The sequence below is a fragment of the Haliotis rufescens genome, unplaced genomic scaffold (assembly GCF_023055435.1).
Source record: "Haliotis rufescens isolate VD_foot unplaced genomic scaffold, xgHalRufe1.0.p SCAF_6, whole genome shotgun sequence".
NCBI lineage: Eukaryota > Metazoa > Mollusca > Gastropoda > Lepetellida > Haliotidae > Haliotis > Haliotis rufescens.
This window is the reverse complement of record NW_025964334.1, coordinates 17,670,952-17,927,074: the sequence shown is the minus strand read 5'-3', so window position 1 is coordinate 17,927,074 and position 256,123 is coordinate 17,670,952. Positions and strand designations below refer to the sequence as shown.

At 42.5% G+C, this 256,123-nt stretch overlaps 4 protein-coding genes across 6 annotated transcripts; 2 read left to right on the top strand and 2 right to left on the bottom strand.

Moving 5' to 3' along the window:
- The first annotated feature begins 14,654 nt into the window (after nucleotides 1–14,654).
- On the top strand, nucleotides 14,655–159,750 carry LOC124140557 (signal peptide, CUB and EGF-like domain-containing protein 1). 3 transcript variants are annotated; one of them, XM_048386115.1, is made up of 23 exons: nucleotides 14,655–15,239; nucleotides 69,698–70,333; nucleotides 130,567–130,686; nucleotides 131,172–131,294; nucleotides 132,619–132,741; nucleotides 133,386–133,508; nucleotides 135,259–135,375; nucleotides 136,520–136,636; nucleotides 139,120–139,242; nucleotides 140,745–140,861; nucleotides 142,541–142,663; nucleotides 143,042–143,254; nucleotides 143,881–144,000; nucleotides 144,634–144,792; nucleotides 145,463–145,565; nucleotides 146,569–146,672; nucleotides 147,402–147,566; nucleotides 148,505–148,672; nucleotides 150,308–150,469; nucleotides 151,895–152,092; nucleotides 153,060–153,212; nucleotides 153,564–153,643; nucleotides 155,633–159,750. In XM_048386115.1, the coding sequence occupies exons 1-23, from the start codon at nucleotides 15,206–15,208 to the stop codon at nucleotides 155,774–155,776; spliced, it is 3,525 nt and encodes a 1,174-aa protein (XP_048242072.1). In that variant the 5' UTR covers nucleotides 14,655–15,205; the 3' UTR covers nucleotides 155,777–159,750. The 3 variants fall into 3 exon arrangements, with proteins under 3 accessions (XP_048242072.1, XP_046364147.2, XP_046364146.1); XM_046508191.2 differs by lacking the exon at nucleotides 136,520–136,636; XM_046508190.2 differs by lacking the exons at nucleotides 14,655–15,239; nucleotides 69,698–70,333 and adding an exon at nucleotides 88,638–89,324.
- A 5,917-nt stretch (nucleotides 159,751–165,667) lies between these two features.
- LOC124140558 (methylthioribulose-1-phosphate dehydratase-like) lies at nucleotides 165,668–185,112 on the bottom strand. Its single transcript, XM_048386431.1, has 8 exons — nucleotides 184,992–185,112; nucleotides 183,911–184,005; nucleotides 182,708–182,756; nucleotides 180,572–180,689; nucleotides 179,805–179,927; nucleotides 170,992–171,065; nucleotides 168,227–168,333; nucleotides 165,668–166,443 (listed from the first exon to the last, which is right to left on the bottom strand). Exons 1-8 carry the CDS (start codon nucleotides 185,010–185,012, stop codon nucleotides 166,329–166,331), a joined length of 702 nt encoding a protein of 233 aa, XP_048242388.1. The 5' UTR covers nucleotides 185,013–185,112; the 3' UTR covers nucleotides 165,668–166,328.
- Nucleotides 185,113–189,477: 4,365 nt separating this feature from the next.
- Nucleotides 189,478–202,538, top strand: LOC124140559 (pyruvate dehydrogenase protein X component-like). The gene is made up of 11 exons (XM_046508193.2): nucleotides 189,478–189,638; nucleotides 192,001–192,078; nucleotides 193,252–193,352; nucleotides 193,522–193,736; nucleotides 194,286–194,393; nucleotides 195,179–195,377; nucleotides 196,513–196,588; nucleotides 197,923–197,984; nucleotides 199,153–199,311; nucleotides 200,079–200,143; nucleotides 200,995–202,538. The coding sequence occupies exons 1-11, from the start codon at nucleotides 189,515–189,517 to the stop codon at nucleotides 201,266–201,268; spliced, it is 1,461 nt and encodes a 486-aa protein (XP_046364149.2). The 5' UTR covers nucleotides 189,478–189,514; the 3' UTR covers nucleotides 201,269–202,538.
- Nucleotides 202,539–221,392: 18,854 nt separating this feature from the next.
- LOC124140560 (fibrinogen-like protein 1) lies at nucleotides 221,393–255,815 on the bottom strand. Its single transcript, XM_046508194.2, has 2 exons — nucleotides 254,992–255,815; nucleotides 221,393–222,196 (listed from the first exon to the last, which is right to left on the bottom strand). The coding sequence occupies exons 1-2, from the start codon at nucleotides 255,536–255,538 to the stop codon at nucleotides 221,496–221,498; spliced, it is 1,248 nt and encodes a 415-aa protein (XP_046364150.2). The 5' UTR covers nucleotides 255,539–255,815; the 3' UTR covers nucleotides 221,393–221,495.
- Between the last annotated feature and the right edge of the window lie 308 nt (nucleotides 255,816–256,123).

Here is a 256,123-nt window from a genome sequence, read left to right as displayed (position 1 = left end):
GTCCCTAGGCCATGCCAGAATCCGATGATTGTGGGTTTGAATCCTGGTTCGCCCCGATTATGTTTCTAGGTTTGTCAGCACCATACGGTGCTCGTGCATTTCACCGAAGTGGTAAACGCCTGAGACCTGCATCACTTCGGGCTTTCCTCCCACATTAAGCTCACACGCGGTGATATAACTGGAATACTGTTAAAAGCAGCGTTTAACCCAACTCACTCACTCACTTTAATCTCGGACCCCAGCCACGTTGGTAATCAACCACACTGTATTATATACAAAGCTTCATCAGCAGAACTGAAGAGGAGATGGAGGGCCGCATGCTTGTGATACGCTAGCCTATATGCACTATGGACACTGACACTGGAATTAATTAAATCAGTTTCAAATTTTCAAATCAATGCACCGTCGAACATCTGCAGTTGTCGGCCGCGTGACGGTGGTGTTTCAGCCACCTGGCACGGTGCCACAAGCGCTGTAAAATCACGCGTTCATGTAATTTTCGTCCAACTATGCTGCGTCCGCAGATGTGAAACCACGTCTGTGATACGCTTGGCACATCCCATGAACAAGCGGATTCGCTGTTCTCAAATGCCATTTCCAACATGGCTGCCACGATAGATGTGACATGTCAGCAGACGAGCAACAAGACTGGATATGTTATGGGAACTGTTAAATGAAAGGCGTCTCACGCTATAGCCAGCAATATTCCAACAGTATCTGGTGGCAAATAATCGTGTTTTGACCAGGCAAACCAGTGACTGATCGAATTAGAAACAATGTCATGATCAGACGACAGGTACACAATACGATCCGGGTTAGAATAGGTCTTCAGCAACCCATGCTTGAAGTAAAATATGACTATGCATGTCGTAAGAGGCGACTAACGGGATCGGATGGTCAAACAGTCAAAAATGACATTTCTGCCTTTAAGGTACAAACGAAATGTACATATAAGGTCCAGTATGTAACACTGGGCTCCCGGATCCTACAACGATGGTCCACAGTGTGCGATGATGACTCCAAGATGCCCTCGTCATGAACTGTTGGTTATTGTTACTCCATGCCTATGCTAATGGATAGGACCTGTGAAGATCCGGGTTTACCATGGTCTTCAGCAACCCATGCTTGTCCTAAGAGGCGACTATGCTTGTTGTAAGAGGCGACTTACGGGATCCGGTGGTCAGGCTCGCTGACTTGGTTGATGAATGTCATTGTATCCCAATTGCATGGATTGATGCTTATGATGTCAATCACTTGATTGTCTGGTCCAGACTCGATTATTTCCAGACCGCCGTCATATGTCTGGAATATTACTGAGTGCGGCGTTAAACAACAAACAAACAAACATAAACCACTATACACAACCCTTCTGTGAAAGTTTAAACACTTTCCAAGATTCCATGAACATTTTGCTCCACTACTATAGTCATTCATGTTTGTTGGGTCATTTCGGATTTGTGCAGAGTTACGTCCCTTAAATGGTATAGATCCGCAAATTGTGAGTTCTAATCCAACATTCGCCTCGGTTATGACCCTTGGTCTGTCCCTACCATATTATCATACTCGTGGGTTTCACCATAGTGGTTGAACGATTGTGAACAGCGACATTCTGCCCTTACATCAAGCTTACGTACAAAAATACTGTCAAATACACCGTGAATCCACCTCAATCGAGGGTGGTAGGGTAGCCTAGTGGTTAAAGTGTTCGCTCATCGCCGAAGACCCTCTTCGATTTCCCACATGGGTACAATGTGTGAAGCCCATTTCTGGTGTCCCCCGCCGTGATATTGCTGGAATATTGCGGCGTAAAACAATATTCACTCGCTCACCTCACTTGATATTTTATCACTGACCATAACCTGGTATATAGTCTCCATATTGATTTACACCCCCCTAACGACAGCGTTTGCAATGGTCCATAATCAATGTTTAAACTCAGAAAAAAATATGTATTCCATTCAAAAATGCATCATGTTCTCAACATAGCTGTGTTGCTAGGAAATCCCTCCATAATTCTATAAATCTACTTGGATATTATTAACCATCCATTCCATAGTTGGATCAGCCCTTATGACCATCTGATCCTCAAAGTGATTCTTATCAGCCGGGTCGAGCATATAACACCGAATCCGTTCAGCCTGCTTCTAATTTTGACTAGGTTACCCGTGCCGGTCATCTTATCCAGAAGTCACGTTTTCATTAAAATCTAATATTAGTCGTGCCCGCTGTGACTGCAGGCCTCCCCTCAAGTTACCAAAATCGATCAGACTGATTACATTTCCCGCCACTTTATTAACGCTTAGTTATGAGAAATTTCCACGAGGGGAGCTGTCTTGTGGCGCAGAGTGTTGACACAGGTCGACCGCAGTAGTCAGGGGGCTGACTCACCGGACCAAGAAGGACCATCAACGGTCTGGACACGTGATGGAGAACTCGGAGTAATGCTTTTTTTGGAGAGGCGGGGGCGGAACGATCACTATCTCACTTCCGGAATGTTAAAAACGGACTAAAAGATTGATGGTTAATTTTGGTCAAAACTTTCAATGACAGATTATTGACCGTACACAGTGAAACCTGGTTAATCCGAATTGTGCCGTATTAATTTTAAGTGCCCAGATTAATATTTTTGTCGATATAACGAATCAAGGAACCTATTATCGTCACGATATATGTGGATTTTGCAAAAAGGTGGCCGCCCTAGTCTAACATCTTGTCTCTGAAATGAACATATTCTACCGAAAAGAAGTTGTTAAAACTACGAAGTTTCAAAATTATCTGACACTGATGCAGCCACGGTCAAAGGCCGTTCATTTGATCAGATTCCAGACTTCACACGTCACCTTTAGTATTAATTTATAGTAACGTTTATACATGCATGTACGCGTCTAGTCAGGAAGCTCTCTATAAGATAAATGAAAACCGGCAGAAGATTTCAAGAATCTTCTATAGCTCAATCCCACGCCATTAAACCTGTCTGAATGGGGTCCTAGTCGTCTGGTGCGCCCGATTCCGCTGTGCTTCCAGAGTTGCGTCCCTTTGGCATGCCAGAACCCTTTGATCGTGGGTTCGAATCCCGATTCGCCCTGATTTCATGTTTCTAGGTTTGTCAGCACCATGTCCGTATTCTTGGGTTTCATCTAATTTGTAAACAGCTAAGACATGCACGGTACCACTTCGGGCCTTCCTCTCACATCCGAAACGATGTGTTACAACTGAAGTAATGCTCAAGGCGGCGTTTGACCTAACTCACTCATTCTCTGTCTAAATGAGCTACTAAATCAGTTAACAGTCTGTGTAAATCTATGTGTTGGTTACCCAGTGGTTAAAGCATTTGCTATATTTTCGGACAAAACTAGTTCGATACCCCAAATGGGTATGCGTACTTTTTAATGAGCTTACGCTTGGTATACCCCGCGGCGTAAAATGATTATAATTCACTCACCTACCTGTACATGACAAGAGCATAGTATGCCATCCAAATTTCACATCCACTGATGCATATAAGACACGAAGAACGACATTTTTGGACCACCATCATTTACAAAGCAAATCCCACTTCCAATTTCCAAAATGGCTGCCAAATCAGCCATGTGAGATTTGAATCCACCAAGCAGGATCGGAAACTTCATCGAAACCTAATTTAGCTGAGAAGAAATATTAACGTTAATTATTTGACTAAAACGGCGCCATAACGTTTCGAAATCTTCGTCTGTTTGATTAATTTGACTTTCGCGAGGATCGGTATATTATCATAAACGGTGGAAATCCGATCTCTATTTGAGAAACACAGAACGGTGAAACAAGCACCATGTGTAGCTTTAGTAAATAACGTGGCATATAAGAGTTAAGGTTCAAATTACCCAAATTAACACTTAATAGATTCTTTGGGTGATGAAACCGATTTATTCGAAAGCAACGTGTGCTCCCAATGCCCTATTCGTGTCTCCAAGCTTCCGTGTAGGCCCCAACACGGGGATAAGTGTAACTCTGGTGTTGCACGCGAGGTGATGCCAGTCTTATCAGTGGGATATATATGATTGAAGGGGATTAGCTACAGGTAACAGTACCCGCACATTACCACGACGACAGACCTCTAGACGACACAGGTGAGAGAAAACGCTGAAAAGGAAACAAAGACTTGCCTAAAAGACAACTTGCTTTTTAAGGCTGTCGTAGCTTTGTTGCATGTAGAAAAACGTTTTGACTGCCTTGTGTGTTTTTAATCAAGGTGCTCACGTGATTTGATGCACTTCACGTTTTATCACAATAAAGATCTTGATTATCGATAAGATCGTCTTGACTGGGAGCCGCCATTTTGTTAGAAGCAAATGCATGTGATTGGTCAATTGGAGAGACTTATAAGGGACATAACTCGTAATAGCCACTGGTTGCGCTACGATCGAACCCAGAACTTCCAGCCTAGTTCGGCAAGGGTTTAAACTGGACTTTTACAGCCAGTTAACTTCTTTGCATCGGGAAGATCGCTTGCTACTGCATCAGACCAATGTTCAAAGACTTGATGTATCTACAATGATGAGGCTACAATAGCACAGCCATACCCCTTGAACCACACCTGCACCATCCCCACCTTGTTCATCTCAACTTTCTGATTCTGGCACAAGACCACATGCCTTCAAATTATCGTCCCTGCTAATGGACCAGAAGTTGTGTAATTTAAGTGTACAAGACATATTTGCACACTTTTAATACTTTTTTTAAATTTTATAGTTTACATATCAGGGAGATCAGATTATTTTTGTATTCTTACGCAATACCACGAGAATTACAAGCCAGTTATCTACCCCCAGTATTTCCTTCACCAGTTGGTGGTTCTCTAATGATAGAGCAGTCAGTCTTTAGTATTTGGAGAGTAAAGTTTAAAAGCTTATCCGTCATTTGTCAATTTCTCTAAAGTAGGTTTGAAAATATGTGTCACCCAAAATATATACAAATCGACAGCTGCAAATTTGTATTCACGTCCATAAGCCTAGAATGTCAGTTTAAATTCAACTTTTGTAGTGTAAGACTACCTGAAAAAAATGTTGGTTCTAGGATCTGTGCCAGACTAATTTAAAGGCCGTCCACTTTCGAAAATCTGTTGCTAGCTTATGTTACAAGTTTTGTCATGAGAAAGGGGGAGCTTTGTCATGAGGAATGTGGAGTTTTGTCATGAGGAAGGGGGAGTTTTATCATGAGGAAGGATGAGTTTTGTTATGAGGAAGGAGTTTTGTCATGAGGAAGGAGGAGTTTTGTCATGAGGAGGGGGGAGTTTTGTCATGAGGAAGGGGGAGTTTTGTCATGAGGAAGGGGGAGTTTTATCATGAGGAAGGATGAGTTTTGTTATGAGGAAGGAGTTTTGTCATGAGGAAGGAGGAGTTTTGTCATGAGGAAGGTTGACTTTTGTCATGAGGAAGGGGGTGTTTTTTCATGAGGAAGGGGGAGTTTTTGTCATGAGGATGGGGGAGTTTTGTCATGAGGAAGGTGGAGTTTTATCCTGAGGAAGGAGGAGTGTTGTTATGAGGAAGGAGGAGTTTTTGTCATGAGGAAGGAGGAGTTTTTGTCATGAGGATGGGAGGGTGTGTGTGTGTGTGTGTGTGTGTGTGTGTGTGTGTTGTCATGAGGAAGGAGGCCGTTTGTTTATATGTATCAGTTAACCCTGTCAACCAAAGGGCAACTTCAGACTTAACAGTGTCAACTCTGGCCTTTGTGTATATCCCCATCAAGAAGAGAGTTTGATGAATGTACTCTCAAACATAAAATAGGCCTTCTTAAATCATAGTTAATAGTCAATATAAAATATATATCACATTGTAACTTATGAAACCAAATACGCACTTCTATCATGCATGTTGATTTTATCAATAATTTGTGTTCAATGATGCTTATTTAGTAACAAATAGATGCAAGATGTCTTTACTTGTCGATTATTTTAATCTCCATACAACCCCCATTCGACCCCATCTCCGTCTTCTGCAACCCATGCTTGTCGTAACAGGCGACTATGCTTGTCGTAAGTGGTCACTAACGGGATCGTGTGGTCAGGCTACTGACTTGGTTGATGCATGCTATCGTTTCCCAATTGCGTGGATCGATGCTGCTGATGTCAATCACTGGATTGTCTGGTCCAGACTCGATTTTTTACCGACCGCCGTCATATAGCTGGAATATTGCAGAGTGCGGCGTTAAACAACAAACAAACAAACAAACTTCGGGAATCGAACCCGACTCTTTGATGTTACGAGCCAAGGATTTAACCGCTAGGCTGCCAACCGCCCCTCGAGTCAGGGTTTTAACAAAAGAGGCATAGCCTCGCTTTTCAGACCTTACTTTACTATTCAACGCGAATAGCTGCAAAATTGCTGATGCGGCGTTACGCAATATTCACTCACTCCTATTCAGCCCACAAACCCTTTACAGCTGTTGCAAATGGACATGACAGTGTTGTACCTGATCTTTTCGTTAATTTTTATTTTTTTCAAATATTTCTCTATTCAAAAAACCCACGAAACTTAAGTGGACGGCGCAAAACTGTGATCCAATGTACAGACACTAACACACGCATATATATGATTACTAACATAGATTATCAACACCCGGTGCATATAAACACATAATTCCGTGTGTATCTAAACGCTTGATGAACACAACATAGGTAGTTTACTCATGAACTTAATAGATCAACTTCCCTGTTCTGTGCCCACGGGGTGGGGGGGGGCACGGGGGGCACGGGGGGCCCAGTCGTCTAAGGCGCCGCGATTCGCTGCGCAGAGTTGCGTCCCTTGGGCACGCCAGAAACCTATGATTGTGGGTTCGAATCCCGGTTCGCCCCAATTATGCTTCTAGGTTTGTCAGCACCATACCCGTGCTCGTGGGTTTCACCGAAGTGGTAAACGTCTTAGACCTGCATCATTTCGGGCTTTCCTCCCACATTAAGCTGACACGTCGTGATATAACTGGAATAATGTTAAAAGCGGCGTTAAACCCAACTCACTCACTCACTGTGCCCACGGAGTTTTTTTCTGAAAGTGAGTCAGGTGAAATAGGGTTTAACGTGGCGTCCAAGATTATTGCACTTGTATAGCGACGTGCATACACGTGTGTGTGGCTGCTTGTACTAGTTCGGATTGATGCCAAATAATAGTGTTAGCCAACTGAGATACCATGCCGCATTTTAACATGAATACCCCACTAAGACACAGTATACTGACTCCGAGCCGACCAGTCCTTGTTTTAGCACTTTAATGCCGAGCGTCATCTGAAAGTGCGTGAGTGAGTGAGTGAGTGAGTTGGGTTGAACGCCGTTGTGAAGTGTTTCGGTTAGTGTCAAAAGAAGGCTACGGTCACCCAGTGACGTTTACAACTCATGATCACTTGTATTGGTGCGAAAACCATAGATGTTAATTAATAATAATAATAATCATCATCATCATAATCATAATCATAATTTTCAAATCCTCCAGCCGACCAAATTATGGAAGGAAGAAGGAAACAACAGAATAAGGCCTTCTACAACACCCTCAAACTCTGGATACTGGACCATTTATACATAGAACCCCTCTATCAAGACACTCCTTGCTCTTTTGCAAATTGACTGCCCCACGAACCTTGACTTACATCTAGTCTTTGTCATCAACTGTTTTACAAAAAAACAGTTGTTAAGTTATAGTTACAAATATAATAAAACGGAGCATAGAGACTTTCTTCATCTTCATATACTGCAGAAATCTAGACTTGCCAAATATACAACCAAGTAACCACATGCATGAAGTGGGCCAAATTATGTATTTCTTATTCGTATCAAAATCGTTTTCCATTTTACACAAGAATGCTCAATCAGTGAACCATCACTAGTGCATTTTAACTGTAGGGTGTTTCTTGTGTAAAATGATAGTTGGTCGCACACAGACAAAAAAAAGAGATAAAAACTCACCTCCCACCCATGGAGACAGTTTGACATGACACTCCGTAGAAGAGCCATAGTTATACATCCAGGTTCGGGGCCCAGTACACAGATAATAAGAACCACGACATGGATACCTAGTCGCACTGTTCAAACAATCAGCGGGTATAACCCGTAATTTTGATGTCAACCAATCCCATAGTCACCTCATTCTGAAATATACTAGCCCCCTAATTACTACCCCGAGACATCGACGGGAGGGATCGGTCTCATTCAAGACGTTTCAGATGTGTGGCCTCTGCGCACGTGGTTAAAAGATCATATAACGAGGACTTGACGTAAGAGGAAACAAAATAGATGCTCTTCGTGTGTTAAATACATCATTATCAGGTTTCGAAAAATAATATTTTCAGCTTGGAACTTTAAATTTCGTTTGGGGTATCAAATTGAAACAACAGGTTTCAAATATCAAATATCAGATGTTAGTGGTATCCCAACGCCCAAAACTCGCTTATTAGTTGCTTCCCTTATTTGCCAGGATCCGATAGCTGTTGATTCGACAGCACCGGGCCATGGTTGTGGTGAAAGACTGGATCAGGAGAGGACCCTTTACATCACACGTGAAGAACACCTTAAGAATTCTAAGCAAACCTGAACATCCGACATGAGTGAGTTGTATTTAAGCAGTTATTCCAGCAATATCACGGCGGGGGACACCAGACATGGGCTTCACACATTGTACCCATGTCGGGAATCGAACCCGGCCTTCGGCTTGCCGAGCGAACGCTTTAAACCACGGGTCTACCCCACCGCCCATATTCAGTATGACCGTTCCGATACCATATTTGGCTATTCTCTGAACCATTATTGCACTAATATTACATCATCAAAATGTTCGATCCGAAGTGACACTTGACTCCTTAAATGACGCTCAATAATACATGGTCGTTCAAGTTCATACCTCATCCTAAGGGGTGGTGGGGATAGCCAAGTGGTTAAAGCGTTCGCTCGTCACGCCGAAGATCCAGGTTCGATTCCTGACATGGGTGAAGCCCATTGCTGGTGTCCCCCGTCGTGATATTGCTGGAATATTGCTAAAAGCGGCGTAAAACCATACTCACTCACTCATACCTCATCCTAAGGGGCGGTGGGGATAGCAAAGTGGTTAAAGCGTTTACACGTCTCGCCGAATGCCCGGGTTCGATTCTCCATATGTGGATCCCATTTCTGGTGTCTTCCGGCGTGATATTGCTGGAATATTGCTGAAAGTGGGTAAATACATACTCACTCACTCACTCACTCATAACCCATCCTCGATTATCCAGTGTGGTAAGCCCATTCTATTTTGAGATTAATCATATTTTGATATTAATCCTAATAGAATGGCGATAATACACACATGATAATAACTCTTCTTTGGGAATCTCTGCATTCATAGAACTGGAAGATTAAGTGAAATCTGTTCGGCGTCTTGTCTTAACAAGCCCAGAAAAAACACACCTTCAAGTGTAACCACAGAGTTCAGACGAGTTGAATATCGAACTGTGTTTATGGCGCACTTTGCCCTATACGCTTATTTAGACTGACGAGTAGAGGTCTACGGTTGGCGTTTCAAATCACTTCGACCTGATAATTAGAACTGGTTAGCATGAACACGCCCTTAACTTGAAATAATGCCAGTGTTGGTAATGACATCCGGAATTTTCGAAACTGTTTCATTGCCAGTTTAATGTGTTTTTTACGGCTCCAGCAAAATACGACTGAGCCATGTAGTAAAAGTGTCATTGTTGTTACCGCTCTGTTTGCAGTTTACAGCCGTAGACGACGTCCCAGTCTATACAGCTACATGGCTACCGTGCATCGGTAGGTTTACTGCCGGAATGTTATTTGGAGTGAGTGAGTGTATGTGTGGTTAGATTTATCACGTCGGATGATACCCCAAATAGATTTACGTTCCGCTTCGAGGCCGGATATTGATCGTTCCCCGTGTTTAACGGGATCATGTGCGACATTAAATGTTGGCGATTCTGACGCCGATCTTCGGAAGGAAGCGTCGGTCGCTCCATCATTAGGTAGTCAAATGATGACGGTCACTGTGACTCCACGTTAAGGTTGACATTCGATGTAGGTCATGGTGACCTCAGGTAGCGCTTGTCCCAAGAAGTGGCTTTGGTCGCTGTGACTCCAAGATGAATTGCGTCCCTAGGGCACGCCAGAAACCTATGATTGTGGGTTCGAATTCCGGTTCGCCCCGATTATGTTTCTAGGTTTGTCAGCACCATACCCGTGCTCGTGGGTTTCACCGAAGTGCTAAACGTCTGAGACCTGCATCACTTCGGTCTTTCCTCCCACATTAAGCTGACACGCCGTGATATAACTGGAATAATGTTAAAAGCGGCGTTAAACCCCACTCACTCACTCACCCAAGATGAATATGACACAAGAGGTTGGTAGATGTGACCCCATGATTATTTGGTCTTTTTACTCCAAGATGCCATCGTCATGAACTGTTGGTCATTGTTACTCCATGCCTAAGCTAATGGATAGGACCCGTGAAGATCCGGTTTAAAATGGGTCTTCAGCAACCCATGCTTGTCCTAAGAGGCGACTATGCTTGTCGTAAGAAGCGACTAACGGGATCGGGTGGTCAGGCTCGCTGATTTGGATGATGTCATCGTATTCCAATTGCGTATGTCGATGCCTATGATATCGATCACTGGATTGCCTGGTCCAGACTCGGTTATTTACAGACCGACGTCTTATAGCTGGAATATTACTGAGTGCGGCGTTAAACAACAAACAAACAAACAAAAAATATAATGGATAGGAGGCCTTCATCACAATATATTGGTAACATTGTCTCAAACATTTGTTTGTCACGGGGCGTTGGCAACACTGACTCAAACATTTGTTTGTCACGGGGCGTTGGCAACACTGACTCAAACATTGGTTTGTCACGGGGCGTTGGCAACACTGACTCAAACATTTGTTTGTCACGGGGCGTTGGCAACACTGACTCAAACATTTGTTTCTCACGGGGCGTTAGTAACATTGACTCCAACATTAGTTTGTCACGGGGCGTTAGTAACAGTGACTCAAACATTAGTTTGTCACGGGGCGTTAGCAACACTGACTCAAACATTAGTTTGTCACGGGGCGTTGGCAACACTGACTCAAACATTAGTTTGTCACGGGGCGTTGGCAACACTGACTCAAACATTAGTTTGTCAGGGGCGTTGGCAACACTGACTCAAACATTAGTTTGTCACGGGGCGTTGGCAACACTGACTCCAACATTAGTTTGTCACGGGGCGTTGGCAACACTGACTCCAACATTAGTTTGTCACGGGGCGTTGGCAACACTGACTCAAACATAAGTTTGTCACGGGGCGTTGGCAACACTGACTCAAACATTAGTTTGGTATCTGACTTTTGATAGAGATAGGAAATTTGTTTGGGCACTGCTTCAGATATCGGGCTTTCACTTCGGGCTTTCCTCCCACTTTAAGCTGACACTTTGTGAAATCACTGATATACTGTTCAAAGCAGCGTTAAGCCAAACTCGCTGACACCATTTGGGACCTATGTTGTACTTATAGCATTAGGTGATATATGATGGATCAGTATATGAAATAACCATGTGACACCGTGACAGTGTATGAGTGAGTGAATGCTGTATTACACTGCCGCCAGCAAAGCAAATTGGAGGTGAGGTGAAATGGAGTTTAACGTCGCGTTTAAGATTATTGCACTTATATAGCGACGTGCACGCCCGTGTGTGTGGCTGGTTGTACTAGTCCGGACTAATGATTTTATATAGCTAGCCCACAAATATACCATTCCGCAGTTTAACATGAATACCCTACTCAGACACAGTATACACAGACACTCCGAGCCGACCAGTCCTTTTTTTAGCCCCTAATGCCGAGCGCCAGGATGGGTAACAACAAGTACCATCTTTTAACGTCTCTTGGTATGACGCGGCCGGATCGAACGCCCGACCTTCCGCTCTCTGATCGGACGCTCTAATACTAGAGCATGGAGGCGGTCTTTAGCAATGGAACATATTCCAGCTATACCGCGGCCGTACGTCCAGGCAATCCAGTGGTTGAAAACATGAGCAACGATCTCTGGGGCACGATGGGCACGCAATGATTCCAATCACCGAGTCTGACCACCAGATCCAATTTGTATTTTTGTTGTTTAACGCCGCACTTATAATATTCGGAGCCTAATATTCCAGCTATAGGAAGATGGCCTGTAAATAATTTAGTATGGGACAGAAAAAAACCCAAAACAGTGGTAGATATTATGAGAATCGTGTCACATCGTCAGTGTACGATGACACGCAGTCAACCAAATCACCGAACCGGACCACGGGTTCATTAGGCTACCTCCTGCGACATGCGTACGATGTTGGTCATCTTCCCGAGGCAAGCGTGTCCATTAGCCTATACCAAAGCCTAGTGGAAACAAGACTTTGACAAACAAGCTAGAGGACACTCTTGCCTTGGGAAGATGGAGGTAGATTCTTGGGGACCAATCCTTAACCGGAAAATTCCTACAAAGTTGGGATAAAGATAGGAGATAATGAGTGAGTAAGCTCCTCTTCAGAAACCAGGATACCTTGGGGAAACAGCTCAATATGGTGGAGCAAAGCCGAAATATATCTGAGAAAACCGGCTGACGGACCAGAGATCGTCATTTGAGCGAAGCTGAAATTTGAACCAACGATTCTGGAGCGACTAAGGGACGTAACTCTACATAGCGCATGCCGACGTCTTAATCCAGTTTATGTTATATGGGAGAGTGTGATAACACAAAGTGAGATGTGACAGACGGAATTGATTTGCTGTATCAAAAATATTATTCTTACTGGGTTTTATTATGACCATTGTAATATATGATATAAATAGATGCATATTATTATTTCAGCTCTAATAATGTAATGTTCAAAAAGAATATAACAGACCAACAGGAATTAACAACGGAACTGGATTGGATTGGGCTGCACATTCATCGATCAACAGCTGGAAATATTAGCACCATAAGTATCACCTGATAGATTAAGTGCATGGTCGTACCCCGATGGCAGTGGTCGAATCTCTCACTATGGTTTATCTGATCCAGATCCAACAACATGCAACATGCGCCTATAAAATTTCTACTACTACTACTACTACTACTACTACTGCTACTGCTGCTGCTGCTGCTGCTGCTGCTGCTGCTACTACTACTAGGCCAACATATGTCTATGTCTCATTACCGCCCATCTTTACATACTTTAATGCATGCTAAATTCGGTTCCAGTTTCGCATTTTTGGAGTTATTTTTCATTCCGAAGTTGAACTTTTTGATGTAACCCGTGCAGACGACAACGCCGCTCGAGATTGGCAAAAGAAGTACTGGTAGGTTTCTAAGCTTTGGAGGGTCGTATTAGTACAATTATAAATTTAGTTGGGTGTGGGTGTGAAATCGAAAGAAATAATAATTACAATTTGTTCTACATCAACTCATTTATTTTCATAAAGTGACGAGAAACAAAAATCTGTTTAAATATGGCCTTACTATTACTACTACTGCTACCACTACTTCTACTACTACTATCAATCACTGGTTTGTCTGGTCCAGACTCGATTGTGTACAGGCCGCCGTCATAAGCTGATTTCCCATGTCCATCATTGTCTTCTTTAATAGTGCAAGCTACAACGTCCTGAGTCAATACTACAATTAATATACTGCCTGGCAAAAGGAAGTATATCACCCGTGATTGATGGTGGCCCCAAAAAATTATTTGATGGTCATATAATGAAGAGAATGAATCAGGTATTGTCATGATCTGTTTGAATTGGTTCACAGATACCAGACAATCGGTGTAGTAGCGTTTTTATAACTTTTTATAATTTTCTGGTCAAGTCCAATTTTCAAGTGTATACTTTATTTTGCTCTGGCAGTTTATACTCTTTCTCTGGAACTACGTCTACTAATTGCCCCAACAGTTACTTTGCACTCGCCACAAGTAATACAACTAAGACAACAAATACCTCTTCTACGACTGCTATGTTGGTATGGCAAGTTTGGATAGACATGATAAAGTCCCCCTCCTCCCTCCCCCGCGACGCCTCCCCCTGTGCTAGCATGCCCCCTTCCCTGTATCGATTGATAAGGCCGTCGCCGAGGCACGAAAAGTAGCGGATTTTTTAATTGCACTTTCCAAATACAATGTGGAGTAGGACGAGGAGAGCGGACTTATTTAATCTCTGGATATCGTCCAATATTTAATATCCACCAGGCAACACTCGATCCGCTACATAGTAACAATTACGTAGCGTTTCATAAAGAAAGCTGCCATCTCTTTGATCCGATTTTGTAATTTTGTTGGGGGAGTCTTGTTTGATGTTAAAGGGTCATAAGTGTTTGACGTGCTTCACAAATCGGAAATATTATATCCTGTGATGGAATGTTTTTATTAATTTGATACTTTTATAGACAGTTTTCACTGGATGGTTGTCACCACAGACGGGAACGTGCAAAGTCGCAGCGAGAAGCAACTGACAATTTATAGAGGGGGTCCCAGATCGCATGGGACAAGGTTTGTGATGAGGAATTGACAGTACCACTGGTATGCATGTTGTATCTATCGGGCTGCTGTCGACAAATGACATTTAGCCTTTCCGCGGACCAGAGTCCCGACTACCGTCGACACCGACGCGAGATACTTAGATGGGTACATATTGACTCTGCCGTTGCGATCACGTCACTTCTGTGGAGGAAATTTGCCTTGCGGCTTTTCGTCACCTTAATTTGGGCCTGGCCTTGCCACGACTCTAAGAAGTGGATCATTGAGGAAAAACGCCTGATTAACAGATCGGATTAATTTCCCGGGAGAAAAAAAGACTTTTGTTTTTGACAGGTTATTGCAATGGAGCGAGGGCCAGCGCTGGTCTCTGCCGGACCCACGTAAGCGGGACCAAGCCCGTTGCAAGGAGCAGGCGAACGGACAGCCAGCTATTATCCCTCTTCTCCCTCTCTGCCCCGCTGCCGAACGTCCGCCGATCAGTCATCTGCCCAACTCGAGCCAAAGAAGACTCAGGGATTTCCCTCACTGAAAAAAATCACCGTCTCAATTGGGCGTGCCACGTGTGTGACGCTCCGCGCTCCCTCGCCCCCTCACAACGTCACTCGCCCCCTCCCCAGGATTTACCCCACCCGACTACCTGCTGTAGCACGGGGGAGCTGTTATGCGTCGCTAGTAGCTACCTGGAAATCTACTACTCTTACTGGACTTATATCACACATGTCAATATGCCGTTCTGGGGGTACCTCCTCTTCGTAACAGGTAAGCCGCTTTGTTTAATGTTGTCACATTGTTACAACTTTTTCTTTGAAGCCGCCATGGGTTATGATAATGGTATATACTTTGTACAGACATTGCCCTAAAATTGCGCTCGCTAAGAAATGAGTGAAAAGCGTCAACTTTGGCCTTTCACGGCCATTCTCTGACGTGTAAGTAGAACCTTCAGTGGAGTTTATTAACAAGACCCCTCTTCGGTCTGGCAAACATAGCTTTCAAACAAACTAACAAATAGCGTGTTTATCGTAAATGCCCGTTTTGTTTACAAAGCCTTTCCGACTATTAGCGTCCCATTGAGGAGTGGAGTTGAGAGGGATAAATGTTTATCTTCTATGACGGGAGATGGGGAGATGGAGACAGTGCCCCACCTCAAGCCTCGCCAGGCCAACAAAAACGGCCGTGTGTCACGCGGAATGAAATAGTGACAAAGACAATCGCCTCGGTGACAACACTCCCGCCATCCCCCTCCACTCGGCCCTGCCTTGATCGCGGGGTCCGTTCGCCTCCCCCGGGGGGTCCGCTCCCTTCATCTTCTTTAACGCGGACTCGCCGTCTTTTTATAGTCCTTAGGCTCAGATAATGTGACCATAAAAACCCCGAGCCGTATAACAGATAACGCTCCCTCATCTACCGGCCTCCATAGAAGAGCCCATCAGCTGTGTTCGAAAACTAAGCATTCCTCGGAGGTTCAGGGAAGCCTCTCTGATTCCGCCTGCTGGTTGACTGGTCATCATAAACTGCCACCCCAGAGTAAGGGGGGCTATTATCTCCGAAACGTGAGCACTTCACAGGCAGGAGCAGTATCAGCTAACGAAAGTGTGTAAAAGATCTCCCTGTACTATAAAACCAACGCTCTTACACATGTAACGTCACTTAACCACTTAAGCTCATCGTGTTTCAAAGATGATTTTAAGTTGCGAGACAGGAGGTGAAGATCCCAGCATTGCATTGTTTCACACAGTGTCCCGTGAATAGTAACTTGTTAACCCTTTATTGCATTGTTTTGCGTAGTTTTTCGTGAAGAGTAAATTGTTAACCCTTTATTACATTGTTTTACACTATGTTCCGTGAACGTTGACTTGTATAACCTGTATTACATTGTTTCAGACAGTGTCCCGTGAACGCTGACATGTATACCCTGTATTACATTGCTTTAGACAGTGTCCCGTGAACGCTGACATGTATAGCCTGTATGACATTGTTTCATACAGTGTCCCGTGAACGCTGCCATGTATAGCTTCTATTACATTGTTTCATACAGTGTCCCGTGAACGCTGACATGTATAGCTTCTATTACATTGTTTTAGACAGTGTCCCGTGAACGCTGACATGTACAGCCTGTATTGCATTGTTTTAGACAGTCTCACATGAACGGTAACTTGTGTAGCTAATATAACATTGTTTTACACAGTGTCCCGTGAACGTTAACGTGTATAGCCTATTGCATAATTTTACAGTGTCCCATGAACGTTAATATGAATTGCTTTTATTACATTGTTTTACACAGTGTCTTGTTAACGTTCACTTGTATAGCCTTTAATACATTGTTTTGCACAGTGTCTCGTGAACGCTGACTATACCTTGTGTTCCATTGTTTACACAGTGTCCTTCGAACGCAAAGACGTATGCATTTAGATTATAAGTCGTTTTTAAAAGAAACATTCACTGTGGAGAGAGATATATAACAATTCAAATGTACTTTCTGTTTTTATGAGAGCACAGGTGGTTGGTCCTCTTTCCTGTGAAGAGGTTTTTAAACAGTCATAAATGCGTAGTTGTCACGCTGAATGTGGGCGGGCTACAACAACCGCAGCACCCCTCTTCCTGTCCAATCTGGGCCTCGTTCTGCGAAGCCTGTGTTGAAGCATGGGTGTTATGATCACTTAACGCTAAGACCGCTTTGTGGAACGGGGCTCTGAACTGTAGAACAACCGACGTGTACAGACATTGTAATATAACACGCGAGTACACGCATCGTTGTTTGATGAGTCGCAAGCATTTAAATGCAACGCGCGAGTATCAACAGCTAGTGAGTTAGTCATGTTTAACGCCGCTCTGTACGATATTACAGTTCTATCACTGCGTGTCAGCTGGATGTGGGAGGAAAACCCGAAGTGACGGTGGGCGATGTAGCACAGTAGGCGAATACCGGCATTGCGGTACGATAGCCGGGTATCGGCAATGTAGCACAGTAGGCGAATACCGGCATTGCGGTACGATAGCCGGGTATCGGCAATGTAGCACAGTAGGCGAATACCGGCATTGCGGTACGATAGCCGGGTATCGGCAATGTAGCACAGTAGGCGAGTACCGGCATTGCGGTACGATAGCCGGGTATCGGCAATGTAGCACAGTAGGCGAATACCGGCATTGCGGTACGATAGCCGGGTATCGGCAATGTAGCACAGTAGGCGAATACCGGCATTGCGGTACGATAGCCGGGTATCGGCAATGTAGCACAGTAGGCGAATACCGGCATTGCGGTACGATAGCCGGGTATCGGCAATGTAGCACAGTAGTCGAATACCGGCATTGCGGTACGATAGCCGGGTATCGGCAATGTAGCACAGTAGGCGAATACCGGCATTGCGGTACGATAGCCGGGTATCGGCAATGTAGCACAGTAGGCGAATACCGGCATTGCGGTACGATAGCCGGGTATCGGCAATGTAGCACAGTAGGCGAATACCGGCATTGCGGTACGATAGCCGGGTATCGGCAATGTAGCCCAATAGTCGAATACCGGCATTGCGGTACGATAGCCGGGTATCGGCAATGTAGCACAGTAGGCGAATACCGGCATTGCGGTACGATAGCCGGGTATCGGCAATGTAGCACAGTAGGCGAATACCGGCATTGCGGTACGATAGCCGGGTATCGGCAATGTAGCACAGTAGGCGAATACCGGCATTGCGGTACGATAGCCGGGTATCGGCAATGTAGCACAGTAGGCGAATACCGGCATTGCGGTACGATAGCCGGGTATCGGCAATGTAGCACAGTAGGCGAGTATCGACAAAGAAGCATTACACTCGAGTAAGCAGTGCAGTACAATAGGCGAAAACAGTTACTGTACTGCAATAGACAATATTTGATCAACACGTTTAATGTAGTGCAACAGACAAGTATTACTCAAAACAGTTAATGTAGTGCAACAGACAGGTATTCCTCAAAACGGTTAATGTAGTGCAACAGACAGGTATTGCTCAAAACGGTTAATGTAGTGCACCATACAGGTATTCCTCAAAACGGTTAATGTAGTGCAACAGACAGGTATTGCTCAAAACGGTTAATGTAGTGTACCATACAGGTATTGCTCAAAACGGTTAATGTAGTGCAACAGACAGGTATTGGTCAAAACGGTTAATGTAGTGCAACAGACAAAAATTGCTCAAAACAGTTAATGTTGTGCAATAGACAAGTATTATTCAAAACGGTTAATGTAGTGCACCATACAGGTATTGCTAAAAACGGTTAATGTAGTGCGCAATACAGGTATTGCTCAAAACGGTTAATGTAGTGCAACAGACAGGTATTGGTCAAAACGGTTAATGTTGTGCGCCATACAGGTATTGCTCAAAACGGTTAACGCAGTGCAACAGACAAAAATTGCTCAAAACAGTTAATGTTGTGCAATAGACAGGTATTATTCAAAACGGTTAATGTAGTGCGCCATACAGGTATTGCTGAAAACGGTAAATGTAGTGCAATAGACAGGTATTGCTCAAAACGGTTAATGTAGTGCAAAAGACAAGTATTGCTCAAAACGGATAATGTAGTGCGCCATACAAGTATTGGTCAAAACGGTTACTGTAGTGCAATAGACATGTATTGCTCAAAACGGTTAATGTAGTGCAAAAGACAAGTATTGCTCAAAACGGATATTGTAGTGCAACAGACAGGTATTGGTCAAAACGGTTAATGCAGTGCAATAGACAAAAATTGCTCAAAACAGTTAATGTTGTGCAATAGACAGGTATTATTCAAAACGGTTAATGTAGTGCACCATGCATGTTTTGATCAAAACGGATAATGTAGTGCGCCATACAAGTATTGGTCAAAACGGTTAATGCAGTGCAATAGACAGGTATTGCTCAAAACGGATAATGTAGTGCACCATACATGTTTTGATCAAAACGGTTAATGTAGTGCGCCATACAAGTATTGATCAAAACAGTTAATGTAGTGCAAAAGACAAGTATTGGTCAAAACGGTTAATGTAGTGCAAAAGACAAGTATTGCTCAAAACGGATAATGTAGTGCGCCATACAGGTATTGCTCAAAACGGTTAACGCAGTGCAACAGACAAAAATTGCTCAAAATAGTTAATGTTGTGCAATAGACAAGTATTATTCAAAACGGTTAATGTAGTGCGCCATACAGGTATTGCTCAAAACGGTTAATGCAGTGCAACAGACAAAAATTGCTCAAAACAGTTAATGTTGTGCAATAGACAGGTATTATTCAAAACGGTTAATGTAGTGCGCCATACAAGTATTGATCAAAACGGTTAATGTAGTGCGCCATACAAGTATTGGTCAAAACGGTAAATGTAGTGCAATAGACAGGTTTTGATCAAAAGGGTTAATGTAGTGCACATACAGGTATTGCTCAAAACGGTTAATGCAGTGCAACCGACTAGTATTGATCAAAACGGTTAATGCAGTGCAATAGACAGGTATTGGTCAAAACGGTTAATGTAGTGCACCATACATGTTTTGATCAAAACGGTTAATGTAGTGCACCATACAAGTATTGCTCAAAACGGATAATGTAGTGCAACAGACAGGTATTGCTCAAAACGGTTAATGCAGTGCAACAGACAGGTATTGCTCAAAACGGTTAATGTAGTGCGCCATACAAGTATTGCTCAAAACGGTAAATGTAGTGCAACAGACAGGTATTGATCAAAACGGTTAATGTAGTTCCATACAAGTATTGCTCAAAACGGTAAATGTAGTGCACCATACATGTTTTGATCAAAACAGTTAATGCTGTGCAACAGACAAGTATTGATCAAAACGGTAAATGTAGTGCAGCAGACATGTTTTGATCAAAACGGTTAATGCTGTGCAACAGACAAGTATTGATCAAAACGGTAAATGTAGTGCACCATACATGTTTTGATCAAAACAGTTAATGTTGTGCGCCATACAGGTATTGGTCAAAGCGGTTAATGTAGTGCAGCAGACAAGCATTGCTCAAAGCAGTTAATGTAGTGCAACAGACAGGTATTGCTCAAAACGGTTAATGTAGTGCAACAGGCAGGTATTGGTAAAAATGGTTAATTTAGTGCACCATACAGGTATTGCTCAAAACGGTTAATGTAGTGCAGCAGACAGGTATTGCTCAAAGCAGTTAATGTAGTGCAACAGACAGGTATTGATCAAAACGGTTAATGTAGTGCAACAGGCAGGTATTGGTAAAAATGGTTAATTTAGTGCACCATACAGGTATTGCTCAAAACGGTTAATGTAGTGCAACAGACAGGTATTGGTCAAAACGGTTAATCTAGTGCAATAGACAGGTATTGGTAAAAAATGGTTAATGTAGTGCAACAGCAAGCATTGCTCAAAGCAGTTAATGTAGTGCAACAGACAGGTATTGCTCAAAACGATTAATGTAGTGCAACAGACAGGTATTGGTCAAAACGGTTAATGTAGTGCAACAGACAAGCATTGCTCAAAGCAGTTAATGTAGTGCACCATACAGGTATTGCACAAAACGGTTAATGTAGTGCAGCAGACAGGTATTGGTCAAAGCGGTTAATGTAGTGCAACAGACAAGCATTGCTGAAAGCAGTTAATGTAGTGCAACAGACAGGTATTGCTCAAAACGGTTAATGTTAGTGCAACAGACAGGTATTGGTCAAAACGGTTAATGTAGTGCAACAGACAAGCATTGCTCAAAGCAGTTAATGTAGTTCACCATACAGGTATTGCTCAAAACGGTTAATGTAGTGCACCATACAGGTATTGGTCAAAGCGGTTAATGTAGTGCAACAGACAAGCATTGCTGAAAGCAGTTAATGTAGTGCAACAGACAGGTATTGCTCAAAACGGTTAATGTAGTGCAATAGGCAGGTTTTGATCAAAACGGTTAATGTTGTGCGCCATACAGGTATTGGTCAAAGCGGTTAATGTAGTGCAACAGACAAGCATTGCTCAAAGCAGTTAATGTAGTGCAACAGACAGGTATTGCTCAAAACGGTTAATGTAGTGCAACAGGCAGGTATTGGTAAAAATGGTTAATTTAGTGCACCATACAGGTATTGCTCATAACGGTTAATGTAGTGCAGCAGACAGGTATTGGTCAAAACGGTTAATGTAGTGCACCATACAGGAATTGCTCAAAACGGTTAATGTAGTGCGCCATACAGGTATTGGTCAAAACGGTTAATCTAGTGCAATAGACAGGTATTGGTCAAAACGGTTAATGTAGTGCGCCATACAAGTATTGCTCAAAACGGTAAATGTAGTGCACCATACATGTTTTGATCAAAACAGTTAATGCTGTGCAACAGACAAGTATTGATCAAAACGGTAAATGTAGTGCAGCAGACATGTTTTGATCAAAACGGTTAATGCTGTGCAACAGACAAGTATTGATCAAAACGGTAAATGTAGTGCACCATACATGTTTTGATCAAAACAGTTAATGTTGTGCGCCATACAGGTATTGGTCAAAGCGGTTAATGTAGTGCAACAGACAAGCATTGCTCAAAGCAGTTAATGTAGTGCAACAGACAGGTATTGCTCAAAACGGTTAATGTAGTGCAACAGGCAGGTATTGGTAAAAATGGTTAATTTAGTGCACCATACAGGTATTGCTCAAAACGGTTAATGTAGTGCAGCAGACAGGTATTGCTCAAAGCAGTTAATGTAGTGCAACAGACAGGTATTGCTCAAAACGGTTAATGTAGTGCAACAGGCAGGTATTGGTAAAAATGGTTAATTTAGTGCACCATACAGGTATTGCTCAAAACGGTTAATGTAGTGCAACAGACAGGTATTGGTCAAAACGGTTAATCTAGTGCAATAGACAGGTATTGGTCAAAAATGGTTAATGTAGTGCAACAGCAAGCATTGCTCAAAGCAGTTAATGTAGTGCAACAGACAGGTATTGCTCAAAACGATTAATGTAGTGCAACAGACAGGTATTGGTCAAAACGGTTAATGTAGTGCAACAGACAAGCATTGCTCAAAGCAGTTAATGTAGTGCACCATACAGGTATTGCTCAAAACGGTTAATGTAGTGCAGCAGACAGGTATTGGTCAAAGCGGTTAATGTAGTGCAACAGACAAGCATTGCTGAAAGCAGTTAATGTAGTGCAACAGACAGGTATTGCTCAAAACGGTTAATGTAGTGCAACAGACAGGTATTGCTCAAAACGGTTAATGTAGTGAAACAGACAGGTATTGGTCAAAACGGTTAATGTAGTGCAACAGACAAGCATTGCTCAAAGCAGTTAATGTAGTGCACCATACAGGTATTGCTCAAAACGGTTAATGTAGTGCACCATACAGGTATTGGTCAAAGCGGTTAATGTAGTGCAACAGACAAGCATTGCTGAAAGCAGTTAATGTAGTGCAACAGACAGGTATTGCTCAAAACGGTTAATGTAGTGCAATAGGCAGGTTTTGATCAAAACGGTTAATGTTGTGCGCCATACAGGTATTGGTCAAAGCGGTTAATGTAGTGCAACAGACAAGCATTGCTCAAAGCAGTTAATGTAGTGCAACAGACAGGTATTGCTCAAAACGGTTAATGTAGTGCAACAGGCAGGTATTGGTAAAAATGGTTAATTTAGTGCACCATACAGGTATTGCTCAAAACGGTTAATGTAGTGCAGCAGACAGGTATTGGTCAAAACGGTTAATGTAGTGCACCATACAGGAATTGCTCAAAACGGTTAATGTAGTGCGCCATACAGGTATTGGTCAAAACGGTTAATCTAGTGCAATAGACAGGTATTGGTCAAAACGGTTAATGTAGTGCAACAGACAGGTATTGGTCAAAACGGTTAATGTAGTGCAACAGACAGGTATTGGTCAAAACGGTTAATGTAGTGCAACAGACAGGTTTTCCTCAAAACGGTTAATGTAGTGCAACAGACAGGTATTCCTCAAAACGGTTAATGTAGTGAAACAGACAGGTATTGCTCAAAACGGTAAATGTAGTGCAACAGACAGGTATTGGTCAAAAAGGTTAATGTAGTGTAACAGACAGGTATTGCTCAAAACAGTTAATGTAGTTGAACAGACAGGTATTGCTCAAAAGGGTTAATGTAGTGCAACAGACAGGTATTGCTCAAAACGGTACAACACGCGAGTGACATCGGTGTAGAATGAGACGTAACGGCAGTGTAGGGTACCATCATAACGGCAGTGTAGAGTACAGGCATAACGGCAGTGTAGAGTACTAGCATGTAATTCTCGCTAACATACTCTCGTATGGAGCAATACGGAATTGTTGCCTACCTACAGTAAACTATGTTTGTAACGAACACGCTTATAACGAACTGACCGACATAACGAACTTTTTTGAAGTCCCGACCATTTGTTGTATAAATGCTGTATATATGCTTATAACGAACTACGGTTATTACGAACTAAAACTTTCGAGTTCGTTATATCCGTAGTTTACTGTATCATGATAACTGGCTTGCGTCTCTTACACTTTCATGGGCTTCCTTAGACTAACGCTTAGTCTGAAAATATACACATGCACAAAAGTTACGCGCCACCCACCATATTTGTGAGCTGTTACTTTTGGCACTTAATGGTGACTATTATAACGAGATGTACGATTGTTATAAGCCGTATATGTAAACCTCATGTGATGCAAAAGTTGTCCCAAAGCAAGTTTATCTTGTGTTCCAAAAGAATATGAGCAGAAAGGAATTTTATCGAAGACCAGAAATTGAAGGATTAGAAAGCATTGAAAAACTTTTTTTGTCATGTAACTGTCATGATATCAGCAGACCATATCAGGTGTCACATAGACACCCTAGGGAGTGCAGAGTCTATTGCAAGACAGAAACGTCAGTAACGTGTGTATGATCCACGGACATTGACCACAGCTTCAACCCTACGCCTCATACTCATTACAAGTCGTTGAATGCTTCTCTGAGGCAAACGGATCCATTCTTCATGAAGTGCGGCTTCAAGTCCAGCGAGATTTTGAACTGGGGGATCACGATGTCTGATTTTCCGGCCAAGAATGTCCCAGAGATGCTCAATCGGATTAAGAACCGGACTACAGGCCGGCCGAGGAAGAGTGGCAATAGCTTCTTGACGCAAATAAGCCAAAACTGTCCGAGATCTGTGTGGTCTAGCATTGTCGCCCATGTAAACCGGTCTTGTCTGAAGAGGATGGTTGTCAAAATGAGGGACTACCACTGGACGAAGAACGGCATCTTGGTATTGTTGGCCATTCAGGTTTCCACGAATTGTCACCACCGGAAGTTTGCAGCCGAAGGAAACACAACCCCATATTATGACAGACCCCTCGCCACATGCTAAGGTCTTCTGGATGTTCCTTGGTGCAAAACGAGTGTTACGTTTCCTCCAAACAGGTATTCGACCATCAACAGTTCGTAGCGGCATTCGACACTCGTCAGACCAATGGATCCTTCTCCCGTTGGCCAAGTTCCATCGACTACGGGCACGACACCATATCAGACGATTCCGCATGTGCCTCTCAGTCAGTTGAGGACGTTTTACTGGTCGTCTGGCGTTATAACCAGCCGCTCTGAGGCGACGCCTTACGGTCATCGTCGAGAGTCTCTGATGGGTAATCCACTGCAGTCTTAAATCTGTTGAAGTGGCAAATGGATTTCGTCTGACTATCCTGAAAATACGTCTATCCTCTCTGTTAGAGGTCTTTCTTGGCCTACCACACCTATGCCTGCCATTGACATCATTGGTTTGACCATGTTTGACAATCAAACGAGTGATAACATTGTGATGACGACCCATTTGTCTTGCAATGGCCCTGCATGACATGCCAGCATTTTTCATGCCTATCACTTGCCATCTTTCAGCGTTCGTTAACTTCCTCCTCACCATGGCTGATTTTCAACCTCTTTTGGAAGGGGAATCTCACACAGGAGCAAAATGCAACCACGTGTCTGAAACTTGAATTTCACTATTTATAGGGTCGAGAACTGCAGCAACACGTAAAGCACGCTTTCCTTGTGGCATCTGGACAAATTTTGGTTCATGAAACTATGGAAGCCTAATTCAGTCATACATCATCATATTTCGTATTTCTGATTCCCACACGTGAAATCAAGAGACTATGAATATGGTGGCGCTTAACTTTTGTGCATGTGTATATATAATTTTGATAGCAACAAACAACACCATTTAAAATGAAAAGGACCTCCAGGGAGATGAGAGATTCAGAACCTGTGGGAAATTTAGACTTGCTTCATTTAGGGCTGTTTATTACAGTAAAGGCTGGGTGGAAAAGAAATAGTATGGTTTAGGGACCGAAAGACAGACTAGGTCTAACTAATATGCGTTTACGAATATCAGTGTTGAGGCTATGTCAGGTCGAATTATCTCTAGTACTCTATATTCATCGTAAGTTGACCCCTTTTAACTCCGTATCTAACCTCAACTCTGTGACCTGAAGTTTTTGCACAAATATCACATCAAATAACATGTTATGAGAAATATGGGATGCATAGGTAATCTTGTCAAATATCATATTTACGTCATCGAGTGAACACATCAATTACGTTAGGACTCGAGATGATATTTAAATATTACTGGACATGAAAAGATGAATGTTCTACTTAACGTGTATTTTCTGACTCATCTCAGTCTAAAAGTTGTTGCGACAATGTTTTCTTTTTTTTAGATAAATATAGTATGTCAAGTTGACAACACTACATTTATAATAAACTATCATATCCATATGAGATAGCGCCATATATGTGTGCCTCAGTGAAGTATTGGACTACATGTCCCCTAGTGAAGTATTAGACTACGTGTCCCCAAGTGAAGTATTGGACTACGTGCGTCCTACTAAAGTATTGGACTACATGTCCCCTAGTGAAGCATTAGACTACATGCGCCCTAGTGAAGTATTAGGCTACGTTTCCCCTAGTAAAGTATTGGACTACATGTCCTCTAGTTGAGTATTAGACTACGTTTCCCCTTGTGAAGTATTGGACTACATGTCCCCTAGTGACGTATTGGACTACGTGTCCCATAGTGAAGCATTAGACTACATGTGCCCTAGTGGAGTATTAGACTACATGTCCCCTAGTGAAGCATTAGACTACATGTGCCCTAGTGAAGTATTAGACTACGTGCGTCCTACTAAAGTATTGGACTACATGTCCCCTAGTGAAGCATTAGACTACATGTGCCCTAGTGGAGTATTAGACTACGTTTTCCCTAGTGAAGTATTGGACTACGTGTCCCCTAGTGAAGCATTAGACTACATGTCCCCTAGTGACGTTTTGGACTACGTGTCCCATAGTGAAGTATAGACTACACGTTCCCAATTGAAGTATTAGACTACGTTTCCCCTTGTGAAGTATTGGACTACATGTCCCCTAGTGACGTATTGGACTACGTGTCCCATAGTGAAGCATTAGACTACATGTGCCATAGTGAAGTATTAGACTACGTTTCCCCTAGTGAAGTATTGGACTACATGTCCCCAAGTGACATATTGCACTACGTGTCCCCTAGTGAAGTATTGGGCTACATGTCCCCTAGAGAAGTATTGGACTACATGTCCCCTAGTGAAGTATTGGACTACATGTCCCCTAGTAAAGTATTGGGCTACATGTCCCCTAGTGAAGTATTGGACTACATGTCCCCTAGTGAAGCATTAGACTACATGTGCCCTAGTGCAGTATTAGACTACGTTTCCCCTTGTGAGGTATTGGACTACATGTCCCGAATTGAAGTGTTAGACGACATGTCCCGAAGTGAAGTGTTAGACGACATGACCCCTATTGAAGTATTGGACTACATCTCTCCAAGTGAAGAATTAGACTACATGTCCCAAAGTGAAGTATTAGACAACATGTCCCCTTGTGAAGTATTGGACTTCATTTCCCGTAGTGAAGTATTGGATTTCATGTACCCTAGTGAAGTATTGGACTAACGTGCCCCCTCGTTAAGTATTCGACGACATTTGCCCTACTAAAGTATTGGATTACATGTACTAAGTGAAGTATTAGACGACATGTCCCCTAGTGAAGCATTAGACTACATGTGCCCTAGTGCAGTATTAGACTACGTTTCCCCTTGTGAGGTATTGGACTACATGTCCCCTAGTGAAGTATTGGACTACATGTCCCCTAGTGAAGTATTGGACTACATGTCCCCTAGTGAAGTATTGGGCTACATGTCCCCTAGTGCAGTATTGGACTACATGTCCCCTAGTGAAGTATCGGACTACGTGTCCCCTAGTGAAGTATTGGACTACGTGTCCCCTAATGAAATATTGGACTACATGTCACCTAGTGGAGTATTAGACTGCGTTTCCCCTTGTGAGGTATTGGACTACATGTCCCCAAGTGAAGTATTGGACTACGTGCGTCCTACTAAAGGATTGGACTACATGTCCCCTAGTGAAGCATTAGACTACATGTGCCCTAGTGCAGTATTAGACTACGTTTCCCCTTGTGAGGTATTGGACTACATGTCCCCTAGTGAAGTATTGGACTACATGTCCCCTAGTGAAGTATTGGACTACATGTCCCCTAGTGAAATATTGGACTACATGTCCCCTAGTGAAGTTTGGACTACATGTCCCCTAGTGAAGTATTGGACTACGTGTCCCCTGGTGAAGTATTGGACTACGTGTCCCTTAGTGACGTATTGGACTACATGTCCCCTAGTGAAGTATTGGACTACGTGTGTCCTAGTTAAGTATTGGACTACGTGTCCCCTGGTGAAGTATTGGACTACGTGTCCCTTAGTGAAGTATTGGACTACATGTCCCCTAGTGAAGTATTGGACTACGTGTGTCCTACTAAAGTATTGGACGTCGTGTCCCCTAGTGAAGTGTTGGACTACAAGCCTCCTAGTGAAGTATTAGGTGGCATGTCCCGAATTGAAGTATTAGACGACATGACCCCTAGTGAAGTATTGGACTACATCTCTCCAAGTGAAGTATTAGACTACATGTCCCAAAGTGAAGTATTAGACAACATGTCCCCTTGTGAAGTATTAGACTACATGTCTCCTACTGAAGTATTAGACTTCATGTCCCGAAGTGAAGTATTGGACGTCGTGTCCCCTAGTGAAGTATTAGACTACGAGCCTCCTAGTGAAGTATTAGGCGGCATGTCCTCTAGTGAAGTATTAGACGACATGTCCCGAAGTGAAGTGTTAGACGACATGACCCCTATTGAAGTATTGGACTACATCTCTCCAAGTGAAGAATTAGACTACATGTCCCAAAGTGAAGTATTAGACAACATGTCCCCTTGTGAAGTATTGGACTTCATTTCCCGTTGTGAAGTATTGGATTCCATGTACCCTAGTGAAGTATTGGACTAACGTGCCCCCTCGTTAAGTATTCGACGACATTTGCCCTACTAAAGTATTGGATTACATGTACTAAGTGAAGTATTAGACGACATGTCCCCTAGTGAAGTATTGGACTGCATGTCCCTTAGTGAAGTATTGGACTGCATGTCCCGTAGTGAAGTATTAGACGACATGTCTCCTAGTGAAGTATTGGATTACATGTCTCGTAGTGAAGTATTGGATTACATGTCCCCAGTGAAGTATTAGACGACATGATCCCTAGTGAAGTATTGGACTGCATGTCCCCTAGTGAAGTATTGGACTGCATGTCCCGTAGTGAAGTATTAGACGACATGTCCCCTAGTGAAGTATTGGACTACATGTCTCCTTGTGAAGTATAAGCCGACATGTCCCCTAGTGAAATATTGGACTTCATGTTCCCAAGTGAAGTATTGGACTACATGTCCCTTAGTGAAGTATTGGACTACATCTCTCCAAGTGAAGTATTAGACTACATGTCCCAAAGTGAAGTATTAGACAACATGTCCCCTTGTGAAGTATTGGACTTCATTTCCCGTAGTGAAGTATTGGACTACATGTCCCATAGTGAAGTATTGGACTACGTGCCCCCTCGTCAAGTATTCGACGACATTTGCCCTACTAAAGTATTGGATTACGTGTCCCCAAGTGAAATATTGGACTTCGCGTGCCCGAGTTATGGATTAGTGGGTATAGCGTTAACACACGCAAACACCATCTTTTAACATGTAGGCTATGTAATATAGAATATGGACATACTAGTACCCATTCACATATATCAGGCCATTTCTGGTGTCCCCCGCAGTGATATTGCTGGTATATTGCTAAAAGCGGCGTAAAACCATACTCACTCACTCACTCACATATATCATGTCTGTATACATAAACCACCTGTTAAAATTTATACCTGTTCACTTATATCATCAAACTGACGTTGTCAGCGAGTTTCAGCTATATGACGGCGGCCTGTAAATAATCTTGTCTGAGGCACACAAACCAGTGGTTGATGTCATGAGCATCGCCCTTCAACGTCGTGGAAGACAACCAAGCCACCGTGTCTGATCACGTTGTGTGGACAATTACGACAGGCAAAATTGGTACAGGGGATATATTCTTACTTTATACATGTTCACATATATCATTCCTTGTATACAACCGTGATATAGCTGCAATACTGTTGATTGCAGCGTAAAGAAGTATTTATCCCTTCACAATTACCCACCCAGCTGTATGTACATACCCATGCACCCATTGAAGGAAAGACCCGTTCAGATATATTGGGTTACCTGTATCCGACATGACTATATTAATAGTTGTTACTATCATGCTTGACCATTTCTGCCAGACACTCCTACTTCTAATTCCCAAAAGCGGAAAAAAAAGAAACGCAATATTTTCATTATGAGATCAGGAATTAAATATTAAAACATATGCAGAATGAAAAGAACATGTCATTTTAAGGTGAAACAACCCTCTGAATTAACACTGCATGATTTTATTCGCATATATTTCAAAATGTTACGTTGGTTTGTTGCTTTATTTCTATTATTACCGTTGTAATATGTATTGTTACTATTGTTATTATCATAATTATTGTTATTAAACTTATCGCTAATATGTAAGAAAAACACTCCTTGCCAAGTTCACGGTGTTGTGTATGTGGGGTTGGTAATTGAACCGGAGGATGAAAAGAAACTGTCTTATCTCCCAAAGACAGACGAGAGTTACTAGTCACTGCAATTTAATAATGGTTTATTTATTGGGCGTTAAGTGGATGTAGTTGTTGTGCTTCTCAGACGTTTCCCCATTGTGTACTGGCAACTGTAAGGCAACACGGAAGCTGTTATCTCTCCGTAGATTATAACAAACCTGTCTCTCTCTCTCTTTGTGATTGCGTATTTTTTACACAAACAAAAACACAGTCTGCCCGTGCTTATGTTTACGATGGCGGGGCTTGATACAACTTTGCTGTGTTTAGTTGAGATGAATGATTTGGGGGTGACATGCATGTGCAAATGCATTAGGATCGCCAGGGGGTTGTTGAGTACATCCCGCATCCCCCCATCCCCCTCATGCTGTAGTAAGGAGCTTTGGAGTTGAGTGAGGTGGGTGGAGTTTTGACTGCAGTTATGCTGAGGAATAGATATACAGATTAATAATTAGTGTATGTTGTGACGACAGGCTGAGACATCTGTCATTATGTTGATGTCACTGTGTCTTGTCGCTGGTGTCCAGGGGGACACTGAGTATTCGTATGGTTGCACATCGTACAGGTTGAAACATATGTGTGTCAGTTTAACTGGTTAGCTTGGTCTAATTTTATTGCTCGTAGAGATATAATGTGCATCTAGTTTCCTGGCTCGCCAAGGTATATGGCACATATATCTTCAGGGCATGATACATATAGATACATAGCTTGTCTAGGTACTATGTCTATGGTACATCTAGATACATAGCTTGTCTAGGTACTATGTCTATGGTACATCTTGATACATAGCTTGTCTAGGTACTATTTTTATGGTACATCTAGATACATAGCTTGTCTAGGTACTATTTTTATGGTACATCTTGATACATAGCTTGTCTAGGTACTATGTTTATGGTATATCTTGATACATAGCTTGTCTAGGTACTATGTCTATGGTACATCTTGATACATGGCTTGTCTAGGTACTATGTCTGTGGTACATCTAGATACATGGCTTGTCTAGGTACTATGTCTGTGGTACATCTAGATACATGGCTTGTCTAGGTACTATGTTTATGGTACATCTAGATACATAGCTTGTCTAGGTACTATGTCTACGGTACATCTTGATACATGGCCTGTCTGGGTACTATGTCTGTGGTACATCTAGATACATGGCTTGTCTAGGTGTATGGTACATCCAGATACATGGCTTGTCTAGGTGTATGGTACATCCAGATACATGGCTTGTCTAGGTACTATGTCTATGGTACATCTAGATACATGGCTTGTCTAGGTACTATGTCTGTGGTACATCTAGATACATGGCTTGTCTAGGTTCTATGTCTGTGGTACATCTTGATACATAGCTTGTCTAGGTGTATGGTACATCCAGATACATGGCTTGTCTAGGTACTATGTTTATGGTACATCTAGATACATGGCTTGTCTAAGTACTATGTTTATGGTACATCTAGATACATGGCTTGTCTAGGTACTATGTTTATGGTACATCTAGATACATGGCTTGTCTAGGTACAATGTCTATGGTACATCTAGATACATAGCTTGTCAAGGTTTATGGTACATCTAGATACATAGCTTGTCTAGATTTATGGTACATCTAGATACATGGCTTGTCAAGGTTTATGGTACATCTACATACATGGCTTGTCAAGGTTTATGGTACATCTAGATACATGGCTTGTCTAGGTACTATGTCTACGGTACATCTAGATACATGGCTTGTCTAGGTTCTACGTTTATGGTACATCTAGATACATTGCTTGTTTAGGAACTATGTTTATGGTAAATCTAGATACATGGCTGGTCTAGGTACAATGTTTATGGTACATCTAGATACATAGCTTGTCTAGGTACTATGTTTATGGTACATCTAGATACATAGCTTGTCTAGGTACTATGTCTATGGTACATCTTGATACATGGCTTGTCTAGGTACTATGTCTGTGGTACATCTAGATACATGGCTTGTCTAGGTACTATGTCTGTGGTACATCTAGATACATGGCTTGTCTAGGTACTATGTTTATGGTACATCTAGATACATAGCTTGTCTAGGTACTATGTCTATGGTACATCTTGATACATGGCTTGTCTAGGTACTATGTCTGTGGTACATCTAGATACATGGCTTGTCTAGGTACTATGTCTGTGGTACATCTAGATACATGGCTTGTCTAGGTACTACCTTTATGGTACATCTAGATACATGGCTTGTCTAGGTACTATGTCTGTGGTACATCTAGATACATGGCTTGTCTAGGTTCTATGTCTGTGGTACATCTTGATACATAGCTTGTCTAGGTGTATGGTACATCCAGATACATGGCTTGTCTAGGTACTATGTTTATGGTACATCTAGATACATGGCTTGTCTAGGTACTATGTTTATGGTACATCTAGATACATGGCTTGTCTAGGTACTATGTCTATGGTACATCTAGATACATGGCTTGTCAAGGTTTATGGTACATCTAGATACATAGCTTGTCTAGATTTATGGTACATCTAGATACATGGCTTGTCAAGGTTTATGGTACATCTACATACATGGCTTGTCAAGGTTTATGGTACATCTAGATACATGGCTTGTCTAGGTACTATGTCTACGGTACATCTAGATACATGGCTTGTCTAGGTTCTACGTTTATGGTACATCTAGATACATTGCTTGTTTAGGTACTATGTTTATGGTAAATCTAGATACATGGCTGGTCTAGGTACAATGTTTATGGTACATCTAGATACATAGCTTGTCTAGGTACTATGTTTATGGTACATCTAGATACATAGCTTGTCTAGGTACTATGTCTATGGTACATCTTGATACATGGCTTGTCTAGGTACTATGTCTGTGGTACATCTAGATACATGGCTTGTCTAGGTACTATGTCTGTGGTACATCTAGATACATGGCTTTTCTAGGTACTATGTTTATGGTACATCTAGATACATAGCTTGTCTAGGTACTATGTCTATGGTACATCTTGATACATGGCTTGTCTAGGTACTATGTCTGTGGTACATCTAGATACATGGCTTGTCTAGGTACTATGTCTGTGGTACATCTAGATACATTGCTTGTCTAGGTACTATGTCTGTGGTACATCTAGATACATGGCTTGATTAGGTTCTATGTCTGTGGTACATCTTGATACATAGCTTGTCTAGGTACTATGTCTGTGGTACATCTAGATACATGGCTTGTCTAGGTACTATGTCTGTGGTACATCTAGATACATGGCTTGATTAGGTTCTATGTCTGTGGTACATCTTGATACATAGCTTGTCTAGGTGTATGGTACATCCAGATACATGGCTTGTCTAGGTACTATGTTTATGGTACATCTAGATACATGGCTTGTCTAGGTACTACGTTTATGGTACATCTAGATACATGGCTTGTCTAAGTACTATGTTTATGGTACATCTAGATACATGGCTTGTCCAGGTACTATGTTTATGGTACATCTAGATACATGGCTTGTCTAGGTACTATGTCTATGGTACATCTAGATACATAGCTTGTCAAGGTTTATGGTACATCTAGATACATAGCTTGTCTAGATTTATGGTACATCTAGATACATGGCTTGTCAAGGTTTATGGTACATCAAGATACATGGCTTGTCAAGGTTTATGGTACATCTAGATACATGGCTTGTCTAGGTACTATGTCTACGGTACATCTAGATACATGGCTTGTCTAGGTTCTACGTTTATGGTACATCTAGATACATGGCTTGTCTAGGTATTATGTTTATGGTACATCTAGATACATGGCTTGTTTAAGTACTATGTCTATGGTACATGTAGATACATGGCTTGTCTAGGTACTATGTTTATGGTACATCTAGATACATGGCTTGTCTAGGTACTATGTCTGTGGTACATCTAGATACATAGCTTGTCTAGGTACTATGTCTGTGGTACATCTAGATACATGGCTTGTCTAGGTACTATGTTTATGGCACATCTAGATACATGGCTTGTCTAGGTACTATGTCTGTGGTACATCTAGATACATGGCTTGTCTAGGTACTATGTCTGTGGTACATCTAGATACATGGCTTGTCTAGGTACTATGTCTGTGGTACATCTAGATACATGGCTTGTCTAGGTACTATGTCTGTGGTACATCTAGATACATGGCTTGTCTAGGTTCTATGTCTGTGGTACATCTTGATACATAGCTTGTCTAGGTGTATGGTACATCCAGATACATGGCTTGTCTAGGTACTATGTTTATGGTACATCTAGATACATGGCTTGTCTAGGTACTATCTTTATGGTACATCTAGATACATGGCTTGTCTAAGTACTATGTTTATGGTACATCTAGATACATAGCTTGTCTAGGTTCTACGTTTATGGTACATCTAGATACATGGCTTGTCTAGGTATTATGTTTATGGTACATCTAGATACATGGCTTGTTTAAGTACTATGTCTATGGTACATGTAGATACATGGCTTGTCGAGGTACTATTTTTATGATACATCTAGATACATGGCTCGTCAAGGTTTATGGCACATCTAGATACATGGCTTGTCTAGGTTTATGGTACATCTAGATACATGGCTTGTCTAAGTACTATGTTTATGGTAGATCTTGATACATGGCTTGTCTAGGTACTACGTTTATGGTACATCTAGATACATGGCTTCTCTAGGTACTATGTCTATGGTACATCTAGATACATGGCTTGTCTAAGTACTATGTCTATGGTACATCTAGATACATGGCTTGTCTAGGTACTATGTTTATGGTACATCTAGATACATGGCTTGTCAAAGTTTATGGCACATCTAGATACATGGCTTGTCTAGGTTTATGGTACATCTAGATACATGGCTTGTCTAGGTACTATGTTTATGGTACATCTAGATACATAGCTTGTCTAGGCACTATGTCTATGGTACATCTTGATACATGGCTTGTCTAGGTACTATGTTTATGGTACATCTTGATACATGGCTTGTCTAGGTACTATGTCTATGGTACATCTTGATACATGGCTTGTCTAGGTACTAGGATTATGGCACATCTAGATACATAGCTTGTCTAGGTCTTATGTATATGGTACATCTAGTTACATGTCTTGTCAAGCTTTATAGTACATCTTGATACATGGCTTATCTAGGTTTATGGTTCATCTAGATACATGGCTTGTCTAGGTTTATGGTACATCTAGATACATGGCTTGTCTAGGTACTATGTTTATGGTACATCTAGATGCATGGCTTGTCAAGGTACTATGTCTATGGTACATCTAGATACATGGCTTGTCTAGGTACTTTGTTTATGGTACATCTAGATACATGGCTTGTCTAGGTATATGGGACATCTAGATACATGGCTTGTCTAGGTATATGGTACATCTAGAAACATGGCTTGTCTAGGCATATGGTATATGTAGATACATGGCTTGTCTAGGCATATGGTATATCTAGATACATGACTTGTCTACGTATATGGTATATCTAGATACATGGCTTGTCTAGATACATGGTACATATAGTTACTTGGCTTGTCCCTTCCTACCGGTTAATAGCAACCCTCTTCCTCCTGGTTAATACCAACCCCCTTTCTCTCGGTTAATACCAACCCTTTCCTCCCGGTTAATAGCAACCCCCTTCCTCCCGGTTAATACCAACCCCCTTTCTCTCGCTTAATACCAACCCCTTCCTCCCGGTTTATACCAACCCCCTTCCTCCCGGTTAATACCAACCCCTTTCCTCCCGGTTAATACCAACCCTCTTCCTCCCGGTTAATACCAACCCCCTTTCTCTCGGTTATTACCAACCCCCTTTCTCTCGGTTAATACCAACCCCTTCCTCCCAGTTAATACCAACCCCCTTCCTCCCGGTTAATACCAACCCCTTCCTCCCGATTAATACCAACCCCTTCCTCCCAGTTAATACCAACCCCCTTTCTCCCGGTTAATACCAACCCCTTCCTCCCAGTTAATACCAACCCCTTCCTCCCAGTTAATACCAACCCCTTCCTCCCGGTTAATACCAACCCCTTTTCTCCCGGTTAATACCAACCCCTTCCTCCCAGTTAATACCAACCCCTTCCTCCCAGTTAATACCAACCCCTTCCTCCCGGTTAATACCACCCCTTTTCTCTCGGTTAATACCAACCCCTTCCTCCCAGTTAATACCAACCCCTTCCTCCCAGTTAATACCAACCCCTTCCTCCCGGTTAATACCAACCCCTTTCTCTCGGTTAATACCAACCCCTTCCTCACAGTTAATACCAACCCCTTCCTCCCAGTTAATACCAACCCCTTCCTCCCGGTTAATACCAACCCCTTCCTCCCGGTTTATACAAACCCATTCCTCCCGGTTAATACCATCCCATTCCTACCGGTTAATAGCAACCCCCTTCCTCTCGGTTAATACCAACCCCTTTCTACCTGTAAATACCAACTCCTTTCTCCGGTTGATACCAACCCTCTTCCTCACGGTTTATACAAACCCATTCCTACAGGTTAATACCAACCCCATCCTCCCACTTAATACCAACCCAATCATCCTGGTTAATACCAACCCATTCCTCCCGGTTAATACCAACCCCTTCCTACAGGTTAATACCATCCCATTCCTACCGATTAATACCAACCCCCTTCTTCCCAGTTAATACCAACCCCCTTTTTCCCGGTTAATAACAACTACTTCCTATTGGTTAATACCAACCCCTTTCTACCTCTTAATACCAACCCCATCTTTCCGGTTAATACCAACCCCATTCTATCGGTTAATACCAACCCCTTCTTACCGGTTCATACCAACTCCTTCCTATTGGTTAATACCAACCCCTTTCTACCTGTTAATACCAACTCCTTCCTATTGGTTAATACCATCCCTCTTCCTCCCGGTTAATACCAACCCCATTCCTCCGGTTAATACCAACCCTATTCTATCGGTTAATACCAACCCAGTTCTTCCCGTTTAATACCAACCCCTTCTTACCGGTTAATACCAACCCCATTCTATAAGTTAATACCAACCCAGTTCTTCCCGGTTAAAACCAACCCATTCCTACCGGTTAAAACCAACCCCATTCTTCCCGGTTAATACCAACCCCTTCCTACCGGTTAATACCAACCCCATTCTATAAGTTAATACCAACCCAGTTCTTCCCGGTTAAAACCAACCCATTCCTACCGGTTAAAACCAACCCCATTCTTCCCAGTTAATACCAACCCCTTCCTACCGGTTAATACCAACCCCCTTCTTCCCAGTTAATACCAACCCCTTCCTACCTGTTAATACCAACCCCCTTCTTCCTAGTTAATACCAACTCCCTTCCTACCTGTTAATACCAACCCCATCCTATCGGTTAATACCAACCCCATCCTACCGGTTAATACCAACCTCTTCCTACCGGTTAATACCAACCCCATTCTATCGGTTAATATCAACCCCATTCTATCGGTTAATACCAACCCAGTTCTTCCCGGTTAATACCAACCCCTTCCTACCGGTTAATACCAACCCCTTGTTCCCAGTAAATACCAACCCTCTTCCTCCCGGTTAATATCAAACCCCTTCTCGGTTAATACCAACCCCTTCCTACCGGTTAATACCAACCCCATTCTATCGGTTAATACCAACCCCATTCTATCGGTTAATACCAACCCAGTTCTTCCCGGTTAATACCAACCCCTTCCTACCGGTTAATACCAACCCCCTTCTTCCCAGTAAATACCAACCCTCTTCCTACCGGTTAATATCAACCCCATTCTTTCGGTTAACACCAACCCAGTTTTTCCCGGTTAATACCAACCCCTTCCTACCTGTTAATACCAACCCATTCCTCCCAGTTAATACCAACCCCCTTCCTACCGGTTAATACCAACTCCCTTCCGGTTAATACCAACCCCAACATACCGGTTAATACCAACCCCTTCCTATCGGTTAATACCAAGGCTCTTCCCATCTAAAACCTACCCTCACATGTATGTATCAAATCACCACTGGCCATCTCCTTTCTTACATTTGCAAATTTTGGAAAGAACATCGTATCTTGGATGCCTTTGCCCAATCCATTTGACCTTTTAGTGTTAATAGAACATGTTTAAAACAAAACAAGAATTGAACTTTATGAAAGCGTGAAACAGAATATTTATTTCGAAGTTTATGAGAACATCTAAGGATGAGGAAATCCGTGAGCCAAGATGAATGGTTGACCATATGTTAAAATAGCTTGAGTCAAGGCGTTGCTCAGGTTTAAATCTTACAAAACCGCGTCCGGAAAGCCTTTATCGTCAGCCTTTCTGGCATGTTAGCTTTTGCATTTGGTGTTGATAGTGTTAAGTCCCAGCATACAATTGTTAAAATGAACAAAGTCAATTTTCATTCATAAAAACACAAATAGCAACTAGCAGTATGATTGGTGAAGGTAATCACCGTTTCTCAAATTATGCATATACAGTGAGCTATAAATAAGTCAAACCATATCTTGTCCTTTAGTGCTAAAACATCTTGATCGGTACCCTCACAGCCGTGTGTACACACTTCCACATCTTCATCTGTACCCTCACACCTGTGTGTACATACCCTACATCTTTATCTGTACCCTCACACCCGTGTGTACACACTGTGACATCTTGATCTGTACCCTCACACCCGTGTGTACATACTCCCACATCTTCATCTGTACCCTCACACCCGTGTGTACACACTTCCACATCTTCATCTGTACCCTCACACCCGTGTGTACATACCCTACATCTTTATCTGCACCCTCACACCCGTGTGTACACACTGTGACATCTTGATCTGTACCCTCACACCCGTGTGTACATACTCCCACATCTTCATCTGTACCCTCACACCCGTGTGTACATACCCTACATCTTTATCTGTACCCTCACACCCGTGTGTACACACTGTGACATCTTGATCTGTACCCTCACACCCGTGTGTACATACTCCCACATCTTCATCTGCACCCTCACACCCGTGTGTACATACTGTGACATCTTGATCTGTACCCTCACACCCGTGTGTACACACTGTGACATCTTGATCTGTACCCTCACACCCGTGTGTACACACTCCCACATCTTCATCTGTACCCTCACACCCGTGTGTACACACTCCCACATCTTCATCTGTACCCTCACACCCGTGTGTACATACTCCCACATCTTCATCTGTACCCTCACACCCGTGTGTACACACTGTGACATCTTGATCTGTACCCTCACACCCGTGTGTACACACTCCCACATCTTCATCTGTACCCTCACACCCGTGTGTACACACTGTGACATCTTCATCTGCACCCTCACACCCGTGTGTACACACTCCCACATCTTCATCTGTACCCTCACACCCGTGTGTACACACTGTGACATCTTCATCTGTACCCTCACACCCGTGTGTACACACTCCCACATCTTCATCTGTACCCTCACACCCGTGTGTACACACTGTGACATCTTCATCTGCACCCTCACACCCGTGTGTACATACTCCCACATCTTCATCTGTACCCTCACACCCGTGTGTACATACTGTGACATCTTGATCTGTACCCTCACACCCGTGTGTACATACTCCCACATCTTCATCTGTACCCTCACACCCGTGTGTACACACTCCCACATCTTCATCTGTACCCTCACACCCGTGTGTACATACTCCCACATCTTCATCTGTACCCTCACACCCGTGTGTACACACTGTGACATCTTCATCTGTACCCTCACACCCGTGTGTACATACTGTGACATCTTCATCTGTACCCTCACACCCGTGTGTACATACTCCCACATCTTCATCTGTACCCTCACACCCGTGTGTACACACTGTGACATCTTCATCTGTACCCTCACACCCGTGTGTACATACTGTGACATCTTCATCTGTACCCTCACACCCGTGTGTACACACTGTGACATCTTCATCTGTACCCTCACACCCGTGTGTACATACTGTGACATCTTCATCTGTACCCTCACACCCGTGTGTACATACTCCCACATCTTGATCTGTACCCTCACACCCGTGTGTACACACTGTGACATCTTCATCTGTACCCTCACACCCGTGTGTACATACTGTGACATCTTCATCTGTACCCTCACACCCGTGTGTACATACTGTGACATCTTCATCTGTACCCTCACACCCGTGTGTACATACTCCCACATCTTCATCTGTACCCTCACACCCGTGTGTACACACTCCCACATCTTTATCTGTACCCTCACACCCGTGTGTACATACTCCCACATCTTCATCTGTACCCTCACACCCGTGTGTACATACTCCCACATCTTCATCTGTACCCTCACACCCGTGTGTACACACTGTGACATCTTCATCTGCACCCTCACACCCGTGTGTACATACTCCCACATCTTCATCTGTACCCTCACACCCGTGTGTACACACTGTGACATCTTCATCTGCACCCTCACACCCGTGTGTACATACTCCCACATCTTCATCTGTACCCTCACACCCGTGTGTACACACTGTGACATCTTGATCTGTACCCTCACACCCGTGTGTACATACTCCCACATCTTCATCTGTACCCTCACACCCGTGTGTACACACTGTGACATCTTGATCTGTACCCTCACACCCGTGTGTACATACTCCCACATCTTGATCTGTACCCTCACACCTGTGTGTACATACCCTACATCTTGATCTGTACCCTCACACCCGTGTGTACACACTCCCACATCTTCATCTGTACCCTCACACCCGTGTGTACACACTGTGACATCTTGATCTGTACCCTCACACCCGTGTGTACATACTCCCACATCTTCATCTGTACCCTCACACCCGTGTGTACACACTCCCACATCTTCATCTGTACCCTCACACCCGTGTGTACATACCCTACATCTTCATCTGTACCCTCACACCCGTGTGTACACACTGTGACATCTTGATCTGTACCCTCACACCCGTGTGTACACACTCCCACATCTTCATCTGTACCCTCACACCCGTGTGTACATACCCTACATCTTTATCTGTACCCTCACACCCGTGTGTACACACTGTGACATCTTCATCTGTACCCTCACACCCGTGTGTACACACTGTGACATCTTCATCTGTACCCTAACACCCGTGTGTACATACTCCCACATCTTCATCTGTACCCTCACACCCGTGTGTACATACTCCAACATCTTCATCTGCACCCTCACACCCGTGTGTACATACTCCAACATCTTCATCTGTACCCTCACACCCGTGTGTACATACTGTGACATCTTGATCTGTACCCTCACACCCGTGTGTACATACTGTGACATCTTGATCTGTACCCTCACACCCGTGTGTACACACTGTGACATCTTCATCTGTACCCTCACACCCGTGTGTACACACTGTGACATCTTCATCTGTACCCTCACACCCGTGTGTACACACTGTGACATCTTGATCTGTACCCTCACACCCGTGTGTACACACTGTGACATCTTCATCTGTACCCTCACACCCGTGTGTACATACTCCAACATCTTCATCTGCACCCTCACACCCGTGTGTACATACTCCAACATCTTCATCTGTACCCTCACACCCGTGTGTACATACTGTGACATCTTGATCTGTACCCTCACACCCGTGTGTACATACTGTGACATCTTGATCTGTACCCTCACACCCGTGTGTACACACTGTGACATCTTCATCTGTACCCTCACACCCGTGTGTACACACTGTGACATCTTCATCTGTACCCTCACACCCGTGTGTACACACTGTGACATCTTGATCTGTACCCTCACACCCGTGTGTACACACTGTGACATCTTCATCTGTACCCTCACACCCGTGTGTACATACTCCAACATCTTCATCTGCACCCTCACACCCGTGTGTACATACTCCAACATCTTCATCTGTACCCTCACACCCGTGTGTACATACTGTGACATCTTGATCTGTACCCTCACACCCGTGTGTACATACTGTGACATCTTCATCTGCACCCTCACACCCGTGTGTACACACTGTGACATCTTGATCTGTACCCTCACACCCGTGTGTACATACTCCAACATCTTCATCTGTACCCTCACACCCGTGTGTACATACTGTGACATCTTGATCTGTACCCTCACACCCGTGTGTACATACTGTGACATCTTCATCTGCACCCTCACACCCGTGTGTACACACTGTGACATCTTGATCTGTACCCTCACACCCGTGTGTACATACTCCAACATCTTCATCTGTACCCTCACACCCGTGTGTACATACTGTGACATCTTGATCTGTACCCTCACACCCGTGTGTACATACTGTGACATCTTCATCTGCACCCTCACACCCGTGTGTACACACTGTGACATCTTCATCTGTACCCTCACAGCCGTGTGTACATACTCCCACATCTTCATCTGTACCCTCACAGCCGTGTGTACACACTTCCACATCTTCATCTGTACCCTCACACCTGTGTGTACATACCCTACATCTTGATCTGTACCCTCACACCCGTGTGTACACACTCCCACATCTTCATCTGTACCCTCACACCCGTGTGTACATACTCCCACATCTTGATCTGTACCCACACACCCGTGTGTACACACTCCCACATCTTCATCTGTACCCTCACACCCGTGTGTACACACTCCCACATCTTCATCTGTACCCTCACACCCGTGTGTACATACTCCCACATCTTGATCTGTACCCTCACACCCGTGTGTACACACTCCCACATCTTCATCTGTACCCTCACACCCGTGTGTACACACTGTGACATCTTCATCTGTACCCTCACACCCGTGTGTACACACTCCCACATCTTCATCTGTACCCTCACACCCGTGTGTACACACTGTGACATCTTGATCTGCACCCTCACACCCGTGTGTACATAGTGACATCTTGATTTGTTCCCTCACACCCGTGTGTACATGGTCCCAGAGTCTGATGTATTGTTGTTCGTTTCTCGTGATAACCAAGCCTTTGGAATCGACAAAGATATTAAAGGGAAGACAATGCTTTCTTGCATTCATTTTTTTTTACATTCTGGAACTCTGAATTTAAAGAGATCATCCGCGTAAATAATCCGGAGCAGCGCACTACGTGCCTGTCTGTAAACATCAAGTGCTTTCTGACATCGGTGCCAAAATCGGAAATGTAATCCCTTCTTGTTCCCGTTCTCGTCAATTTAACTGAAACGAGGCGGTGTCTGATGGTTTAACCATCTCCAAGACAGCGCGACACAGACGTGCGGGGTTCGGTCGGTGCCACCGAGTTAACAAGGGAAGAGTTAAGGCCTAATGTTGACCTTTAGAGTAAAACCTAAACTGTGTATAAGTTGTAGACAACAGTGTCTAGTCAAACATGGTAAAACGTGAAATGTGCATATTTTACTGACAACAGTTTCTAGTCAAACATGAATTACGGATATGTTTGCGGCAACAGTTTCTAGTCAAACATGAAATGTGCATATGTTACTGACAATAGTTTCTAGTCAAACATGAAATATGCATATGTTTCCGGCAACAGTTTCTAGTCAAACATGAAATGTGCATATGTTACTGACAACAGTTTCTAGTCAAACATGAAATATGCATATGTTTCTGGCAACAGTTTCTAGTCAAACATGAAATATGCATATGTTTCTGGCAACAGTTTCTAGTCAAACATGAAATATTCATATGTTACTGGCAACAGTTTCTAGTTAAACATGCAATATGCGTAAGCTACTGACATGAATGTGTAAAAGTTATGGACTACAGTTTCTCAGAGTTTGTCCTCTTAAACAATGTATGCCACACGTGTTATTCCACGTTAGCGATGCTTCGAATTCATCCTTGAACGGATACACTGTAGACAAGTGATTTCAAAATCACAATAAATGATGATGTCAGTGGTCTTATAAACAAACATTAAGGGTGACAAGTAGGGCATTTTTAAAATGTGTCTTTTTAATTTATTTTGGCGTTGCTCTTTTTGTTGTTGTTGTTTAACGCCGCACTCTGCAATATTCCAGCTATATGACGGCGGTCTGTAAATAATAGAGTCGGGACCAGACAATCCAGTGATTGATATCATGAGCACCGATCCACGCAATTGGGATACGATGACATGCATCAAACAAGTCAGAGCGCCTGCCCACCCGATCCCGTTAGTCGCCTCTTTCGACAAGCATAGTCGCCTTTTACGGCAAGCATGGGTTACTGAAGACCTATTCTAACACGGATCTTCAGGTGTTTTTTAGCTGAATTGTTCGTATCTTCTAAAGGTTTTAATGGACACAGAGGCGCGGTGTCAACACCAACTACTCCCCGGCATGTCTTAAAATTATAACATAGGTCCTAAGGCTAGCCCCAGTCTCTGGTGACTTGGATTAAAAACAACCACGAATATGTTTAAACTATTCATGAAAAATATTTATCATTTGTTTCACCCACCAAATTCCTTTAATGATCATGCTGGATATTCTGATAGACTAGAGCAGCAGCCATACCCCTACCCCCACCAGATATTCAAATGGCCGGTGCCTATAAGACCGGCATCACTTCGTGTCATCCTCGCTGACACGCCGTTGATACAGGGTATACACAAATAATGGCGGCGTTAACCCAACTCACTCAGAGGTCACAGTGTCCAACAGAGGGTTGTTTGTTGTATGCATGTGAATATATCCTAACATTGCAGACTGCTAATCACCCTTTTAAACAGCATTTGGCCTGAAGTTATAACGAAATAAATATCAAATGTGAGGGTTTTCTCTAAACACGGTTAACGTTTTATTGCGAGATCAGTTTTTCATGTAATCTATTTCGCAGGGAACACGGGTTCTTTAGTCATGGTTGCTAACCACAGTCATAGATAGACTTGACGTCCTACGAATGAATCATGTTCAAAGTAGGCATTGTCTTTGACATAATGCCATTGAAACGCCATGTTCGTTTAAACGTTAACAAACTGTTACCCGATATAGACCTGAACTACCCAACAAAAGTCTTCGGTCACAAAATGAAGACAAAATCTTGCTACAATTGTTTGTATTACTGCCACTGCTTTGTACTGCTGAAAGTAGACGCACTCCACCAGGAGCCTCTTTTTGCCAGACAATGTCTCACAACTCCTCACAGCGCCTTTCACCTGTTGCTGAATACAAACCATACACCAGCAGCTCCTGGCATCGACGGGCACCTGCTTCTTGTATATAGACTGGAGTGTTGTTCATCAAAGATTGTATATATCAGTTTTATTGTGTCTGGAGTGGTGTACATCACTCGGGCAGGGCCAATGATTGCCATAAGCTGGCCGGGGGCACAGCCATGTTGCCTGCCAAGTCCCTCGTGCCAGGGGGGTGTTTGTTTGGACCGGGCTAGGTGTAAGACATGGCAGTCCCGGGCCGGTTACACGCTGCAGTGAATGATGAGCGGATTAATGTCAGCTTGGTTTAACCTCTCATATCATTTTACTTCATGACGAATTTATTCAAGGGTTTAGAGCACTCTACCTTTTCCCATGTTTTTTCCCCATCTAATAATTTATTTCACTGAGCACTTTCAAACAATCTATTCATTTTCACTATTTTCCCCCAATTATTGACGTTTGGGTATTTTCCACAAAACAAACCGCCATATAATCATTTTTTTCACCATTGCCAACGAACTATTCGTTTTTGGCATATTTCTGAACAAACTATTCTTTTAAAAAATCTTCCCACCCCATATAAGTTGAAAGGATGTTCCTTAATGAGGTATCGGCGAAAAGATTATAGAGCAGTGGAATCGTCATTAACATACCCCGACCAACTGTTCCAGTGTGAGTGATGCCACAGATGTCGACTGTGAAGGAGTGCATGTAATGCATGTCGCAGTGTACATTTGTCTCGTTGTATGATTGGTTAACAGGTATCGAGATTGATGCAATACAGGTCACTTCATGACGTCATCTTTGGCCTCCCCATTCTTAATAGAGACTAAGCAGAGCTGTAGTGTGAGTGAGTTTGGTTTTAAGCCGCTTTTAGCAATATTCCAGCAAAATCACGGCGGGGGACTCCAGCGGGGGGCTTCACACGTTGTACCCATGTGGGGATCGAACCTGGGCCTTTGATGTGGCAAGCGATCGCTTTAACCACCCCTCCGCCCCAAGCAGAACTGGAGTTGCTGAAAAGTTGAGAGTCGCTTTTACCAATGTCCCCCAAATATCACGGCGGGAGACAACAATGATGGGTATCAATCCTGATCTTCCGAGTAACGAGAACACGTGATACCAACCGTAAAAGGCAACTATGCTTGTCGTAAGAGGCGACTAACGGGATCGGGTGGTCAGGCTCGCTGACTTGGTTGATACAGGTCATCGATCCCAATTGCGTGGATCGATGCTCATGATATCAATCACTGGATTGTCTGGTCCAGACTCGATTATTTACAGACCGCCGTCATATAGGTGGAATATTTTAACAACTATTAGTGTAACTCGACACTATCAATGTCGCCTTTGGAGGAATAGTACAACCCCTCCTTAATGATAGAGATGGTAACATTTCACGGATGTTGGAGTTACGCCGCTTTAAGCAATATGACAGGGATATCTTTAAATCGGGCGTCTCACATTATACCGTAGTAGAAAATAGTACGGAGGGCGTATTGGTAAGATCAGTTTGTTAGACATATCATGTTGTTATCAGTGAAACCTGGTCCGGACATTGTTCAAATTGTTCATTGCATAGTTTTTAGACGTTCCTAACAGTTGCAGTCAGGAAAACGGGGTGTCTGGATTAACGGGGTTCGGATAAATGGGTTTCCGGATTAGTGTGGTTCGGACTAACGGGTGTCTGGCTTATCGGGGTCCGGACTAACGGATTTCCGGATTAGAGAGGTCCGGACTAACGGGTGTCTGGATTAGTGGGGTCCGCACTAATGGGTGTCTGGATAAGAGGTGTCCGGACTAACGGGGTTCCACTGTTAGCATTTTCCCAACTGATGTTTACTGATCACACATAACACCCTACATTTTAAGTGTAGCCTATGGTTGGAGAGAGACGGACTAATTACCCCTTTATCGATTATGTAGCCCGAAAAACAGACATACACTGTACAGATATTCGGGTCAAGCCCTGAACACACCCCATTAGCTTTACAAATTAGGATTCGATCCCGACTGACCTATGACATGACATTTGCCATCCAGTGACCTATCCCGTTCCGGTGATGCCTCGTGAGATCCAAGATGGCAGAATTTCCTCAACAGATCTTGTTTACATTGACACAAGATTGTCGGGAGTACTCATCTATGTCATTGTTGCATGAGAAAAATATATTTCCTGTCTTATCCGTTCAAGATTTCACAGTGATATACGTATGTATTTCTCGAGGTCAATTGGTGCATTCACGTCTTAGCTCGACCAGTCGCCCCTGTCGTAATATCATCCTACGCACACATAAAACTCGATACATGACGGTTAAGGTCGGTTTTTTTTAATTGAAATTAAGATTTTCGAATAGGTCCCCAACATACTTGTTGCAAGAGGTAACTAAATTGGATCGTGTTGTCAGGTGCTGTGATAATATAATCATAATCAAAATCATAATAATGAGAGTTTTCACCGGTTTGTGGGTGGTTGTGCTTGTTTCCAGTCACTGGTTTGGTCCCACTGGATTATAAGGAGGCCAATGGTGGTATATATTCATGAATTTCAAACATTATAGGGTTTATTGTCTACTATTACAACAATCCTAATCCGCTGTCGTATGACGTCACGCCAGTGATGACGTCATCACCTATGTCATTGTCTCGCCATCAACATTATCGTCTCGTTTTATTGATGTGATTATTTCTTGTTTTACTTTCAACCATGTTATTCCACGAACACCCAATACTATATCTGGTTAGTTAGACCATCTCCTGCTTTCATGGGCGCACAGGTGTCCCAGTCGTCTAAGTCACCGCATTTCGCCGTGCAGAGTTGCATCCCATGGACACGCCAGAAACCTATGATTGTGGGCTCGAATCCCGGTTCGCCCCGATTATGTTTGTAGGTTTGTCAGCACTATACCGTGCTCATGGATTTCACCAAAGTGATAAACATCTAAGACCTGCATCACTTTGGGCTTTCCTCCCACATCAAGCTAACACACCGTGATGTAACTGGAATACTGTTCAAGGCGGCGTACCACTCACTCACTCCTGCTTTCATTCATTGAATACACAGAGCGCTACGATTTTCGCAAAGCTATGTTAAAGTATATGCGTAACGATAAGATCACGTTGTGCAACGGGGCCCAGACCTCCGATCACGCATTCATTTGAAGTGACCTTCTATTAAAGTGGTGTATGGTTGTTAGTTGTACAAACACTCGACCACCTGTCTACTGGACACAGTGTCTCTGTTTATGTAGTATATGGAGCAGTGTTAGTCCAGTGGTGAAAGTATTTGCTCATCACACTGAAGGCCCGGTTTGATTCCCCACATAGACACAGTGTTTGCATGTTTTCAGCCGTGGTAGGCCTGTAATAGTGCTAAAGGCTACTTACACACGCAGTTTACATCACATATATTATATATTCAAGTACCTGCGAATATACCCAGATCCACCAGATTGCAATTCGATGTTCAGAATGTGAAGGGCGGTCGGGTAGCCTAGTGGTTAAAGCGTTGGCTCGTCACGCCGAACATGGGTACAATGTGTGAAGCCCATTTCTGGTGTCCCCCGCCGTGATATTGCTGGAATATTGCTAAAAGCGGCGTAAACCCATACTCACTCACTCAGAATGTGAATGCCCTGAAGCTTACCCCTCTCAGTTGACTGAAATCATTTTTTTTGTGAAACCCAATATTGTTGTAATGGGATGTTCAACCTAGGTGTGCCTAGCTTTTATGGTGTTCAAGCTAAAGACTCCTAAATCACTGCCTTCACCGCTATCCTTTATCCACCTGTGTACAGTGAATCACCTTATACCCGGATGTGAGCGTTTCCGCTGAAATCGACCTGATTTATTTTGAAGGACAGACGTGTTTCATTCAAAAAAACTTGGACGAGCTGTGCCTCATCTTAATACAACGTAATATTAGTATACTGACAGAGTATAGCTCGAGGCCGAACAAAAAACATCTTAATATGGTATCTTGACGTACCCTATTTTCGAACAGTTGTCATGGCAATGGTGATACTTTGAGGGATGAGTGAATGAAAACTCCAATCCTGCTTTATACCAGTAGGCGGTGTTTTCAACAATAGAATTCAGCTACTTTCAGGAAAAAGAAAAAGTCCTCGATACAAGGCACGATCTCCATTGCCTTGTCTGTAAACTTCAGCTGCACTCGAGTGACGTCACCTATTTTCGAACACCTGATTGGTTGGATACTTAAGCAGGGTTTCCACGAATGAACAGACATGTTTTGGCGCACAGTTCCCAACATAATTCTTGCAGGTTGGCTATTAAGCTCGAAACCTGTTCACAAAAAAATATGTTTGTCAAATTATAGTGTTTATACTATTTTACTCTTCCTTTTCATCAAAGCACGGGCACTAAAATTCTGAATGACGACGGAATGTTCTGACAGGTGTCACTACTTCACATGAATCCAATGTTGACAGGCCGATCATGTGCACTCTCAAGGCGGCATACTTCCTGTCGTTATAATGCAATAGATCTAAATAAGACTAATACTTTAAAGTGGGCTTGATTTTTCATACTACCACAATTTACAAATTGTTGATGTACCTTACGCTAGTTTTTGACAAATATAAACGTTGCTTGAAAAAATTACATTGAAATACACATTTTTCGGATTAACAAATCCTGGTAAAGACGTAACGTCCCTTAGTATACAGGTTCCCAGGAGAGATCGTCCGGTTGATGGGGCTTCCGGACTAATGCAGGCAAACACGTGAGTGTGTTTTGGGATGGTAAATTTCCCATATTAGGAATATCCATTGTATTTAGCAAGCATTGGTGAGTTAGATACATAGTGTGTATTCCTAATACAGGATATTTCCGTGATTAGCGTGATAACCTCTTTATCATGTAATGTCATTCTTAAATTCTGCCGTCGAAAAAAATTCTCTTATCTCACAAACGGTACCTTAAATAAGTTTTCCTTGAATGCGCACCTTAATATATATATATTACGTCAGAAGGTCAGTGATTAGTCGGTCGGACTGGGGCAAGAGGTGATATAGTTCGAACTAGAACCTGTTTTTAAGGTAGCCACATCCAGCTGTTTTGGAAGAGACCCAAGCCCCAGAGGCCTACGCGCACAGATGTGCAAACTGACTTCGCTATAATTTCACAACCTGTGTCTTAAAAGTTGCCCAAACTTGTATAATGCCTCAGCTACCTCCCTGCCAGACGGCAATATGTTGATAATGACAATTATCTCAGTTATTTGTCCAGACAATGATTATTTCTGATTCGGTGAGATGTTTGTTTGTAAACGCTGAAAGTTCTACCGATCTAGCCAACCTTCTGTATCTGCATTTGTCTCCGTAAAGGACCCCGACGGATACCGTATTTATCCGTTGGCTTTATTTTCCCCAAAGAACTACCCATTCTATGATAAATGAGGTTATCACACACTATGTTAGAAAAGAAAATTTAAAAAAAAAAAATGCAACGAATTTTTCAGAAACGACAGAGGTTGGAGTACGGATACAATACCACTGAATACATTGTCAATTGTAAATGGTGAGACTTAGACGCCCAAATACCCCCCCCCCCCCCCCCCCCCCCTGAACATGAATCATCCATGTATGACGGTCATTTGCACTTGTAAGGGGTGCATTTAGGATATTAATTCGTTTATTGAACGTGATCAATTCAGTGATTGTGAATACAGACTACAGTGACTCACGCTACTGTACGATTTGTTCGTTCGGTGTCCAATAACAGTACGATGATTCTACAAGTCAGCGTTGCCAATGCGCTTAATGTGTAACAGTCTGTGATTAGCAAATTGCTACACATCCGCCACACGATCGACCTCGATCAGGAGGCCCTTGGTCCACAACAACCGCCCGGGGTTGCCTGATCAGGACCCCAGTTCTACAGAATCGAGAACAAACAGACAATCAAATCGGCAACCGCCTTCACAGAGAAACTGATGTCATCGTTTTGGGCAGACCAGTCCAAATTGACTTAATGCAGCTCTGACTTATCTGCGTTCTCAATGGTGACTTGTAATCCTAAAGGGGAGGTCGGGTAGCCTAGTGATTAAAGCGTTAGCTCGTCACGCCGAAGACCCGGGTTCGATTCCCGACATGGGTACAATGTGTGAAGCCCATTTCTGGTGTCCCCCGCCGTGATATTGCTGGAATATCGCTAAAAGCGGCGTAAAACCATACTCACTCACTCACTCACTCACTGTAATCCTAAATTTCACTCATCACCAAATTGCTGACCGATTCCAATTGGCGGAGACAATGTATACACTTGGAATAGGCGATGGTCACGTGTGATGTTCTCAGAAAATCCAGATTTACCCTTGGTTTTCCATATGCGTGGTCGTGTTGCGAGACGTGCCAATGAACGTAATTTCAACGTCAATTTCCGCCAACAAGACGCTCATGGTGGTGGTTCGGAGGTAGTTTGGGGTGCGATCACCATGACGGACAAAACGCCAGTACTCTCCATCAAGACCCGTGAACGTGAAAATCGGGGTAGAATAGTTCTTCAGCAACCCATGCTTGCCGTAAAGGGCTGTTATGCTTGTTGTACGAGCCGACTATAGGGATCAGGTGGTCAGGCTCACTGACTTGGTTGATGCTTGTCATCGTATCCCAAATGCATGGATCGAGGCTCATGATGTCAATCACTGGATTGTCTGGTCCGGACTGGATTATTTACAGACCGCCATCATATAGCTGGAATAATGTTGAGTGTGGCGGTAAACAACAAACAAACAAACAAACAAATTTATCATCAATGGGAGTGTCACAGGACAGTGTTGTCATGACATCCTTGAACTTCTTATGCTCCTTTTTGCCGATGATGTTATTTTATTATCAGACACGGTTATTGGTCTACAGAATCAGTTGAATGTATTAGATAAATATACTAAGGAATGGAATTTATCTGTAAATTTAGATAAGACAGAAATTATAGTATTCAGAAAAGGGGGTCCTTTAAATATTAAGGAAAGATGGTACTTAAATGGACAACAAATGAATGTAGTTAATGGTTATAAGTATCTTGGCATCATGTTTAATGATGCCGACGTAATGTTTAAACTGTCTTTATTTGTAAAACATGGGATGGAACTACGAAATAACATGTTGAGTGGAAATTCAGATTTTAATTACCTTACCCTAGAAAGTCCTCATGATTATCACCGATTGTTAAATGAATGTTATATTTTTATAATTTTTGTTGTATCTCCCAATCTGTAAATTCTCACCCACTATATTTATCTGAACTTGTATATGGGCCGATGGCCTTTGATACAATAAACGTCTTTGACTTTGACTTTGACAATCGTACTATCGTTTGCATGCAACGCTGGTTGACGTTTTGTCTTCCAAGATGACAATACGTGCCCGCCGTGGTCGGATGTCAACTGCGTCCTTTTAGCATAGTAGTATATACCCACATACATTGCCATACACAGTGTTAAGTTGATATCTGTCCCTAGTTGTTCAAGAACAGTGTGACAGGATGCTCAAGTGACCATTGGGCGGTTGATCAGGAGCATGTCACGTCAAACCAACGAATTCTTGTTGAATCGTTGTGAAAATTAGTTTACCTACCTCAAAACGAGCGACCGTTTAATATTTACTTTCACAACAGGTTTTTTCACTACATTCAGCGAAAAAATTAAAAATATATTTGAGGCAAATTTGAAAAGAATCCAAGGCCTCCCTTTGTGTCCATGTCATCAACCTGCATTTCTCCGAATGCACGTCACCCTTCTTCAGGTCAATTAGGCCAATTATTGTAACGATCTTTACCGACATTAAACACATCTTCATACATGTATTTATCAGATGCTTGGATATTCCCTACGTTTAACATACAATATGTAGGTACTGGTCAATCCCGTTAGTCTCGAAATTAGGCCTTTCGAGTGATAACTCTCAGCAACATATTTGAGTGAGTGAGTGAGTGTGGTTTTACGCCGCTTTTAACAATATTCATGCAATATCACGGCGGGGGACACCAGAAATGGCCTTCACACATTGTACCCATGTCGGGAATCAAACTTTAGCTTTAACCACTAGACTACCCGACCGCCCCGCAACATCTTCGAGTAACTGAAGGGATAATACGTAATACCAGTGATTCGTAAGTCTAGACGATTTTATTGGGAACGGGACGGATATGACATTTTTCATTGTTTGTAAGATAAAAGATATTAACGTCAACGCCAGAGAATATCAACTAAAACAGATTTCTTTGGTCGTAAAAGGCAAAACAGCCATAAAAGTAATGTGAATGGATAACGGATATATTAGGGATGACACCAGGTGTTCGCGAACAGACAAGATGAAATATAAAAGTCTTTGTTTGAACGTGGCCTGTATGGAAGTAATGACTAATGGGGCGTAGGAAGTACTTCTGGTGGGAAGATGTCGTCATGTTGCTCGCTTAATCTATGATCCGAACTTCAAGCACCGTAGATGAATCAATTGAAGTATCTCTGTGAAGGATACGCTGTATATTCGGCGAGGAGAAATCGAGATGACCCATCAATGCTATGAAACTGAACTATTTGTAATTCACATTGGCGTTTGTTTAGCGTTACACAAACATATGGTTTACCATGAGGTATCAAGAGTTTGAAATATAGCGGCCATTTAGTTCATGAAAGTGTCGATAAGAGGCACTTTACGCTGTTGGATGTCCCATTGTGGAACTGCGAAGGGTTAGAGGGCCCTAGAGTCTCGTGGAGAGCCCTCACCATCTCTTTGAAGACAGTTAACAACATGATTAAACCTCGCAATGTCTTCTCTGCTCCATTCACGTAGCAGACAGGCTGTTGATTCTTTGGGAAAGTACATGGCGGAAAACGTGTTTAGTGCTAAAACCTCAGTAAGTGGAGTGCCACCCCTCTCGTTATTTTACGTGTATACAGAGGTGTGCAACGTCACTGAAAACAAACATGGCGGCCAAGTGTCGTCTGCTCCTCACAGACGCTGACCTCTAGTTCCGGGTTGTTTGATGCAATGTGTCAGAGTTTAGGTCATGCCTGGGGGTCAACTGTGTGGCCGGTTTTGTTGACACCGTCATTGTCCCATCTTCAGGCGTAGCCGAATAAATGGCAGCTGAGAAATCGGAATTGCAAAAAACGATAGGTGACTGTTTTTCCGTATTTAATTCGACTGACGCATCTGTATACATTACAAAGGAGTGCCTATTTAAAGACCTTTCTCAATGTCTTATATTCATGGAATTTAATACATTTGAAGAAAGGTAGAATATCGTATCTTTTTAGCTGCTGCTGTAGGTGATGGTGATAGTGGTCTATCAGCAATTTTTCCTGCTCCATGGAGGATATAACCATAATATAGTTCTACCTGAGGGATACGAGTGAGTGAATGCGGTTTCACTCCAACTATACATTTCAGCCGTGTAAATAATCTCGATCGGACAACCCGCTGGTCGATTGTATGATCAACACTTCACGTCATTGGGGCTGTGACACACTCAAACAGGTCACACATTAGCCAATGAGACACCCAATCGCCATACATTCGGCGACCAAAGGGTACCCAGTCTCAATATAGTCGGCGACCATTGGTAACCAAATCTTAATATTGTCGGAGAACATTGGATACCCAATCTCATTATAGTCGGAGACCATTGGATACCCAATCTCAATATAGTCGGCGACCATTTGATACCCAATCTCATTATAGTCGAGATGACTAATCCCAATATAGTCGGAGACCATGAAAAAAACAATCCCAGCATAGTCCGCTACCATTGGACACGTAATCTCAATATATTTGGAGACCAATGGATACCAAATCTCTATATAGTCAGAGACTATGGGATACCAAATCCCCATATAGTTGGCGACCATACGATACCTTATTCCAATATAGTCGGCGACCATGGGATACCTAATCCCAAAATAGTCGGCGACCATGGGATACCCAATCCCCAAATGGGCGGCGACCATTGGACACCTAATCCCAATATAGTCGCCGACCATGGGATACCCAATGCAAATAAAGTCAGCGATCATGGAAAACCCAATAGTGGGCGACCAAAGGATACATAATCCCCACACTATCGGCGACCATGGTCAGGACAAGTTCATGAGTGAGTGAATGAGGGTTTGGTCAGTTTCGGCTATTTTACTGCAATAATTTGGTGACGGACATGAAGTATTTGCTTCAAGTGACTTTATATTTATGGTCAGGAATCTATGATAGTAGATTCGAATATCAGAAACGTCCTGATAATGATACTTGATTTGTCCATACCATGTTCGTCCTGAGGTCGTTGACATTTCCTCCCAAATTCCGCAGATACCCGGTGATTAAACCGAAATGATGTTCAATCCACTCACTCACTCATATATGGACTCATCTAGCCCGCTCTAGCCTCTATACAATAACTTGGGACCTATCCTACCGGAAAGCCACACAGTAAAGGCGTGGATAAACAGAGGCGTGATGATGTGATCCTCTGTGTGATCAAACCAACAGTTGCGCTTATTGCAGAGCAAATCTTTAACCTGGAACCAAAACCAACCTAACAAGGGCTAATTATAAAACTGATCTTTTCAACTTCCCCCTTTGTCGTTCTTAAGTACTAATCCCATGTTTTATATAACATTGTATATATACAATATAACATATATCGGTGTATACGTACAATATAACACAAGTAATGGTTCATTTGGCTCGCTGTTTTGTAAAGTCCGTCATCTTACTTACCTGGAGATCTGATCACTTGTTCTACTGACCTTTAACCTTTAAGGTAATCATCGAGATGTACAGACAGGGCGTGTGCTACCCCGAACGTTTCCATGGTTACATGAGATGAAGTATGTAAGGAATTATAATAGACCCTGTCCTAACCATGTCCCTTCATCACTGAGAAACATTCGGAATAGGTCGGCAGATTCCGACAAAAACATGCTAATGAGAGTAATTTTTCGGAATTAGGTGTTGGGTGATATGATGCTTGGAAAGTTGTGTTACCTCTTCTCTCAGTGGTAACTCTCTGACTGGTGTACGGGTAGTCACAGATTGATGTACGGTTGTCATAGATTGATGTCACAGATTGATGTACAGGTAGTCACAGATTGATATGCAGTTGTCACCGATTGATGTCACCGATTGATGTACAGGTAGTCACATATTGATGTACAGTTGTCACCGATTGATGTACGGGTACTCACAGTTGTCACAGATTGATGTACAGGTAGTCACAGATTGATGTACAGGTAGTCACAGATTGATGTACAGGTAGTCACAGATTGATATGCAGTTGTCACCGATTGATGTCACCGATTGATGTACAAGTAGTCACATATTGATGTACAGTTGTCACCGATTGATGTACAGGTACTCACAGTTGTCACAGATTGATGTACAGGTAGTCACAGATTGATGTACAGGTAGTCACAGATTGATATGCAGTTGACACCGATTGATCTTCAGGTAGTCACAGATTGATGTACAGGTAGTCACAGATTGATGTCACCGATTGATGTTCAGGTAGTCACAGATTGATGTACAGGAAGTCACCGATTGATGTACATGTAGTCACCGATTGATGTACATGTAGTCAAAGATTGATGTACAGGTAGTCACAGATTGATGTACAGGTAGTCACAGATTGATGTACAGGTAGTCACAGATTGATGTCACAGATTGATGTACGGGAACTCACAGATTGATGTCATCGATTGATGTACAAGTAATCACAGATTGCTGACAGTTGTCACCGATTGATGTACAGGTACTCACAGTTGTCACAGATTGATGTACAGGTAGTCACAGATTGATGTACAGGTAGTCACTGATTGATGTACAGGTAGTCACAGATTGATGTACAGGTAGTCACAGATTGATGTTACCGATTGATGTACAGGTAGTCACAGATTAATGTTCAGGTAGTCACAGATTGATGTACAAGTGGCCACAGATTGATATGTGGTTGTCACAGATTGATGTACAGGTGGTCACAGATTGATGTCACCGATTGATGTACAGTTGTCACAGATTGATGTACGGGTACTCACAGATTGATGTCACCGATTGATGTTCAGGTAGTCACAGATTGATGTACAGGTAGTCACAGATTGATGTACGGGTACTCACATATTGATGTCATCGATTGATGTACAAGTAGTCACAGATTGCTGACAGTTGTCACCGATTGATGTACGGGTACTCACAGATTGATGTCACCGATTGATGTTCAGGTAGTCACAGATTGATGTACAGGTAGTCACAGATTGATGTACGGGTACTCACATATTGATGTCATCGATTGATGTACAAGTAGTCACAGATTGCTGACAGTTGTCACCGATTGATGTACAGGTAGTCACCGATTGATGTACAGGTAGTCACAGATTGATGTACAGGTAGTCACAGATTGATGTACAGGTAGTTACAGATTGATGTTACCGATTGATGTACAAGTAGTCACAGATTAATGTTCAGGTAGTCACAGATTGATATACAGTTGTCACCGATTGATGTACGGGTACTCACAGTTGTCACAGATTGATGTACAGGTAGTCACAGATTGATGTACTGGTAGTCACAGATGGATATAAAGTTGTCACCGATTGATGTCACCGATTGATGTACAAGTAGTCACGGATTGATGTACATGTAGTCAAAGATTGATGTACAGGTAGTCACAGATTGATGTACAGGTAGTCACAGATTGATGTTCAGGTAGTCACAGATTGATGTTCAAGTGGCCACAGATTGATGTACAGGTACTCACAGATTGATGTACAGGTAGTCACAGATTGATGTCACAGATTGATGTACGAGTACTCATATATTGATGTCATCGATTGATGTACAAGTAATCACAGATTGCTGACAGTTGTCACCGATTGATGTAAGGGTACTCACAGTTGTCACAGATTGATGTACATGTAGTCACAGATTGATGTACAGGTAGTCACAGATTGATGTTCAGGTAGTCACAGATTGATGTACAAGTGGTCACAGATTGATGTACAGGTAGTCACAGATTGATGTACAGGTAGTCACAGATTGATGTACAGGTAGTCACAGATTGATGTTACCGATTGATGTGCAAGCAGTCACCGATTGATGTACAGGTAGTCACAGATTGATGTACAGGTAGTCACAGATTGATGTTACCGATTGATGTACAGGTAGTCACAGATTGATGTACAGTTGTCACCGATTGATGTACGGGTACTCACAGATTGATGTACAGGTAGTCACAGATTGATGTTCAGGTAATCACAGATTGATGTCACCGATTGATGTACAAGTAGTCACAGATTGATGTACAGGTAGTCACAGATTGATGTACAGGTAGTCACAGATTGATGTACAGGTAGTCACAGATTGATGTACAGGTAGTCACAGATTGATGTTCAGGTAATCACAGATTGATGTCACCGATTGATGTACAGGTAGTCACAGATTGATGTACAGGTAGTCACAGGTTGATGTACAGGTAGTCACAGATTGTTGTTCAGGTAATCACAGATTGATGTCACCGATTGATGTACAAGTAGTCACAGATTGATGTACAGTTGTCACCGATTGATGTACGGGTACTCACAGTTGTCACAGATTGATGTACAGGTAGTCACAGATTAATGTTCAGGTAGTCACAGATTGATGTACAAGTGGCCACAGATTGATATGTAGTTGTCACAGATTGATGTACAGGTGGTCACAGATTGATGTCACAGATTGATGTACGGGTACTCACATATTGATGTCATCGATTGATGTACAAGTAATCACAGATTGCTGACAGTTGTCACCGATTGATGTACGGGTACTCACAGTTGTCATAGATTGATGTACAGGTAGTCACAGATTGATGTACGAGTACTCACATATTGATGTCATCGATTGATGTACAAGTAGTCACAGATTGCTGACAGTTGTCACCGATTGATGTACGGGTACTCACAGTTGTCACAGATTGATGTACAGGTAGTCACAGATTGATGTACAGGTAGTCACCGATTGATGTACGGGTACTCACAGTTGTCACCGATTGATGTCATCGATTGATGTACAAGTAGTCACAGATTGCTGACAGTTGTCACCGATTGATGTACGGGTACTCACAGTTGTCACAGATTGATGTACAGGTAGTCACAGATTGATGTACGAGTACTCACATATTGATGTCATCGATTGATGTACAAGTAGTCACAGATTGCTGACAGTTGTCACCGATTGATGTACAGGTACTCACAGTTGTCACAGATTGATGTACAGGTAGTCACAGATTGATGTACAGGTAGTCACAGATTGATGTTCAGGTAGTCACAGATTGATGTACAAGTGGTCACAGATTGATGTACAGGTAGTCACAGATTGATGAACAGGTAGTCACAGATTGATGTACAGGTAGTCACAGATTGATGTCACCGATTGATGTACAAGTAGTCACAGATTGATGTACAGTTGTCACCGATTGATGTACAGGTACTCACAGTTGTCACAGATTGATGTACAGGTAGTCACAGATTAATGTTCAGGTAGTCACAGATTGATGTACAAGTGGCCACAGATTGATATGTAGTTGTCACAGATTGATGTACAGGTGGTCACAGATTGATGTCACCGATTGATGTACAGTTGTCACAGATTAATGTACAGGTAGTCACGGATTGATGTACAAGTGGCCACAGATTGATATGTAGTTGTCACAGATTGATGTCACCGATTGATGTACAAGTAGTCAGGGATTGATATACAGTTGTCACCGATTGATGTACAAGTAGTCAGGGAATGATATACAGTTGTCACCGATTGATGTACGGGTACTCACAGTTGTCACAGATTGATGTACAGGTAGTCACAGATTGATGTACAGGTAGTCACAGATTGATGTACAGGTAGTCACAGATTGATATGCATTTGACACCGATTGATGTTCAGGTAATCACAGATTGATGTCACCGATTGATGTACAAGTAGTCACAGATTGATATACAGTTGTCACCGATTGATGTACGGGTACTCACAGTTGTCACAGATTGATGTACAGGTAGTCACAGATTGATGTACAGGTAGTCACAGATTGATGTACAGGTAGTCACAGATTGATATGCAGTTGACACCGATTGATGTTCAGGTAGTCACAGATTGATGTACCGGTAGTCACAGATTGATGTACAGGTACTCACAGATTGATGTACAGGTGGTCACAGATTGATGTACAGGTAGTCACAGATTGATGTACAGGTAGTCACAGATTGATGTACAGGTAGTCACAGATTGATGTACAAGTAGTCACAGTTGGATATGCAGTTGTCACCGATTGATGTACAGGTAGTCACAGATTGATGTCACCGATTGATGTACAGGTAGTCACAGATTGATATACAGGTAGTCACAGATTGATGTCACCGATTGATGTACAGGAAGTCACAGATTGTTGTACAGGTAGTCACAGATTGATGTACCGGTAGTCACAGATTGATGTACAGGTACTCACAGATTGATGTACAGGTGGTCACAGATTGATGTACAGGTAGTCACAGATTGATGTACAGGTAGTCACAGATTGATGTACAGGTAGTCACAGATTGATGTACAAGTAGTCACAGTTGGATATGCAGTTGTCACCGATTGATGTACAGGTAGTCACAGATTGATGTCACCGATTGATGTACAGGTAGTCACAGATTGATGTACGGGTACTCATAGTTGCCACAGATTGATGTACAGGTAGTCACAGATTGAGGTACGCATACTCAAAGTTGTCACAGATTGATGTACAGGTAGTCACAGATTGATGTGCAGTTGTCACAGATTGATGTACAGGTGGTCAAAGATTGATGTACAGGTGGTCGCAGATTGATGTACGGGTAGTCACAGATTGATGTACAGGTAGTCACAGATTTATGTACAGGTAGTCACAGATTGATGAACAGGTAGTCACAGTTGCCACAAATGGATGTACAGGTAGTCACAGATTCATGTACAAGTAGTAAGAGATTGATGTACAGGTAGTCACAGATTGATGTACAGGTAGTCACAGATTGATGTACAGGTAGTCACAGATTGATGTACAGGTAGTCACAAATTGATGTACGGGTACTAACAGTTGCCACATGCACCTGTCTTGTCACCACAACACGCGCGCCCGTCATGTCACTACAACACGTACACCAGTCACGTCACTACAACACGTTCAGCAGTCATATCAATACATGTACATCAGTCGTGTCACAACAACACGTGCACCTGTCATGTCACTGCAACACGTTCACCTGTCACGTCACTACAACCCGTACACCAGTCACGTCACTACAACACGTGCACCTGTCATGTCACTGCAACATGTTCACCAGTCACGTCACTACAACACGTACACCAGTCATATCAATACATGTACATCAGTCGTGTCACCACAACACGTGCACCTGTCATGTCACCACAACACGTGCACCTGTCATGTCATCACAACACGTGCACCTGTCATGTCACCACAACACGTGCGCCCGACATGTCACTGCAACACGTACACCTCTCATGTCACTGCAACACGTGCGCCCGTCATGTCACTGCAACACGTGCACCTGTCATGTCACTGAAACACGTTCACCTGTCACGTCACTACAACCCGTACACCAGTCACGTCACTACAACACGTGCACCTGTCATGTCACTGCAACATGTTCACCAGTCATGTCACTACAACACGTACACCAGTCATATCAATACATGTACATCAGTCGTGTCAGCACAACACGTGCACCTGTCATGTCACCACAACACGTGCACCTGTCATGTCATCACAACACGTGCACCTGTCATGTCACCACAACACGTGCGCCCGACATGTCACTGCAACACGTACACCTCTCATGTCACTGCAACACGTGCGCCCGTCATGTCACTGCAACACGTGCACCTGTCATGTCACTACAACACGTACACCAGTCACGTCACTACAACACGTACACCAGTCACGTCACTACAACACGTTCACCAATCATATCAATACAACATGTACGTCAGTCATGTCACCACAACACGTGCACCTGTCATGTCATCACAACACGTGCACCAATCATGTCACTACAACACCTACACCTCTCATGTCACTGCAACACGTACACCAGTCACGTCACTACAACACATACACCAGTCACGTCACTGCAACACGTACACCAGTCATGTCACCACAACACGTACACCTGTCATGTCACCACAACCTGTTCACCTGTCATGTCTCTACAACACGTGCACCTATCATGTCACTACAACACCTACACCTCTCATGTCACTGCAACACGTACACCAGTCACGTCACTACAACACATACACCAGTCACGTCACTACAACACGTACACCAGTCATGTCACCACAACACGTACACCAGTCATGTCACCACAACACGTACACCTGTCATGTCACCACAACACGTACACCAGTCACGTCACTACAACATGTACATCAGTCATGTCACCACAACACGTACACCTGTCATGTCACCACAACCTGTTCACCTGTCATGTCTCTACAACACGTACACCAGTCACGTCACTACAACACGTACACCAGTCACGTCACTACAACATGTACATCAGTCATGTCACTGCAACACGTACACCAGTCACGTCACTACAACACATACACCTGTCATGTCACCACAACACGTACACCAGTCACGTCACTACAACACGTACACCAGTCACGTCACTACAACACGTACACCTGTCATGTCACTACAACATGTACATCAGTCATGTCACTGCAACACGTACACCAGTCATGTCACCACAACCTGTTCACCTGTCACGTCACTACAACACGTACACCAGTCACGTCACTACAACACGTACACCAGTCACGTCACTACAACATTTACATCAGTCATGTCACTGCAACACGTACACCTGTCATGTCACCACAACACGTACACCTGTCATGTCATCACAACCTGTTCACCTGTCATGTCACTACAACACGTTCACCAGTCACGTCACTACAACACGTACACCAGTCACGTCACTACAACACGTACACCAGTCACGTCACTACAACATGTACATCAGTCATGTCACTGCAACACATACACCTGTCATGTCACAACAACACGTACACCTGTCATGTCACTGCAACACGTGCACCTCTCATGTCACTGCAACACGTGCCACGTCATGTCACCACAACACGTGCACCTGTCATGTCACTGCAACACGTGCACCTGTCTACTCACTACAACAGGTACACCTGTCATGTCACTGCAACACGCACACCCGTCATGTCACCACAACACGTACACCTGTCATGTCACTGCAACACGTGCACCTATCATGTCACTGCAACACGTACACCTCTCATGTCACTGCAACACGTACACCTGTCATGTCACCACAACACGTACACCTGTCATGTCACTGCAACACGCACACCTGTCATGTCAGCACAACACCTGCACCTGTCATGTCACTACAACACGTGCACCTGTCATGTCACTGCAACACGTACACCTCTCATGTCACTGCAACACGTGCACCTGTCAACTCACTACAACACGCACACCAGTCATGTCACTACAACACGTGCACCCGTCATGCCACTGCAACACGTACACCTGTCATGTCACTACAACACGTGCACCTGTCATGTCACTACAACACGTGCACCCGTCATGCCACTGCAACACGTACACCTGTCATGTCATTACAACACGCACACCAGTCATGTCACTACAACACGTGCACCCGTCATGCCACTGCAACACGTACACCTGTCATGTCACTACAACACGTGCACCTGTCATGTCACAACACCACCTACACCTCTCATGTCACTGCAACACGTGCGCCCGTCATGCCACTGCAACACGTATACCTGTCATGTCACTACAACACGTGCACCCGTCATGCCACTGCAACACGTACACCAGTCATGTCACTGCAACACGTACACCTGACATGGCACTACAACAAATACATGTCACACCTACGAGTCGTTGCAATGTTCTGTCGTCACGTCTACCTGTCGTTGCAATGCCGTGAAATAACTGCAATAATGTTAAAAGCGGCGTTAAACCCAACTCACTCACTCACTCTAACGGTAGTTGAAATGTACGATGTGTAAGAGTGGTTACAGTGATGACAGTTGCAGTGTGTGACACAGTGTGTGAAATTGATAATTTGTGATAAGTGGTGTTTTGGTTTTAACAGTGGTACTGCAGTGTTCAGCAGCTGTTGCAGTGTCTAGCAGGTTCCGGAATGTGTGACGGCATTGTGTAGCAGCCGGTGAAATGTTGCAATATGTGTCAGTAACAGAGATGATACTTGTTCAGTGGCTTCGTGCGTATGATTTCGATAAAGGTCGATGAAGACAGACCTGAAGATGTCAATGATAAAGTGAGTGAGTGAGTGAGTATGGTTTTACGCCGCTTTTAGCAATATTCCAGCAATATCACGGCGGGGGACACCAGAAATGGGCTTCACACATTGTACCCATGTCGGGAATCGAACCCGGGTCCTCGGCGTGACGAGCGAACGTAAAGGACACCACTAGGCTACCCGACCGCCCCGTCAATGATAAAGCTGAAGATCCATGACAGGAAGATAAAAGAGCGAAGATCATTCTTATTCTGATCACCAGCCTGAATGATGCAGGCTGTCTTCCACTGCACACAAAATCGACCCAAAATCACACGTTGATACGAAAGCTAGCATATGGTCGCGTATGCCTGTCTGAGGGAAGTAAATGCCACAGTCTGTGTCACCGAGTACAAACTCTATACATCACACTGCATTTGACACTGTGTTGTGAGCGGCATATCACTCGTGTCTCTGGTAGACGGCGTCTCGGGGGATGACAACAGGGATTAGAGGACACCCCACCCCCATCCCCTTTCATCACCCTGATTCACAATACCCGTATCCCGAATGAAAGCGCGTTGAGGGCCCGTTTGTTCTGAACCTGTCGGGGGGTAATTAAAAACACGCTTTCTTAAGGGCAGACGTCACAAGTATGTGCAAGAATAATCTTTGCTTTTCGGGGTTTTTTTTGGTTTGACTTTCCATTGCGACTGTTACGCAAAACCATAGAATATCCATTTCTGGGTTGGGATTTCTGCATCGTCATATCTGCGTTACTCTTCGCTTCTTGATGACATTCCAACAACGCCTGTCTAAAGCGTCGAAAGTATTACAGTATAAATATCTAGACGGTAGGATCGCAGGTGGTTCTAATAGCATATTTACTTCGGCCATACCGTGATTCTGCTCATGCTACAGACACACCTGCATAGCCAGTGCTGCAGCCGTTTTCACGCAGAATATTTTACGTTCGCACTGAAGCGTTACCAGGACGGGAATTCACCAATTTACACTGGAAGTATATAGTGGTCGCCAACGTAACGTTCTGACAGGGGTACCTCGTTAATCCGGACACCGCTATTCCGGAAAACTGACCTTCCGGACGATCATGTGTATGCAACCTTACAATATTTGTTCATCGATTGATACAACTAATAAACATATTGTTTGAAGAGACCGAGCTGTGGCTATCAATAGGAATTTGGGTATTTTGTATGGAGATACATATTTTTTCAGCTGCAGGTGGAAAACCAGATATTTTTTAATTACAACTATGAGCTTATATATATATATATATATAAAATGAGGAATGAGGACTCAATTTCAGACTCAAGGATCTTGGGATATCATGTAATGGTATAGAGAAATCATGTGATGGTATATTTTTTAATTACAACTATGAGCTTATATATATATATATATATATATATATATATATATATATAAAATGAGGAATGAGGACTCAATTTCAGACTCAAGGATCTGGGGATATCATGTAATGGTATAGAGAAATCATGTGATGGTATAGGGATATCATGTGATGGTAAAGGGATATTATGTGATGGTATAGGGATATCATGTAATGGTATAGAGATATCATGTGATGGTATAGGGATATCATATGATGGTATATGGAAATCATGTGATGGTATAGGGGTATCATGTGATGGTATAGAGCAATCATGTGATGGTATAGGGATATCTTGTAATGGTATAGAGATATCATGTGATGGTATAGGGATATCATGTGATGGTATAGGGATATCATGTAATGGTATAGGGATATCATGTGATGGTATAGGGATACCATGTGATGGTATAGGGATATCATGTGATGGTATAGAGATATCATGTGATGGTATAGGGAAATCATGTGATGGTATAGAGATATCATGTGATTGTATAGAGATATCTTGTGATTGTATAGGGATATCATGTGATGTAAAGGGATATCATGTGATGGTATAGGGATATCATGTGATGGCAAAGGGATACCATGTGATGGTAAAGGGATATCATGTGATGGTATAGGGATACCATGTGAATGTATAGGGATATCATGTGATGGCAAAGGGATACCATGTGATAGTAAAGGGATATCATGTAATGGTATAGGGATATCATGTGATGGTATAGGGATATCATGTAATGGTATAGGGATATCATGTGATTGTATAGAGATATCTTGTGATTGTATAGGGATATCATGTGATGTAAAGGGATATCATGTGATGGTATAGGGATATCATGTAATGGCATAGGAATATCATGTGATTGTATAGAGATATCCGGTGATGGTATAGGGATATCATGTGATGGTATAGGGATATCATGTAATGGTATAGGGATATCATGTGATGGTATAAAGATATCATGTGATGGTATAGGGATATCATGTGATGTTATAGGGATATCATGTGATGGTTTAGGGATATCATGTGATGGTATAGGGATATCATGTGATGGTATAGGGATATCATGTAATGGTATAGGGATATCATGTGATGGTATAGTGATATCCTGTGATGGTATAGGGGTATGATGTGATGGTATAGGGATATCTTGTGATGGTATAGTGGTATCATGTGATGGTATAGGGGTATCTTGTGACGGTATGGGGATATCATCTGATGGTATAGAGATATCATGTGATGGTATAGGGATATCCTGTGATGGTATAGGGATATCATGTAATGGTATAGAGATATCATGTGATGGTATAGGGATATCCTGTGATGGTATAGGGGTATCATGTGATGGTACTGGGATATCTTGTGATGGTATAGTGATATCATGTGATGGTATAGGGGTATCTTGTGATGGTATGGGGATATCATGTGATGGTATAGAGATATCATGTGATGGTATAGGGATATCATGTGATGGTATATCTTGATCTCTAACGGAACTGCTTTAGTCTTGTGTAGGAATTTGACCGCATTCGCTGATTTTAATCATGTACACCACGAAAGGTTGCGGTTGACTTTAGTGATTATTCTTCCATAGTTATTTTCAAAATGGACTTTGGGAATTATTTTGGCACATGTCATGAAAACGTCAAAGGTCAATGGTCAAGGTCGTCTTTGACAGTTACTGTTGCTCGTTTTCAGAAACTTGGTAAAGGTTAGATTTTTAAGTCCAAAGTCTGGAAGTAATGTTTTGGACTGGGAGTACCTTGAGGTATTTTAAGACTTAATGAAGTGGTGAAGGGACCACTTTTGTTTTTAACAGGTACTTACAAACAACTATAGTTATTTACTATATCACAGTAAATGGTATTGTAATATCATGGGTGTCTTAATCCTACTCGTTATGTCGGAGTGAAGCATCCTTGGAAATAACGCCATGGAAATAGTCATTACAAGCTCTGTCAGAGTGATGGATTCTCGCATATCACGTGATTTGATATAAAGGTGTACTTTTAAGTGAATGAAGAATTGTTGGATATCATGTCCGACGTCTGTAACCTTCTCAGCTATGGCGATGAAAAGGTTTGTTTATTTGTTGTATATCGTCACAAACAATATTACAGCTATATGACGTCTGTAAATATTGGAGTCTGGACCAGACAATCCAAAGACTGACATCATGAGCATCGATCTACGCAACTGGGATACTATGACATGCATCAACCAAGTCAGCGAGGCTGGCCACCCTATCCCGTTAGTCATCTCTTAAGACAAAATTGGGTTGCTGAAGAGCAATTCTGACCCTGATCTTTGCGTGTCGCGACTAAACTGATTTTTGGATGTCATGAAGTGTGATATTTCCCTCCCAGATACGTAAGTGTGTAAGGGTCTGTCCCACGGGGCTCGTACATTCCGATTGGGATATTCCTTACAGGACTTAATGTCATTTTAAGAATGAGTGAGTTGGGTTTAATGCCGCTTTTAACAGTAGTCCAGTTATATCACGGCGTGTCAGCTTAATGTGGGAAGAAAGCCTAAAGTGATGCAGGTCTCAGACGTTTACCACTTAAAACGTGAAACCCACGAGCACGGGTATTGTGCTGACAAACCTAAAAATATAATCGGGGCGATCCGGGACTCGAACCCACAATCATAGGTTTCTGACGTGCCCAAGGGACGCAACTCTGCACAGCGAATCGCGGGGCCTTAGACAACTGGGCCACCCGTGCCCCTCATTTTAAGAAAATAACATAAAGAAAATGTAGAAAATTTTCGGAAAGAGCACTCTTTATTTATTGTTCTGATAACACAACATTATTTGTGGCGTAATGAGGTGGTTTGTGAAATGCATATTAACGTCTCATTCATTATTTCATGTATATAGCGACGTGCATGCCCGTATGTGGAGCTGCTTGTGCTTGTCCGGTTAATAGTGTTAGCCCACTGAGATACCGTGCCGCTGTTTAACATGGATACCCCACTCAGACACAGTATACTGACTCCGAGCCGACCAGTCGTTGTTTCATTCCCTTAATGCCTAGCGCCAGGCAGGGTAACAACAATTACCACCCTTTAACGTCATTTGGTATGACGCGACGGGGATCAAACCATCGACCTTCAGCTCCTCGGGCAGATTCTTGATCAACTAGACCACGGATCCGAGACATCATGAACAAAGGATGAACGTCGTAGGGTGACTACATATTTTGTTAAAAGACCAATTATCTTGAGAATCAAAAACAATCAATTGTTCATCTGAACAGTCACCAACAGCTGTACCAATAATCGACACGTCTTCTCTGTTTCAGGTATTTTAAGGACAGGGGTGTCTGGCTTCACCAACAACTTTGTGGAGATCGACCTGAGGTACGGCATCGTGAAAGGCTACAGCCCCTATATCACCTTTGTACAGACACCGACGCCGACCCGAGACCGCACATGCGCAGCGCAAGCCGTCATCCGGATGGACTTCTCCGGGCCCTACAAGGGGGCAAAGTTCTTGCTGGACTACGGCGAGTCCCCCCGCCTCTGGACACTGGACGTGTCGGACTCCCCCACCGGAGACGGGTTCGGGGGGGACAACGGTACCAGCAGTAACAACGCCGAGGCGCAGATACATAACCGTCAGCTGCGCGTGTACGGCAACAGCCTTCCTGGTTACATGGAGGCTTCCATAAATGGAGGAAACCTGTTAAAAGTTGTGGACAATTTTGTGAAAAAAGGTGCCAAAGTATCCGTGGATATTAGCGACGAGAGGATTGAGTGGGTTCAGGGCCGAAAACGGGATTATATGGAGTCCCGACACTTGTTTACCCTTAGCGGCCAGAAGACGGAGTTCGGACCCGTGGAGTCCAACGTTTACGTCGGCTTCAACAGAGTTGTGAGGGGCAAGTACCGCTCCGGAAGTGGATTGTGCCGGGTCACCATTTCGCTGTATCAGCCAGGTAGGTTCCGTGTCGTTGGTAGAGAATGGGTGATTGAATGTTGTAGAGTTCGGCGTCAGGAAATATTACAGACAGACGCAGCAATCCTTGATTGCGTCTCTCACACATGGGACGTACTGTTCCAGATTTGTCATAAGTTCCCAGTACAATGGGAGGTAAAGCCTGGCAGGTGGACGGTCAGTGTTTGCCAAGTGTTCTGACGACCAAAGTCTCCAGTATGTGTGGACATATTCCGACTTACACACTTATTCGGACAAACGAACACGTTCCCTGTTTTCCTGAATTCTACACACATTTTCTGACATTAGTGTGAGTGAGTGAGTGAGTATGGTTTTACGCCGCTTTTAGCAATACTCCAGCAATATCACGGCGGGGGACACAAGAAATGGGCTTCACACATTGTACCCATGTCGGGAATCGAACCCGGGTCTCCGGCGTGACGAGCGAACGCTTTAACCACTAGGCTACCCGACCGCTCCTGACATTAGTGTGAACATATCCCTGACTTGAAAACACATATTCTCTGACACCAGTGCGAATTGATTCCGCCGTTAGAACATACAATTTGTGACACGAACATGTACATATTCACTAACCCCCGTGAAGATCCGAGGTAGAATAGGTCTTCAGCAACCCATGCATGCCGTAAAAGGCGACTAAAGGGATCGGGTGGTCAGGCTTGCTGACTTGGTTGATGCATGTCATCGTATCCCAACTGTGGATCGCTGCTGATGATGTCAATCACTGGATTGTCTGGTCCAGACTCGATTATTTACAGACCGCAGTCATATAGCTGTAATATTGTTGAGTGAGGCTTGAAACAGCAAACAAACAAACTAACTAACATATTCACTGACATTTTTGTGTACATATTTTGTGACATTAGTGTGAAGATATGCCCTCATATCACATATTCCCTGACATTAATGTCAGCATGCTCTCTGACGGCAATGTGTTCATATGCTGACGTATGCGTTGCTAGGCTATGACGACGTTGCTTCGTTACAAATGTCGAAGCGAAGGGCTATTTTGTTCGAGGGCATTAATTCAACTTTCATATTGAATTCCTTTTCATGATCTGAACAGTTCATCTTATTCATACTGTTCAAATGAATTCATGATACAAGCTCGTGAGATGAGCTCGAAAGAAAAAGCTCCATCAATCTAACTTCGTTTTTAAGTTTCCGTGGTTTTACGTAGAATGCTGATTAACTTGTTCCCAGCCAACCCGAAATCTCGTGGAAGTGGCGTTAATTCTGCTAATACTCCTGTCTGCCAACAGGCCATGTTGGCAACAGATCTCACAGGAGTTTTTATGGATCTCAATTCGTTTTTCACCCGTGTTGAGTTCACAGTAACTGTATGGGGGAAACGGGAGCTGGGATCTTACGTCGTCTGCCCCCGTCGGCAGCAGTTGGCCCGACTGACAGAGGTGTGGGTTTAACATTCATTTCCCCGACTGCTAGGAGTAGATTCATTGTTGATGGCATCGAGTCAAGCAGGGGTCACCAGGTACTCCCGACCCGTCAGAAACAGCACTCACAGGCACACCCCCATGACGTGTTCGCGACGTAGAAGTTATAACCAAGCAGAACAGAACGCACATCCATAATATTTAATTTTCATTTGACATACAGATTTGTATAACAGACATATACATTTTTCGCTAAAATTTACGTCGGCCGTAGAGGCAGAATGAGGCTAAACCATTATTCTTGTATTCGTGTCGTAATTCAAGGGAGACAACTCGGTTGGTACTTGGTGGTTTTCCTCCAATCGACTCTTCCTTTACTGAATGGATGGTAATTGGTGTAGGTAGTGAGATTCAGAACTCCAATATATAAATAATAATGTTACAATTTTCGATATCATTTCACATATTCGTTTGTTTAATTAGCGTGGTATAATCCCTTGTCACAAAGGAAACGAATGCTTCACGCGTTATTCGGACCTAAAGTTTGAAGTGAATTAGTGTGAATGACTTGTACTAATATTGTGGCATATTCGTATAGAGTTATCAAAAATGAAATAAAAAATTGATATCATACGATGTATTAATTCCTGAATCAAGAACTATTATGTTGTAGCAGTATATATCTTATCGTACACTCGTCCTCGATTATGAATTGTATTAATTCTCCGTTTAGTTATGATGATTATTAGAGTAGTCATATAATACCCTGGATACAGGAGGATGGGTAAAGTCGGGATATTGAGAATATGCATAGTACCCTTTTTGTGGTACAAAGCGATTCTTTGTTAATTGACGCCGTGGGCTGGGATTTTATCGAAAACAATAAGTTGTCCTCGAAAATTCGTGAAAAAAATAGAGGTATTCACAGCCTTCTTTTTTTTCTATTCTAAGAAAATATGACTTTCAAAGAATAGATTTAGAGCCTCAATTTTTGGGAGAGTTAAAACAAACAAATTTTGAAATTAAGTTTCCAGAGACGACGATGTTGTCCAGTGTTCCAGCACGCAGCTGCCCTCATATAGGAATACGGAACTTTCCCCACCGCACCCCCTTTCATTTTAGATAAAACCACAAATACCTGAATCGACACATTCGTACAGGGTTTTTTCTAACATGTACACAAATTTGGTAGAGCTGTACTCGAGTCGGCCACCCGGCTTGCCTCATTTACACCTAATGACGTGACGTGTTAATATTTACGACCTATCGCCGTGGACAAATACGCAATATTCGGCTGTGTTTGAATGATTATAAATAATAAAATGTCTTTCTTTCACATTACATCTGAAACGACTCTGTTTTACCAATTAGCGAAAGCTGGTAAACGTCCCTTCTCCTCTAACAGACTAGCAGTTGGCCGCACACCGTGTCAGGAACACACGTGCTGCGAGGGGAGATTTGAACTCACATAAACAGGTTTTTGAAGCCAGTGCCAGAGTCGATTTTCTAGACTAAACTCAGCATCAAGCGACATGTTTGATAAAAGAGCGATCGGATGTGAATTGCACGGATGATATGCATCTTCCAACACATGGGGTCTCATCTCCGCTTAAACAGATAACGATAAAGTCTATTTGTGCTTGTAATTTCAACAAACTTAACTCCAAAATTCAAAATTTGTTTGTTTTAATTTTGCATATATCAGCATGTGACTAAGATCTTATGTCAATAATACACGTGCACGCGTTGACACAAAAGTGCAATATTCTCGTGAGATATAAACGTTTAGCTAATCGGCCCAAATAGATTCACTGAGCATTTTCTTCACACCTGGGGTATCACATAAATTTGTTTAAAATATTTCAAAATAATTAGTTTTACAATAAATGATGCATTATACACATATCATCGTTAATATACCCGTGACGATCCGGGTTAGAATAGGTCTTCAGCAACCCATACTTGCCGTAAAATGGTTTTAAATCTAAATATCTGATCATTAAGGTCCCTACGAAAATACAAAAGAAATAGAAATATATTTCCACTCCGTTCATAACAATATGAGAGAGTGAGTTGTGTTTTACGCAGCTATTAGCAATAGTCCAGCAATATCACGGCGGACACCAGAAATGGGCTTCACATATTGTACCCATGTGGGGAATCGAACCCTGGTCTTCGGCGTGACGAGCGAACGCTTTTACCATTAGGCTACCATACTGCCCCCATAACACTGAACATATTACCAGGTGATTCGAGGAGATAAATATGTTATTAAAAATATTTTGTATCAATACCTCACACCGAAGGTCCGGGTTCGATTCCCACATGGATACATTGTGTGAAGCTCATCTGTGATGTCCCCCTTTGTGATATTGGTGGAATATTGCTTTGAGCGACGTAAAACAACGATGTATTATGATTGTCTATATCCCCCCCTCGAGGTATTATGATGGTTTATATCCCCCCCCCCCCCCCTCGAGGTATTATGATGGTTTATATCTCCCTTCGAGGTATTATGATGGTTTATATCTCCCCTCGAGGTATTATGATGGTTTATAACTCCCCCTCGAGGTATTATGATGCTTTATATCTCCTGTCGATGTATTATGTTGGTTTTTATCTCTCCTCGACGTATTATGATGGTTTATATCTCCCCTCGATCTATTATGTTGGTTTATATCTCCCCTCGATGTATTATGATGGTGCATATCTCCCCCGAGGTATTATGATGGTGCATATCTCCCCTCGATGTATTATGATGGTTTGTATCTTCCCTCGAGGTATTATGATGGTTTATATCTCCCCTCGAGGTATTATGATGGTACATATGTCCCCCGAGGTATTATGATGGTGCATATCTCCCCTCGATGTATTATGATGCATTATATCTCCCCTCGAGGTATTATGATGGTTTTTATCTCTCCTCGATGTATTATGATGGTTTACATCTCCCCTGGGGTTATTATGATGGTTTATATCCCCCCCTCGAGGTATAATGATGGTTTATATCTCCCTTCGAGGTATTATGATGTTTTGTAACTCCCCCTCAAGGTATTATGATGCTTTTTATCTCCTGTCGATGTATTATGTTTCCTTTTATCTCCCCTCGACGTAATATGATGGTTTATATCTTCCCTCGATCTATTATGTTGGTTTATATCTCCCCTCGATGTATTATGATGCTTTATATCCCCCCTCGAGGTATAATGATGGTTTATATCTCCCTTCGAGGTAGTATGATGGTTTGTAACTCCCCCTCGAGGTATTATGATGCTTTATATCTCCTGTCGATTTATTATGTTTCCTTTTATCTCCCCTCGACGTAATATGATGGTTTATATCTTCCCTCGATCTATTATGTTTGTTAATATCTCCCCTCGATGTATTATGATGCTTTATATCTCCCCTCGAGATATGATGATGGTGCATATCTCCCCTCGATGTATTATGATGGTTTGTATCTTCCCTCGATGTATTATGATGGTTTACATCTCCCCTTGGGGTATTATGATGCATTATATCTCCCCTCGAGGTATTATGATGGTTTTTATCTCTCCCCGATGTATTATGATGGTTTACATCTCCCCTCGGGGTATTATGATGGTCTGTATCTCCCCTCGATGGATTATGATGGTTTAAATCTCTCCTCGATGTATTATGATGGGTTATATCTCCCCTCGATGTATTTTGATGGTTTATATCTCCCCTCGAGGTAATATGATGGTTTATGTATCCCCTCGATGTATTATGATGGTTTATATCTCCCCGCGATGTATTATGAAAGTTAATATCTCCCCTCGAGGTATTATGATAGTTTATATCTCCCCTCAATGTATTATGATAGTTCATATCTCCCCTCGATGTATTTTGATGGTTTATATCTCCCCGCGATGTATTATGATAGTTTATATCTCCCCTCGATGTATTATGATGGTATATATCTTCCCTCGAGGTATTATGATGGTTTATATCTCCCCTCGAGGTATTAGGATAGTTTATATCTCCCGCCCATGTATTTTGATGGTTTATATCTCCCCTTCGAAGTGAATACAAGAATTCTGACACTCGTTTCGTAAAATCAGCATGACACACATGCTCGTATAATAATCTCTATGTATAACCCATATCTACATATCAAGCTATTTCCCGTCATTCTACCCTGATATATCTCCCATCCATGTACTAGAACGGTTTCATATAACCCGGCCTTATACTTTCATGTCCCCTACAACGACTGTCGTGAAGTGATGTAAAGGTTACATAGCTGAGCTGGAGGGCGACTACACCTGGCGGGTTTAATTACCGCCTCGGCCTGCTCTCACGGCGGTGTGATATTTGTACCTGCAGTGTGACCTGTGGTAACGACTGTCTTATCACTGCCTTCTAGACGCCGTCAATCCACCTACCACAACTCCATGCCACACACACGCTCAGGGACAGATTCCTAAGCCCAGTTTATTCCCTATTACGTATGTGTTAACACCTCTAATGCTGGTGTTGTAATGTTTGCAAGAAACAAGCACGCCCTTCGTTTTGTGTCCTCTCGCCCTGTGTTTAGTCTGGGGCTAAAAGGTTTTTGTGATTACACATTGAAGCTACTGGGAAGAGCCGTGAAGTCCATACACAACCGCAACGTGGTTCTCACATGGCGGCAGGAGATTGCCGTCCATTGTCACAAGCTCTGATAGCTTGGGCGGGGCCAATCATTGTTCGGACGAGACTGCAGTGTGCACATCTTGATAAACGACTTCTCCCTTATAATCGCGAACCACCTGCTATGTGCGTTTATGCCATGGTGCATCGTGCACACAGACAGCTCATTGTCTTGATGACATATCTATAACTAACGAGATGAATTGTTTAGAGGTGGCTAACGTCTTGAGTGCATGGGTGGCTCATACGCCCGCTATTAACACCAAGGAGGGATGAAGATGCGACTCTGGTGCTTGTTTTCCAACGCTTCCAACGTGTTGAATAAACACTGCCTATATCTACCGCATGTGTGTTGAATGTATTTGCGGGACTGTAGTGAACAACATTAGCCAATCTGCCGATAGGAAACGCGCCATACCATTCCATTTTGTTATCGGTCACACACTTTTTGTTATTTCTTAAACAATTTAAGCAGTAAGTGCCCATATTTACTGAACAGTGCAGCCAGCACACTAGTCTGCACTGTGACTGCATGGAGTGTCTGCATTTAATTTCATCAAAAGCAATATAGATAATAAAAATAGGCAAGTCTTGATAGCTGTATTCCACACCAGGGTTAGAAAAACATTCTTTCTGTATTCCTCGTCAAGCTTAGAAAAAAAGCATTATCAGAAAAGAGCAATGTATTGTGCATTCTCAGAAGAGAGTGAGTGAGTGAGTGAGTGAGTGAGTTGGGTTTAACAGATACATAAGTGTGTTAAGGACTGTGCCACGGGGCTCGACATTCCGATTAGAATATTCCTTAAAGGACTTAATGTCATTTTAAGAGTGAGTGAGTTGGATTTAATGCCGCTTTTAACAGTATTCCAGTTATATCACGGCGTGTCAGCTTAATGTGGGAGAAAAGCCCGAAGTGATGCAGGTCTCAGATGTTTACGTTTACCACTTCGGTGAAACCCACGAGCAACTCTGCACAGCGAATCGCGGCGTCTCAGACGACTGGGCCCCCCCTTGCCTCCCCCTTGCCCCCCTTCTCAGAAGAGAGAAATATACCGTGTAATAAAATATTTTATAAACTGTATGCCAGTCTACTATATCTCAACAACCCACAGCCGAACTAGTGTAAAAAAAGTTTCAAACAAGGACAATATTTTGCCTGCGAGGCAATACCTAATGTAATGAAACCTAAAATAAATATAAATTCAAAGTTCACACTGTACATATACATATTGAAGAATCGTATATATTTTGCACAAGATTTCAATATGTTTTTTAATTATTATTATAGTGAGTAAGTGAGTTAAAGTTCAACGTCGCGTCGGCAATATGTACACTATTTTAAGTTGGAAGGATGAATTATACATTTAATGAATTGTTCAAATATGGGTAATATATCTAATATGCGCAAAATGCCAAAAGAAAGAACGCCATGTTTCTTAGTGCGTGTCGTATATCCTTAACTGATGTAAAGACAGCGTCGCTGCACGACGTTAGAGATGGCCCACTGACGTCAATGCTGCCGCTTCCCTGCTATCGTGACTACACAGGTCAGGTTGAGAAAGTTCAACGATCTTGAAACCTCCAATGTGTCTGTTACACACGCGACAGGCTGGTGGTTGGGTACTTGCGCCGGTTCCGCACGTGTAAGCCACGTTTTGACGTCACTAACGCCCCGATGCTGCTTGTATCCGTGTTCTCAATCAGAAAACCTGGCTTTACCTATGCAGATGCTCGCGCTAATAAACTGCATGGGGCGCCCTTGACATTGCCGATTTTGTTGATCTACGCTTGCATCCGGGCTAGACGGAGTCTGTGTTGTCACAGTAACTTGATTGCACGTAGGGCACGTGCAAATGTCACGAGATCAGACATGCGAGAGGTGCACCCGGTCAATCGGTGCTACGATATCGTACTTGCTTACCTCGGAGTATCCCCTTTGCAGACATATTGATATTAATGAGCTGGTTGAATAAAGTATGGAGGAAGGTATCAAGCGATGCGTATTTCTTCTACTCCAATAGAATAAATATTAATGTTCCAACACTACGTTGCGTCTCTGGATGTTATTGTAAGACAAAACGCTATTCCACAGGTGATACTAAAGTCGATGTTGGTGTTATATACACGAGATCATTACAATAGGAATTGATTTGTTTCATGCGTTTGCACACAGCCGGTAGGTACGTGAACCGTACAAAACGCTACCAACACCTGCGCGACGTCTTCACCGACAACGCCAGAGGCAGTGATTTTCCTCTGTAATTTAGGAACTGCACATATTGTGAGAATGACAGCATGGGACATTTTACTACCGCTTCTAAAGAGAATGAAAACGGCCACCTTTTCACAATGAGGCAACAGTTCAACATCGGTTCACAGCAAAGCAAAGTTGGAAGTTCATGATATTGTTTGTTTCTATGCAACAAGAACAACGTTTGACGTCCATGATGTTGTTTGCTATGCAGCACGGAAAATGGCGTCCACGATGTTGTTTGCTGTACAACACGGACACTGTTTGACTATACAACACGGATAATGTTTGAAGTCCACAATGTTGTTTGCTATACAACATGGACAATGTTTGACGTCCATGATGTTGTTTTTCTTTATAACACGGACAGTGACGTCCACAGTGTTGTTTGCTATACAACATGCACAATGGCGTCCATGACGTTGTTTTGCTGTACAACACGGACAATGTTTGACGTCCATGATGTTGTTTGCTATACAACACGGACAATGTTTGACGTCCACGATGTTGTTTGCTATACAACAAGGACAATGGCGTCCACGATGTTGTTTTGCTGTACAACACGGCCCCTGCTTGACGTCCATGATGTTGTTTGCTATACAATGTTTGAAGTCCACGATGTTGTTTTGCTATACAACATGGACAATGTTTGACGTCCATGATGTTGTTTGCTATACAACACGGACAATGTTTGACGTCCACGATGTTCTTTTTCTTTATAACACGGACAATGTTTGACGTCCACAATGTTGTTTGCTATACAACATGGACAATGTTTGACGTCCATGATGTTGTTTTTCTTTATAACACGGACAGTGACGTCCACAGTGTTGTTTGCTATACAACATGCACAATGGCGTCCACGACGTTGTTTTGCTGTACAACACGGACAATGTTTGACGTCCATGATGTTGTTTGCTATACAACACGGACAATGTTTGACGTCCACGATGTTGTTTGCTATACAACAAGGACAATGGCGTCCACGATGTTGTTTTGCTGTACAACACGGCCCCTGCTTGACGTCCATGATGTTGTTTGCTATACAATGTTTGAAGTCCACGATGTTGTTTTGCTATACAACATGGACAATGTTTGACGTCCATGATGTTGTTTGCTATACAACACGGACAATGTTTGACGTCCACGATGTTCTTTTTCTTTATAACACGGACAATGTTAGACGTCCACAATGTTGTTTGCTATACAACACGGACAATGTTTGACGTCCATGATGTTGTTTTGCTATACAACATGGACAATGTTTGACGTCCACGATGTTCTTTTTCTTTACAACACGGACAATGTTTGACGTCCACGATGTTCTTTTTCTTTATAACACGGACACTGTTTGACGTCCATGATGTTGTTTGCTATACAACATGGACAATGACTTCCATAATGTTGTTTGCTATACAACATGGACAATGTTTGACGTCCATGATGTTGTTTGCTATACAACACAGACAATGTTTGACGTCCATGATGTTGTTTGCTATACAACACAGACAATGTTTGACGTCCATGATGTTGTTTGCTATACAACAAGGATAATGTTTGAACCCCAGAATGTTGTTTGCTATACAACATGGACAATGTTTGACGTCCATGATGTTGTTTTTCTTTATAACACGGACAATGACGTCCACACTGTTGTTTGCTTTACAACACGGACAATGGCGTCCACGTTGTTGTTTTGCTATACAACACGGACAATGTTTCACGTCCAGGATATTGTTTTTCTTTATAACACGAACAATGGCGGTACGTTGTTGTTTTGCTATACAACACGGACAATGTTTCACGTCCAGGATATTGTTTTCCTTTATAACACGGACAATAACGTCCACGACATTGTTTGCTATACAACACGGACAAAGTTTGACGTCCACGATGTTGTTTTTCTTTATAACACGGACAATGACGTCCACAGTGTTGTTTGCTTTACAACACGGACAATGACGTCCATGCTGTTGTGTGCTATACAACACGGACAATGTTTGACATCCATGATTTTGTTTGCTATACAACAGGGACAATGTTTGACCTCCATGATTTTGTTTGCTACACAACACGGACAATGGCGTCCACGATGTTGTTTGCTATACAACACGGACAATGGCGTCCACGATGTTGTTTTGCTATACAAGGACAATGTTTGACTTTTGCGATGTTGTTTATCATGCTTAATATACAGCGTTGAAGTTCTATGTTGTTTGTTACGTCCATGCTTTTTGTGGTTCAGTATAAGTCGTTGCTGTTTGTGATGATGCTACAAAAGCTAGGTATACGTGATAGAATCAATTTGATTAAAGGGTACATGAACTAGCAAAACTCTCTTACACAGTAGTACTTTAACTCTAGTTCGCTGAAGCCGTATCTTTTTATGACCGATCACCACCTGTCAGATGTTCGATCATTGGCTACCAAAAATCGTGGCAACCGTACTCTGTTTACTGAAGACTGTTTTAGCTTTTGATTTTTGTACAAATATAACATGAACATGTGTATTTAGAAAATAAAAGATGTCAGCTAATTAAGCTAGCTAAATATATGTAAAAAAACCAAACTTTTTACGCTTCTCCCAAACAGGCCTGACTTGGGCAGCCTTGAAGTATTAATTACAGCTTGCGGAGTTTCCAAATGTAACACATCTCAACAAGAGTTGGAAGCAGCTTACAGAGTAGACGGGTGTGCACTCGCCGTCGCTTGTCTCTGTAGTGAAGAGGAATGCTGAGAGATAGTTTGGCAATTACTTCATTCTTCACCGTTCATTAATTCTCAGAAGCATGACAGTGGTATTTTGACTACAATATGCCGGCAGTTCCAGAAGTGACGATGAAGGCTCACTCTTTCACTGATTGATGCCATGACTGGTCTTCACACAAATGACTTATTTTTGCGATTTTTACATGTTTTATGCTGTCTCATGAAACGCATCAAACGACTCGTTTGTGTTAAACGTTTCGACAGCATTTAGGAGCATGTGGATTTCAGACACGTTTCCAGAATGCTCAACCGGCAGTAAAGATTACCGCGTGATGGGAGAGTATTGTGAAAGAGGCCACGGCGGATATCTTTACCTTACGGAATCCCTGCCCCATGATAGTCAGTCAGAAAATCTGACGGTCACCATATTCAAGGATCCAAGGATCTGGTTGTGCCGATATTCAAGGACCGACGGTTTCCAGTGTCACCATATTCAAGGACCCAGGGATCGGGTCATCCCGACATTCAGGGATTGACGGTTTCAACTGTCCCCATATTCACAGACCCAAGCATCTGGTGTCACCATATTCAAGGACCCAGGGTTCGGGTCATCCCGATATTCAAGGATTGACTGACGGTTTCAACTGTCCCCATATTCACAGAACCAAGCATCTGGCGTCCCGATATTCAAGGACTTAAGATTTTTGTGGACCCATTTTCTGGGACTTCGGATCGTAAGATAACGAGACACAAAAAGGTTCCCCTCACCAAGACTGCACATTCTAAATATTCTTCAACCAGAGACACAACATGTCCCCATACTTCGCGATCGTTATTTTCTACGACCAACAACTCAAGATGTCCCCATATTGTACGGTCTCTATGTTCTACGACCAGATACACAAGATGTTTCCATACTTCACGATCTCTATGTTCTACGACGAGAGACGCCAGAGGTACCCATACTGCACGATCTCCCTGTTCAACGACAAGAGTGAGTGAGTGAGTTGGGTTTAACGCCGCTTTTAACAGTATTACAGTTATATCGCGGCGTGTCACCTTAAAGTGATGCAGGTTCTCAGACGTTTACTACTTCGGTGAAACCCATGAGCACGGGTATCGTGCTGACAAACCTGGAAACATAATCGGGGCGAACCGGGATTCGAACCCACAATTCTGGCGCGCCCAAGGGACGCAACTCTGCACAGCGAATCGCGGCGCCTTAAACGACTGGGCCACCCGTGCCTCCTCAACGACAAGAGACAAAAGATGTCCCCATATTGTACGATCTCTATGTTCTACGACCAGATACACAAGATGTCCCCATACTGCACGATCTCTATGTTCTACGACCAGATACACAAGATGTCCCCATACTGCACGATCTCTATGTTCTACGACCAGATACACAAGATGTCCCCATACTGCACGATCTCTATGTTCTACGACCAGATACACAAGATGTCCCCATACTGCACGATCTCTATGTTCTACGACCAGATACACAAGATGTCCCCATACTGCACGATCTCTATGTTCTACGACCAGATACACAAGATGTCCCCATACTGCACGATCTCTATGTTCTACGACCAGATACACAAGATATCCCCATACTGCACGATGTTTATGTTCTACGACCATACACACAAGATGTCCTGATATTCTTCCACTGTCCCATAATCCTGTGCTCCCTTATCCTCACTACCCCGTGAGAATTCAGAGTACGGACTTTCCCGCCAGCGCCCTATTGCTGTTCGGTAAAGACAACTCAACCGTACCGGGTAATCAGGCTCAGTGACATTGGTTCGACGTCGCTGGTTGCTGATTCTTGCCTGGTTTGCCAGGTCCAGACTCGATTGTCTTCAGGGGTGCCGTGATGTATCTGTAACATTCACTGCACTTCCACTGGTTGCTGGGGTAGGTGCGCCACGATACTCAAGTCAACCTGCCAATAATGACTTTTTGTCCTGACTGATACCCCCTCCTCTTCCCTTACACCCCCTCAGCCTCCCACCCATCCCCCCATCCCGTAGTAGCTCCTTCATCCTCCAAGACCGCCTTGCTCGTAACCCTTCTTCCAACCACTTGAGTTAAAGCATCTCTCAGTGAAGTAGAGGCGATACACTTTAAACACCATAAGCCATTGCAGAAGTAGAAACTACTTCGCAGACGAATATACTGAGTAACCTCTGCGCCATTTTATTTTTCTGAAACAAAAACGTGTGTTAGATAGTCGTGAGCTATGCTTGCCGCCCACAGTCCCGGATGTAGATCGTATCAAGCTTCTCCGATGGCGTGGAAAGTTGGAACGATTCGCCAGACAGATTCAACAAAGAAATTTTATCGTCCTTTTTTATTCGTTCGTTTCAATTGGCACCCCTCCCCCTCGACATTGCATCTTGCTGAGACGTAGACATCGCTTGAGAGCCACACAGGACAACCGAGACAGCGCCGGGAGACGGCAGATGGAATAGAAATACGAATCAGATACACACTGAAATAGTTCTAGGTAGCCGTGACTGTGAACCTTGGATCCATACACAGGGTCCCTGGATCCACTCTTTTGATCCGTGGATCTACGCACATGAGCCTTGGGAGCCACACATTTGCGCCCTGGATCTCTGAATAAGGGCCCCGGATCCACAGACTGACGCCCTTGGATCCACTCACGGGAGTCTCGAATCCAGTCAGGGGAGTCTCGGATCCACTCACGGGAGTCTCGGATCCACTCACGGGAATCTCGGATCCACTCACGGGAGTCTCGGATCTAACCACATGCACCCCGGATCCACACATGGGAGTCCATGAATCAGGATACAGGATCCCCGGGTCCACGGACATGCGCTCTTGGATCCACGGACACTTGTATCTTGGATTCACTGACACGAGTCCCGGATCCACACACACGAGCCCTGGATCCACATTTAATTCTAATTAGCATTTGTACTTCTACAAGGAATACCGCTGATTTTTGTGATACTATTAACATGGTTAGCGATAACAGTGATTTGTTTCCGCGGTATCATTTCGAATAATTCACACTACAAGCGACATCATTGTTTGCATACCACGGTATCAGTAATATCGACAGTATGAGCGATGCTAGTGTTAACACGTATGACAGTACAATCGATACTCGTGTCTTCATATGACACGTCAAAATACGACCATTATGTGCCTATGCTATTGACTTTGGCTTAATCGCCCTTTACACAACCAACACTCCATCTTAACCCGCTGTCTTGATTTAACATCGATATGTCTGACTACGATATACACTCCCCATTGGCCCAGTGTTCCGATGAAGTAATTATTCCATTAATTTACTTAGATATATATGTCCCCTTGTCCCCCAGACTCCCTTCCCGCGTCCCGATACTCACTCCCCCTCTCTCACCAGACTCCCTCCCCCTGGCCCCCACCCCGACTCCCTAATCCCCCGTCCCAAACAACTCCCTCCCCCCGTGCCCCAGACTCACTCCCACGTACCCCAAACTCACTCTCCCTCTCTGCCAGACTCCCTCCCCCTCGCCTTCCACCCCACGACTCCCTAATCCCCCGTCTCCCCAGACTCACTCCGCTCTACCCCAACCACTCCCTCCCCTCGTCACCCAGACTCCCTCCACTCGTCTCCAGACTCCCCCAAACCCCCCCGACTCCCTCCCCTCGTACCCCCCCACCCCCCTCTCTCCCTCGTACCTCCAGACCCCTCATCCTCCACAAGTTGTGATTAAACGTGGGAGCGTCGTGATGAAGACCGGCAGTGATTAGTCAACACTAAGAGCAGTCGACGATGTTGGTGCACGTCGAAAACGGTGTTCTGGTGCGTCCATATCTGTGTTCTAATATGCAATACATTATACCATCGCGCACAGCACTGTGGTGTTCACCGGTTGATGGGGGAGCCAAGATGCTTCACACTGTTCACAAATACATTAAGGTAACCTGTTTGGTGCATAAGGCCACTCAAAAAGCATAGTTTCTGGGCCCCATTCCACAAAGCGATCTCAGCGTTTAGGTGATCGTAGCTCCCAAACGTTTAGACTTACGATGATCGTAGCGCAAAGATCGCGTTTTGGAACGCAACGAACGAAGTTTATTTGCAGGACATTTAATAGTTCGAAATAAAAAGAAACTCACCCATCAGTTGCACATCTACTGACTCATATAAAAGACTTTAGACGATTAAAAACAAGTCATCTTTATTAAAATGATCTTTGAACGGCATTTAGAAGTGAAACACATAAGGAAGAGAATATATGGATGTCAACTCCTTTATTATGAGGAACACAACGTTTCGGAGTATATCCTTACTCCTTCATCAGGTGAAAAGTTGACATCCATTTATTCTCTTCTTTATTAAAATGGCATTTTTGAACTGCACTCGACAAACCTAATAGGCATTATAATCTTTCCACCAAAAGAATCGGCACAGACACAAGAGGCGGCGTGTGTTGTTTGTCCTTTCACTTTTGGGAGAGCTGGTTAGAGTTACCTGCCCTTCGGTAAAAACCCGGAACACAGAAAACCCCGAAGCGTTGAAAATGACGCGAGTGAGGGTCAGGAGCAAAACTTTTTGTTGTGAACCTTTGAAACAGTTTTTGTTTTTCTTTGTTTGTTTGTTTGTTGTTTAACGGTGCACTTAGCAACATTCCAGCTATATGACGTTGGTCTGTAAATAATCTACTCTGGACCAGACAATCTAGTGATTGACATCATGAGCATCGATCCACACAATTATCAAACAGTAGTATATATAGAGTAGTATAGATCGGTGTATAACAAAGTTATACAATGGCACTCGTTCCAACATTGTGTCATTTCGTATGAATGTTAATATATCAATATAATTTCAAAGTATGTCGATCGTATTGCCTAATATGTAAATTGTCCTGTATCCGGTAAATATTTAGATGATCTTCATGTGGCAATGATACATAACATTAAGCTGTAGCCGACAGCGATTCTATGAAGCTCGTGCAAACACTGATGTGTACACGAGATTCATTACTCTATAAAGTTTTATCAAATACGTGTCAAAATGTCGAGTGCATTAAAAGACTGTCACAGTAATTGGAGCAGGTTATTGGGCCTATTTTATCTCAAAGGCCTGCATGACGATGCTTAAATATATGTGATGTCACAGCCTCCCAGTAAAGGAAATTAGTGTCTTATGTCTGATGTCCAGTATGATGCAGTACTATAGTGTTTGATATCTTATGCCTGATGTCTAGTGTGATGCAGAACCATAGTGTCTGATGTCTGATGTCTAGTGTGATGCAGTACCATAGTGTCTGATGTCCGATGTCTGGTGTGATGCAGTACTATAGTGTCTGATGTCTAGTGTGATGCAGTACTATAGTGTCTGATGTCTAGTGTGATGCAGTACCATAGTGTCTGATGTCTGATGTCTAGTGTGATGCAGTACTAAGTGTCTGATGTCTGATGTCTAGTGTGATGCAGTACTATAGTGTCTGATGTCTTATGTCTAATGTCTAATGTGAAGAAGTTCTTTAGTGTCTGATGTCTGATCTCTAGTGTGATGCAGTTCTATAGTGTCTGATGTCTAATAGGAAGAAGTTCTATAGTGTCTGATGTCATGTCTGAAGTCTAGTGTGATGCAGTATTATAGTGTCTGATGTCTGATGTCTAGTGTGATCCAGTTCTATAGTGTCTGATGTCTGATGTCTAGTGTGAAGCAGTACTTTAGTGTCTGATGTCTAGTGTGATGTTTGTTTACCCACAGTGTTCTGGTTATCAAGGCGAGGTGATGTTTATTTACCCACAGTGTTCTGGTAATCTAGGCGAGGTGATGTTTATTTATCCACAGTGTTCTGGTTATCAAGGCGAGGTGATGTTTATTAACCCACAGTGTTCTGGTAATCAAGGCGAGGTGATGTTTATTTACCCACAGTGTTCTGGTAATCAAGGCGAGGTGATGTTTATTTATCCACAGTGTTCTGGTAATCTAGGCGAGGTGATGTTTATTTATCTACAGTGTTCTGGTAATAAAGACGAGGTGATGTTTATTTATTCGCAGTGTTCTGGTAATCAAGGCGAGGTGATGTTTATTTATCCGCAGTGTTCTGGTAATCAAGGCGAGGTGATGTTTATTTACCCACAGCGTTCTGGTAATCAAGGCAATACAGTTTGAGTGTTTACAGTATCGGTAATAGGACTTCTAAATACACCAAAAACTAAAACCGTATTACTTGTAAAGAAAGCAACCGAAAGTGTCGACCCATCACCAATAACCCCATCCACCCCTTCCATCTCACTTTAATCAGGGTCCTATAGCAACGTGACCCAATATAACTGGTCCAAGTATGACTTATATCTGTATTATACGGGATCTAGATTTTCCCACCGATCTAGCGTGCCGTGTTTCACAGTATAGTTACTATTACCATATCCCTGAAGCGTGTCGTTGCTTTTAAAGGCCCTGATGTTTGTAAGTGCAACTGCTAGACAAACTCAGCTTACATCACCATCTCTATCTAGAATGTGCCCCGACTACTACTACTACTACTACTACTACTACTACTGCGATGATGGTGATGATGATGATGATGATGATGATGATGATGACGACGACGATGACGATGGTGACGACGATGACGGTGACGATGATGATGATGGTGATGATGATGATGATGATGATTGCAGTAATACTGATACTAATTATGGCAACAAATAGAGTGGTGTTAATGATGAAAATAGCACTATCACTACTATTGAGGGTGAAGGTAATAATGATGATTATTATGATGATATAGATGACTACATCTACCAGTACCAGTACTTCTACAACAACTACGACTACCACTACTTCTACTAGTTCCGCTGCTAATAATAGGCCATGTGAAAAGTTTCAGAGATCAACCTTGATTGTAACAATCCATGCTGCAATACTCTTCCAATTTATCGATTAGTAACTTTGTGTGTATGTCCTACCAGTGTGTGAGCATAGGCCGACTTAATGAAGCATTAGCTGATGTTCCTCCCTGCTTAACCAACCCCACGCTGTGTCTCGCCTCCTCTTGACTTGGACGACGAAAGAAACATAAATTGTGGTTTTTTTTCATCTCAAACTTCAAAGTGTTTCGCCTCTTTCTATCTAAAACAATTGGTTTCCGTAATAAGCAGGCATCTCGTGGCCAAGTGGATGGGGTGAAGTAGCCAGCAGTTAACTGAAGTCTGTACGGTCTCTCCCCTTGCGATTCCCCGAACGCGGGTCGACTGGAGGGCGTGCTAGCGACAGACAGCCAGGCAGGCAGGCAGGCGAGTAGTGAACCTCCCTCGCCGAGCGTATATCTCCGAGTACGGGTCCCGCTCTGCGATCGGGCGACGTTATGCCATCCCAACACCTCTCTGTATCTGTCACTCAGTATCGGAGGGTACACGGCAGAGAAGACTCAGGGTGGTATCCACCCCTTGGAGATTCCTGATAACCTCGGATACCTACTTCACAAGGAATACGGAGGGAATTATTGTCAGCATGTCTTAAGACAAAGTTTTCTCGTGTCCTGCACCCGTAACATACATATGTAGAGAGTAGCGCCGCTGACGGCTTGTACTTTTACTTTAGAGAAATATTCTCTTTCTGCATCAGCGTGGTGGTGATATCCTCCAATCAAATCACAGCGCGAATTGAAAACTTTCGGTTATGACATGAACCGAAGACACTGGACGAATTGATTCTTGTGATGAAACCAGCACGTGGGGGTAGAGCAATGGCTGCCGACAGTAGCAGTGTGGACGTTGGCCCCGTGTAACTTCGTCAACAGCATCTGAACCACACATCACCACTGACAACCCCTCCCTCGGCCCGTCTGTCCATCTGAGCAAGGATATGAGGTGGGGCGCGCCTACGCTTCTCCTTGTCCACGGATGTCTGTTGTTCGTCCTTCTGTCTCTCCCACTGGAAACGATGGGAAAGAAAAGGAATCGTCAAAAGGCAGGTGAGATTCATGATTAATTTACAAACTAACCTAAGGGAAAAATACACTCCCGAACCAAACTTTTATTTATACTTTAGCCTTTTTAAAAAACTTCCTTCTCAACAAACTTCCTATAACCTGGTGATCTGTGAGGACGGATTATGTAAGACGCGGCGTTCGTTGGGTTGTGTGTGACGTGTTCTGTATATAAGCCCTGTGAGCCGTCGGTGTTGACACGGCAGTAACGACTGCCACTGCACCGTGGTTACATGCTGTACGCCGGCGACCACCCACCTACCCACACACGCGTGAGAGTAGGGGCCGCCCCCCACCAGTTAGCCATGTTTACACCTGAGCCTGATAGTTTACTTATCATTTAGACGACCTATGTCTCTCCGGGTCACCTGTGTGGTACAGTGGAGGGGTGATGGAGGTTGAGACGCTGCTGTCAGTGTAACACTGTGTCACCTGAGTCGTCTACCTGGGCTAAGCCCGGAGACGTCAGGTGTGAACGCGACTCCTGACGGAATGCTCGTGTTTAGCGGAGAATGCAAACGTTGATGTAGAGTCTGACTAAAACCTTCAAATATTTATGACGTTATCAGCTGTTTGTTGCATTGCATGTTCTTGCCCGATTTCAAAGTTTTCTTCCAGAAAGGATGTTAAGTGTTTGATTATTTTTTCATCAGTAGTTATCTGAAGCAATTTTAGACGATATTTGTTTGTGAAGAAACAACATTAGGGAACATACACGAAATATATCGATGGAATCAGCTGGGTTTTTTGGTGTCTGTAGTTTAAACGTGTATTTAAGCTACTCGTAATGTTTTCTATATTCTTATGCGGTCTGGTTCTTAATGCTGTCATTATCATACCATCGCGATATCATGATGTCATGAACGAACTTTATTACAAGTCTGGTCACGTGGCGGGGTCATTAAGGTCACGGAAGTGGCTCTTCAAGGTCACGCTGGCTAGACACGGTATTGCACTGTTAGTGCGTCAATGCACTGGATGAGACAACCCTCAACATTTAACACTTCGCCAAAATCTGTATCGATTAACAGAAACGCTCGGGATGAAATATTTACATTTATATCCAATCGTGATTTTATGGGGATTGTTATAGTCTTAAAAAGTTCAATTCTCTCGTTGCTGGATGGTTTTGATAGAGAGGACGAGAGGTCTCCAAAACAAGCACTGCTCTAACAAAGGGAGACACGGATCTATCGCTGCAGAGACACACAATTAGTGCCTGGCTTATTGACATGTGTATCAGCCATGACCGCAGACAGATTTAACACGCATTACAACCTTCTCCTGGCTTGCAACGCCATAACGCCTTTGTGCTGCACGTGCGTGACGTCAGACTCGCTGTATTGCTGGAGGCTTGGCCATGTTGACATCTTGACCAGCAGTCTAGCCGGGGTCAGTAAAACTGTCTGGACATGATCTAATAACGTGTGGTCAATGAAGAGCATTAGCAGGGTTTGTGCGCTCAACTCATCCAATTTCTCGGTGATTTACTAGCCTGTGCAACTCATAAGCTTTTCTCCCCGAGTTGATACCCAGGCAGGAGAAGGCACTTGTATTTCTAGCCTGAAAGAGTGGAGACAAACATGGCCACGCCATAGATATGTCCCGGTTTGTTAAACTTTGTGGAAAATGCGAAATGTCCCTCAATGGATGTCAGTGTCTATGGGAATGTAAGAATGTAGTTTAATCCACGATTTCAGTAAGATCTATACATCGAATCATCACTCGAGACGGGGCGATGGTTAGCCTTGAGGATGACGCGTTCGTTTGACACACAGAAACCCCAGTTCGATTCGCAGTGTGTGAAGCCATTTTCTGAAATCGGCATAAAACAATATAAACTCAATCTGTTTCTGACATTCTCTCTCGAGATTAAATGTTTTCTGACATTATGTATGTATTCAAATATAACTGAAACACAATAAAGAAAGGATTTAAAGAAAAATAAACATCGACAAAATATATTTTGATAAAACATGGCTGGTTAAAGTTATGAGCAGTGAGATACGTTGGCCATTTCACATGTAAGTACAAGCGCTCATTGCTAATGGGGACGGTGTACGCCGACACCGACTCTTGGTTATGACTACATGCAATGACCTTATATCTCACGAATGTCGTGTCGGGGTTCGCCAACAGGTGTCACTTCTGTCACTTGAACGTCAACATCCTGGAATAGCTGTCAAAACTTAGTCACAACATCCACCCAACGCCGACCCCAGTACACACCCCTCGACTGTAGCTCGGCGCTATACCTGTCGTTACCATGGAAACAAACATACACCCACGACAAACAACTAAAAGTAATCTCATTGGAAGCTACTCTTAAATATCACTTGAAACCGTGTCTAGATGCATGCGGAGAAGGCAAGAACTATTTTTTTGTGGTGTGTTGCAGGCGATTCTAGTGTGGTTATCTCCCCTGGCTGTGTTGGTGTAAATTCTGGACATACTTTCATAGATAGGGTGGTCTGAACTTGGTGTGACCAAATCTCAGATATCCGTGATTATCCAATGTATTTTGTCTCCATTCTATTTTGATAAATACTCTGGGCCCATTTCGGTGCCATTGCTTCATTTCTGAGACCGACTGGAATGGTTCGACGCTAAAAATAGCCGTCCAACCAAAGTATTCACATGAGCGAGAGAAATCCTCTGCCATGTTAGAGATAAGAGCCGTGGAGGCGGTGACGTGACCTCCGGAACGAAGCTATTGTGGCGGGTGTGTCCAGGGTATTTATAATTTGTTTGTTTGTTTGTTGTGTAACGGCGCACTCAGAAATATTCCAGCTATATGACGGCTGTCTATAAATAATCGAGTCTGGACCAGACAATATAGTGATTGAGCATCGATCTAAGCAATTGGGATACGATGACATGCATCAACCAAGTCTGCGAGCCTGACCACCCGATCCCGTTAGCCACCTCATACGGCAAGCATGGGTTGCTGAAGACTGGGTATTTATCATAATGACATGTTTATAAAATACACTGGATACTCGATAATAGACTTTGGTTAGCTTGACTCCACACCTGTGTTGTTGGTACATTTCAGTGGTGGCCCTGTGATCTAAAGCACAAGTTTTCAACCCTTAGTTATACCAGGATCCGGTGATCGTGGGATAAGTCCTAGATTCACTTCCGATTGTAATCCCTGGTTAGTCCATCAGCACCGAAACCCCTCTCGTTGGTTTCACACGAGTGATGAACGTTTACGATCACTCATGAAGGTGACACACCGTGATGTAACTGAATAACTGTTCAAAGCTGCGTTAAACCCAGCTCACGCATTCACTCTTGTGAAAGCTATTTGTTCTCTAGACGTTAGACAACACAGATATGCATATGATAACTTAATCTTTTAATTTGATGAGAAACAAATGATTCATGTTCTGAGGCTTTGTAAACGATACGATATGATGACGTGCAGAATTGATTCGATGATCATGATTTGTAGCCCCGATTCGTGCCGATATTAATCCTTGGGTTGTCAGCACCATGTCCATGCTGTGTGTGTGTGTGTGTGTGTGTGTGTGTGTGTGTGTGTGTGTGTGTGTGTGTGTGTGTGTGTGTGTGTGTGTGTGTGTGTGTGTGTGTGTGTGTGTGTGTGTGTGTGTGTTTTATTATTTATTTATGCAATGCAAAAATCAGTTCCCAGACGTAACATATTCGAAATGTGGGGAATCCATCTCGAAAAGCCACACGCCAATACCACAGTCCGGGTAACCGAGGTTTCTCAGTACACAAGGTCTTAGACTCTCGTTATTGAAGTGCTCTCTGCATCGGAACACTCCGCTACGCTATGCAGCCATCAAGCGGATCTTAGGGTGGTCCTCAATATGGCGGATGCTATCTCTCAGCCTTCACCCTCCTGTTAAGATTTGAGTTAATGTAAATTCTCTGAGTGACTTTTACCACTTGTTTATAAATACGATGTCAGAGGCGGATTGCAACTCCTTTGTTGTATTTTTTTCACCACGTGTACATGTACATGTGTCTGTTCAACCTGGAAGATAGCACGCCTCTCGGAAGACCTAATTCTGTACACAATCACACCTGGCGTATACAGAACCCCCAGTATCCAGACCGCGCAGGTTCTGTCTGTAGCGAGCGGTTTAAATGCTTTCAAACAGAGACCATACATCGACCTTCGGTATATGGTCTCTGTTTCAACCTAAAGAAACATGAATTACCAAAATGTAAATATAGATAGAAGTCAATGATCCAGGCTTCTTGAAGTCTTTTTAAGGAAAAGTATATAATTGGTTTGGAGAGTTATGTAATGAAGGATAGAATGAGCTAATGGTATCACTGCCACTGCCACTGCCACTGCCACTGCCACATCCGTCGCGGACTTCTACGATTTCTAATCTCCTTTGAAACCAGAAACAATGCTTGAATTTTGCACGCAAATTTATCTCTTATAATTCAGAGAATTTTGGGTCTATAAAGGTATTGATATTGAAACCATGTTATCAGGCGATGACGGCCCAGACGAACCAGTGATCGATATTATGAGCAACGTACAACGCCTTCGATAACATGTAGCAACTTCGTGTGGTGTGAGCGATAACATCTGTTACTGTTTTAATTATGAACTTTTATCACACTGTAACGCTAAACCTACACACATCCAATGAATGTATTTTAACTTCATTTTATGCTCGAAACGACCCATTTAATGAAACTGATATTGTGTGCATATATCCCCTGTAATAAGTTTTATTGACCAACATTTAGTCTCAAAAATTGTTTAATAATTCTTTTGATATTCAGTGTATAACGTAATGGAGTCCTAGTAATGTCTTCATTTCCTGAACTAGAAGAAAACTACACACATTTTAGGTATAAGAGACTATTGTTTTAATAGAAACAATTATTTACGCCATACTTGATGTGTCACGTTTGTCCATTACTCGTTTATTCCTGCTGGGATTGTTGTTCGAGACAAAATATGTTTTCCGACAGCGATTCCAAAAATACCACATCCCATGGAATTACAGAATATCCAGCATTCCCACTGAACTTTTTTTCCACATCACTCAGGGGCATGCGCAAAGCCCTATTATTACCCCGGTCACTGGATCATTGTGCACTCGAGAATCATTCTCAGCTCCCTGGGGAGTATACAACACAAACTGCCTGTTAGGCACTAGAAGGTTAACAACCACATTGCCATCTCATCCTACCGGGTACCCATTCATTGCTGGGGTAACAGAGGCACATATCAACTTGCCCAAGGAGACGCTATATGTGTGACAGTGTGCTTCAGTGTGGGGATTCATATCTTGTCAAGTTTATTTTATTCCGATCACTTATTGTTGAATAACTTAATGTTAAGTTTTCGTTGTGTAAAATGTTCACCATTATTTCGCTTTTCGATCGGATTTAATCTCAACATTATCTTTAAGCCGTATTTTAGAAGTTGTAGTATCAATGACGACAACGCTGCCACATGGTCACCTGTTTGATACAGGTGTTAGCCTCTGTACGGAGGCCTTGTACTGAAAGAAATGAAGAAATTGAAAGTTCATATTTTCTAAGCATCTTCCGTTAAAAGTCCAGGGCCCCGTTCCACCGAGCGATCTTAGCCTCACGGCCAGCGCTAGTCAATATTGTGCAAACCAAGTTGGAAATAACATCCGACCAATAGAAACCCCGGCAGTAGAAGCAGCTTCCGGAACGATTCAATCCCGTACTTCTCTAACATGCATCCGACCCTGCGGATCACTGGATTACCGTGCTGTTCCGTGACAGACACGTGGGTGCTGCTACCTTCGTGTCCTTGCCAGGTCTCTTGTCCTGTCTCTGGTCAAACCAGTCCGACAGTTTATAGCCCTAAATCAGTTGATCACGAAGAAGTTTATTTCAGTATCAAGGCCACCGGCCCAAGTACAATATAGATACATGTATTATATACAAAGTGGTGGTACAATATCAAGAGTTACAGAGTGCAATTAAAGTACAAATTATAATTATAATAATGAAGAACGTAAAGATAGGGCATCTTTAATGTATTTAGCACATAATGACATGGTTTCAATGTTAGAAGTTTGTAGTAAAGTTCTGAGTGAGTACTCACTTTTTAAGTTATTGTTGGGAAAATATGGTGCCATAGAATATCATAGATTGGGGATACTAACAATTAATGTAACTCATCTTCTCTAATATTTTTGCAAAAAGGACAAAATCTGAGGTTTCTAGGTACACCCTCCCGCCTACCTATATTTTTCATAATTTGTAATGCTCCAAGTCTTAATAACGTTAACAATCTTCTTTGGTCTCTTTGGTGTACATAAAGCAAATATAGTTCAATTGCGAAAGTTGACTTTATAGTGGAGTACAACTCTAAAGTTGATCATGTGTGTGTAATGACACATCTTATTGTCCCCGCCTCGAAGTGGGACCGGGGGTAGAGTTTGGGGCTCCGTTCGTCCCTTTTTTATTGCGCCGAAGTATAACCGCTCTGGATAGAGTGAGTGAGTGAGTATGGTTTTACGCCGCTTTTAGCAATATTCCAGCAATATCACGGCGGGGGACACCAGAAATGGGCTTCACACATTGTACCCATGTCGGGAATCGAACCCGGGTCTTCGGCGTGACGAGCGAACGCTTTAATCACTAGGCTACCCGACCGCCCCCGCTCTGGATAGAAGGATGACATTGTTGATCGAGTTATAACCCAGCTTTCGGAAGAAAGAAATGCCCTTGTCATATGTTTTGGGACATGATGCATTGCACTCCCATATGGGACACAATGTTTAAGAAGCTGCTAAGGATACGAGGATGACGTTTTACATATATCATTACATATTTTACATATGCATATAGTTCGAAAATCCTCATAGAAAATTGATTTTAAAGCCCTTGTTTGGTCTTCTGAACATGGTGCCCAATACAACAAATGTCTTGGAACCACTACAGATGACGCTTTGAACGCACTGTTAAGTGATACGTCGGCAAGTTTTATCATGTTTTATTTTGTTGACATTTCTTTGTTTTCAAACATATATCTTCGTGAAACTCATATATATACAACAGGCAAGTGCTGAACTGGTACATTTGATGGCCTTTTTAAATGTTTAATAGTTTACTTTTTACAGCAAAACATTCACCTGTGTGTTTTAATTTAAAAAAACAAGTAAACAACATATTATTATTCACTTTGTATATTACAGTGGGGACATATACTGTTTTGGAAAGCCGTAAAATAAGAAGAATATCTTTTCAATTAAAGGAAAATATTTTTCGCATTGTACCCATGTCAGGAAGCGTGGCTAGATAAGGCCACTCCCAGCCATCCCTGATATGAAAGGAAGGTGTGACAGGTCAAACAGTTGAAATCGCCCTATGTACTGCAATACAATAAAATTCGTTCGCCGTTATCACATATTTGAATACTCCTATATTATATGACGTTCGTCTTTCCTCGTCTCCCTCGCGTGGATTGGATAACCTGTGGGGCTAGGGTCTTACATTGACCCCTCGTGATGCCAACATTGTCCAGTGAGAACCCGTTTGACCTTTCCCGGGGAAGTATGACACCTCCTCCCGCCCTGTAACTAATTCTCATGTTTCTTCTCATTTATCGTGAGTTCAAGTCCATTAGCGCTAACATGCTTATCTAACGATGCCTTAATTCAGTAAGCTATCCCACCCCTCAACCCTCCTCCCACCCTCCTCCCACCCGTATCTGTGACGAGTTCGGGTTACCCCTGACCGTACAAGCGATGACCCGTTGTCTAGGTCAGTGGTGTGGCTGTATCCAGGGGAGTTCACCTGTCTCGTGTGATGTCAGTCTCCGCCGGGTCCTCACAAGGCCTCTGTTACATGTGTCTGGTCATGTGGCAAGGTTCCGGGCACCTGTCCCACGACCCACGGCGGAATCCTGTCACGGAGTGGCCACTATGTGTGATGTATGTTTTGCACATGACCAGATACCATCAGACAAGTGATTTATATTTATCTTGATAAACAAACAATTTCTCACTGCTTTGTAAGAGGGGATTTAGTTGAGTAAGTTGCCACACACCCCTGTCGTAGCAACAGTGGCGGGTCCAGGGTGGTAGGGGTACGGTGCCTCCAACCCCTCCATGAAAATAACATATTATAATTATTGGCTTCATTGTCAATTGACACTCCCTCCGAAATACTAATACAAACTGGGATGTTTATCTTAATGTCTGCACAATATATATGTTGCTAATATCCCCTAAGCGTTTGTATGAGAAGGAACGTCTTCATACAACTAATTGTTATTACCTCACAGATTATACGGAGAGTTTGATGCCTGTTTCAGGAAATGGTGTTGAGTACGTATTGTGCTATTGCAAAATAGTGTTTCTCTTTGGAAGGCTCTTTAACAAAATGTCATACCTCCCCTCTTCTTCAGTAGGCAGAAAGGTAACGCGCGAACATGGCGTACAGTTTAGGCAAGCAAAGACACCCTGGTTTTCCTGACAAAAACACCCCCTTCTTCCTGACAAAGACACCCGTGTCTTCCTGACAAAGACATCCCTGTCTTCCCGACAGAGGCACCCCTGTCTTCCTGTCAATGGCACCCCTTGTCTTCCTGACAAAGGCCCCCCTGAGTGTCTTCCTGACAAAGGCACCCCTGTCTTCCTGACAAAGACACACCTGTCTTCCTGACAAAGGCACCCCTGTCTTCCTGACAGAGGCACCCCTGTCTTCCTGACAAAGACACCCCTGTCTTCCTGACAGAGGCACCCCTTGTCTTCCTGACAAAGACCCCCTGTGTGTCTTCCTGACAAAGGCACCCCTGTCTTCCTGACAAAGACACACCTGTCTTCCTGACAAAGGCACCCCTGTCTTCCTGACAAAGACACACCTGTCTTCCTGACAAAGGCACCCCTGTCTTCCTGACAGAGGCATCCCTGTCTTCCTGACAAAGACACCCCTGTCTTCCTGACAGAGGCACCCCTTGTCTTCCTGACAAAGACCCCCTGTGTGTCTTCCTGACAAAGGCACCCCTGTCTTCCTGACAAAGACACACCTGTCTTCCTGACAGAGGCACCCCTGTCTTCCTGACAGAGGCACCCCTGTCTTCCTGACAAAGACACCCCTGTCTTCCTGACAGAGGCACCCCTTGTCTTCCTGACAAAGGCCCCCCTGTGTGTCTTCCTGACAAAGACACACCTGTCTTCCTGACAGAGGCACCCCTGTCTTCCTGACAAAGGCACCCGTGTCTTCCTGACAGACACCCCTGTCTCTCTGACAAAGGACGACATTCATAATATGATTCTAAAAATGGCGGACCCTTGGTGGTCCATTGGTCTGAGGCGCCGCGGTTAGCTCTGCAGTGTTGCGTCCCTTGTGCACACCACAAGCCTACGATTATGTGTTCGAATCCCGGTTCGCTCTGAATATGTTTTTGGAATACTGTTCAAATACTGATGATATGGTATTGTGCCTCTTAACCTTCTAGCGCCTCACAGGCAGCTTGGGTTGTATACTCCCGAGGGATCTGAGAATGAAAATCGAGTACACACTGATCCATTGACCGGGGCAATAATAATGTAGTGCTTTCAGCATGCCCCTGTGTGGTGTTGAATTATTATTATTATTAGTAGTAGTAGTAGTATAAGTATTATTAGTATTGTTGTTATGTACTATACTTTTTGTCCTGTACTCTAGTCGAAGCGGTATTTGGACAAAGAAGGACATTCGTCCGAAAGACACTCGTGTTCTGAAAGTAACGTCGAGTCAAGTCTTTCGCTAGCGTTGACAAGACTGTCAAAAGAGGGCTTGGTATTTGACTTCGTAGGAGGGGAAAGGGGGAGGCAAAAAGTTCCTTTAAACATTTAGAATACCTGGCTGTCAATGATGTATAGTGTACACATGTGTGTAAGCCGTCTGTGTCACGCACGGTTACAATGGCAACACACAGGTGAGCCAACCTACGATGATCAGGTAAAGCTGTCCTCACACCAAGCCGCTCTGGACCAGTCTTGTGAGCGCGTCTCTTCGATGTTATCTTCGGAGTTAGAATTTATGATGTCTCTCCCTCTAAATGAGGGATCAAATTCTTGCATGGTTTTTGAATATGTATGAACAAGCCTGGCTCCTCCCTTCATTGTGTCACCTCGTGTCTGCTTCACTACAAGACCAACGTTATATGACGATAGGTCTGCCTCAAGTTCAGGGGTTTAGTGGAAACCATTGCTGCTGGCTTCTGGAGAGTCGTTTCGCAGCCAGATGACACACACCAACCTTAGGTATTCCGGACATAGCTTTCCGCTCGCGAACAAACTCTAATCCGCCCAACAATGTACATGTAATATTTGGAGGGAGACAAGACCGACGAAGTGCATCTTGATGAAGCCGATAGCTTGTCGAGGACTAGCGATTTCACGGCGATAGGGCCTTACGCCTAGGTGCTATTTCTTGGAGTTAGTTGTTTGGGGAATGCTATCTCAAGTGACAAGCGCAATGCATTGATCATCGCCCGATTTGAAAGAGTATAGGATTTTTCATTATGGATTTTTCATGTAAATGTTTCGTAAAAGTGATTATGTTTCAGATTCGTGAGATTCGTTTGACAGGAACCTGCTATTTTGCCCATTATGTAAGACTCGCGTGAAACACATTGAAGAAGGCATGATTGGCGCGGAAATACACGGCGCCGTGAGCACGCTACCCCACCCTCAGCATTTAATTTACTTAAATCATATTTATCACTAGTTGGAGAAAGCCATGACCCATATTCTGTGGCATTTACGGGAAAACGAGTAGTGGCATAATTAGTTTTCCCCTAAATCCTCCGTGAAATGATTGTATGGTTTATGGCCTGGTCCATTCTGCAGGCATAAAGCGGTGAACGAACTACAGTCGGGGGTGCTTTCTGAAGGAATGCACGTGTGCCATGGCAAGCATGCACGCAACTCCTTCACACAACTTGATTATGCCGCCATGACAACTATATACAATACTGGTTCACAGGTGAAAGTATCCTAGAACTGTCTTTAACCTCACTACTCCGTTTGTAGAAGTGACCGTCTATGGCAACAACTGGTTTGCAGTGTGCATGCGTGTGTTGGTGTTTTTGTGCGTGCTTGCGTATGCGTGTGTGTGCGTGTGTGTGCGTATGCGTAAGCAGAATTGTTGCGTTATAGGTTGTAACATTGTATCAGCAGAATGTTTGACAGGGGTTTACTGAGTTACTAGATGTAACATTGTGTTAGCAGAATTTTTAAGAAGGGGTTTACTGAGTTATTAGATGAAACATTGTGTTAGCAGAATGTTTGAGAGGGGTTTACTGAGTTATTAGATGTAACATTGTGTTAGCCAAATGTGTTAGAGGGGTTTACTGAGTTATTAGATGTAACATTGAGTTAGCGAAATGCTTGAGAGGAGTTTACTGAGTTATTAGATGTAACTTTGTGTTAACAGAATGTTTGAGAGGGGTTTACTGAGTTATTAGATGTAACATTGTGTTAGCAGAATGTTTAAGAGGGGTTTACAGAGTTATTAGATGTAACATTGTGTTAGCAGATTGTTTGAGAGGTGTTTACTGAGTAATGCGATGTAACATTGTGTCAGCAGAATGTTTGATAGGGGTTTACTGAGTTATTAGATGTAACATTGTGTAAGCAGAATGTTTGAAAGGGGTTTACTGAGTTATTAGATGTAACATTGAGTTAGCGAAATGTTTGAGAGGAGTTTACTGAGTTATTAGATGTAACATTGTGTAAGCAGAATGTTTAAGAGGGGTTTACTGAGTTATTAGATGTAACATTGTGTTAGCAGATTGTTTGAGAGGTGTTTACTGAGTTATTAGATGTAACTTTGTGTTGGCAGAATGTTTGAGAGGGGTTTACTGAGTTATTAGATGTAACATTGTGTTGGTAGAATGTTTGAGAGGGTTTTATTGAGTTATTGGATGTAACATTGTGTTAGCAGAATGTTTGAGAGGGGTTTACTGAGTTATTAGATGTAACATTGTGTTAGCAGAATGTTTGAGAGGGGTTTATTGAGTTATTAGATGTAACATTGTGTTAGCAGAATGTTTGAGAGGGGTTTAATGAGTTATAGGTTGTAACATTGTGTAAGCAGAATGTTTGAGAGGGGCTTAATGAGTTATTAGATGTAACATTGTGTTAGCAGACTTTTTGAGAGCGGTTGACTGAGTTATTAGATGTAACATTGTGTTGGTAGAATGTTTGAGAGGGTTTTATTGAGTTATTGGATGTAACATTGTGTCAGCAGAATGTTTGAGAGGGGTTACTGAGTTATTAGATGTAACATTGTGTTAGCAGAATGTTTGAGAGGGGTTTACTGAGTTATTAGATGTAACATTGTGTAAGCAGAATGTTTGATAGGGGTTTACTGAGTTATTAGATGTAACATTGTGTTAGCAGAATGTTTGAGAGGGTTTTATTGAGTTATTGGATGTAACATTGTGTCAGCAGAATGTTTGAGAGGGGCTTAATGAGTTCTTAGATGTAACATTGTGTTAGCAGATTGTTTGAGAGGGTTTTATTGAGTTATTGGATGTAACATTGTGTTAGTAGAATGTTTGAGAGGGATTTACTGAAATATTTAAGATGTACCATAGTGTAAGCAGAATGTTTGAGAGGAGTTTACTGAGTGATTAGATGTAACATTGTGTTAGCAGAATGTTTGAGATGGATTTCCTGAAATATTTTAAATGTACCATTGTGTCAGCAGAATGTTTGAGAGGGGTTTACTGAGTTATTAGATGTAACATTGTGTTAGCAGAATGTCTGAGAGGGTTTTATTGAGTTATTGGATGTAACATTGTGTTAGCAGAATGTTTGAGAGGAGTTTATTGAGTTATTAGACGTAACATTGTGTTAGCAGAATGTTTGAGAGGGTTGTATTGAGTTATTGGATGTACCATTGTGCTAGCAGAATGTTTGAGAGGGGTTTGCGGGGTTATTAGATGTAACATTGTGTTAACAGAATGTTTGAGAGGGATTTACTGAAATATTTAAGATGTACCATTGTGTTAGCAGAATGTTTGAGAGGGGTTTACTGAGTGATTAGATGTAACATTGTGTTAGCAGAATGTTTGAGAGGGTTTTATTGAGTTATTGGATGTAACATTGTGTAAGCAGAATGTTTGAGTGGAGTTTATTGAGTTATTGGATGTAACATTGTGTTAGCAGAATGTTTGAGAGGGGTTTATTGAGTTATTGGATGTACCATTGTGCTAGCAGAATGTTTGAGAGGGGTTTACTAAATTATCAGATGTAACATTGTGTTAACAGAATGTTTGAGAGGGATTTACTGAAATATTTAAGATGTACCATTGTGTTAGCAGAATGTTTGAGAGGGGTTTACTGAGTTATTAGATGTAACATTGTGTAAGCAGAATGTTTGAGAGGGGCTTAATGAGTTATTAGATGTAACATTGTGTTAGCAGACTTTTTGAGAGCGGTTGACTGAGTTATTAGATGTAACATTGTGTTGGTAGAATGTTTGAGAGGGTTTTATTGAGTTATTGGATGTAACATTGTGTCAGCAGAATGTTTGAGAGGGGTTACTGAGTTATTAGATGTAACATTGTGTTAGCAGAATGTTTGAGAGGGGTTTACTGAGTTATTAGATGTAACATTGTGTAAGCAGAATGTTTGATAGGGGTTTACTGAGTTATTAGATGTAACATTGTGTTAGCAGAATGTTTGAGAGGGTTTTATTGAGTTATTGGATGTAACATTGTGTCAGCAGAATGTTTGAGAGGGGCTTAATGAGTTCTTAGATGTAACATTGTGTTAGCAGATTGTTTGAGAGGGTTTTATTGAGTTATTGGATGTAACATTGTGTTAGTAGAATGTTTGAGAGGGATTTACTGAAATATTTAAGATGTACCATAGTGTAAGCAGAATGTTTGAGAGGAGTTTACTGAGTGATTAGATGTAACATTGTGTTAGCAGAATGTTTGAGATGGATTTCCTGAAATATTTTAAATGTACCATTGTGTCAGCAGAATGTTTGAGAGGGGTTTACTGAGTTATTAGATGTAACATTGTGTTAGCAGAATGTCTGAGAGGGTTTTATTGAGTTATTGGATGTAACATTGTGTTAGCAGAATGTTTGAGAGGAGTTTATTGAGTTATTAGACGTAACATTGTGTTAGCAGAATGTTTGAGAGGGTTGTATTGAGTTATTGGATGTACCATTGTGCTAGCAGAATGTTTGAGAGGGGTTTGCGGGGTTATTAGATGTAACATTGTGTTAACAGAATGTTTGAGAGGGATTTACTGAAATATTTAAGATGTACCATTGTGTTAGCAGAATGTTTGAGAGGGGTTTACTGAGTGATTAGATGTAACATTGTGTTAGCAGAATGTTTGAGAGGGTTTTATTGAGTTATTGGATGTAACATTGTGTAAGCAGAATGTTTGAGTGGAGTTTATTGAGTTATTGGATGTAACATTGTGTTAGCAGAATGTTTGAGAGGGGTTTATTGAGTTATTGGATGTACCATTGTGCTAGCAGAATGTTTGAGAGGGGTTTACTAAATTATCAGATGTAACATTGTGTTAACAGAATGTTTGAGAGGGATTTACTGAAATATTTAAGATGTACCATTGTGTTAGCAGAATGTTTGAGAGGGGTTTACTGAGTTATTAGATGTAACATTGTGTTAGCAGAATGTTTGAGAGGGTTTTATTGAGTTATTGGATGTAACATTGTGTAAGCAGAATGTTTGAGTGGAGTTTATTGATTTATTGGATGTAACATTGTGTTAGCAGAATGTTTGAGAGGGGTTTATTGAGTTATTGGATGTGCCATTGTGCTAGCAGAATGTTTGAGAGGGGTTTACTAAATTATCAGATGTAACATTGTGTTAACAGAATGTTTGAGAGGGATTTACTGAAATATTTAAGATGTACCATTGTGTTAGCAGAATGTTTGAGAGGGGTTTACTGAGTTATTAGATTTAACATTGTGTTGGCAGAATGTTTGAGAGGGTTTTATTGAGTTATTGGATGTAACATTGTGTTAGCAGAATGTTTGAGATGGGTTTACTGAGTTATTAGATGTAACTTTGTGTTAGCAGAATGTTTGAGAGGGATTTACTGAGTTATTAGATGTAACTTTGTGTTAGCAGAATGTTTGAGAGGGATTGACGAATTGGAGGGTATGATAGGTATAAACTGTAACATTGTTGTCTTGTGAGTGTAGAGTTGTGGGGTATTACTGGAGGTATAAACTGTAACGTTGTTGTCTTGTGGGTGTAGAATTGCTGGGTATTACAGAAGGTATAAACTGTAACATTGTTGTGTCATGGATGGAGAGTTGTGGGGTATTACAGGAGATATAAACTGTAACATTATTGTCTTGTGAGTGAAGAGTTGTGGGGTATTACAGGAGATATAAACTGTAACATTGTTGTCTTGTGGGCGTAAAGTTGTGGGTATTACTGGAGGTATAAACTGTAACATTGTTGTCTTGTGGGCGTAGAGTTCTGGGGTATTACAGGAGATATAAACTGTAACATTGTTGTCTTGTGAGTGAAGAGTTGTGGGGTATTACTGGAGGTATAAACTGTAACATTGTTGTCTTGTGGGTGTAGAGTTGTGGGGTATTACTGGAGGTATAAACTGTAACATCGTTGTCTTGTGGGTGAAGAGTTGTGGGGTATTACTGGAGGTATAAACTGTAACATTGTTGTCTTGTGGGTGTAGAGTTGTGGGGTATTACTGGAGGTATAAACTGTAACATTGTTGTCTTGTGGGTGAAGAGTTGTGGGAATTACAGGAGATATAAACTGTAACAGTGTTGTCTTGTGGGTTTAGAGTTTTTGGGTATTACTGGAGGTATAAACTGTAACATTGTATTTTGGATGTAGAGTTGTACATGAATTATAAACTGTAATATTCTTTTTTTGCGGCCGTCGTGTTGAGGAGTTGCAAGGTGTAAAAAATCTGTTTAGCTTTCGAGTTGTTTTAATATCAATGGAGTGTTTGCTGCTTTGAGGCACATGTTAGTCACATCGACAAGAGGACATCAATCATGCGTTTCACACATTATTTTCAGACCTGGCTTCCGCCCTTGATCTTCAAGGCGAAGCTGGAGCTACGAGTACCTTCTAGGCTACCCCAACTCCACGCTCACTAAAATAGTTGCATCTACATTGTATACACAGTATCCAAGAGGTTATCAGTGATAAATGTGCACATTTTTAATGAAGAAAGCGTTTTGACATGTAGCATTATTTCTGTACGAGTTAATGTTTCGAAGCGGCTCGTCTTATCTGTCAAGAACACCTTATTTGAAGTAGAAAAACATTAATCTTTCTCTGATACCATTCAGAGTGAAGCAGTTTACCTGCTCGCACAATGACACACGTAAAAGCAATGCAAATGTAACCACAAGTACACCGCCACTGATGACGATGCAACAAGTGAATCTGCCACGGGTATATAATCGATAGTATCTCCATGTACGTCAGTGAACGCCCCGACTACCTACAGCAGGCCGCTGTACCCAGTTGCCCCTCCACCCGTTCACGTGTCGCGGAGACACAGGGGATAGGCGATCGCTATCTATTGATAGTAAAACAAACTGACGTGTTACACAATGCGGCTTGTGCTCTCCACCGCGCGGATACATGTGGGTGGCAGGCGGCATGACGTGTCAGAGGTCATTGTGATGTCACAGATAACATCTCGTGAAATCTCGCCTGTAACAAGTAGCAGTCGAGGTCGTCCGGCTACCGTTCTCGCCTGGCTCGAGACACCGTAGACTGTTCCTAATGAGACTGCTCAATCTGCTCGAAGTAGAGGGCCCGAGTGTTTGTGCAGTCTCGCTTTACAAATTGTGCAGAAAGCAAACAGCTAAAGCAAATCTTCATGAAGTGAATTAGATAAGTAAACACAGGACATGTTGCGCGACGGGCTAGTATACAGTCTGCCTAAAGAAACTCAGTCATTCAACACCAATTCCGGTATTTATTTACGGAAATTCTTGTAAGTTGAGAATATGTAAACTCCTTACCCTGGCACAATCCGAATAATCCTATTCTTCTGTTCGTGCGGATTATGGAGAAGTGTTGGGTATTGTGATGGAATTGATAACATTGATGTAAGTGGATGACGAAAAGCTTAATCTACTCTATCGAGCTTGATCACACCTTATAAATGAACATGAATACCACCACCCCAAACAAATTCCAACCACAACCTCAACAAAAAAAACGTCCCAAAGACATCCATCTTCACCCCTTCTCAACCTGCTTGGGGTACGGGTGGCCCAGTTGTATAAGGCGCCGCAGATCGCTGTGCAGATGTGCGTCCCTTGGACAAGTCAGAAACCAATGATTGTGGGTTCGATTCCAGGTTCGTCCTGATCATGTTTCTAGGTTTGTCAGCACCATACCCGTGCTCGTGGGTTTCACCAAAGTGGTAAACGTCTGAGACCTGCATTACTTCGGGCTTTCCTCCCACACAAAGCTCACACGCCGCGATTATAACTGGAATGATCTGACTATGTTTGTGAGTAGTGGGGTATTACATCATATCACAGAAGTGGACACCAGAAATGAACAGCCCACATTGTACCTATGTGGGAATCGAACCTCGGCCTGCGGCGTGACAAACAAACGATTTAACCACCAGGCTATCCACCGACGCTACTCCCACATTAAGCTCGGAGACCTTTCAATATGGCAGTAAACTCGCGAAATTCTGTTGCATACATATAGCCAGTCATTGTTGAGTGAGTGCGAAATTCTGTTTCATGCTTGTTGCCATTCATCATTGGCTGTGTGTGAGATCTTGTTTCATGTTTGTAGCCTGCATCATTGACTGTGTGTGAGATCTTGTTTCATGTTTGTAGCCTGCATCATTGACTGTGTGTGAGATCTTGTTTCATGCTTGTTGCCATTCATCATTGACTGTGTGTGAGATTTTGTTTCATGTTTGTAGCCTGCATCATTGACTGTGTGTGAGATTTTGTTTCATGTTTGTAGCCTGCATCATTGACTGTGTGTGAGATTTTGTTTCATGTTTGTAGCCTGCATCATTGACTGTGTGTGAGATTTTGTTTCATGCTTGTAGCCATTCATTGTTGAGTGATTGCGCAATTCTGTTTCGTGCTTGTAGCCATTCATCGTTTGACGAGTGCAAGATGTTGTTACATGCTTATAGCTGAGTGTGAAACATTGCGGGTTTTTTGGCATTCATTTGTAAGTTAAGTGCGAGACTTGTGTTGTATTCTGTAGCCATTCATCATTGGGTGAGTGCCACAATGTATGTTCATGGGTGAGTGAGGTACAAGCTTATAACCGTTGTCATTGATAAGAAATAGAAAATTCTTAAACAGATATCTGCCAACGTAAGTGAAACAGTCCTATTGTTGAACGTTGTTCTGAGAACGCTTCTGTCCCATCGTCGGGACGCCGGCTAAGACTTGTTACACTGGTATTAACCTGCATGTCTTGGGTCGGACACGGGAGGAGGACGGGGCAAAACTTGATACTGCTTCCCCGCATACATTTTCCAATTAAACTGCACAGTCGGCGATCAAATTGTAAGATGATCCACAGAGGCGCAGGTAATTACCTGTATGATGACGGAGTTAAGGCTGGTACTAATGATGTAAATATCTCCCTTCGCCCAGTATTCACCCCTTTCCGCGCCAGGGCCTATCGTACCTAGCAGCAGTCGTGCGGGGAACATCACATGAGGTAGATTGCGCTCCCCAGGAGAAGACCCCATATCTTACACGTATGTCGTGTGGAAAATAGTATACATTTATAAACGTAATAAAAGTACTAGAATGGAAGATATGCGTATATTTTGGATATGAAATATATGTGTTCCTGGAGTTAGTTCGAAATCAGCTGTAGAGGATATTCAATTTAGCCACTCGGAGGATAAGTATGGGGAATATTTAGAATACCGATATATATACCCATGCAGAGAGCCAGCTCTGCGTGGACTCTGGGGTTATGTATACACGATACTGCCGCCTGACAAACCTCAACGTTTCATGTTTGAAGTTTTATTTTATGAACTCGACAGATCTTGCTTTTAGCCACAGTAACTTATGTAGAAAGAAGCGATTTGCCTAAAACGTAGATATGGTCCGGTTGGTACTACAGTGTCGATGCGTCGAAACTTGCTGCGGAGATTTACGCCCCTTACCTGTGCCATGATCCGGTGATCGTGGGTTCTATTCCCATGTTCGTCCTGAAAAATAATCTTTGGTCCGTCGGTACTAACCTGTGCTCGTTAGTTAACTAAAGTTGTAAGCGTCCTCACTGTGAAAAGGGCGCTGGAGTATCCTTTTGTTAAAGACCCGTGAAGATTCCGGGGTAGAATAGGTCTTCAGCAACCCATACTTGCCGTAAAAGGCGACTATGCTTGTCGTAAAAGGCGACTAACGGGATCGGGTGGTCAGGCTCGCTGACTTGGTTGATGCATGTCATCGATCCCAATTGCGTGGATCGATGTTCATGATATTCAATCACTGGATTGTCTGGTCCAGACTCAATTATTTACAGACCGCCGTCATATAGCTGGAATATTGCTGAGTGCGGCGTTAAACAACAAACCAACCAACAACCAACCTTTTGTTAAAGGGTTTGCTTGTCACGCCGAAGACCCGGTTCGATCCCCCTAATGGGTAAAGCATGTGAATCCATTTTCGGATGCATGAGACAGGAGATTGGGTGAACATAATGGTCGCAAAGTAAGGCCAGTATGTAACTACATGATCCCACGGAAGATCAGCGCACATGACAGCGTGGTCAGTATCAATATCAGTATCAGTAACAATAGGGGCCGCACGCGATTCGAGTGTAGATTTGCCAGTGCACAGAGTTCGACTCCAGCATATGTCCCTGAAGTTCCTTGGTATGTTGCAACTGATCAGACAACCATCTTCCCTTGATCGCCGTTAGTTGACAATGGTTCTCCAATATATAGAAATCGCATGATGCAGCTAATCTATATGCTCGGCGACCTAGGACACCGTTAACAAATCGATACATTCCATCCTGACGCCATTGGTGTTTAGATGGTTGAGTCACCGATAGTCTCTTGTAATATTTTAGTCCAGATGCATTATGGACGTTTTGGATAGGTGTAGACGTGCCTGAGGCGTCCTAACGAACGTCATGGGCACGCCAACGTGAGGCAACATTGCAGATTTGTGGAAGCGTCTGTAATGATACATGATAAAATAATCGGTTATGCGGAGTTGGCGGTACACGTGCTTTGCAAATCCTACAGTCGACCAAAATCTGCACGTTGCAATTCATGTTTACGAACCGGATGTCTAGTTCGTTTCGCGATTTTGATTGGACTATGATAGACTCGTTAGTCAAGCTTAAATGTAACTCCGGAATTCCAGTCTATTTCGCCAAGGGTGGAAACTGGACTTTTAAAGTCAGTTAACTCCCTTGTCTCGGGAAGATGGGCCAGGCGCAACAGGAGTCCAAGAGGAGCGGACAAGTCACTGGGAGATTGATTCGGGCCATGTCTCCAGGCTTGGGAGACAGACTGCAGTTGATCAAGTCATCTCGAGCGTTGATTTGTCAATTACACACCACCGTGGTCTTACTGGGTTGTTTGCCCCATTGCAGTTTTCCTCCATTGTAATGTTCCGTCTGTTGCCATTTCTCGCCTAGTCCTTCCTTTTTCTTATCCATCCATTACTTACCATCCCTTCATATATAGCTTTGTATTTCTGTAATCATGCTCTTTTCGATATATATATACTTATGCCTTCAAGTTGTATTTCACAAATACCCACGCATGAAAGTGCGCCTTGGGTCAGTTGGCCATTTGTTGACGCACCATTGTGTAATAAGTCAGTGAAAGATATTCTACCTAACCGTATGTGACATTAGTAACGTGATACTGTTGAAATTGGTTACCTTGTGTTAACCCCCAGTCGCGGAAGTCACGGCGTATGCGTTTGCACATAGAGATGAGATCGTGCAGTTTCGAGCCGGACCGACAACCTTCACTGTACATTAGTCAAGTGCCACAATTGCCCCCAGTTGTACTCCCCTCGTGGTCAAGTAGGTCAAAATAGTTTCTCCGCACCAAGCCAAACCGACTCTTTTATTCACTTCATGAAGTCTAGCATTCCCATAATAAGCTCTATATCCTTTTCTTCAGACAAAACATAACATTTACAACCAAGCTGGGATTGTTTGTTCTGTTACACTCTATACATTAAACACAAGACACCTGTTGCAATGCGAAATGCACATGGTCCGTACAGCTCCTGTAATGCAGGCCCTCTCCCGAGCCAGAAAATCAACAAACAGTTGGCTCGAGCAGATTGCTTGAATGGAGGGTTGCGATACGTGATCCTGGAATAATGACAACCGAATGTATCTCTTCCCTGCGTGTTTATTTATCAGAACACGCTACAATGCCTTCTATTTGATCTCCCAGTTGTAAATGCTTTGTGTTGTGATTCCGTGATGGGAATCAAATGACTGGTGGTTATAATGAGGGGAATGAGACTGGTCGGCATGTGTCTCTCGTCAGATCTGTTCCTCCATGTCTCGGACGGGCCATCGTCTAGCGTCTCACTGTAACGTCTCGAGTCAAGGAAACACCTGTCTTTATTGATGTTAATGATGCGAAGAGTATATAACGGCCGTGTATAGACAAAAGCATGGCAACGCCACGCAAACGTGGTGTTATAGTCTTCGCAACTTGAAATAGAATCACGAAATATCGCGATGATTAATAAACGAAGACAGCTGCGTGTCCGTTAATACTTATAGTGTGAAAACAAACCGTTCCCCGATAAGGAATATTAGTTACACTAACGACAAAATGTGCAAAGTGCGTTTTTCAAGAAATATCTATTTTGCTAGCGATAAACATCGTCATTGAGTCTTGATCACGTCGTCACAATTTACGGGCAAGAATCGGCAGTCAGGTGACCGCGAGCGCTTAGAATTAGCAGGGAATTTGTTCCATAACTCTTTAAATACTACACCTGGACGCTTCTTTCTTTCAGTGCTGATAATGTACGTTCTCAGCACGCGCTGCTAAATATAAGCTAAATAGTCACCACAGGGCGGTCGGGTAGCCTAGTGGTTAAAGCGTTAGCTCGTCACGCGGAAGACCCGTGTTCGATTCCCGACATTGGTACAATGTGTGAAGCCCATTTCTGGTGTCCCCCGCCTTAGTATTGCTGGAATATTGCTAAAAGCGGCGTAAAACCATACTCACTCACTCACTAAATAGTCACCTGACTGCCGACGATTACACGGATGGTAACCACGTGATCAAGACTCAATGATGATGTTTATCGCTTTGGATATTTCTTGAAAAGCTCTCTTTACAAATAATGTTTATCGTTAGCAAAATTCCTTATCGGTGGAATGGCTTGTTTTCACTTAATAAGTATCATCACACAGGCAACTATCTTTGTTAATTGATAATGGCGATATTTCGTGATTGTATCAAGTGGCGAAGACTAGAACACCATAATATTCACTATGTGTTACTGATCACAACGACATCACAACTGCTGCGACAACATCATCTACTGCTTCCCGAAACATCCACTACTGCCACTATAATGGCATCAACTACTTCTGGTCATAACGTCATCGACTACTGCTGATCACAACATCGCTACTCAAGCTGACAACGACATCAACTACTACTGCGGAAAACCCAATTCATAAGAGTGACGACGCTGCACCGTCAACAAGCCATTTATGCCGTTGCGAGACGCAATTCTGAAGACGGCCTAGGAAGTTTCTGATACTTGAGCGTCCAGTATGAAGTAATGTTGATATGAATTATATACAAATGTTGTGATAAGTGTTAACGCTGTTTGTACAAAGGCCCGATCAAGCAGCAACCGTAGTCGTTTCCCCGCATCAGCTGAGCTAGAACAGTGTTAGCACATAAAGAGGGTTTCAGTTGAATAGACGGTGGTATTACTCACACTGCCCGTGTCTGGTGAACCGTCTAGACCGACAGAGCCTCCAGCACAGACATCAGGTCCAGAGTTTATAACAGAAGCCGCAGCAACCTCATCACCCCTAGCCAACCATTTGTGTAGCAATCTTCTTAACCGTTTAGCCAGCGCTGATTCTTGATTTTAATCCTGCCGGGCAGACATTTCTCGGCACTACCGTTAGTATCAGACAAGGTGGACTATTGAAACGCGTGCTTTATGTATTGTTAAAGGATGGTTAATACTGTAATGCAAAGCTTTTATCATTTCTTGAAATGGTTACGTTAACGTGTCATAAGTAGACAGAAACACAGTCTGGGTGAGTTGGGTTTAACGCCGCTTTTAACACTATTACAGTTTTTCGTGGCGTGTCAGCTTAATGTGGGAGGAAAGCCCAAAGTGATGCAGGTCTCAGACGTTTACCACTTCGGTGAAACCCACGAGCACGGGTATGGTGCTGACAAACCTAGAAACATAATCGGGGCGAACCGGGATTCGAACCCACAATCAATGGTTTCTGACTTGTCCAAGGGACGCAACTCTCCACCTGTGACCCCGAAACAAAGTGGGTGGGTGGTAGGTGGAAGGGTGGTTGGCAACCAGTGGTAAATGTGGTCGCTCTTAATGTCGAGGAGTTCGAATCTGTAAACAGTAGTCGCTATATAAGTGCAATAATCTTGGACGCGACGTTAAACCCAATTTCACCTCACCTCACCTCACCTGTAAACAGTATAAATACCTCAAATGAGATCGAGTAAATTAGTGAGTCGTGTTTTACGCCTTTTTGATCATTAGTTTAGTCCCGACGTATAGACGTTTAACTCTTTGTCGAAGTTTGCTTATTATGCCACAAATAAATTGTTACACGTTTTCGTCATTTAGCGCTGAATATGTTGTTTTCAAGGCAAGAATGTGACGAAACAGCCATGGCTTTCCTATTTGACTCCATCAAACGTGGATTTTTATCACCTCCACATTTGTCTCTATAAACTGACATAGTGCGACAACAGAAGCCCATGACACAGTGAGGCGGGTCTGATGTTCGCTCACCCTGTGACAAGTACTGCTTCTTGACATAAGCCTGGTAAAGCTATTAAGAACGGTCGTGAAAATATATGCAATGTACCATGTCCGATCACTAGAACTGAACGTCCCGTCAGCATAGACTGATGCAACAATCAACCCTCTACCCAATCCTGTCCCCTGTCTGGAGGTCCTGGCTGCATTGTCGTCTGCTGATGTCTTTACCAGCGCCCCCTGGCGAGAACGAGGGCAAATGAAGCATGATTACAAGTAGAGGCATGAATAAGTTTTGAGGAGAGAACGTGATTAAATAGAAGACTCTAATCGCCATCTTCTCATTGGCAGATGATTTCAATCACAGCCGTCTCGACGGTGGTCGTCGTTGACCTTGAGTTGTTCCAAGGTTAGTGCCCCATGTCGACAGGTCACGGTGATCCTGAGACCCCGGTGCACCATGGTCTCAACCGCAGCCCTTCCCCCCTGCCAGAGCGTCAGAGTGTAACCCATTTACCCCACTGCAAGACTTTCGCTACCCACATTTACTCTTTAATCCATTTTATCTCTGAAAATCGATTTGGTAGGCCTATGTCGGATTGTCAGAGAGTAACATGACATGAGACCAGTACCAGTTGGGAGGATACACTTCAGTATGACCAAGGCGGCGATATGACACGCAAAGCCAACCAGGATTACATCAGACAGACTCGCGGAGATCTCGGGTCGATTACAACAATAAATGCAATTCTAACGCCTGACTTATGGACTTTGTGAGTGTGTTGACGAAGCACTAGATAAATGTTAAGATTTGTAGAACCCCAGGAGCTGAGTGACCTGCTATACCTTCAGCATTACGTAACATTTGCTGCTTCCAGTGTTGAGTGTGGGTGAGTTAGTGATTGTTTCCCTCCTCTCCAAGTGTGGTGAGTGGAGCCGGTATGTCCGTGTTAAAGAATGAATGCGTTCGATCTCTCCATATTAAATAATGAATGTGGTCGATCTCTCCGTGTTAAAGAATGAATGCGGTCGATCTCTCCATGTTAAAGAATGAAAGCGTTCGATCTCTCCATGTTAAAGAATGAAAGCGTTCGATCTCTCCGTGTTAAAGAATGAATGTGATCGATCTCTCCATGTTAACAAATGAATGCGTTCGATCACTCCTTGTTAAAGAATGAATGTGTTCGATCTCTCCATATTAAATAATGAATGTGATCGATCTCTCCGTGTTAAAGAGTGAATGCGTTCGATTTCTCCATGTTAAAGAATAAATGCGTTCGATCTCTCCATGTTAAAGAATGAATGTGATCGATCTCTCCGTATTAAAGAATGAATGTGATCGATCTCCCCATGTTAAAGAATGAATGCGGTCGATCTCTCCGTGTTAAAGAATGAATGATTTCGATCTCTCAGTGTTAAAGTATGAATGTGATAGATCTCTATTTTAAATAATGAATGTGTTCGAAGAATTAATGCGTTCGATTTCTGCGTGTGAAGTGATTGAATGAGCTCAATATGTTTATGTGAAGGAAATGAATGTCTTCGATCCCTCAATGTCAAAGAATGAATGAGTTCGATCTCTCCATGTTGAATGAATGTGTTCGATCTCTCCGTGTTAAAGAATGAAAGCGTTCGATCTCTCCATTTTAAAGAATGAATGTGTTCGATCTCTCCATGTTAAAGAATGAATGCGTTCGATCTCTCCATTTTAAAGAATGAATGAGTTCGATCTCTCCATGTTAAAGAATGAATGTGTTCGATTTCTCCATCTTAAAGAATGAATGTGTTCGATCTCTCCTTGTTAAAGAGTGAATGCGTTCGATCTCTCCATTTTAAAGAATGAATGAGTTCGATCTCTCCATGTTAAAGAATGAATGTGTTCGATTTCTCCATGTTAAAGAATGAACGTGTTCGATCTCTCCATGTTAAAGAGTGAATGCGTTCGATCTCTCCATGTTAAAGAATGAATGTGTTCGATTTCTCCATGTTAAAGAATGAATGTGTTCGATCTCTCCATGTTAAAGAATGAATGTGTTCGATCTCTCCATTTTAAAGAATGAATGAGTTCGATCTCTCCATGTTAAAGAATGAATGTGTTCGATTTCTCCATGTTAAAGAATGAATGAGTTCGATCTCTCCGTGTTAAAGAATGAATATGATCGATCTCTCTATTTTAAAGAATGAATGAGTTCGATCTCTCCATGTTAAAGAATGAACGTGTTCGATTTCTCCATGTTAAAGAATGAATGCGTTTGATCTCTCCATTTTAAAGAATGAATGAGTTCGATCTCTCCATGTTAAAGAATGAATGTGTTCGATTTCTCCATGTTAAAGAATGAATGTGTTCGATCTCTCCATGTTAAAGAGTGAATGCGTTCGATCTCTCCATGTTAAAGAATGAATGTGTTCGATCTCTCCATGTTAAAGAATGAATGTGTTCGATTTCTCCATGTTAAAGAATGAATGTGTTCGATCTCTCCGTGTTAAAGAGTGAATGCGTTCGATCTCTCCTTGTTAAAGAATGAATGCGTTCGATCTCTCTATTTTAAAGAATGAATGAGTTCGATCTCTCCATGTTAAAGAATGAATGTGTTCGATCTCTCCGTGTTAAAGAGTGAATGCGTTCGATCTCTCCATTTTAAAGAATGAATGAGTTCGATCTCTCCATTTTAAAGAATGAATGAGTTCGATCTCTCCATGTTAAAGAATGAATGCGTTCGATCTCTCCATTTTAAAGAATGAATGAGTTCGATCTCTCCATGTTAAAGAATGAATGCGTTCGATCTCTCCATGTTAAAGAATGAATGCGTTCGATCTCTCCATGTTAAAGAATGAATGTGTTCGATCTCTCCGTGTTAAAGAGTGAATGCGTTCGATCTCTCCATGTTAAAGAATGAATGCGTTCGATCTCTCCATGTTAAAGAATGAATGTGTTCGATCTCTCCATGTTAAAGAGTGAATGCGTTCGATCTCTCCATGTTAAAGAATGAATGCGTTCGATCTCTCCATTTTAAAGAATGAATGAGTTCGATCTCTCCATGTTAAAGAATGAATGCGTTCGATCACTCCATGTTAAAGAATGAATGTGTTCGATCTCTCCGTGTTAAAGAGTGAATGCGTTCGATCTCTCCATGTTAAAGAATGAATGCGTTCGATATTTTCATTTTAAGGAATGAATGAGTTCGATCTCTCCATTTTAAAGAATGAATGAGTTCGATCTCTCCATGTTAAAGAATGAATGTGTTCGATCTCTCCATGTTAAAGAATGAATGAGTTCGATCTCTCCATTTTAAAGAATGAAGGATTTCGATCGCTCCATGTTCAACAATGAATGAGTTCGATCTCTCCTTGTGAAAGAATGAATAAGCTCGATCTCGGCATTTGAAGTGAACGATTCAGTTTGTATAGGTACCGAGTGTCTGTGAGTTTGTCTGATCGCAGTTGTAACGATCAATGGTGCTCTGTGAAGGTACTAAGCTTTGTAGCGCTCAATGGTGCTTTGTTAAGGTACCAAGCCTAGTAGCGCTCAATGTCGCTTTGTGAAGGTACCAAGCTTTGTGGCGCTCAATGGTGCTCTGTGAAGGTACCAATCCTTGTAGCGCTCAATGGTGCTTTGTGAAGGTACCAATCCTTTGAGCTCAATGGTGCTTTGTGAAGGTACCAAGCCTAGACGGAGAAGTGCAACAAGAACAAAAACTGCACTACTGATACTAATGAAGAATTCTCAGAAATAGATAAGCATGTTCAACCTGAACATGAGGGGCAGTGATGCTCCTGTTAATGGTAAATGAAATGAACTGATGATGAGAGTGTAGATGTATAGGGTAATGTTAACAAGCCTCTCTCCCGTCATGGATGTTTCCAACCTGCCTCATTACGCAGCGTCACGCGTGGCCTGCGTCCGCTATATCCAGGCAGTAAAAGCTATTACACCTCACACTCGGGATGAGGGGAACTGCGCTGATGTGGGAAAAAGCAGGCCGAGACGGGAAGAAAATCAATTTCGGCGCTGTTTTAGTTTGTGTATTTCTTGTTATCTTTCATACTGAAATTCTGTGCATTTAAGTAAGTTATTTAAGTCACTTGGCTTTGAGGCCTTGCAGTTTTAGACAGCACTGTGAAGTGTGCTTCACTAGGTGTACGACTCGGTGTTACTGTATGTGAATCTACTTGTACCTACTGCCCATCTACCACCATCCAGACGCTTCCCCATCATCCTCGTCCCCACCCTGTACTTCCCCAACTTCTGCACCCTGCCCGCCTCAGCTCCTTGTCCACCTCTCCAACTCCCTCAAACCCGCGACCGCCTCCGTGGTCTGGTGGTAGAGCGCGCCCGGAGAGCGGAAGGTCCGGGGTTCGATCCCCGGCCGCGTCATACCAAAAGACGTTAAAAGGTGGTACTTGTTGTTACCCTGTCTGGCGCACAGCATTAAGGGGCTAAACCAAGGACTGGTCGGCTCGGAGTCAGTATGTCTGAATGGGGTATTCATGTTAAACTGCGGCATGGTATCTCAGTGAGCTAGCACTATAAATCGGCATCAGTCCGGACTAGTACAAGCAGCCACACACACACACACACACACACACACACACACACACACACACACACACACGTGCATGCACGTCGCTATATAAGTGCAATAATCTTGGACGCGACGTTAAACCCCATTACACCTCACCCTCAAACCCGCACTTCACTCATCCAGCTTCCCCACCTCTCCACCTTCCTCGCCTGCACTTCCCTAGTCTTGAATTACCTCATTTACCTACATAATTATTTATCTAAATCCGTTTCGGAAGTGAAACATTGAACGAAGAAACAAGTGTTTTTTTCCACCCGAATTCAAATGATAATTTATGTTTCAGTTTATATTTTATGTAGTTATTTAAATTTGTATATGTCATATACGTAACTAATTTATTTTTTCAACACGTTTGGCTCGTTTGGCTCGTTTGGTAAAGAAGTGATATATCTACACTGATTAGTATGCGTCAGACACTCAACTGCTGTCAGTTAGCAGTGGTATCAATTAAAACGTTCTGCTATCTCGTGTTTTTACGTGAAATGCTCAAAATACTTCCTCAAATACATACATCATTTTATTAACGACCATGTGATATTTTCCTCTGAGAAAATTAAATCTTGAACAGGGTTCAACCAGAAAGTGAGGAATGCAAGAGAATTCTTCAGTTGAATTCAAAAACGATTTCTTACGATTTCGTAATTGAAAGCGTAACAGTGATCCAAATTCAAACTTAAATTGAAGATGAATTGTTTGGCATTACTTAGAAGTTGACGGATACCAAAGCAGACCCAGTCATGCTTGACAACGGAAAAAAGATCTTTACCGAAACGTCGCCTTTACAGTAATTAAAGAAGTTGTTATCCATATATTGTGTCGACTTTGCAACTTAAAGATGATCAAACGTCAGGGAAAATCAATTCCGGATATTACGATCCAAGGGATCTAGAATTTTGGGATTCAAAATAATAGCGTCATTTGTTGCATGTGACATTCAGGTATAAATGCCTGAACGTTAACCCATCTTTTAAGTCCAGTATTTTGATGGTACTTGAGCCCATTGGTCATTTACGTCTGGTGAGTGAGTGAGTGAGTTGGGTTTAACGCCGCTTTTAACATTATTCCAGTTATATCACGGCGTGTCTGCTTGATGTGGCAGGAAAGCCCGAGGTGATGCAGGTCTCAGACGTTTACCACTTTGGTGAAACCCACGGGCACGGGTATGGTGCTGACAAACCCAGAAACACCGGGATTCGAACCCACAATCATAGGTTTCTGGCGTGTCCAGGGGACGCAACTCTGCACAGCGAATCGCGGCGCCGTAGACAACTGGGCCACCCGTACCCCCGTTTACGTTTGATGCCAACTGACAGTTCTTTCCTGAACTTGGTCTAGTGCGGAAGGTCAGTAGTTCGGTTCTCTGGATGCGACATACCAAAAGTAGTAAACAGGTGGTACTTGCTGTTATCCCGCCTGGCGCTCGGCATTAAGGGGCTAAAACAAGGACGGCTCGAAGTCAGTATAAAGTGTCTGAGTCGGGTATCAATGTTTATCATCGGCATGGTGACTATGCTTGTCATGAGTCGATTAACGGGATCGGGTGGTCATATTCGCTAACTCGCTTGATCCATGTCATCGTATCCCAATTGCGTGGATCGATGCTCATGATGTCAAACGCTGGATTGTCTGGTCCAGACTCGATTATTTACAGACCGCCGTCATATAGCTGGAATATTGCTGAGTGCGGCGTTAAACAACAAACACCCGGACTCGAGCAAACATCCACGCACGCACACACGCACACACTGACAAGAAAAAGTTTGTGAATTTTACTTACTTACTTACTTTGTGAATCTCACTGTCCTCTCAGACACTAACATGTTAGAAGACTTTACTAACCAGTAAATGTTTGCTAATTAGATTAGTATATGTGGCCTATCGTAAACTAGTACAGTTTACTAATCAGTTAGTTGAGATTACCATCCATCTTTCAAAGAACATTATCCTCATGATTTACTAACGACAATGTTGTATTTACTAAGCTTGTTTGTTTTACAACACTTTATAAAAGGCTCGTTTCTTGATCATTTGCGATCCCTGTTGACAGCTACTGAATACAATTTGCAAATAAACAAATAATTAACACAAACAATACAGGTGGGTATAACATATAATGATTTTCAGTGGCATTGTAAGTTTATTTACACAATAATACGAAAACGTAATTGACAGGTTAATAAAATATACAAATATTGTTTTACACTTGCACACCTCCCTTCTTTATTGAGTACATTCTATAAAGTTCTAAATTTTGTCAATTATGAAAAAATGACATGAACAACGTTACAAGGCCAATAGCTAACATTCTGCTTCTTGATCATATCCTTGTTGTCTCAAAATGGCGAGCCTCACACGGACCAAGGCGGAAGTGAGGAATGTCACGTGGTCTTGACGCCGAAAGTGAATTGAAACACATCTGTGGCGTCATTCTCTCAATCCCCTCAAAATAATGGAGCCGATGCCCCGGGGTACGAGGATATTCCCCTACTTAAAACACGTCCCTACTCTTCCACTTTGACTTGTGCAAAATATTTGAAAATATACGAGAAATCTTTGAAGCCTGTATGCATTCTGTGTGAGTCGCCCTTGCGTAATGCACGAGGAAGACGTTCCCTGTCGCTGTTGCACGTGCACCAAGCTCCGTCACATGCTGATATTTACAATACATGGTACAAGGCTCATAATACTTTTGTAGGGCCCTAAACTAGTATTTTATCAGTCGCTTGCAGGTTGTAATTACAAGCTGACGAGGATTATAGTAAATATGGAGATCTGAACAAGGAAGATATAATGTTTACCATAGTTCTCTCAGATGTTAATCAAATTACTTTAAATATGGACATTGATATAGTAACCTGCTGTAAAACAAAATTATAGCTTTTAGCTGTTAAGGATTAAACTGGAGGGGGCTCCGCTCCATTATTTTTAAGGAATGGAGAGCTACTGGGACATTCCCCTCTACATAGGACACACCTTCTTTCCACCGCGACCTCGTGCAATTTACCAGGGATGATAGTAAATTCGCTGTTTACGAACCTTCTGGATGCTGTTACTCATTAAGTTAAAGGAATTCACTAGACCTTTTCTCAGTGCACACACACCTGCATATACATCACTGTCTCAGGGGGCGGTCGGGTAGCCTAGTGGTTAAAGCGTTCGCTTGTCACGCCGAAGACCCGGGTTCGATTCCCGACATGGGTACAATGTGTGAAGCCCATTTCTGGTGTCCCCCGCCGTGATATTGCTGGAATATTGCTAAAGACGGCGTAAAACCATACTCACTCACTCGCTCACTGTTTGTAAGTGATGTATGTAAGACGATATTCATCCTCATTTTACCTTACCTCACCTTCCAGTATGACGAGGTTATCTCGGGTGAAAATGTCCATAACCAATCTCACACACTTGTCTTTGTTCACATAGCAAAGTGGAACATATCGCCTCCGCATTTAATTTTGAAATCCGTTTTGAGGTAGCAACCGTAAACTATTTAGTAAATGTTTCGAGTCATATCACGCGGGTGACTCGCCACAAGAAATCAGAACCTTTAATCCGAGGTTCAATACTCTTGCCTCTCTAGGATTAGAAGTCGACTGTTCTTTACATTTTACTATTGCCGCAGTTGATTGTGGTCTCGTTTACTATAAACAATGATCTGTTTTCTTCAAATACACCAAGCTGTTGAGGAGAAATTGAGTTTAACGTGGAGTAAAGAGTACTGCACTTGCGACGTGTTTGTGTATCTGCTTGTACTAGTCCGGACTAATGCCGGTTTCATAACATTAGCCATTGAGATACCATACCGCAGTTTAACATGAATACCCCATTCAGACTGTATACTGATCCGAGCCGACAGTCCTTGTTTCAGCCCCTTAATGCCGAGCCCCAGGCAGGGTAACAACAAGTACCAGCCTTCAACGTCTTTTGGTATGACGCGGCCGCTCTTTGGGCAGACGCTCTGCCATTAGACCACTAAGGCGGTCATTCAGCTGATGAAGATCTGTTCAGCTTTATCTAAACCAACCTCATCGTTACCTACCGTATTATTGTCTGAAAATCCGAATATAAATGAAGTTTGACAATAACTGTAATTCGAAGAGTGACACAAGTCGGAGACGTTTACTTCATCGGTAAAATCCACGAACATGGTTATGTCATATAAAGTGTTATTTTCGGAGAGAACCCGCGACCATCAGGTAAGGGGCGCAACTCTGGACAGTTAAGTGTGGCTATTGTTATTGGTGGATCACCTGTGCCCTCTCTCATACATCTTTCCGAGGCAAGAGAGTTAACTGACTTTAAAAGTCCAGTTTCCACCCTTGCCGAACTAGGCTGGAATAACTGGGCTCGATCGTAGCGCCACCAGTGGCTATTACCAATTATGTTCCTTCTAAGCCTCTCCTAAGGACCAATCAGATTCCACCTCTCGTATCACTTGCGTTTGCTTCACACAAAATGGTGGCGCCCGGTCAGGACGATCTGATCGATAATCAATATCTAAATTGTGATAAAACGGGTCTAACATCGCGAAATGCATGAAATCACGTGAGCACCTGGATTAAACAAATGAGAAGATTTTGAAAATATCTGCTGACAACGAGTTGGTGGTGCACATGCTTTGCAAATCCTGCAATCGACCGAAATCTGCATGACAGTTTACGAACCGACTTTTATACTCAGTTAACTCTCTTGCCTCGGGAAGATGTCTCTCATATGGCAGTTAGCAGTATGGCGTCTGGGAAGCGTGAAACCACGTTGCTTGCCAGCTGTAAATAGTCACCAAATCTAAACTAGTGTCCAAAAGAAACGATACCAACTTATTTTTTACTAGGTGAATTGTCTAGTATGAAAACATGCCAATTCGTATTGCACATCCCAAACACAGCATAGTCGATAAAAAATACCGGGAACAAGTGATCACTTCCGGGAAAAAACGTAAATTTCGTGAAAGTGACATTTCCCTCTCTAGCATGTTCTGCACGTGCATAAAAACTGTATAAAACGGCTGATCAGACACGTTGAGATCACAGCAACAAAAAGAACACAAGATATGCCACGTTTGACAGCCATCGAGAGAGAGAGAGAGAGCCGTTGGAATGGTCCAACAAGGAGCGTCACACGTCGACGTCGCCAGAAGGTTGGGCTGCGCACGCATCACTATCACCAGGTTGATGCAGCGGTTACGTCAGACAGGTCAGACGTCAGACAGGCCCAGGAGTGGAAGACCACGAGTAACCACGCCCCGTGAAGATCGTTACATCCGGGTATTACACCTGAGGAACCGCACCGTAACAGCGACGTCCACGGCGGCTACAGCACTGGGACACAGGATCAGTCGACAGACCGTCTACAGGAGACTACGGCAGTATGGTATCCGGCCACGTCATCCCTACCGCGGACCGCTCCTGACGCCTCGACACCGGAACAACAGACTGATCTGGGCCAGGCGAGTTCGACGTTGGCAACGGCGGGACTGGGCACGTGTTATGTTCTCTGATGAGAGCAGATTCCTCATCTTCAGAAACGATGGACGGCAGCTTGTATACCGACGATTTGGTGAACGTTTGGCGCATAACTGTATCCAACAGGTCAGGCAGTTTGGAGGTGGAGGGTTAATGGTTTGGGGTGGCATATGTGGTGACGTCAAAACGATGCTTGTCGTAATTCGTGGAAACCTGAATGCACAGCGTTATCTTGATGACATCCTACGGCCTGTTGTGGTGCCCTTTATTCAGCAACAGCCTCGTGGACTCCTTTTCCAACATGACAATGCAAGGCCACACACAGCAAGATTGACACAGAACTTCCTTGCCAACGCCAACGTACAGGTTTTGCCATGGCCCGCATGTTCACCGGACATGAATCCCATCGAGCACTTATGGGATCACCTCGATCGGCAAATCCGACGTCGCCGTGTGCCTTCAGTCAACGTCCATGACTTGGAACGATGTCTCCTCGAGGAATGGCAGCGCATCACTCCCAACGTCATCAGACGTTTGACGTCATCAGTCCGTAGGCGTGTTCTGGCATGTATTGATGCTCACGGTGGACATACCCGCTACTGACTTGACTTTGAGACGTGTGGTGTGACATTTCCCGTTGATTCTGTGATCAGTGCTCTAACGAAATTTTCATTTTTCGACCCCACCCATCTTTAAAGGCTTGTCATATTGGTTGTACAGATTTTATTGAAATGAAATTTTTGTACAGATGTTGTGAAAGGATTTCTCAAAAGCATAACACCAATCCTAAACTTCTGCATTGTTTAGTTTTTCTTTTATGTCGTTGCAAACAGGTGGTATCGTTTCTTTTGGACACTAGTTTATTTCACCGCCACATCGACGTTCATTGCAGACAAGGGATGGTGGGGCAGCCTCCTTGTTAAAGCACTCGCTGGTCACGCCGAAGACCCGGGTTGGTTCTATTCCCATACGGGTACAATGTGTGAAAGCCCATATCTGGTGTCCCCTGTCGGGATATTGCTGGAATATTGCAAAAAGCTTCGTAAAACCATGCTTATTCTCTCCCTCGCTCATTGCAGACAATTATATCAAGTACATTTATCGGTATGCCAGTATTCACTATAATTGATAACACATCTTTACTTTAGCTTTAAAATAGACACATCAGATCATCCTCGACAATATAGTGTGTAATATGTCTATTCTACAATCAATCATAGATACCAAGGAATTATTCGTTACCATAGCTAGTCGGAAACTAACAACACAACATTAAAAATAACCGTCCACAAACAATATGCGAGAGAACGTTACTGATAAGTGAGGTGAAATGGGGTTTAACGTCGCGTCGAAGATTATTGCACTTATATGTCGACGTGCATGTGTAAGCAAGGATTATATCCTACCTAAATATTATCCCCCGGGAAGTTTTACTCCGGAATATAGTTTGGGGTAGGAATAAACACACTGGTGTGGGTTCATATTCACTAGGGAGAATCATCCTGACACTAGAGAATTTCATCCCCGGGATAAAAAATAGGGTAGGATAATATTCACTCTTCCCTTACTTACTTTACTTCACCAGTCCTTACTAATGCCTATTTTTATAGTGCTAGCCAAATTAGATGCCATGCCGCAGTTAAACATATAAGCCCCACTCAGACACAGTATTCTCACACCGAGCCAGTCCTTGTTTTAACCCCTGATTAACGAGCGCAAGACAGGGTAACAACAAATACCATCTTTTAACGTATTTTGGTATGACGCGGCCGGGGATCGAAGCCCGGACCTTCAGCTCTCCGGGCGGACGCTCTACCACCAGACCACGGAGGCAGTCACGTTACTGATAAGCTGTGTGAGATGTTATATCACTACCTAAACGAAGGTATATAACTGATGGATCAACGGTGTCGTCATAACAGCCTGGAGATATAAAGCCCCGGATAATCGAGGATGATCAAATAGCCAAACATGTGTATCAAGGATTCGAACCCATACCTAGATACCAAGATAAAGATTTTCAACATTGTTTAGATTTGGTACTTACATCACCAATTGTGTTATCTTTCGGTTAGTTTTTGTATTTACATGTATTCGAATGTGTACGGTAAATTGCAAACTCCTCTTATCACAGGAAAGAGATATTTTGCTTACAACACAGGGAACATAGGACACGTTTACGAGTGTTAAATATACAGGCTTGCAAAGAATCCGCTATGAGATGCGAAATCTGAGGACTCGGGACCTATGCAGTGCTCAGTGATCCCAAGTAAAATATTCTCTTTGTACCTCGGAGAGAGGAAAAACCTCCATATGCAAACTTAGACCATTTTAAACATTAAATTTGACGACCACCCAACGACTGTGTGAATAAAAACAAGAAAAAAAGACTTGTTGATGATCTAATGGCGTTATCAGAGAGACAGGGGATGTTATGTTTATTTTACTCAATAAGTAGGCAGGTAAACATGCCTTTTGGCAATAATCTAACAAATAGGTGTCAGCGGCTATGATTTAGTAGTTTTCATTAAGCGGCCCGCCTATCGCAGGCTCCACACAGCGACGTGATTCTAAGGCGGTGTTAGGAGGTCAGTTACATAACACTGTGATGCGCAGTAGATATGTTACAGCTGACAATGTCATGGCCGTGATAGGTGCCCAGTTTGTATCAGCTTCTTATTTCACTCCCCTTCCTTTGATGTCAACGGCCATACAGTCTCGGCTCTCTTCAAACGATATAGAATGTACATGTAAAATATTTGAAGAAGAACAACGTATCTATGCGTTTGACTTCTTGACTAATGCATGCCAAGGAATGTGATTTTCTTGAGAAGTTTATCAGACAAGTTATCAGGGGATGTGTGCAGTCGAGTAGCTGTATGAAACACTTGTATTCCCATCTGTTACATCTTTCTGTTAAGTCGGGGCAATGTAGACATTTCAAAAAGTCGGAAAATACATGCTCCGTAACAGGCGAATATACTGAACAGCTGTATAAGATGTGGACTAAAATCTAGTCTGTGAGATGAACATATCTTACACAAAAACGCCGGTGTCAAATTATAGTAATAAAATATAATAAAAACGAGCATAGAGACTTTCTTCATTTTCAGATACTGCAGTAATTTAGACTTGCCAGATATTTAGACTTGCATGGGCTGTATTGGATACATTTGTTTCAGGGTCTGTATGACTATAGCAGTTGTTGACTGGGGTGTTGATGTGCAACAAAAGTGAGACCGTAATATCAGACACATTCACCGCACATAAACACAGACAAACACACAGACACATTCACCGCACATACACACACATACAAACACACAGACACAGACGCACATTCACCGCACATACACACACATATGCACACTCACACACACACACACACACACACAAACACACAAACACAGACGCACACAAACACAGACAGACACACAGACACACACAGACTCACACAAACACAGACAGACACACAAACACACACACACTGGGGTTGGGTGGTGGTGGGGTGTGTGGAATCACTCAATATACAGTGTTGCCATAAGGTCCCTTACTATTTTTCAACACAATTGCATAGATGTAAATGTTATCAACGTTAATGTCGAGTACTGTGAATTCCGATTAATCCGGAACATCCCTTACGTTTTTGACGTTAATATATGCGCAAAGTGGCGTTACTGCGTACCCGCGTTTGTCCGGAAAGGTCTGGACGACTTGGACGATTTAGTGACATTACAGTCCAAATTAATGAGGTTTCACTGTATACTTGATTCGCGTTATACCGACAGACAATCTAAAACGTCAACGCCAGAGAATAAACAGTCTTGATTATCTGAAGAAACAAATACTATTGGACGAAAAATTGAAAATTAAATTGAAAATTAAATTGAAAACCAGTATTGACATCAACACGGGCCTCATCCGCCAAGACTCTCAAAAAGTTATAAGCATGGGTTCTGCTTTTAATGTTTGTTTAATTTACTCAAGTTTACTAAATATGTTTATCTCGTTCCTTTGATGATGAAATGCGGCTCTTTAATATGCTAAGTGTCTAGTTTTCGTTCATCCTATCGTATGCCATATTGCCTTCTTGCTGCCCAGATCCGTATCGCATCCACGTCAAAGAATATCTTTACAAACTTAGTTTCCATAAACTGTTTTATTCAGGTTCTCTGTAATAAATATGAAAGTAGTTAAAAGCGAAATGTTATCTATGACATGATCTCTCCCTGTGTGCAAAGATAAAGGTGTTTACTGTGGGAAGCTTGCGTGTAACAAGGGATCCCGCCGTTCTTCCGCCATGTTTGTTTGTAATTAACGCCATTGAGGTTCGCATTCGGACTAGTCACATCTTGAGGCTGACTGTAAACGCTCCCCAGTCTGTGTCGTGAGTGATGGCTCCCTGTTGTACGTCAACCAGGTGATTTCTCCCAGACAGTTAAATGGGCCTTTTATTAGCGCCTCGCTCGTCAAGGAAATTGTGGTTACAGTGGCGATGACAGACGACGGCGAAGAACTGTGTGAATGGAGTGAACTGGCTAGATTTAGAGTTCTCTTTACTTACCTGTTAACCGTGCTAGGTCGGTACATCGTCTGTGGTATGGTTGTTGCCAAGCAGGTGCCCCCTGTCATGTCAGTACATCGTCTTGAGTGTGGCTCTTGTCAAACATGTGCCCTATCTCATGTCATTATATCGTCTTGAGTATGCTTCTTGTCAAACATGTGCCCCCTCTTATGTCATTATATCGTCTTTAGTATGCTTCTTGTCAAACATGTGCCCCCTCTTGTGTCCTTATATCGTCTAGAGTATGGCTCTTGTCAAACATGTGCCCCATCTCATGTCATTATATCGTCTAGAGTATGCTTCTTGTCAAACACGTGCCCCCTCTTATGTCATTATATCGTCTAGAGTATGCTTCTTGTCAATCATGTCCCCCCTCTCATGTCAGTATATCTTCTTGAGTATGCTTCTTGTCAAACATGTGCCCCATCTCATGTCATTATATCGTCTAGAGTATGCTACTTGTCAAACATGTGCCCCCTCTCATGTCAGTATAGCGTCTAGAGTATGCTTCTTGTCAATCATGTGCCCCCTCTTATGTCATTATATCGTCTAGAGTATGCTTCTTGTCAATCATGTGCCCCCTCTCATGTCAGTATATCGTCTTGAGTATGCTTCTTGTCAAACATGTGCCCCATCTCATGTCATTATATCGTCTAGAGTATGCTTCTTGTCAAACATGTGCCCCCTCTCATGTCAGTATAGCGTCTAGAGTATGCTTCTTGTCAAACATGTGCCCCATCTCATGTCATTATATCGTCTAGAGCATGATTCTTGTCAAACACGTGCCCCCTCTCATGTCAGTATATCGTCTTGAGTATGCTTCTTGTCAAACATGTGCCCCATCTCATGTTAGTATACCGTCTTGAGTATGCTTCTTGTCAAACATGTGCCCCTCCCATGTCAGCATATCGTCTAGAGTATGCTTCTTGTCAAACATGTGCCCCTTTCATGTCAGTATAGCGTCTAGAGTATGCTTCTTGTCAAACATGTGCCCCCTCTCATGTCAATATATCGTCTAGAGTATGCTTCTTGTCAAACATGTGCCCCTCTCATGTCAGTATATCGTCTAGAGTATGCTTCTTGTCAAACATGTGCCCCCTCTAATGTCAATATATCGTCTAGAGTATGCTTCTTGTCAAACATGTGCCCCTCTCATGTCATTATACCGTCTTGAGTATGCTTCTTGTCAAACATGTGCCCCCTCTTATGTCAATATATCGTCTAGAGTATGTTTCTTGTCAAACATGTGCCCCTCTCATGTCAGTATATCGTCTAGAGTATGCTTCTTGTCAAACATGTGCCCCCTCTCATGTCAGTATAGCGTCTAGAGTATGCTTCTTGTCGAACATGTGCCCCTCCCATGTCCTTATAGCGTCTAGAGTATGCTTCTTGTCAAACATATGCCCCCTCTCATGTCAGTATATCGTCTAGAGTATGATTCTTGTCAAACATGTGCCCCTCCCATGTCAGCATATCGTCTAGAGTATGCTTCTTGTCAAACATGTGCCCCTTTCATGTCAGTATAGCGTCTAGAGTATGCTTCTTGTCAAACATGTGCCCCCTCTCATGTCAATATATCGTCTAGAGTATGCTTCTTGTCAAACATGTGCCCCTCCCATGTCAGCATATCGTCTAGAGTATGCTTCTTGTCAAACATGTGCCCCCTCTCGTGTCAGCATATCGTCTAGAGTATGCTTCTTGTCAAACATGTGCCCCTCCCATGTCAGCATATCGTCTAGAGTATGCTTCTTGTCAAACATGTGCCCCTTTCATGTCAGTATAGCGTCTAGAGTATGCTTCTTGTCAAACATGTGCCCCCTCTCATGTCAATATATCGTCTAGAGTATGCTTCTTGTCAAACATGTGCCCCTCCCATGTCAGCATATCGTCTAGAGTATGCTTCTTGTCAAACATGTGCCCCCTCTCGTGTCAGCATATCGTCTAGAGTATGCTTCTTGTCAAACAGGTGCCCCCTCTCGTGTCAGCATATCGTCAAGAGTACACATTTTAAACTACGTTATGGTTTCACAGTGGGGTAGCGCTGTAAAACCGGCATGAAGACTAGTACAAGCACACACACACACATATATGCAAGCACGCACATATACACACTCTAGCACGCACGCACATTCACACACGAATGCACGCAGGCACACACATGTATGCACGCGCACACTCAAACACGCACATAAATTCACACACACATGCACGCACGCACACACAGACGCACATACACATTCGCGCGCACACACACACTAATACACACATATACACGCACGCACGCACGCACGCGCGCAACATTAAGCATTGTTTGAATCTCGATGTTTCATATTCCAAAATACTTGCGCAAAGTGAAAATCACAATTAAATGTAACTGACAATACTGCCTTATGAGCTAGTTCAGCTTGCGTGGGTTCGAATCCCGGTTCGCCCCTATTATGTTTCTAGGTTTGTCAGCACCATACCCGTGCTCGTGGGTTTCACCGAAGTGGTAAACGTCTGAGACCTGCAACACTTTGGGCTTTCCTCCAACATTAAGCTGACACGCCGTGATATAACTGGAATACTGTTAAAAGCGGCGTTAAACCCAACTCCCTCACTCACTCACTCACCCACTAGTTCGGCTTGCGTGACGTCCACTGTGTGAAGTCTGGTGTTCTGTGTTGCAGGCCAGGACTGTGAGAGGGGCACCCACACCTGCCACAAGGACGCAGTGTGTCTCAACTCCAGAAGATCGTACCAGTGCCGCTGTAAAACAGGTTTCTATGGAAACGGAAAGATATGTGTTGGTATGTGTTTTTTATCTGTTCAATGTTTGTTCCAATTCAAAGTTCAACTTATTCATAGAACATTATGCTATGCTTGGTGTCCCCCGCTGTGATACAGCTAGAATAATGTTAAAAACCTGTTATCATATAAATTTATATCTATAACATTATTAACATGTCCGGAATTAAGGAAGTAATCGTTAATGGATCTTGAGTATGATGATTAAATGGTTGGTGATTCTAAACAAGGACAAACCCACTGTATTAATGTGACATATTTGCTTTTGTGGATTAAAGACAGCATCATGGCGTGACCTCTGATGGGACCCAAGCAAACGGTACTGGTCGCAGGTGTCGACAAAATGATTTGTGGGTCGTTGTGGGACGTTGCTCATACAATTAATCACTGGTTTGTCTGGTCGATTATTAACAGGCCGCCGTCATATAGCGGCGTTAAACAACAAATAAACAAACAAATACAACGTCATACCATTTTATTTCTTCAGACGACGACGAGTGTGAGTTTGAGAATGGCGGCTGTGTACACTCGTGTCAGAACAGCCCTGGAAACTATTCCTGCAGCTGCCTGTCTGGGTTCGAACTCGCCAAAGATGGCCACGACTGCAAGGGTAGGTAATCTTTAAACGTACCCTGTTCTTAACATTACGTCTTTGGTAGAACTACTTTTTATAAGTCATGGTTTTACGACACAGCTTATCGTGTGGCCCAAAGGTCACGAAGGATGGCCAGGGCTGCAAGGGTATGTAATCCTTAAACGTACCCTGTTCTAAACATGACGTCCTTGGTAGAACTACTTTTTTATAAGTTATGGTTCAACGATACAACTTAGTGTGTGGCCCCAAGGTCACCAAAGATGGCCACGACAGCAAGGGTAGGTAATTTTCAAACGTACCCTGTTCTAAACATGACGTCATTAGTAGAACTACTTTTTTATAAGTTTTCGTTCAACGATACAGCTCATTGTGTGGCCCAAGGTCACCAAAGATGGTCACGACTGCATGAGTGGGCAAGTTAAAAAAATAAACCGCCTATGGTAAATGCGATCATCAACAAAATACTATGTTTGTTTGTCTTCCGTGGCAGGCGAGTGTCCTATGGGTAAATTGGTGATCCTGATTTATCATCCAAAACTGGCTCCCACAGGAGATATCGCTTGGATGAGATCAAGCGATATCTACATTGTAGATATCGCCGCAATGAAATTACATCACAATGCTTTGCAGACCATTGTGACGTCACTGGTTACCATGACGTCACAATCAAATGACATCACTAATGGCTCTGCTACTGAAGCTGTTTGCAGTACTTTTTACACTGAAGACACTGCTAATTACTGTCTACAAATTGAAAAAGTTGAAAGAATGATGTTGGATGATAAATAAAATCTCAAAAGACACTCGGGTGAGATTCTCTATGTCTTCCTAATGGACGGCGGCCCATACGTGACGTCCCAGCTGTGCCATCAGTGAATACTGAGATATGTTCACTACGTAATTAGGATTGTCATCAAATGCTTTACTGAAATACATAATAACATTTGAGTTCGTAGACAACCGAATGGGTTCAGAATGACTTGAATCATTGGTCGGACTGCTAACTGTTCAATGCATCCCCCTGCAACGGATGGTTCTGATCACCCTTTGCTGTGAACATTTAATTAAATTGTATTTGGTTCAAGCTCACAACAGAGGTAGGGCATGGTCGACCCGTGTATCAATGAAACTACTTAGCAGCCAGGATCCGCTGTCATGGGTTCGAATCCCAGATCCGCTCCGATTATGATCCTTCGTTTGACAGCACCATATCCTGTTTGTGGTGATCCTCCTCAGCGATTTGGCTGAAATGATGATTGAAGCGGCACTTGAATCCAAGTCACTTTTATGGTTGAGGACTGACTGAAATTAATACCCAATTGTTTTTCTTTGTCGGCAGACACAAACGAGTGTTTTGAGAACAAGGGTGGATGCCAGCAGCAGTGTCAGAACACGGTAGGGTCCTACCAGTGCAAGTGTCACGCCGGCTACTCGCTGGAGGAGAACGGAAGAAACTGCAAATGTATGTCAGCGTCCATATGATGGAAGTATACTCATGTGCAAAAGTAACTTGATAGTGTTGATATCTATCGTTAGACGTTAACTTTTTTTCTTTAAATGAGTTTTTTGGAATAGTGTTGTCTTGGTTACATATGTGGAAAGAACATGAAACCCAGTTTCATAATTCAGTGGGCACGGTGGCCCAGACGTCTAAGGCGCCGCAATTCGCTGTGCAGAGTTGCGTCCCACGAGAACGCCATCGAACCTATGATCTTGGGTTCGAATCCCGGTTCGTCCCGAATACGTTTCCAGTTTTGTCAGCACCATTCTCGTGCTCGTTGGTATCAACAAAGTGGTAAACGTCTGAAATCTGCATCACTTCGGGCTTTCCTCCCACATTAAGCTATCACGCCGTGATATAACTGAACTTGTTACGGCATATATATTGTCTCCGGCGACCGCGGGTACGGTCCTGAACAACCTAGAAACAAGGCGACCCAGGATTCAAACTCACGATCATATGTTTCCTGCATGTCTAAAGGAGGCAATTGCGTAAGGAATTACAGACCCCTATACTGAGCCACCCGTGCTCCGTTAAACATACTATGTGCTATGAGTATGTTCCGTGTACAGCCATGATATGTGTTATCAGTGTGTTCTGTGCAGTAGGAACATATTGTCGACAGCACCTGGGCTGCGCTCACCACTGCAAAACTACACCCCAGGCAGGCACCATCTGCGCATGTCGAGACGGATACCGGATACACAAGAATGGCAAAGATTGTGTTCGTAAGTCGCAAATATTCTTTAACTTTGAAAACGACATTTGCCTACTTCGTTAGATTAAGTCACTGATGGTAAAGTCACGTATTTGAGTGTTCCATATGTTTTCAATGTCTGACTTAAATTTAAGATATAAGTTCTCTGGACTGAAATTTTCAACGTTTTAAGTAGAAAAGGTGTATAGGCTTGAAGATGATTTTGTTCAAAGTGTTGGATTCGCAAAATGCCACTGGAACTATATTGAAGATGTAATTTTCTCGTGACCAGGGGGTTGTTTTTAAAGGACAGCACAATGTTGAACAGAAATAGAAAAAAACAATAAGAATTGTGTTGTGTAGAATTGTAATGTGATAGTCACGTGAATTAGTGAAACTAGGGAATCAGTACCAGTGGGGCCGCGATAACGTATGTGACTGAGGTGAACACGATGTGTGTGTGCCTCTGTAGTGACCGAAGTCTGTAGGTTCACTTGTCTCGATCAGACCCTTGTTGGGCACCATTTCAGAGGTCTTACAGCGTGCCACCCACCGCCAAACGAGACGTCGAGATTGATAGTCATTCTCGGAATATGTTCAAGTTTGGGGCGTATTTTAACTTCGAACTGAACAAATAATTCTCGGAATGTGTTCAAGTTAGGGGCCTATTTTAACTTCGAACTGAACAAGTAATTCTCGGAATGTGTTCAAGTTAGGGGCGTATTTTAACTTCGCACTGAACAAGTCATTCTCGGAATATGTTCAAGTAAGGGGAGTATTTTAACCTCGAACTGACCAAGTAATTCCCGGAATGTGTTCAAGTTTGGGGCGTATTTTAACTTCGAACTGAACAAGGCATTCTCGGAATGTGTTCAAATTAGGGGCGTATTTTAACTTCGAACTGAACAAGTCATTCTCGGAATGTGTTCAAGTTAGGGGCGTATTTTAACTTCGAACTGAACAAATAATTCTCGGAATGTGTTCAAGTTCGGGGAGTATTTTAACTTCGAACTCAACAAGTCATTCTCGAATGTGTTCAAGTTAGGGGCGTATTTTAACTTCGAACTGAACAAGTCATTCTCGGAATGTGTTCAAGTTTGGGGCGTATTTTAACTTCGAACTGAACAAGTCATTCTCGAATGTGTTCAAATTAGGGGCGTATTTTAACTTCGAACTGAACAAGTCATTCTCGGAATGTGTTCACGTTAGGGGCGTATTTTAACTTCGAACTGAACAAATAATTCTCGGAATGTGTTCAAGTTCGGGGAGTATTTTAACTTCGAACTGAACAAGTCATTCTCGGAATGTGTTCAAGTTAGGGGCGTATTTTAACTTCGAACTGAACAAGTCATTCTCGGAATGTGTTCAAGTTCGGGGCGTATTTTAACTTCGAACTGAACAAGGCATTCTCGGAATGTTTTCAAATTAGGGGCATATTTTAACTTCGAACTGAACAAGTCATTCTCGGAATGTGTTCAAGTTAGGGGCGTATTTTAACTTCGAACTGAACAAGTCATTCTCGGAATGTGTTCAAGTTCGGGGCGTATTTTAACTTCGAACTGAACAAGGCATTCTCGGAATGTGTTCAAGTTAGGGGCGTATTTTAACTTCGAACTGAACAAGTCATTCTCGGAATGTGTTCAAGTAAGGGGCGTATTTTAACTTCGAACTGAACAAGGCATTCTCGGAATGTGTTCAAGTTAGGGGCGTATTTTAACTTCGAACTGAACAAGGCATCGAGATAACCACACCCAATCGACATAAACATTTTGTTTCTTCAGAGACGTGCCTGGTCGGAAATGGCGGGTGCCAGCACAAGTGTCAAGATACCCCCGATGGCCCCGTGTGTGCCTGTGCTGCCAAATACGTCTTAAGGGAAGACCAGAAGACCTGCATCGGTAGGTTCCATGTTCTCTAGCTTACTGCTTCAAGGTCTGTGTGGGAGAGATGTATATACTATGTATACACGGCTTTACCGCCGGGAATCTTTGTATAACAGGAAGTTCCCTTGCCAACGGCGAAGCATTCGAGTCTAAATTATTATGTTTATCCCGTTACATTTCGTCTCTGAAACACTAATTGTTGTAGACCATGCCTCAAAAAGTGTTATATACTCAGTAAAATGGTTCTTAGCAACAAAATAAGTCCGTGAATGCAGTGTCAGCATACATGCATTTACTGCACTGCCAAATAAGGTAGATACGAAATTCAATAACAAAACAAATTGTACACTGTGTATCCCTTCCCTTTTTTCTTGCTTAAGGGATATAAACACTTTAAAAAAAAGAAGTTTGTATTACTGATATATGAACTCCAGTGAGCCAAATTATTTTTAAAAAAGTGTTATATTTATATCTCTTTGGTTGAAAAGATTCACACTTGATTCTATGTGAGTTACAAGAGTAGGGAGGCGACAATGCTTGTCGTAAGAGGCGACTAACGGGATCGGGTGGTCAGGCTCACTGACTTGGTTGATGCATGTCATCCCATCCCAATTGCGTGGATCGATGCTCATGATGTCAATCACTGGATTCTCTGGTCCAGACTCGATTATTTACAGACCGCCGTCATATAGCTGGAATATTGCTGAGTGCGGCATTAAACAACAAACAAACAAACATGTGTAGAGTCTTTCTGTCGTAAATACCTAGACTGTATTCAGTCTTCTTCTCTTCACACGCCTGCACCGACTGTTCTGTATGCATGGGTTAGACTGGGTAGTCTTCTCTGGGGCCTAGACGCATGTCTGTTTCTCTCTACTTCTTTACTTCTGTATCTCGACAGCCTCCCCTAGAACAACCCACAGTTAATAACGTGAGAATCACACCGCTCAAAATATACATCAAATCTCGAATATGATTGTCTTTGGTACGTTTTAATAAGTGTGTTAACGCAACTGTAAAAGCAGATTCGATATGAAAGTGGAAAAGGAGACTCGATATAAAAGCAGGTGATATATGAACCTGTTAGCTGCTATTGCTTTGGGGCAGTGGTACCGGTCTGCGGGCGATCTATGACGACGTATGGGTGTTTCTCCTGCAGCGTCTTGCGGCGTTAACAACGGGGGCTGTGAGCGTAAATGTGTTGACACTGATGACGGGCCTCACTGCACGTGTCCCCGGGGCTATCAGCTGCATCAGGACGGCAGAAACTGCCTCGGTACGTCACGTCTTCCTCAACACATTGTCATCATTTCCTCCAAACAACTTATTACAATGAAATAATAGCTGACATTCTTCTCATAATAAGCTCTTTGACTTATTAAAATTATAGCTGTCATTCTTCTATGACAAACCTTTGGTTATTTAGACTCTATGACTTACACTCTTCTCTTAATAAGCGCTTTGCCTTATCAAAATTATAGCAGTCATTTTCCTTAGATAATCATTTGGTCATATCGACACAATAACAATCATTATTTTATAATTAGTTCTTTGTCTTCTCAAACAAAAGAACTGTCATTATTCAAAGATTAACACTGGTTTTATTGACACTTTAGCTTACATTCTACTCATGATAAATTCTTTGTCTTATCAAAGTAATAGCTGTCATTTATCTCAGATAAACCATGGGTTATATCGACACAGTAACCTATATTCTTCTCATAATTAATGTTTTTGTCTTTTCGAAATAATTGCTGCCATTTTTCGCAGATATATCGTGGGTAATATAAACCGAGGAGCAAAATAAACTTTATGTCTCTTTTGATTTTATCATATATTTTTTAATTTTCAATTGAAAATATTTTAAGTTAGCGATATTGTGTCCAAAAAATAAAGTGTTCTGGCGGGTAATACGCACTCAGAGAAAACTTCTGCATGGTTTTATAATTTTAAATGTAATTTGATTTAAAACTTTTAAAAATTAAATAAAACCTGTTTTGCATAATTCACAACTGCTGATGGGTACCTTAGACATCTGATGCTTTTATCGGCACAAATTTACAACATTCCAAGCATGGTAGAGGTCGTGTGGTTGCAAATTCATTTTTTACCCCAGTATTCGTTGAACCAATTTATTTTTACCAAGCCACAGATTACGTTTTACAAACCGTTGCACGAATTCGTGAAGGTTAAATAGACATAATCAAATTTCCCAACAGTTCTTTCAATTTTCAATTCCTTAAAATACAAACTCGGTATAGTTTCTTTTGCCCCTTAGTTTAAACACAATGACCTATATTCTTCTCACAATTAGTTCTTTGTCTTATCGAAATAATAGCTGTCATTTCTCATAGATAAACCGTCGGCTATATCGACACAACAACGTACATTCTTTTCATAATTAGCTCCTCTCTCTGTAAATCAATAGCTAATATAAAGTAATTATTTCTTATTCGTTAACTTGAAATGTCTTTTACAAAGGTTTTTTTTCTTGTGGAGATAACATTCAGGAACATCAAATGAGTATCATAATCCATTTTTTCCATACTTCACATCCATTTTCACGTTTGAGTCAAGCTTATTTACCATCCTCTCATATGTCACGGCTTCAAAGTTTCTTTCGTTCCAATTGTTTTTTTACGTAAAATGTAACAAACTATTTAATGACACGATCATGTCAGAGAATGTCCTCGAAGCCAAGGTCTATATATTTAGTACACGAGTTCTATGCATGCCCCCAGGAAACTGATATCGGTATTTTCTGATCGCTAACAATAGATACTCGTGACTTACCTATCCATAGCTGGCCATCTGATTGGTGAAAGCGGGCAATTCTATATATAGCTTTTTGGGATTTGTGGAACTGCGTGGATCATATGATCATATCTATTATACATTTTGCAGGACCACAGGCCTAACAATATATCTTTAACCGGTTTATGCTGTATTATTAGATAAATGCCCTGCTTATCACACGTTATTAAACATGCGATCCATAGATGCCCTTACGCTTAGTCTTTGTGGGTGAAGGTTCGTCGTCTAGCAGATCTTGTTCTTCTTCATCTCTCGCCTGTGTTGTCTTGCTTGTAGTTTAGTCTCAACTAACATTTCATTATAGTCACATTTAGTTCCTCACAGTCACATTGGACAGTCACATACCAACGTTGTTAGTTCACCCGTGTCTTATGAGCAACACGGTTCACACGTGGCAAGATATGATAAGCTAATCTTTGTTGTAATACATACTCATATTCTGTCATTTTTGTACATACAAATATTACATATTGGGACTTTTAAATTGTCACTGAAAAAAATCACCATTGTGAATGACCAGTCAATACTCCGGTTATATCGAACAATGATGTACGGAAATATCGACTAATGCGAATTTAATCCTGCCCCGTCACAGTAGAAATGTACGCCATAGTTCACGTGGTGGCGGAAATTTGATAAGACTTCTTCGAAAATGGGGGCCGTGGGGTAGCCTAGTGGTTAAAGCGTTAGCTCGTCTCGCCGAAAACCCGGGTTCGATTCCCGACATGGGTTCAATGTGTGATGCCCATTTTCTTGTCTCCCCCGCCGTGATATTGCTGGAATATTGATAAAAGCGGCGTAAAACCATACTCACTCTCTCATTTTAAATGTCCGTGTTGAAATCCTTATGTCTGGAGTTAACTGTATCTCTCAATGCCCAACTGTTGTTTGGGAAACTGTGTTTTCTCGACCTGTGTGCATGGTAAGGTATGTCGGATGTTTCAGATGTGGACGAGTGTCTGTCTAACAATGGCCAATGCAGTCATCAGTGCATCAACACCAGGGGGAGCTACGAGTGCGTGTGTCCGGCTGGGTACAAGGTCAACATTGACCAGAAGTCATGTACAGGTGATTGTTGTCTTGTGAAGTGTTCAACAACAGCTAGTTCGTTCCATAACTTTGATCGACGACAGGAATGTAATTTTATCACGGTCGTTAAGCCTGTACTGAACGTGGTCTTTAAATAAGCAAATTTACCACGGTCGTTAAGCCATGTTCAGAACGGGCTCTTTAATAAGCAAATTTTACCACGGTCGTTAAGCCTGTTCAGAACGTGGTCCCAAAGATCTCATTTGTATCTGAGGTTATTTTAATTCTTTACTCCCATATGCTATAAGAGTGACCCGATTAATCTGGAACCCCGTTAGAACGGAACCGGGTCATCCGGAACCCCGTTAGTACGGATCTGGTTAATCCAGAATAACAACATGTCATGTGGGTGCGAGTACAAGTCTCTATGGCGAATAACAACATGTCATGTGGGGGCGAATACAAGTCTCTATGTCGAATAACAACATGTCATGTGGGTGCGAATACAAGTCTGGCGAATAACAACATGTCATGTGGGGGCGAATACAAGTCTGGCGAATAACAACATGTCATGTGGGGGCGAATACAAGTCTCTATGTCGAACAACAACATGTCATGTGGGTGCGAATACAAGTCTCTATGTCGAATAACAACATGTCATGTGGGTGCGAATACAAGTCTGGCGAATAACAACATGTCATGTGGGGGCGAATACAAGTCTGGCGAATAACAACATGTCATGTGGGGGCGAATACAGTCTCTATGTCGAATAACAACATGTCATGTGGGTGCGAATACAAGTCTGGCGAACAACAACATGTCATGTGGGTGCGAATACAAGTCTCTATGTCGAATAACAACATGTCATGTGGGTGCGAATACAAGTCTGGCGAATAACAACATGTCATGTGGGTGCGAATACAAGTCTGGCGAATAACAACATGTCATGTGGGGGCGAATACAGTCTCTATGTCGAATAACAACATGTCATGTGGGTGCGAATACAAGTCTGGCGAATAACAACATGTCATGTGGGGGCGAATACAAGTCTGGCGAATAACAACATGTCATGTGGGTGCGAATACAAGTCTGACGAATAACAACATGTCATGTGGGTGCGAATACAAGTCTGGCGAATAACAACATGTCATGTGGGTGCGAGTACAAGTCTCTATGACGAATAACAACATGTCATGTGGGTGCGAATACAAGTCTGGCGAATAACAACATGTCATTTGGGGGCGAATACAAGTCTATTTCGAAAAACATGTCATGTGGGGGCGAATACAAGTCTATGCCGAATAACATGTCATGTGGGGGCGAATACAAGTCTATGACGAATGACATGTCATGCGGGGGCAAATACAAGTCTATGACGAATAACATGTCATGTTGGGGCGAATACAAGTCTATGACGAATAACATGTCTTGTGGGGGCGAATACAAGAATCTATGACGAATTACAACATGACATGTGTAAGATGTGTCAGTACACAAAACACCAAGGAGTTCAGCCCCAGAACGTCTCCCTCCTCTTGCAGACATAGACGAGTGCGCCCTCAACAATACCTGTGATCACGTTTGTGTCAACACTCCCGGCAGTTTCAAGTGCAACTGTCGCCATGGTTACCAGATGTATGGTTCCACTCACTGTGCAGGTAACTGTTTATATACCATCTGAATGATGTTCCTACATGTACTGCCATGTTGGTGGTGTATACTGCCATGTTGGTGGTGTATGATACCGTGTGGGTACTGTTTAATGCCATGTTGGTAGTGTATAATGCCATATGGGTACTGTATAATGCCATGTTGGTAGTGTATAGTGCCATGTCGGTAGTGTAGAATGCCATGTTGGTAGTGTATAGTGCCATGTCGGTAGTGTAGAATGCCATGTCGGTAGTGTATAGTGCCATGTTGGTAGTGTATAGTGCCATGTTGGTAGTGTATAATATCATGTTGGTAGTGTATAGTGCCATGTTGGTAGTGTATAATGCCATGTGGGTACTGTATGATATCATGTTGGTGGTGTATAGTGCCTTGTTGGTAGTTATGATGCCATGTTGGTGGTGTATAATGCCATGTTGGTGGTGTATAATACCGTGTGGGTACTGTTTAATCCCATGTTGGTAGTGTATACTGCCATGTTGGAAGTGTATAATGCCATGTTGGTAGTGTATAATGCCATGTCGGTAGTGTATAGTGCCATGATGGTAGTATATAGTGCCATGTCGGTAGTGTATACCGCCATCTGGATACTCTATAATGTCATGTTGGTGGTGTATAGTGTCATGTGGATACTGTATAATGCCATGTTGGTAGTGTATAATGCCATGTCGGTAGTGTATAGTGCCATGATGGTAGTATATAGTGCCATGTCGGTAGTGTATACCGCCATCTGGATACTCTATAATGTCATGTTGGTGGTGTATAGTGTCATGTGGATACTGTATAATGCCATGTTGGTAGTGTATAATGCCATGTCGGTAGTGTATAGTGCCATGTTGGTAGTGTATAGTGCCATGTCGGTAGTGTATACCGCCATCTGGATACTCTATAATGTCATGTTGGTAGTGTATAATGCCATGTGGGTACTGTATAATGCCATGTCGGTAGTGTATAGTGCCATGTCGGTAGTGTATAATGCCATGTCGGTAGTGTATAATGCCATGTTGGTAGTGTATAGTGCCATGTCGGTAGTGTATACCGCCATCTGGATACTCTATAATGTCATGTTGGTGGTGTATAATGCCATGTTGGTAGTGTATAGTGCCTTGTTGGTAGTGTATAGTGCCATGTTGGTAGTGTATAGTGCCATGTCGGTAGTGTATAGTGCCATGTTGGTAGTGTATAGTGCCTAGTTGGTAGTGTATAGTGCCATGTTGGTAGTGCATAGTGCCATGTTGGTTGTGTATAATGCCATGTTGGTAGTGTATAATGCCATGTTGGTAGTGTATAGTGCCATGTCGGTAGTGTATACCGCCATCTGGATACTCTATAATGTCATGTTGGTGGTGTATAATGCCATGTGGGTACTGTATAATGCCATGTCGGTAGTGTATAGTGCCATGTTGGTAGTGTATAGTGCCATGTCGGTAGTGTATACCGCCATCTGGATACTCTATAATGTCATGTTGGTAGTGTATAGTGCCATGTTTGTACTGTTTCAGTTTTCTTATCCCGTACAAATGACTGGATTAACATATTCGCCAGGAACATGTCTGTTGCACCTATCGTCTTGACATCGTGGACAAACGCACAGTTTTCTACCAGGCTCCAGCTGATGCTCCTTACACAGCGTGTTAAACATAACTTACAGGGTCTCCTTTATTTACAGACATTGACGAGTGCACCATCAACAACGGCGACTGCGCACATTCATGTTCGAACCGTCTTGGTGGGTATGACTGTGTCTGTCGATCCGGGTTCAAACTCCATCCGAACAAGAAAGATTGCATTGGTGAGATACATCACGCGGGTTATTTGTATTCTGTCTAGTTTGAGATTTCTCAGAATAATCATTCCTCATTACCAATTCAATATTAAAACTCTTTACGCGTGCCATTGGTAGAGTAGATCTCCAGTATCCCATACATGCCGTAGGAGACTCAGATACCTCCATCCACCCCCACCCCCTTACAGAATATATGATCGGTCCCTATATAACATCAAATGGTTATGTTCCGCCACGTGACTGATTGTGTTCGATTTATCTTTCGGATGCTTTCGGGCACTGGTTTATCTTGTCCGGACTCGACCTGTCATGTCGCCTTGATATATATGGAATATTGCGGACTGCGGCGTTAAACAACATTCACTCACTCACGTTTGTTTTCAGAGTCGTCGAAATGCATTCCGTTATCCAACCCCTCCAGGGCAACGTTGTCATGTCGCAACGTGGCCGGCGGGGAGCAACAGTGCAGTCTCGCATGCAACAGGAACGCCCGGTTTACGTCAGGTGTGGCCAACCAGATCACGTACATGTGCGGACCAAGCACCAGCTACAAGTGGAACTTTGAACGCAACAACTCCACACTCCCGTCATGCTCAGGTGGGTTCTAAAGCCAGGAAGCTTCAGAGTAATTAGGACATGACAGTGTCAGTACAGAGATGCGATAGGGTAGCCTAATTGTTAAGGTGTAAGCTCGTCAACAGAGTACAAGGTTCGATTTCACACAAGTGTAGCCTCTGTCAACAGGCTTCTCTTTCCGTTATGTGGTTGGAATATTGCTCCAAGCGGCGTAAAATCAGAGCTACTCACTCTGCTTATTACATGCTTGTCAAAAAAGGTGGTGCTGGTTATTTCAATCTCAAAAATTTCTTTTGAAAATTCCACTGTGTAACGTACCTTATGTACCACACAAATGTATAAATACATTATGTTTTTTTTTTAAAGAAGGAAGATATGGAGTAATTTTACAGTTATAAATAGTAATTTGCACTCACAACGAAATACAAATTAAAGGCATAATTACAATTGAAGGAGAGGCCATTCTCAAACACAGCACCTAGCAAAGATAGACTTTGGGTCGCCACTCTTCCCTCAGCACTACCAGCCAAGACACTCTAAATTTGCAATGCATGCAGAAGCATGAAATACTCCTGCGATCCTACTTTGCGATAGTTGTCATGTTTGTATATGAATGTGTCTAATATGACCACCACCACACCCTCTAGAGCTGACGGCACCCCCGGGATACAAGAGGAAGGCACGGTTCCTGTTTGTCACAGACAAGTGCCAGTTTAAGAGGTCCGCAACAGAGATCCTCCGGGCCAGCTTGGCCAACATTCTTAATAGTGAGTTGCATTACCTCCTCTTCATGAGTGAGTGAGTGAGTTGGGTTCAACGCCACTTTTAACAGTATAACAGTTATATTGCGGCGTGTCAGTTTATTGGGGAGGAAAGCCCGAAATGATGCAGGTCTCAGACGTTTATCACGTTTATCACGACGTTGAAACCCTCGAGCACGGGTATGGTGCTTACAAACCTAGAAACATAATCGGGGCGAACTGGGATTTGAACCCACAATCATAGGTTTCTGGCGTGCCCCAGGGGACGCAACCCTGCACAGCGAATTGCGGCGCCTTAGACGATAGGGCCACCCGTGCCCCCCCCTCATCTTCATGAATTGAAACAGGTTGTTAAAACTAAGATGACGATACGGTAACACTAGCGGTAGTTGCTCGTCGCTATAGAACGACATGTAGGATTGGGTCATACCATAGCGACAACGACACCGGTAATAGAGTCTTGGTGTCGTGCACCTATGGAGGAACAAATAAAAAGCGACACAGATTAAAGAAGGTTTCTGCTTTTTACTTAAAACAAATGCTTGCCACCCTATAATAAATTATCGTTAGTTGATAAATATGCTTAAACGACCATCACTTCCGGTGTAACAATCGCCTCCTTTGTCCTTGACCCCACAGAACAGAAGAAGTTCAAGTGCAGGAAGAAATGCCAGGTGACCTCTATAGACATCAAGTGCGGGTCCAGGCGGAGGAAGTTCTCCAGGAAGGTCCAGGGCAACGGGAAGTCTCTGGTCACGGCCGAGTTTGAACTCCTGATGAATTCCAGGAAGCCATCAGGTAGGGCGGGGTGTTACAATACGTTTCTTCTTTCTATATCAATCCGCCCGTTTAGTCAGGAAATAAGAGTGTTAGGGTGTTATGAATAAGTTTCAAGTGATTGGCTAAGCATGTCTCCATTAACCAAAAGAATTAGGCCACACACAGACTACAGTTTCCTGATTGGCTGATAATAGAATGGGCGGGGCTTGTGATGCATATTTGCGTTGAGCGATGTCACTAATTCCGTATTGTTGTCTGCAGTGTTTTTTTTGTGTTAATGATTAAATATGCAGTCTGTGAAGTTATTATTGTTGAAGTATTTATTTATAAGAATTGACTTTAATATGTTTTCCATTCATGGAATTATAATCGTAAAAAACTTTGTGCAAACTGTGTACACACGTGTTTGAAAATACATGTTGAAATCAATTCCTAATTACACAGGTTATTGATGACAGACTTTTTTGGGTGATCACTTAGCTTAGTGGTTGAAACGTTGGCTCGTCAGGTTTGTCTCATCATATCGGACTTTCGGCAACAGACGGCTACGTACCAATTTGTGTTTCTCGTTGATCATGAACACAACAGCGTCGTTGGTTAAGTCTGGGTTGGTATGTACCGTTGTTGTAGGACAGTTGTGATGATGATCATGATGTCTACACCTCATTCACTCCTTATTGACATACAGGTAGCTGTGACATTGCCTGTGTGGGAAAGCGAACCAAGAGGAAGTTGAAGAAGGCGTTCAAGACGTTGAAGAGAGCCATCAGGAAGGGGGACCTACCCATAGGGTAAGACGGCAGGGTAGGACTTTACCTGGACCGGTCACACCCAACGGTGTCTTGTCCGCCAGGTAAAAGTGGGGTTGTGGTGGAAGGGGGTGTACTACTTGTAGGGTAAGACGGCAGGCTATTGCCTTACCTGGGCGGGTCATCCCGCAAAGGTAGGTGGGACCTACCCACAGGGCGTGACTGCGGGGTAGGACGCGAGCTGGACCGGTCAAGATGACAGATTTACTGCCCTGAGTAAAGTTTAAGGTCCCCTGTTAGACCTTCTGGCATGAATAAAGGTCCGAGGTCAGGGTTGGGTCCGGCTGAGACTCTAGGTCATGACACATTATTAAGTGCAGCGTGAGACACGAAAAGTTCATGCTGAAATGTTTCATGCCATGCACCATAAGGCACTCGGTTTCGAAAGTTATCGTCTCCCTCTACTGCCCTGGTTGTCTTACACTTACATCGTATGCCCTATTAACATTTGGTCATGCATCACCTGATGGCATAAAATTATCATTTTCCACTTTACCGTATCCCGTAAAAAGTATTGGTGTGTGTGTGTTGGGGGGCATTTATTACTGCCTTTACTGAGGATAGGACCGGCACTATCAGACTCACCCGTTTGGCATTGTCATAACACCGTTGCAACAGACTACGCAATGGACACTAGGTTGTCAATGATAAATGGTGTTTTTGCGCATTCTCGCTCTCACTCCTCACACGTGACAAGGGGGCACGGGTGGCCGCGATTCGCTGTGCAGAGTTGCGTCCCTTGGGCACGCCAGAAACATATGATTGTGGATTCGAATCCCGGTTCGCCCCGATTATGTTTCTAGGTTTGTCAGCACCATACCCGTGTTCGTGGGTTTCACCGAAGTGGTAGACGTCTGAGACTTGCATCACTTCGGGTTTTCCTCCCACATTAAGCTGACACGCCATGGTATAACTGGAATACTGTTAAAAGCGGCGTTAAACCCAACTCACTCACTCACTCACGCATGACAATATTTTGTTGCAGGTTTGCAGGAACACCATTAGATATCATCAAGAAGTCGTTCAGACCTGAGAAGGCGATTCCTGCCTCCTGTAGCCCTGGCACGGTCAACGTCAATCAAGTGTGTGGTACGTCATATACCAGCGTCCTCATTCGTCATGTATTCAACCTGTCATTCCTCGAATAGTTCGAAACACGCCATGGAAAGCCCACGACAGAGAGAAAGTCAGCACTAAATACTAAACAGCCGTGCAAACGAAAGAATACGCTTAAAAAATGAATTTGACCGAAAAATTACAAAGGTTGTCACAACGTTACTTGGCTGAAAACAGTCGCCGAAACACTGCAAACCTGAGGTCCAAAACGCAACTGTGATACCTGTATCGTCACATCGAATAGCCCTATTTTGTTTGAGCACAATCTAACATGGGTGCGTACTTTCTTTTGCCAGACAGTTTACATCTGTGGTGTCGAGTCGAGTCGAGTACGCATTGTTATTGGGATCCTGCTCACGGGGAACTTATTGCGCATGACGTCATGGTCTTTTGTCTCTACTGTACCAATTTTTGATGGTGTCACGAACTATTTTCCCAACTGTGCATTGCCCATAAAGGCCGTGAACAATTGTATTGATTCCAACCATTGTTTCTGATGTCTTTGGCTATTTTGCAGCTTTGCCCATTGTTCATAGTGTCACAGACTTTTTTCTGGACTTTATATATCTACTGCTCAAGACGTCATAGACTATTTACTCGAATACAACCATTGTTCATGGAGTGATACACTATTTTCTCGACAGTACCGATTGTTCATGAGGTCAGTTTCTTGGTGTTCATTGAGCGTTCCCCTTTCCCTAGTTGGCTGCAGTATAGGGACATACTTTGACGCTGATGAGGGGGAATGCCGACCTTGTCCCGGAGGGACCTATCAGGACACGGAGGGACAGATGTCATGTAAAGACTGCCCTAACCGTAGAGTCAGTGGCGGGCGTGTCGGGGCGGCGTCAGCGACGGAATGTGCAGGTAGAGTAGAACTCACACTTCACAATTCTTGGCGGATGTAGTTCCTGCCTGGTGGAGATCGACCTCCTTGGAGTGAGTGAGTGAGTGAGTGAGTGAGTTTGGTTTAACGCCGCTTTTAACAGTATTCCAGTTATATCGCGGCGTGTCAGCTTAATGTGGGAGGAAAGCGCGAAGTGATGCAGGTCTCAGACCCTCCTTGGATGTTTGTTCGTAACAATATATCTATTTTACCGTTTACTGCTTTACGTATTTATCTCTCTGCTTTAGAAAAAGCCGAATTATCTTTTTTTACAAAAAATATATTTTCAGGACAACCAGCATGTCTAGCAAAGAATACATTTTTGTAAGCCTGAGGACAATTTTTTTTAAGAGTTTTCTTTGGGGGGAACAAAAGTATTAATCGGGATGCTTTCACTTTCACCATGGTACCGTCCGGATTGAGGAGATTTTACAGTATGAACTGACTGAAAATATGTCAAAGTCACAGGGTCTTCTAATGGGTTCAATCAAGGGTTCTTTCACTCTCTACTCATCAGAAATTTCAGAATGATATTAACAGTATATTGAAGGTGTTTTCCAATGTTAGAGTAAAGCAACATGAATATAGCACTTTAAGGGCGCTTCAAGCGAAGCATATTTCGCACTTATGTTAAATCTTATTTCCACATTTTATGAATGAGGGACGCTATTTACAATCCACTGGGGATTCCGGGCTTAAAGATTCTCCGTATCTAATCGTGTTGCAAGACCCGATTTGGGAATATGGGGTGGCCAGGCTAGGTGACTTGCTGATTCTATGGCATCGTGCCCCGATGACGTAGATCGTAGCTCATGATTACGTCAATCACTGGTTTGTCTGGTCCAGCCAATCGATTATTTACTGGAATATTGTGGCATTAAGCAACATTCACTGACGTAACTCCCTGCTCTATTTGCAGACCTGTGTGAGCCAGGCTTCTACTCCAAGAGCGGCAGTAAGCCGTGTGTCCCGTGTGCCCAGGGCTACTACCAGCCGGACTATGGCCGCACCACCTGCACCCCCTGCGGGCACGGCATGAGGACCCGGGGCCCCGCGGCGGCCGAGTTCAAGGCGTGCAGTGCCAGGGGTAACGTTGTTGTAGCTTACCATGTGTATCACCACAGGCGGATCTAAGAAGTTCTCCAGTACATTATACTTGACAATCTTATGGCAAGCCGTTTTCACATTTATTCCGGAATTACAGATATCTTTAATTGTTTTAAAGATATCTTGAAATGAATTGAATATATCTTGAATTGAATTGAAGATATCTTAAATGCAGATAATTGTAGATATCTGCAATAGAATTTAAGATATCTTCAATTGTTTTAAAGATATCTTGAAATGAATTGAAGATATCTTGAATGGAATTGTAGATATCTTGAAAAGAATTGCTGATGTCTTAAATTCGATTATTGATATCCAAATATAATTTAAAGATATCAAAATGTCATGTTTTGTTATGATGTCATTAATTCAATTCCTGATATCTTGAAACTAAATACAGATATCGATAATTAATTATTGATATCTTCAATTGTTGCCTTTATTAAAGATGTTACATTAATAATGTTACTTAAATAAGATAACTGATATCAATAGTTGATAATAATTTATAAAGATATCATCAAAAGTATTAATGATATCTTTAATTGGATGTTTGATATCAGTAACGGTCAGAATTAACGATATCTTGAATTGAATTAAAGATATCTCTAATTAAATTAAAGATATCTTTAATGCATTTGTGGATATGTATAACTTATTTCAAGATATCTTGAATTGAATTTAAGATATCTTGAATCTATTTCTAATATATTTATGTACTGTAGGATGGTTATTGTTTAATGATATCTTAAATACATTTAGAGATATCACAAACTAATTTGTTGATATCACCGTAACATTTTAAGATATCAGTAATTGTATTATAGATATCAGAAATGAATTTAAGATATCTTTAATTATTTTTTGATATCTTAAAAACATTAGTGATATCTTTAAATAAAATACCGATATCTTTAAAACAATTGAAGATATCTATAATTCTGTAAAAAATGTGAAAACGGCTTGCCATACAATCTGTCTGAAAATTTCAATACCAAGCAGATATCTATTGGTCATTGGGGCCCCAACTTTCAGAGAGCGTGGGTGGGTGATCGAGACCATGACCGACCCACTCGAATCGCCACTGTGAATCTATAGTATACCACAATTCCATTAACCAGATCATAAACAAGCAGGTCAAATACTTTCCCCTGTCTGATTATTATTTTAAGAAAAAAATTCTCGTATTTTCGAAAATATTTGGTGCCTTTGTATTTTTAGTAGGTTAACACCTTGATAGACGAACGGTAGATGTCCATATTCAGCAATATACCCTAAATAAGTTGCGACTCAGTACTCTGTGATGCAGATGCCAGCGTAAATTCCTCGCGATTTTTAAACTTCACCTGCTTTTTATTTGTTTACTTACAACAATAATGTAATGATGAACTTGGTTGATGTGTGAATATGAATAATACGTATGGTTTCGTGGTCTTTTGCATGGCGTCGCAAGCGTTACGTCCCTAACAGATAACAGGATCCGCTTTTTGTAGGTTCGACTTCCAGATTATGATCCCTGAGCCGATATGACTGAACTGTTGTTGAAAGCGGTTATAAACCGTAATGACTCACTGCTATTTGAGCAACTGGATTGATAAGATGTGTCTGTTTTCAGCGACTTGCCAGGCGGGCCACTTCTACAACGCCACCGTCCACCAGTGCCAGATCTGTCCCCGGGGATCCTACCAGCCTCGCTCTGGTCACAACTACTGCATCGCCTGCCCGGGGTCGACCACGACAGACACCCCAGGGAGCACCAGCAGCGACAACTGCAAAAGTGAGCTACCCTGTGCACTAATAGTGTTCTGTAGATTAAGATTAAAAATACTCAATGTATTTATAAAATGCTGCCACAACGTATTTGACACCACATGCTTCCTGGCCGTTCTTGGATTGTTCAAACGTTAAACCTCGCCTAACACGTTGGTCATGTGTTCGAATCTCGAATTTACCATGATTATCCTCTTTGGTCTGTCAGTACCCTAGTACATTCCCATGCCCAGGTGAGGTGAAATGGGCTTTAACGTCGCGTCAAAGATTATTGCACTTATATAGCGACATGCATGTACGTGTGTGTGTGTGGCTACTTGTACTAGTCCAGACTAATGCCGATTTATAGTGCTAGCCCACTGAGATACCATGCCGCAGTTAAACATGAATACCCCACTCAGACACAGTATACTGACTCCGAGCCGTCCAGTCCTTGTTTTTGCCTCTTAAGCGAGCGTCAGACAAGGATACAACAAGTACCATCTTTTTACGTATTTTGTAATGACGCGGCCTGGGATCGAACCCCGGACCTTCCGTTCTCCGGGCGAACGCTCTACCACTAGACCACGGAGGCGGTCCCATAGTTTTCAGCAAAGTGGTACACGTCTTCGGCTTATGTCTTTGCTCTACCGTCTGTCTTTAAACTGCCACGCGGTGATTCTAAATTAACTAAAATTCTCTTCAAATTGGCGTTTAACGTAACAAATCGGCGGATGACATTACAATAGACTTTTGGTATTGCGTATACACGCCAGTGTTGCGATCAGGTTCCAGCAAGCATTACAATTTTGCAAGTGTCCGTCACAGCCACATCAGTGACAAAATCTACGACGCTACTATATTCAATATATCTAATTGTACCCCAGGAACATAACGTAAACGACATGATTACTCTCGGTCTTATTATTGAAAGTTATATTGTCTTAGGCGTGTTAGAATTTCCTTGTATTTGTTTCTCTCTTGTTTAACTCCACACTCAGCAATATGCCAGCTATGTGACGGCGGTCTGTAATTTTGGCTCCCTCGTACAATCCCTATATTATTCCCGTATTTGCTTTGTTTAAACAAAACGACCCGTGAAGATCCCGGGGTAGAATAGTCTTCAGCAACCCATGCTTGCCGTAAAAGGCGACTATGCTTGTCGTAAAAGGCGACCAACGGGATCGCGTGGTCAGGCTCACTGACGTGGTTGATACATGTCATCGATCCCAATTGCGGGGATCGATGCTCATGATATTAATCACTGGATTGTCTGGTCCAGACTCGAATATTTACAGACCGCCGTCATATAGCTGGAATATTGCTGAGTGCGGCGTTAAACAACAAACCAACCAACAAACCAAATGTTTAAACAATCATATATTGACATATATGATATGATGAAATGCATAGACGTTTGCGTCTTTTACACGCATGGTGTTTGTGTTGGCAGACCGCCTGTGTGGGGGGTACCAGGGCCGGTACCAGGGGGTGATCGAGACTCCCAACTACCCCGGGGACTACCCTATTGACATCCGGTGCACGTGGAAGATCAAACCCGACAAGAGACGCCGCATCCTCGTCATCATTCCCGAGATCTACCTGCGCGAGGACGACAAATGCGGCGACGTCCTCGTCATGAGGAAATCTAGTAAGTTCAATCTTGCTTTTTCTTATTGTGTTTACTTTATCCCGTCTTTCGTTCATCATTTATCATGTGACACAACGTAAAGGAACTTAATGGGATCTGTAAAGTATTGACAATGTCAAAAATAGACACCCGCTTTACAATAATATCAAGTAATGGGACGATGAAAAATAATCACTCGAGGTATCTAATTTTTGATCGGCCCTGTATTGAGAATAGTGTTCATACCGCGAGAGGTATGTTTTTGACAGACCCTGTATTGTGAATGCATACTGCTTACCATCACGTTCCTGTCGATGAATCGACCCGACATTAAAAGTCTACAAACAATGATATGTTAAGGAGAGGTGGTAAGGTAAAGGTTTGACGTCGCGTCCAAGATTATTGCTCTTATATAGCGACGTGCATGCATGTGTGTGTGTGTGTGTGTGTGTGTGTGTGTGTGTCTGCTTGTACTAGTCCGGACTATACTGACCTGTCCTTGTTTTAGCCCCTGAATGCCGAGCGCCAGGCAGGGTTACAATAAGTACCATCTTTTAACAACTATTGGTATGACGCGGCCGGGAATCGAACCACCGACCTTCTGCTCTCCGGGCAGACGCTCTACCACTAGACCACGGAGGCGGTCGTAATATGTTAAGACCTAAATATCTATCTATTACCTTACCTTATGTAGACCTTTTTTTGTGGTGGAGCAGGCTACTGGTTTTCCGTTTTATGTATTTACCGATAAAATAAAGTTTATTAAGGGCACAGGTGTTTAAATCCTGACAGAGCTTATTAACATTAAGACAAAACACGATTCATAGCCCTTAATGGATATGCTGACACAACAAGCTGTTGAGAAATGTTCTAAGCTGTTCATTGCAGGGGCCGTCTATGGCCCATTGGCCCTGAAGAACTAATATGCAGTGTGCAAAATCGTAAGCTTAAACAGAGGATACATACTGATTGTTTGCTGTTGTGACAGAGTCCCCGTACAGCTTGACGACGTTCGAGACATGCAAGAGCAAGGATCAACCGATCGCCTTCACTGCTCGCTCCAAGAAGCTGTGGATTCAGTTCAAGTCGGACGGCAATAACACAGCAAGGGGTTTCTCCATACCATTTGTCACATACAACGGTTGGTATTTCCTTCAAAGCAGTGCAACATATTTCGTTATTCAGAACCGTCGATATATGGCTGAGATATGACCGTAAAACATTAACTCGTGAACACACACACAGGGTAAGTTGTCACGTTGGGTGTCTGAAAAAAGGTAAGGGTGGTGCTCCCTCTACACCCCACCCCTATCATCAGCCCGCACCTACCATCTGGATATTGTAGTGTTTTTTTAAAGAGTATTTCGTTGTTTTAAGGGGGCAATACAGTGTTAATATTTTGATGAAGCTCGTGATTATAACTATTTTCAACAAATGTTCCATCAGTTTCTGCAAATGTCCATTACTATGAGTATTGCTATCATTGTTTCAGAGGAATACCAGACCCTCATAGAAGACATCGTGCGGGACGGTCGCCTCTACAACTCCTACCAGCATCAGCAAATATTCAAGGTTGTTATACCAATGTTCTTCCAAGTAGCTTACCTCAACCTAAGGTTCTCTAAGTGTCGTACTTGTTCTCAAGGCCTTGTATGATGGCACTTTGCATTGGCGATCCAAGCTATTGCTTCACAGAATTGTAAGCCGATCTGAACGATGGTCGATGCGGCAGCCATATTAAGAAATGCAATTTGGTCAATCATATATTGACCATAATATTTACTTATCACTGTGAAATTTGATATATTCGATTTAACGCGTTTTTGTATTTTGATTTTTATCCCATTTTGACTTTGAGTGCGTGAAGTGAATGACTGTTATACGGCAGCCAGTTATTGAGCTTGTGGCTGTCGGCTCTTCCTTGGAACCACAGCCTGGGCTTTTGCCTTTCACCACCAGATAGACCAAATAATCTGACGATATTGCAATTTCTGATTTACGTGTCAAGTATCTCAGCAATGCTGTCTTCCAGAACAGAATTATTATACCCCCGAACATTAGCGAACAGTTTCCATACTATTAGAAAAGGTGCAGTGCAAAGATTTTGATATATGGATTTTCTGAGAAAACTTAGAATGTTGTTTTAATTCAAAATTTGGCGACCTATGACTTTAAATACTACTTTATGGCGTCATTTCTAAATGGGAGAACAGTTTCTATACCAATAGGTGAGGCGCAGTGCCATGTTTGATTTCAATAAGTGGATTTTATGAGAAAATATTGCTTTTTTCATATTTTGATCTTAGCATTATGTTGGAGTCGAAGTCGAGGGTATAAGTGAGTCCAGCTCACTCCAGCCTTGTATATAATTGTTTTCTGATTATAAGCATGGTCGCTGGGACTATTATATTGTGATTAAAATCTAGTTATAGTATATTTAACAGCAACAACAGTCCTCTGCAATTAACCCAACGATTCGAGGGTACGCTTTGTTCTCAACAACACACACACATACACATTTCTGAAACTACTTGATCACGGAACCTGAAAATTGTGTGTTATTGAGCCCATATAGTGCCTAAATATTTCATTCCCGACCTGATTTATTGCCGTAGCCGTATTTTGTTTCACGCCATGTGGTAATTCAGTTTTAGTGATTACACAGGTAGTAAGAAAGATGTTTTCATTGATTCAATGTTTTATATAATTTATCGGTCATATCCGGTTTTTTGAAGTCACAAATTTGATCATAAATACCCATAACTGCGGGAGAACTATATTTTCTTGAGGCTGTCTCACAAAAGGGACTATCTGGTAAAGTATAACGAATGTTGTTTAAATTGTAGTTTGTATTGAGCGGATAATTTTTAATTCATTATTGAATGATTCTAAATACGAATAGGTGAGGTGAATGAGGTGGTTGGGTAGCCTTGTGGTACAAACGTTCGCTCAGCAAGCTGCAGATCCGGTTCGATTCACAAGAGATTATGTGTGAAGCCAGTACTTGGTGCCCCCGGGGGATGTTCTTAGAATATTGGTAATAGCTTTAATAAGAATAGGTGAGTGAGTGAGTTGGTTTAACGCCGCTTTTAACAGTATTCCAGTTATATCACGGAGTGTCAGCTTAATGTGGGAGGAAAGCCCGAAGTGATGCAGGTCTCAGACGTTTACCACTTCGGTGAAACCCACGAGCACGGGTATGGTGCTGACAAACCTAGAAACATAATTGGGGCGAACCGGGATTCGAACCCACAATCATAGGTTTCTGGCGTGCCCAAGGGACGCAACTCTGCACAGCGAATCGCGGCGCCTTAGACGACTGGGCCACCCCCTTTAATAAGAATACATTTTACGGCGTTTTAACAATTTTGCAGAAAAATCACGGCGGGGAACACCAGAAATGAGCTTCAGTCATTGTATCCTTGTGGGGAATCGAACCTGGGCATTTGGGTGTCGAGCGAACGCTTAAACAACTAGGCTACCCCTCGGCAAGAATGAATTGGAAAATAATGAAGATAGCAATAGTTAGTAAAATTTAACGTTGACGTTGTATCTTTACAGGACCGGAAGCTGCTGAACGCGCTCTTAGAGGTGATCGCTCAACCCTACAACTATCTGAAATACGCAAACGTGTCCCATACGATGTTCCCACAATCCTTCTTCCGGCTTCTCACGCCCAAAGTTCGGCGCTTTTTCAACACATGATGAGACGGGGACAATGCTGGGAGCAAGGAGAATGTGCATTACTCATAGGAAAATTTTCATGCGATGTGATCATGTGACATCACGTGACCTTGACCTCATGCTGCTCCAAGCAGACTGGATTTCATAGCCTTCCGGTGGCAAAGGTCATCCAAGGGAGGCAACTCATCCTCATTTATATCAGTGTTGTGTCATAAGACATGTCCTAGGCCGTACAATGTGGGACGTTTAATTGTTGAGTTGAGGAAATGACACCTGTAGTTGATACAATTGAACACGTGACTTACTATACCAAAGGAGACGGTATATGTGAGTATACTAAATGGAGAATTGTTCAGTGTTCATGTGAAATCCTTGGAAGCGTTGCCATAGAAACTATATGCCATAGAAATTGGTTATACGTGGTAACGCTCTGTCGCGGTTGACGTAAAGGCATTTATATCCCGTGTAGGGATGGGTGGAGTTTTAACGCTGTGTGTATCTGCACCCCCGCAAACAACAGTAACGGGCTTTCTCCTTAACTGGATGTTCCAGCGCTGGCACAACTAGTTGCACGGAGAATGAATCAGTGAACATGAAATATGCATATATTCATCTCGTTCTAGCTTAAAAAGCACAGTAGCCATATCTCATGATTACATATCTACCCCTTGACCTGCAGTAGAGCGGTAGGGGTTAAGTCTGGGCGGGGATAGCGGTTTTGCAAATGATTCGGACACAATGGGTTATGGGTTTGGGGACGCCTTAGGATCAGATCGCTTTTTTTCAATCAAACATACGTACACAACTTAACGATTCAGTCACTCAGAATATTATTTTCTGTGCAAATACAACTTAAAGTTGATGCCAGATGTCAGAAATTCAGGGTTTGTTGGACGTCCGAGAACGTGTCATGTCTTATGGTCGGAGTACGTTATTTCTCTCTTTGTTGATGCTCTGATACAGTCAAAAAAGGTCTGTTTAGGAACACCCTAGACAGGGTTTCTGAGTCAAAAGCGTTGTGTTTTTTTCTAAATTAAGATGTGTTTTATTTCCCACCCGACCACTGAAATGTAGTTTACAAGCAACAAGAATTAACATTTACGTCAATTTGAAACTGCGTATTACGATTCTGAGATAAACGTAAGGGGATATATTTCAAAGGGTCACGTGACGCTTTAATTATCAACCATTTTGAACTACAGGAAACGAAAAAAAGGTAGAGTAAATATGATTGACGTCACGCTTACGCAGGTTTTGACAAAACACTATGTGTCGGATTTGGGGAAATCTGTACTTAGAAAGGCTAGCTCTGTTAAATTGATATTTAAATAGGACATCATTACAGCTGGGCGTACCGGATGATTTATGTGTATGTTTTAATCTGGTGATGAGCGCTTTCGTTTTATTTTAATTGGTCTGGTATAAACCGTTAAACACCCTTTGACTAACAACCCACACCAACGCATAATCACAATGTTTAAAAGATCTCTAACCTGGTGATTCATCTGGGTGCGGACATTTTTCAATGGACACACCTTCACTTATTACTGATCCTCAGACAAAACGGTTTACACCTATTTCGGAAGATATACGATTTCTAAAACAATGACATCAAGCAGCGGGAAAGACACCTTCTTTTCAATTTCCTGTTCCAAAGTGTAAACGGTTGCACTAGCAAAACAATCTTAACAGAAATGAATACATATGCTGCACAAAGCGTGTTGATGAATATGGTTTCCATGGCAACATATTGATGAATATCGTTTCCCTAACGACATGTTGATTAATATAGTTGTCCATGGTTGGTGAATATGGTTTCCCTATATGTTAGTGAAAACGGTTTCCATGACAACATATTGATGAATATGTTTCCATGACAACATATTGATGAATATGGTTTCCCTGACGACATGTTGATTAATGGTTGGTGGATAGGTTTCCATGACAACTTATTGATGAATATGGTTCCCATGACAACACGTTACTGAATATGGTTTCCATGACAACAGAGCTGTGTGATAGGTTGTTTGAACACGTGGTCCGCTAACCCCCGAAAGGATATCTTTATCCGTCGCTTTACAATATAAATGCTTCAAGCTGAGTAATGCACTGAATAAGGGAATGCATTAATTTGTAGGACATTGGCTTTACAGTAAGTGTATATTTTTATTGTTATATATTTTGCTTATCTATCTGTGTGTACATGCTTGTCAAATCTCGATGTATTTAATATATGTATTGTCCTAAATCTGTATGTGCAAATTGTTCAGTGATGTTAAGCTTCTGTCAGTGTCGAATTATTCAGTTTCACCCATATATGACCCATCTAGTTTGCAGCTTGACCAGGCTTCATGTTCAATAAAAGAATCTTGTCCCGAAAACATAAGGAACCCGTTTCCAGATTAATATGCGATTTAATATACGATATTTAATCTCAATTAAATATTGCCATGAAAATCAAAACAATAAAAAAGGAACATGGATTCATCCAAATATAGTTTTATCCAGTGCCTCCCATTTTTCAATAATTGTGTTGTAATATCAAGAGATGCACGTGCATGAAGGACACACGCTAAAAGACTCCGATACACATCACAAGTATCGAGACATTGGAGGCCCGCGGACTTGCGACCTTAGCCATCAGATTACGATGATCACGGGTTTGAATCCCAGATTCGCCCTCATGATGATTCTGGTTTGTCAGCAGCATACACGTGCTTGTGGATTCACCGAATTTTGTAACCGTCCGAGACATGCTTCACTTCGGGCTTTCCTTCAACTTAAAACTGATATAACTGAAATACATTTCAAAGTGACGTTAAACCAAACTCACAAACTTTAAACCAATTCCCTCACTCACTATCCGCACAATACCCTGCCCTGTTTGGGATCGGGGGAAACATATCTCTATGCGTAGATAAAGTTTATTTAAGCAATTGTCAGATAAATTAAGCTGTCAGATTTCGACTATGCAGATACCGATCCGGAAAAGAAACGTCACCTCATGAAAGGTTCCCATTGACATATCAATGCATTGTTTTGGAGGTATGTCTGTATATAAATTTAATGTTAATGGCCATAAATGACACAAATATGGTATAATGGGTCGCCAAAACTCAGCTTAACAAACGCCCATAGTACAAAATTCCGAATGCTTTCCATGAAAATCAAAATTCACTTGCGTTTCCGTGTGCCTTTTCTGATAAACGGCACCCCAGTACGTGGCTCCAACATTCTTGTATCTACAGCGCTATGCCAAGACTTATTAAGAATCAGAGAAACCAGGCTCAATGAAGATTGCATGCTGTTGGTGACCTGGTATCGTTGTCGTAATCTGTAGATGGTTCTCACGTGGACAATAAAAGCATTATCAACCATTCGTGCAGTCTGACCAGCATGCAGTCGTCCTAAAGCCTGGTTCCTTAGAGTTTTGGAATGGCGCTAAGATCGGTACAAGAATGTTGGTGCCACGTATTGGTGTGTATTTTAATGAACTGACGCGTCCTTTGCGGATCAGTAAATTATATATATGTACCAGCATGTTTGGAGGACTCGGGTGTCCATTGTGAGATGTTAGTGTGATATTAGCGCTACGTAACACCAGAGACCATATAATAGATCTGTTATACGGTCTCTGATAACAGAATTGTATTGGAATATACCAAAATGATATCACTCTCAAATCCGTTTGACGCCAATCCTTCTGCGAGGTTTAAACAGTTTGGGCGTTCGCCTAAACATTTCAACTATCGATAAAACTGAGATAATATGCGCCAGTTGTTAATGAACGCAGTTGAAGAACACTCTCTGCTTGAACGTTGTTGTACGAGCTGTTCACCGACGCCCTTATGGTGGCGTGATGGAATTTTGCTGACACGAACAGGTCTTCGTAAAACTAGATGGGTCACGTGACCTCATGTACATTGCACCCTGCTAACAGAACCCTGAACTAGATCTTATTGTTCTCACCAATAAACACTGTGTAAAACCTCGAACTAAATGTCTAGTCTTATCATTTGTATTACAGTGATATATAATCATGTATATGTAGGTATCTATTGAAGACCCGTGAAGATCCGTGTTAGAATAGGTCTTCAGGAACCCATGCTTGCCGTAAAAGGCGATTATGCTTGTCGTTAGAGGCGACTAACGGGATCGGGTGGTCAGGCTCGCTGACTTGGATGATGCATGTCATCGTATCCCAATTGCATGGGTCGATGCTCATGATGTCAATCACGCGATTATTTACAGACCGTTGTAGCTGGAATATAGCTGAGTGCGGCGTTAAACAACAAACAAACACACAAACACAGATTTGGTGGGACGGGCTTTTACGTAACGTGAATCTGTGTGACGAATGCCTGATGAGGTCAGAGTCAAATAATCGTGTCTGGGCCAGATATTCCTGTGGTTGATATCATGAGCATCGATCTACGCAAATTGGATACGCTATGCATCAACCATATCAGCGAGCCTGACCGCCCGATCCCGTTAGTCGGCTCTTTCGACAAGCATGGGAAGGCCAATTCTAACCCGGATCTTCGGGTTTAGAGTCTGTGACTGTGTTGGGGGTACTTTTGTTGCGGGCTTCTGTGTGACGAGTTCCTGTGGCGAGAATCTGACAGTCCATGATCTGTGTGGCGAGAATCTGACAGTCCATGATCTGTGTGGCGAGAATCTGACAGTCCATGATCTGTGTGGCGAGAATCTGACAGTCCATGATCTGTGTGGCGAGAATCTGACAGTCCATGATCTGTGTGGCGAGAATCTGACTGTCCATGATCTGTTTTGCGAGAATCTGACAGTCCATGATCTGTGTGGCGAGAATCTGACAGTCCATGATCTGTGTGGCGAGAATCTGACAGTCCATGATCTGTGTGGCGAGAATCTGACTGTCCATGATCTGTTTTGCGAGAATCTGACAGTCCATGATCTGTGTGGCGAGAATCTGACAGTCCATGATCTGTGTGGCGAGAATCTGACAGTCCATGATCTGTGTGGCGAGAACCTGACAGTCCATGATCTGTGTGGCGAGAACCTGACAGTCCATGATCTGTATGGCGAGAATCTGACAGTCCATGATCTGTGTGGCGAGAATCTGACAGTCCATGATCTGTGTGGCGAGAATCTGACAGTCCATGATCTGTGTGGCGAGAATCTGACTGTCCATGATCTGTTTTGCGAGAATCTGACAGTCCATGATCTGTGTGGCGAGAATCTGACAGTCCATGATCTGTGTGGCGAGAATCTGACAGTCCATGATCTGTGTGGCGAGAATCTGACAGTCCATGATCTGTATGGCGAGAATCTGACAGTCCATGATCTGTGTGGCGAGAATCTGACAGTCCATGATCTGTGTGGCGAGAATCTGACAGTCCATGATCTGTGTGGCGAGAACCTGACAGTCCATGACCTGTGTGGCGAGAATCTGACAGTCCGTGATCTTTGTGGCGAGAATCTGACAGCCCATGATCTGTGTGGCGAGAATCTGTGAAAGGAGTACCTGTGTGACGGGAATCTGACAGTCCATGATCTGTGTGGCGAGAATCTGACAGTCCATGATCTGTGTGGCGAGAATCTGACAGTCCATGATCTGTTTTGCGAGAATCTGACAGTCCATGATCTGTGTGGCGAGAATCTGACAGTCCATGATCTGTATGGCGAGAATCTGACAGTCCGTGATCTGTATGGCGAGAATCTGACAGTCCATGATCTGTATGGCGAGAATCTGACAGTCCATGATCTGTGTGGCGAGAATCTGACAGTCCATGATCTGTGTGGCGAGAATCTGACAGTCCATGATCTGTATGGCGAGAATCTGACAGTCCATGATCTGTGTGGCGAGAATCTGTGAAAGGAGTACCTGTGGGACGGGAATCTGACAGTCCATGATCTGTGTGGCGAGAATCTGACAGTCCATGATCTGTGTGGCGAGAATCTGACAGTCCATGATCTGTGTGGCGAGAATCTGACAGTCCATGATCTGTGTGGCGAGAATCTGACAGTCCATGATCTGTATGGCGAGAATCTGACAGTCCATGATCTGTGTGGCGAGAATCTGACAGTCCATGATCTGTGTGACGGGAATCTGACAGTCCATGATCTGTGTGGCGAGAATCTGACAGTCCGTGATCTGTGGGACGGGAATCTGACAGTCCATGATCTGTGTGGCGAGAATCTGACAGTCCATGATCTGTGTGGCGAGAACCTGACAGTCCATGATCTTTGTGGCGAGAATCTGACAGTCCGTGATCTTTGTGGCGAGAATCTGACAGCCCATGATCTGTGTGGCGAGAATCTGTGAAAGGAGTACCTGTGGGACGGGAATCTGACAGTCCATGATCTGTGTGGCGAGAATCTGACAGTCCATGATCTGTGTGACGGGAATCTGACAGTCCATGATCTGTGTGGCGAGAATCTGACAGTCCATGATCTGTATGGCGAGAATCTGACAGTCCATGATCTGTGTGGCGAGAATCTGACAGTCCGTGATCTTTGTGGCGAGAATCTGACAGCCCATGATCTGTGTGGCGAGAATCTGTGAAAGGAGTACCTGTGGGACGGGAATCTGACAGTCCATGATCTGTGTGGCGAGAATCTGACAGTCCATGATCTGTGTGGCGAGAATCTGACAGTCCATGATCTGTGTGGCGAGAATCTGACAGTCCATGATCTGTGTGGCGAGAATCTGACAGTCCATGATCTGTGTGGCGAGAATCTGACAGTCCATGATCTGTGTGGCGAGAATCTGACAGTCCATGATCTGTGTGGCGAGAATCTGTGAAAGGAGTACCTGTGTGACGGGAATCTGTATGACGAGTGTCTGGGCGGCGGGAACACAGGAAGACAGGTACTCGTCACACATGCACTGCTGACACAGATTCACGTGGCACGGGCTCTCGTCACTTAGATTCCTCACACAAACGATCCCCAAACAGGCGCACACGCATTACTCTGGCCCAGTTCGAATGCACAAAGCATGTTGACAGTCCTACACTTCAGAGAAGACATACGGATGGAGAGTCCAGGATTGTGAGTGAGTGAGTGAGTTGGGTTTAACGCCGCTTTTAACAGTATTCCAGTTATATCACGGCGTGTCAGCTTAACGTGGGAGGAAAGACCGAAGTGACGCAGGTCTCAGACCTTTACCACTTCGGTGAAACCCACGAGACGGATATGGTGCTGACAAGCTAGAAACTCAATCGGGGCGAACCGGGATCCATGGGTTTCTGGCGTGCCCAAGGGACGCAACTCTGCACAGCGAATCGCGGCGCCTTAGCCGACTGGGCCACCCGTGCCCCTTCTAGGATTTTGAAAACGGAGCAACGACAATTCAGCTTAATCTTATCCATCACCAGGAGGATTCCTGCTCAGAAAAAGGTCCCCGGTCACCTAAATGTGCTTGGCATACGAGGCATCTAAAATAGATCGGTGGGAAGTCATTCTCGGCGTTGGGCTAATGGGTGGAATCGTAGTCCGACAGGGTGTAGCGTTGATCATTTCAACCACTGGTTTGTTTGTTTGTTGTTTAACGCCGCACTCAGCAATATTCCAGCTATATGACGGCTGTCTGTAAATAATCCGAGTCTGGACCAGACAATCCAGTGATTCATAACATGAGCATCGATCCACACAAGTGGGATACGATGACATGCATCAACCAAGTCAGCAAGCCTGACCACCCGATCCCGTAATTCGCCTCTTACGACAAGCATGGTCACCTCTAACGGCAAGCATGAGTTGCTGAAGACCTATTCTTCCCCGGATCTTCACGGGTCAGTTTTCTAGTACAAACCCTGAGAGGGTTACATCAGGAGTTGACTGTAGAAGGGGCATTATTGATGAGGAGACAGTATTGTGTCGGCCCTGATAACCAAGGGTAAGTCGTCATCCACATACTAGCACACACGGGAAACACGAGTGTTCACGGAGCATGATCATATGTGAAACCACAAAAGTCAGCCCTATGGATCGTACTGGTGAACAATTATGACTTTATTTTGTGCGAATAGGTTGGTTGGTTGTTTAACGCCGCCACACTGCCCCAGAAACCGGTCCCCCTGCTCCTCCTGCCTCCCAGCCCTGTTGCTACCCCTGCTGCAGCAGCAACAACAGTGTCAGTGTCTAGCCAGGAGTGAGTGCCTAATTACCTATTTTTTACAATTTATTATTACAGCTCTGTTCAATAAGTTTTTGTTTGTTTGTTGTTTAACGCTGCACTCTGCAATATTCCAGCTATATGACGGCGGTCTGTAAATAATTGAGTCTGGACCAGACAATCCAGTGATTGATATCATGAGCATCAATCCACGCAATTGGGATCGATGACATGCATCAACCAAGTCAGCAAGCCTGACCACCCGATCCCGTTAGTCGCATCTTACGGCAAGCATGGATTGCTAAAGGACCTATTCTACCCCGGATCTTCACATTTTTAAGTAAAGTTGACTTTAATGAAGATATCAATGTATGCGGATAGTGTCACTGTAAGACAAGCACAGTCGCCTTTTACGGCAAGCATGGGTTGCTGAAGACCTATTCTACCCCGGATCAGTGCGAATAGGTGTAACAGTGCGAATCGGTGTAATATCGAACACGTAATGTCAGAGAGTCCATATAAGACACATAAACTTGACACCCTGTCATAATTTGGAGAAATAGCTGTGATTTTACGAGTGCTCTTGTCGATAAATATTTATTAAGAGAATGTTATTATTCATGGCTCTGTATTTACAAGCAAACGTCCGTCATCAATAGGACATAGCTGTGCAATAAACGCTACTTGAGTTACCCAAGCATGTGCAGTGACTGACACTCTAGCGTGGGTGGTGTGGTAGTCAATGCAGAAACATTTGGTCGTTTATCTCCTCCTTGGCCATGCCTGATCCCCACAGAGATACACTAATTGAAGACCATCCTTGTGTCATCAGTAGTGCTGAAATATTGATCAACCCACAATCAATCTGTCCCCTCCCCTCTCACATGTCATCCAAGAGGCAGGCTTCAGAACAACAAAAGTCAGAATTCAATATGCACTCTTTTATTCCATACCATCAACATAAAGACTCTCACTTGCATTCTTTGAGTAGAAACATTCAAATAAAATCTGTAAACATGTTCTGTTAGGAAAACGATATACCATGTACCAAATACATTGATAATAGAGGAGTCTTCCCCTACCGATCAGTTCAGCAGAAAGTGTAGTATTGTAAGGACAGACTACAGAGCAGCACCATGGTCTTGTATATCTAAACGAAGTAGTACCCATCCTTACGACACTATCCGCATCTATTAATATCTTCATCAAAGTCAACTTTACTTCATCCAGGTTAGAATAGGTCTTCAGCAACCCATGCTTGCCGTAAAAGGTGACTATGCTTATCATAAGAGGCGACTAAGGGATCGGGTGGTCAGGCTCGCTGACTTGGTTGATGCATGTCATCGTATCTGAATTGCGTGGATCGATGCTCATGATGTCATTTACTGGATTGTCTGGTCCAGACTCGATTTTACAGACCCCCGTCATAGAACTGGAATATTGCTGAATGCAGCATTAAACAAGTTAAAGAACAAACAAAACAATTTTACTTCACAAACAGTTGATGTTTACATTACCATCCTACTTCCAAACTTTCTCAACAGAACATAGTCATTCAATGGAATCCTAGATACCATCTGGTTATGTTTCTAGATTTGTCAGCATCAGGGCCCACTTGCACAAAGCGATCTTAGCGCTAAGACGATCGTAACTTCCATACTTTAACATAGGCTTACAATAGTCTTAGCACTAAGATCGCTTTGTGCAAGTGGGCCCTGGACTTCAAAATATAATTGACATATTTTTTTTACCAAATGACATAAGTGAGTGAGTTTGGTTTTATGCTGCTTTTAGCAATATTCCAGCAATATCACTGCGGGGGACACCAGAAATGGGATTCACACATTGTACCCACGTCAGGAATCAAACCCCGGATCTTTGGTGTGACAAGCGAACGCTTTAACCACTAGGCCACCCGACCGCCCCAAATGGCCCAGGTATCAAAATATGACCAATATTAGGGGGGAAACTGGAGTTCTCCCTGTAAAGCAGCAAGCACTACACACGTAATGAGATGAACGATGAGATGGAAGCCATGGAGATCATGGGCTAAAGCAACAGTGGTAGAAGAAGTTGATAAAGTGGCAGTGTATATCTGGCAGGCTGACATCGGACACAGGACAGGCGACAAACTGTCTTCACAATACTGTCTGGTAATACTTCTCAGACAGAAATAGAAAATGTCACAAAATTATGACATTAAATGAGATCAAATATTATAATTAAAAGTTGATATATACACCAAATAAACCAATTTTGACATGGGAATATAAATGACTGATTGCAATTTTTTATAACCGATACCTATTAATTATGAATAAATTATTACCTATTAATGACTTCCTGTCCCAAAAGGATACCAGCTTCAGGTCAGGGTTTTTGGTTTTGAAATTTCCTGTAAGCTCTACTGTACAATAACAGAATACTATAATGTGATGTAAAATCCTTAAAAACAACAATATGACAACAAGGAGATCACGACGTCTCCGAGACATATCCTCCCTTAGGGGGTTTAGGGACAGCAGTGGGGTCGAGTCCGAGCTGCTTCATCTGCACTCCCACCTCAAACAGGTAGTCGTAACACTCGCACCTGTACAGGAGAAATGTGGTATGAGAAGGACGGGCTTTATGTGGACTAGTGTGGACTATCACAGCAACATCACAGATAAATGAGAGCAACAACACAGCTTAAAGACAGCAACACCACAACTATATAACAGCAACAATACAGCTCTAATACAACTATATCACAGCCATAATACAACTATATCACAGCTACAATACAACTATAAATCATATAATGGTAGGTTTCCTGGTAGGATAAAGCCAACAGATAAAAACGATATTCGTTGGGGTCTTATGCAGATAGAGGTGCAAATATCAAAGGTCAAGAAGGGACTACTTTCAGTGTTTATATACAAACATGGCATCGCCCTTGTCATTCAGCAATCGAGTCACGCTTAACCAGTGGGAATATGGAGAAAGTACTGGGATAATTGCTAACATTATCAAAAGAATAGTCTAATATACTGTATAAGAAACAGGGTTCAGTTGGAACTACATTAGCTACTGTCACTGTCCGAGTGACACATCACTTACATTCTGACGTAATAAATACAACGCTGGTAATGCACATATTCCAGGAAAACACCCAACGTTTAGGTTTGTGAGAGACAGGAAGAGATTTGAGCACAGAATTGAAGAATGACATCGTATGATAAAGAGGTTATCACGCAAGTGTGTTTGGGGATGGTAAATACCGTGTATTTGGATTTAACACTATGTATTTAGCAAAGACTTGCTAAATACATTGTTTATTCCTAATGCAGCTTATTTACCATCCCCAAACACACTCGCGTGATAATCTCTTTATCACAGCACCAATACTGCTACACCACAACTACAGTAAACTATGTTTATGACGAACACGCTCATAACGAACTGACGGCTATAACAAACTGTTTTTTCGGTCCCAGCCATTTACTGTTAATATGCTAAATACATGCTCATGGGTTATAACAAACTAAAATTGGTGGTCCCTTTGAGTCCCTTATAACCATTGTTTACTGTACAGTAAACTACGGTTATAACGAACTCAAAGGGACAGCTAATTTTAGTTCTTTATAACCATAGTTCGTTATGAACATAAATGCAACGTATATACATCAAATGTCCGGAATCAAAAAGACCAGTTTGTTGTATCCGTTATAAACATAGCTTACTGTATATCACAGCCATTATTCATCAACATCAGAACTATACCACAGCAACAATACTGCTCTATTCCAGATACAACACAGAAAACTGTACACCACATACACGGTCTACAGGACACGTTTACACGTTTACTGTTGGCAATCAACAAATGTGAGGTGAGGTGACATGGGGTTTAACGTCGCGTCCAAGATTATTGCACTTATATAGCGACGTGCATGTACGTGTGTGTGTTTGTGTGGCTGCTTGTACTAGTCCGGACTGATGCCGATTTATAGTGCTAGCTCACTGAGATACCGTGTTGCAGTTTAACATGAATACCCCACTCAGACACAGTATACTGACTCCGAGCCGACCAGTCCTTGGTTTAGCCCCTTAATGCCGAGCGCCAGACAGGGTTACAACAAGTACCATCTTTTAACGTCTTTAGGTATGACGCGGTCGGGGATCGAACCCCGGACCTTCTGCTCTCCGGGCGGCGCTCTACCACTAGACCATGGAGGCGGTCCAATCAACAAAGTGAAACCTGCCCACAGACTTTACAAGTACTGCACATGAGCATGTCCTGTGTTTACAGTTTATCAGCTGTCATCCTACTACCTGGGATCTGGAATACATGGCACTATGACTACAGTCGGCGTGACTCCATCAAGACTTACATGGCTTTAGCCTTCTGCCATGTCTCTCCCCAGACGTAGAACCCGTGTCGTCTGACGAGCACGGCACATGTGTCAGGATAGTCTTCCATTGCTCGTGCCATGGCATCCTGGTGGGGAAAGCACTGCTACATATAAACTCATTCACAAATAGTCTTGTATCAAGAAAATGATCCAATTGGTTCATAAGGAAGAGAATATATGGATGTCAACTTCTTTATTAAGAGGAACACAACGTTTTGGTGTATACAGTATATACTTACTCCTTCATCATGTGTCTACCAACATCCACAACTGGCGACAAAGGAAACTACAAGAAGCCATTGACATCAGGAGACACCAGCCAGCCATGAATCATGACCAGGGAACCTATCTGCCTAGTACTTGGGACTTATTGCTTTGATCTTTGTCGGGGCTAATTACCTAGCTGGCTTCTATTTACCCTTTGCTATGTCCATTCTTTCACCTATCTGTGCTAATTACCCCCGGCTTCCCGTTTGTCCAGTGTCCATTACCTATTACTTATCTATGATAACTTAAGTACTGGCTTCCATACTATCAGCGATATAACTGTAAAGTGTTGGCTTCCATTGTCTATTGTAAATCACCTTACAGCGCCAATCATCTGTTGGCTTTCCTTGTTAGTTTCTACCCTTTGTTATTTTCCTACATTTGTCATCTTATTATTTTTGCTGTCCTTACATGTACACATATATGCTCTCTGCCTCATGGCATTCATTCAGCACATCGAAACCGTATTACAAACCACCCTCAATCTAAACAAGCCTCTCACTCTAGAAGCAAAACTAAACCCACAAAATAAACTAGAAAACTTCAAGGCCTTAGGCGTATTCTTAATCAAAACGGAACTAATAAAATGCATCTAAAAACACAATAACCTACCAAATCAAAATCACATAAACAAACAAACATCCACCATACCCAGCTCCCTTAGTTCTCCTCCCCAACCCCATCGGCATCTATTCCAAATCTCAAGATTCCCAAATTCTATATAAGCAACCCCTAAAGCCCCCTCTTGGGTTGCACAGACCACTTTCGCCCCTTTCGGAAACACATTAAATGGCCTGGCCGGGCCCGTGTGCGAAATACGCATCAGTCGGAAAGCGCACGTTAAATCTCCAAAGTAAGTAAGTAAGGCATTCATTCACCTGATGAAGGAGTAAGCATATACTCCGAAATGTTGTGTTCCTCATAATAAAGGTTGGTTGGTTCGTTGGTTGGTTGGGTTGTTGTTTAACGCCGCACTCAGCAATATTCCATTTATATGACGGTGGTCTGTAAATAATTGAGTCTGGACCAGACAATCCAGTGATTAATATCATGAGCATCGATCCACGCAATTGGGAGCAATGACATGCATCAACCAAGTCAGCGAGCCTGACCACCCGATCCCCTTAGTTGCCTTTTACAACAAGCATAGTCACCTTTTACGGCAAGCATGGGTTGCTGAAGACCTATTCTACCCCGGAATCATCATGGGTCCATTATAAAGGAGTTGACATCCATATATTCTCTGCCTTATGTGCATCACTTCTAAATGCCTTTCAAAGATCCAACTGGTTCATGTTCTGTAGATGTGAAATGAAGCATATTTCATAATGTCAGAAAAGATGTTTACAGCACTCACAATGCTCCTTGATGGAATAGACAAGTCCCTTCCCCATCCCCAACAGGCACAAGCTTCTATCTAAGAGGCTGACCATTTATGAGCAAGAGTCATCAGAAGATGACAAATCCCCCCAGGCCTCACAAATTCAAAAGAACAAATCATCTGACTGTTACTTTAAGTCCAACTTGATGAGAGAATTTCTCTGCAATTTGTCTGCCCATATACAAGAGTAGTTATTGTGCTATCAAAACAAAATCATGGAATTGGGTTTCAGAACTTTGCAGCTACACACCACTATCAACAGAGTCAAAACAAACTTGTTGCCATGGACACAGAAAAAATATCAATTCCAAAAATCCAAGAACAGCGAAAGGCAGCACTTGGTCTTTGTGTGTGTGCACAGTTTCAAGAAAGAGTTCCTATTAGTTAGAGATAAGGTCAAACATGTTGCCTTGGAAACAGGAATAATTAATTTTTCTTAAAATTCCTAAAAGGCACCACTTCAGCCCTTCATTAATACATATACCAAGTGTGGATGAAAAAAGTTGAATAGTGTTTTAGTTCTGCTCTGGAAACGACACCTGTCTGGGGGAGGGAGGGAGGGAGCGGGAGTTTGTTAGAATCAGAATGTTCTTCAGACACAGCTACAAGACATACAAATGTACCATATTTTTCAGAGGAGCCAAACATTTCTCTTCAACACACTTTTTTCAGGACATCCACTGTGTCCAGCAAACAAACATTTGAGGGGTAATTCCCAGAATAACCAATGGCCGTTACCCCACTGCACGTCAGGACATCCGCTGTGTCCAGGAAACCTAAACATTTGAGAGGTATTTCCCAGAATACCCAATGGCCGTTCCCCAAATGCAGGTCAGGACATCCCCTGTGTCAACCAAACATAAACATTTGAGGGGTATTTCCCAGAATACCCAATGGCCGTTCCCCCACTGCACGTCAGGACATCCACTGTGTCCAGCAAACAAACATTTGAGGGGTAATTCCCAGAATACCCAATGGCCGTTCCCCCACTGCACGTCAGGACATCCTAGGTGTCCAGCAAACAAACATTTGAGGGGTAATTCCCAGAATACCCAATGGCCGTTCCCCACTGCACCGACTTGATCAGTGACAGTACCTTCAGATCCTTCTCCTCTGGGGTGTTCTCCACGATCGGGACAACCAGCTCCTCATTGTACTTGTAGTACCCACCTGAGATAACGACAGGGCACAGACACATGAGATAACGACAGGGAACTGACACATGAGATAATGACAGGGCACAGACACATGAAATAACGACAGGGCACAGACATATGAGATAACGACAGGGCACAGACACATCAGATAACGACAGGGCACAGACACATGAGATAACGACAGGGCACAGACACATGAGATAACGACAGGGCACAGACACATGAGATAATGACAGGGCACAGACACATGAGATAATGACGGGGCACAGACACATGAGATAATGACAGGGCACAGACACATGAGATAATGACGGGGCACAGACACATGAGATAATGACAGGTCAAAGACACATGAGATAATGACAGGGCACAGACACATGAGATAATGACAGGGCACAGACACATGAGATAATGACAGGGCACAGACACATGAGATAATGACGGGGCACAGACACATGAGATAATGACAGGGCACAGACACTTGACATAATGACAGGGCACAGACACATGAGATAATGACAGGGCACAGACACATGAGATAATGACAGGGCACAGACATATGAGATAACGACAGGGCACAGACACATGAGATAATGACAGGTCACAGACACATGAGATAACGACAGAGCACAGACACATGAGATAATGACAGGGCACAGACACATGAGATAATGACAGGTCATAGACACATTAGATGATGACAGGTGGTAGACACATGAGATAATGACAGGGCACAGACACATGAGGCAATGACAGGTCATAGACACATGAGATAACGACTGGGCACAGACACATGAGATGATGACAGGGCACAGACACATGAGATAATGACAGGTGATAAAGACATGAGATGATCACAGGGCACTGACACATGAGATGAGGAAAGGTCATAGACACATGAGATAACGACTGGGCACAGACACATGAGATAATGACAGGTCATAGACACTTGAGATAACGACGGAACAGACACATGAGATAATGACAGGTCATAGACAAATGAGATGACAGGGCACAGACACATGAGATGATGACAGGTCATAGACACATGAGATAACGACTGGGCACAGACACATGAGACAATGACAGGGCACAGACACATGAGATAATGACAGGTCACAGACACATGAGATAATGACAGGTCATAGACACATGAGATAATGACAGGTCATAGACACATGAGATGATGACAGGTCATACACACATGAGATAACGACTGGGCACAGACACATGAGATAATGACAGGGCACAGACACATGAGATAATGACAGGTCATAGACACATGAGATAATGACAGGTCATAGACACATGAGATAATGACTAGTCATAGACACATGAGATAATGACAGGTCATAGACACATGAGATAATGACAGGTCATAGACACATGAGATAATGACAGGGCACAGACACATGAGATAATGACAGGTCATAGACACATGAGATAATGACAGGTCAAAGACACATGATATAATGACAGGTCATAGACAAAGGGGATAATGACAGGTCATAGACACATGAGATAATGACAGGTCATAGACACAGGAGATAATGACAGGGCACAGACACATGAGATAATGACAGGTCATAGACACATGAGATAATGACAGGGCATAGACACATGAGATAATGACAGGTCAAAGACACATGAGATAATGACAGGTCAAAGACACATGAGATAACGACTGGGCACAGACACATGAGATAATGACTGGTCATAGACACATTAGATGATGACAGGTGGTAGACACATGAGATGATGACAGGGAACAGACACATGAGATAATGACAGGGAACAGACACATGAGATAATGACAGGGCACAGACACATGAGATAATGACAGGGCACAGACATATGAGATAACGACAGGGCACAGACACATGAGATAATGACTGGTCATAGACACATGAGATAACGACTGGGCACAGACACATGAGATAATGACTGGTCATAGACACATTAGATGATGACAGGTGGTAGACACATGAGATGATGACAGGGAACAGACACATGAGATAATGAATGGTCACAGACACATGAGATAATGACAGGGAACAGACACATGAGATGATGACAGGTCATAGACACATGAGATAACGACTGGGCACAGACACATGAGATAATGACAGGGAACAGACACATGAGATAATGACTGGTCATAGACACATGAGATAACGACTGGGCACAGACACATGAGATAATGACTGGTCATAGACACATTAGATGATGACAGGTGGTAGACACATGAGATGATGACAGGGAACAGACACATGAGATAATGACTGGTCACAGACACATGAGATAATGACAGGGAACAGACACATGAGATGATGACAGGTCATAGACACATGAGATAATGACAGGTCATAGACACATGAGATAACGACTGGGCACAGACACATGAGATAATGACAGGGAACAGACACATGAGATAATGACTGGTCATAGACACATGAGATAACGACTGGGCACAGACACATGAGATAATGACTGATCATAGACACATTAGATGATGACAGGTGGTAGACACATGAGATGATGACAGGGAACAGACACATGAGATAATGACTGGTCACAGACACATGAGATAATGACAGGGAACAGACACATGAGATGATGACAGGTCATAGAAACATGAGATAACGACAGGGAACAGACATTTGAGATGATGACAGGTCATAGACACATGAGATAACGACTGGGCACAGACATATGAGATAATGACAGGGAACAGACACATGAGATAATGACTGGTCATAGACACATGAGATAACGACTGGGCACAGACACATGAGATAATGACAGGGCACAGACACATGAGATAATGACAGGTCATAGACACATGAGATAATGACAGGGCATAGACACATGAGATAATGACAGGTCATAGAAACATGAGATAACGACAGGGAACAGACATTTGAGATGATGACAGGTCATAGACACATGAGATAACGACTGGGCACAGACATATGAGATAATGACAGGGAACAGACACATGAGATAATGACTGGTCATAGACACATGAGATAACGACTGGGCACAGACACATGAGATAATGACAGGGCACAGACACATGAGATAATGACAGGTCATAGACACATGAGATAATGACAGGTCATAGACACATGAGATAATGACTAGTCATAGACACATGAGATAATGACAGGTCATAGACACATGAGATAATGACAGGTCATAGACACATGAGATAATGACAGGGCACAGACACATGAGATAATGACAGGTCATAGACACATGAGATAATGACAGGTCAAAGACACATGATATAATGACAGGTCATAGACAAAGGGGATAATGACAGGTCATAGACACATGAGATAATGACAGGGAACAGACACAGGAGATAATGACAGGGCACAGACACATGAGATAATGACAGGTCATAGACACATGAGATAATGACAGGGCATAGACACATGAGATAATGACAGGTCAAAGACACATGAGATAACGACTGGGCACAGACACATGAGATAATGACTGGTCATAGACACATTAGATGATGACAGGTGGTAGACACATGAGATGATGACAGGGAACAGACACATGAGATAATGACAGGGCACAGACACATGAGATAATGACAGGGCACAGACACATGAGATAATGACAGGGCACAGACATATGAGATAACGACAGGGCACAGACACATGAGATAATGACTGGTCATAGACACATGAGATAACGACTGGGCACAGACACATGAGATAATGACTGGTCATAGACACATTAGATGATGACAGGTGGTAGACACATGAGATGATGACAGGGAACAGACACATGAGATAATGAATGGTCACAGACACATGAGATAATGACAGGGAACAGACACATGAGATGATGACAGGTCATAGACACATGAGATAACGACTGGGCACAGACACATGAGATAATGACAGGGAACAGACACATGAGATGATGACTGGTCATAGACACATGAGATAACGACTGGGCACAGACACATGAGATAATGACTGGTCATAGACACATTAGATGATGACAGGTGGTAGACACATGAGATGATGACAGGGAACAGACACATGAGATAATGACAGGGCACAGACACATGAGATAATGACAGGGAACAGACACATGAGATGATGACAGGTCATAGACACATGAGATAATGACAGGTCATAGACACATGAGATAACGACTGGGCACAGACACATGAGATAATGACAGGGAACAGACACAAAAGATAATGACTGGTCATAGACACATGAGATAACGACTGGGCACAGACACATGAGATAATGACTGGTCATAGACACATTAGATGATGACAGGTGGTAGACACATGAGATGATGACAGGGAACAGACACATGAGATAATGACTGGTCACAGACACATGAGATAATGACAGGGAACAGACACATGAGATGATGACAGGTCATAGACACATGAGATAATGACAGGTCATAGACACATGAGATAACGACAGGGAACAGACATATGAGATGATGACAGGTCATAGACACATGAGATAACGACTGGGCACAGACATATGAGATAATGACAGGGAACAGACACATGAGATAATGACTGGTCATAGACACATGAGATAACGACTGGGCACAGACACATGAGATAATGACTGGTCATAGACACATTAGATGATGACAGGTGGTAGACACATGAGATGATGACAGGGAACAGACACATGAGATAATGACTGGTCACAGACACATGAGATAATGACAGGGAACAGACACATGAGATGATGACAGGTCATAGACACATGAGATAATGACAGGTCATAGACACATGAGATAACGACAGGGAACAGACACATGACATAATGACTGGTCACAGACACATGAGACAATGACAGGTCATAGACACATGCGATAACGACAGGGAACAGACACATGAGATAATGACTGGTCATAGACACATTAGATGATGACAGGTGGTAGACACATGAGATGATGACAGGGAACAGACACATGAGATAATGACTGGTCACAGACACATGAGATAATGACAGGGAACAGACACATGAGATGATGACAGGTCATAGACACATGAGATAATGACAGGTCATAGACACATGCGATAACGACAGGGAACAGACACATGAGATAATGACTGGTCACAGACTCAAATAAGTCATATCAGGTATTATGCCTACAATGATCCCTGCTAACATCAACAATCACCTCAGTATTATGCCTACAATGATCCCTGCTAACATCAACAATCACCTCAGTATTATGCCTACAATGGTCCCTGCTAACATCAACAATCACCTCAGTATTATGCCTACAATGATCTCTGCTAACATCAACAGTCACGTTAGTACTATGCCTACAATGATCCCTGCTGACATCAACAATCACGTCAGTATTATGCCTACAATGATCCCTGCTAACATCAACAATCACGTCAGTACAGCCTACAATGATCCCTGCTAACATCAACAATCACCTCAGTACTATGCCTACAATGATCCCTGCTAACATCAACAATCACGTCAGTACAGCCTACAATGATCCCTGCTGACATCAACAATCACCTCAGTACTATGCCTACAATGATCCCTGCTAACATCAACAATCACGTCAGTACAGCCTACAATGATCCCTGCTGACATCAACAATCACCTCAGTACTATGCCTACAATGATCCCTGCTAACATCAACAATCACGTCAGTACAGCCTACAATGATCCCTGCTAACATCAACAATCACGTCAGTACAGCCTACAATGATCCCTGCTGACATCATCAATCACCTCAGTACTATGCCTACAATGATCCCTGCTAACATCAACAATCACCTCAGTATTATGCTTACAATGATCCCTGCTAACATCAACAATCACCTCAATACTATGACTACAATGATCCCTGCTAACATCAACAATCATGTCAGTACTATGCCTACAATGATCCCTGCTAACATCAACAATCACGTCAGTATTATGCCTACAGTGGTCCCTGCTAACATCAACAATCACGTCAGTATTATGCCTACAATGATCCCTGCTAACATCAACAATCACGTCAGTACTGTGCCTACAACGATCCCTGCTAACATCAACAATAACGTCAGTACTTTGGTCCCTGCTAACATCAACAATCACGTCAGTACTATGCCTACAATGGTCCCTGCTAACATTAACAATCATGTCAGTATTTTGCCTACAGTGGTCCCTGCTAACATCAACAATCACTTCAGTATTATGCCTACAATGGTCCCTGCTAACATCAACAATCACGTCAGTATTATGCCTACAGTGGTCCCTGCTAACATCAACAATCACGTCAGTATTATGCCTACAGTGGTCCCTGCTAACATCAACAATCACGTCAGTATTATGCCTACAATGGTCCCTGCTTACATCAACAATCACATCAGTATTATGCCTACAATGGTCCCTGCTTACATCAACAATCACATCAGTATTATGCCTACAATGGTCCCTGCTTACATCAACAATCACATCAGTATTATGCCTACAATGGTCCCTGCTTACATCAACAATCACATCAGTATTATGCCTACAATGGTCCCTGCTTACATCAACAATCACATCAGTATTATGCCTACAATGGTCCCTGCTTACATCAACAATCACATCAGTATTATGCCTACAATGGTCCCTGCTTACATCAACAATCACATCAGTATTATGCCTACAATGGTCCCTGCTTACATCAACAATCACATCAGTATTATGCCTACAATGGTCCCTGCTTACATCAACAATCACATCAGTATTATGCCTACAATGGTCCCTGCTTACATCAACAATCACATCAGTATTATGCCTACAATGGTCCCTGCTTACATCAACAATCACATCAGTATTATGCCTACAATGGTCCCTGCTTACATCAACAATCACATCAGTATTATGCCTACAATGATCCCTGCTAACATCAACAATCACGTCAGTATTATGCCTACAATGGTCCCTGCTTACATCAACAATCACATCAGTATTATGCCTACAATGGTCCCTGCTTACATCAACAATCACATCAGTATTATGCCTACAATGGTCCCTGCTTACATCAACAATCACATCAGTATTATGCCTACAATGGTCCCTGCTTACATCAACAATCACATCAGTATTATGCCTACAATGGTCCCTGCTTACATCAACAATCACATCAGTATTATGCCTACAATGGTCCCTGCTTACATCAACAATCACATCAGTATTATGCCTACAATGATCCCTGCTAACATCAACAATCACGTCAGTATTATGCCTACAATGGTCCCTGCTTACATCAACAATCACATCAGTATTATGCCTACAATGGTCCCTGCTTACATCAACAATCACATCAGTATTATGCCTACAATGGTCCCTGCTTACATCAACAATCACATCAGTATTATGCCTACAATGGTCCCTGCTTACATCAACAATCACATCAGTATTATGCCTACAATGGTCCCTGCTTACATCAACAATCACATCAGTATTATGCCTACAATGGTCCCTGCTTACATCAACAATCACGTCAGTATTATGCCTACAATGATCCCTGCTAACATCAACAATCACGTCAGTATTATGCCTACAATGGTCCCTGCTTACATCAACAATCACATCAGTATTATGCCTACAATGGTCCCTGCTTACATCAACAATCACATCAGTATTATGCCTACAATGGTCCCTGCTTACATCAACAATCACATCAGTATTATGCCTACAATGGTCCCTGCTTACATCAACAATCACATCAGTATTATGCCTACAATGGTCCCTGCTTACATCAACAATCACGTCAGTATTATGCCTACAATGATCCCTGCTAACATCAACAATCACGTCAGTATTATGCCTACAATGGTCCCTGCTTACATCAACAATCACGTCAGTATTATGCCTACAATGATCCCTGCTAACATCAACAATCACGTCAGTATTATGCCTACAATGGTCCCTGCTTACATCAACAATCACGTCAGTATTATGCCTACAATGATCCCTGCTAACATCAACAATCACATCAGTATTATGCCTACAATGGTCCCTGCTTACATCAACAATCACGTCAGTATTATGCCTACAATGATCCCTGCTAACATCAACAATCACGTCAGTATTATGCCTACAATGATCCCTGCTAACATCAACAATCACGTCAGTATTATGCCTACAATGGTCCCTGCTAACATCAACAATCACGTCAGTATTATGCCTACAATGGTCCCTGCTTACATCAACAATCACGTCAGTATTATGCCTACAATGGTCCCTGCTAACATCAACAATCACGTCAGTATTATGCCTACAATGGTCCCTGCTTACATCAACAATCACATCAGTATTATGCCTACAATGGTCCCTGCTTACATCAACAATCACGTCAGTACTATGCCTACAATGGTCCCTGCTAACATCAACAATCACGTCAGTATTATGCCTACAATGGTCCCTGCTTACATCAACAATCACGTCAGTACTATGCCTACAATGGTCCCTGCTAACATCAACAATCACGTCAGTATTATGCCTACAATGGTCCCTGCTTACATCAACAATCACATCAGTATTATGCCTACAATGGTCCCTGCTTACATCAACAATCACGTCAGTACTATGCCTACAATGGTCCCTGCTAACATCAACAATCACGTCAGTATTATGCCTACAGTGGTCCCTGCTTCACATGCTGTCGTGCACCATACCGCTATTTGTTTGTTGTCAGATTTACTGTGTGTAGAGCAATGTTGATGGTGCAGAGTCTCACTCACCAGAGCTGTCTTTCTTGATGCCCTTGATCATCTCTAGGTGAGAGATCCTGAACTCCTTCTCGGGAAACATCAGCGTTGCCATGACAGCATGCTTCGAGTGGCTGTGTATCACTGCACCTGCATCTGTCACAGGCGATGGCAAGGATATTCAGGGCAATAGCCAGGACATTCAGGGCAATAGTGAGGACATTCAGGGCAATAGTGAGGACATTCAGGACAATAGCTAGGACATTCAGGGCAATAGCGAGGACATTCAGGGCAATAGTGAGGACATTCAGGACAATAGCCAGGACATTCAGGACAATAGCTAGGACATTCAGGACAATAGCCAGGACATTCAGGACAATAGCTAGGACATTCAGGGCAATAGTGAGGACATTCAGGGCAATAGCGAGGACATTCAGGGCAATAGTGAGGACATTCAGGACAATAGCCAGGACATTCAGGACAATAGCTAGGACATTCAGGGCAATAGCGAGGACATTCAGGGCAATAGTGAGGACATTCAGGACAATAGCCAGGACATTCAGGACAATAGCCAGGACATTTAGGGCAATAGTGGACAATAGCTAGGACATTCAGGACAATATCTTGGGCATTCAAAGCAATATCTTGGACATTCAGGACAATAGCTAGGACATCATCATGGCAACAGACAATCAATGTCACATGCCTCATGTTTCCTGTGTCCAAATTACTATCTTAAACACAATCTGGGTTTAGTAAAAGTCACCATCAGTTGGTGTAGGCACACATCCAGGACCTACTTCTCATCGTGTAGGCATTCATGAAGAGAGGTGTGCACTGGCTCTTCTTGAGTTTCTTACTGGGCGGCGGTTCTGTGATATCCTTATTGTCGATCGTCTGGACGAATAGGTCGTCTGGCTGGAAGAGAGCGTGATGTAACGGGTCCATGAGTACACTGTTGCATGTTACTACCAGTATGTGATGAGTGAGTTTGGTTTTACGCCGATCTTAGCAATATTCCAGCAATATCACGGCGGGGGACACCAGAAATGGGCTTCACACATTGTACCCATGTCGTGATTCGAACCTGGGTCTTCGGCGTGACGAGCGAACGCTTTAACCACTAGGCTACCCGACCGCCCCACCAGTATGTGAACCAGCTGACATCAAGGCCTGATTTCTTCATCTACAAAGTTGTGTGTACAAAAAATCTGGTTGGTTACGCTTAAAAAAAATGAATTGGTTCTCAGGCGATGACTTTTGAACATAGAGTGTTTGTTTGTTTGTTTGTTTGTTCAAACTAGTATGTAATAGGGCTGGGACGGGTAACTCGGGTACTCGGGTCAGGTGGGTACTGAGTAGGACCCGGGTACCCACAGGACTACCCGGACCCGTGGTTAGTCACGTGATATATTGTTTGACAAAAACGATCTAGAACTCTATGGTTACACTACAAGTCACTAATGACTATGCACCCATTCCTTCAGATTTTTCATATGGTTGAATAAAGTTATAACTTAATTCAACTTCAGTGTATGAATGACCAGATTGTTTAATACATGTGTCTAAATACGTTTTGCCAGGGCTATGCTAAAAATGTTCCCAATTGGACATTTTGACACATCTCCTGAGACCTATAGTGGGTACCAGGGTAGGGTCGGTTAATAGGGGGTGGGTACCCGGGTAGTAAATTTGGACTTGTCTAAGCCCAAGTATGTAACCAAATAAACAATTGTGTACCATCAACCTGGGATAGGGCCTCCCTACATAAACAAGCATACAAACAGAAGATGCACAGTAAAGCAGTTCACATGTAAAGGGAAGTAACTATACTAGCTCACATTGTTTTTAACGATTAGGATTTTTTATTTGTTCAAAAATGGAAATAAAAGCGAAACGTGCAGCAGACTTTATGATGATGCGGGCAGTGCCTGAGAACCAAGACTTTTATTATTTTTAGCCTAAGAAGAAAAAGATATAACAAAAAAACAAAAAAACAATTTTGTATCTGTTCTTGAAGTGTAAAACAAGTGTAAGTTGCTTGTGGCCTAATGTAACAGAGAATCCAAACAGGGCTGTATGATGTCTGATGTCCGATGTCTGATGTCTGATGTCTGATGTACTTATAAAGAAATATTGAATGGCTTATGAGTTATGCTCCACAAAATGAGCCCCCAATTTTAACCAACTTAAGTCCAACTTGTTGCCTTGGAAATGCACAGTCTAAAAAGTAACAAGATTCTAGCAAAAGGCACCAGTTCGGACCATGCTTGATGTGTTAAAACAGTTTCGTGAAGAAATATTGAACGGTTTATGAGCTATGCTCCGGAAATGAACCACACTGTCATTTAGGAATTATCTCTAAAACATATTGTCTGTTGTCTATTGTGGAATATTTCACTCTTTATTGAAATGAAAGAAGCAACTGCTTCAAGAATTTCTTCAAATGATCATCGAGTTTGGTTCATCTTCGCTTTGAACAGTTTTTCAGTATTATCATGGCATGTGAGCCATAATATTTGTACCACTGAAATATTTGTACCACTGAAATGTTTGTGCCACTGAAATGTTTGTACCACTGAAATGTTTGCAGCACTGAAATATTTGTACCCTTGCAATGTTTGTACCATTGAAATGTTTGTACCACTGAAATGTTTGCACCACTGAAATATTTGTGCCCTTGAAATATTTGTACCACTGAAATATTAATACCATTTGAAATATTTGTACCACTGAAATATTTGTATCACAGAAATATTTGTACCACTGAAATATTTGTACCACTGAAATATTAATACCATTTGAAATATTTGTACCACTGAAATTGTACCACTGAAATATTTGTATCACAGAAATATTTGTAATACAGATATGTTGGTACCACAGAAATATTTGTACCACAGAAATACTGTCTACCACAGAAATATCCGTCCTACCTGAATCCTTTCCTTCTGTACCCCTGATGGAGCAATGTAGATCTCCTCACTGGAAGCAGAAAATGTCCATCGATTAAACTTAAATACACTGAGTGAAAATGTGTCTCATACACCAACACGATAATTAAACGTTAAATAGCAGACACACAAAATGATTCAAATAGTATCATGAACATCTTCAATATGTGTACATGATATGTTAACTTGTACATGTAGGATTTTTAATGTGCAAAAATAACCATAACATAACACACTTAAGAAATGAAACAAGGATACGCATGATCTATGGAAGAAAAATGATTAGGATAATGATTAACCATGTGCAGTCATCTTTGAGAATGTTTGTTTGTTTGTTGTTTAACGCCGCTCTCAGCAATATTCAAGCTAGACAACAATTGGGATACAGTGAGATGCATCAACCAAGTCAGCGAGCCTGACCACCTGATCCCGTTAGCCGCCTCTTACGACAAGCATAGTCGCCTTTTATGGTAAGCATGGGTTACTGAAGACCTATTCTATCCCCGATCGTCATGGGTCTCTATTTGAATATAATTTTGATGAAAAAGTTGAAAGATCATAAATTTCGTGGTTTATGCTGACAGCCTGAGAAGTTCCAAAAGATATTCTACAAGACAGATATACTTTTCCAGAATTTAATTGCCCGTAATTAATGGTGCATATAACACATGAGTGTGTATTATACACGAATAAATAAGTCTTGTGTACATTGATCAATTGGAAGGGGTGCTAATTGGGATTGTTCACTAGCCAATATATTAGCAAATATCACCATGGGCGCTTATTAGAGCGGGGTGCTTATTACGTCAAATACAGTTACTGTAGTTTCCTGTCATTTGCAAATCCACCTGCACGTACACATGATCAGCGTTTGTTCTGAGTGACCATGGCAAGCATCCCCTTCAAATCTTGACACTATGATTGGCATGGTGTGTCTAAAAAATTGGAATCAGGGGCAGAAACAGTTGGTCAAATCATAACAGTGTTTAATTATTTTTCTCATAAATGGGAGTCATGGGAGAATTAAGGGTAAGGTGGGTCATAAGAAACAAAAACTGTACTGAAAATGTTTTGCCCCATGTTTTCTCATTGCTGATGGAATGGAATGACAAGTGTTTAGTTTTTATGTAATCTACAATGCAAATGTCACAAAAGATATAGTCCACAAAAATATGTGAATGTTACCCCAGCTTAATGCTGATTCCGCCGCCTGTGCCTGTTGCCCAGCCATTGTTGTAGAACAGTCTACAGAGCTCTGGAATCAGGTTCCGTGGATGTTCCTGGGAAATTAACGCAGAAAGATGAAACTAAAATGTGAACATTAGTTGTAGTTGTCAACCCTAGAGTGATGGTTTTCAGACAACTGAAACATTCTGTAAACTTTAGTCATACATTGAGGCCCTGACATTTAAAATCTAAATGAAGTCATTGACATAATAAAATATATGGCATTTCCCTTAAAAAACAGACACTATTTTTTCAATCTGTACAATGGAAATGCATTCATATTTTAGGTATTGTTGTTGTTGTTGTTTGTTGTTTAACGCCGCACTCAGCAATATTCCAGCTATATGACGGCGGTCTGTAAATAATCGAGTCTGGACCAGACAATCCAGTGATTGACATCATGAGCATCGATCCACGCAATTGGGATCGATGACATGCATCAACCAAGTCAGCGAGACTGACCACCCGATCCTGTTAGTCGCCTTTTACGACAAGCATAGTCGCCTTTTATGGCAAGCATGGGTTGCTGAAGACTTATTCTACCCCGATCTTCATGGGTCTTTTAGGTACTGCATGATAGCACAGTGAGTATGATTGAGGTTAATATGCATATTTCATTTATAGGGCCATTTCATCTGTAAATTTGCATTTAAACAGCGTAAAATCATTTAAACACGTACTGTCGGCGTGCATAAAACAATCAGCAATTCTAAACATCTGCCACATAGGCACATACGGGCATTCCCCAGTTCAACAAATCATCATATATTAGAACATATATAGATCCAATTATACTACTAAAAATTAATTAAAGACCATCGATTATTTCATATTACTATAGTTAGTCTGTCATGACAGATTAAAAAGAGTAACATGAAAGAGTCGCGTGGTCCTTAACTTCTTTTATTTTGATAAGGAGATATAATATAATCGTCAAAATAAGGGAATATACACGCAGCTGTCAAATCGTATTAGATATATATGCAGTTCTAATATTCTAAACATCCTGCACAATAAACTGTTCCTGTATTTAGCTAACCGGGGAGTACTTGGCATCCATGACCTCGAGTGACACGGCACACAGATACCACCAGGTTTTGATGTTGAATTCACAGTGTGATCGCAATCGTAAACAGTGACATGTGCGTGATCGTATGAAGGTCAAGGCTGATTTATTGGACTGGTTTTACACACAGTTTGCGGAAACAATGTGATGGTGCGTTTCAGCGATTACTTATGTGTTCTCGGCATAGTAACGGTCAAATTTATGAATATATGGATTTTTCAAGGATTACCCACGAAGTGAAGAGGCGGGTGGTGAGACACTAAATCCGTACGCCACACGAAGCATTTTTGCGAGTCACTGTTTTCGAAAGTGTGTGTTTTTCGTATGAATGTACTTACAGAAGTAACAGAACATTACTGCACGGTCAGATACCTCAAACTGAACATACCGACGCAACTGATATGAAAACACTCTTATTGATATCAAGCATGAAACGCTGTGTGCAGAGGCGCAACTAGGCTAATTTTAAGTGTAAGAAAATGTAATTTTCGGAAGATCCGCTAGGGGGGTTGAGGGGCATGCTCCCCCAGAATTATTTTTTTTTAGATGATCTCAATTTGTTTTGCTATTTCCTGCATTGTGGGAACGTTTATGTCAGATTTTTATTTGCACCAAAATTGGTAATTTTTTATTTTATTTTTTATTAGTATATATATATATATTTACGTGTTTCACCAAAACATTTTCGACTTTCATGCAAGAATGCAAGAAACATCTATGATGATAAATGAAATTTAAACATTAAAACGAATCGATAATATTCTTTATGTGTTTTTACATGTTCATTCATAGAATGTAATGGTTATTTATTTATTCATATTTTAACGCGAGCCGGCCTATCATTATAATGAAACTGAGCGCCGTTTGCTTTCGTCACAAAACCATCTACCACTAAAATCCTTCAGTGCCTAAAGATTCCGATTTTCAAGTTAGACAATAAATATATTAGGTTCGTCCGTGTAGAGGGGCGGTCGGGTAGCCTAGTGGTTAAAGCGTTCGCTCGTCACGCCGAAGACCCAGGTTCGATTCCCGACATGGGTACAATATATGCGCCGTGATATTGCTGGAATATTGCTAAAAGCGGCGTAAAACCATACTCACTCACTCACTCACTCGTCCGTGTAGAGTTTGAATTAATAGTTTACTGCATAGATGGTAAATTGAGGTTTACTTATAAAAAATGTGGATGTTTTAGGTGTAAAGAAAATGTGCTTTTTTTAGGTGTAAGCAATTGCTATTCTGCTACGATGGTAGTTTCGCCCCTGGTTTGTAGATCACGGTTATCGTTTCTTATTCTGAAGGTAACCCTGACCTTCGTTTGAAGCTGCCACTGACACAACATGCAAGCAGACTCGACCCGTGAAAACCAGGGTAAGAATAGGTCTTCAGTAAACCATGCTTGTGTTTATATAAGAGGCGCCTATGCTTGTCATAAGATGCGACTAACGAGATCAAGAGGGCAGGCTCGCTGACTTGGTTAGTGCATGTCAACATATCCCAATCGCGAAGATCGATACTCATGGTGCCAATCACTGGATTGTCTGGTTCAGGCTCGATTATATACAGACCGCCGTCATATAGCTGGAATATTGCTGAAAGCGGCGTTAAACAACAAACAAACAAACATTCTCAAAGATGACTATACATGGTTAATCATTATCTTAATCATTTTTCTTAAATAGATCAAGCGTATCCTTGTTTCATTTCTTAAGTGTGTTATGTTATGGTTATTATTTGCACATTAAAAATCCTACATGTACATATCATGTACACATATTGAAGATGTTCATGATACTATTTGAATCATTTTGTGTGTCAGCTATTCAACGTTTAATTATCGAGATGGTGTATGAGACACATTTTCACTCAGTGTATTTAAGTTTAATCGATGGACATTTTCTGCTTCCAGTGAGGAGATCTACATCGCTACATCAGGGGTACAGAAGGAGCGGATTCAGGTAGGACGGATATTCCTGTGGTAGACAGTATTTCTGTAGTACAAATAGTTCTGTGATACAAATATTTCAGTGGTACAAATATTACGGATCACGTGCTATGATAATACTGAAAAACCGTTTAGTGTATTTAAGTTTAATCGATGGAAATATTCTGCTCCCACAGAGGAGATCTACATTGCGTGTGCGGCGTTCAAAAAATAAAATGCAAACAGACTCGAATTTGTTGACTTTTTCACTTCTTCAACACAAGGGAGCGCGTCAAAACGGCTTTAAGTCAGAACGCCTCCATAGGCAGTAAAAAAAGGCCACAAATGGCCACAACGAAAATAGGCATAACAGCAACACAGAACATAAAGAAGAGAAGCTCAAGTATTGTGTCACATTAATTGTATTATATACTTTGTATAACAGTTCATAACGCCATATGCACACAGATTTAAATTCAGCACTAACTCAGCACCACACATCACAAATGACACATCCCTGTCGACCCGTGAAGATTCCGGGGTAGAATAGGTCTTCAGCAACCCATGCTTGCCGTTTTCAAAAAGGATGACTATGCTTGTCGTAAGAGGCGACTAACGGGATCGGGTGGTCAGACTCGCTGACTTAAAGAAAGGTTGATGCATGTCATCGATGCCAATTGCGTGGATCGATGCTCATGATATTAATCACTGGATTGTCTGGTCCAGACTAGATTATTTACAGACCGCCGTCATATAGCTGGAATATTGCTGAGTGCGGCGTTAAACAACAAACCAACCAACCAACCAACCAACATCCCTGTCACATATTAAACCCTTGGTCCCCAGGTTGGAAGCGCATATGTTAAGCAGCTCAGCTGGTGTTACGTCGCCTCCCTTGTACAGTCTTACTACTCACGAATAGATTAGTTTGAAATAAAAACACTGAAAGGTTTCATTAGGTTAAAAATTGTAATAACATATAACATGTGTACTCTTTACACACCCTGCTCACCTTGAATATTCATTTATCATTATCATGGACATTTTGACTTTTTTATTGTGGCCGTCATGACTTTTTTGTGGCCGTTTTGACTATGGGTTTGTGGCAATTTTTACTTTTCTTATGGCCGTTTTCACTTGGGAGTTTTGAGGCCGTTGTGACATGAGGCCGTTTTGACTACAACCCACAGTAACATGTATGTCGTTCATGATTATCGCTGATAGATTTCAGCAGCCAGGCACCCCTGAATTGTGACAAAACTATCAGCATGGTAGGATAAGATTGCATTTTGCACAGGCAGAGGCCATAAAATGTCAGAGTCTCGTGACGGGATTCGAACCACCACGGAACCACGGACCCGATGAGGCTAGGTGTTATGCATGCACACAAAAAACTCATTTCTTGAGGTACGAATTTACATACACCCTCTCTCGGCGGCGGTTCTGACTATTTGGTCCGAGGTCGGACGCCTTGTCCACATGATCAAAGAGGTTAACCATTGTAGCACATTAGAGACCACAGAGTTGCGTCCCTTGGGCACGCCAGAAACCTATGATTGTGGGTTGGAATCCCGGTTCGCCCCGATTATGTTTCTAGGTTTGTCAGCACCATACCCGTGCTCGTGGGTTTCACCGAAGTGGTAAACGTCTGTGACCTGCATCACTTCGGGCTTTCCTCCCACATTAAGCTGACACGCCGTGATATAACTGCAATACTGTTAAAAGCGGCGTTAAACCCAACTCACTCACTCACTCATTAGAGACCATCGTTCTGAAATCCGTTTTGATTACATTTAATGTTAAAGGGGCACTGATCTAACGCAATTCCCCGGGACTGGTTGTTGCCTTTGTTATTGTTTTTTCCCTTGAGTACCCGGATGATATAGCAGAATCCTAGACTAGTTCGCGACCTGTGCTGCGCAATTCGTAAGCGCATTTGTCACTTTTATTGATAGTATAAGGGCGTATGGTCACATTGATCAACAAAATGAAATACAGTTTTGGAAATAATAAGTTATTTTACAAATTTACTCCGGGTACTCACGGGGGGGAAACAATAACAAAGGCAACAACCAGTCCCGGGGAATTGCATTAGATCAGTGCCCCTTTAATGTTCTATCAGAACATTGAGGCGCCAAGTCATTGTTTTTATCACCCCTGAAAGAAAAAGAGAGAGACACATATCGACCATGGTGTGTTGGAAGCTCTGCATCGATTACAACCACGGAGTCTATATAAGGCAAACAACGTAGAAAAGCACACCGATCGATAGCTCATATAAAGAAACATTTGAAAGACATTTAACAAAAAAACTAGATAATGAACTGTATGTTCACAATGTTTACAAAACACTGTATTCGAAACATGAGCGAGGCTCCGAAATACAACCAAGAGACGAACCCCAGTTGAATATACGTTTTTGATGCAGTTACCGATAATCGTTATGAAATATATGTTTTACCACATTAGAGCTGTTAGACCTATGCATTATTCTCTTTGTATGCCATACAATACAAATAACAAAATAATTATGCCACGAGATCTGTAGCGAGATCCCCAGCTCACCGGCAAAATGGCGTCTGCCATTCTAAGGTTTGGCAACCTCACTAGGGTTGTCAACACCTTCAAATGTATATCTTACCGCCAACTACCGCATCTGTTGCAACGCCAGATTCATCTCCAAACATTAAATTATGGTATGCTCCCAAATCTTCTATATGGAGAATAACCTATCTTATAACACAGTACATTGTCGACTTTGTAAAGATTTTGGTGCTGTCAATGTCATACTACTGTCCTTGAGTAATATTATCGCAGTGTTCTCAAGAATTGACCAGTGACAACAGTTAATCAGCTTGTTAAGCTCTGTTCAGGGTAATCTTTGAAACACTGTTTTGAAAATCACATTCTGACTTCAGTGTAAAGTAAGAGATCATGGTATCAGGTGGGCAAAACTGTAAAGGGTGAGATCTGTCCGATCTCTGGTCATCAGTTTTGATTTGTGCCCACAGACCAATTATCGTCATTTTTTTCAGTGTTAATTAAAGTATAATGTACAAATGTGCTTATTTCAGACCTTGGAAAACGTTTTAGCCAATTTCTGTTTATACTAGGAATAGTGGTAATCAAAACAATGGAAATGGTGTTGGCTCTAATATGGTCTGCGGCTTGATGACGACTGAAGGGGTCGTTGTCGGCACAGGTACTACAGAAATGTACCTGGGGTACAATTTGTATACAGAAATGTATACCCAAGACAAAAATCAGAATACAGAAACATACCCTAGGATGAGTCCATTCCGCACTTCCTGCTTTCCAAACCGCAGTTAAAATCATTCTTGCAGTACCTTCGCCTTCATCAGGAGGAACTTATTGATTATCTCATGAAGCTGAATGTCTTTGACAAGGCCGTAATTGTACGCAAGGGTGGGGAGCTGTTGTCAAAAGATTGTGTAGAAGTAGCATGCATGCACTCATAATCTGGCAAAACATGAGTCGGTTTCGGTTTCAGGTTGGGGAATATGGACTCGTCCGCCGTTTACGTTTCTGTACGTTTCTGTATTCTAATTTTGGCTGGGGTACATTATTGTATACAGAAACGTACCTGGGGTACATTTCTGTAGTACCTGTGCCGACAACCCCTTCAGCGTTGATAACTGTAGCAAGTAGCCTTGATTGTCAGATTGTGAAACAGTAGTTAGTAACACTTGATGTAGCATTATGATATTTTTTTCAAGTTTGCAGTGCAACATTGCATTGTATATGCAACATTGCATTGTATAAGTTTGCAGCGATATAGTGATATGACAATTAACTAACAGGATCTGCAGCTATATGTGCCAGTTTTCAATATTCCCCGAGAATTAAATAACTTCAATGTGTTAAAATTAGATATTGTATTGTGTATTTTGGGTATTCATGAACTTAAAGATTGATATGATATAAGTGGATTTTTTATGGTGACTGAGGAAGGGTCTAAAATCTTTACACCTTCAGTATGTTGAGTTGCAAAGTCATAGCCATGTATTACTCTGCTTTTGCTGTCTGACATCCACATGATTGAAAATGTATATTGTCAAATGTTATGAACACAATTTATGGCCTCTGATGCTGTGAGGTGAGGTGAAATTGGGTTTAACGTCGCGTCCAAGATTATTGCACTTATATAGCGACGTGCATGCACGTGTATGTGTGTGTGTGGCTGCTTGTACTAGTCCGGACTGATGCCGATTTATAGTGCTAGCTCACTGAGATACCATGCCGCAGTTTAACATGAATACCCCACTCAGACACAGTATACTGACTCCGAGCCGACCAGTCCTTGTTTTAGCCCCTTAATGCCGAGCGCCAGACAGGGTAACAACAAGTACAATCTTTTAACGTCTTTTTGTATGACGCGGCCCGGGATCGAACCCTGGACCTTCTGCTCTCCGGGCGGACGCTCTACCACAAGACCACGGAGGCGGTCCTCTGATGCTGTGTATGTCAGTAACAGTTGCATAGGCAGTAACATCGATTTATTTGTGTTTGTCCACATGTAAGTCTTATAAAAATATTTTCCTAAGTAAAGATTGAGATTTAATCAAATGTATATGGTTTGGGGACAAGGAGCCATAGACAATTCAACCATGTTCTGTTGTCATGGTTATGTGCACTCTCCCAGGGCTTGTGAAGACCTGTGACAAGTCTTGATATGTTTGAGTTTATATAAATATGTTTGTTTGTTTGTTTGTTGTTTAACACCGCACTCAGCAGTATTCCAGCTATATGACGGCAGTCTGTAAATAATCAAGTCAGGACCAGACAATCCAGTGATTGACATCATGAGCATCGATCCACGCAATTGGGATTGATGACATGCATCTACCAAGTCAGCGAGCCTGACCACCCGATCTCGTTAGTCGCCTCTTACGACAAGCGACTATGCCTTTTATGGCAAGCATGGGTTGCTGAAGACCTATTCTACCCTGGATCTTCACAGGCAGTTTTTTATCAATAGCTTACATCAGGTGTTTGTTTAAACTATATTAATTTCATTTAATCATTTTTTTTTTGAAGATGCGATGAAACTCTTGATGCCAGCGCTGTCTCCAACGATGTCTGAGGGCACAATTGTCAAGTGGTTAAAGAAAGAAGGTAAACAGTGCACATGACTAAATGGTTTGACCAAAACATTGGTACCATGGTAACATGTCAACATTTTCTGTATTTGTCAGGCGATGTATTGTGTAAAATCATGTGTTTGTATTGTGGTGAGTCCAGGGGATGTATTGTGTGATATCATGTGTTTGTGATGTGGTGAGTCCAGGGGATGAATTGTGTGACATCATGTGTTTGTGATGGGGTGAGTCCGGGGGATGTATTGTGTGATATCATGTGTTTGTGATGGGGTGAGTCCAGGGGATGTATTGTATGAAATCATGTGTTTTTGATAGTGTGAGTCCGGGGGATGAATTGTGTGACATCATGTGTTTGTGATGGGGTGAGTCCAGGGAATGTATTGTGTGAAATCATGTGTTTGTGATGCAGTGAGTCCGGGGGATGTATTGTGTGAAATCATGTGTTTTTGATAGTGTGAGTCCGGGGGATGTATTGTGTGAAATCATGTGTTTGTGATGGGGTGAGTCCAGGGGATGTATTGTATGAAATCATGTGTTTGTGACGGGGTGAGTCCAGGGAATGTATTGTGTGAAATCATGTGTTTGTGATGGGGTGAGATGGGGGATATATTGTGTGATATCATGTGTTTGTGATGTGGTGAGTCCGGGGGATGTATTGTGTGAAATCATGTGTTTGTGATGTGGTGAGTCCAGGGGATGTTTTGTGTGACATCATGTGTTTGTGATGGGGTGAGTCCGGGGGATGTATTGTGTGACATCATGTGTTTGTGATGGGGTGAGATGGGGGATATATTGTGTGATATCATGTGTTTGTGATGTGGTGAGTCCGGGGGATGTATTGTGTGAAATCATGTGTTTGTGATGTGGTGAGTCCAGGGGATGTGTTGTGTGACATCATGTGTTTGTGATGGGGTGAGTCCGGGGGATGTATTGTGTGACATCATGTGTTTGTGATGTGGTGCGTCCGGGGGATGTATTGTGTGATATCATGTGTTTGTGATGTGGTGAGTCCGGGGGATGTATTGTGTGACATCATGTGTTTGTGATATAGTGAGTCCAGGGGATGTATTGTGTGATATCATGTGTTTGTGATGGGGTGAGTCCAGGGGATGTGTTGTGTGACATCATGTGTTTGTGATGTGGTGAGTCCAGGGAATATATTGTGTGACATCATGTGTTCGTGATGCAGGTGATGTGGTGGGTCCAGGGGATGTATTGTGTGACATTCAGACAGACAAGGCTGTGGTCAGCATGGAGAACGAGGAGGACGGAATCCTGGCTAAAATTCTGGTGAGTTTATGTGAAACCTGAGTTTGACGAATTGTTCATGTAATTGCTGCTGACCAGAGGTAGAACCTGGTTTGTTTCATCAAGCCTATAACATATTACTTCTGAAACTGAAGTAAGAATGTTTTGTGATATGAACATAGTCCAGAGGATGAATTTTCTATAATTGAAGGTGCCTGACAACACTAAGGATGTGAAGATCGGGACGTTGATCGCGGTGATGGTGGAGGAGGGGGATGACTGGCAGAATGTGGAGATCCCCGCTCACACTGCCCCAGATACAGGTCCCCCTGCCCCTCCTACACCACCTCCCAGCACACCCAGCCCTGTTGCTACCCCTGCTGCAGCAGCAACAACAGCAGCATCAGCGTCAGTGTCTAGCAAGGAGTGAGTGCCTAATTACCTAACTAATGTTTACGTTTTATTATTACAGCTCTGTTCAATAAGTTTTTGTTTGATTTGTTTGTTTGTTGTTGTTTAAAACTGCACTCAGCAATATTCCAGCTATATGACGGCTGTCGGTAAATACTTGAGTCTGGACCAGACAATCAAGTGATTGACATGTCATCATGAGCATCGATCCACAAAATTGGGATACAATGACATGCATCAACCAAGTCAGCAAGCCTGACCACCCATTCCCGTTTGTCACCTTTTACTGTTCAATAAGTAAATGTATCTGGGTATTTGCTGTCATTGCAACCTTACAGAATGGGTCATTGCTCATAACATCAATCACTATATTGTATGGTCCAGATTTCAATCATTTACTTCTCACCATCATACAGCTGGAATGTTCCTGAGTGTGGCATTAATGTTAATAAAGTAAAACCCTGTTTACTGTTGAATGAGATTGACTGCAAGGCATCTTCCAAAGGCAAAGGTGTTAACTTGACTTGCCTCGGGAAGATGACTGTAAGAGTGTGTCTGTTGCAGCCTCCATGCTGCAGGGGTAGGGCCGTCTGTGAGGAAGCTGGCAGAAGAGTATGGTGTCAGCCCCGCCCAAGTCACTGGTACCGGCCCACACGACAGGGTCACGAAGGGGTGAGACCATTTTATTTATGTATGTTTTGATGTGACTGATTTCAGGTAAAATTGCCATATTATGAGTTGTAGCAGGATCACGAGGGGTACATTGGGTTTTATGCGTCCTGCTGGAGTGAGTGAGTGAGTATGGTTTTACGCCGCTTTTAGCAATATTCCAGCAGTATCACGGCGGGGGACACCAGAAATGAGCTTCACACATAGTACCCATGTCGGGAACCGAACACGGGTCTTCGGCGTGACGAGCGAACGCTTTAACCACAAGGCTATCCGACCGCCCCCAAAGGGTCTTAAAGTAATGAAACCGTGTAGTGTACTGTACTGTAAGCTTTGATCATTACTACAGTACCTTTATGTAGCTTGTCCAGAATTTGGGAGACTAAATATTATTGTACATCCCATGGGACACACAATATTTTTACGGGGCAGGGGTGGCCCAGTCATCTAAGGTGCCAGGATTTCCAGTGCAGAGTTTGGTCCCTTGGGCACGCAAGAAACCTATGATTGCGGGTTCGAATCCCGATTTGCCCCGATTATGTTTCTAGGTTTGTCAGCACCATACCCGTGCTCGTGGGTTTCAGCGAAGTGGTAAACGTCTGAAAACCGCATCACTTCAGGCTTTCCTCCCACATTAAGCTGACACGCCGCGATATAACTGGAATACTGTTAAAAGTGGTATTAAACCCAACTCACTCACAATTATTTTTTTACTATATTCCGTACAGTGGTCACAATTGAATGTTTTTATGTATTTCATGAGATATCATAATCATTAATCCTTGCAGGGATGTGTTGAACTACATCAAGTCCAAGAACCTAGCCAAGAGAGAACTAATGGCAACCCCAGCTCCAGGGCCAGCAGCTGCCACACCTTCTTCAGCCCCACCCCCCCAGGCTCTGCCTCCATTAGAGGGGGAGCCTTTCACAGACATCCCCAACACAAGTATGAGGAAAACTATTGCCAAGAGACTCACAGAATCTAAGGTGTGTAGAGTTGTCACATGGTAATTCCTACAAGGCATATAGATAGTCAACCTCCCAGTCTGCAAATGACCACCCAGAGCGGAAGGTCCAGGGTTCGATCCCCGGCCATGTCATACCAAAAGATGTTAAAAGATCCTACTTGTTGTTACCCTGTCTGGCGCTTGACATTGAGGGGATAAAACAAGGACTGGTCGGCTCGGAGTCAGTATACTGTGTCAGAGTGGGGTATTCATGTTAAACTGATGCATGGTATCTCAGTGGGGTAGCACTATTAATTGGCATCAGCCCAAACTAGTTCAAGCAGACACACACATGTGCATGCACATCGCTATAAAGTGCAAAAATCTTGAACCTGACGTTAAACCCCATTTCACCTTACCTCACCCCAGTCTGCGAAATCTGCAAAGATTCAAACTCTTGCTACCGTATTCGACGTAATAAGCGCCCAGGGCGCTCTCAAAATTACAAATAGTGGGCTCTTAGTAGAATATTATTTTGTCGAAAAAAAAACAGTTGAAAGATAAATTTCATAGTTTATGCTGACAGCCTGAATTGTTTATGTACGAGAGATATATTTTTGCAGAATTTAATTGCCCATAATTAAGGGTGCATATAACACACGAGTGCGTATTATAAGCGAATAAACAAGTATTGTGTACATTGATCAACCGGAAAGGGTGCTAATTGGGATTGTTCATGAGCCAATATATCAGCAAATATCGCTGATATGTCGAATACGGTAATTACTCTATTCTTCCAAACTGGCCTCCATTCTGCAGCGGACAGCTGTTCGGAACACCACTTGACTCCTATTCTCATTTCGTCTTTTTTCGTGCCCCTTGTGATGTGACAAATGGCATAGATGCCATGGCCATGAACCCAAACAAAATACCTTCACATTATTGAAAGACACATGTACACCTAGTCTGATTGTCAAGAGGGGCCCCACTCCCACCCCAAAGGTAAGTATTAAAAATGAGGCACCAATGTTCTCCATCCTCCCTCCCTAGTTGAGAAATCCAAAAGACAAAAGGTAAGAAAGTATGTGTGTGATTGATATTTGTATTTCATGAGATATGTCTGTCCAGTCAAGGTTACTTGCCCCTGTGATCACCTCTCTGTTGTCCTGTTTCAGACAACAATCCCCCATTCCTATGCATCAATGGACATGAACATCGGACCTGTGTCACGACTCAGGAAACAACTCGCAGGCAAGTCATACGAGATACCTTTGTCAGTAGCAGCAGTACCAAGTAGTATATAAGCAATCTAATAAACAATGACATCCGATGAAGAAAAGCAAGATTTGTCTATTGTTTTATGCCCTTTATTATCCATGGGAGTTATGTCCCTTCTATGTCCCTCCTATTGACCAATCAGATTCCACCTCTCATATCACTTGCATTTGTTTCAAACAAAATGGCAGTGCCCAGTCAAAGCGATCTGATCAATAATCAAGATCTATGTTGTGATGTAACAGATCTTACTTTGCGAAATGTATCAAGTCATGTGAGCACCTTGATTAAAAACATGAAAAGATTTGGAAAATGTCTGTTGACACTGAGTTGGTGGTATACATGCTTTGCAAATCCTGCAGTCGACCAAAATTTGCACAACAGTTTATGAACTGGATGTCAATGTTGTCACAACATTTTGATTGGACTGCATAGACTCGTAAGTCCAGCCAAAATATAACTCCATTCTACCAGCCTACTTCGGCATTGGTTGAAACTGGACTTTTATAGTCAGTTATCTCCCTTGCCTCAGGAAGATGCAGGCTCCTCACAGCGATAGCCCGTTCGCGGAGCTCTCTATACTATCGCTGTCACCAGCTGACCGTTATGTTTACAAACAAGTGACGACTGTCATGATGCCGAATACGATTAGCGCTGCTAAATAAATTTCTTCGTTTGTCAATTTGAATTTCTGTTTCATTAAAACTATCGTGTTATTGATATAGTAAGAATGTAAGGGAGAAGTTGGTTGATTTTCCGTTAGTCTGCAATCTCGAACCAATCTGATTATTAAAACAACAAAGTAAATTCGTCTGGAGAACATGGTCAGTCGTAAACCTTTTCAAAATGAAATATCATGCCATTCCCAAAGACATAAACAAAAGTATCAACGTTACTACATTGTAATGTAATTCTTGTAATGGCCGCCCCCACACTGGTGGCAGCGATGTTACTGAGAGTGTAACGAAGGTGTCCCGTGCTGGGAAAGAGCTTGAGGAAGATGGTCTGGTCAAGGCTAATTTACTTTTAGGCTGCTGTAATATGCCGTATATTATGGGATACAGAGACCAAAATGTTATTGGCCAACATCCTAACCCAAGATTCCTTGACAATAGTGTACAGCAAGTAACCAAGAAATCTGCAACTGAACAGTTTAGCCGTCCGTTGCTTGTATTAAAAAAATGTGATGTTTATGCATATACTTTTGACCTCCACTTATTACTCAGTGCTATGGAAATAGAAACAGTTGTTCAGAACTGTTGATGTTTTTATGTACTTCTGATAATTGATTGTATTTACTTCTCTTTCAGATGAAGGTGTGAAAGTTTCGATAAATGATTTTATCATCAAGGCAGCTGGTATTGCTCTGCAGGTATGAGACACACTGATATTTTGATGAAATTGTGTGCTCAGTTTGAAAAAAAAGATAAACTGCCCAACAAAAAAGGTGACATTTCGACACCATCCAAATTCCTTTTGGAATCCTTTCACTTTTCTTGAGCCAGTATACAGCAACTTTAGTGTAAACAAGTCTATTGTCCAATATTGGGAGCAAATAATATCGTTCTTTGCAACAATTGTTCTGCGACTGAGTGTCCATACCAAGACAAAAGTGAAGCCAAAAACATGCTAGCATTGAACTTGTCAAAGGAAACCCAAGTTTTCTAATAAAAAGGTAGCGATGTAGCATGTACCAGAAGGAAAATATTGGGCAAACGTTCCACCATGGGGTGTCTGAGTTAGAACTGGTCCGCTGCAAACCTGTACTTGTTGTAAGAGGCGCCCTAATGGACTGCGTGGTCAGACTCGGTTTACAATGTGTTCGTGAGTGAGTTGGGTTTAACACCGCTTTTAACAGTATTCCAGTTACATTGCGGCGTGTCAGCTTAATGTGGGAGGAAAGCCCGAAGTGATGCAGGTCTCAGACGTTTACCACTTCGGTGAAAACCACGAGCACGGGTATGGTGCTGACAAACCTAGAAACATAATTGGGGCGAACCAGGATTCGAACAATGTGTCAGTGTAACAGGCTGACATGGTTTGTTGCTTGTTATATCAGTCACCGATTTATCACAGCCAGTAAATAACCACGCACATGCAGTCATTAAGAAGAGCTACTGCTCAAAACACCACCATATTTGTATGCGCTGTCACTTTCGCTGTCGTTGTGTTCAGGCACAATCGACAGTCTCTCTTTTCTCCAAAAGGTGTATGAATGTTCATGTAAGAAAAGGGGCGGTGAGGTAGCCTAGTGGTTAAAGCATTCGCTTGTCAAGCCGAAGACCCGGGTTCGATTCCCGAAATGGGTACAATGTGTGAAGCTCATTTCTGGTGTCCCCCGCCATGATATTGCTGAATATTGCTAAAAGCTGTGTAAAACCATACTCACTTACTTCTTAATCATGTCAGCAATTAATGCGACATGTCCACCAAATATGACACTTCCTGGCACAAGAAAACTTGATAATATGTACAGATTCTGTTTCGTAATTGGGACTGGCTGCAGTACCAGATGTATAATCTGCACCGATCTGTTACAGCGGGTCCCCAGAGTGAACTCTATATGGCAGAACGACGGTGCTCAACTCCTTTCTAGTGTAGATATATCTGTTGCCGTGGCAACTGACAATGGACTTATTACTCCAATTGTTCAAAATGCATCGGCTCTTGGAGTAGACGAAATATCATCTACAGTCAGGGTAGGTTTGATCATACACAAGTCACAGTTTAGCTTAGTATTCCTAATCCATGGGAGGGCGGTCGGGTAGCCTAGTGGTTAAAGCGTTCGCACGTCACGCCGAAGACCCGGGTTCGATTCCCGACATGGGTACAATGTGTGAAGCCCATTTCTGGTGTCCCCCGCCGTGATATTGCTGGAATATTGCTAAAAGCGGCATAAAACCATACTCACTAACTAATCCATGGGAATATATTTCGTTATTTTTGCCATTTTACACAATTAGCATTTCAAAAGTTTGATGTCAGATAAAAAAAAAATACTTTATTCTTTAGAGACACCCCTGAACCCATGAAGATTTGGGTTAGAATTGGTCTTCACCAATCCATGCTCGTCGAAGAAAGCGACTATGCTCTTTGAAAGAGGCGACTAACGGGATCAGGTGGTCAGGCTCGCTGACTTGGTTGATGCATGTCATCGTATTCCAATTGTGTAGATCAATACTTATGATATCAATCACAGGATTGTCTGGTCTAGACTAGATAATTTATGGACCGCCGTCATATAGCTGAAATATTGTTGAGTGCTGCGTTAAACAACAAAAACGGACACCCAGGCTTATGTTTAGTTTCTTTCCCTCGTATACTAAAGTGCATTAGTAATAAACTACAGGGGAGAGAACTCTTCCATGTCTTAATGCATGTTAATCAGATTTTAGGACATCTTCCTTTACTGTTCAAGCTGACCAAAGTGCCAGGTTACCAGTCTTTTCTTTGTTTTTCTTGTCAGGATTTAGCAGGTCGGGCGCGAGAAGGGAAGCTCAAATTACATGAATTCCAAGGTGGAAGTTTCAGGTGAGAGTCTGATACAGTTTGATGGGTTTTGAGGAATCTAACTGAGGCTCATATTTGCTTGTCGTCGCAAAATAGAAAAAAACATATATCTAGTCAGCTGTAGAAACTTAAACTTAAAATTAAATCTCCCATAGTTTGCTTCTTGTAATTATTGTTTAGTTCATGGTGGAGAACGTGTTTACTTACAATCAAAAGTTTTTATCGTGTCAGTAAGAAGATGCCGCAAGTAAGTGAGGAATTTCTGTAATAATGAGCTTCAGTTTTGTTTTAAATTGTATTTTGTAAAAAAGTAGATTTTGTTATGATTCCCTCCCTGTAAGCTGAAACACATTTTAAGATGAGTGGTACCGGTAGGACTCCCACAAGAATGAATAAACACCCTGTATATTTTTAAAGAGATGACTCATTCTACAAAATTGAAATATATAAGGTCTTAGGAGCTTAACAGTTTAAGAGATTGTATACAACACTTGATATGGTGCGGTGATATATTCTCGTCTACTTTCATGCGTATCCTCTTTCTCAGCAGGGGTAGTGGGGTAGACAAGTGGTTAAAGCGCTCGTCACGCCGAAGACCTGGGTTTAATTCTTCACATGGGTACAATGTGCGAAGCCCATTTCTGGTGTCAGCTGCTGTGATATTGCTGGAATATTGCTTAAAGCAGTGTAAAAGAATACTCACTCACTCACCTTTCTCAGCATGGTATGCCTCTGTTGATGGGGCTGTTGGTAGCCTTCTGGATAAATTGTTCATCTGTCTGACAGTACAATGTGTATAGTCCTGGTGTCTCCTGATAGAACTTGAATATTGCCAAAGCGGCATAAAACCTCACTCACTCTTTTGTTTGCAGCATCTCCAACCTTGGAATGTTTGGAATCAGCGAATTCTCGGCCGTCATTAATCCGCCTCAGACAGCCATCATGGCGGTGGGCACGTCCCGCGTCACACTAGGCGACGACGGGCGGCCGCAGACCCGCATGACGGTGACCCTATCTTATGACTCTCGTGTGTTAGATGAAACCGAGGCATCCCAGTTTCTGGAAGTGTATAGTGAGGTGATGGAAAACCCCAGCTTTATGATCACTGGATCCAAATTATCCGGCAAGGTCCGAGCTAGTTTTTGACAAAGCAATCTCAAGGACATCATGTTATGGAAAGGGCTCAACTGGAAAGAGATTGTTGTGGTTACCGGTGCACTGTTCCAAGCGAGCCCACTAAGGTGATGGAATATTCTGTCCAGAGGAGGAGGCTTCAGCCAGATACAACAACATCCTCTCAGGGATCCATAGATGAAGAGTTAGAATACCTGTGTAAGGGTACATGTAGGCATAGGATGCATTGCATTAATGCACCATCTGTTCCATCTGTGTGCATACATAAATATGTGTGCATCAAATGCAGAGCAGATCCAGGATTTACAAAAGGGGTGTCCATAATTTCATCATCATTTACTACATGATTTAGACAGCTGCTGTCAATCTGTCAATTGTCGGCTTTAAACATCAAATTTTCGTGGCCCAACACATACCAAATCAAGACCAATAATACAGCGGGATTAGGACTCCTGGTCATCTGCTAGAGAATTTATCATACGTTGATGAGTAGTTTTGCCCTGCATTTACAGCTGGAAGAGAGTGGGACTGGAGAGTGGGACAGGAGAGTGGGACAATGTCTGAGAGGGACTGGGCAGCAGAGACTGGGCAGGAGAGACATCTTCCATCTGAGGTCTTATTGTTACTACCATTTTGAAATTCGAGAGATGTGCAAAAAAGTGCTATAGGTTGTTTTCTGTTTTATTGTTGTGAATGTTAGTGGGAGAAATACCCCGAGATGTATGGGTAAGCATATTTGTTGAAACTGGTGGAGTTCTATATAAAACAATTTTACACTCCTCGGAAACTGGTTGCATTTATTGGAAATTAATGTTTATGTATTTCAAAACACATGATTATCTAAAACTTAACATGTATGCAACTGAATATGTTTATATTTATCAACGTAACTAGATATCTCTCAATGAATATGTCTGTCTTTATCAGGTTTCTTCTTGTGAATGTTTCAAGGAACACAAGTAGATAATACAATCGCCTTTATCATGCCTCTTTCGATCATTTTAGTTTTACAGGTTGGGCATACTTCTTGAGTTTGTCCTTTTATTCAAGCATTCTCTACAAGTCGAAGAGTTTGAACATGCAGAGCGTATTTCTAGTTATTCTGATGAAGTATAGTTGAACTAAGGAACTGTTCACCTTTTGTTCAGATTTGTGGCAACAATTCTTTGAAAAGTGATGGTATTTCTCCATGTTTCCTACGCACTGTAACCAATGTGGTCCTCCTGGATACACTGTAACCTGGAGAGTAGAGGTGTGAAATAAAGGTATGTTGTGTATGTGAGTAACGTGCCTTCATGTATATATATGAATGAATGAGTGAGTGAGATTGGCTTAGCACTGCTTTGTACAGTATTTCAGTTGTATCAAGGTGTGTCAACTTGGTGAGGGCCAGAATATATTTACCACTTCGGTTAAACCCCCAATCATTGGTATTTGTGCTGACAAACATAGAAACATTACCATAGGGCATCCAACTGACGATCACCCGCGAAAGGGACGCAACTCTTCACAACGAATTGCGGCACCTCAGACGAGTGTGCAACCCCCAGATTTATGTGGAATACGTAAAACTTTATCAAGTTTAACATCGTGGGAATTCCGGGGAAGAATATGTTTCCAGTCTATAATTAATTTCGTAAAAGCCGATCCAGTGGTCATTGTCGTGGCTTGGCAGCTTCCTGGGACTTTGAACATTGTAACCTCAGAATTTCCAAGGCGCGGCTCCATTGTGAACAGATTAGCTTGAACTTTGCTGACCCAGGTAAATAATAAAAAGATAAACCATTATACGTATCTTATAAGGAATTGATAGTATTCATACCTAGGTTGGTTGAAACCTATGATTATGGGTTCGAATCCCGATTCGCCCCCATTATGTTTCTAGGTTTGTCAGCACCATACCCGTTCTCTTGGGTTTCACGGCACTGGTAAACGTCTAAGACCTGCATCACTTCGGGCTTTCCTCCCACATTAAGCTGACACGCCGCAATATAACTGGAATACTGTTAAAAGCGGAGTTAAACCCAACTCACTCACTCACTCATACCAAGGATGAGGTCAACACGAAATTGTAAATCTAGGTGCGAAGCTTACCTCCAATTCTATGTTCTAATGATTATATTATGTAGGCTGATTTGTTAAAATAACGTTTCGAGAGGTTCTCGAACCAAAACGACTTCGAGTTATTGGCGATTTCAGTTTAATGCTGCTTTGTGTGAGGAAAGCCCGAAGTGATGCAGGTCTTTGAGCTTCATCACTTTGGTGACATGGACGATAACGTCTATGTTGATAACAAATCGGAAAACCTAGTTCGAACCCACGATCATATGGTTCTTGCAAGCACAGGGGACATAACTCTCCATAGCGAATTGCGTCGCCTAGACGACTGGGCCGACCCTGTTCCAAATATATTATTAGACCCAAAGGTAAATACAAGAAAGATAGAAATAAACTTTAATTATGATTTGTGTATTCCAAACGTTCACACACCATTCTGCTATTTATACCAATATATACAATGACTTTCCTCTTCGTCACAAGATAAAACATTAACCTCCACATATATTCAACATTTTAACTTGAACGCACGCACTACCATCACAACCCAACAACACATTCTTGATTTATTACACAACATTTATACTTGCTGACTCGTCTCAGAAAATGTTCTCATTAAAAGAAAAGCGTTTGGGTATGAAGATATCCTCCGTCGTATCCAACTCTGCATTGTGTCTGGTTTGTTTGGAACTCGGCAATGTTCCAGTTGTATGACGGTGGCCTGTAAATCATCGAGTCTGGACTAGACAATCAAGTGATTGATATTACGACAACGATCCACGCCAGAAATGGGCTTCACACATTGTACCCATGTCGGGAATCGAACCCGGGTCTTCGGCGTGACGAGCGAACGCTTTAATCACTTGGATACCCGACCGCCTCTCACTTCGTCAGAACTGGCATGGCCCATAGTGCTGAACAAAGGCAACCCCAGCTAGGGTGTCTCTAAAATATGCTCACGTAACTACTATAAGTTTTTTCACCATGGCGGCTGTATTGAAAACTGTCCCCAAAATTCTTTTCTGCATATTTAAGAATTTGCGATATGCAGTAAGTATGTTGTATCACGGTACATTTATTGCGGATTTTGACAACGGGCACAGCTTCAAACTTTGTCCCACATTTAGCCATGTACTCAACAAGTTGTTCATGTATCAATATGCATTTTAGTATTTATATGCAGTGTTGATACTCCTGGGAACTTGTTTACCTTTTAGATTTTGGAATAATCCTGGTGAGCTACAGAACCTTGTGTATCTATTTGACTAGTTACAGACCTCCTCCGTGGTCTTGTGGTAGAGCGTCCGCCCGGAGAGCGGAAGGTCCGGTGATGTCATTCACTGGACTGTCTGGTCCTGACTCGATTATTTGCAGAGCGCCGTCATACAGTTGGAATATTGCTCAGTGCGGCATTAAACAACAAATAAACGCTTACGCAATGCAAGGGCTTGCTGACAATAACCGTCTATGCGTCGTGGTTATACCACAAACAGGAATGGCTCAAAACGAAATTGCCAGACATTTTAGAGTTCACTAAAACACAATATCATCTCTTAGGAGAATGTTTTCTTGTTACCTCGATTATAATTTTGTAATTTCAATTATTTTCTCGTTACTTGGATTTTTTCTCGTTGTTTCGATTATTTTCTCGTTATTTCAAGTTTATGTAAGAAACTCGAAATTTCGATTTTGTTCTCGTTACTTCGATAATTTCTCGTTATTTCAACAAAGTAAAACGTCGCTATATAAGTGCAATAATCTTGGACGCGACGTTAAACCCCATTTCACATCACCTCACCTCAACAAAGAAACATATCCAATATAACCCATGCAAGTCTATAATATTTGGCAAGTCTAGATTACTTCAGTATCTGAAACTGAAGAAATGGGCTCCTTTTTAAAATTATATATTTTATAACTATAATATAACGACTGTTTTTCTTCTGTAAAATAGTTCATTTCAAAGACTAGTTGTTCGTCTATAAAGCGGTGGACAGAAGAGAGAGCCTTGAAGACAACCCGCGTCCTGGAAGGCCTGTGACGTCAACAGCACCAGAAATGATCCTCAGAATCCGCGATATGGTGATGACCAACGGGTGAAAGACTGAGCGTCATAATATCAGTTCAGTTAGCCTACGCCATCTTCCCGAGGCCAGGGTGAAGTGAAATTGGGTTTAACGTCGCGTCCAAGATTATTCCTCTTATATAGCGACGTGCATGTACGTGTGTGTGTTTGTGTAGCTGCTTGTACTAGTCCGGACTGATGCCGATTTATAGTGCTAGCTAACTGAGATACCATGCCGCAGTTTAACATGAATACCCCACTCAGACACAATATACTGACTCCGAGTCCTTTTTTAGCCCCTTAATGCCGAGCGCCAGACAGGGTAACAACAAGTACCATCTTTTAACGTCTTTTGGAATGACGCGGCCGGGGATCGAACCCCGAACCCTTCCGCTCTCCGGGTGGACGCTCTACCACTAGACCACGGAGGCTGTCCCGAGGCAAGGGAGTTAACTTACAACATGTATACAAGTGGAAACTTCGGGAAGATGGCATTGGCCAGGAGAGAACGTATTCCATTGTCACTGAAACTTTGGCAACGAATGAAGAAAGTTTTAGGTCGTTGGGTTCCAAGGCTTTCGACTCGAACGATGAGGTGAGGTGAAATGGGGTTTAACGTCGCGTCCAAGATTATTGCACTTATATAACGACGTGTATGTACGTGTGTGTGTTTGTGTAGCTGCTTGTACTAGTCCGGACTGATGCCGATTTATAGTGCTAGCCCACTGAGATACCATGCCGCAGTTTAACATGAATACCCCACTCAGACACAGTATACTGACTCCGAGCCGACCAGTCCTTGTTTTAGCCCCTTAATGCCGAGCGCCAGACAGGGTAACAACAAGTACCATCTTTTAACGTCTTTTGGAATGACGCGGCTGGGGATCAAACCCCGGACCCTTCCGCTCTCCGGGCGAACGCTCTACCTCGAACGTGGAAGGTCATAGCAGCTGATGAGAACATTTCGGACAGCCAGGAGAAGGACTTCTACAAAACTTGGATAAAATCCCTCCATCATCGTTTGCAAAAGTGTATCAATGTGGAGGGGGATTATGTTGAAAATAACCATTTTGATGTGTTAAAGTCAAGTCGGTCTATGCGAGGCGCAGAACGTATCAATTAACCCTAGTATATATAATAAAAAACTTGTTTTCACTTCATCCTGAATATATGTTTACATTGTTCTAAAGCGTTTTTACTCGTGTTTTGGGAAGCTGAAAACTGGTCCATTGTTTCAGCTGGCCCCTGTGACGGTGTTGTAGGCGGTATGTGACACTGCCTGCTGAGTTACGGGCGGTATCTGGGAGATGGGATTGTTATTACGTTGGGAAGACATACACAATACACATTACTGTAGAGATCAGTATTCGGGATATGTGGTTGTTTAACATCAGCACCAATACGCACATTGTTCATTTACTTCATGACAACGGAGGCGTGGTCGTGTCATGGAGTACTGGCCATTAAAGTGAAGGGTGTGAGGAGGGGCGTGTAGAGGGATATATGGGGATGGTAGGATGGAAAGGGATTACGGTGGAGGATATATCAGGATGATTTAATCTATTTGTAGGGTATATGATGACGAGATGATAGATCGGGAAGATATTTGAATGAGGGAGTAAGTTGGGTTTAACGCCGCTTTTAACAGTATTCCAGTTATAGCACGTCGTGTCAGCCTAATGTGGGAGGATTATTTGTGAATATGTTGAAAAGGATATGCTGCAATGCGTGAATGATTATATTTGTGAATATGTTGAAAAAGATATGCTGCGAGGCATGAATGGTTATATTTGTGAATATGTTGAAAAGGATTTGCTGCGAGGCGTGAATGGTTATATTTGTGAATATGTTGAAAAAGATATGCTGCGAGGCGTGAATGGTTATATTTGTGAATATGTTGAAAAGGATATGCTGCGAGGCGTGAATGGTTATATTTGTGAATATGTTGAAAAGGATATGCTGCGAGGCGTGAATGGTTATATTTGTGAATATGTTGAAAAGGATATGGTTGGTTGGTCAGTTGGTTTGTTGTTTAACGCCGCAATCAGCAATATTCCAGTTATATGACGGCGATCTGTAAATAATCGAGTCTGGACAGGATAATCCAGTGACTGACTTCACGAGCAATCTATCGATCTACGCAATTGGGATACGATGACATGCATCAGCCAAGTCAGTCAGCGAGCCTGACCCCCCGATCCCGTTAGTCGACTCTTACGACAAGCATAGTCGCCTTTAAAGGGTAAGCATGTGTTGGTGAAGACCTATGCTACCCCGGATCTTCACGGGTCGCGTTGTTTGTAAGAAATGCAGGCATACCAGCTATACTACGTAACAGAACTTAAATAACACCTGATTTCTTCATATGACTATAGTTAATCTATCATAGCTAGTGGGTATTGCAACACACAACCTTTAAATTGGGGATATTCTTTAACTTGTTTTGAGTAGTATATAAATAATCGAGTGTGGGTTGGGGACTTTTATGAATATTTCATGTAGTTTTAGTATAAAAAGAATTAAACAAATTAAGTAATCGAGTCTGGACCAGACAATCCAGTGATTAATATCATGAGTATCGATCCACACAATTGGGATCGATGACGTGCATCAACCAAGTCAGCGAGTCTGACCACCCGATCCCGTTAGTCGCCTTTTACAACAAGCATAGTCGCCTTTTACGGCAAGCATGGGTTGCTGAAGATCTATTCTAACCCGGATCTTCACGGGTGAAAAGGATATGCTGCGAGGCATGAATGGTTATATTTGTGAATATGTTGAAAAGGATATGCTGCGAGGCATGAATGGTTATATTTGTGAATATGTTGAAAAGGATATGCTGCGAGGCATGAATGGTTTTATTTGTGAATATGTTGAAAAGGGTATTGGAGTGAAGATAACCCCTAAATTAAAAATAATTAACTATTGACACAAGTTCATACTTTTAATGTATCTAATCAATTACACTATTTTTCATAATGAACAATGTTTCTCCACGAATTGTGGATAAGTTCACTTTTTATATGTGAACTCAGTTACTATGTTGTTTTATAACAACGTTTCTATCCTAAAATCCCGTCTTGGGACTACAGTCCGTTTGACTCCAAATGAGAACGATGAATTGCAAAATAACTCGAAATCCAGAAAAGTGTATGAAACATCAATACGGTACTTGACCATGAATACCCTGTACCCAACAAAATCTGAATTTTGTTTATTTTAAGACCCATGACGGATGAAGTTCTTTAAGAAACTATCATGTAATCTTGTATAGAAATGTGTACATGACACGTAGGGGGACAAACCGTGGAAGGAACAGCGCAAGCACGGTCTGCACGTGCTACACAGTGACCGTGTTCATTCAATGACAAGATGCGCTACTCAGCAGATGTTAAACAGTTGATGTTGAATGTGTATAATTTCTTTAGAAGTGAAGCAGAAAGAGCAAAGCCTTTTTATGCAATTAATAAATTCTTGATACGAGCTTCAAGCTACTGCTGAGTAGCGCATCTGTAAACTATAAGCACATGTTGCCACCTGACAACTTTTGCAGCACTCTACTCAAAACCACAGTCGCGTAACATGTAACATTTTCATGTCCATTGAATGTTCGTTTGGGTGCGTTTTGGCGCACTGTTTATACTGCTGCGTTTCGCGCACAGTCCTTCTGTCCAGGTATGCTGCGAGGCGTGAATGGTTATATGTGTGAATATGTTGAAAAGGATATGCTGCGAGACGTGAATGGTTATATTTGTGAATATGTTGAAAAGGTTATGCTGAAAGGCGTGAATGGTTATATATGTGAATATATTGTTAAGGATATGCTGCAACTCAAAATATGTCTTATACTTTGGAAATTAATTGCTGTATGTATGTTTTGTGTATAATTGAGTTGAAGATGGACCCCATCTAAATATTCCAAAATTTGAATAAATTAAAAAATTCAATTCAGATAGATCTCCTGCCTAATTTTTGTGTTTTTGACACAAACCAAGTAAAATGTCTTCGCAGTTATAGATGTTCAGCTGAAAGAAAGGTTTAGGTGTGTCTTCCTGTAAACCCCGGGCGGTCGGGTAGCCTAGTGGTAAAAGCGTTCGCTCGTCACGCCGTAGACCCGGGTTCGAATCCCGAAATGGGTACTATGTGTGAAGCCCATTTCTGGTGTCCCCCGCCGTGATATTGCTGGAATATTGCTAAAAGCGGCGTAAAACCATACTCACTCACTCACTCCTGTCAATCCCAATAGTATGAGTACGACATGAAGCTACCCTCATCTATCTTGGTGGTTGGTTGTGAACACAATAGGATGATTGATCAACTATTGTCCACTGTTATTATCTTACACTTATCAATAACTCCATAGGATAAGTTACTTTTGATTTTGAACATATCTAATATGGACAATAACCGACCACATTGTCAGTGTCGATCTAGCCAATCATAGGCATCACAGAGGACGAAGTAGTGGAGAAGAAGACTATATTACTGAATCCAGCACATCTCATGGTTTGCGTAAACAAGATCACCTGCAAATAGCTTTAGTGTGTGATCCCAATTGCTTGCGAAATACATTTTCCATTTTTTCCCTGCACAACTTGATAATACTACAGGGTTTGAGATGGAACCTTCGCGCACTCCACAAGATGAAGGAAGGAAGAATGTAGTGTAGAAGAGGAATATATTGTTGTTCGCTTTAAAATAATACGTCCCGATTTTTCTGATTTCGTAACTCGAGTCTCGGTGCAGAAGAATGTGGCGTTTGAAAACAACAGTTGAAAGCGTCTTAATGTATTTGTTTATTTCCAGAGGGGCAAGCGTGTTCACATTATCCCGCCTCCCAAGTCGATATGCATGACACAATCATTAGTAATTTCATACAAAGATATGATATAATATCCCTGTACAGTTACCATACTGAGATACGCGCAATGATTAATCACTTGTATTTGTGATTTCTGTGATGAAGAACGCTCCTCTCTGCGACTGATGAGAAATGTCAGACTGTTCGCGCCCACCTGTCGCTTGGCCGTGTTTCAGAATTCTCCCTCTAACTAGTTTGAAAGTATCTATGGAAATACCGACATTCACCAGGGGCAACCTAGACCTACGGGACGGTTATGTAATCACGCCCAGTTCTTATGACAGGTGTCAAACAGGCGAGAGTACGGAGTGACCTTTACCTTGCTTCCCCGAACCGCAACAGCTCTACGATGCAGGTTTAAACAATCATGGGGTGAGTGAGTGACACCCGTTTGAATTTATGCAGCTGTTTTAGAACGGGACTCATTGTCACGGAAGTCAGTGAGCGAGTGAGACGGTTTAGCGCCGCTTTGAACAGTTTTTCAGTTATCTCAGCTGCGTCTGGCTTAATGTAGACCAAAATTAACTTTAAGTGGTGTTGTCAGTTCACTTAAGTGCAAACCACAATTTTCTCTCATGAGCTTGAAATTAACAATCCAAATGCCTGTTCTAAGCGAGAGTTCGGCATATAATCTACATTCAAAATGGCGGCTTTATCCTATTAAGCCATCGGTGTATTTAACGATTCACAAGACTGTTAGAAATTATTTTTTTACTGGTAAAAGATGTTTTCCTGAGAACTATGACAGATGAGTAAGACCTTCTGGATGTACTTGTAACGGTACTCTATACTCGAGACGAGTATCCTGGTTCTATCACTGCTTGTTTAAATCGTGAAAAGAACTTTTCATTAGAAGGCTATTTTTAGTTTCGTGAAATTCAAACCGGCCTCAAAACGAAGCTAAGGTGGCGAATGTTTTATTTCTTTGTTTTCTGTTGTTGTTTAATGCCGCACTCAGAATTATTCCCGCTATATGACGGCGGTCTGTACATAATCGAGTGTGGACCAAATAATCCAGTGATTAATATCATGAACACCGATCCACGCATACAATGACTTGCATCAACCACGTTATCGATCTTGACCATCCTATACACGTTAGTCGCCTCCTACAAGCCTAGTCGCCTCCTACAACAAGCCTAGTCGCCTTTTACGGCATCTTCACGGGTCAATGAGTACAGTGTATCCATAATACAGTTGGGGGCACGGGTGGCCCAGTCGTCTAAGGCGCCGCGATTCGCTGTGCAGAGTTGCGTCCCTTGGGCACGCCAGAAACCTATGATTGTGGGTTCGAATCCCGGTTCCCCCCGATTATGTTTCTAGTTTGTCAGCACCATATCCGTGCTCGTGGGTTTCACCGAAGTGGTAAACGTCTGAGACTTGCATCACTTCGGGCTTTCCTCCCACCTTAAGCTGACACGCCGTGATATAGCTGGAATACTGTTAAAAGCGGCGTAAAACCCAACTCACTCTCTCACTCACTCATAATACAGTTAAAAAATGAGATACACTGGATAATCGAGGTCGTAGATGACTGGACCAGTCGTGCTCCTGAGTGAGTGAGTATGATTTTACATCGCTTTACACCGGAAATGGGCATTGTACCCATGTGGGGAATCGAACCCGGACCTTCGGCATGACGAGCGAACCAGTTGGCTACACCACTCCCCCCCCCCCCCCCCCCCCCACACACACACACACAAACACACACCCCGTGCCCATGGGTAGAGGTCAAGCCTTAAAGAGGGTTAGGTGGTAACAATGTGTAGGGTGTTGACTATTTCATCGTGTCCCGACGGCGTTTATCGTTGTTCATACTATCAACCATTAGTATCCTGATATTATTGGTTGCGGCGTAAAATAACACCCGTCCACTCACCCAATACCCATATGACTCAATACTGAGGAACGTTGATTCCTAAAACCTTTTACTACCCCCAAGGGTCTTCACATCCCCACTGAGTTGTACCGACACGTGCACTCCATGGGTGTTGGGTTGTCAGCTGTCAGGGGCACGTGCTGAAGACGCCGGAATCCCTGCCCCCGGAGACAACAAATCTGAAATGGTGCAGCGTCAGACGAGACACTGAGAAAGCGGTATAGTTCATAACGCCCCGTTGCCTGCAGCCAAACACCCTCACCGCCAGGCACAACTGAGATGAAAGTAAAAATGTGCAACCAGTGGTTCCAAATAACATGGGCGTTGTTTTACAAATCAACGGCAAATTCCACGTCTTTTTTCTTTTCCCTTTTATACTGAAGATCTATCGCTTAGGCTATTATCGGAATAGATCGGGTGTGTTCGTGCGTAATCAGTATGTTTACGAATATATCACACTTAGAGTTTGGTGATCTAAGAGATGAAGCCGCACGGACAACACAAGTCCGTCTGAGGGTCCACAACTGCTTCTTTTGACAACGCGTCCGATGTGTATCAGTCGCAGGCCAGGTCTAAACTCAAACTGAAGTCCCCGGATCTATTGCCTGGTCACTTATATACCCAGGGTCGATAGCTAATTTTCTTTGTTTCGAAAAACCATGCATCTGGTCAGTGGTTGGTCATATTATAATGATAATCATTAGGGGCACGGGTGGCCCAGTCGTCTAAGGCGCCGCGATTCGCTGTGCAGAGTTGCGTCCCTTTGGCACGCTAGAAACCTATGATTGTGAGTTCGAATCCCGGTTCGCCCCGATTATGTTTCTAGGTTTGTCAGCACCATACCCGTGCTCGTGGGTTTCACCGAAGTGGTAAACGTCTTAGACCTGCATCACTTCGGGCTTTCCTCCCACATTAAGATGACACGCCGCGATATAAGTGGAATAATGTTAAAAGCGGCGTTAAACCCAACTCACTCACTCACTATGATAATCATTAATCTTACTATTAAATTTCCTCGTGCCAATTTGGATATCCCTTGTCGAATATCGATCTTAACTAACGGCATAACTGGTCAATCCCTCTTGGAACAGGATATAAATACCAGATGTCGAGTGCATATCTTTGAACGGACAATGCCCCCTTGGTTCAAAGGTTGTTGATAAAATCCTTGACTATTACCGTTATATTTCATAAACAAAGAGCAATCTGTCTGATAATTGCTATGCATGAATGTCCACCACCAACTACCCCGCTGTCCCATCTGCGGGTATGGTCAAGAGGCAGAGGTTTCCAACTGACCAGTGCATCATCAATAGGGGAAGCAATCTGCATCATCAGTGGGGGACAATCTTGTATCCCCTTACACCTGACACATGCGACAAGAGGACTATTGCCGGTGGGATGGTCTCGAGGTTACAGCGTTTGCTTGATACGTGGACGATCCAGGTTCGATCCCGTACAAGTGCGTGAGGATCTGAGTGTGATAGTGAGTGATTTGAGTATAATGATACTGATATTTCAGTAAGAACACGGCTTGTCAGCTTGATGTAAGAGTGAAGCCCGAACTAACACAGGTCGTAAAGGATTTTGGGATTCGAACCCACTATCATATCATATAGAACCCTGACAGGCCTAATGGATCAACTCTTCACAGCGAAATTGAAATTCGACGACTGAACCACCCGTTCTTGACAAGGGTACAATGTTTGAAGCACACTCTTCACCTGAAGTGATGGAATATTACTAAACTCGGCGTTAAATCATACTTTTTCACTCTTCTTATCGGAGGGGGGCTGTCGGGTAGCCTAGTGGTCAAAACGTTCGCTCGTCACGCCGAAGACCCGGGTTCGATTCCCGACATGGGTACAATGTGTGAAGCCCATTTCTGGTGTCCCCCGCTGCGATATTGCTGGAATATTGCTAAAAGCGGCATAAAACCATACTCACTCACTCACTCACTCTTTTCGGAGGGCAAACATATTTCATGACATTCAGCTAGCATTCACAGTAATATATTTCGCGGATACGCTTTCGAAACAAAGGAATATAATAAAATCAAAGAAGGCACCATGTCTCTTCGAAATTGTGGAAATCTACAGTAAAAACCTATTTCATGTACATTCAATTGTATATTATCTTTCATAGTTACACTTTATGGAGTGAAGTGTTTTCTGTCGCCCAAAACGTATTTGGTCGCAGTTCATAAGGATTTGTTTGTTGATTAACGCCGCACTCAGGAATATTTCAGCTGTACTACTCAAAGTTTGCCAAGGATCACCACTTTGAAAGGTTAAACGTCAAATTGTGTGCATCTATGGAAATTACCAAATACAATATTGAATGAAGACATGTTTAATGCACAAAAGACAGTTGTCATGTCCCGCACGGTGCCAACAAACAACAAACAGTGCCAACAAACAACATGTGACCAATAATCAGTCTGATCACGCGTCAAAATGAGAGTATCTAACTAAAACTAAAAAGTAAAATAAATCACGAAAACAAATTCATTGTCCAAAAATATTCTCATTTCGCCTACGTGATCCACGTGATGCGATCACAGCCTAGAACCGTCATCTCATGCTCCCATGGTTTTCAAGGGAAGATTTCCCACTCTTCATTAAGAGCATTGCCGAGTTCCTGTAGAGTCGCCGGAAGGAATGGGCGTCGCGAGAGCGCGATCTGCAGCTCGTTCTAAATGCGATATGGTTGAGGTCAGTTGACCGGCCTGGTCACCCCAATCGGACAAAGATCTCCTGCTCTAAGTTGACATCAACGACCTTGTACGATGATGTCGTGCGTTTTCGTCCACGAGGATGAAGTCCGGTCCGATTGCACTGGCATGTGGTTTAACGTACACATCCAGATTGCTATCCCCGTTGCGCACGGAATCCTGAAATCAATCTCCAGCAGGACGATCTGTAAAATCTAGACAACAACTCAATTCATCAGTGATATATACTGGAGTCCAGTCCTGGTCTGGCCAATTAACGTGATCTGATGTCGGAATACGAATGCATGCCCTCCGTGATCGGAGACCAGCCTCACGGAGACGATTACGCACTGTCAACGTTGAGCCGCTGGCGTTCCGCAGGTCATTTCAAAGTGTGATGGCAGTTTACAAAGTAATGACGTCTTGCTGCAATCAGGAGAAACATTTCTTCCTGCTGTGTGGTTGGACGTTGTCGACCACCTGAATGTCGCTGTGCTCTCTGACAATGACGTGGAAGGATTCCGTCACGATGCATCCAAACAAGGTTTTCAAGCACCTCGTGCGCATCGTGCCCATGACTGCATGCCCCTGTCCGTTCATCATGAAACTGGGGTCCTAGAGGGGTTTCCCAATCATTTTGTACCGGGATATTTCAATCTTTATTTGTTGGATGATTTTTTTATATTAAAACTTTATCCTTAGCAGACATTGTAGGGGATAAATGAAATCGTTTACGGATGTGACTTACGATAATAGTAGTTCCATAAGATCAGTGGCCATTTGAATATGTAAGAAACCAGTATTCTGGTGGAATTCAGGGTATAGGTAAACCTCGTTAATTCGGGTGGTATCGTCGCCATTGATTCACGAATTATCGAAAATCTGGATTAACGAGGCGTCGTTATTGAGTAATGCCCTTTCTATACAGGTATAGACGTCCACGGCATAAATCGTCCCGAGGATTAACGCGGCGTCCCGACTAATGCAGTTTGACTGTATTTCTTAACAAGATGCTAGTTAGTTGATGAGAAATGAGCTGTGGCCTTTAATATGCTGTCCAAGCTCACTGGGTTCATTCTTTCGTGTTATAACTATAACAACCCCTGAATCTGTCATGTATGGTGGCATACTACTAACACATAACCTGTCATGTAAATCAAGTATTGAAAAATATTGTCAAAAAGCCAGACAAAGTATCGTTTCGCTAAAATCTGTGGGACTCAACAGTTCTGAGCTACATCCAGCTACCAGTGTAAAACTGGTATGATATTAAATGATATTTAAAACAAGTTTTTTTATGGCTGCGAACTGCTCTTTGATATTAAGGGTCAAAACATTAATGTCATTGAAAATACTCAACGCTATTTCGCACAAACTGTACAAGGACTTGATAAAAGATCTCCATCAGAATCCACTCTTGCTAATCTTGGGCTTTGGACAATGATCTGCTTTATCAACAAGTGTAAACTTCAGCTGCTTGGTCGCTTATGTAACTTAACCTGTAACACTTTTACCAAACATCTTTTTTGTGCATACTAATCCGAAATCTGTATGTGGAGATTTATTATCAGTTCTTAACAAGTATAACCTACGAAACAACCTTTGTACATATGTAAGCTGTGGTGTATTTCATACAAAGAGAAACTGGAAGCAACTGGTTAATAAAACCATTTATGAAGAAAATATGTGGCGCAGAAAAGATTCTGTCAATAGAGGTCTTTCACGCTTAATGCTAATACACACAAAGCTTACTCACCATATATTATGGCAACTAGCATATCTGTATCCAGAAACAGAGGTCAAGTTTGAAATTTTGTGTTAGAGTTTCATCACGAAACAAAACTTCCAGGGACTGTTTATTGTGTAACAAGCATGCCTTTGATTATGATAATCACATCATATTACATTGTGAAGCTCTACTGCAGGAAAGAAATGAACTATTTTCAACTTTTATTGATCTGCTTGATGTTGAAACCTATGTCAAGTTGGAATTATAAGATGAAGAAGATATGTTGTCATTTTTCTTTGGTGCTGATACTCACTTCTCACAATGTATTGATATAGTTACATGGGAATCTGTTATACTGATATTTTCTGCTTATGTACTTACGCTAAAGCCTTACCTTACAAACATGATTTTCTAATTAGTCCACTTTTATAGAGTTCGACATCTTGTATCATATTTCCATTTTGTGTCAGCTCCCGACACCATATATGCACGGTCAAAGCGTATACCTAGTATTACCCTCTAATAGATCAGTGTGAGTTCAAGTTCAAATGTTTATATAATATATCAATTTATGCATTCTACTCCACGTACCAAACACCGTGAATATAGTCAACTCGAACTATTATCTCGACACGTATGTCATTTAAGAGGATGTAACTTCACAGGTCTCGGAAGAATCCTTAACGGCAGGTACAGTTAAAAGCGATACAATTATTAAAAACCGGTCCGCAAGTTATAATAAGTCATAATATCGACACACATATATACATGAATGGGGGGACTGTGAATTAGACCCGTGAAGATCAGGGGTAAAATAGGTCTTCAGCAACCCATGCTTGCCGTAAAAGGAGACTATGCTTGTTGTAAAAGGCGACTAACGGGATCGGGTGGACTGGCTCGCTGACGTGGTTGATGCTTGTCATCGTATCCCAAATGCGAAGATCGATGCTCATGATATCAATCACTGTATTGTCTGGTCCAGACTCGGTTATCTACAGAGCGCCGTCATATAGCTGGAATATTGCTGAGTGCAGCGTTAAACAACAAACAAACCAAGTCAAACTTTACGTTAACGAGGCTTCACTATGGATCCGACCGAAAGGTCTCTTGGTTATAAAGCGAAAGAACCAGTCTATCTGAGTCGTCGACAATAGTACAACATACCCTACAGTTAAGACGTTAATTCACTTTTTAGGGAATCTAAAATAGCTGCATGAAGTGGTGTAATATACCCTGTGTGGTCTATTCCCTCCAATTCACGGAGACTCTTCATGCTAATGGCATTGCTAGCACTGGCGGGAATGGCATGTTCAGTGATAATAAATTTTCTCTTTTTCACCAACACCTGGATGCTTGTTAGTCAGCGAGAAGCTGGCAGAAGCATGCCCCCGTTTTATCTGCACACCTTACATGAAAAGAAAGGGTTATATATTCGCCAGATTCAGTTTTGAACTTTTTTCGCCGGAAACCGAGCGTTGCCCCGTATGAGTCGCCATTATCTCCAGAATCACAGACCTGCACCTTCTTTGTACAAGAAGTCTTGTTTCGACTTGTGTTACGGTTGACATTTTGATAGGACATTAAGAAGTTCCACCTCGACGTCAGATCACTGAGGCAGATTTCCGTCATCACAGAGATCAAAGGCACGATAGGTCTTTGACTTGAAGGGGGTAACATTTGTTCGGGACATTTATCAACTGGTTCCTCGCCCACATAATTGTCAGTCTCGTATGGATGTACTTCAACATACATTACATTACTTTAATATGTAGTACAGGGTGGCCAGTGTTGTATGGATGTACTTCAACATACATTACATTACTTTAATATGTAGTACTGAGTGGCCAGTCTTGTATGGATGTACTTCAAAATACAGTCTTGTATTGATGTACTTCAACATACAGTCTTGTATTGGTGTACCTCAACATACAGTCTTGTATTGATGTACTTCAACATACAGTTTTGTATTGATGTACTTCAACATACAGTCTTGTATTGATGTACTTCAATATACATTCTTGTATTGATGTACTTCAAAATACAGTCTTGTATTGATGTACTTCAAAATACAGTCTTGTATTGATGTATCTCTACGTACATAACACTTATTGCATTACACTTCTTTCACTTATCATATATATATCGAGATATATTACGAACTACGGATATAACGAACTTGTTATAACTAAAATTACTGTTATTAAATGTATTATTTTCTTTTGGACGAGAAAACACCCTCCTCTACTGTGAGTATATCAGCTAGTATTTCTTTTCTGCACATATTGGTGTTTGACCGACAAAAAGCCCATACAATTTCATTATTGAAATCAGAACTTCAGAGTACGGTGATATGACTTACATGTGGCAAGCCACCCGTGAAGATCTGGGTTTGAACAGGTCTTCCGCAACCCATGCTTGTACTTAAAAGGCATCTATGCTTGCTGAAAGATGAGACGGGTCGGGAGGTCAGGCTCGCTGACTTGGTTGATGCATGTCATCGTATCCCAAATGCGTAGATCGATGCTCATGACCTCACTGTATTGTCTGGTCCAGACTCGATTATTTAAAGACCGCCGTCATATAGCTGGAGTATGGCTGAGTGCGGCGTTAAACAAACAAACAAACAAACAAACAAATAAACAAACAAACAAATAAACAATAGAAACAAGTAGGGGAGTGGTACCAAACAAACTCCACACTCGCCTCAGTGGTGAGAATTATCTCGCTCTTTATGATCATATTCACTAACGAAACCCTAGATCTCACAGCAACAATAACAACTAGACCTTAATAAAACACATTTTTTATCTCCTGCTGGCGAGTCTTGTTGGAGGTTTTATGTGTGTTTTATCGCTTAATAATTTAAAACCTCGGAGCTGTTCCAATAAAAACAACATAAGACCACACAATTCTATCACTCGTTCATCGGATGTAATATTTTCCCTGAACTGTCTTAAAACATAGTATAGACGATAATACAGTATTGGCAATCCAAAGAAAATCAGAGTATTTTATTCGGTATTTTAGTAATTAAATATGAAAGAGGTTTGTTCTATTCTGAAAGAGGCGACATTTCAGACGAAAACGAATAAATATTTCTAATTGCCTAAATAATCTTTAAAACATAAATCACGAATACGAGCCGAATCCTTTCTTCGCTAATAATCTGAATCATCAGTCAAACAGTTTTGGGCTTCGCAGCGATATCTCGGTCCAAGAAGTTTATTTGAGACTAATTGATTTAACTGTCCTTTAACTGTTCACATATGTTCATGTCACACATGGGACTGCTATTAAGGTCAATTAAAGTTCCACCAACTGGGAGTTATTTAAGATAGGACCACCTGGCCCTTGCTTTCAGTTCCATTAAATAAATCACATCCCGCTAACATGAACAGTATCACGTGAAGGTCATGGCGGTGTCCTTGACCATGCTGCGGCGTAGGGGCGAACAGTCTATATGCATGTTTATGTCATCCTTGGAAGCGTTCTTGACGAGTATCTAGGAAGTAATTATGCTAATTGCAGGTATATACTGTGCACACATGCCACGTTATTTTTAAACAGGATTTTTGTCGCTGGTAATGTTATGATCGACAGCGAAATATTTTCTTTTGCACAAAGTCAATAACATTAATATTTCCACGTACTTGTCGATGAATGGAAAACATGTGTGCAGGTAATAACTCAGATTACATGTGGCGGCAAGGAGATCAAATCTTTGCAGAAACAAGTGTTGTGTAATTTATCGAGTCTGTTGAAGGCAATTATTGATCAGAAATAGATTGTTTATTTTTGCGAAACAAAGCCCATTCCTGACCAGAAGGTACAATAAAAATATACGTTCGCTCTCTCATTGTATTTTTCAGCACTGTATCCGTGCTCGTGACTTATAAATGGAAAATGGTTCCGGTCAGCATCACTTGTGGCTTGTTCTCTATAACTGACATGCCATGGCATGGTGTTAGAAACGTTGGTTATCTCACTCACTCACTATCAAGTTTAGGCGCAGCAAGTCGTGGTGCAGAGTTGGGTAATATCATGGTAATATCAGGATCCGCTGATCTTGTGTTTGAATTGCTGATTCAGCCTGATTATGATCCTTGGTCTGTAAACTAAATACCTGTCTCCTTGTGTTTCATGAGAGGTAGCATCTTCATCACGTTACAGAGCTGGAATACTGTTTCAGGTCAAGTGATCATACTCGCTAACTCAAAAACTGAATTGAAAGAAATAACTGTGAGATTATAGTTGTGATTCTAGAGGTGTAATGAAAGCGAAATATATGTTGTGTGCTAATCCCGAATTGATCGACAAAAAGAGTTATGTTACCCACAGAATATAGATATTCTGAAACGAAAATCTGGCACATAAATTATAACGATCGTTCCATAATTTGTTTTAATCCTCAAAAAACGACGGTTTCTGTGATCATGTTGTATAATAGTTAGAAGCACTCCTTCCATTTTCTATCATGATTTAATGTGTGCTGGTGTTTATTTTTGCTGAAGAAGGATTTTTTTAATAAAAAAATATCAAACAAGTTTAATGTGTTCAAGAAATGTGCCTTGTACATGTTGTGTTCTTTACACTAATTTTGGTAAAGTTCTGGTTTTTTATCTCCCCATTACAAATACACAGCGGTTTGAGAAGGAAAGTAAACGTTTTTGTGTCTGTCTCTTTCGTTACCTGCTGAATCAGTATGTGTGAAGCCATCAAGTCCACATCATCATTATTATTATTTGTGTTCTGTTGTCGATAAATTAATAATTATGACCACAACATTATTTCGGTAATAAATACTATGTTTTTCTAATAACGTATTCCTGGGGAGGGTATAATATAGATATATTTATTTGCTATACATATAACACTCATACAGGAAAATACAAAAGAACCTTTCACGGACGGATGTAGATAAACTCATGCATTCACTACCAAAATACATCTACAACTGTTTCGTTCACCCTCTGTATTTTAAGTGTCGTCCTTTTTAAGGATTGTTCAATGTTTGGCCAATAGATATCATCCCTCGATCTGGTCCTGCTGTTCACGTTCTCGTACCCACCGTCGTAGTAGCGGCCGTTGAAGTTGGCGTTCCGAACACACGTAGAGAACCACCAACCACAATGAAATTTAACTGCACAGTTTCCACGCATGCGCGTTGTGACATGGTCGTAGGTCAAAAAAGGCCCCGCATGGACCCTTAGTCCACTTCCGCCAAAACCCGTATAAGAAAAGTAGTCCTGAGGCACGTGAAGCCTGTAGTGAGATGTCTCATTGTCAACCCGGAAGTAACTACTCTGGGAGAAGTAGTGCGCACTCACATCGTCCTCCTTGCTGGGGTCGGGCCAGTCCCACATGTCTATACCTAACCCGTACGCCCTCTGGCGGGTTAAGAGATGGATTTTTTCATTCCCCAGCCAGAACTCCGAGGTAAGGTTTCCGAAGCCGTGTTTGTAATCCTCCCACTTCCTGAAGAAGTTGAGGGAGCCGTCGAACCGACGTTGGATGAGGGTCCACGCGGAGGTGGCGTGGAACTCGCACACGACGGTGAAGTGGATGGAGGAACCGTTTGGTCTGATGTGGTAGGTCCCATTGGTGGAGAACCCCAGGTCCCGGATGTCTTCACAATCTGGAACAGATGAGACACTTTGATTGCGATACTTAGATCAGACACGTTGATATATATACATAGGTTGACCGCTGTGATAGAGATGTGTTGAAGAGACACTATCATTGATAGAAATAGTGAGTGAGTGAGTGAGTTTGGTTTAACGCCGCTTTTAACAGTATTCCAGTTATATCGCGGTATGTCAGCTTAATGTGGGAGGAAAGCCCGAAGTGATGCAGGTCTCAGACGTTTACCACTTCGGTAAAACCCACGAGCACGGGTATGGTGCTGACAAACCTAGAAACATAATTGGGACGAACCGGGATTCGAACCCACAATCATAGGTTTCTGGCGTGGCCAAGGGACGCAACTCTGTACAGCGAATCGCTGCGCCTTAGACGACTGGGCAATGATAGAAATAGATACTATCCATACTGATAGATGAGACACAGTGATTTAGACATTTAATTAGAAACAAACAGACAAGACAGTTTGAGATACGTAGAAGAGACATTATCGTTGACACAAATGGCTACAACAAGTGGCAGTAGTACTTCTACACGTTAACCACCACTACAACTGCGTACAATATTACTTCTCTTTCTACGCTGTTACTTTAGTAGTACACAAAGAGACAATTTCGGTTTTTTTCGTTTCAAGGCTCCTTTTGTTACATGTAGTGGCAGTAAACAAACACAAGGCTCTAGTAACTTCAGACACTTCTGATAAATATCCTGTTTAAATGAGGCAAACCACCCAGCTGGTCATTTAGCAACACTGGACAACCGTGCACACCACCCAGCTGGTCATTTAGTAGCACTGGACAGCCATACACACCACCCAGCTGGTCATTTAGCAGCACTGGACAGCCGTGCACACCACTCAGATGGTCATTTAGCAACACTGGACAACCATACAAACCACCATGCTGGTCATTTAGCAACACTGGACAACCGTGCACACCACCCAGCTGGTCATTCAGCAACACTGGACAACCATACACACCACTCAGATGGTCATTTAGCAACACTGGACAACCATACACACCACTCTGCTGGTCATTTAGCAACACTGGACAACCATACACACCACCCACCTGGTCATTTAGCAACATTGGACAACCGTGCACATCACCCAGATGGTCATTCAGCAACACTGGACAACCATACACACCACCCAGCTGGTCATTTAGCAACACTGGAAACCGTGCACACCACTCTGCTGGTCATTTAGCAACACTGGACAACCATTCACACCACCCAGCTTGTCATTTAGCAACACTGGACAACCGTGCACACCACCCAGCTTGTCATTCAGCAACACTGGACAACCATACACACCACCATGCTGGTCATTTAGCAACACTGGAAACCGTGCACACCATTCTGCTGGTCATTTAGCAACACTGGACAACCGTGCACACCACTCTGCTGGTCATTCAGCAACACTGGACAACCGTGCACACCACTCTGCTGGTCATTTAGCAGCACTGGACAACCGTGCACACCACTCTGTTGGTCATTTAGCAACACTGGAAACCGTGCACACCACCCAGCTGGTCATTCAGCAACACTGGACAACCATACACACCACCATGCTGGTCATTTAGCAACACTGGAAACCGTGCACACCATTCTGCTGGTCATTAAGCAACACTGGAAACCGTGCACACCACTCTGCTGGTCATTTAGCAACACTGGACAACCATACACACCACCCAGCTGGTCATTTAGCAACACTGGACAACCGTGCACATCACTCTGCTGGTCATTTAGCAACACTGGACAACCGTGCACACTACCCAGCTGGTCATTTAGCAACAATGGACAACCGTGCACATCACTCTGCTGGTCATTTAGCAACACTGGACAACCGTGCACACTACCCAGCTGGTCATTTAGCAACACTGGACAACCGTGCACACCACTCTCCTGGTCACTCAGCAACACTGGACAACCATACACACCACCCAGCTGGTCATTTAGCAACACTGGAAACCGTGCACACCATTCTGCTGGTCATTTAGCAACACTGGACAACCGTGCACGCCACTCTGCTGGTCATTCAGCAACACTGGACAACCGTGCACACCACTCTGCTGGTCATTTAGCAGCACTGGACAACCGTTCACACCACTCTGTTGGTCATTTAGCAACACTGGACAACCATGCACACCACTCTGCTGGTCATTTAGCAACACTGGCGACCATACACACCACCCAGCTGGTCATTTAGCAACACTGGACAACCGTGCACACCACTCTGCTGGTCATTTAGCAGCACTGGACAACCGTTCACACCACTCTGTTGGTCATTTAGCAACACTGGACAACCATGCACACCACTCTGCTGGTCATTTAGCAACACTGGCGACCATACACACCACCCAGCTGGTCATTTAGCAACACTGGACAACCGTGCACACCACTCTGCTGGTCATTTAGCAACACTGGACAACCGTGCACACCACTCTGCTGGTCATTTAGCAACACTGGACAACCGTGCACACCACACAGCTGGTCATTTAGCAACACTGGACAACCGTGCACACCACCCAGCTTGTCATTTAGCAACATTGGACAACCGTGCACACCATCCAGCTGGTCATTTAGCAACACTGGACAACCGTGCACACCACTCTGCTGATCTCTCAGCATTAACGGTCATCCAACTCGAGTATACAAGAGCATAGATATAGCTTATGGGTGTCAGCTTTCAACAAAATCGTTGAAACCTATTTCCCTCAAACATATTCAGCATAATTCATTCTGAATAGTTTTTTCCAACTGCTCAGTTACATTCTGTTTGAACAGATCATGAAGTACAACACGTTGTATCGGAACAGACACATTATTATCCGATAACAAACATTGTAATATAATGTACGTCTTGGTCTCCGAGTTTGTGCCTCTTAAGATTCCGGTATTCGTGCCAATCTAAATATCTAGGACGCTTTCCCGTTGAACCCTTGCCTGCTTTGCACTCGTTTGACCCTGATGTCATCACGATACACTAAGAGCCTTCAGATACGTGCTCGAATCACCATAATCCAGATTGACGCTCTTGTAAATACAGAATACAGTGTTGGTCTGTTTCGTGACAAATTAAAATCTAAGCCTATCACATTGTAGGTTTTATACGATATCCTGACGTTTTTCTTCAAATGTATGAGTCTTTTTTTAAGTGTGTTGTGTCCTGAGGACAATCCTTGGGTACAGATGCTTTCTTTGAGTGCAATGACCCGTGGCTTCCAGCTTAATTGACCCGTGAAGATCGGGTTAGAAAAGGTCTTCACCAACCCATGCTTGTCGTAAGAGGCGACTAACAGGATCGGGTGGTCAGGCTCGCTGACTTGGTTGATGCATGTCATCGTATCCCAATTGCGTAGATCGATGCTCATGTAATCAATCACTGGATTGTCTGATCCAGACTCGATTATACACGGCCGGTATACAGATGGAATATTGCTGACGTTAAACAACAAACAAAACAATGTAACTTCACAAACAGTTGGTCTCCACACAGTTCACTGTGAAAAGGTACGTTCTTTAGGCGTGTTGGTTTCGTGTGTTCGAATCCCAGATACCCCCGATTATGTTTCATATTGCTGGACTATTGCTAAGTGCGGCGTTAAACAACAAACAAACAAAACAAAACAAATTCTCGCCTAAGTGTTCATTCACGGCAAGATTTGGCCTTTACAAGTACTTGGAACCGAGTCGAATATTACACCTCGGGTATTCGAGTTGAGGTCACACCACAGTAGGACTGGGACGGGTAACTCGGGTACTCGGGTCGGGTGGGTACTGAGTAGGTACCCACAGGACTACCCGGACACGTGGTTAGTCACGTGATATATTGTTTAATGGCAAACTTATCTGGAACTCCATGGTTGCGCTACTAGTCACAAATGTTAACATTTCTTTCTGACTATCCACACATTCCTTCTCACTTTATGTTTTTGAATAAAGATAAAACTTAAGTCAACTTCAGTGTATGCATGACAAGTTCGTTTTATACGAGTATCTAAATACATTTTGCCAGTCATTTTGTTTTTACGGTCAATCTGTTCCCAATTGGACATTTGGACCTATCTCTTGAGACCTACAGCCGATACCCGTGTAGGGTCGGGTAATAGTGGGGTGGGTACCCGGGTAGTAAATTTGGACTCGTCTCAGCCCTACACCAGAGACACTCGAATTTCGAGTATCACACATCCAGTACCCGAGTTGAAGTCGAGTATCACACTGCCAGTCGTCGAGTTGATATCGAGAAGCATATTCAACCAACACGATGACACGTGACCGCCTATTTAACCAGGAAATGGGATTCCAAATTTCATAATTTACCAGAGGCAACCTAGACCTAGTGTTGCTGTTGTGTAATCACGCTTCATACTTTATGACGGGCGTCAGCTAGACGAGAGTACGGCGTGACCTCTACCTTGCTACCCCACCGGCAACATCTCGAGACTGTGAACGTTGTGTACGTTCAGTATGCTAGAGTGAGTGGGTGACGCCACTTTAGTTTTTAGAAGCTTTAAAACGGGCACACGACAGTGAGATTCAAATATTTTACTGGAGATTAAATCTGCTCTTTGCGCGTGAAATATCCTGTGCTGATAGAGTCTTTTGGAATACCGGAGCAGACTAGGGCCCTAGCATCCGGCGCATGTCGTAAGGGCAGACCCGTGAAGATCCGGGGTAGAATAGGTCTTCAGCAACCCATGCTTGCTGTAAAAGGTGACTATGCTTGTCGAAAGAGGCTACTAACGGGATCGGGTGGTCAGGCTCGCTGACTTGGTTGATGCATGTCATCGTATCCCAATTGCGTGGATCGATGCTCATGATGTCAATCACTGGATTGTTCGGTCCAGACTCGATTATTTTCAGACCACCGTCATAAAACTGGAATATTGCAGAGTGCGGCGTTAAACAACAAACAAACAAACAAACAAGCGTAAGAGCAGACTAAAATGAGTACTTGTGGTTAGGATGTTTAGCCTGACTGAATCTGTGTCACCGTAACCCGGCGGTGTTCCTCGGTGCTCGTGCTGTCAACCATTGGTTTGTCAAGCCCCGATTCATTTGTTCACAAGGACCCGTGATATTTTAAATTACTCAGACCGGAGTGTGAAACAACATTTACTTATTGATCAGCAAATGATGAACTTCTAATCCTGCAATTGTAGAAATATATTCGTTCTTGGTCTTGGTATTATTTGAGGGAAGGTAACATGACGACAGTTATTCATATACAACACTGATACACAGGATGATAATTTTTTTGGAAGTCAAGAAAATACCCGAAATTCTTGAGTTGTTTCGGACCTGCATATGTACCTATCTAACGTATCAAACACAACAGCAGGTTTTCATTTGTTTGGTTGTGAGTGTAGGAGCGCCTGTGATGTCAGCTGATGTCTGTTTACCTACACCGCTGTGAAGGTTGGTTGTCACGGAAATAGCACCACTGCCAACCTGTTACGGCATCTGCATGGGGGGCATCTCAAATAAACAGTGGCTTATTCTCTGATATTTATATTTTTTCATAATATTGTCGAAACGCGTTTATCCTTTGTGTGTATGATGATGCTGATGATGTTGATGATGATGATGATGTTGATGATGATGATGATGATGATGATGTTGATGATGATGATGATGATGATGATGATGATGAGGAGGATGAAGAGGAGGAGGGTAATAAAGGTTTCTGATGATATCTACAGCACAGTTTGCCTTAAAAAAATGTATTTTTGTATTGTCCTGTAAACTTGCTGACTGCGACCGCCGCCATTTGGCTGGAAGCTGACCGTAAACAAAAATAAACCGACTGCGTCGTACAACAACATTCGTTAGCGCACCTGCACTTGACATTTCCTTTCTTCGTTAGGAAACATAGAGAGAGAAAACACACGAAAAATACACCTTTTTTACAGACTGAATTAGATTATTTAGATCGTTAATCAGATGGTGTTGAGAAGAAAAACAACATACACTTCTTGTGTTTCAGCAAGTCGTAAATAACATTAGATGACTCGAATTTCTATGATGAAACACAGTTTACATACTGACTGTCGATGTTGCCACTTAAGAAACAGGCCAAACAATTATCGGGTATGAAAAATGTTCCAGATAGAGGTTCCAGATAGACACAGCATGTGCTGATTAACAGTAATGAGACGGAGTGAACAGATATACGGCCCCTCTCGGTGTTCTTGCAATATGAGTTAATCGCCAAGTAATTGGCCATGGTGTAAACATGCACGTGTTTTAACGGCTTAGCATTCTTGTTACAAAACTGCACGTGTGGCAACGCCATCACAGCGCTGACAGCGAGGAGCAACACGTGCCTGCCACGGCTGTCGCGTAGTCCGATACTGCAGGTCTCTACACAGACTCTAGTGTGGACTCCATGCAGCGTTGAAGCAGCCAGTAACGTGAAGATGACGTTTTTTTCAGTCACCAACGCCTGCTGTTTATAAGTGAGGGTGCAAACCCCGCCCTACACTGAATCCTGAATACCATCTAATTTTTCACTGTGAGTCTTATTGCTCATCCCTGATTCCGAATACTACTTAACACAAATTTCAAAAGCAATGATTTGTTTGTTTGTTTGTGTTTAACGCCGCGCTCAGCAATATTCCAGCTATATGACGGCGGTCTGTAAATAATCGAGTATAGACCAGACAATAAAGTGATTGACATCATGCGCATCGATCTACGCAATTGGGATATGATGACATGCAATCAACCAAGTCAGCGAGCCTGACCATGTGATCCCGTTAGTCGCCTCTTACGACAAGCATGGGTTTCTGAAGACCTATTCTTACCAGGAATCTTCATGGGACTCAAAAGCATTGAGAAAAGGGTGATATCAGAAGTTAAATTACTGAAATAATATCGAAACAATATCATCCATGAAGGATCTTTATTCGTTCACCATTATTATTTTTGTAAAATGTTGAATCTGCGAACCGAATACGATTATATTTGCGTCCCGCGTACCACTCTGCAAAGTCCTGAAAACCCTCTAAATAAACAACCGAATCCCGCGTACAAAAATGGGGTTGACAGCCTCATTAATTGGGGTTGCTTGGTACTTGCGACAGGTTGGTAGATGGTGTGGGGATCTTATAAGAGAGGGCATTGTGCGGGATAGTGAGTGGAGGTACTCTTAAACTAATGAATCTCCCCACAATATACAGTGACACCTCTATAGTCCCAACCCCGCTCGTCTGGACACTTGATGGGTATTTCAATACGTAACCAAAGGAACATTGCTCCGTACCCATAATCCATTCTACCGGAACTAAATTAACCGGGCGAAATCACTTGGAACGGTGAAGTCTGGATTAACGAGGTTTCAAACTAGTCGTTTAGGGGTCTTCTCAAAACCAGCGATACAAACCCCCAATTCTATTCGGATACGTGTTTTGTCATAACTTGAAATTCTGAGAAAACAAGTAATCCTACCAAATGTCCACCTCTCTCGGACTAATGGACTACGGTCCGTGCCTATATTATGCAGACGATTACCAAAATTTCGTCCCTCTATAAAAAGGAAACTTGTAGATAGTGACCATGAATCTCGAACTAATAATGAATTCTACATTCTGTAATATACCTTATCAATTCGTGGCGTCAGGAGTCCGGAGCAGAAGAAGTCACGGTCGCAATGGTTGTCATGAGCATGTCATGAGCAAGTCATGAGCTAACATGAGCATCACCAGGATTTAATTTGTGGCAGTTGAAACTGGCAGTGTCATCCTGCCCTGACGTGGTGGACGGTTCTCGCACTAATTTGCCTCCGGTTATTCACAGTTTGCGGTGTAAACATCATTCAGTATTGGCCATTCAACTTCCCCATCGAGATTAAAAACACAATGGCAGCCTCACTTCTTTTATTTCCTTTTAGTGAAATTTAAAATAAATGGTGTGACTAAGGTGAAACAACAATATTTTCAAAGTTGACTACACGAATTGTCTGCGTGCATTTCAAGTACAGCACTTCGACTGCATGTTGAAACAAAACTAACCATAACCGAAATGTAAGACGAACGAATTGTCAGGATCCTCACTACGTGTGTCGGCAACTCTATTTCCTGGTAATATACACAAGAAGTTATTTCTTTGGAATTGCTTGTTTTGAAGAGAAATAAGCATACATAATCAATCTTTAAAACTGGAATCCATCAGTAATTACTTTCCAAATGTTATTAGTCTATGTTGGAGTGGACGCGGCTTTTGTTGCCGCCTGCAGCAGGCAGATGGTGGTGGAATGCCTGTCGAGCGTGAGCAATACATCTGGTCTGGTTATCTAGGGTTACCGAGTTGCGCGGGGAACTGTCGGGTCGGGGATTTCAGGGAATAAAACTGACTGCAGAGATTTACTTTGAGAATTCAGAACATGCACAAGGTTCCTTGAACCTATTCCGTACCTAACGAGGGGTAATGTACAGAGATGTGTGAATGGTTTAAAGTTGTGGCTAACTTGGAACGAGGAATAACCTGCACATTTTCGACATGGTATTATGTGTGATTAATAACCATATAGGGTGATGTGAATTAGTGACTGTTACTTTAAGGCGCACACGCCAACTCACAGCTTTGTCACAGATCCTGGTAGATGATAGGGCCTAGTTAGAGTGAGTGAGTGAATAAGTTGGGTTTAACAGTATTCCAGTTATATGACGGCGTGGTAGACAGACCAGTAATGGTATCGAACACAAACAATGACCCAGGGGACCTATTCGCGTCCTGAATCCCCCCTCACGCCCCCCCCCCCCCCCCCCTTCCGCCGTAACAAAAAATTCGAGACCATTTGGGTTGCGTAATGGATCAAAAGCTAGTCACAAAGAAACGCACAGATTGAAAACATTCAAATGTCATCCCGATATGCCGTTATTGTTGATATAGTGTGCTTAGGGCTCTTAAATAGAATGGAGTCGTGTTTGAAGATTTAATTAAACGACTTCTCGTTAAGATGTACTAACTCAATGTGCCGCTGAACAGCTGTCGACGACATAATTCCTGTAGCGTGAAAACAAGGTCCGTACGTCGTATCTACGTGATGTGTTAAATTACAACATGGTATCATAGGGTAGAAATAACGTGAGTAATTATGCACCTGCTTAGGGCTAAACTATTAAACTCAATTTCATAGATAATTTACTGTTACAGCCTAGTTTTTGATCACTGACGACAAAAACAGTGTGGATCAAAGCTATCGACATTCGTGACTACTCGTGTCATTACGGGACAAGCCGAAAGGCGTATATTCGTCTCCACTCGCATCTTTCCGTAACAAACAAGAAGATTCTCTCATTCGTGACCAACTCGTGCCATTCCGGGACAAGCTGAATGTAGGTTTAAGAAAAATCCGAGTGGTGACAAAATTGACCTTACCTTTGTTGAGCAAGGACACGAGTTTTCACGAATACAAAGGTTACGGAAAGGGGCGAGTGGTGCGATTTGGTCACAAATTGCTCACGTGATGGTCTCGTTCACGTGGAAAATAAAACGCACTAGATTACAGCCGGCCAGCATTCCCAAAACAATAATCATTCCAGTCTGTTTGTTAGTGCGGGACTTTGTTATTAGGTAACGCCATTTGTTCCACACACAGCACCAAGCTATGCTCGCGAGACATTTTCTGACACGAGTTATTATCTGATTGGTTCCCGAGTTATGTTGGAGCCGGGAGTAGTTCAGTGCACTCTATACGTCCTCCATAATTGCACTCATTTTCAGGGCACTTTGTCACGCGTGGATTCCGTGGCTGAGTACCCCAGTTCCCTCAAATTGTCGTAAGAAATCGGGTCAAGGAATCAAAATGTTCATTGTGTGTCATCGTCCTCAATCGACGTCAGTTGGTGCTCAGAATATCAACCATCGGTTTGTCTGGTCCAGACTTGATTATTTACATGACGCCATGATATACCTTGTCTGTGAAGCAGTTGTTTGGTTGGTTGGTTGTTTAAGGCCGCACTCAGCAATATTCCAGCTTTATGAAGGCGTTCTGTAAATAATCGAGTCTGGACCAGACAATCCAGTGATTGATATCATGAGCATCGATCCACGCAATTGGGATCGATGACATGCTTCAACCAAGTCAGCGAACCTGACCACCCGATCCCGTCAATCGCCTCTTACGACAAGCATATTCGCTTATGAAACAGAGTATAGAAGGAAGCCGAACTTAGCATTTCATTCAGCGCCATGGTATCAGAATACTATTTAGCGCTACGGTAAGTCTATTTAAAGGTATGGAAGTTGCGGTAGTCGTGCAGGTCCCAACAGCTCATTTAGCTTTCTAAATTTCTCCTCCTTTAGTGAGTGAATGATCTTGGTTTAACGCCGGTTTTAACAATATTTCAGTTCTATCGCAACGTATCAAGAAATCCATGACATTTACCAGAAGCCGGGGTATGTTGCGAGCAAACCAAAAATCATAATCAGGGCGAATCTGGAATCGAACCACTATCATAGAATTCTGGCACGCCAAAGGGACACAACTCTTCACAACGAACTGTGGAATCTGAGACGATTGGGCCATTCATGCCCCAAGCTCCTTACAGCGATGATCCTTTCGGGGAGCTCTCTACACTATCGCTGCCACTCGTCACAGCTCCCTACTGCGCTTTACAACTAACGACCGACTAACCATTATGTTTAAAAAACAAGTGGTGATGTCGTGTCGCAGAATAAGTCCTCTCGCGCTAAATTGTTTATATTTTTTGTCAATTTGGCATCTTTCATTTCAACTATAATCAATTTTAATTAGTGTAGTAAAAACGTAGGAGTAAGTTGGGTTTTGGGTTTGAGGAATTATTTTCAAGATTTTTGTAAAATTATTTTCAAGATTTTTGTAATGGCCGAGTCGACACTGGTCATGCCGGGAGAGTAACGAAGGAGTCAGGCACTGGGAAAGAGCTTGCCCTTGTCTGTTTCCAAGATCCTAGAGAAAGGATGAAAATTTAGCCCAGAATGATTTGGCAAGTGTTAGTTGTCTCTGCTCTAGGAATTTAGCATTGTTCTGGGCTCCATTTTGGATTTTAATTTAAATGTTGTAGGAACATGAATATATTTTTTTATTTCTGGGACTATATGTTATTGTAGGCGTGTCCATGTAACCCCCGTAGCTTACAGACACGCAGTGGTTGCCAACCGACTTCTGTATCAGGAATTAATTTATGGGTTTCGTGAAGTTCCTGATAACGGAATTCAAATATAAATTCCGGATTGCCTGGGTGTATGTGCAGCCCGCATATTCCGCCTGATCACACTGTCCGACAAAGCTGCTGATGGGAGGCAAGTAGTCCATCACTGTGATGCTTGACATATTCCTCCGCGGTCATCCCCCAGGCTGTGACTCAGCAATGCTGTGAATGCCCAGTGATAATGTCAGCGTCATGGCCACTCCATCAACGGACAATCTTCACGCTGAGCTGTCTGATGTCCAAATACTTCATCTACCATTAAACAAACATGGCCGTGCGGTATGTGCACTGGGGTGGTTGTACAACTGTTCAGACTTCACAATTCAAGTTGTATACTCCCCAGGGAGTTGAGAATGATAACTGGAATGGAAACGGATCCACTGGTTGGGGATACAATAAAAAAGGCAAATTTGAGCAGATACTAGTACCCGGATACCTGCGGTATATAAATGTATAGTTTAAGTTTAAGTTTATCATAAATAAATACGATTCATTGAGTGAGTCTGTTCAAAGCCACAATAACATTCAAGATAAATCACGGCGGTCTGTACATAATCCTGTCTGGACCAGACAAACCCGTGACTAAAAGCCTGACCAACGATCCACGCCATCCGGTCACGATGACACGCATCAGTCAAGTCACCTAGCTTGACGGCCCGATCGTGTTTACTTTGTTTGTTTGTTGTTTAACGCCGCACTCAGCAATATTACAGCTATATGACGTTGGTCTGTAAATAATTGAGTCTGGACCAGACAATCCATGGGATACGATGACATGCATCAACCATGCCAGCGAGCCTGACCACCCGAATCCGTCAATCGCCTCTTACGGTAAGCATAGTGGCCTTTTATGGCAAGCTTGGGTTGCTGAAGACCTATTCTACCCCGATGTTCACGGGTCGATCGTCTTGAGTCAGCTCTTGGACACACATGACGTACTGCGAACATATTTTCCCAGGATCAACACAGGAATATCGGTCATTGAAGAAGTGCGTCAGTGAAACATACTGATAGATTAGAAAGGTGGCGTATAAACCAATGCGTCGGGATACTTGTCAGAACAGATCTCTATTCCACTCACGACAACGTTCTACTCATAATCCTTACCTATTTGTTTGAGACATTTCTTCAGACAGCGCTTCAAGACAAAGACGGAACATGTTGTATTCAAATACATATTTACTGAGAATAACTTACGTAAGGTGTTAAGGACAGCGCATGCTACCTTCCTAGAACTTGTATTGATCATGTCCACGTTGTGTGAACAAGATACCGTTAAATAAATGATGATTGTATACCCTGTCACACGAACCTGCTACATCTTGCGGTAATGCTTTGACATCGATATAGCAGAGTTCCCAAAGAGTTTGAGACAAAGCTACAAAGTCAGGAAGCGCCTCTTTAAGTGTTCAGGAAGCCAAACCCTTCCATTACGCTGGGGGACTGTTTTGTTTGGCGAGAAAACATAGCCTTTACCATTGTTTTACAGCTCTTTGATAGCACCTGCCAGCCGACTGCTACAGGTTGGTGTTTAGGAAGAAAACACCAGCGTGGGATCCTGTGTGTGTTTGGGCTTTGTGACGTGGCTGCTGACAGAAATAGTGGGGTGAGGACAGAGCGTGGAGGGATTAACACGGACACCCGGGCGATCCAGGTGGCAGGTTGAATGACTTTCCGATTGTCTACGTCATAGCGTTTTTAATACTCACGTGGAGTGACACGTCGACGTGGCTTGGCGTCCTTAGATATTAGATGTATTTGGACATCTCCACGTGGCATGACGTCATTAGGTATTGGATGTACTTGGACATCTCTACCTGGCTTGACGTCATTAGGTATTGGATGTATTTGGACATCTCCACGTGGCTTGACGTCATTAGGTATTGGATACATTTGGACATATCTACGTTGCGTGGCGTCGTTAGGTATAGGATGCATTTGGACATCTCTACGTGACGTGACGTCATTAGGTATTGGATGTATTTGGACATCTCCACGTGGCTTGACGTCATTAGGTATTGGATGCATTTGGACATCTCTACGTGACGTGACGTCATTAGGTGTTGGAGGCATTTGGACATATCTACGTTGCGTGACGTCATTAGGTATTGGATGCATTTGGATATATCTACGTGGCGTCACGTCATTAGGTATTGGATGCATTTGGACATCTCCACGTGGCTTGACGTCATTAGGTAATGGATGCATTTGGACATCTCCACGTGGTTTGACGTCATTAGATATTGGATGTATTTGGACATCTCTACGTGACGTGGCGTCATTAGATATTGGATGTATTTGGACATCTCTACGTAGCGTCACGTCATTAGGTATTGGAGGCATTGGGACATCTCTACGTAGCATGACGTCATTAGGTATTGGATGTATTTGGACATCTCTACGTAGCATGACGTCGTTAGGTATTGGATGTATTTGGACATCTCTACGTAGCATGACGTCATTAGGTATTGGATTTATTTGGACATCTCTACGTAGCATGACGTCATTAGGTATTGGATGTACTTGGACAACCCCATATGAGACCGTATTCCGTCAGTAACAGCCATCTTGCATTTTCCAACACCCACCTAAAATAGTTCACATGAAAAGTCTGGTACAAAAACTCGTTATTCGACACTATTTTGTTTTTTATTATCATTAATTGAGATGTGCGACACAACAATTTTTAAAGAAATGACGTTCGTGACTTTATTAATAACACTTATATAGTAGCCGACAAAAGAGTGGTGTTGAACAGACAGAGTTCATCTGCAAAATAACATTACCGCTATTATAGCTAAAATGCATATTGTTTGTACCTAATCCCCCGAAGAACTAAACAACTAGCAGCAGCAAACGTTTAGTGGCTGTATGAAAACCTCAAAACGGAGGTATTTGATTTACAACATTTTAATTTAATATAAGATAGCTACGCGATCGCAAAGAACAACCAAAGACGAAGCGTGGTCTTTTCGCGATAAAACAATTTTCTATCATGACGTCGTAAATTGCACCACATTATTTTTGAGAGGGAAGTTTCTAGTGAATTGTTCCCCCTAGATGTAGCTATGGACGATAAACGCAATGGACGAACGATTGAATCCAAAAGTGGGAGAGATATTGATAATCCATATTGGGAGAATAGGTGCAGATACTCGACGTGAAAATTGTGAGAATATCCGGGGAATACCAAACTTAAGCCCCTGTTAATAGAATGGCCTTGTCCGACATTGCCGAGGTCAGAATGTATTCATTTCTTAAAATTATCACCCAATCATAAGGCTACTCCCCGGTATATAGCTGGGCGGTGGCGTAGCCTAGTGGTCAAAACGCGACACGCCGAAAACCCGAGTTTGATTCCCTACATGGATGCAATGTGTGAAGCCCATATCTGATGTCCCCAGCCGTGATATTGCTGGAATATTGCTAAAAGCGGGGTAAAACCATACTTACTCATTCCCCTGCTATAAAGCCTTAGTTTTGTCGAGGCCTTAGTCTGTCTTACAGACCCTGATACAAATATATCAAAAATAGCCCATGCAAGTCTATAATGTTTGGCAAGTCTAGATTACTGTAGTATCTGAAAATGAAGAGAGTCTCTGGGCTCCTTTTCATTAAATTTGTATGATGATAATTTAACAACTATTTTTTTTCTGTACAATGTGTTCATTTCAGAGACTAAATGATAGTCTATCGAGGCCGAATCCCATAGTTTCATCCCATGTTATATTCTGTGTATCACGTTCATCACTGAGTCTGTCGGGACTCTGACTTGCTGTAGATTTTCACCTTTACAACCCAGTATTATACCCTGATGTGTTATCTTCACGCTGTGACGCTGGTGTACTTCGTGTTTCTTCTTCAACACAAGGCCACCCATTTTCTCTGAAACCCAATACCCGTTAAATTTGTTTACTTTGCCAGACTGCATTTTGTGAGGTTATCTCCCCTCCATCGGCCTGAACCAATAACTTAGATGAAACTGAGGCTGACGTCCCAGTGTTCCTCTGATGCTCATCTTCACGCACACTTCAACACAGCGGTTGGCGGACAGACTCGCCGTACATAAATTCTCCCCATTATCACGAATAGGCCACAAAAAAACACATCTAGTAGGATGTAGAAGTAGGACCTGAAGCATTCCACGAGACCTACTACAGACTATGAGTGAAATCATGACATAATTTAGGGGGTTTCAAATAGCATTCTTAAAAAATAATTCCCAGAGACAATCTCAAGTTCCTTCTTAACTGGTTCACTGTCTACAATGCGCACAGCGTTGTGTAGGGGACGAGATAACTATCTCTCTAAAACCCATTTCACGCCTGATTTAACACAGATTTCAAACTTGCAAACTTCACACACGCGTTGCCCTGCAGAGAGCCTATTCAGGCGGATTGCTGAAAGTTTTCAAATTCATACCTGGTTCATCGTGAGGTATATTATTTTTCTCTTAGAAGAAAATAGACGGGGCAAGTAGTGTTACTTTCACCAGCTGAAATGAACACATCCTTGTTATGGGACCCGTGAAGATCAGGGTTAGAATAGGTCTTCAGCAATCCAAGAGATAAGAGCCGTAAAAGGCGACTTTGCTGGTCGTAAGGGGCGACTAACGGGATCGGGTAGTCAGGCACGCTGACTTGGTTGATGCATGTCATCGTATCCCAATTGCTTGGATCGATGCTCATGATGTCAGTCACTGGATTGTCTGGTCCAGACTCGATTATTGACAGACCGCCGTCATATAGCTGGAATATCACTGAGTGCGGCATTAAACAACAAGCAAACAACAAACAACCAACCAAACAACCAAACAAACTGTTATGCAAGTCTGATTAACAATAGTTAGGTCGCCTTGTGCTCTATTCCACGAAGAGTTGGAATCAGGGGCTAGATTTGATGCACAACTGGATGGACCTTATTGTAACCATGGATATGGGATATATACTGAACAAATGTCAGTGATTATGTATATATTAGGGGATATGTTTATGAAATTGTGTGCACAGTCTTCCCTACAAAAAATCCTCAAAAATATGATCCCTTACTTTTGTTTTCAGTATATACTTACAGTAACGGCCAGAGAACAAGGCCGCGCCTTGTGCTAAATAAAGTCCTTCTGTCTTACGGGCCGACTATTTGATATTCTTTGGTGGGTCTCGGATACTTTTTGAAAAAATAAATTGCTTCCGAAAAAAACCTGGAAGTAATCTGGCTTCCGGTTTAGCAAAACAAACAATTGAACGATGAACATGAAGGATGTTAAAACAATATTTTGCTAAATAAATATAATTATTCGGCTCCTCGTTTCACTGAAAAAACATTGTGTGTCTGGGCGAATCTGGGATTCGAACCCACGATGATAGATTTCTGTCGTGCTTGAGAGCCACAACTCAGCATAACGATTTACAGCTCCTCAGACGGCTGAGCCACCCATGGCTGATTGTCATACCTGTTCTATAACATTGGAACATTGAAGCCCATTTCTGGTGACCCCAGCCGTGATATTGCTGGAAAATTGCTAAAAGCGGCGTAAAACCAAAACTCACTCACTCACTCACTCACTCATTGATTGCCTGGAACACCATTCTCGTAATGAACTCAGTCATTAAACTGGTTCCCATACTGAATTGCGCAGCCGTTAGAACACTTCTACAGATTTATATCAGCAGTCAGGGGCCTAGACTGTACATAACTACATGACACCCGGCTTCCAGACACTGAACAGGCCATGACTAAATGTCCAGAGCCGACTTCAAAACGCTATTAACATTTCTGGGAGTTCCGTCGGTACATAAGTTATGACGGTCGCCCAGACAGCGCTGCGCATCACAGCCACGACTACGTGTACATGGTACAGGCTTCCGTGCAGCTGGCGAGGCCAGGTCGGTACCGGCGGTGCAAGGCTCCATGTCAAAGATAAAAGGAAGAAGGAATCAGGAGAGAGAATTGAGATAGATAACAACATATAGCCTGTTTCTCTGGTGTGTCAGTGCCTCAGATAGCCCGAGCATCAGGGTGGACCCTAGCCTTGCTCCAAGGCTTTACGGAAAGAAAAGTCGATGGACGTGTAGTAATTCTATCCTCCTAATAAAATAGGCAGGTCTAAGAATTTCAGTTCCTAAAAAGGAAAACTTGTTCTTATCATTTACATAATCTAGAACTTATGGTTTAACTTATAATTATTGCCTTACAGACTTGTGCAAGTCTAGATGGACCCCACCTACGCTAACATTTAGTCTCCGTCTTGCTTGGAAGTTTTGGATATTTTTGTTTCATTCAGTATAAAAGTCTTCATAGCAACAAATAATCCCGCACCAAGACGAACGCTTAGTTTCTTAAAATAAATAATGTCGACAAATATAAATAACTCCATTTAAACTGATAGGAGCCTCAGTGAGGTGTGGGTGGAAAATCTAGACTGGCTTCATTTAGGGCAAATAGGGCTGGGCGGAAGGTAAACCACTATGGTTGAACAACTGTTAGATACACTATCTTGCGCAGTTACTGTCGAATATATGGATTTATGGATTGTAGAAAAGCAAGTCTATCCTGTTCCATTCCAGCATCAGGAAAAACAATTTAGAGGAGTGAAATGTATTGTTTCATTGTTTTAATAGACTACGTGTTAGTCGTAACAAATGTTATATTTGGGATGACATTTTCTTTGTAAAATACAGATTCTCGTTGGGGATTCGAACCCACACTGCCAGAGTTAGGCACCTAATCTAAATGGCATTGTGTGTGTTGGTAGCTTTCGGCCATGGGAGCCGTGCCAATTTACACTTGTCAGAGGGGTACACAAAGTACGTGATCTAGACTACCAGTCGTTGGACTTTCAGTTTTGTGGAAGCCTCGGTGGCTGAGTTGGTAAGATCGCTGACTTTGTGCGCTGGCGATTAGTTGCCTTACTCTGGCAGTGTGGGTTCGAATCCCGGACGGGACTCAACCCAACACAGTACGAGAATCTGTACTTTACTAAGACAGTGTTATACCAAATATAACATTTGTTATATTTGACAACTTTCTAAATGTCACTGTGTGTTCACACATGTCAGTCTTCCCACCACAAGTCATACTTCGTATAAATAAAATGTATAATGTCTTTGAAGACTAAAAGTTTTGTGATAATTAGCTAGCATTTGACGTATTTAAAAAAATAATAAAATGGCACATACACAGAAAATAAAACGTTATAGAGTGAAACGTCGTAAGATTGGACCCCAAGTCCGTAAACCGCATCCAAGGACGATCTTGTTGGGGATGTTTATATTTGCAGCAACGTTAACGTCACACCACGTCCACAATTCGTTAATCCGGACGGGGTATCGGTAACTGTCCGGATAAACAGGTTTTACTGTACATACTGAACAGACCCGTGAAGATCCGGGGTAGAATAGGTCTTCAGCAACCCGTGCTTGCCGTAAAAGGCGACTCTGCTTGTCGTAAAAGGCGACTGACGGGATCGGGTGGTCAGGCTCGCTGACTTGGGTGATACATGTCTTCGTATCCCAATTGCGTTGGAACGATGCTCATGATATAAATCACTGGATTGTCTGGTCCAGACTCGATTATTTACAGACAGCTTGTATATTGCCGAGTGCGGCGTAAAACAACCAACCAACCAACATAATGAACAGTTTGGTTTACAGCAGGATTTTATTTGCGAGAACATTATGTTCCTGAACGAAAGTTACATTAATCAAGAATTATCATTCCTACTATAACATGTTTATCAAGTAGATATAGTGAAGAATGGGAATTTCACGGTAGAAAGCATCTTCCAGACGAACTGTGCTTACGTCACAAAGGAGATGCAGAATTAGGCTGTGCATCAAACCATATGTTGATGCCCTGTTCAACATGCTACCTAATAACCAATTAAGCCATTCCATGCATTTTATTGAGGCAATTATTACCAATTACACCTCATAACCAGAATGAAACACGTTTAGAATATTAACAGATCAGGTTAAGCAAGACTGTTATTAGGTACGATACATCGGCGTTATTGTATTAAGTGTGTACATTAATTATGATAACCACTGGCTGGGAAGAGAACGAGGTTGATTACACGACTGGGTTCTTTTTTTAAAAGCGTCGGCGTGTCAAAATACGTAAACCAGTAAAAAAGCATCCGTTTGAGAAAATGATGAAGTTGACAAGTAAACACCATTACTCTCAGTAAACACATCGAGTGTAATATCTCAGAGTTACAAATGATCTCCACATCGCGTGTAACACAGCATGTATTTTGTTTATGTAATCTTTGACACCGGCGATAGATAAGGGGTACTCAACATGGCCTTCGCAATAAACTCTCGAGCTCCTAACAGGGATCGTGCAAAAAGTAGTGCATCAATGTGGCATTGTGCTTACAGTGCCTGCGAGTTCAGAAATGTTGGTAATGCGAGCAATTCATCACATGACTGTCCAAACTCACGCCCTGGTAAATCCGTCAACCCAACCTCCGACATATTACGAATCACGTGATTTCAGAAACAAAATATTCCTACGCACGGAAGAGTAACACGCTGATTTAATCCGTCACACAAACCTACTTTCATCTTTGCATATTAAACGGTTATTTTTCAATCCATTCGAACCTAAAATATCCTTTATTTTAAATCTAGAAAGAGTGTGGGAGTAGTCTTTGCCGGAATAGACCTTTGCACATCCGCGTCAGTTGAGTAGGATGAGCGTGCGAGGAGAACGCTTTATGGCGAGGGTTACTTGTAGTACATATGGCCTTTTACTGACAAACTGCAGCTGACATTCCAATAATAAGTCCATCCAATGATATGGTAATTAAGCCCATCCTCTGGTAGTGTAGTCCTGCGCCATGATTGTGAAAACATAAATATATTGTACTAACCTTGGCAAGCCTCGACCAAACTAAACCAAGTCTAGTTTCCTTGATTTCCACATATGAATAACAGAAGAGGAAATGTTCTTTTAAAACAAATACATGACAAGTAATTTAAAGAAATGTTTACATAGACTTAGTGTAAATCAGCAGAGAAGGAAATGCTCTTTTAAAAAAATATGTATTACAATTATTATAAGAAATCTTTTCATAGACTAAGTGTAAGACTACAAGTAGTCCTGCACCATGACTGTGAAATGTGTGTATTTTATGAAAACAAAACCAATCTTGATTTACATAAAAGCAAGTCTAGCCAGATCTAGCAGAAAAATTAATTGTTTTAATTTTAGAGGAGAGAAATATATTGTGTAATAAACATTTTCATGTTAGTCTAGTCTACAAGTTGTAGAACGGTGTATTTTAAATACAGTTTTAGATATTGCACTCCTGTGTCTCAAGAATCGTTTTCAATGTTGAGCCTTCGTCTTGTGGTCGACATTACGATAATGACAAGAAGTATCGCTGAGTTTATCAGTAACAAAAATAAATAGTCTCGAGTAACTGGTTACGACAGTTGTGTTTGAAGGTACAGTAAAGTGGCGATAAAAGACCGCTAGCGATATTTCACTGCCACAATGCCGGAATTGTTCCGAGAATGAATCGGGCAAATATGTCGCCAACTTGACGATATCTTGCAGTAACTTTACCTCGTTAGATAAGATGTTCTCCTTAAGACCTACTTAACAGTTTATATCGCGAAGTCAGCAGGGGACTGATTGGCTACCGGCTACCACGTGACCTTGTAGATTACATCAACACAACTGTTACACACCCTTTGTGTGCGTTGCGCGAACTATGAAGTGCGCACTATCTTAGAAAAAGTCGACATGTTTTCTTAAATTATCTAAAGGTCGTAAAGTCATGCTTTGATAGATGTTGTTTTCCAAACAACTTGAGATCTAAAAACAACCGCCAAAGAACATTCCCAGGGCGTCGTCTTGAGTTATAAGGCACGCGAGTACGGTTATGAAAATGCGACTTGACACTTTACTTCTGAACATGCGCAGTGCTGCACGAACATCGAACGGAAGTGAGTTCGCGTACCCGTCGGATAACATAACAAAGCTGGGTCACTGCATCCATCTGCCTGCGTTCAGGTGCATGCATAATGATGGATTAATTAGAGATAATATGGAACTGATACACCCTGAGAATACATGACATCAAACCGTTTTTATGTTTCCCTTCTGGTAATACAATGGTGAAACTGGGGTTAATTAAGATGTTAAGTTGTTCAGCGGTAGAATTTGCCACTAGTCCTGTCATTCGTCACCACTCGCCCCTTTCCGTAACCGGCTTGTCCCGGAATAACACGAGTTGGTCACGACTGTAGTCCTGTAGTACTTGCCAAACTGACCATTAGTTAAGGTATCATAAGGACTTGTATAAATTTGCCATTTTAAGGGTTTTGCTATATGTTATCATTATAAGGACTAGTGGACTAACATCGTTAGTTTCTATCGCGGTGATCTATTACCGTTTCAAATGGAGTGGTAAAAAAGTTCTCTCATCACGTTGAACGACGAGAGCGATATGGCAGGAATATATTGCAATGTGCTAAGCCTAAAAACCCTACTCATTCATATTTTCAAATTAATATCTTCATGCTCATGCATTCTTCCCTTGAGCCTATTAGACAGTCTCGGATTAACAGCTTTGGATATAATTTTTCGCAAGTAATTATGTACGTTTCCGTTATCGTTGGAAATTTGTATCCATGTCAACAAGAGCAATAGCCCATTCAACTGTATCAGTTTCAGTAATATGCTGCATCCGTCTCTCCCGACCCCCGGTTATAACTTGGATATTACAGTGTACGTAGTGAGTGAGTGAGTGAGTGAGTGAGTGAGTGAGTGAGTGAGTGTGAGTGAGTGAGTGAGTGAGTGAGTGAGTGAGTGAGTGAGTGAGGAGTGAGTGAGTGAGTGAGTGAGTGAGTGAGTTGGGTTTAACGCCGTTTTTAACAGTATTCCAGTTATATCGCGGCGTGTCAGCTTAATGCGGGAGGAAAGCCCGAAGTGATGCAGGTCTCAGACGTTTACCACTTTGGTATGGTACTGACAAACCTAGAAACATAATCGGGGCGAACAATCATAAGTTTCTTGCGTGATATAACTGGAATATATAATATATAATATAATATATAAACTCACTCTCTCGGCTTCCGGACAGGAAGCTCAATAACCTAGAATATCTCAGATGCAGGTCTCAGACGTTTTCCACTTTAGTGAAACCCACGAGCACGGGTATGGTGCTGACAAACCTGGAAATATTATCGGGGCGAACCAGGATTTTGAACCCACAATTTTAGGTTTCTGGCGTGCCCAAGGGACGCAACTCTGCACAGCGAATCGCGGCGCCTTAGGAGACTGGGCCATCCGTGGCCCCGATATATCCTTGTAACTGCCAATGAATATATGAATGATGAGCCAGCAACATCTACATCGATATACGTGGCATTAGTCGAAGGGAACATTGTCGAGTAGCTGTCTTCGTCACCGCAATTCGCTGAGTTGCGCCGCATCGGAGTTCCAGGAACCTATGATCGTGGGTTCGAATCCCAGATTCGACCTGATTGTGTTTGTACGTGTTTCAGCACCATGCCCTTGCTTTTTCTCAATAGGAGGCCGCGTTGTGGGAATTTTATGAAATGCCAATCAGCGACGAGTCTTCTAAATTTACGGACCGATTGAGTGAACTATTCAGACCAGCATGTTTGATTTCTGTTCTCGAAGACGAATATAAACGATGAGTTCTGAATGCAAAATCATAACGCCGGGCTGTCATATTGATGTTGATATTATATATGTATGCTGTTGCATGTAGCGCCATGCATCTACACCCGATTGGGTGTACTATACAGTGAATATTTATGTTCTGTAACGGATTTCTTTCATTAAGATCGAAATTTCCGAATTGGGGGTAAGGCAGTCAAGCCGAATCGTTTTAGAAAGCTGACATCTGATTGGCTCAAGAACCCACGCATCCTTTTTCAGAATGTCCGGTGAAACTTCGCTCTCGATTTTCATCTGACGGGACCTCAGATCTTGATGTAGACTTTTACAAGTCTCTAATGCAATAATTATTTGTTTAAATGAAAATTTCTAGATTATGTAAATAATAAGAACATGTTGTCCCTATGAGCAGACACCATATTATATGGTCTCTGCTATGAGACTGGTGTGTACTGTAAACATATCTAGACTTGCCTATAAGGAGGATAGAATTACTACACATCCACTGACTTATCTTTCAATACAGCCTTGGAGCAAGGCTAACTTTGAAGCCGAGAGGTGTCGTATCAGAGTATAAGGTTTGATTGAGGGTTGACACACTGTGATATAACTGAAATAGTGTTTAAAGCGGCGTTAAGCCAAGAAGTCACTCAATGTGTACAAGGAGTATGAACTTCATATGTTCGAGCCTTACAGCTAAACGCGTCTTTTGTTGTACGGTGTCTGGCTGACACAGAGTAACTAACGTTACTGAATTAATTCAACTCACATCTTGCCGCCGCATGCTTTATGTAAAATACCATCCCGCAAATGTCAGGCCTCTACTTGAAACCAGTGAGTGAGTGAGTGAGTATGGTTTAACGCCGCTTTTAGCAATATTCCAGCAATATCACGGCGGGGGACACCAGAAATGGGCTTCACACATTGTACCCATGTCGGGAATCGAACCCGGGTCTTCGGCGTGACGAGCGAACGCTTTAACCACTAGGCTACCCGACCGCCCCACTTGAAACCAGGAAGGGAACATTAAAACGGACGCGGGGTATCAGCTGGACCGAAGTAGCCCCTGGTCAAAATATAACACGTGTAGGGTCAGCATGATACAAAATGTGTTTTCAACATTTACTGGATTCATTAGTTTAACATCTGGCGGTCCTCGTCTGTGAATGTCACGTGATTCTCAATGTGGTTGTGGACATTGAGAGGTGAGTGTTTGTTTGTTTGTGGTTTAACGCCGCACTCACCAATATTCCAGCTATATGACGGCGAGTCTGGACTAGACAATCCCGTGATTGATATCATGAGCATCGATCCACGCAAATGGGATAAGATGCCATGCATCAACCAAGTCAGCGTGCCTGACCACCCGATCCCGTTAGTCGCCACTTACAAGCATGGTTGCTGAAGACCTATTCTAACCCGGATCTTTACGGGTCGAGTGGTGAGTGAGTAAATGTTGTTGACACAAGGCAAACCAGTGGCTGAGAGCATGAGCACCGATTTAGGCGCATGTTACAACATTTATGGTTATAGAAATCCAGTCATCTTAATCTCCACGAGGATTAACTGAGTTGGGCTTAACGCCGCTCCGAACAATATTCCAGTTTTATCACGGTGTGTCAGCCTAATGTGGGAGGAAAGCCCGTAGTTATGGAGGTCTTAGACGTTAACCACTTTGGTGTGGTATGGTACTGAAAAACCTAGAAATATAATCGGGGCGAACCGGGATTCGAATCCACAATCATAGGTTTCTGGCGTGATATAACTGGAATACTGTTCAATGCGGCGTTAAACCAAACTCACTCACTCACTCACTCACATGGCTTCCGGGCAGGGAGTGAGTGAGTTTGGTTTTACGCTGCTTTTAGCAATATTCCAGCAATATCACGGCGGGGGACACCAGAAATGGGCTTCACACATTGTACCCATGTCGGGATTCGAACCCGGGTCTTCGGCGTGACGAGCGAACGCCTTAACCACTAGGCTACCCGACCGCCCGCTTCCGGACAGGGAGCTCTATAACCTCTAATGTACAATATACCTAAAGAAACCGCATCAGCAGGAGGCGGTGTCTTGCTGTGTTGTTAATCTGACCTTAATCAGATCACCGAGCATGTTTATCAGCTGTCTGTGTGATGTTTCCCCGCATCTGAGATGTATTGAGGATGTACATGAGCACTGATTGCAGTTTGAATCACCTCCAGCTGACCAGCGAGTCATGCGGATACGTTCTAACGGCTCAGTGGAGTGCGTGTTGGTTGTCCAAACACCGTGCATGTGTTCAGTTTGTCCTTATCATGGCTGAATAAATCAGTGTATGTTGGCCATCTCACGTCTACACAGATAAGGTAGTCAATGTTACAGCGAAAAGGTGCCCAAATTTGACAAATTGACAACAGACCTGCCGCCATGCACGTGGAAGTTGATATGCACGTGAAAACCGACATGCACGTGTGTTACTTGAGGTACACGATGCAATAGTTTACGCTTGTTGATATGAGTGTGTGAGTATGATTTTACGCCGCTTTTATTCCCGCAATATCACAGCAGGGGACACCAGAAAGGGGCTTCACACAATGTACCTATGTCGGGAATCGAACCCGGGTCTTCAGCGTGACAAGCGAACGCTTTAATCACTAGGCTACCCGACCGCCCCTATTGATATCAATTCACTGATTTGATACATTTTAACTTAGTTTTATGGCAAAGCGACTATTTCTCACTTTCTGTGGAAAACGCATTTATCACACATAAGTGGGATCGGAGATTATTTAAGCTTCTGATATCTGGAGATATATCCTATACACACATGTGCCCAAACGTCAGCTGACCGTGAAATCCCAAAGCATTTTATGTTATTTCCGTGTAGGTTTAAGTAATTCCATATCAGCAGTTTGTGACCTCCTGAAATTATCTTCGTGCACATAATTTTAATTTATTATACCTTAATTATTTTGCTAAATGGCAGATATTGATGTGAAGTAGTTAACTGCCGCCAAAGCCATGTGATGAAGAAGGAAATGGTTCTCGCCAGTGAGGTACATGTGGTTTTCGTTTGGGAGCGATTTTTTTCAGTTATATCACGGCGCGATGTGTGAAAGCCCAAAGCGATGCTAGACTAGTTAGACGTTTACCACTTTGGTGAAACCTGAGCACGGGTATAGTGCTGACAAACTTATAATCACAGCGACTCTGGGATTCGAACCCTTGGCCATATGTTTCTGAAGTAAGACGAGTTCTATGGATGAACAACTTCTTTATTACAATTAGTGCGACGTTTCGGTGTAGATCCTAACACCTTTATCAAGCAAGTGATGAACATGACTGACACCCGCAACGTCACCCACGCCTGCGCAAGCGCACAACACTTCCGGGAGGTCACTCGAAAACATCGTCCCGACCGAGTATGGCAAAAACACGAAACACACCACAGATAAAGGTGTTAGGATCTACACCGAAACGTCGCACTTATTGTAATAAACAAGTTGTTCATCCATAGAACTCGTCTTACTTCATCACACCAACTTCTTAATGCCACTGAAAGAAGTCATATGTTTCTGGTAGGCAAAAAAACAACAACGCTAATTGCGGCGCCTTTGAGGTTTGGGCCACCGGCGCTCCCGTTCTTTGTTTGGTATCGTCATACCTGTTCAATATCGTTGAACATTATACGGATTTAATAAATATCCGCAGCAATTTGTTCTAAAATGATAAAATAATTGTCAATTCAGTTTGCTGAAATAACAAAGAAAGGTGTGGCATTTCATGTTTATTTGTTTACTAGATAAATGTTTGTCAAGGGTATAGTTTCACGTAGTGTCCAGCAGAATAGGTCACAGTCCCACGCTACGTCCCACGCTGTGTCCAGCACATGTCCAGCACATGGTCACCACCCCATTGTCTTACCCCCGGGAAGTGTGTTTAGTAGAGTTTTACTGTCTCATAAAATTCCAGCTCGGCTGACCTCAATCCCATGGGCAAATCAGTAATTCCATAATGGAACTGAAGTCATTAGTTTCACTAGTCCACGTGACGAGTACAAAACACGATCCGTCGTGATATATGAAAGTTCAAAATAGTTTTATTTGTTTGACATTTGATAAACCTAAGGAAATGTTCTTAAATAATAGCTTAACGAACTATATGCGGCGGGAACTTTACAATGAAATCATGCAACACACAGAAGAAGTTAAGTTGTTGTTGCACCGGCCTGAAAATAATCGAGTGTGGACCAGGCAATCCAGTGACTGACATCACGTGGATCGAACTACGCAATTGATCTTCCCAAGTAGATACGAGTATAAGCTGTGTTGATTCGAGTGATAAAAGATCCATACTACAATTGCGTTTGTTTGTTTGTTGTTTATTGTTTAACGCCACAATCAGCAATATCCAAGCTATATGACGGCGGTCTGTAAATAATCTAGTCTGGACCAGACAATCCAGTGATTGACATTATCAGCATCGATCCACTTAATTGGGATATGATGACATGCATCAACCAAGTCAGCGAGCCTGACCACCCGATCCCGTTAGTTGCTGAAGACCTGTTCTAACCCGGATCTTCACGGGTTACACTTGTGGGTAGCAGTTTATGGCAAAGCACAGAGTTGTTATACATAAGAAAACAATACATTAATATGTTCCGTTTTTCTTGTTTACTTTCAATTTCGCTCAGCCCTTTGCCTCTCGCCATTATATGAAACGTAACAATGACATACAATGTATATTCTCAGGACAGCCTTTCCTGTTAACAATGCAAGCCTAGATCGAGCCGGTTACAGTGAGGGGACGCCTGGCCCGTTCCACAAAGTTATCTTAGTACAAAGACGATCGTAATTTCCGTACTATGGCACTGACGTACGGCAGTTGCTGAGCTAAAATCAAATATGATATGGATGAATGAATGAGTATGGTTTTATGCCGCTTTTAATTATATTCCAGCAATATCCAGGCGGGGGACACCAGAAATGGGTTTCACATATCATATCCATGTCGGGAATCGAACCCGGTTCTTCGGCGTGACGAGCGAACGCTTTAACCACTAGGCTACCCGCCTCTGGATATGGTGGAAAAACTAGAAATGCACCAGAGTAGTTTCTCATACAATCCCGAAATTTAAGAAATACAAGAAAATATCTACAATTCTTTTGCTGGTCCAGATTATTAGGAAAAAAGGGATTGTTGGCTTCTTCCTATTTTCTATTAAAAGTTTTATATCATAAGGCCAAATTCTTTTTAATATTGTCATTTCAGATATTTAATGTTAATTAACTATAAGCGAAATATATTCTCCAAACACCAGGTATCATAACGTTCACAACGGTGACTCATTTCTTGGCGTTTCAGACCGCCTCCGTGGTCTAGTGGTTGAGCATCTGCCCGAGGAGTGGATACCGAGTTCGAACCTCGGCCGCGTCATACCTAAAGACGTTGAAAGATGGTACTTGTAGTTACATGCACCCTGTCTGGCGCTCGGTATTAAGGGGATATAACAAGGACTGGTCGGCTCGGAGTCAGTATACTGTGTCTGAGTGGGGTATTCATGTTGAACTGTGGCATGTTATCTCAGTGGGCAACACTATAAAATAGTCCGGATTGACACACACACACACGCGCGCGCCTTAACTGACTTGCCTACGAAATATAGCACGCCTAGATAAGGAGTAGCCTTGTGGTTAAATGAGTGAGTATAGTTTTACGCCGCTTCTAACAATATTTCAGCAATATCACAGCGGGGGACGCCAGAAATGGGCTTCACACATTGTACGCATGTCGGGAATCGAACCCGGGTCGTCGGCGTGACGAGCGAACGCTTTAACCACTAGGCTACCCGACCGCCCCCATTGTGGTTAAAGCGTTCGTTCGATTCCTCACATGGGTACAATTCATAATTGACGAGCGAATGCTTGAACTACAAGGCTATCCTCACCTACGTGTGCTGCATGAAGTAGGCAAGTCACTTACTCACGAACTCCACCTAATCAACGGCATCCAGAACGTCTACGACAGAAAACCACGGGGAGAACGCAGCACCCGACAGAGACATTACTGCATTGAAACAGACGCATCCGGCATCTGGAAAATCCATCATCTAGCCCTCCTACCAGATTGGTATACCAATCTACCTTTACTACATAAACAATAACGAAAAACATCTTGGCAAGGATCGGATAATGAGCGCTTCTGCTTGGAGAGTGTGTCTTTTTCAAAGCCTGGGGATGAAGATAGCTAGTAAATAAAATACAAACACTGACTGAGGTTAAGCTATTGTTCCCTGCATCTGCTCATTTACAAAAATATGCGGAATGTTTGAGTTTCCGCTGCAAATTCCGCTTGTAGAGGAAGGGTGAGTTGACTACAAAGCGGAAGCCAGAGGTCGGTATGTCAGACGTTATCAAGCATAGATTCCATCTAAAAGCAGGTAAATACCCTATCAGCTAGGCAGAAAGCGTGCAATTCGCTGTCGCAGGCTATTTTACAGACGGACTCCCCATCCTGCATATCTGGAGTTTAGTCTCCAGATGCACAGGGGAACAAGATGAGGAAGTATATATCCCATAAGCCCACTCTTATTTCTTCCTCCTCAGCATTTGTACAATTAGCTTTGTTAACGAACAGATAATAACGTTGTTGAAATGCTGATACGCTGGATGTAGTTGTAGGTCTACCTTAGCTCCTAGGCTCACAATCCATGATGAAAGGTAATTCTATCCTTATAACAGGAAAGTCTACATAAGCGGAGTTCCAAGGACGACTTGCTCTTATAATGTAAAAATAGATATAGAAATTATTATTTAAAATAACATTGTTTTGTCTTAGAGACTTGCGCAAGTCTGATGTAGATCAACCTTACCCTCTCACAGAAACTGTATATATATATATATATATATATGTAAAGCTAACTCCCTCCCTCACTTAATGATAGTTGCATGCTTTCAGATTATTTCTCAGGTCACAGTGAGGAAGGGAAGTACATCGACTAACACTTAGTCATTGAAAAATTTCTTTAAGAAAATAATATTCTTCGAAAGAAGCTCTTCCTCTTTTGCTGTTTTCATATGTGGAATCAAGGAAACTAGACTTACCTAGGCTTTCATATATATATATATATATATATATATATATATATATATATATATATATATATATAAATTTATATTTACTATCGATTGTATTTTAGTTATATCACAGCGTGTCAGCTTGATGTGAGGGAAAGCCGAAGTCATGAAGTTGTAGATCCCCACTTCGATGAAACCCACGAATAATGTTATGGTGCTGACAGACAAATAATCGTAATCTGGCCGAACCTGGCATCCGAACCCACTACCAGCGGATCCTGGTGAAGATAAGAAACGCGACTCTGCAGAAGCAAAATGCGGTATATTAAACCACTAGACCAACCATACCCCTAGGATGGATTCGGAGAAGAATCAACGGTAACTCCGTCATATAATGATGATGATAATAATAATAATAATATTTTTAATTTTTTTTTAATAATACCTGTCCCGTTTTCCCCCAACTTGGTAGGACACATCGCAAGTTGTCGGACTCCTGCAGTAATTGCATCTGTAAACAGTGTCATTATCACCTAATCGCTAATATCATCACCACCAGGACGAACTATGTAATCGGTTCTCGGATCTAGATTGATGAATCGACTAGTGTTGTTCTAGGAATGTCAGACATGCACGTTGAAGCAGTGAAACAGAGTATGCGGGTCTTATCAGCTGTATGCGGAGCTGCATGCATGTTGTGGAAGGTTGTCAGTCGGCGTGTTGGAGTCGAGGACGATGTGGATGCCACCGACAGCTAGGTTGTTGATATATACTGTATGAGTGATGACAGCATGTTGTCATAAACAGCGCATGATATACGTACAGGTACATCGCCCCACCGGGCGGTGGGGTATAGCGATTAAAGCATTCGCCGCCACGTCGTAAATCCATTTTCGAATCACCACGTGTGTATATTTTATGAAGACCATTGTTAGTTTTCCTCGATGTGATATTTCAGAAATGGTTAAAAGTATTCGGCGGAAAACCTCACTCGTCCAGACACATATGTACACATGGTATTTTGGATATTGTATTGTACAAGGATCTATACCGAAACATCGCTTTTTACAGTATTAAAGAAGTTCTTATCCATACAATTGTGTCTACCTTGTCTTGGATATTGTTTTTTTGATAAAACGACATCTTGTAATGCGCTGTATTACGCTGAAATATTCTGATCATGGTAATTATTTCAAGAAACTTGAAAACTCTGCACCATATATTATGGCTGGAATGTTGTTAAATGCGGCGAATAACAATAATGCAATCACCACATCATATATGATGCAATAGCGGTATGCTGATGACGTACATAATCCTCATCACGAACACTGACTGACAAAAGGACCAAGAAAATGCCCCCAAACACATATAATCAGTACCCTTTGTCCCATGGGGCGGTCGGATAGCCTAGTGGTTAAAGCGTTCGCTCGTCACGCCGAAGACCCGGGTTCGATTCTCGACATGGGTACAATGTGTGAAGCCCATTTCTGGTGTCCCCCGCTGTGATATTGCTGGAATATTGCTAAAAGCGGCGTAAAACCATACTCACTCACTCACTCTCTATTCCCGCTTTGTGACGGAAACCTTTGTTTTCATTTTTACTGAATGCCAAATTAAGTGAAGATCAAGCTAAACCAAGTATAGTTCGTTGATTCCACAACAACAGAGGAAACGTAGCAGAGGAGGAAAGGTTCTTTTAAAAAAAGAAAAATTATTTTAAAGAAATGTTGTCATGGACTAAGTGTAGTCTATCTCCTTTCCTCTGAAACCCATTCCACCCAAACCATTCAATATCTAATTCTGAGAATATTTCTTCCATCCACACGAAGGCCCGTTAAATCGGTAAGATGTTGCTTAGGTTTGAACGAACTCATTCACCGGTGCGAAAGTCATTAAATAAATGTCCATCCAACATAGGCCAACGTATCGTTATTTCTATAATGGTATATACTAAATGCAAGTACACAATATTAGAGGAAAATGAGTGTGGAATATGAATGCCATTATTATAATAAACATTCTTATTATCAATGGATCATCATCATCATCATCATCATCATCATCACCATCATCATCATTATCATCATCATTTAAGATAAATAACACTTCCATGTAATAGTTAACTGTATTATATTTTAAACCGTAAAGAGTCATACTGTATTCGCTATCACTCCCATCGGAAGCTGCGCAACTGGCAGGAGTCGTCGACGAACAGCAACAACTGGTCTTATCTGATATGGTGCTTTGTTCTCTTAAGAAAAACCTTCTTATCTCTTGTAAGGCTTCAGCAGTAACTGTCCTGTCGACAATGTAGGTCTGCTCGACGTCAGCGGTGACTGAACATCCACATATATAATATGGTATTGGATTGAGAGAGAGAGAGAGAGAGAGAGAGAGAGAGAGAGAGAGAGAGAGAGAGAGAGAGAGAAAGAGAGAGAGCGAGAGGGAGAGAGAGAGACAGAGAGAGAGACAGAGAGAGAGAGAGAGAGAGAGAGAGAGAGAGAGAGAGATTAACGTTGCGTTCAAGATTATTTCACTGTGGGCATGTCGTTGCTTGTGCTTGTCGGAACATATGTCGGTTTGTAGTGCAAGCTCACTGCAGTGCCATACCGCAGTTTTAACATCGGATTCTCTACGTATACTGAGTCCAAACTGACCCGTCCTTGCGGCCAGGGGACCGAGCCACCAACCTACCGCTCTCCGACAGGCGCTGTATCCACTACACCACGGCGGCACACACACACACACACACACACACAGACACACACACACACACACACACACACCTCTCAACGTATTTCAATAAAAAGTTTTTCTATCTTAATACGACACTAATGTCACATACTAACGATCGACGCATCTCCACGTACCTGTTGGTATATGTCCGCCATACAGTGCCAACAAGGGGTCCGGTGTTGGCGAAGTTGGGACAGGTGTTGTTGTAGGCGTTGTCGTCGGCGTCGTCGTCGGCGTCGTCGTAGGCGTAGTCGTTGATGTCGTCTTAGGTGGAGGTTTCGTGTCCTTCTCTTCCTCAGCTATAACTATGGTATCCTGAGGCCAGGGATCAAGAATCGAAAGGTGCTCGTCGTTTTGGGTGTCGCACACACACGTCTGGTTCTCCGTCACCAACTTGTGCACCAACAACGTCACCGACTCCGACAACTGCAACAACAGGTGACGCTGCTCTGACGTCCTCTGACGCAGTTCGTCCACTTCTAACCTTAGCTGCCTGTTTTCGTGGTTCTGGCGTTTTAGTTCTATCAGTATAAAATCCAAGGCGTCCCTGAAATCGTCGTCCCTTGTCCGACTGCACGTCTCCGACCACTGGAACTCCTGAACCGTCGGCTGGCAGACGACAGCCGTGAAGCAGACGACACATACCGTGACCAGACGACACACCAATACGTCTGATGCCATGGTCGTGATTGCTGTTACAATCCTTCCTGCATAGCGTAGTTTAATCCGAACTAAATTAACTCTCGTGTCTCCATGTTAAACAGTCACATTTACATATCTTCAATATGTCCAGGTTGAATATTTCATTCAAAAATACAAAAAGAATAAAAGTTCATAAACCAAGTGGTCAGTTATCGTAGAAAAATGAATGGAAATTGAGCAGACGACACTTCCTTAAGATGTCGCCCCCCGCTCTCTTCCCCCGAGTGAGCCAGCAGACCACACCAAGCGGAGATTCGTTCCTTGCTCTACAACCCTACCACAGCACGAAGGCGGGGTTTCGTCCATACAGGCAGTACCGCATTAAAACTGTTGCCGAAGCGGCGAGCGAACACAGGCACATTTTCTTCATTTACAGAATTTCGTTGTAAAATAAGTAGGAAGGTTTAAACATACAAAGTTACAAATACTATTTATTCTCGTTCTGTATTTTTATGTTTCTCCATTATAATTTTGTTCGTGTTCCGAAACGGGGTTCTTTGTCATTATATTTTTGTTCTGTTAAAGCTAAAAGACGGGTGGCCTACTGATTAAAGTGTTCGACGA

Coding starts and splice junctions, on each gene's coding strand:
- LOC124140557 (XM_048386115.1), top strand. CDS start 15,206: ATGCCGTTCTGGGGGTACCTCCTCTTCGTAACAG. Junction 148,673..150,307: donor CAAGGCGTGCAGTGCCAGGG/GTAACGTTGTTG, acceptor GTCTGTTTTCAG/CGACTTGCCAGGCGGGCCAC. Junction 153,213..153,563: donor ACCATTTGTCACATACAACG/GTTGGTATTTCC, acceptor TCATTGTTTCAG/AGGAATACCAGACCCTCATA.
- LOC124140558 (XM_048386431.1), bottom strand. CDS start 185,012: ATGGATGCCAAGTACTCCCCG. Junction 184,006..184,991: donor TGGATGCCAAGTACTCCCCG/GTTAGCTAAATA, acceptor TTAATTTCCCAG/GAACATCCACGGAACCTGAT. Junction 179,928..180,571: donor GAATGCCTACACGATGAGAA/GTAGGTCCTGGA, acceptor CGCCTGTGACAG/ATGCAGGTGCAGTGATACAC.
- LOC124140559 (XM_046508193.2), top strand. CDS start 189,515: ATGGCGTCTGCCATTCTAAGGTTTGGCAACCTCACTAGGGTTGTCAAC. Junction 193,737..194,285: donor GCGTCAGTGTCTAGCAAGGA/GTGAGTGCCTAA, acceptor TGTCTGTTGCAG/CCTCCATGCTGCAGGGGTAG. Junction 196,589..197,922: donor ACTCAGGAAACAACTCGCAG/GCAAGTCATACG, acceptor CTTCTCTTTCAG/ATGAAGGTGTGAAAGTTTCG.
- LOC124140560 (XM_046508194.2), bottom strand. CDS start 255,538: ATGGCATCAGACGTATTGGTGTGTCGTCTGGTCACGGTATGTGTCGTC. Junction 222,197..254,991: donor TGGCGGACATATACCAACAG/GTACGTGGAGAT, acceptor CATCTGTTCCAG/ATTGTGAAGACATCCGGGAC.